Source organism: Rhamphochromis sp. 'chilingali' (assembly GCF_963969265.1).
Source record: "Rhamphochromis sp. 'chilingali' genome assembly, chromosome: 22".
Classification (NCBI taxonomy): Eukaryota; Metazoa; Chordata; class Actinopteri; order Cichliformes; family Cichlidae; genus Rhamphochromis; species Rhamphochromis sp. 'chilingali'.
Window position 1 is genome coordinate 24,492,586 of NC_137950.1, and position 255,582 is coordinate 24,748,167.

The following is a 255,582-nucleotide window of genomic DNA, read 5'->3' on the forward strand; positions in this document are numbered from 1 at the left end:
GCCGGCTTTCGACCCAAACAACAACAAAAAAAAAAAAGAGAAAGAAAGAAAAAAATACCTCAAAGACGAGGACATGGAAAAGCTCTCAAAAAGCCCTCCTCCTTCCCCCAGTGCTGCTTAAGCACTGGGGGAAGGAGATGACCTTGAGAGGAGGTCTAAATGTTTCCAGAATCATAATACTGCTAACAAATATAAGGAACACTGGGGAAACAACAAAGATTGCAAGGCAACACACAACAGAGTAGTTTAAAAAGTATGAAACGACGACGATGTTGAGTCCCACAGCAAACCCAGATTTCGATTATTTCACTTTGATTTCGTCAAATGTACCAGACTGGCTTTCTGTAGTCTGAAGCCGTATGTCTCAACAAGATTGAAAACTGAATGACGCCGTGGCAGGTGCCAATTTTGAGTTTAGCTCAAGTGCAGGGGGGGGGGGGGAAGAAAATAGACTGAAAAAGAAGTTGATCTAAACAACTGGAGGGAGCTGCCAGAATCAGACCATGCCCAACTTCAAATCACTTTAGATGGCTCCAGCTGGGTTTGTTTACTGTTTCAAATACCATAAGTGGTGACTGTCTAATCATTTTTCAGCACTCGGACTTTTTCTATATGTGCGATTATTATTTTTGTCCCTCGGACACCTTCTGAGCGAGTTTGGCTGGGTTTGCTCGCAGATGACTAAATAAATGAGTGTCTTTCTTGCTCATAAGTGGATACCAAGAGAAGTCCAGATATCAGCTGCAGTGACAGAGGAGCCTGATGTCTGATAAGATTGTGATCGTTACACCTAGCAGGGGGATAGATAAAAAGCTTTAGTCACATCAAAAGCAGCCGTGTTGGTTCAAGGTGACTGAGGAGAGATACGTAATATAAATAGCTACATTTTAGTTTACCTGAATGAATAATCCAGGTTTCTACTATCCACACCGATTTAAATCATCAACAACAAGTAGAACTTGCACATTATTTATCCTATGACACTTTGAAATCTGACTCATTTCCCAGGAAATGCAAATGAGAAGACATAGTTTAAATAAACAAACCAGCAACAAGGAGTGATTTTTATCATGCAGAACCATGCAAAGTCCCCCTATGGTCATTAGCATAAATCACATGCTCTCAAGAGATGTACAGAGAGCGGTATGGTATGGTGGCCACAAGTCAGATCTATAGGGATGCACGATCATTTCTAGCTTGTGCAGGGTCATCTAAGCAACTCTCTTCAGCAACAATTACTCAAGCGCAGCATAAAATATGAGCGGTGTTTAAACTGGCTCGATGTTTAGCTGTAAATAAGAGCCACATGTTAGAAGTCACAAGCGCCCTCTGACTGAAACAGACTGATCAAAACAAGATGCAAAGACATGGATTCATTTACCCTGTATGTTGCCAAAATGTTGCTGATTTCATATGAAAGTTAAAGCCTGCTTGAATGATGTCATTTGCAAATTAAATTATCCATGATATCATCGAGTCATATTTGCATTCTGCTAAATCTCACATCTGTTATCTCCTACTCTGCGCTCATATATACTGCAGTTGACTGCAATCAGAGAAAAATATACTTGGCCAAACGTGGCTCTCATCAGCAGAAACGTCTGCATCATTTCTAGCCTACTGCTCTTCACAGCTTAAATGCCGACTGTATGACCCCACCATTTGATATAAACAGCATACACAGGTTAGAGATAAGTGTTATATGACTTCAGTAATATTTACATGTATAATTATCACTCAGCGAGAAGGTTAGTTCACATGTACACCTCATTTACGTCAATATCAGCTGCCAACTGAATGAGCTGCCTAGTGTGGAAAAGCAAGACCTCACAGCCACTGGGCAAAACTTGGATCTCTCTTCCCCAAAAAGTACCAAAAGTTTGACCTAAAACTCTCCCCCCCAAATTAGGATAAAAATGGGTAAATAAAGTTGGCAATAGTGAGGAGAACTTTCAGGACTTTCTGCAGATCCTCAAATAAGCATCTTTCTTGCAAGTACCAACATACGTAGAGAAATCGAGATATCACCTGCAGTGACAGAGGATCTTGATGTCTGATAAGCTTATGCATCCAATAACACAGCTGACAGCAGTTACCACTCCAGTCGTCTCCCCAGTCAATCACAGTGTCAGTAAATATCTGTATCCTCTGCCCAGGGTGTGATCGAGGCCAACAAAATGTGATTCATGACATTTTTAATATTTTATCTTTTTTTGTATACTTGGATCTGCCACTGCTCATAAAAACAGCCTCTTACTGTTGATAAATGCAAATACATCCGACCTCATTTACCAAGCACTGAAGTTTCTCCCAGTCAGTGTGTGACAAGTTCCTCGGAATAAATAATAAGCCATAAAATGAATGATTCAAGGAAAGGCCTCCTTTTTATTTTTGCCCAGATGATGCATTTGCTCACTTCTCATGAGCTTGGTATTACCACCTGATGTGGTTATATGGATAACTGACTAACTGCAAGTTAGCAGATGCTACAGGCAAATGTATCCTCAAAGAATGTAACATGTCTAACACTATTTGTAATAATTATACAGCGCTGTGAAAAGTTTTTGCCCCCTTCCTGATTTCTTTCTCTCTTTTTTTGCATATTTGTTACATTTACATGTTTCAAATCAAAGAAATTAGAGTAAATACAAAATACTGTTTTTAATAATGATTTTAATTATTAAGGAAAAAAAGCCAAACCTACTTGATCTTATGTGAAAAATTAAAGTAAACATAATAACTAGTTGTGCCACCCTTTGGAACAAGATGGAAGAATTTTGGTCGACTATCTTTTGCAGAATTGTTTGAATGAGCCACATTAGAGGACTGTCAAGCCCGATTAGCCCATTTAAGGTCACGCTAAAGCATCTAAATCTGAGTAAAGTCCACACTTTGACTAGGTCAATCCAAAACCTTTGTTTTGTTTGTTGCTTTACTTTAGCCATTCAGAGGTGGGCTTGCTGGTGTGTTTCCAATCATAACTCAAGCGAGGTTGAGCTTCAAGGTAGGACATTTCCCTTTAAGATTTACAGAGCAGAATTCATGGTTTCAGTAATTACAGCGAGTCGTCCAGGACTTTTCAGTCTACAGAATATTTAATAATAGTATAATAGTCTTGTGAATCACCAAGTTATTTGTTTTGGTAAAAGTGAGATGAGCCTTTGTGATTTTTTAGGTGAGCAGTGGTTTTCACTTTGAAGCACTTTCATGGATACAATTATTTCCCAGTCTATTTCTTACTGAATTACAAACACTTACATTAACGGAGGTAAATGAAACTTGCGGTTCTTTAAATGATGTTCTGGGTTCTTTTGTGACCTCCTGGATGAGTCGTTCATTTTGGTAGGTTGGTCATTCTTGGGAACATTCACGACTGTTTCCGTTTTTCCTCATTTGTGGATAATGGCTCTCACCATGGTTTGCTGGAGTCCCAAAAGCTTTATAGCCCTTTGTAGTCTCAGTGACTTTGTTTCTTATCTACTCTTGAGTTTCCTTAGATTGTACCATGATGTGTTACTTTTGAGATCTTTTAGTCTGCTTCGATTCATCAGACATGTTCCATTTATGTGATTCCTGGATTCAACAGGTCTGGCAGTGCTCCTGCCAGAGTGTGGCTAATTAAATTGAACTGCCTGTTTATACACAGTTAATTCATCATTTATCATGTAACAACGGGTGCAATCATCTTTTCCACATACAAACAGCTCTGGAATTTCTATTAATTTCACATATTTTATCAGTTAATAATGGACTCTGTGGGTCTAACAGTCAATGCTGATACAAACCTCTTTGCCTTCTTTTAGCAGTTTGTCCCTTCTTCTAAGAATCTCATGATGCCATATTATTTTTCTCCCAACTTTATTCATCTCACCTCTGCAAGCTCCATGACTGTTAAACTACTGAATGACTACATAACTTACAGCTTTCCTCAGCTGTGGGAAAGAACTTGTTAAAAGTCACCTTAATCACAGCAATCACTGCAGCTGCTTTATAATGCAGTGACACAAGTGATCCTTACACCTACCAGAGGGATAGATGAAAAGCATTAGTCACGTCAAAAGCAGCACTGTTGGTTCAAGGTGACTGAGCAGTGACACATACCACCGATAGCTACATCTTAGTGTGGGCTGACTGGAATAATCCAGATTTTTACAGTCCAGTCTTGCTTAATAAAAGCTCTTTTCACACTATTAATTACCATCAACAAAGAGATGTATATATTTCTCCTAGATACTTTGAGATCTGACTCATTCACTAGGAGATGTCGTCGAGAAGACACCGTTTGCTAGTCTAAATAGACCATACAGCACTGAGGAGTGTGTGTTTTTCTTTGTCATGTAGAACCATGCAAGCCCTTCCCTCAGAACAGAAACCACTCATTGGTATGAATCACATGCTCCCGCATGACAAGATGTAGACAGTGATAAGAGAGTGTAAGGTGGCAGCAGGTCAGATCTAGTGGCATGCACCCATATCTCTACAGATATAAGAGGGCCTGCACAGGGGCCTCAATGCTAGTATTCATGCAACTCACCACTCCTTCACCTCAGCATAAAATATGAGCAGAGAACAGCTTATTATGTCTGGTTCAGCTAGCTTACAGGCCAGAAGGCATTCTGTGATTATAATGCTAAATCAGAATCTCAAAAAGCCATGACTCAGTAAGTATACTGGAGCTTTATGTCAGCTGCTCACAATGCAGCAGGGATGAAATACAGAGGGCTTTACAGTCTAGCCTTGAAATATGTTTCCATATGTATAACTGGGAGGTAACCAGGCAAAACTATAGCACTCTACAAACTGCCAAAGGAGAAAATAGGGAGAGATATTGCTGTCTAGAGGAGGCAATCAATGTTTGGAATCTTAGAAGACAGCATACTGAGTAGGCAACCGAGCATGCACACACACACGCACACACACACGCACACGCGGGTTGCCAAACAGAGACGAGCGCACACGGACAAAAATGTACCCATATACACAGCTGAAGCAACGTTTCATCTGAGGGTGTAAGCATACACATCTCTCATTCCCACTCTCTCTGACCCTGTGTACCGGCCTTTGTGAAGGGAAGCCAAGAAGCAGCATGCTTTCACAGATAATGTGCGTAAGCGGATGCAGCCCATCTCAGGATCCTCCACAGCTCAGGCGTAATGCTCCTCCTGTGCGTTAACAACCACTTAAAGGCACATTCACTGTGCCTGCACAATGAGCCACTTTCATCTGCTCCGGTCACCACGAGCAGCACACTTGTTTGTTCTGATTAAATATAAAATACAGGCACGGAGGAGTCCATTTGGAAGCATGAATATCAAAGGCTGGATTGGGCCTCTACAGAGCAGGTCTCTAATGTGCCTTTTGAGCCAGGCAGGTAAAGTGGGCCTAATTATTTAAATATGTAGGTTTATCTATAAGCCTAGCTTGAGGAATTACTTAGTCATGGCATAATCTTGAGAAACCAGAGTTATTATTATTAGAGGATTAACTTGGGCCCCTCATAAAGCAACTTTCCTGTGGAATGGATTACAATTTTAATCACCAATGCCATCTAAATTTTTTAAACATAAAAGAAATCCTACTAGCAGCAGGTGCAGACGTTCCTCTGAGCCTGAGAACCGCCGTGACTCTATTTACAATCAATAAAGTATCCTTTAATGGGGCCGGTGATGGCAAAGGCCAGCATTGCAGGGCGCCCAATAGGATTTATCTCTTGTTACCGTGGCCTTCAAATTAAAACTCATTGAAGAGGAAGCAACACAGACACAATCGTAGAATTAGTGAGGACACTTGTTTCCTGGGGGAGAGCTCTTACTGTGATTACCTGTAACACAGACGTTACATCAGACACAGAGCAGAGGGAGGATTTCAACTGAAATGGATCGAAATTGTGTCGTTTAAAAAAAAAAGCACAGGCTTTTGGTGCTACCCAATCGGACTAAATCTTTCAGATATGTGAACGAGCAGAAAATTTTAGGGTAAAATCCAATTTTCTTCTTAAACGTATAATAAGACTTGTCCTAAATATAGGTAATTAGGAGTCATCCGTGAAAGAAATACGACTTAATTTTGCTCTGCCAAGAGGAGAAAATATTTTAGTGGACAAAGCACAGTGAAGAAAACAGTATGAGAATGACAAAGGGCGACCTCTCCGAGGACCTCAGCTTCAAGCAATTATAGTACAATCCGGAGTTCTGACTGGGAAACACAAATGTCAGACCTTAATCAAACAAAGACAGGCTTCAGAGAAAGCATGCATTCAGAATATTTATCCTATGAAAGCTGTACAATCGAAGCCGAGTCACCCACAATCGACTGGGTTCTTCCGCTTTATCTTTTGCTCTCAAGGTCCACGGAGAAGAAGTAAGGTGAAGATGGTGGCACCCAGCAGATGGACTTGTTCATTAAAACAGGAGAGAAAACATTCACACACACAAAAAGGAATGAAGCTACTCAGGCTGAAAGCTCGTTTAGTCAGAGCCTCCTCCCTTATCTCGCCAACAGTAGACGCCCTGCAGCACCAGACAGGGATAAATCATCCTCCCATCTCCAGTTTGAGGATGGCCAGGGGAGCAGAGATTCATAAATCACACTGATATCAATAAGGGGAAGTGTCAGAGCCCGGCACACAAGGTGAGAGTTCCACAAGGCAATGCAGAAACCACTTAAGGTTGCTGGTAACAAAGATTCACTCCTGCCCAGCGATAGATTATTTATTAATCTAGATTAATGCCCTCGCACTCAATGCTTTAGGGGAAGGTGGTGATATCTGTATCAAAATGCACCACACAAGCTTTGATCAGTCACGGATGAGACGGTTATGAAGCCTGTTGTGGACAATGTGAAGTCTGAAAGCTTCTCATCTAACAGCGTCAGAAGTGTATTAAGTTGAAAGCCATTTACTCTTACAAGTGAACAATGATCTAAAAGTAAAACCATTTAAACTACCGGATACTTCACAAAATGACAAATTTAGTGTAATCGTCAAGTGGCAATCTTCAGCACCAATGAATAAGCTGAGGCTGCCTCCAATAGCGAGTCAATCCCCATAGATGCTTATGTTAAAACCCTCTCTGCTAAAAAAAAGCCTGGTCATTCCCCCCTTTGTGACAACTGTACAGGTGAACTTGGTGCCCACGATAAGTCATTAAGCTTCCCAGCTACTGTTGCAAAATAGTTACAAGGTTCCAGTTGAAACTGGATTAAAAAGAAAAAAAAAGTTGAAGAGCCTCCTTTGTGAATGAAATATAAAACTTTTAAAAGACCCTTAAAGCTTTTTATAAGAGAACTAAACTGAGTGCTTTTTGAAGGCTTTAAGACTTACAGATACTCAGTGATCTACTCTCCACTAGCAAATTACATGACTGTACTCTGGCTTGTGGCTTCAACCTGTTATACAAGTGGAGCAACAATATTTGGCTCCAATTTCAGCTCATTTGAATGGAGATATTTGCATATTAGAGACACTCTCTTCTCAAGCTGTGGGTCCCAGCAAGTCCACCCCTCTGCCCCCGATCCATCCATCAGCATGCAAGTATGCAACAGAAAAAGCCCTGAATGTTTAGAATATGGATCACTGTGTGAATGTGTGAATGTGGCTTGTAGCGTGAAGTGCTTTGAGTAGTCATGTGCAGTCCATTTTACCATTTACACAGCCCACATATAGCCATGTGAGTTATCATGTGCTTTGGTTGTGTCATGTCCCGCCGGGGAAACAGAAGTCCTCACGCAGGCCAACTGTCACACAGTTTCGTTACCAAACCTATGCTCATTTGAAACCAGCTAAAGCCTCTTTTGGTCTCTTGTTCAAATCCATTCAAAAGGAAGCGACTGAAATAGCTTGTCAACCTTTATCAGAGTCAAAGAGAGCCACATGAAGGAGAACATAATCCAATGCTTTTTATTTTCCCGTTTGTTTTAGAAGGTGTTTGGGCAAGATCAAATAATGGGATGAAATACTGTTAGCTCTGTAGGCAGGTGTGGAAAATTCCCCTAGCAATGCCGAGGACAGAAATAAATCACAGACCCTATTTATTCTCTCGGAGCTGCAGTTTTTTAAAGTTCACTTGCATGCCTTCTTTGTAATCTCCTTAACAGGTGGACAGTGCAGAAGTAGGTATTTGTCAGTGATAAATGAAAAAGCATTTTCTCGGCAGACATCAAAGTGACAGCAGCAGAGCTCTGATTTTAAAAGGTTGTGAAGGCGCTACTTAATGCTACCTCGCTTCTCTGTGGTCGCTCCTGTGAACAATAACAGAAAACTGAGTGGCTGAGCAGCAGTGTGACCAGACCTTTGCAGAGAGCAGGTAGAAAGGAAGCGATGATGGAGGAGGAATGAGCTTCGTGGGATTTTCCTAATTGTGATGCTAAGGGTAATGGGACTACTCTGATGTAAAGACTTAGGCAAGCTAATAAGGTTAAATACATAAGCGTGCATTCTTAAATCTTTACCATTTCCGCTGCAAATGACACTAGATGATGCTAAAAGGTCAAAGACGGAGTTAAATATGGTATTTGCCTGGAGAGACAGATTAATGGTGGTTAAATGAGACAGTTCAATTAATCCCACTGACTGCAGCTTCCAGTCCTCCCTCCTCTTCTCTTCTTCATCCTGTCTCTTCATTCAGAAACCTCACTGCTACACCTGCTGGCCATTTCGGAGTGCTGCTACTGCAACAAATGCATTGAAATGACTGAGCATGGGTGATAGGAGATGTATTAATGAAATGAAACATCTAAACCTAATCTAAATAATAGGCTTTCATCTTTGTTCCTGACATATGACACTGATGTGTCAATCATCTATCTTGTAGAATGCACAGGAAATTTTGGTTTTGCATAAATCCATTTGTATGCCCGTGGCTCCTTAATCATGCTCAAACAAACACACCGGAGCTTCGGGAAGAATGTTTCGATGTTTGACAGGCAGCTTAAAGGAGCAAATAGAGTCGTGACATGAGGACAGAAGGTCATTCTGCAGACAGCCGCTAAAGGCAGGTAATCAACATTGGCAGAAGTGCACATTTGCATTAAGATGGAAGCGTTTAAAACTCAGTCGGTGTCTCTGCTCTGTGCAGGCGCTCAAATTAAATTGTAAGAATTAAATCGGCTGAGTGCTGCACCGTCCCCGGTTCGCATTCATTCCTCATCTCCCTGTTAATCACGGCTTGGATTTACATCAGGCTAGGATCTTCTTGGTGCTCCAAGTGACATTTGAAAGATGGAGCCATTGATGTAATTACACTCCATGCAGCAACAGCACAACAGATTAAGTAAATGTTGATTTTTGTGAAGGCAGTTATATAAAACTGACTGTATTGTGTATAAAAAGCATTCATCCCTGACATTTCATGTTTTTCAAAACAAAAATCACAGTAAAGGCTTCATTTTACACCGATTAACAGCTGCAAGTTTCACTGTGCCAACTGGTTTGTACTAATAATTAAGTAGGCTGAGCTTGTTTGATATTATGACTAAAATACACACAAAAAAGTGCACTTACTAAAAAAGGCCCTTAAGGTAGTTTGTTTTATAACCTATGCCAAGGTCCTTCCATTAAATATATTCCCAGTGACTCAGTGTTGTAAAAGAAAACAAAACCTTACCAAAGAAGTGTGAATACTCTTTTAAAGGCCTTTTAAATGAAAGCACAAAATGGCTAGGATAACTTCTAATAACATTCCCACACATCGTGTCCTGGCTCAGCTGTCACATGGTTCCAGTGCCAGCCCGAAGCTGGTTTCACACAGAATTAAGTAACCCTGCTTCCCTCTGCGCTGTCAGCTCCTTCTGCCTGACATGAGCAGGCTTCAAATGATACCCAAATGTGTTGATTTGGCCACTTCAAGGGAAGCGCTAAACAACCGAGTACGACTCCTATTTCAAGTTGATGTGTGCATCCAAATTAAATTCATTTTCCTAAAAAGCTTGACAACATGTCACTTAGCCGGAGGCCTTGTAGTAACTTTGTATCACTGCGTACCAGAGCCAGATAGTGTTGGACTTCCTTGCCTTAGGCTGTTGTGTATGAAGTGCGGCTTACTGGTTGATAGGCTTAGCATGGTTCCTAAGTGGAGTAAAGGCACGAGGGGGCTTACTGGCTTCCTTCATGAATCCACAGAGTTACAAAGGTCTTCATCTGAAAAAAAACTTTGGTCTTATCCAATAAAGCTGCTGTGTTTCTTCTCTGTTCACTTCAAAGTGAACCCTTGGACACACACAGAGATGACTGGGGCTGAAATGCACTGCAGACAACACATTAAAGCTTCGACCGTATATTTTAAGCAGTCTCATATATCTCTCTATCTCTCTCTCTCTATATATATATATCTATCTCTATCTCTATATATATACACACACACATCTTTATTAGGGGTGCAATGATATTCATATCGGTATTGAACCGTTCGATACAGTGCTTTCGGTTCGGTACGCATATGTATGAACAATACAAAATTTTTAATTTATTTTATCAACTTTTCTTCTGACGATGCTGTCTGTGTTGAGAGCTCAGTGGATCTGCGTTCGACTACTCCGCCTAGGCTGCACTGTCGAGAGCAGATCCACTGAGCGCAGCACAAGCTAGCAAGACAGAAGTTAAGCTCGTTGCAACATGGCAAATTGAACCTCCCCCACCCTCATTCAGACCTCGCCTTTGGAACTATTTTGGTCTTCATGTGAAGTATGACCCTGAAGGTAAGTGCGTCATGGACAAAAGTAAAACAGTATGTTGAATGTGCCACGCAATGCTCAATTACATGGGTGGGAATTACTGCGTTAGCGCAGTTTGCTCGTTAACGTGTTGACGCTGTCCAGCCCCACGCACGGGGCGATCCGCGGTAACTCGTTAACGGAGATTTGCCGTGTTGTGGCGTTAACGTCGTTTCAGATTAACGCTGACAGCACTAGTGGGAACACAATGAATATGACTGCACATTTACGCCGACATCATCCTAGTGCAAAGACAAGTGGAAGCAGACAAAAACAACAAGCACGCATGCTACAAACTTTACCCGAGTCATTTAGACAGCCGTTAGCACATGATTCTCCTTATGGGGACCTGATATGTTTAATATGCTGCTGAGAGTATACCCCAGAAGAAGCGTATAGTATAGCTTTTATTTTGGAAAGAGCCATTTCTCTGTAATAAACTCTCTTTTCCAAAGATGAGTGATTCCTCGATCAGATAGATTTATTATTTTATCCCTTTGTTGTTTCAGCAACATTAAATTTAAAAACTGTACTTTTGAGTTAAAATATATATTTATAATTTTAATAAATGACAAATTAAAAAAGCATGAACATTTTTTGTATCGAAAAAATATCGAACCGTGACACCAAAGTATCGAACCGAACCGTGAATTTTGTGTATCGTTGCACCCCTAATCTTTATATATACATATCTCTATATCTATCTATCTATCTATCTATCTATCTGCCTGCTGTGGAAGACTTAGAGGACACAGAGAAATGTCATCAGTTCTAGTGTTAAGGCACGTTCATGTCAAGACCCCACACTCACATCCATCTTTTATATACAATCAATGACTGTGCTCCACTTGATGCAATTAGCCAATTACAGTCAACCATGAAATGAAAGTAAAACTAAGTAAAAATTCAGAACTTCAACAAAGGCAAACATTAAGACAAAAGTTCCAAATTAATTTCATCCCTACTTTAAAAAACACAAGAAAGAAGTACTGAATATTACCCCACTACATCTGCCATGCTACATGAGGCACCGGATATTAACTATGGGGTATGAAACACTCCAATATGTGCAGTAGGGCTGCCACGATTTGTCGACTAGTCACGATTACGTCGACTATCAAAATCGTCGACGACTGATTTAATAGTCGACGTGTCGTTTGAAGCTTTGTAAGATCGCAAAAGACGCAGGAATAATAGCAGGATTTAAGAGTGTAATAACGGACTGAAACAGAAGATGGCAGCACAGCATGTACAAGGATGCCAGCTGCCGTTAAACCCCGAAGAAGAAGAAGCAGCTGTGTCCCAGAATTCATAGCGCGGCCCAGCTTAGTTTCCAACAATGGCGGTAGCTAGTTAGTTTTAATATTACTCTTATTATTCTTTCTGGGTCACAAAATAAACGTTTAACATATTTTCAGGCGAGAATGTAGCTGTGTAAACCTCAAATATCTGCTCAGTTTATCAGGACACCACATATTTTCAAAAGCGCTCTGACGTTTTCGGAGACGTCTGTTACCCACTAGCTCGATAGCTAGCCGGGGGCTAGGTCACTAGCGCCGTGAGAACACCGGACTCCCGGCAAATTGTTTTCAAACCCACCGCCGTCTTTCGTGACTCAGGTTAAATATATATGAGTCACTTAGATAAATTAAAAATGTTATTGTTTGGCTTTTTTTTAGTATTTTATTTGTTCCTGAGTAAATCGGTTTGGCTGAGATTAAAGTTATAGTTTTTACACAGCTGAATAAATGTCAAGCAGACAGCTGATTATCAGAAGTGTGAGATGCTGGAGAATATACTCCGGTGTCCTGTTATATTTTAGATAGCAAGGAGTTTATTAAACTTTACCGAAACAATCTGCAAATTTCATTAAAATTGAATAAACTATCATCTTGTCTTTATTTTTAGTTAGCACCTTAAAAGCTTAAAGCTGTAAGCTAATGATAGTTATATAAGAGCAGATGCTGCTGGTGCAATAAGCTGTAGTTTTATGTCCAGTGGATGATGATCTGATTAGTCGACTAATCGCATAAATAATCGGTGACTAGTCGACTATCAAAATAATCGTTTGTGGCAGCCCTAATGTGCAGTGCTGATTCATTTACACCATGACACAAAAACCTCCACTGAGTGCTGTATAAGATGACAGAGACCAAAATTAGTCATCCCTGATTGTCAGTTAGCTGAAGGTGAAGAGAAACCTGACAACGAAGGTAAAATTAAGTGTCCATCTTTATTTTTGGCATCCACAGATAGTGCCTGTGACGTCAGGAAAACCCACAGACAGTCCATGTGTGGTATTCAACATGTCCCAGGGGTATAGGGAGAATGTTATCAGAGCTTCAGGACAAGGGTATGGTTTCAAAACCACAGGACAAGAACAGAACCGATCAATAAGGAAAGGCCATTTAACACAACAGAAGAAGAGAGTCAGAGAGAGTCGTTTAGGTGTGTCAAAGGGGTACTCACGTTGACATTTGGTGCTGGCAAAATTACTTTCTCCCATTTACTGAGCTTATCCACTCATAAATAAGGCAGAAAAACAGATCCAATTGTCAAAAGTGATTGTTGACAACAGCCTCTGTTTTGTTCACGTCTGGGGAAATAAGTCTGCAAATTACACTGGCGTGGATATAAACGGGGCTCCACTGAAGCAGAGACTGAGCTCGGAGAGGAATACTTTTCCTGATGAATTATGCATTGTTCCACTTTTGTATCATCATGTATGCCACCACCACGTTCATGTTCACTCTGTGAAGAACTTTTTGTCCACTGCGAATTAGCAGCACCTCTCTCTAATCACCTTTCATGTCATCCACAGACAGTTTCTACAGGAGATGCGTTTGCAGTCAACCTGCAAACGACTGTGATTAAACAGCCAGTGTCAGATTGCAGGGACATGGTCTCCTTTTTATGTAATCAGCAACAAAATATGTAGCTTTATCACCAACTTAAAATTTAAGTTAACTTAATCCTTTTTATCCTCCAGATTGTTAAGTCCTGAGCCATCTATATACCACCACAAAAAAAAGGCATTAGTGGGCTTCACAAGGGTAATGGTGTCTTCAAGGTTGCCATTTGTAACTATAAATCTAGCTTTGAGCAGAGAGTACAAAAGGACAGAAGGAAGTGTGGGAGGGAGAGAAAACATCTTAAATTACTTGCTCTTCCAGTTCATCCCACGACCAGATCTCTGTCACGGGTTGGACTGACGTTTGATTGAAAGTGCAGACACGGCAAACCAAGACCCAATTAGCACGTTGGCTAGCCCCTGACCCCTGATGGCAATCTGATGACTACCAATAAATGTCTGTTAGATCACAGTGTGTCAATCACGTCTGGTGGCTCGGGAAGACGGAGCTTTGGTTTACTCCCACACTCGCACAGAAAAACGATCCAGGCTTCAAAGAAAATTGGACATATTTTATTTATGAACACTTTCATACACGTTGGCAGTCACGCATGTCATTTTCACTTCAGCAGCAATGCATTAAGGAGCTTTAATTGAAAGACACTTATACAGCAAGTGATTTCATTAAATGACTGATTGTTTTCTTGTGGCGTCACAATTATTTGTCTTTAGTCATTAAGACTGTTGGGTTGATGAGGATGTGCTGTGGAAATTAATGAGCTTTCACGCACAAGTGTATACTTCTTCCCACTCCCTTTCAACATGTAAATTAATCAGAATGTTTTTTTGTATGTAATTTGTATAGTATATTTTTTTTTCTCTCATTTCTTTTCTAAATGTACTTGTATATTGTTCACATGTTGAAATAAATTACCAATCAATCAAGAAAAAGCATTTTTCACTCTGTTTAATTGAAAATGAGGCACTGTATTATTAATGCGAATACAGCATTGTCCCTGGATGAGGTCTGCTGAACAGCCATCAGCGGTCAATAACGTATGAATGTCTCTGAATGTGGACATGTGATTCCCTACAAGCTGAGGGTGCAGAAATCTCATGTAGATGGAACCATGTAGCATCGCCTCCAATCCGTCCTCTCTGCTCAAAGTCACGAATCTTTCACCACGCCTTAGCATTCCACATTAGCACACTGATGTAGGCCTTGCCAACCTCAGCAAAAGAAAAAGGTTCATCTGGAGACACACTGCACCAGCCTTACACAAACTGTCCATACTGGGTCCAGTTCTAGGTTTTTGGGGACCTTATGGACATTTTTCAGGGACTCCCTCATAATCCTTAAATCAATTAAACATACTTAATATAATTTGTTGTGCATCACAGTTTCTATTGACTAAGCATAAATGGTCTCCATCTGTAATCATGTACTGTTTTAAATATTAGAGCACAATTTTTATAACTATTTTTTTAAAGCATCCCTTGCCATTGGGTTGCAGACACCTTTAGGTTCCCTGGCCCCTCTTTGAGTACCATGTGTTTAAAAAGTGCAATCGTGGGGCACCACTATAGCTCACTTGGTTGAGCAGGTAATCCATATGCCAATAGGCTGCAGGGGCCTGAGTTTGATTCTGCTACAGACCATTTCCTGCGCGCTCTCCTCATTCTCCTGTCTGCTTCCAGCTGTCCAACAAAGGCTTTTAAAAAATGCCCCAAAAATTTATTAAAAAAAAAAAAAAGCCATCGCAACAGCCAGGTGGGATTCTGTGGTCGGGGGCGGAATAAAATAACACATTTAATACATCATTTCTGTTCCCTGTTGCTATTCCAGTGTGAGAATCTCTAATGCATTTGCAGTCATTTATTGTCCCGTGCGTTTTTTCTCGTGTGCTCTCCATCCCCTATGGCTGTCATCATATGTGAGGGGAGGAAGGCTGGAAGGTCCTCGAGGAGCATTGCTGACCCCCTAACCCTTCCAGTGTAGTCAACTAAAGGGAACTAGGGCCACTAATGACCCTGCTGGACCAAAGTCAAGTGCCTCAGAAGAAGACAAGCACCTTGCATTGCTGTGTGGGCTGTTGAAGCACCTTGTATAACCTAAGGTTAAAAGGTGATACAAAAGAGCACACTTAGCAGTCAAGCTTATGTAGTAGCCAGTGGAGCTGCTACCGAGGAAATAAAACTGCCTGCATGTTTACCTAAACCAATCCCAACCCTTAAATTAATTTCAGATCACAAACTGGTGAAGACGTAGAAAAATGTTCCTTTGCATAAATCACAATGATATCCATCACATTTATCTCCTCAAGATCAGAATAAAAACAGGGTTTGTTCCTGGCTGAAATAAGCATCACTACAAATATAATCTGAACATAATTAGTCCTTGTACAGTAAAGGAAATTATTGAGAATTGCCACTGTATAAATAAAACAAAATTAAATAGTCTATGACCTTTTTATGAACAAAAAAACTTTATTATGCTTGAGTAAATAATACTCCCCATTTGCATCATTTTACTACAGCGGTAGTGATTTTGCTTAGTGTTGCAGGAATCTTTACATCTTTGCATAAAAACCTGGAAAATGTGAAAGCGTAATCTTAGCTCCGTTCATCAAAATAAATCACAAGCTGTTTTACAGCCTCACAAGGAAGTTTAGTTTCTGAACTTTACAAAGGAAGACTGCCAGAAAGAGAATAGCCTCAACAACGGACACTTGTTCCACAAAGTAACTGCCACATATATGGAAGTTGTGTTGGTGGATAACATAAGAAGTCCCGTGTTTCACCGAGAAGATAAGCGTTGGCTATGTGAAGATCACAGAAGTTTGGAAATCTCTTACGACCGGATGTTTTTCTCTCCTACACCAGGGAATCTTTTTCTTTCCAAAAATGCTTTGCTTTACTTATCAAATCCTACCAAACTCCCCACTGAAAGACACTGAGAATGAAAGTGTAATACATTTAAAAAAGGTCAATCTACACCTTGCAACCCCGTCCAAGAGGGACCACACACACTCTGTGCATCTACAAGATAATTTGCTCTCCTACAAAGCACAGTTGCCGCCAACTCTTTTTGTTGTTTAACAGTTAGATTCTGGGGGAGGGGCAGCAGCTGTTAGCTGAGCCCAGCTGTCAAAGATGGCTGGCATAGATGAGAGGGGAGGAGCGGATTTGAGCAAACCTGTGCATGAATGGTCCCAAAGGAAACTCACTTTAAAAGAGTTCCCCCAACAGCCCAGATGATAACTGGATGTCTCTGTTTACCTCTGCGTGTCTAAGGCATATTGGCAATCCCATGCACTCATTACATCCGCTAAATACTGTGATGAAGATAAACCATGATTGACTTGGCAATGATGATGAGGTTTCGCATGAAATGTCTACATAGTCTGCATATTCTTAAAACTTTGGTCCGACTACACACCTCACCAGCATCATTTACAAGAAAAAGTCCAGATGCTCCCGTGGTCTCGTTGCACTACGTCCAAACACAATACAATAAACTACACAGGGCAAATTGAGGTGGACTTGGGCCACTGACTGAAAAGATTATGATTTACAGGGTAGGAGTTTATGACCCCCCCCCCTCCTCATAATTATTATGCATGAACTGAAATGAGGAAAAAAATGTTAAGGAAACTGTGGTACAGCTCAGTCTAGACTACAATGCACATTTGCTTTCATGCTGTTCACGCCATGTTATTTCTCAAACCGTACATTAGCACAAATTGAATTCTCCGTCCTTCATTTCCTGTGTTGGAGCCTGGCTAGTTCACTGTGGTCACTGTTGAGACCACTGGAAGCCGGGCAGCATTATGATGCTTAATGACACGGCTTTAAGCGGACTACGTCAGCTGTTAAAATGAAGGCTTTTAGCAACTCTAACCTGGATTTTCTCTTTGCCACTGCTACCATGGAAGATAATAATTTCAAAGTAAGACTCAGTACTGCACGTTCTTTCATAACAAAAAATATTTTTTCTAATGAGAAATATAACCAACGATAATTCATCTACCTGTTACCATGATAGCACCATCATCTGTCCATCATAGCTTCTGTTATTTGGACTGTGGATGACAAAAATGTCAATATATGTATGCTTGGTCTTGCAAAATATATGTATACTCTACTGAAAACCCCAAAACAGAAATCCTCACAGGACATGAGAATAAAAAGCCCTTTCATGTACAACTTCCAATATGCCCCCACCCCCCGAATGAATCATTGCTCAAAGCCAATGCAGCTCCCTCCCACCTCAAACCACCGAATCCAGAGTTAATCAATGTGTCCAGCTTCAAAGCCATTGGCCTAAAATGCTCAATGAGCTGCATGGCAATTACAGTACATTATAGCTAACAGCATCCAAATCAGCAGACACCCCCCCACCCCACCCCACCCACACCCCCCGCCAGACCAGCAGTGCAGACAATAGAGTCTAACAAAAAAAACTATACTGTTGTTTTTCTTAACCTGTCCACAGGGTAAATGAAAGAGAGGATGAGATTTCTTACAAGTGTGTTTTTCAGCCAGGATTGTTCCTCTGCTTTTCAGCTGAAATAACCTATGCAGAGACAATTATGTAATCCCTCACCAGCTTCCCGCTTAACTATCAACGGCATTAGCTGGCAAGCATGACTAAGCTAGAGCTGTCCCAAGCACAGAGGTAAGATAGAGGGCGAGTTATCCTTTATCTATTTTCATAGGGAAACCTAAACATTAAATCCATCCAAAGTATTAGGAGCAGTGTACAGCCACCGTGTAGCACCCCAGGGAACAGGAGCTCCCAGAGGATACACATGCAAAAACAGAGAGGACACACGAACTCCACACAGTGAACTGCCCCAGTTTGAACCCAGGGAGCAGTGCTGAGAACTAAGCCACCATCGTATGGGCTGTGCGGGCTGATAGATCCACCGTCACAGCACTTATTGGTTTTTAGACTTCTGTTTTAATGCTTCAAGATATGCAATTTGATCATGGCATGATGCAAGGAATCACATTCAAGAAGTCTTGATGCATGCTCAATCATCCAGGTAAGAAAATCCCAAAAAGTTGATTCTGTTCATCTGGACGTAGCGTTTTCAGTGCCAGAAACGTCACTCATCCAGGAAGTCACATGGAAGTGGTGGATCTGACTGAAAACCTAAGGAAAATATATGGCACTATGCAGAATGTTAGCTGCACTGATGGGTGTCTAAACAGGTTGATAATTTACAAATTAATGTATAAGACTTGAAAAAAATGATCAACATCATAAACTCATCAGGAAAGTCAAGAATTTAATGAGAAGTAAGGTAGGTTTTGTGTTAAGGAATTTCTGACTGTTTTTCATTAACAAAAAGACAGACATGCACCAGCCCATTCACAGCAGCCAGAAAGGCATTTTATTCTTTCATTCTTTGACTATTTGGCAACCGAGGTCTGTGGTTTCTGTGTTATACTCAAGTCAAAGCAATGTTCAAGCTGGAGGAAACATATCCCCTGAACATTCAAGCTACTTGGAAAATAATCCCTGGTATTATCTGCTCATAATCTTGAATGGATTTTTGACTACAAGTACAAACACGACCCAAAGCGAAACCGTTCTGGACTTACAAACTGGAGGGAAAAAAACAAAAAGCAAAAAAACAAAATCAAGCCAGCGAGGGCAGCTCTCCCTAAACGTACACAGAATTTATCTTGCAACTAAATTGGTTTGCTTCACAACTGGCTCCTAGCGTTGGCGTTTGTGGCTTTCAGTGTGTCAGATTTGACACAGCTCTCTTTCAGTAGCTGTGGGCTGTAGCTAACCACCCACACAACCCACTGGAGACCAAGCAGATTCCCTTCACCAGCTTGACAACACAGATCATTCTCATCATTGTCCCCTCGAGCACTGAGCAGACATTTATTGCCTAAAGCATGTGACTGGTCAAAATATGACTAATACTATAGTGAGCAAGTCTATAAATGCAGTTCCTTTACTGTAAAAATGAGCTGAGGCTTATAGAAAACTACTGAAGCTACTAGAATATAGTGCAAACCACCAACGCCTACAGTTTCCAGAGGGTTAACACCACATCACTTTGGATGACATGCACAATTGAAGCACTAGAAGCCAGCATTTTATGCGCCCGGAGATGTTGTCATATTTCTGCATCTTCGCACCAGTGACCAACGCGGGAGCCGCCACGCAACGTCAATCACAAACTGACAGGTCCACGCTGATGGCCAAAGGGGGACAAAGCAGCCTTCCTCTGGTCCAAGCCCCGAGATTTGTGCATTTTTGACTTGTTTACCAAGATGGGTGTCCAGAAGAGGGGAAATCTAAAAGATTTATGCATATAAATCAAATCAACCGCTCAAACAAAGAAATTCCTTCACACGCTAAAATGTGAGTAATTCAGACCTTTGCAGCAGTTTATGATTATAATTTACGCCAGCTCCTAAACAGCACTCGCAGACTGTGTCCCTTTTGTACAGTCCCAGCTTTACAGCCGAGGAATCTCTGAGGAAGAAGAAAAGAGCCAGTGTCATGCGGTCAGAAGGCATTTTAGTCAGACAAAAATTTGTGTCAGCACTTTCTGCAAGGGAGCGAGAGGCCAGCGTTCAGAGCTGTTAGCCTCTTTCTCAGAGGAGAGCCAGGGTTTAATGGGACTACTCTTCCACTCCATTTGCCTGCTCACATCTTGCAGGCCACAGCTGCATACATGTGAGCCAGTGACTGTCGCTCTGCATACCTCTCTGCAGCCTGGGAGCTCCTGAACCCACTTTAACAGCTGACAGAAGTCGTTCGTCTTCAGGCGCACACTTGAACATCGAAACGGACTATGGACAAAACGCACGTGGATGAGACAACACTTTGTCCTGGTAATAAGACTGCAGAGGTCGCTGACAAATTACGCATTTTCGTACCTCCTTACCGGCCCTCGAAATTATCGCACCACATCCTCATGCTGCTGTGTGGGTTATAGTTTTTCTGACTGTGACAACACCAGAAGGTCTTGCTCTGACTTTGGATCCATTTCAGACCCAAACAACAATTTCATGGCTGGCTGGTCTCAAAGTAATTACATATGGCCTCAAGCCGGAGCATCGATCAGTACCCGGGACACTTCTGAAAAATAAGACTATTTTTGATAGACAGCTTCTTTAAGAGAAGACAGCACCTCTACCGTATGGACTATGGAAATTCACAGTGAAAAAGAAGCAGGCTCTATGTTTCATGCATTTATTTCCTGTTGACAGAGTTTTCCGAGTTAACTCACATTCCCAACTCCCGTCTCCTGAAAAACAAGTGTTACATGTTCAACTACTAAATCTTTAAATAACACAAATTTGAAAGAAACAATTTGCTAGAATTAGCATTCCGTATATAGCAGCTTGAAATGTAGTGCCACTTAAACAAGCAAGCTGCTAACTCCCAGTTTAGCCTTCTAACCAAGGGTGTCAAACAAAGGTCTACAATCTGGCCCACAGGACAGTTTTGGAAAATGTGAAGGAGGGCATAAATTTTGCACTTTTAATTAATTAATTTATTTATTTAGTAGTTTTACAGCTTTTCCTCCTGATAAAGACCTCCTCCATGGCAATACCACAACAGAGTAATAAAGTAAACAAATGGGGAAAACAAGTTCCTGTTTTTTGAGGCCACAGTCATTTTTTTAAGAAACATGCTCTGTATACTAACAAAAGCTTTCGGCTTTATAATTACAGGACAGTTTTTGTTCTCATTTTGTGGCCTACTTACACATTGCAAGCTTAACAACATATCTACTGTTCTGTGAGTGTTCCTATACCCCAGGACTTTTCTGTGGTGCATCTGTAGGTGTAAAAAGGTCCCAGCTACACACCGGTTCCTGTGCCATGAAACTTAAGAAGACTCACCATGAGCAGACAACAAATCCGGCTTTGAGGGCAGCGAGGCGCTACATTTCGCTGGGCTGAACCACAGTCCCAAACCCTCTCCAGAGGGGACACCCAGCAGCTCTCTACAAAGGCAATAACAGTGAAATAAAACACTTTAAGGTGAGCAATGAACTGAAAGGGCCTTGTATTGACACACAAGAGAAACAGCAGACACTATTTGACATCCGACTCAGTGGAGTGGCAAGTCCACAGAGTGAACAGCCTGACCTGTCACTGTTCACTCTGCTGTGGATCTTTTTCCAACAGAGAACACAAGCAGCTTTCGGGGCTACAAGGCCTGATTGTTAGGGCGGACTGGGACAGCAGACAGTTGTCATATTCCACAGAGGGTGGAATCTGACATAAAGTACTGCTTTGAAAGTTGTGATGTAGAGGCTCTAAGTAGTCTCACCGAAAGTCTGATTATGTCATTAGATGTTGAGTTAAGGACGGGGGAGAGAGGGACCGAAATATCTGTGTGGGTGATGTTAGCAGCCATGTGATTAACACGAAAATGAGTGGGAACTGGAGAGATGTAAATGTGAACGGCTATTGTTTGGCTGCTCCCAGTGTCGAGCATTTAAATTAACATCTTTAATACACACAGGCCACCCAGTGGTAACATTACATTACATCACATACTGCGTCCCCCTTAATGCTCATAAGTACGGTAATCTTCGGCAGCATTTATTAGCTACAGGGGACCCACTGAGCTCATTCCAACTTCATATTTTTATTTTACACTCTACAAAAGTATCCCTGCATGATTCACAGTTTAAAATAATACTTATGCATCTCTAACGGGGACTTGGTGCAGCCTCTCACCTCATCCACTGTCTGAACCCCCCCCTCCCCCCCCTCCCCAACCCTTTAACCCGAGACAGCATGAAAAAGGTGGACCACGTTGGGGAGTGTCAAGCATGGGGTAGACATGAGAGAGAAACTGAGGACAAAACATTCATAATGCCCTGGATAATAATTTTAAACACTCAGTGTAACCAACTTTTGCAAATGTTAACTTTTTCTTCCCTTAATATGACCTAAAATGAGCATCCAGAGGTGTTTTTGCAACCTCAGGTATTTCCCCCTAGTGGCCATTAAAAAACAAACAAAACAACAAAAACAACAAAAAACTGACCGCCTGGCAACCGCCTAACAACCGTCTGTCGCTAGGGAAAAATGAGTACTCCCCAACCAGTTGCGATCAGTTGCTGAATGCTACTGTGATATCATCTACCAGCAACGCAGGCCTAAAGACTGGTTTAATGACCCCTCTGTGAGCACCAGTTGCTATGGGAAAAGCTGTATTCCCTGAGCAGCTGGTGAGTGGTTACAAGAGGTTGTTTGCCGTTCGTAAATGAAACTGGTTACAAAGAGATATATGTTGCCGTGCACGTAAACCTCACAATTACTTTGGTTGCTAAGGAGATTGACACAGTGACCTATAGTTTGCATGGAACTACACTTGTCTGTAAACACCAACTACACCCTATGAGGTAGTGAAACTGTTTAAGTTATGCCTTACTGCTACACCTTTACTTTGAAGGTGAACTTTCTCCATTTCCTGCTTTGTGTCGCACATTTTTTTAAAGTTTCTCTACTGTTTGGTGATTGGTTAATGAGTGTTTGCGAACACTAGTGTCATCCATGCACCATGGGTGACCAAAGAAAGGAGGTTTTTGGAACTCCCCTGTATTTTTTCACCAATTTCACTTACACCAACCTCTAGGAAACTCTTAAAGCTGGCTGGAAAATACACGTTTTCCCCTCGGCCTGTGTAACTGAGGCCTAAACCAACTTTCTTCTGTTTTACTGGTCTAGCAAGTGGCAAGGATTTCTGTGTCCTGGTAGAGCTGTGTGCCAGAGATGCCCAGAGTTGAAATCGATGCCATATGAAGCCAAGAGTATAAAAAACCTGACAGAAACCAAACATTTAGAGCAGCCTGAAGCCTATGCTATTGGCTTACAGGGCTTGGTTGTGCATATCCTGACCTCATTAGAAACACTGATTATGATTAATCTGAGCACCCACCATTACATCAGTGTGTGTGTGTGTATGTATATGTATATATATATATATATATATATATATATATATATATATATATATATATGACAGAAAATAAGGAAAGGCATAACAGAGCCAATTTAAAGTTGCACTGGCCCATAGAGATTTTTGGGTACTTTTTATATTAAGACAGCAGCAGTGAGAAGACAGAAAGTTGGGGATGGGGTTGTCACATGCAGCAAATGCAACATAGCAGGGATGTGCACTGTACCAAAAAAGCTACATGGAATCATGTTCAATAGCAACTTAACTAGCACACACTTTTGGAGAGAGGACATTACTTGCACCAGTTTTTGTGAAACAAATATTTCCCTAAAAGCTTCCAGTGTGTTTTAATATTTTCATTCAAGCTTTCTGAAGTCCCCATTTCAACTCTCACGTCTCCCGCTGCCATCCTCCAGACTCAATGTAGATAAATTTCCCACATCAACTAAGAAAAAGAAACAGAAGGTCATTTCTGCACAAAAGACAGAAAAGAATACGGCAACACAGTAATCAAGTTTTCTCAAGGGTGTCACGCAGAGTTTGAATACTTTTTTCCCCCCATTTTCTAATTATAGTTTGCACATTGCTCTCTGTAGGGGACACTTTATAAGACTTAATCTGTTTTACACCAACTTGCCAACACATTAATTAAGCTGAGCAAACCAAAAGTCTAAATAAATTACAGCAGGAATCATGGGAGGCAGTAAGAATAACTCCATCATTCTGAGTTAGACGCTTAGAAATATTTTTGTTCTGGGATTTGCAGGCTTAGAGGGGAAATCTAAATAACGTCTGTGATGCTATGCTTGGGGTAACATTTGACTTTTTTAATTGAAAGCAAACATGAAAGCCCACATCGTGATCTTTAAATAAAATGTCATCTCCTCTATCAAACACTATTTTTTAACTGCAATTTTTCTTACTGTGAATTTATCTGACATAACATTTCCAAGGAGATCTGGTTATGCGAGTTTAGTGCGTATGCAAGTGAAACAGTCTGCAGAAATACAGCTAATGGTTCGGGGTTAGAGAGAGCTAGCAGAAGCCATAGAAAGCCACTCCCCTTGTCACTCCAATCCAGAAGGGTCACATTGTTTGGGCAGCTGCCCCCCAGCAGATGATGATTAGAAGAGAAAGAAGGGCGAAACACGTCCCTGTGCTGCTTGTCTGGTTTAGAAAGATACGGCTTGTTGCGGCTAAGCCTGGTGCACAAAATGAAAAAACATCCACAGAAATCCTAATCATCTGGCAGAATAAAAAGTAAATTCTCTTTTGTCTGCTGGGCTTCTGTGTTATTAGCCGAACAGGCCAAGAAATAAGATCAAAACAAATTATGTGACCAACACACTAAGTCCCCATTTCACTGATAAATAAGGCATTTAAGCTTTCCCTCTCATCTCCTCCTCAAAGGCCATGAGTGTTTCAGCTTTCATGTAATACAAATGCCTCTGTGTAAAGGCTAGCACTTCATTTTTGCCTTTTCAAGCTAACATCATGAAGAAGCCACTGTTCTGTCCAATTTGAGAAACGGGTACTCAAACAAACTTGCCTGCAGCTACACGCTCAGAGAGTAGGGTCGTTTGGCCCCGATCGCATTTTCCATTTCTGAGATATCTAGGACAAAAAACACATGATAACCTAACATCACTTACAAATATTTAAATAAATCACCAATTAAAATGAGTAAAAACCAATTAAGACAGGTGATGGAGAGAATAAGCAATGCAAACTAATATGGTGGGCTCTTTAATTACACGCTGTAGACTAATTTAGAGTAAACTTGGTACAGTTATTAATTTTATGCCCCCGACTCAGGTCACATAAGAGGCAATGAAATTCAAATTAGTTTTAGAAATAGAAACAAACCAACTTTTTAAAAATAACAAAAGAATTTTTTCAATCCATTATAGGTGAGATGCACGGTATCAAAGCATAGGAAGCTATTTTTGGCTGCTCCCTTGCCACTAGGGGTCACCGCAGCAGGTAGCTCCACCTGTTTGATTTGGCAGAGTTTGATGCAAGACGCCCATCCTGACATAAACCCCACAGGGATTTGTGTCTCTGGCTGGAATTGACCGAGCGACCTTTCACTTGTCAAGCGAAAGGTCGCTGGCAGCTGGAAAACTGTAGTAGCATTCAGTAAAGGTCCCACTTTATCACTTGTTGTTCACAAAGAGCCAGTCAAGAGCTGAACCACGAAACATATGAGCAAATTTACTCATTATATGATGTAAGTAAGTGTAATTAAATCTAAGTGTAAGTAAAGCTGCAATGTTTCAAACCTTGCATAAGTATAGCAGAAGTTTACCTGCAATGGGCAAGAGGTGTTTTAAACCTCATTTTGGGCCAAAGTAACTAAAGTCTTTTCTTGGAATTAAACTTAGGGAATTCTCCCCATTCATTTAGATAGCCTTGGTCCTGTTTACATGAAATAACTGCCTGAAGAGGTTACCAAGATGGCTGCTGAGTGTCTTCTGCTTCTAGAATGGCATCTTTGCAAACCTTGGTCATGTCATTAGCAAACACTGTTACCGCGCAGCATGCAGCCTCCTCAGCTTACATGCTGCTGTGCATAATGAACGTAATGAACACAGGACACCTGTCCACATAGCAGTTACACCCGTCCACCATCTGCATAAATTTAACCAACACTTTTCAACTTTTGCTACCACTGGTCAGTGTTTAAAAGACGTTGGTGAATTCTAATGTGGTACAGTTGTAACAAATCGGTCTGTGAAATTTCTTCCCTCCTAGATATTTCACGATCAGGTGCAAGCGCACAGTGGAAACATTTAGGAACCACTGATTCAGCCACATAAAGCCACTGAGGTGCATAAAAGTCGGCAACGCTGTTGACTCAATTAGTGCAGGGGGTCATATGATTGTTGGGTTTTTCTCTGTATCTATGAAGCGCCTTGAGGCGACTTTTGTTGTGATTTGGCGCTATATAAATAAAATTGAATTGAATTGAATTGAAATTGCAGAGTTCCAAACCAGCTCTCGGTGTTGCCAAAGAGCTCTTGTAGGTGCAACGTGCAGGTGATTTATAGGTACAAAAATCCAACATGACCACATAGGCTTTGTATCCAAAAGTACTTCATCACCTGCTCTCACCCACCATACTGCAAAAATAAAAAGCATCAGAGACAATGCTGCTGCCTACTGCAAGTCAGGCCCATTAGTCTTTTATCTACAACTTCTAACATAAATCTACTCTCATCAGAAGACAACAAGGCATTTCCCCTGAAATGGATGTGTAAGTGCTGCACAGTTGCTTTTTCCCCCCCATTACTTTTCCAAGACCAAAATGCAATTTCTAAAGTGACAGTCTGGCCTTTAATCCTAAACTGGTGCAGCACTCTTTCCAACACTCACCTTCTTCAGCATCCTTTAAGCACAGATTACCTTTATTCCCAGGCCCAAAATGAGAAATGGTGCCTCTTGTGCCGAGATTTCAGCTCATTAAAACATGTTGCTAATGCTGCCTTGTGGGGAGCCATCAGAGAGAGGCTTAAAAGCACTTTATGCCATCCAAGCACAAAGGTTTTGGACTGCTTTGTCAGAAGAGCCAAAACTAGATATACAAGTATAAGCTGTAAAACAACACAAACACCTCCAGCACCTACTTAAGAAATAAGCTGCCTATGTGCTTAACGTTTTATCACAGGAAACAAAAATAGAACATCTGAACAGCAGCTCGGCAGGTGTGCTGCGCTTTGAGTTGGAGGTACATGCTCGAATGACAATGTTTCATGCCTTTATCGAATCACGCTGAATTATGAGACATCAAGTTTAAAATGCTACGAACCTCCTAAACAAACACATGCCATCTGCTGGTCTACACTCAGCAAAGCTTGAAAAGTCTGCAACAGCTATTTTGAGCTTCATCTTATAATCAAGATGTTAATCAAGATGAATGAAATGTTTAAGCAAACACAGTCTGTAAGCCGTCCTGGCAGAAGAGCTGAAGCCTCCACAGCATGGCGAATGGGATGTGGTTAGGCAGCTGGCTTAAAGCATTGCCCAGGATTAGCCCCTTTCTTAGAATTCATCTCATTACTGCAGTTACATCTCATAAAAGGGTGGGTGATGAAGAAATATTACTCAGTTGCTAATATTGCAGCTAAAGTAGAGCCCCCTGTGAAATATGTTTCCGCCTCTCTTTTTATATCTAGACACCAGACATACACATGGAGGAAGCATAAAGACTGACAGTCCAAAGCAAGAACATGAATGAGCAGAGTTACTGCTAATTTTCTCAGCTTTTAATGGCTCTCCAGCCTGAAAATAAACATGAAAAAGCACAGTGTATATATAATGTGACTCACAGGAAACACTGACCGTGTCACTAGCCAACTACCTCTGTGACTCCACGTTAAAAATGTATGCTTCAAGGCCTTCTGTGTCTTGTTTGCTTAATGAAGACAAGACATAATATAGTTTCCTTGGAACTGGCATTAACACTCTGTGGGGTTTTCAGCTGGATATCAATTAGAGGCTCATTAGACGTTTAGAGACAGCAGTCTCTCTGGCTTCCTGTCGCCCACTGTGAAAGTAGCTGACCCTAACCTTGAGGGAAGGCTGGTTCCCTGTGTCCTTTCAGCCCTGGATAAAGAGCCATCAAGGAACTGCGTAAGCCATGCTTCCTTTAAATCTTGCCAATCAGAAATCACATCGCTTAAAATTAGAAACATGTGCCTGTGAGACGTAAATGGGAAAAGCAACGATTTTGCTTGTCCAAACAACATGAATCAACTAGTTAGGCTATCGCATATTCTACAGACATCTAATAACTGATCATAGTGCCCAATATTGGTGTGATATCAGAATTAGCATATCTGCTCATCCACTTTGTTAGTACGGTTTCGGCTGCTCAGGAACAGAAAAAGCAATAGTCTTGTCGATCACATGACACAGACTCAGTGCAAATAGACATGGTCAAGATAATCTAAGGAAGTTCAAACCAAGCATCAGAATGGGGAAGAAAGGTAATTTGACTGACTTTGAAAGTGGAGTTAGTGCCAGATGGGATAACAGAGAAAATATCCAGTGAGTGGCAGACCTCTGGGTCTGCCTTGTTGATGCCAGAGGTCAGCATGCAGTGCTACATGTACAGATTGTTGAGAGTGTTGCGATGTAAAGTGTTCGACGCAAAGAGAAATGCATTTAGTGCAGTCTGCGCGCTGTGTATTTGCATGTTCACTCATCCAGGCACATGCAGCTTCTCTTTATCCATGTGTAGTTTGGGGCAGAGGTGATGTGGAGTATTTTTAGACACACTCGGGGGGGACTGTGTGTCCTAACTGCTAACACAATGAGCCCTCATGCCTGAACAAGGACATATTTTGGAGACTGGAGGCTAAAGCAGTAGACCACTCCCCTACCTTGAAAACAAGCCACTTTTTATTAAAATGAGCTCCAGCGTTCTGTAAAGAAGGTCATTTATTGGTTAACTCACAATATTTCGCTTTATCACACAAGCACAGATTCTTTAAATACAGAGTTAGATTAGCTTGCATTCTACTTACATTACTCTAAGTTTTAAAAAGAATACAGAGTGGTAGAAGCATGCCCCAGTAGAGCCAGAGCTGAGACTTTTCATTGCAAAGGACAAACCCATGCAGCTGCAGGGATTGTGGTCAGTAAACTAACATTTGCATGAACTGAGAAAAAATCTTTTTGATCTGCAGGTGCTTTCCTTTCTCAAATTTATGTTCACAAAGTGTGCGTGGCTTACCCATGTTGGTCTCAGTAAAATACAATAGTTTCGCTTAAAGGAGTCTTAAAAATAGCCTGCACGCTGTGCCACGTAGCATTACAGGGCTCCACACTGACAGTAAGCAGAGAAAGGGCCACTTCACTTAGCTACGAGTCCTTCAATCAACAGTTGCTGCTTGAAGGCAGTGCATTCAACATACTCAGTCAAGCATTATGTCTACAAAATTGCTTCTTTTGAAAACTTATACTGTACGTTAACATTTTTTATGCAGTTATTGCAACAGAAATCTGTACAAGTTCAAACTACTACCTTGAAATGCTTTTGTGGGGTAATAGTTTCCAGCGCCAGCCTTCCTGTGTACTCAATTAGAGCTCAAACAGATACATTTTTATTCTACTTGTACTTAGTAACATACCGTGACCACAAGTTCAACAATGTTTAGTTTAGCCTACTTTATTTACTGGAATTTAAACTTTCTTGCACAATTCACCTTTTTTACCATCAAGTGCCCCCTAGTTCAAGTGACGACGATGATCACAATGATTTATCCCACTATAACCTGTAGATCGATAAAGATACAAAAAATTACCATTGGATTACTGGAACAGCATCAATATCATGATGTCCCATCGTAGGCAGCGGGAGCCTGGAATGTCTGCAAGCGATCAGCAGTTAAGCTGGGAACACACTGGAAGCAATTTGATAGTTGCACATCACTCTGAAGCTCAAGGCTGGTCACTCGTGGACATTCCAGGTTCCGGTTGCCGGGTAATCCTCTAATGTATTTGCTTCCAGGATATTTATCAATCTCACCGCAACAGTTACTTTGCTTGTAGTCACAGAATGTCATTTACTTATATGCTTTCTGATTGCCACATTGCTGCGAAACATTTACAGTATGTACTTGACTTTAATTTTCTCTTCTTCCCTGTAATACTGAAAATGATATGAAGTATTTTCCTGGGTATCAGTAACAAGTTTGACATTCAAGTATCATTGAAACCACAATTACTGCACACAAGTTGATGGATCTCAGTTGAGCAGGTACAACTGCCTTGTTCTTTTTTCTTTTTAAAAGTTATGTACATTTTTTTCAAGCTGCATGTAATCTATTTTTAATCAACTTAAGCCAGGCAAGCCTCTGGGTTTGTGATACACTAGCAAAAATATATTTTCTTTTTTTGGCACTCTTTGGTGCTGCATACAGAAAAAAAATCATTAGGGATTTGTTTTGATCTCTCATTCTGCAATTGTTCTAATCACTGTTGATTATATATTGGTCGAAAATATATTCAATATTTATAACTGGAAAAAAGGGGGGGGGGGGGGGAAATGAAAGGTACACAGTCCTCCACAGAGACCAATGTGTAAAGAAATTCATAAGTATCTTTTTCCCCCCAGGCTCCATCGCTCTACTGGGTTTCATAAAAATTGTCGAGGCAATTTTTGCTTAATCTGACAGTAAAAATAGACGAATCCCACTGAATGTACACCTTGTGTCATTCAATTTTATATTGAATCAGACTGTAGGACAGTGAGAGAAACCCAGAAGCTGGACTGGAAACCTGAAGACTTGTTTACTGGAAAGAAATTATAGGGATTTGGTGACACAAACTGGGCAAACCAGAAAATACAATAGAATAGCCTGCTTACTGCTGATAAGAAACTAATGTCATCAACTCACAGGAATGTGTAAATACTCAAAATATCCATGGTACACCAACTGATTTAGCACGCCAGAGGTCAGGGTTCAGCAACTTAAGCTCATTCTTGAGAGATTTAAGGTCACATGAAATGCTTTGAGAATAAACGTCCACTATTGTCCTTTAAACAGGGGTTGACAAAATCGTTTAAATACTACTAAAGTTAGAGCAGTACAGGCTAGGGCTAAAGTGCAGTAGAATGTGGTCAGAAGCCAAATCAAAGTCCAAAACGTTCTGGGACTCAACCCATAAAAATGTGTCTGAGAGCACCCCTTTAAGGTTATTTTGTGCCTTCTGAAGCACCTCTAGTGCTTCTATTCATCCCCCAACAAGGCCTACCAATGACTCTTGGGTCCATGTTCTGATCTGCTAAGATAATCTTCAATATTAAACTTTGATGTTTACCACAGATGTTGATATTTACTTTCTGGACAAGTTTGAGGTCCACGCTGTGCAGATGTACATGTGGTAAGAAAGAGACTTCCATGGACAGCAACAGGACATGCAAAAGTAACGATGGAAGACATGCAGAGGTGCACAGGAAGTTGATCTTTAAGTGGAGACCAACTGCATTTAAATAAGAATGCTTTCCTTATTTGTCGTGCTTTCGGATGTATGATAAGCACTGACATGAAAGATCTTTATCAGAGCATAAAAAAAAAGATGCTTCTGTAGTTGTCAAGCACAGCGGTTCCACCATGTTAAACACTCGTCACACGTAGCAGAGTATGAACACAGCTGAGCAGACAGTGGTGCAGCGTCACCATGGCAAAAAAAACAAAGGCATTTTCACTTTCTCTACAACCTTAACCACCTGTACATATGTATTTATACAACATGTATAACAATTAGAGAATTGGTATCTGTATCAAGATTGAGATGGGTCTGCACCCTAATAGCAGGGTTCTGGTTGGTCTGTATTTTCTCCAGCCACTGGAATTCTTTTTCTTACTGTATTTTATTCATTGTAGTTCCTAAATACAAAGGGTATCATTGACAACAATTCTGTCTCTGGACTCTCAACAATGCTACTTTTCATAAAACTCCTATTCTCTACACTCCTACTCTTATCGTCACACCCTGCTTTAGCACACAAAGCAAGTGAAGGCAGCTGTATTAACAACAAGGAGCCCACTATATTCCACAGACACAAAAATGCCTGTAAAATTATAATGAACTTAACCCATTAATGGCTCTTCTCATCACAAAGCTGAGGCACATCTCCCCACACAGAACAATACTGGAGCTATTTAGATTCGACAGAGCACTAGTGTTTCTTTGACAACCTCACACCAGCCCACATATCACAACACAAAGCCTTGGCAGCCACATTGTCAATGTACAAACATTAAGTAGGTGACATGGCGCTCACCCCTATTTGTCTTGTTTTGAACCCCGCGATGGATGGCAAAGACCCCCGTGATCGTCTAACAGTTACGCAAGCTGCTGTCAGCGACGAACTCAAGGTAGAGGAGTTACAACGCCTGGATGATGATGTGTTTGCCGTGTGTGCACAGAAGGTGACAGAGTGAAGACGCTAAAACTAAACATCTTTGGAGTGAGGGGCTAGAGGTCACGGGTTGCTCCTGACAACATTTAAAAGTCGAAGCTGCTGGCATTATGCTGTAGCTGTTGTTCCAGCTATGAGACAAGGCTTTCAAGCCTGATAAATACTCTGTCATTCATCTGCCATCAGCAGCTGGGGCTGACTCAAGCAGCTGCTTAATAGGCTAACAGGGATCTTTGGTTCCCAGGTGGAAGTTTGAGTGGCAGACTGATTGGATACAGCCACACATCCAATCTTTGTTATCTAGAAGCCTGACCATCATGGCAGAACCAGGTAATGTAACGTAATCTAAGAGGTAGCAGACATAAAAGAATGCATGTGCTTCTTAAGCTTGACCAGTAAGAAATGATTAACTTGATTTCATTAAGGTTGCAATGCAGAAATAAGCTCAAAGACTCCAGTGACAGCAGCAACTGCCAGTATGATATATATCTGTGCAAACTACAAGGAGAGCAGCAGAAATGACTTCCCACACATCCCAGCACAGGCTTCTGGTCTTCTTGGCTTCTGGTATTCATTCTAATACATCACTCTGAACAGGTCAGCATCTTTCAGACTTTAAAGGCCATTTACAGACACTTCTCTACATTCACACTGAGCCGCCAAAACACCAGAACAACACTGAAATTCTCATTATGATGATGACTGTGATTATTAGAAGTAGCTAGCTCTGATGTTTGGCTCCCATCGGTAGATGCTTTGCCCACACAGACTGTGACCTCGACATAGGATTATTTGTGCATTTATTATTTACTATATTTTTTAAAGTAAGTCAACAACGAAAAAGGATGTAGGCTTTGGTGGGGAAACAAAGAAAACTGTAGAAGAGGGTATGAATATCTGACTCCACAAGCAGCCATTTATCCCCATTATCTGTACTTATTTGAAACAGCAAATGTTGTCATACACCTTCTCTTCTGAGACGTGCATAGTTACCACAGTGCTGTAAGTGTATGGTAAAAATCAACTAGTGCAAATAAGCAAATTCTTCTTTTAGATGCACAAAATACAACGTTGAAAGCTGAAAATGCATTGCATCAATATTTATTGATTTAATGTTACAAAACCATAACCGATTGCATCCACTGCAGAAAAAAAGCACTTTCGATCCAGCTGTATTTTTGGTTTCGACGGGCTGAAAGAGCAATGAGCGAAAAACATGTTTGAGAAATACAGACAGTCTTACAAGCACCGTTCTTTGAATCTATTCTGTTTTGACTGTTATGAAACTGTAGACCTGTTTTAATACAAAATACATTTCCCAAAATACTACCACGCTGCCGTTGTGGTTTCTTCTGCAGTAACAAAGCCACAGAAATCGACTGTATGCCGTTTGCGGCTGTTTGTGACAAATAAGAGCGCAGAAGTGCTTGATCTTCGACTGCAGCAACAGAGTCGACTCCTAAGACAAAATTTAGGAATTTTCTATTCAAAGCCAGAGTGTGAGTACACTTGTACTTTTCACTGTTAAATTACAATAAAGTAGCAGCATTCAACCCCTATGTACAACAACAACATCTTACTGCTGTATATAATAATTTACTTTTATTGTTCTTAAATGTGCTTTGTTGCCACTGTACTTTTATTTTTGTGTTGTAAAATATAACTGCGTGTCTTTGTGTATGTACTTTGGAGTCTGTTTCTTTTCTTTCTTTACACGTTATCAAATCTGTCAGAAGCCCCCTTCTCTTTGCGCCGCGTGTTTATGGGAACGCTGTTGTGATCAATCTTTTAACAACGACACTGACGATGAACACAAAGCTGTTTAATCGCTGCTGTGCTAAATCTTCACACTGTTCACAGACACAAGAACACAGAAAACATTACATATCCAACCGGTCCAGATTGTAAATAACTGAAATACCTGTCACAACATTTCTGCTGTTCTTCTCTTCTTGTATAAAGTCCTCAAAGACAAGCCATTATAGTATCATATTATCCCAACGAAGCACTTCACTCTCAGACTACGGGGCTTACTTAAGGTTCCTAGAGTGTCCAAATATAGCCTTCAGCTTCTGTGGAAACAGCTCCCAGTTTGGATTCAGGAAAATGGGGATGTCACCAGAGCACTTTCAGAAAATTCTGAATGTAACAGTACTTGTTTTGCTTTAGGACCACAGACACTTTGTGTTGAAAGAGAAGTTAGCACCATCCCTTGGTTCCCTTCTGATGTGGTTAGAGTCAGGCTGAGCACTTTTCACTCCTGATGCCATAGTATGCAACTATTTTAAGTCATTACATTTCATCCAGGTGTCTGTATTTACCGTATTCAACAGTATATTATACAATTTCCTGCATTGTTTAGAGCGAATTGTTACAGTGAACGTGAGAAAGAGTCAAATTATCCTCATTGGAACTCAATTAATGTCACTGACTCCCAGTAAAAGTACAGACAAAAGGATTCCAACAGCTAGGCGCAGCACTGTTTTTCCTGACAGGAAAGCAGAAAGCCCAAGATGAAACAGCCTGGCTTACCTCACAGACTGGTCACTAACAAGGAAGAACAAAGTGCTAAGGAGACGCCTTTTCTGCATCATTATTACATAATCAAAGGGCCACACTGAAATGAGGGACATGCCCGAGCAGACTCCGTCCCTTGTTCAGTGCACCGTCGTTTCTTCCAAATGAGCCAATTTCAGAGTGTTTTACTAACTATCTGGAATATCTTTATCCACAGAGACACCAAGGCTGTTTTTTGCAGGTATAAAGTCAAGTCAGTTTTACTTACATTACTCATAGTTGCAAATTACCCTTGAGGGGCCCAAATGCAATGCAACACCCTGAATTTGAATAAAGAAGAAACCTTGTTAGAGGGGAAAAGAAGAAGACTGAACAGACGGTTACAGATTAGCCCAAAGAATACACATTATGGAAAGTAATGTGTATAATGCTCTCACTGTGGTTTGCTTTGCCTTGCATTTCTAATATGATTTTCTTGTCCACTCTTGGGGCATAAACTGAGTTACTGGCTAAGAAGGAAATAAATTATAGCCAAAATATCAATTTTAATTCTCTTCACACTACATTTTCCCCAAACTGATGATCACTGCCATTTATCCTACAGTACATAAATAAATGGCAGTGTACCCAAAACTAAAAAGCCAAGCATTTTTTCCCCAAAAGGCTTTCCCGGTTTCCTTGACTGCTTTTCCTGATTACAGCAGCATAAAGAGTGCCGTTTTTCCTCACAGCTCAGGGAAATGAATCAAAACATCCCGGAGAACGATACCTTTACTCCCCATACAGGAAACAATCTCACATTTTCAGGGCTGATAAGACTCAGAGAGCAACACCCAGTAGTGTCTGGCTTGCTCGTGGATGCACATCAAAAGAGCCGTTTTACCTCATTAAACAACAGACCTTTTCATATCTGAAAGCACAGTCGAACAGTCGATTCTTTCTCAGGCGGTTAGAAGCCTCTTAATTAACTCCAGCTTCTTTTAAAGTCAGGAGTTAGTCAGATGTCTATACATTACTAAATCGTAAAATAAAGAAAAGCTGTACTTGTGGAGGGGGTGCTCTGCACTAATGTTTTCTACATTCAGTGTAATATTTCATGAAGAAGCACTGCTTGGCCTTGTACACGCTTAGCCTCTTCTCCTGATTTAAACAGTGATTTTCTACATTTCCAAGACTGACTTTCACTGACCCACAGAATACGAATGTGCTCAAGCATTTCAGCCGAGGGATTAGGTGGAAAGATCGATAATCGCACTTCTACTAGAAAGAGGCTTTCTGGTTATGAAGAAGTCAATTTCACCTCCTCTGTAAAAATGTCCCACAGCTGAATTACATTAAAATGCATTGAGACTAGAGTCAATATGGGGGGGAAAGGAATTTGTATGACTGAGCTGTCCATCAAATTAAACAAAAATAATGTATTATTTGTCCAAGCCTACAACAGTCTGATATGAAACCCCAATGACAAGGACAAGATCCTTAAAAAAGGACTTGTTATATGAGCCTGACTTATTATATATGCAAAGTAAAGTAAAAACCCGAGTTAGTCATATGTAGCCAAAGTCTGTATACAAAAGATGGCAGCAACCAAGGTAACATAACCTTTGTGCACTACTGTTTTAGAGCCTCAAGTGACCATATTTGGATAAGAGGGTGGAGTTCTTGGCAGATACTACTCTTGTTGTACTAATGGACTGAGCAATCAACGCAGCTTGTAAAGCTGTGCACATGTGTAGTAAAAGCAATAACTGCAGGAAAACAAACCATATAAACATCATCTTAGGGCAAAGTCTTCTGAGGCAGTTCTTATTGTGTTTGACAAGCAATACCATACATGCATTTTATGTGCCTGAGATTATTGAGATTCATTTAGAAAAGGGCTTCAAAACAGCCACATGCATGAATGTCAAGATGGCTGCTAAAGTTAGCATTCTTTAATTGATTAAAGTCACGAAATTGCATTAAAATTGGTCCAAAATGCATATTGCTACTGCCCATCACCCGGGATGTGGTTGCTACCCCATGCCCAACCCTTCTCCTTTTTCATCCGGGTTTGGAACCGGCAATGGCGGAGTCCAAAATGCATAAACTCCACAAATTCTGGATATTTAACAGGTTAATGTTAATGAATCCATGTTGTGGTAGGACATTCAGTATAAACACATCTCTCAGATTAAATGAACCAGTGTGGAGGATTTCATCCACATACTGAAAACACTTTGTCACCCCTCACTCCTCAAGTGTGTCGAACATATGGACACTATACAGAAACAGCAGTGCAGTATGGCAGGTTTTGTGGAAGAGGAAACTCACCATATGTAGATATAAAGCGCTCAATGCAAGCCAAAAAAAACTACCATTCATGTTTTACATACAATGAAATCACATGTTTTGACAATCCACCCTTTTGTTTTAGCCTCTATGGATAGTTAGCGCTTTATAAATACCAGGATGTAAGCCATTTACCCGACAGATGCGCAGTGGAAGAAGGTAAACATCTCTATCCGCACGTTAATGTGTTTAGTGTTTTCGTGAGCACATTTCTATTAAGAATTATTCACTAAGATGCAAATAAGAGGCAAACTGGGATTTTATCTTCCGTGTAAATTCAATTTCTAGCATGGCCGATTGATTAATGATACACTAAATGTGAAAATTATTAACTCTTTACAATAAATTACTTTCACTGTGCTAACAGTGTTTTAGAGGGGAGCCTCTTTGGGTTAGGTTTGATTAAACGACATAGCACAGGTTTTATTTATGATTCTTGAGTTCAGTGAAGGACTTGAGGGCTGTTTTGTGTCAACTTAAGGTGCAGAGAAATCGTTTTGCTACAGCAGAGCCTTTTTGTTTTGACCTTTGGCCGGTCGGTGAGGAAGAACGGAGGGACTGTGTTGGCTCGGACTGTGGAAAACAAGGCTTTGCCACAGTCCCCCCTTCAAGCAGGGAGAGATAAGCACGGAAAGACAAAAATGTTTAGGGCTGGTGGGCTAAAAAAAGAAAAAAAACATCATGATCTCATAAAGGAAAACCGCCACACTGTGTGTGAACTCACATATGTGAGTGAGGAGCGGGGTAGCAGGAGAGAAGCAAAACTAGCGCATGTCGCTGATGTGATGAGAGAACGCTTTGAGGATGACTGTCTTTTATCTATGGTGAGTCGAGCTGACAACCAAGAACTTGAATAGCAGAGCACAGCGAGACAGCAGTCATCTGCAGCCTCATACAAAAACCATGAGTGCTGGAACCAAATCTTACTACTCTGCAGTCTATTTTTCTGATAAATGCTTTATCACAGCACTTCTCTGCCGCTATAAAAGCGACGCCTTGCAATTGTAAAACTGTGTGTAAACTATATGGCCTAAAAATGACATTTTCCTCCGTGAAGGCTTTTTGTCGCTTTACAGATCTTCACCATGTTAAAATCAGAGCCGTAAAACTGTGAAACAACAAATCTGAAGTTTTCACGACCGAAAACAGACTTACTTTCTTCCACATAAGGTGCTGAATGGTGATCATAGGGAAATAAATGTTTTCCCCTTCCAAACAACAGACATTACACAGATTAGCTGCCTTTGCTGAAACATACTATTACCACATAAGTCCCTGTAGAGAAGGACCAGATGTCAGATAATAGGCTGTGCTGTGAAGTAGGTGTTGGCCTGGAGCCATAGAGCAAGTAAGAACAGCTTCTTCCATATATACCTCTTTGCTTTATGGACAGCCTGCTGGCTGGGTGGGCGACCGCCTTATACCTTGAGACTGTTAGAAGATGCCATGTGTGTAATCTACTCTCCATACAAGATAAATATATTTGTGTAATTGAGTAGATAATAGGCCTAACTTTTAAAATCAATACACCCCAAACGCAATTTCATTGTTCTTGACAATGACAATAAATAAATAAATACTAATACTAAATACTAAATACTAAAGAGAGTGAGAGCAAGGTCTGTGGTGCCTATCCCTGGTCTTTAACTGATAAGCCTATCAATATATTAAAGCAATAAATCATTTCATGTTAGAGGAAAACACAACAATGTGCTTCAAAGTTCTGATATTAAAGTAAATGAATCACATATGCTGCGGGGTAGGGGGCTGCTTGTTAGTGAGTACAAAGGAACAGCTAACTCTATCTCATTAAACACTACGCTGGGTTTTTATTGGCTTACTTGAATGGCTTGGCTTCCACTGTAAGCGGCTGAGAGGTATTGGCATTACAGGTTATAGATCGGCTGCTGCAGGAGCATGACACTTCTAAGACATTTCCATTCAAGACATAATAAAACTTTAAAATGGCAATAGGTGCAGCTCTGAAAGGGATGGGTTACCTTTTCTAGACTTGAACCTTTGTTTTTCTGACCAGCTTTGGCATCACAGTCGTTTCTTCTCTGCTGCTGCTGTTGCTCCGGTTCCCTGTCTGCTTGCTGATGCTGCTGCTGCAGCGCTCCGTGCGGCTCCTCACTCCAAATTACCAGTCTGCGCGTTTCCAGTCGCTCCGAAATAGCTTACAGAGAGTGACTCCGAAAATAACTGCACCGATCAAAGCGGCCACATTCAGTCCAAACGCAGGGTGCAGTCACAGTAGCGACACCCCGGGGTGCTCCCGGCGAAAGCTCGGTCTGCAGCAGGTAGCAGAGCCGGACTCACGGCTGCTTCTCGCCCACCCAGCGTGTCAAGCGTCTGGGCCATTCACAACTAAAGTCATGCGTATCTGCGTGTATGTGCGCGTGTGGAGCAGTGAGACAGTCAGTGCCCAGTGCCACGCAGCGCCGCAACATGGAGCGATGCCCTGCCTACCACTGCATCAAGTCAGCCCGATTCATCAAGTACACCACATCCGGCTGTGCCTTTCAAAGTAAAACCCTCAACGGTCTCAGGACCTCAGGAAGCGCTTAAACCAAAATTAAAATGTGCTTGGAAAATCTTCATTTGGTTTTTGTTATTAGTGCCATCTTATTATACATTTAAAAAAAAAACTTGAACCAGGCGAACAAACTGAGCACCGGAGCAACATACGGCGGGAGGGGGGTTGAACTCAGTTCTGAATTATTTATGCTGAAAGGAGCCAATAATACCTAAATCATTCATAATTATTCAAGAGAAACAAGGTCGATGCCAATCAAACCTCCATTCATTCCCCCAGAAGACCATGGCATCTGACATTTAACATGATAGATGGAGGGAGACGCAGGCAAGTGTCAGACATTATCCTGATCCTTTTCTTCCATCAGTCAATGAAAGAACAGGTTTATCAGCCAGAGTAACAAATGGGGTAAAATTAACTCTACACAGCGCTTGATTGTGGCATATAGCTACAAGTTAAATCGATCTAAATCTATTCAGAGCTTAAAAAAAAGTGAAGTCAAACGCAGTGTATGCTGAAGGCATATTTTAGACAGAAAGAGAAACATTTAGTGCAACGTTTAAATGTTTGGGAGATTGATTATCTTGTTTTTCTGCTTCTTATTTATTTATTTAGTCATGTAACTGTAAAGGGAAAATAGATGGGCAAAAAAAATGCATGCCTCCGGACACTGAAAATGAATTACTAGATGGAGCGTTTGAATCATTTATATCGAATGTTTAATTTATCAACTTGAATAATTGCATTGACATTTTGAATTTGAATCACTTCACGTGAAATTGAATCAGTTGACTTGAATAACTTTTTATTTAGGCCTATTCTAGTGGAGAAAACACATTTCCAACACTGGTCAGGCTTCATGGACATGAATACATGTCGCTATTTAAAATGTATCTTGTACAGTAATTAGTAAAAACAACCAAGAGAAGACTAGTAGAAGTACAATTAGTACAAGTGTTAGAGAAATAAACACAAGGCACACATAGGGTTAAAGCAAATACCTCCTGAAATTTCCCTCAACGAGTTGCACCTCAGCGGGACACTTTTGGTAGCCATCAACAAGATTCTGATATAAAATTCTAGCTGAATATTTTACCACTCTTCTTGGCAGAATTGCAAGAGTTCATTTAAACTGCCTGGGTTCATAGTATGGATCCAACCTTTAAGCATAGTCCACACACTTTTCAGTAGGGTTGAGGTAGGGGTTTTGGCAAGGTCATTCAAGAAATGTAATATTAGCTTCTATTACCCATTAAAACCAGGTTTGTATATGTATATCCCGTTGGAACACCTAACTGTGTTCAAATTGCAGCTGTGTAGCTGGTGATAAAAGAAAGATGTTCTCTTTCATCTAATTGTATGGGGAGAGGTTTTATTTGGGGATTCCTGATATTGAATTTGCTGAGTCATGGTAAATGTTTAGGCACCAGTTTGTACCTTTTCTGCATGAATTTATCGTGGAAATTCATGAACCGAGTAATTAATTAAAATACAAAATGATATATTCCAGAAAGGCATTCTTATCACTTTTGCACACATATTTACTCATATCAGGCCAGGTCTTTTTGTTGGGGAGAAATAACCTGCTGAAAATGTCACTTGCTCATTTGACTTTAGGTTCTTAGTGCAGTTTCTGTTTTTCATCACATTCAAAACATGTCACATGATCTTTGATGATTTTAATAAGCCAAAAAATCTCTGCTTTCTTATTAAGTTTGACTAAAAACAAGACGATAAGGCAACAGGTCTTATGCATTATTTAACAAACCAGCAATAATCATTGTGAATGCAAACTGAAAATGGCCTTTTATGTGGGGGGGGAACGAAGCCTTGATACTGACTTACTAGTCCTTGTTTTGAGAGGTTATATTGTTCCGCTGCAGACTGAGATCATAACACCGTGTTTGCATGTGCCACTGATAATGAAGTTTACCACAAAAGATTTTATGGCAGTATGAACTGAAAATGTTAGTAAGTGAGTAAAACAAGACCTGCTCATGTCTGAGGTACTGCTGTCGTGTTTAATAATATCACAAAGGGGTTTTTCTTTGTAAGAACTCGATTTATTTTGTGTCTCGATTGGATTAATATTGGGGGGCATATTCTCGGCATCATTCCAGAAATCTGCAGTCAGGGCTATTTAAGCAGTCTTTAAGAGAGAAAGCAACCATTTTCTACCACACTTGACACTTTACAGAAAAACATGACAACATAATTTATCTCAGCTTATAAGCCATGTAACTAAACACATCCATCAGTATGCACACTAACTAACAAACATGCCAAAACAGACATTTGTACACAAAAGGTATTCTCTCGCCAATTGGTAATGAGAAATACCTGACGGGTTCCTGGAAACTGGCTTTGGTGTGTGTGTGTGTGTGTGGGGGGGGGGGGGGGGGGGGGGGGGGGGGGGGGGTTCTACAGTGTACTCACACAGAGTGTGATAGATGAGGTGGTCACAGATAGAGCTCCCCTCACCTCTAGAAACACATATGCTCCCACTGGCACTGAATCAAATCCTGCCAGAGCTTTCTTAATCTCTGTCTTCCCCTGGACTTTCCCATCTGTCTGAATATAAAGAATGAAAACAGTAGAGGTGAGTGTGGAGCCCACTCTAGCCCACTGCAAGAGGAGGTAAGATTAACTGGGACTAACACAGGATTGCAGAGGGATCAGCAGAGTTGTGGGGAGCCAGAGAAGGAAGAGAGTGGCTCAGTGAACCTGCTGGCCCTGGATTTCTTATGCTAATCTACTGGGGTTGTAGCTCACCTCAAATTTGTCTGATGTTATGCCAGTGTGAGAGATCCTTTTATCAGCTGCACATGAGTTCTGTATCATAAAGGAGCCAAAACACTCTCAAATTTGAAGTTACAGATTGGCCTCCATTATCACTCACATAAAGGAAAGAAAGCTTTATTTCAACACTGTCAATAAAACAATATACTGGCTAAAACAATTAGTCTGAAGTGCACCTAAAATTATTTTAAACCCAACAACAAAACTTCATGTGCATTATAGTGATGAAAAAGTGTGTCCAATTGTTTATTTATATCTTCACAAGTAATCCATTAAAACTGTAAATGTTTTCATGGTAGACAAATAGACAATTTCCAGCTGTCGTCTCAGATGTTAAATTAAAAAGAATAAAACATAAACACCATCATTTGAAGCCATTAGCGTAAAGCAAGGAAAAGCTTAAGAGGATAGAAAAAGTAGCTGGAATGAAATTTAAATCATATCACCTATAATACAAACAATATAAGACACAGAGACAGCAAAAAATAAATAAATCCTGGACTGAATGAATCATCCTGTGTTGTGTCTAGACACAGATTTAAATTCTATATTTTGTCACTTAGTTACTGATAGCCTGGTCCAAAAACACACAATGTGTTGTGTTGCTTTCTTTAGTTGAAGAAAATGATTAAAAAAAATTTTTTTTAAAATGCCAACACAGTTGGACATAAAATAGTATTTTTTGCACCAACAAGGTGTTCCCCACAGGGGTATGAGCAGCAAGCTTGACATTGTTGTATATGATGTGCAGTGTGTCCTCAAAAAATCTGGGGAAACTTAATAAGTGGGGGACAAAAGAAGTGGCAGGTCTAAAATATTCTGAAAGTGGTTTCCTTAGACTGAAAATATCTAGCAATAGGTCTCATGGAGTGATGAATGTAAATGTAAAACATTTGTTTCTAAACATCAACAAAACAGAGGAAGTCAGAACAGGTGAAATATTCCGTGTCTGCAGCCATCCGGGAAAAAAACGGCGGAAGCTCTGTCACGTGTGAAAAAAAAAAATATATGAGCTGTTTATTCCAGTTAATCTAAAACTGTTGAATATTGGCTTTGCAACAACTCTTTGAACTTGTCTTGCTAAAGCTTTAATTTGATCATAATCAAAGACAAACTTGCCAATAAGTAGTCATCTTGGTCGTATTTTCAGGCAGTTATTTTAAAATTACTGACTATGCTCCAAAGCAGTTAGCCTATACGTGTACTGTCATCTTTGCTTGGACCAAGGAATTCTTGTTGTCTTAATTGACATTACATCCAGCCAGAGAGCAGCGCTTAATTCTAGTGATTTTGATCAGATGTGACCGTCGTGTCCACATATGCAGGTTTTATTTCCCGTAGAGCGCTAAAATTAAATATTTTCAAACTCCCCGCCCTGTCTAGAAACACGTGGTTAGAACTGGACACCAGCCACCGCGCAGCTGCGGATTCTGGTTTCGATGGAAACGTATCATTTGGAAAAAAAACCGCAGTGGTGGATGTATTGTACACAAAGTGGTCATTATCCGAGTACAAAGTAAGTCAAAAAAAGTGTCATATATGTAATGTTTTATATTACTGTAGTTATATTTAAGTTAAGGGAATGAAAAGTTTGAAATGTACCTTTTGAAAATGTATTTATAAAGTTTTAAAAGGTTCGCATTGCGCTTTGAAACCACGTCTTTTTTCTTTTTTTCTTTTTAATTTACCGTCTGTCTTTTGGTGATGGTGATACTTTGTGAATAAGCGCAGGCCTGAGGTAATTATTAACGTATTACTTATTAAATAAAATTATTAAACATCATTTGTAAATCCAAGTTCATTTGTAATGTTAAACTTTAGTGTGATTACAAAACAATGTTGAAAAATAACTTTGGAGTTTTGAAGTGCACACTGAGTGGAAAAATAGTCTCTTAGGGACACTTGTTCACATTTTTGGTTACACAAATGTCTAGTTAGCCAATCACAATCACGAACTGCTGAATTTCAAACTGAGCATCAGAAGGAGGACAGTGTACACAACGTTTGATGGCTTCCTCCAGCAGCACATTGGACCATGTAACAAAGCTTAAATATTTCAAACTGGTTTCTCAAACATGATAATGAGTTCACTGTACTCAGATGACCACCACAGTCGCAATATCTCAATCCAATAGATGATCTTTGGGATATGGTGGAATGGGAGATTGATGTTATGGACGTGTATCTGAAAAACCTGCACTAACTGTAATGCTATCATGCCACTGTGGATCAAAGTCTCTGAGGAAGGTTTCCAGCACCTTGTTGAATCTGTGATGGGAAGAATTAAGCAAATAAGGTGTAACAGATGAAGTGTGTAGCGTAGGTATGTTGCTCTCATAAAATAAACCTGCTTTTGATGTCCAGCTTATTTACTTGCTCTTAAAATCTAAAAATAAAAATGATTTCATTGTATAATTACTATTCAGACTCCTTCCAGACAGGCTATTTATTTACAATAAATAGCAGATAATTTGTGTCAGGTTTAACTTCTGGAAGTTTTGTGTGTAACTAGTTTCTGTAAAATTTTTAAGCAGAGAGAGTGAGTAAGGATTCATGGTATTGAACTGTTATCAGCACAGACATTATGTCATGCTATGGCCTTGTTTTCTATGATAGTAACTGAGACCTGATTGTATCTTTAAATGTTCAGACTGGCTTTTATGCTATTTCTCACTGTCTTTGTGTTGCAGGGGACAACACGTTGTGAGTAATGCTGCCCTCTTGGTGGAAACATTTACAGATTGAGAGCATGGTACAGTTTGATGTACACAACACAAAAACTCATACGGACATGCTGTATATCCTTCCTTCTCATCCACTGTATTGAATCTGTTTTATCAGAATTTTTATCAAAGGTGGAGTCAGGAGACAAAAGCAAATATTTCGGGCGTGCCGAATATTTTCACACAATTGCACTCAGTGTCAGCTGCAAGGGAAGCCCCGAAGGTAAGAACACTTTCAAAACAGGAACATCCGATATCCCTCTTGAGTAGCTCAGCTTTCCAAAAGTCTCACTCTCCAGCAACCTCTCTGTTTGCCACCTGTAGTTGGCCCCCCACAGCTTTGGGAAGTGTGCTTCATCTGAGCCAGAGAACCCTCTGAACAAAACCTCAGTGTCCCGCTGTCAAGCTTTTTCCAGCGTAACCCAGAGCATGAGTGCAGAGCTGGCAGTGACTTCAAAAATGCCCCACTGTGGAAAGCCCCCACTGCCATCCAGATGTAAGTTTTCTAGAATGCATTTTGTGCTGCAGGTTGTAGCAGGACCTGGACCGGTTTTCTAACTACCCTGTGTTTTATTTATTTATTTTATAATATTAGTTGTTATTTGATATCCAAAATGTTTTCATTCCAAACCAATAAGTTTAATTTCTTTTCCTTTCTCACCATAATATAGCACACAATGTCCCGTATCACATCAAGCACAGGTCTAAGCTTGTGAAAGATGCTGTATTAAATGGATCTACCCACAGGGAAGCGTGTAAACAAATACAAAGCCAAGACATCCTGAAGAGCAGGAACAATGTGAACCACCTTTTCAACAGAACAAGCTACGGGCAAATCGCAGAGTTTGAGCTCCCCTCCAGTGCTGAGACTCTGGACAACTTCCAGGGAGACACCATCGCTGTCCTACATCGCCACATATTGAATGTATTGTCTGGTGAATCTGAGGTGGAGGCAGATGGCGGCTTAACAGACTCCTGGCAGCACACACGTAGAGAGAGTGATTCGATCACCTTTTCGAAAACAGCACGTCAGTCAAGTTCAGTCTCTGCTGGCTGCTCTCACAGCCCGCTTAGACAGCAGTCTTTCAGGTCACAGTTAAGTATGTCAGCAGTCCTGAGTGGAGCTCCTCTTAGCAGTGTCACTCCTCTCCTAAAACAAAGAAGGTCACCTCATGTGATGCCGACACCACCTGGCAAAGTCAACACGGGCTTTTCAGCTTGTACTCAGGGGGCAAAGCAATGTCCTCCCTCCTTACTCAGCTCAGGCCTCTCTCAAAGGCAGACCTGTGTGGGCAACATGGAGGACGGCGCTTTTCAGAATGGAACCAGCAATGCCAACACACTGCGGTCTCGTAATAAAAGAAGAGGTCCATATACCTCTAAAACCTCCATTATGATGACAGCTGGTGAAGGTGAAGCGCTTCCACAGAATCAAGAGTGCCAAGGGGCTGCTGCTGCTGAAGTGCCCCCATCTTCAAAAGACTGCGATGGACAGATGTTATCCAGATTCAAACGGAGGTGAATTACTTTTACAGACACATTAGGTGATCTACAACCAAATTTTAGGTAATCTTGCAGGATGTTTCAATTGTTAATATGTCTGACTTTGGAATACACTGATTAGCCGTGACTTAACTGGAAATTTAGAGAACTTTTTCAGCTTCACCGCTAGAGAAGCTTTTAATGATTCAAAATATTTCTTGAAATCTTATATTGGACCTTGTTGGAGCCCCTTTAGTTCATCCCATGTGTAAAACAGGACATTTTAACCTCTTTGCCCCTGCTTTTGAACAGATTTTTTGGCTGCTGTTTATGGACTCAAGGTTTCAGAGCAGCATTCAGAGCAGTTTAAACTATACTGATTTAAATATTCAAAACGCTGGCCCTTGTTAAAATGCGATTCCACCATATATAACAGTATATGTATGAGAGTATGTGGAGTCAAACATAACAGGTTCCCATTTAGACATATTGTCTAATGTGATATATCATCTACCTGTAGGATGTTAGAGGAGCCATTACAGGACAATGAGGAGGAAAAAGAGAAAGACCGATGCCGGATCTGCTACAGCAGTGACGCGTCACCGAGCAACCCATTGTTGTCACCCTGCCTGTGTTCAGGAAGTCTGCTCTTCATACACTTGGACTGCCTGAAAACATGGCTCAAGGCCAAAATCCACTCAGGTTGGTAGGCAGCTAAAATTGAGAAGCTGAATTTTCTATATGAATGGTGAAATTTGCCATTTCAACATGCTATTTTTTCAGCAAAAAAAGTTCTTCCATATTATCCAATTACCTATAATATTGATTAGAACAAAATTAAATAATGTTCTCTACTGAAAGAGGAATAACAATATCAAAACTGCAGCCCTGGCAAGACCTCCTACACTGGAGCCCATTTATCATCCTACAAGAAACACATGCTTGTAATGTCTTCAGTGCAATAATCTGATTGATGTTCCTTTTTTTCCCCGCCTGACTGGACCTCTTAATTAATCTTTCTATGGTTCAGACCAGTTTTAACCAGGAAGATAATGTTGCTGTTTCCACTGTGTCTGCTGGTATAGCCCCCAAAAAAGTTGCCTGCAAAAGAAAAAGCTATACGGTAGTATTATGGTCAATATGCTTAGTCACGATGTGTGTGTATTTCCAGGGTTATCTTTCCGTGCTGTCCAAAGATGTGAAATTTGTAAGGGGAGGGTAGTCGTGGACCCAAACGTGTTTGACTTGAAGGACTGTTACATGAGAATTCGACAGGTAAACTGAGAAAAAGAATAAAAAAGAAAAAACAGGCTTTTGAAAAATTAAAACTATAATTACATGACTGCACTTTGTCCTTCCCCATCTGTTTCAGGGTGATGGCATCACTGGGCGCTCTGATGTGTCAGATATAGTGGATATCATGATCATCTCAGGAACTGTACTCTATCTATCCACATTTAACTCCCAGCCGCCCTGGGTAACTATACAATCTTAATATTTTATTTTTCACTTTCTTTAATTATTTATGTTTTTGCATAAAATGGATGTGTCATGGTCCTAATATTGTCTCTGTTTTGCTGTGCCACTTTGTGGTTCTAGCTTTTCCTAATTCCTGGTGCCTTGTCTTGTCCCACTAAGTGTTAGTTTTCACATTTTGGTGCAAGTTATTTCTCTCTGTTATGTCCTGGTTTCCTCTGATGGTTTGTGTTCTTGTGTGTTTTGGGGGGTTGTCTCCACTTGTGACCTTTTGCTACCTGGGTCATGTTTTGTAATTCACCCTTTATTTATATAATCTTCCCATCGTCTTTGGTCCTTTGTTTTCCTTCCTGTTTTTGTTTTTCATCTGCCTTTTTTAAATTTACTACACACAAGAAGATGTCAGTTTCATCCCAAAGCATAAATGTTAACACATTTGAAGATTTTGGGTTCTCTCTACAGCAACTCAGTTTTTTTTATTTCTTTCTGCAGATGCGATTGATGTTCATTCCCTGCATGTTTGCCTGCCTAATGACAAGAAGAAAGATGAGGAGGACCCGTCAAATGTTAATGGGCATTTGATCCCCAGCTCAAATCCACATTTGAGTGTTATAATAAATTGCAGTGCATCAAATTTAAGCGAGTGGATAAGTGTCAGCAGCTATAGTAAGGCTGTAACAGTATTTGAAACTAAATCAATTGTATTTCCACAGCTCTAATCTCTTTTTATTTATTTGGCTTCACAGAATGAACAGTTAACAGTTTTTCTAACACTTTGGCAACATCGCCAATCTTTAGTGATTTTTTTATTTGTTTAGGTGGCATTTTATTGCAGCACACAGATTTTTTTCTTCTCATGCCAGTCATGAGAGTGGAGTGACACTGGAGCTGATGCCAACAATGTGCACCAAAGTCGCGTGAGCAAAATCAGTGATGCTTCTCTTTGAGATTCTTGTGATGTGGCTCAGTTCTCCAACTACCTACAGTTAAACACAGTTCGATTAGATTCAGATTTAATTTAATTGAAATCAAGTAGGTTACTTAAAAAGGTTATCTGAACCTTTACAGTGACAACAATTTCTGTTGCAGGTGTAATATAAAAAAAGAAATTTTACTTTACCTGTTCCCACTTTCTGAGGATGAATGCAGCCACAGCGATGACACCAACACCCAGAAGCATGCAGTCTTCAGTCACTGGTACAAATTGTTCCCTGGTTTTCACAAATGATTGATGACATATTAAATCACACAAAATCAAAAATAGTGGATGGGTAATTTTCTATACTGACATCAGTCTGTTGTGGCATTAAAAGTCTTTCAGCTTTCAGCTTTAGTTGATTAATTACAAATATTTTTTTTCACTCCCAGCATTGTTTAAAAAAATAGATTACACAGTTTAGAAAACATAGTCTCAAAATTTCAGGTAAATAACTCAAACTTGAGAGAAAATCACTAAGTTGAACTCAATTGAAATTTTCAGAAAGTAACCTGAGATTTTGAGGTGGATGGCAAAAAATGTTGGGGTTTTGTTTATGTTTTTACTTGCAAGCAAGAGAACAAGAAGGGTTCAGATCCAGCCTGGGGCCTCTGTGTGGAGTCTGCATGTTCTCCCTGTGTCTGTGTGGGTTTTTCCAAGTACTCTGGCTTCCTCCACAGTCCAGACACATACATGGGGTTAGGTTAATGGGTATTTTTAAATTGACTGTAGGTGTGAAAGTGAGCGTGATGGTTGGCTGTTTCTCTGCGTTAGCCCTGCAACAGATTGCTGACCTGTCCAGTGTGTACTGTACCGCATCATCCTAAATTATTATGAACACTAGTTGGCCTGACAAGCTGTAGGTTTTTGAATTAAGTGAAGTGACACTGAAGTATCTGTGTGACAACCAAAAAAAGAGCTGGTCGAATTCTCTAAATACTAAAGAATGGCGCTTCAGGGCTTCCTGTATTACCTCCTTCAGCAGAGAATACACCAGACCAAGCTTTATGAAAGGAAAGAAGATAAAGCTGTCCCATAATTCACAGCAATACATCATCAGACCAAAGGATCAATATGAATGATGTAAGTAATGCAGATCATGTAAATGTTGTTTAATTGTACGTTCAACTTTGTGCCATAACCTGCTAAGTTTTGAAGAAGGTTAAAAAAAAGGAAACAGGTCTTTAAATCAAGATCATGAGCTATTTAAGGTTTATTGTAATTCAGTTTGCTAACTCAGTTATATCCTCAGTTTAATTGCTGCTGTATTGCCAACCTTTATGATTGGGATTAATTTTTTTTTAACTTCAGTCAGAGAAAGCCTTAATATAGGCAGGAATTACACTGGATCTGGAAATATGAGCTGATGGGCTGAGAAAGTAATCTCAGGGTAACAAACATTTCATTTCACTTTATAGGCCATTTATTCCTTTTTATTTAAATTTATAACTTCAGTAATGAAGTCATATTTTCACAGTTTCTCTATTATGAGCTGTATAAAACAGTATTATAAGGACAGTGAAAAGGGCAAATTATATAGGATGAATCTTTTGTAGTCAGATTTCAGCACATTGCTGTCTTAACATCAAAAACCACATTATTAAACAGCTAATGCAAGTGCAGTCAGATTCTCTGAGGTTCGTTGTGGTTCTCTTTCCCTGTGTCCTTATGAATTCTTCAGATCTTTAATGGATCTCATGACATTTCCCATCAAGGTCACAGAAAAGTGATTGGACCATCTGACCTTTGAATGTTCTCCAAAGCTGCATGTCCATTCTACCATCTATCAGAAATATTTTCTTAAAGCCAAATCTAATACCTCTGTTCCCTGGATGGGCTGACACGCTCAGTGGTTGTCATTAACAAGGTTTCATAGATGGCAGTCCTCTCCAGGCTGATAAACTGGAGAACATGGTGGCAGTAGTGATAAAGATGCTTCATAGGGACTGATGGCTCATTGTGTCCTACAAGAGTTTATGTAATCATCTCAAAGCACTGACATTAATATTTATAATATGTAATAAACTTTTCTTTGCATACATGGACCCTTACCGAGAACTTCCAGAAGTATTTCCACATAAGTCAGTGGGTTGAGGACATTTAGTCTGAATTTAAGCCCTTTCAAGACCATCAGCTCTGATTCCAGGAGAGCCTGTTTGGATACAGTGCAGTCGACTGAGCGTAGAAAGTGTACAGCAGTATTGTTGTCAATCATCTGCAAAAGGTGTGGAAGAATTATGCAAGATTATTCTATTTGCGATCTCAGGGTAACTGACATAAGTAATCATTGGCAAGGCAGAACTTGCATGACTGTGCAGAGACAGTTTGTTCGCAAGCTGAACACAGGAGAAGATGATCAGCGGGAATTTGTCCTTCAGTTTGTTATAAACAGCATCCTCATAACTTCTCGGACGATTAGAAGTTGCACCTTTAGGTGTGGGTGCGGTTATGAAATCTTCAATGTATTTGACCATGAACCTGGCAAAGATAATGATTATAATTATTATTATAAGTGACAGTATGCTAACTAAAACCAGTAATACACAGGGTGTAACCAACAGGGAAAGTTACATGTGCTGCTCAATCATACCTTTGAAGTAATTCAACAGCGTGGTAACCAACCAGTGGATCCAGTCTCAGTTCTTTAGTTATCAGTAAGATGTACTCTGAGTAACACAGGAGAGGAAGGCACAAGAGCAAAACATAAAACATTCAAAATAATTTAGAAGCAACGTCATGTGTTTATTAAAGGGACACTTAACCCCAAATTCAAATGTACCAATGTTTCCTCTGACCTGTAGTGGTGTTTAGAAATCTATACTAGTTTGATGTGAGTTCACCAGTTTAAGATATCTTAGCTGCAGAGACGTCTACCTAGTGGTTTAGCCCATAAAGTCCTCAGGAAGTTATTTACAGAGATCAGAGCTCTTTCCCCATAAACAACTATAGGACTGAAAGTCTTTTTGGAGCTGGAGAAATTGTTATGGATATTTAAATTTGCAGGTTTAGAGGAATTCTGGGTTGGCCACACTTTTTTTAATCCTACAAAGCTATGTCTATTATTATTTAAAAAAGAAAAAAAAAGAAAAGGAAAAAGGGGCAGGGATAGCTCAGTAGGTAAAGTGGTTGCCCCATGATTGGAAGGTTAGGGGTTTGAATCCACTGAACAGCTACGCTGAGGTACCCCTGAGCAAAGTACTGTCCCTACACACTGCTCCCCGGGCGCTGCACTGGTGGCTGCCCACTGCCTCACTGGGTGAATGGGTTAAATGCAGAGGAGTAATTTCCCTACGGGGACTAACACATTATTATTACTATCCTTTGTATGGTCTGTGGCTGTGTGGAGTTGCATAGAGGAACTATTTTCTTCTCAGATCTAAATCAGACGAGTAAAAGAAGCATCCAGCTGAGGGGGGAAGCATCAATGTTCACATCCTGTCACGCTGGCACCAGCATAAACCTGGCATCATGCACATTTGGGTGCCAGTTTTTGCAGATACAGTTTGAAGATGTGGAAAATAGTTCTAGCTTTAATCCACATTCCAGCCCTTGCATAAGTTCATTAGATCTGGATAGATAACAAAAGAATAAGGTTATGGATAGAAGTGTCCAAAATGAGTTTAGGATGGGTGGGGTCCTTATTCTTAGAAATAGAATAAGAAATAGAATAAGTAAGGGAATAGTTTGAAGGTCATTTTACTTCATAGGCCACATAGAGCCCAATTTGATTTCACGTGGGCTGGACCACTACAAGTTACATAACCCGTGAGATAAATAAACCTTAAAAAAATCTCCAAATGTTTCCATTTCCTTTAGTCTTAAAATTATGGACAGTTCATTCACACAACAAGCTAAGCTTTCTTAAGAAAAAAAAGTACAATTTCCACATTCATTACATGTACATGTAAAGGTATTTGAGGTATTATGACTCAAACATGACAAGTTTTAGAAATAAACTGCCCATTTTTTGTATCTCTGTTTCAAACCTTGCATTTCATCATTTTAAAAATATAATTTGGAAGTTATTATTAACTTCTCTGCATCCTCTGTGTATTATGTATTTGTGTTTTATGCTATTAAGCCATCCCACCTTCTGTTTTAATTTAACATTCCCTTTTCTTGTACTCTGTGATTTAATTCAGCTGTGTCTTTCTCCCCAGCTGTCTCTACCTTTCCAAATTGCCTGCCTGTGTATATACAGTCAGAGTGTCTGCTCACATTTCTCTACCTGCTTTCCAGCCTTAGTGTGTTTTTAGATTTAAGGTTTTAGCAGGTTAGTTTTCAGTTTTCCTTTTGAACTGCATCTTTTGAATTTAAAGCAACTCAATAAATGGCTTGCTTTAAGTTTCCCTTTGCCTCCTTGAGACTTTACATTTAGGCCCTCATCTCTGCAACATTTGACAATAACAGGTGAAACCAACACTGATAAGCACTCCTCACAAGGCTGTTCCCATAAATCTAGCCATATAAACGGTATTTTAGCTGATTTGTGGGCTACAAGGAAGCATATGGATTCATTAAAAGTTATTATCACTGTTTTCCATTGCTCCTCCTCATCCTCTCTCACAGGATTTGTCTGCGGAGATGCTCCTAGCTGGTAAACTCAGCTGCCTCAAGGAGTTTATATTGTGAATCGACCTCCATAATGACAGGGTTCACAGATCCAGATGTATGAAAGACTTCAGAGTGATTACAGGGTGCAATGAGGCTTAGTGGGCCATTCAGAGGTAGTCCTATACAGCTTAGTCACTACCTGCTGACAAAAGACAGACTTCACCCCAAAGGCTTGAAATACACAAAAGACACTCTGCTGTAAGTCTGGTGTGTACACAGTAGTGGTTTATAGTAGGTTATCTACCATGGATGATATGCTGCAGTTTTACTTTAAGTCTGCATTATTTTCATCTGGACTATTTTTTAACATTATTTTATCTGAACAAGGTCACTACAGTTAAGTAAAACTAAATGAACAGCTATAGGAGTAAAAACATGTTAAAAACCTGATTTAGTTTAATTAATAAATTAATTTATTTTTCATAACCAAAGATGTTTTACTTAGAATACTAAATAAAAGTAATCCAAACATACATAATGATTTTAGTTTAGTTTTTGACAGTTTGGACAAGTTTGTCATTGAAGCCAGCCTCAGTTTGCTTTAGCACTTGTTTATTGGGCATTTACAAGACTATAAAAAGACAGTTGGCCTCACAAAGTGTTGTGTTTGTATTGTGGCTCTTTACAACACATCTGTCTAGCAGAGAGCCAGCTGTTCTCTCTTATGCTAGCAGTATATTTCATGGTATAATACTTCTGCTGTGCCTTTTCTTTTAAATGACTTTAGTAAGCATTTTTTTTCTGTTTTATTTTGCTTCATTGCAGGGGTGTCCAACTCCAGGCCTTATGTGCCGGTGTCTTGGAGGTTTTAGATGTGTCCTTGATCCAACACAGCTGATTTAAACGACTAAATTACCTCCTCAACATGTCTTGAAGTTCTCCAGAGACCTGGTAATGAACTAATCATTTGATTCAGGTGTGTTGACCCAGGGTGAGATCTAAAACCTGCAGCACACTGGCACTTGAGGCCTGGAGTTTGAAACCCCTGCTTTATTGAATTTACTGAACTTTTTTTAAAACTTTTTTTTCCCAGCTTCAAAAATAGCATTTAATTAAAATGTTCTTTCTTGTCACATTATTTCAATGTATTAAGATTTTAACTTAATTTGATTTTTAACATTTGAGTTGTTTGAGTTATTTTCTTTATTTATTATAATTATCATATTTTATTATTTCTTATTGAACTCACTTGTTCTGGCTTATTATGTTTTATTTTGTTATATGATTTCACTTAAGTTATTTTATAGGGTATGTAATGACCTGGTGGTTTTTAATCACTGAAAATTCTCAAATTTGGGATATATGAAGTACATAGCATACTTCATATACCCCAAATTTGTGTACTATATCCTCTCAAAGCAGATCTGATAATGTCAGATTCTGAACTTCCCCCACCATTACAAAACAACAACAACAACAAGAAAAACGACTTACAAATAAAATAACAAAAACTAAAGTAATGAAAAAGGAAAGGAGAAAACGACATACAAAAAATATAAAAGAACAATATGTGAGGCATGTTAAGAAACAAAACAAACAAATAAAACTCTATAATAGTGAGCATTTAAAAAATCTACAAAAAACGGCAAACACAAAACAACCACATCTAAAAGTAAAAAAATAAAAATAAAAACTCAGACATCTGGAGGAAGGTTTAAAAAAATCCAAATAAAAACAAAGAAATACATAATAATAAAACAAGTTCTACTTGGCTCATTGATCAATTTCAGTTAGCAATAACGGAAAGAAAAACGGTTATTCACGTGATTCCAGCTGAAAATCTTGCGATATTTTTTTTTAAATTACCGTTACGAATAAAAGACAAACAAATGTTTTCTACAAAATAATAAAACGGAGCAATACTCACCAATGACTCTCTTATTTTTGAAATTCCCGCAATATTTCGTTGAACTCGGGAGGTTATCTTTGTTTCTTTTGTCCAGATTTACAAGAAAATCAGTCAGTAGGTCAAAAGAGGCCTTCCCGAATTTTACACCTGCTGCGTTACTTTTACTTGGAGAAAAAAATAATCTTTTCGCCATTTTACCTTCAGTAACTTACTCTGAGCACGACAGACAGCTACATTTATGTGACAGACTACTCTTAAGTTTATTTACTTTTTCAAAACTAGACACCCATAAATAAATAACCTGCGTCTTATATTTTCCAAAAGATGGCGCTATTCCCGCATGTTTCCCCCGTAGGACCGTCTTCTAACAGGAACCAAAAACTACCTCTGCGACTCATTTGTAAGTTGCACACGTTGTTTTCTTGGCGGTTCCTCTCAGCGCAGATCTGATAACACCCGGATAGGACACACGCAGCGCGCTTTGACAGAGCAGAGTGTTTAGAACGCAGCGGCGCGTGTAACAATCGTGAAAGCGCCGTGCTAACCTCACGAAGTGCAGATATGGCCGACAAAACGCCGCCTCAGAAATCCAACGCTCCATACGCAGCCAGGATAGACCCAACCAAAGAGGGTCTTTCTCAAGATCAAATGCATTTTATCAGACAGGTGGAACTGGAACAGTGGAAGAGGAGAACGTCGAAGCTGCGGACACGAAACGTGGTGACGGGACTCGCTATCGGTGCGCTCGTGTTGGGAATTTGTATCCTTGTCAAACGTCAACGCAAGGAACTATGTAACGTTAGCGTAGCATGCTAACGTTAAGCTGTGTCCTCTGTTCAGGAGTTAGGTTAAGCTCGTTTACCAAGTATTAAGACAGACGCAAATGTATCGGCTTACTTAAGTTAGAGTAATAGCTGTCAGTTTCATTGAATGCTAACGTGACAGCTAGCTCAGGTAGGTGTAAAACGATTTAAGTGTACTGCCAAAGGTAAACATCAGTGTTGTTGCGTTTAAAAGAGAACTCATTAAGAGTTTCAGGGTTGGTAATTTAACCAACACTGAAACTGGCAGCGAAAACTGGCCTCCGGAGCACCTCGTTTGAAGGAATTTATTATTCTGTTGATCAATGAAATCCATTAACTGAAAGCAATGATATTTCCTCTTGTGTTTTGGGATAAACGTGTTTCCTGAACGCATCACTGGCATTTTGAATGACAGATGTCGAAATCTGAAAATTTCATCCACTCTTATGGCAGTTAAGCGCGTCAGTAGCAGCCAGGTGCTGCTAATCAAATGCACTTGATAAGTTTGCAAAGTTGCTTCTGAACAAACCATATGACTTCTTGAACAATGTCCCTTGGACAGACGAGACCAACGTGGATTGACCGTAATGCACAGCATATGAGTACAAACACCTTGCTGTCAAGCACAGTGGAGGTGTGATGATTTGGACTTGTTTTGCAACCATAGGATCCGGGCACCTTGCAATCATTGAGTTTATCATGAACTCCCCTGTATAAGTATTCTAGTGTCAAATCTGAGGCCATCTGTCCCAACAGGTAATTCTTCTTCAGAATTGGGTCATCCAATAGGACAATGAAGTTATCTTACTTAATCATGGGATGTACTTAGTTTTTTCGGTAAATTTGTTTTGTTTTCATTCTTTCAAATATTTCTCTTAACCACTTGCTTCCAAATTAGATGGCTACACATTTTACTCAGTCTCCCAGGAGCGGATCATGGATGAGATCGATGAGGAGGCCAAGCGTGTGAGAATGCAGGGACCAAAAACCGGTGCCAACTGAGATTTAAGCGTCATCTGCTTGTTGTTGGACTTTGTTTCTGTCCTGCACTTAACGAGGAGGAGGACTCATGATGCCACTGATCATATTCCATGGCTGCTGTGTTCTTTTTTGTAATGTTGAGACAGCTGGACTTGGTCTTGATTTGAAGGCAATTGTATGGCTGACTTAACTAAGTGTGGTGTAGTTTTGAAGAAGTTACCTGTCAGTGGTAAGGACCAATCTGCTGACTTGATCATGACCTTAGAAGCTACACTGTAGCACAATCGGCACCCTTTACCTGATGTTTCCAGCAATGATTAAAATAAAGGGAATATGAAAAAATATCAGTCAGCTAATGACTTAAAAATCTACAGTGGCCTTCAACAATAGAGAATGCTAGTGAAACTGCAAAAATAACATTATTTATGCTAATAAAGTTTTGATTTATGAAATAAAAGCCTCATGTATTAGATTGCTTAACAGCTATGTCTCTGTATTACCATTTATTTAAGAACGAGACAGAAAGCAGTAAACATGACACAAGACACCGTAATACTTAGAATTGCATTTATTTTCATCAAAATTTAATATATGGAGTTGGATCTAGCCACCAAATCTCAAGAGCAAAATAAGACATTGTTAGGGAAAGGCACAGATTCAGCATGGCAGGACAGCAGCTTCAGGAAGCAATACAATTATATATTTACATTCAAATAAATCTGGACTAGAAACTTTATTTCCTTTAATATATTAAGATTTGGGAGTTTAGGTGCCAAGAAATTCAGTGTGTGATGGGAATATTTTAAGGCAACAGCTACAGATTCACAGCTTTGACTGATTCCTCTACACCCCACAAAAATAGACATTGTTTAAAACCATGGGTGGGTAGATCATCACGTCTGTGATCAAACATGAAACGGGAGATTATCATCTATGGGGGGAAAAATGACAGGAAAACTCGTTAGCTCTCGCTTGAGTGAATAGTTTTACACACAACTGTGTTAAATGACTGAGAACTACAAGTGGACTTAAAGTGCACAATGTGCTTGATCTCTGGAATAAGCAACAATCAGACTTTTGTTTGAGAAAGGATTAAGATAGATGAAGTATTTAATTTGCTCCTAAATTGTAAACATGATCTATAAATGAATTCCGTTATATACACATGTACAGTTAACAGGAATTCAGTAGTATAAAGTCTAGGTGGATTTTCTCACCATCCTTTCCCCCCTTTTTTAAAACCAGCTACCAGATTTTGAAAGTGATGCGTAACATTTTTACACTTGTGCACCATTTAACTGAACTTCTGCCCATGTGTTTAAAACTAAATTTGCCTTTTGCTGAAGAATCGTACAACATTTCTCACCTGTTGGGACACGATATCTTACTACACAGCTGTCCAATGGAGAAAAAAAAAAAAAAATCACCTTCACTACATCTGAAAATTGCGGTCAAACGTCTTCAAGCTGAGTCTAGAGAAAACATAGGTGTCCAAATCACTAAAGGAAGCCAGATAAAGACTACAACAAATAACTGAATGAAGCCCCTGGAAGGCATTGATCACAGTTCTAGCAGAAAAAAAAAAAAAAAAAAAAAGTATGTTCACTGTGCAGCTGCTGAGACATCTTTACCAAACTACAGCGAGTGAGGTGTGTAATAGCTGTCAGTGTGTGTGTGTGTGTGTGTGTGTGTGTCAGTCTCACTGTTCACATTTCTGTGCTCCAGACTAGGTTAACAGCAGCGAGTCAGACAAGCAGGAAAACAGCAACTGTTGTCGTTCTGCGTCAAAATCGTGGTAAAGTGCTGCAACTCGGCAGCTGCGGCACGGCATACCGCCGCTTGACTGCGTTCAGGCAAAAAGATAAAAATAATGTCGTGATGTGACACTGTGCAGAGCACTGCGGCAGCCTGGAATGAAGGTGGTTACGTCCGAACCGTTGGGATCTGACAGTTTATTTACAAAGAGCAGACACGAACGTGTCACTTGGCTGCTATTCTGTGCTTCAGCTGCAACAAGTTCACCAGGTCGAGATAATGGGCTGAAATCTGGAGGTTACACTTCCTGTGTAAATCCAGCTCCACTGGTGATGAGTTTCTATACATTTGAGGTAAGTGGCCATGGGCGGACAGGGAGCAGTTTGCAGATAGGTGTGCCAGGGTTAAAGCGATCCTCCTACAGGACAGGTTTGACCACTGCAGTCACACTTCAGATGAGGTAGTCCAGATAATGGCGTGCTTGGCTTGGAGTTTGTTACTAGAAAAGTGAAATATAAGAATACGATTTAGAACAATGCTTTTTTTGTTGTGTATGGAGGACAATGGTTAAAGGGTGTCTACAGAGTATAAACCTCTCCTGACATTTTGGCCTCCTCTACACATTCAGGTCAGAAAATGTAACTCAATCTGTTGGACCAAGTCTTTGAGTCTGTTTTTATAGGCGTTGAAACAGTTAGCAGTAACAGTTGGATGATAAAACACATTAGCTGACTTAATGGATGTAACAGTTTAAGCTAAACACTGCATATAAAAGATGCATGTGGCAATTGTGACATCACCCATTAGTAATTGAAGCCTCAAGCTAAGTGTTTTTGCAGTCATGACCTATTAGCAAGTGAAGGCTCCGTTTGGAAGCTGGCTTTCAAAACCATCTGAGAAACCGATGGACGCTGCACACTGGTAGGCTAACGACTAATGGATGTAACTCAGGTTTATCCTCTATTCTGACTCTGGGTGGTATTATAATTTACAAAATGAACATCATATTGTACTGAATAAGACACAAAACTTGTAATTGAGTGTTTCATGATGTCAGACATCAAGGGAAGGCAACTGGAGGAGTTGCCCCCTGCTGGCCATTAAAAATAATGCAAGTTTAAGGCTCTTCAGTATTGGCCTTACTTTCCAGACCCAGAAGCTTTGGCCATCTTTTGCATACAGACTATATTTTAGATCCAGGGATTTAATGGAAAGATGCTTTTTTAAGTTTAGTGACAAATATGAGGCCAATGAGTCAAGACAACGAGAATAACGATTACTCTTGGTGGTTCAGGCTTTATTGGTTTAGACTTGGGACAATCTAAATTGGATCAACAATAATATTTTTGCTGTCTTGTTTTCACATTAACAAACAACTGGAGGACCATGTTTACATTTCAGCTCACTCTCATGTTGAGGAGACATCAGAGGAAAAACATTTTTTATGTGAATCTCAATTGGAAGTTTTTTCTTAATTTGAATTTAATGGCGTTTTAAAAACGGCATTAAAATAAAGGCATGAATTCGTTTTTATGGCTACACCTGTGTGTTTATGTTAATTAATGTGCAAACAATCGCTAAATTTAACTTGTTTATACCTGCACCTTGTTTCATTTGTCATATAATCAAAAGCTTGTTAAGGAAGTGCTGACTCACCATTCTACTTAGGTCTGTGGCAAAAGTGACGCCTTTAAAAGGTTTGTCCTGCGAGCCACTGCTGCTGCCTCCAAGAGAGTTTCTCCTAATGATACCTTGGAAAGCAGTACATGACTTATAAAACTCATTCAGACTCGAAGCTGTTGCATATTTACATGATAATAAATAAAGAAGGGAATATTCTTTGTTACCTTGAAGCGGTAACATCTCCAGTCGCTGAAGGCTGTTCCTGCGAGACGAAGGAAAACCGTTTCCTTTGGAGAGGCGGCGCTGTCGGCTGGACAACATAGCAGCAGGAGAGACGATGCCCGGAGGGGGGACCTTTCCCATCTTCTTATATAGTTCTTCAATTTCTCTTTTCTGGGCAGCCTGCAGGGCCAGAACTTCTGCCAGATGTCTGATAAAGGACAAAAAGAAGCACATTTAAAGACTCACTCAATCAGAGTTTTAATTTAGGTCTTTGATTAAGTTATGTACTGAATTTGAACATGACTTTGGGAGAGTGGGGGGTTTATCTAAACACAATCTGTTTACAGTAAAGACAATAAGTCTGTTCTCTTGTCTGGCAAATCTCGACATTTCCTCGTTATTCTTTATATCAAAACGGATGCAATTTTTTTTTTCAGTGCTCTCAAACGAATGCCAGATATGAACGCTCATAATGTAGCTCGTCTAAGCAAACAGTTTAAAATGTTCCTGAAAAAGCTTTTTTGTTATACGTTACTTTAACTATCTTAAGTGGTATCACTTACTTCTCTCTGAGCTCCTGAAGCTCTTCCAGCATGTCCTCATCTTCACTGTCTGAGTCATCACTGCTTAGGTAGGGAGCACTGCGGTTATAAGTCATCATCCATAAATTGTGAAGGGCATTGGTGTACTGTGGACTGTCCGCTGCTCCGTCCCACAGCCTCCCCTCTGTATCAGCAGCCGTCACAGAGAGCCCGCTGTCTGCAGACGTTCCCAACAGGCTCAGGCTGTATGCCCTTCGACGGCTTCTCCTCCTCCCCCTTGGCTGTTCCCCGATAACCTCTTCCTCATCTTCATCTTCATCTTCCTCTTCCTGCTGCTGCTGCTCCTGGCTCACTGCCCATCCAGCCTGCCCGTCAGCCTCCTGTTGGACTCCCGAAGAACCTTTGCGGGGTTGTGGGTGAGGAGGGGTCATTGTGAAGGAGGTGGCCAGGCTCGCCTCAGACTCACCCTGCTCCTCTGTGCTGCTCTCCGACTGGCTGCTGCCGTTCTCTGCGGGCTTGGGGGCTGCAGGTGCAGGCGCATCAGGCAAAGGGATGTCCATGCTGGGCGTCACCTGGAATCGTCCAACAGTCACTGATGCAGACTGAACTTCTGCAGTGTAGAGGAAGAAAATGCGTACATGTAAAGGCTGTCAATCACAGCTAATCATAGACTAAACAGCAGCAACTGTTCTGTAATCATTCCTAATCACATGGGTTTGATTAAAAGCTTGTCACATATTTCTTGAGACAATAACAGGTCTAAAGGTGTATTAGGCTTTTTCAGCATGCGTTATTTCTAAGCATTAAAGTGAATTCCCTCTAAAGAGTCTGAAATTATAGCAGTGACAGCTGATATGATGATATATAGCTATGATGGATAGTCACAATCAAACACAACCCAGGACTCATTTAAAAGTCAGCTAATTTGTTTACCCGGCATTTCCCAAACATGTTTTATGACAGATAAGCTTTTTTACACTGTACAGTTTAACACTTTACATTTTTGTACTGCTCATGCCACTTGTTTTAATGTGTTTAACTTTAAGGAAAAGGGTCATTTTTGCATTGTTCTACTAAATTTATATTCCTTTATTTCCCATCTTCTTTTATTCTCTTTTTTTAATGTTTGTAATTTGTTAGAGTGTGTTCTCCAGTGTGCTTTGTGACTCCTGAATGCTAACAGCACTGTTTAAACCAGCATTGTTTGCTTACATGGTCTCCTTACACACTTTTACTCTGCTTGCATGTTTGAATAGAGGCCTCGCCACATTAAGGGATGTTTAAAACCAGCTAGCTTTAAATGTAGGCTCTCCAACATGGAAGTCTGCGCCAGTGGAGCATGAGGTAGAGTTGTGTATTAATCGGAAGGTCGGTAGATCGGTTCCCGGCTACTCCCGGGATATAAGGAGAAAATGCTACACACTTAAAGATATCAGTTTGAGTGTGATTGTTTCATTTTATACATGCTTTTGGAAAGGTAAAAATTATTTTAAAGGGTAATAAAAAACAAAAAACAAAAGAAAAAAAAAGAATGAACCGAACAGATGCGTAAAAACTCATGGACGTTATCTTAGCACATCCATCTGGCAGTGGGATAAATCACTGCAGATGCTAACTGGAAGTTCCCGTTTCTGTCAGAGAGAGGCAAGCTTGCTATTCTACTTCTACCCGACTACTTAATTAAGAGACCCTTCAACAACCACAAGTGACTCCGCAGGGATTTACAATCGTCATGGATTGGTGGGTGTAGAGGACGAGATGGAATGTAGCCCAAGTGTGACTGCATGTGCTCACATCTGGAGGCAATTTAGGGTTTTAAAAGGCCTGCAGTGCTTCGATTTGCCCACTGAGTGTCCTCCTTACAGTAAATGCAGAACGAGTCTGGGTCTGTGCCCACTAAAACAGAGGGACTCTGTTGAATATGGGCTTCTGAGGAGGGTATAAATACTGTCAGGTGTGGACATGGGAGGAGAGCCTTTAATGGGCACAGCTGCTCGCTGATTGGCCTTTGTCAGTGGGCCGGGCCGCAATAACACCTACGTTTGTGTTCATATTGAATGGAACATTAAATCCAGACTTGCGCTTACGCAATAGCTCTGAGGCACCAGTAATAAGTGATAATGTCAGCAGAGACAGAAGGAACTAGGATTGCAGAAGGAAAAAACTCAAAAAGCAAATGGTCCATCACGTATTTTGAGCCATTACAACAAAATGGATGGCTAAAGGTGCATGTGCGTGTTTGGGACGCACACATAAATATCATACAATAGGCTATTTTCTAGCACTCTGAGCCTCTGGCTAGTAACATTCATCATGTTAGAGCAGTGCCTGCTTGGGGAGTTTTGCTGCAATTCACACATGTACAATAAACATGTCACAAGCAGGAAATCATAAAGTCAGTGTTTGAAAAGAAGAAAAATTCCAAGGATACACTCTCTGGATAAGTGCTTATCTAAGCATAGCTCTGCAGAAAAAGCAGACTTTGTATTGCAGTTTTCTCCAAAACTGCTCATCCATAAATGTGAGTGATTAAACACTCAAACACTCAAAGACAAAAAATATAAAAATATTAATAAAAGCATGTTGAGATTTAGAGTACTACTTAGAGTATTAGAGTAGTACTTAGGAAATCTTGTGAGAACTTTCTGATAGGAAAGGTAGGAGTTGGTTTTATGGTTAAAGTTTATGTTACAGTTAGCATGAGGGTTTGCGATGTAGGACTATAACTGGTAACAGAGAGCAACTTCTAGCCAGAATATGAGAACCGCTTTTCAAAACCACTTCAAACCCAGAATCACACTTACTTTAGTCTTTTGTAATACTTTTAAATCAATCATGGGATAACAGCTTGCTATCTTCCCGTTCAATAAATAAAACTATGTACCCCGGAGAAGAACTCTTTAGTAGTTAACCAGTGCAACTATGACACAAAACTGCATCGGTTATATGAGGTTGGTGTCTATGCTTGTGCAGTTGCTAATCACATTATTGTTTGTTTATGAAGTACTTAATGATCTCCAGTTATTTCAAAGCTGAACATCACTGCTATGGCCTTTTAGTGATGCAGAGACCTGCTTGAAAAACATGAGAACACGCAAATAATTTCTTACCAGATTTGGGGGAAGAAGCTTTTGGTTTGGGGGTACTTGTATTCTTCGCTGGCACAGCAGGGTGCAACCGGCTGTTGAAAGATGATAACTAAACAGAGGGAACAAATATTATTAGCACAAGTGCTACAGCAGACCAGACACGACTGATACTCATTAAATGCCATTTTAAAATTCAACCAATAAATCAGGGCAGTGTGATGGAAGTCCCCGTCTACATGCTAATTTACATTCAATTATTCTAATTAGCTCCATGCAGTGAGGAAGAAATTGCAGTCATATAAAGTGTTCAGAACTATAATATAAAAATGACTAATGAGAATTATTGATAAAGATTAATGAGCTAATCACTCCTATATTAAAAATTGCTTTAGAAGAATCAGAACTAAAATAACTCACAGTGTTTTCTGGGCTCTCTGGGGGTGATGGTGAAAGATCTGATGAGCTTGAACTTGAATTCGAACTGGAGACCTCTGGTCTGGGTTTAGCTGGAGCTGGAGCTTGGGCTGAGGTTGGGGGCATGTGACTCCTTTCCTGGGTCCGGCTGGGGGAACCGGTGAGTCCAACCTGCTGTGCAGGAGGAGGTGGAGGAGGAGTGGAAGCCATGGATGGTGGGGGGGCAGGATGGGGCCACTGTGGAGGATTGCTGTGAGTTAAATTAGCTCCATCCATTTGAGGCATATGCTCGGGGCTGTAGTAGACATTGTTCTGCACTGGGATCCCCCCTGCAGGGTAAGAGGCCTCTACTGGTGAAGTCTGGTAAGGTTGAGGGTAGACAGAGGGGTAACCTGGCTGTGGAGCCATATGACTGTGTAGGTGGGGGAGAAAGCTTGGATATGAGGGCAGCCCTTGGGTGGGAAGGCCTGCAGGAGGGATAAAAGACTGAGCCATGCTCATTGCCATGGAAATTACATTGGCTAAGGAAAAAAGGGGCTGCGAGTGGGGGGGCCACATGGTGGGAGTTTGAAGGGCAGGAGGGGATATGTTAACAAATTCCGTGTTGACAGGACTTGGGGTCTCACTCACAGGACTCGGCGAGTTCGGGGTTGGGGAGGGAACAGAGGGGAAGGTGGGGTTACTGGCTACACGTGTGAGGGGAGGATGGATCCCGGCTGGCTTGGGTGAACCAGGAGACCCTGGATATGGGAATGGAAAGTGGGTGTGGTTCATAAAGGGCAAGTGGTATTGCTGGTGATTAGGCAGGAGAGATGTAGGGCGGTGATGGTGCTGATTATGAAGAGGAGAACCTAGAACACAAAGAGACAAGCGGAGCTTAATTCAACATATAAAGTAAATGACCTTAGACTAGATTAGAAAACCTTTTCTGTTGTTGTACCATGTAAAATATATTAAAATTAGGGGCATTGATCTTGTTTGTGCTCAACCCAGTGAGTTAGGTTTGATCATATCGTTTCTTTCCTCTCCTCGTTTTGTCAGTCTGAATCTTCCCTCTCCCCGCCTGCCAATATAATCACCATGAGGAGCATAGAGTAAATGTTTCCCGTCCTTTTAAATAATGAGCTTCCATGGTGAACAAAGATGTTTTGTTTAAAGCAGCATCGGACCATAATTGCATCTGATCGCTGGAGCAGTTGCACACCAGGCTTACATGGCCCTGAGGGATTTCGCGTCAATGGAGCAAGTGAGGCTTTCATGTCAACATTTTAGAGGAGTTTAAATGGGATGCACGTGTGTGTATGTATACAAGACTGTGGGTCTAATTGTCAGATTAAAGAAGTCAAGATTTTTACATCACTCCTTGGGGAATAGCTTAGGACGCCAATACCCAGCCCCATCCATTGATTGGCCATCTACCTCAACAATGGCTCCACAGTTATAAACCACACCTCCAGTTGCTGATGATGCAAACCAGCCTGTACTTTTTCCAAGCTGACGGAAACAGGTTAGGCAACACTCTGTAATGTGGCCAAGAAGCATTACAAAAGCAACCATACACCAGACGTCAAGCAGAGAAGGAACACGGGAGAGGAGGGAATGAGGATGTACAGATGGCAATGCGGTTGCACGTGAAGGATGTGCGCACTTTAAATGGCTCTCCTTTCGAGAGAGAGTCTCTGACAGGGAAATTCAGCAGGAGTTTGTTCTGGCAAGCAGATGTTGCTGACTATCACAGGAGTGGAGAACACTCATGCTTTACAGTGACAGCATTCACAGCTCCCTAAAAGCTAGAAAGCGCCCTTCAGGTGAGGTAATTACCCAGGAGGCCTTGCTGCAAAGCAGAGACAGACGAAGGCTTTGAGGTGTAGTGATGGCGGATGGCGCCATGCGAATGTCTGAACAATACCAAGAACAGGCCCTGAGGAGGGGAGGAGGTTTACGAGGTAGCCGAGCTTTGCTTTGACTTATTCTATGCCAAAGGACTGTAACAATTTTTCAGTGTGCTGAAACAGTAAACAATGCTCGGCCTCTTCGCTCAGGGACCAGAGGGAGGGGCGGAGAGCCATTTACCTGGGGCGTTGTGGAAAGACTGTGAGCGTATTAGAGGTCGCACAGGTGAAGTAATGTCTGCACTGGAGACCTCTCCATTGGGACATGGGGGCAAGCCACGTACCCCTACACTCGGTTTAGCCACACTGCAGTCTAAGACGAGACACAAACATGCATGAGTCGATGCTCTTTCACAAATGATCATGCACAGGCAAAAAAAATGCAAGTTAGTCTCACATGCATATCAGACACACACACACTTGATGGTACTTTTAGAATTAGAGGCTGATTCACTTTCAGATTCCTACCATTTTTTTCTTCTTAAAGAGCATCAAATCATCCAGTTTGCCATTTAATGGATGAATTCAGTTAATCAGAAAACATGTGAAACTCACCAGGCAGAGAAGAGGACGAGTGTGTTCGAGGCAGGGCGTGATTGTGCAGATTAGGCTGTAAAAGAGCACATTTGATAAATTCAGTCTCTCCTTCCAAAAATACTGAAACACTCTGTCCTGTATTGGATATTAAGGCCTGCTTTCTCACTTCAAAGCCCCTTCACAAGTTTGATGATTAGCTCTAATAGCTGGTTAGAGGCATGATTGGAGAACTGCTGCTAGTTTGAGGTCTACATTTATCATGGTGCCTAAGAGAACACCTTAATTTACTGCTTTTAAGATGGTGGACTTATAGGGAAAACATCAAGTCATCAAATCTGAGTGTCAGGCCACACAAACACTAGACCTTGGCCCTCCTCGTTTGATTATTTCAAAGTCTCATTTAGTAATTTTGGATTTCTGTTATAAATGTTTTCAAGCTCAAGCTATTTTTTGTTAGACGTCCTCATAAGATATCAGATCCAGGCAATGACACTTTTCTGTAGACTCTAACACAGAGGTGGGCAATTCCAGGCCTCGAGGGCCGGTGTCCTGTAGGTTTTACACAACAAAAATATAAACGCAACACCTTTGTTACTGCTCCCATTCCCCATGGGATGGACGTAGAGGCCTAAAATTCATTCCAGATACACAATATAACCATCCCTCCCAAACAGTGGTCACAATCATGGTCATGATCAGTGCGCATGCGCCAACCAGCGTGCAGCCTGTTACAGTCGCTCCTGCTTTTCTCTTAGTTTAGCTCTTTTTTCTTACGTATTCTTTTTTTTTCTGACTTGTATTTTCCTCCGTTTTCTATCTCTTACTCAATCATGTGGATTGAGAGAGTTTTTGTTCTTCTGGTGGCCGTGGAACTGTTACTTTTATCATGGAACGGGACCGCGGCACATCTCCTACACGCACGGACTGTTTACTCCAGAGATCAGCTGATCGCCCTGATGCCGGCCGGCTCGCTGGCCAGGCCCGCAGAAGTGCCCGCAGAAGTACCAGCTGAAATTTGGAGGAAAACACATCGGGGATGCAGAGGTCAAGGACAGAAGAGAAGAAAAAAGGTGACGGTGAGACAGCGGAGGCTCGAAGCGAGGAGGAGGTTTAAACCGTGTCTGCCGTCTATCGTGATGGGAAATGTGCGATCGTTGGCAATTAAAATCGACGAGCTCTCAGCACTGGTACGGAGTCAGAGGGAATACCGAGAGTGTAGCCTGATGTGTTTCACCGAATCATGGCTGCACCAGGTCATTCCCGATGAGAATGCTTCCGTGGAAGGCTTCCACACTGTTCGGGCGGACAGGGACAGCATCGCTAGCGGTAAGCGTAAAGGAGGTGGGCTTGCTGTTTTAGTTAACAACCGGTGGTGTAACCCTGCCAACATAACAATCAAAGAAAGGATTTGTTGCCCGGACACTGAACTGTGTGCTGTTGGACTCAGGCCGTATTATTTACCCAGGGAATTCTCTCACGTCATCTTGGTGGCTGTTTATGTTCCCCCCTCTGCTAACCCCACAGCTGCATGTGACACTATCCACTCTGCCATAGCTCGGCTACAGACTCAGCACCCGAGTGCCTTTATTGTGATCTCGGGTGACTTCAACCATGTATCACTGGACAATACACTACCAACATTCAAACAATATGTGGACTGTCCCACCAGGGGAGAGAAAACTTTAGACTTACTGTATGCTAACGTCAAGGATGCATACAGCTCCTCCTCCCTCCCCCCACTTGGTAGGTCAGATCATAACCTGATTCACCTCACCCCCCGCTATGTGCCAATTGTGAGGAGGGAACCTGTGACCACCAGGACTGTTAGGAGGTGGTCAGAGGAGGCAATAGCGGAACTACAGGGCTGTTTCGAGGTGACCGACTGGGAAACACTCTGTGAGCCTCACGCCGAGGACATCAATGGGCTTACTGAGTGTATCACAGGCTACATAACTTTCTGCACCGACTCCATTGTTCCAGCTCAGACTGTTCATTGTTACCCAAATAACAAGCCGTGGGTGACTAAGGACATCAAAGCCCTCCTCAACAACAAGAAGAGGGCTTTCAGAGGGGGCAACAAAGAGGAGGTGAGGAAGGTCCAGGTGTTACTAAAGGACAAGATCAGAGAGGCTAAGGACAATTACAGGAGGAAGCTGGAGTGGAAACTCCAGCAGAACAGCATGAGAGAGGTGTGGAGGGGCATGAAGACCATCACTGGATTCAGGCCAACCAACAGCAGGGGAGCTGAGGGAGGTGAGAATAGAGCCGACGAGTTGAATCTGTTTTTCAATAGATTCGACACCACAGTGTCTGCTCCCACCCCCACAACCTCACCTGCAGTCAGCCTGGAATCCAGAGCCACACCACTGTGCCAGCCTCTCTCTTCACATGTTGCCTCCTGTGAGATTCCTGACACCCCTCCCCCACCCATCACCTTCACTCAATACCAGGTTGAGATGCAAATGAGGAGACTTCACTCAGGCAAGTCTGCTGGACCAGACGGAGTGAGTCCCCTTGTCCTCAAGACCTGTGCCCCCCAGCTGTGTGGAGTCTTTCATAAACTGTTTATGCTGAGTCTGAGTCTGCAGAGGGTCCCGGTGATGTGGAAGACATCATGCCTCGTCCCTGTACTAAAGACGCCTCGTCCCAGTGGCCCCCAGGATTACAGGCCCGTGGCACTGACCTCCCACATCATGAAGACCCTGGAAAGGCTCATCCTGGACCAGCTGCGACCCATAGTAAGACCACATCTGGATCCCCTTCAGTTCGCTTATCAGCCTCGTCTCGGAACAGAGGACGCCATCATCTACCTGCTCAATCGTGTCTACACCCATCTGGACCAGCCGGCGAGCACTGTGAGGGTCATGTTTTTTGACTTTTCCAGTGCTTTCAACACCATCAGGCCGACCCTCCTGGGTGATAAGTTAGCAGCGATGCAGGTGGATGCTTCTCTGGTGTCCTGGATTGTTGATTACCTGACAGGAAGACCACAATATGTACGTCTCCCACAGTGTGTGTCTGACAAGGTGATTAGCAACACAGGGGCACCACAGGGGACTGTCCTCTCCCCCTTCCTCTTCACCCTCTACACCACAGACTTCAGCCACTGCACAGAGACCTGCCATCTTCAGAAGTTTTCTGATGACTCTGCGGTGGTTGGATGCATCAGCAGGGATGATGAGACAGAGTACCGGGCTGTGGTCGACTCCTTTGTCACGTGGTGTGAGCAGAATCATCTGCAGCTCAACGTGGCAAAGACCAAGGAACTGATCGTGGACTTCAGGAAGACCAGGAAACACTTGACCCCTGTTTCAATCCAGGGGGTCAGTGTTGACATTGTGGAGGACTATAAATACCTTGGAGTACACATTGACAATAAACTGGACTGGGCTAAAAACACCACAGCACTTTACAGGAAGGGCCAGAGTCGTCTCTATTTTTTGAGGCGACTGAGGTCCTTCAACATCTGCCAGAAAATGCTGAGGATTTTCTATGAGTCTGTTGTGGCCAGTGCGATCCTCTATGCTGTTGCATGCTGGGGGAGCAGGCTGAGGGTCGCAGATGCCAACAGACTTAATAAACTGATCCGTAAGGCCAGCAATGTTGTGGGGATGGAGCTGGACTCCCTCAAGGTGGTGTCGGAGAGGCGGATGCTGTCCAAGATAAAGACAATGTTGGATAACACCTCCCACCCACTCCATGACATGTTGGTCAGTCACAGGAGCTCGTTCAGCGAGAGACTGAGATTACCGAAAAGCACCACTGAACGACACAGGAAATCATTCCTGCCTGTGGCCATCTCCCTGTACAACGCATCCACTTAACACACTGTTTGCTGCTACAACTACACATGTTTCTTTTCCAAATATTTATTTATAAGTGACTTATGTATGTATGTATGTATATATTGTACTATTCTTAGTTAGCGTATTGTCTGTCTTGTCTTAATGTTGGTTTAAAATGGAGCACTGTAACAAAAAATAATTTCCCCCAGGGATCAATAAAGTATTCTGATTCTGATTCTGATTCAAATCAGTCCAAATGTGTGGTAGTGGGCACATCTGCTATATTGAGATAATCCATCCCACCTCACAGGTGTGCCACATCAGGATGCTGATCTGACATCATGAGTAGTGCACAGGTGTACCTCAGACTGCCCACAACAAAAGGCCACCCTGGAATGTGCAGTTTTGTCTCACAGCAAAATGCCACAGATGCCACAAGCAATGAGGGAGCGTGCAATTGGCATGCTGACAGCAGGAATGTCAACCAGATCTGTCGCCCGTGCATTGAATGTTCATTTCTCAACCATAAGCCGTCTCCACAGGCGTTTCAGAGAATATGGCAGCACATCCAACCGGCCTCACAACCGCAGACCTCGTGTAACCACACCAGCCCAGGACCTCCACATCCAGCAGGTTCACCTCCAAGATCGTCTGAGACCAGCCACCCAGACAGCTGCTGGAACAATTGGTTCGCACAACCAAACAATTTCTGCACAAACTGTCAGAAACCGTCTCAGGGACGCTCAACTGCATGCCCGTCATCCTCATCGGGGTCTTGACCTGACTCCAGCTCGTCGCCGTAACAGACTTGTGTGGGCAAATGCTCACATTCGATGGCGTCTGGCACGTTGGAGAGGTGTGCGCTTCACGGATGAATCATGGTTCACATTGTTCAGGGCAGATGGCAGCTGAGAATGTCCCAGTTCTTGCATGGCCAGCATACTCACCGGACATGTCACCCATTGAGCATGTTCGGGATGTGCTTGACCGGCGTATACGACAGCGTGTACCAGTTCCCACGAATATCCAACAACCTCGCACAGCCATTGAAGTGGAGTGGACCAACATTCCACAATTGACAATCTGATAGACTCCATGCGACGATGTGTTGCACTGCATGAGGCAAATGGTGGTCACACCAGATACTGACCGGTTCTGGGTCCCCAGACCCCCAATAGCGCAAAAAACTGCACATTCCAGGGAGGCCTTTTGTTGTGGGCAGTCTGAGGTACACCTGTGCACTACTCATGATGTCAGATCAGCATCCTGATGTGGCACACCTGTGAGGTGGGATGGATTATCTCAATATAGCAGATGTGCCCACTACCACACATTTGGACTGATTTGTGACCACTGTTTGGGAGGGATGGTTATATTGTGTATCTGGAATGAATTTTAGGTCTCTACGTCCATCCCATGGGGAATGGGAGCAGTAACAAAGGTGTTGCGTTTATATTTTTGTTGAGTGTAGCTATCACCCTGGGTCAACACACCTGAATCACTTGATGAGTTCATTACCAAGCCTCTGGAGAACTTCAAGACATGTTGAGGACGTAATTTAACCATTTAAATCAGCTGCGTTGGATTAAGGACACATCTAAAACCTGCAGGACACCGGCCCTCAAGGCCTGGAGTTGCCCACCCCTGCTCTAACAAGTCAACTAAAAACATGTGTGTCTTTGAGTACCTTCTTTCTATTTCCTTTTGATTTTGTATCACTTTACATTGTAAAACTGCAGTTACTTTGTGAATTTTGACTGTTAAAAGCACACAAGCAAACATCAGTTGCTTTCCTTAAAGTTTTGTAATCCCCTCACATTTGTTTTAGAGCAGGGCTGTAAAACATAAGTCCCATTAGCCAAAATCAAATTTGAAGCATGTGGAGGAGGGCATACTCCCATATGGAAAAGATGTATATAAATCTTGTAAAGTTTGTATCTGTCTTGTGTGAAACTTGTATGAAAAGCATATAAGAGTGAAAACAGATATAAGATCTCTTGAAAAATTATATAATGAAGCTTGTATGTTTTGGATACTTATTAAAACAATGTATGAAAGTAATGAGAAAGTGGCCACTTTCATGAGTAAATCATATAAGCCTTATATGATTTACTCATGAAAGTGGCCACTTTCATGAGTAAATCATATAAGCCTTATATGATTTACTCATGAAAGTGGCCACTTTCATGAGTAATCACATATAAGTTTTTACTATTTCTTTTCCATATGGGACAGTTTGGACTTTTTTTTTTTTTTAACTATTTTCATAAGTTTTACAACTTTTTCTACTAATACAGACGTTCCCCAAGGCCATTCATACTACACCAAAGTAAATAAGTATTAGATTTCTGTAATTTTACAAATTCACTACTTACAATTTAAGTCTAAAGAGTCATGTTGACCGGTTTTTCATTTACTTTTTCGTATACTGAAATATCTCAGGGAATAAGTAGTATTAGTTAGACTTCTGTGTCCTGACAGAACAGGGATATTTACTGGCCTGGCTCACGTAAGATCAAAATAGGCTGCATGTGGCTCGTGATGTAAAAATAGTTTGACAATCTTGCTTTAAAGCCATCAGCGGGCTGAAGTTTTCACATTTCAAAATCTACAGGATAGTGTGTTCTGGGTGAACAAACTCACTAGTATTTTTATTCTTGGATTTAATTTATATATTATTACATCCTTTAAAGGTGTTTTCAGCCTCCTCTGTAGTCATTTTTCAGTGCTGCCGTGTCCACCAAGCTAAACTAACCTGGTGAAATGGTAAATAGTGCACAGCGGAAATCGCACAAGTGCTGTTTTTGTTTTGTTTGTCCACTGGTATGTAGAGTAAGCTAAGAACAGCTAGACAAGCAGGACTTTCCAGGGATCTAATCTCCATTTATAGAATTTATTAATAGAGTCCCGGCACAATGCCCCACCTCAGCATTACAAGAGCCAGAGTAGAGGCGCTGTGGACAGATGAGTTTCTGGGCTTGTCAGTCTCTTCCTGACTTCCTGTTGGTCTGTTTTCTTTCTCTTTTTCTTTTTTTTTTCCCCTTGACAATTTAGGACTGCAGTCATATTATCTCTCAGCTGTAAGGGGAAGTGGCTACGCATGCAATACACATCAAAAGTGAAGCTATAAACGTAAACTCAACCAGGCTAAAGTGTTCTGTTGAACCTGAGATCTTTGTCCAGATATTAATGTGAAAAGAAAAGAAAAACATCATTGTTTTCCTAAACAATATTCCATAAGCAGCAACTGGAAATGCTTTCACATTAACACAGTTTGCTTTTGAAGCTTTTTCAAGTATCAGGCGTATTTGTCATTGAACGATTCCCATTTTCATGTGGAAACAAGATAAATAGATGATAAATAGTAGTTATGGCTCCAACTTCCCTCTTTTTCCCATTATTTCTCAATCTCTATGATCATATTTTTTTTTACCAAAAGGACAAGAATGGTTGTTTCTTTGTGTTCCACAAAGTGGAAAATATCCTGGCAGAACTGATGATTCTTTTCCATAAGTGGACAAGCTGTACCTGGTTACACATTAGGTCACATCTTGTACAGGGACTACACTGCTCCCAACAAGTCAGTTCATTTTACAGCTTAACAAAACCTGGATTCATAAAAGCTTAATTCATCCAAGCATAAATTATTTTACCCACTCCCTGTGGGCAGATATGCTGGAAAGTTCATTATGTTGTGGAAACAATTTGTGGTTACGGAAACAAATACAAAAAAGGAAACACATGATTTAATGCGTTTTATGATATTAGCACTTTAAGTGAAAGCTCTTCGTCAGGTGGTTTTAAGAGCACTTAGCCTTTAATCTTAAAGGACTAACCTCAGGAAGGACTGTGGACAGTGACGTTTTTTTATTACCAGTGGACAGGACATTACTCTGAAGTGTTGAATTTGTCCCAGATTTATGGGTCTGTCATTGATCAGCGCAGAGAGATGTTGTAATTTATGATAATAAGCACTGTAAAACACAATCACTTCCTTTTTCTCTCAGCTAACAATCCTGTGGCGCAGATTTATGGAAAGGGGCAGGTGCTGTTTCTGACCTGTGAGGACGACAGTGAGCTAATCCCTCCGTGCAATGCAGGCTGGGCAAGTCGGTGCCCAGTGGAGTGGACCGGCTGTTGTTTGGCAAACAGTGCCTCGGCTCGTTTGATGATGTCACCCAAGCGGTAGATAAAGCCCTCCTTCTCTGATGGCAAGATGAACTCGTTGTGCACCTAGATGGCAAAAGGACCACGGAGAATGTATTCAGATACTTCACTTAGTCAAATTCAAAAGTGCCACAAGGTTATGAAAAGCAGCTAGAGTTTCTCGATAGCAGCTCGCCAGATAGTGCAGAATGAATAAGGTTCTTAGGAGCTGTAGCCAAAAAACAACAGTCATAAATAAACTTTTTAGCTTTTAAAAGAAGTGTTATAAATAACAAATTTTTTATTTACTTTCACAGACAAAGACATAGACTGTATATCAAAGATGGTTGTGGGCACTGTGACATCACCCATTAGTTTGTGAAGTCCCATCTTCTTGAGTGGCCATCACCAGATATTTCAGTTCTGACATATAATCAATATAATTTGTGTAAACACTAAAATGAAATTTAGCCTTCTTCGTCTAGAAGATGGTGTAAAAAATATGTTTTGTCTTTATTCATTACTAAGATTGTATTTTTCAGTAGTTTTAAGTGGAGGGGATTTTATTTAATTAATATAAAATTACTTAAAATTTTATTCTGTACTGGTCTGTGTAATGTTATGACTTTTATATAACAATTAGATCTGCAACATTAACTAAACAGCTGTCATCAGTCAAAGTGGAGTAAAGTGCCAAAATGTATTAATTAAAAGAAATAAAGTATAAAATATTTTTAACGTGTAATACAATAAATCTGTAAATATAGTACACTAGTGCTTGTTTATTTTGTGGGTTTATGAAATCCACAACGTAGCAGATGCTTAGAGGAGTTTTGCATATTCATGCAGTTTTCAGTGTGTCTGAATTGTGGGCTGAGGCGTAGCATCGTTTCCTGACAACATGGCATAATTCAACTCATTTAAAACCCTCTACTGAGAACCACTGTGCTGTTGTGAAGCCAAGTGTCCCTGCTTTGCCAAGACGCAATAAACAAAAGCCTAGTGTGTTTTTAGAGTGAAGGAAAACTGCACATCCAGCGAACAAAAAGTGCTACTGCACATGCTGTCTCATCGCACCTTCATGTGAGGTTCCCTTCCCCAAGAAGAACTCTTACTTTCATCACGAACCCTCAGTTTTTCCCTACCCTTAACTAGGGATTGTTGGCTTTAGCCCATAGGTCTGTAATGACTCAGTCACTGGTATGCTAGCAAAGATCAAGTGGTTAAAATGCTAAAATATAAATGTTTCAAGTAAATGAATGCTGAGCTTTGTTTAATTTTTGTCACATTTTTTCTAATTTGAATGAAGTAGAATTAACATTTAAAATTTCAGATATCATAAGCAAAATTAAAAATCAATCAAAATTATTATTTCTCAGGGATTCTAGTGCTACACTCTTATTTGATGTAGCAAGCACTTATAATGTTTATAAAAGTCAAAAAAGTAGTGCCTCAAACATACATTCTTTCTAACGCCCAGTAGGTGCGACTCCTGTGGTTGCAAAAAGAACTCACATTGTACAGATGGCAAAACTGCCCACTTTCTACTAGATTTATTACTGCAGTAAAGAAATTCCTACTGAGTTTATGGTCTCATTTGCTAGGTTCAAATCTTGGTTAATAAAGCGTGATCTTGATTTTTGCAAGTTTATTCTCATTTAGCATAAATAGACGAGTGTGCAGTGTCCCGTGTTTCCTCAGTCAGATCCAATCCTAGCTTATAATTCTCATGTAAGAGAAATAACCAAGATGGCAAAGGCCAGCATGTCAAGCACAAGGCTTCAAAACAGCAGCCAACAAAATACAAATGGCTACTTTGGTCTTTTTAAACAGTCTTTAAGCATTAGCTGCCCAATAAAGGTAACACTAAAGAAAGTACTATCTGAAGGTTGTAGCAAAAATTGAGACTCACAAGACCAGGAAACATTTGTTCAATCTTGCATTGTCCAATTTTGGGGATGTAAATTGTAGTTTCTGTTTCCTGTTTTTAGCCGACAGGTTAGGAATGGCACCCGGTGTGGTCTTCTGCTACGTTCAGAGATGCTCTTCTGCAGACCTCAGATGTAACAAGGTATGCAGAAGAGCAATTGGTATGCTCCTGACCTGTGGCTTTGACAAGGCATTTTCACCCACACCAACTGCTACTGTCTGCATTTTTCATCTTTTTCAAACTACCCTCCATAAACTCTAGGGATGTTTGTGTGGGAAAATCCCAGTAGATCCATAGTTCTTGAAATACTCAGACCAACCAATATGGTATCAATCACCACACCACATTCAAAAACACTTCAATCACATTTCTCTGACATTCTGATGCTCAGTTTGAACTTCAGTAGATCATCTTGACAATGTCTATGTGCCTAAATGCAATGATTTTCTGCCATGTGACCAGTTGACTAAAGAAAAATATCGTTGTATAAACATAATAAAGTTATAAAAAACCTAATAAAAACAAGAGAAATGTAACAAAAGATGACCGTTTGATAATTTTATATATATAATGGCTAAGCACAGATAATGGCTCACCATGACAGCAGCAATGTCTTCTGGGTTATCTCCATCCAGGTCGAACTTGAAGGTCACCATCTTGTCATTGTGCGTCTGCAGCTGGCACTCCACCACCCGGTCCACTTTATCAGAGAGCTGATGGAGACAGAGAGGACCAATGGTGATGACATGTCTAAAAGCAGGAGTTACAACATGTTTGTGCACATGTATGAGACTCTACTGTAGCAGACTGTTTAGGCACATGTGGTTATCCATGATGCGTTTGTCTCTGCAGCCAATCCAAACAGGCTCATTAAACGACCACAGAATGTCCTGATCAAAAAAGCAATGCACTGCGGTCGCTGGGGGAAGAGCAGCATTGCTACTGATAACGTTACATAACTAGGGTGGTGCCTCACCACTCACTCATAAATAAATTTCCTCCGCTAATTCAGTTCAGGCCAGTTTGATTTATTTGTTTATTATGTGCAGAAGAAAAAAAAAAAAAAAAAAAAGGATTTTGCTGTGCTGTAATTAAACCAAACATTTGATTTATTGTACCCCGATGATGCGAAGCCTCGAGCGCGCCCTCCTCCTGAACAGCTTCGCAGCCATTCGTCTCGCCACTGATTTCTCGTTCTTCTCCGATAGGCCCTCGTAGCCGTCGCTCAGGCTTGAAGTCACATCAGACGCGTAGCTGTACAAAAAAAAAAAAAAATCATATGAGTTAGAAAACACACCCTAAGAAACCACTGATAAATTCCTTGTAAAGCAATTTTAAAGCCAATTCATCATTTAGAACAAAAGTAGAGATCTGAATATCCACAAGGACTGATTATGTTGGCACATAGAAATAAACACTCTGAATTGTCAACGAAAGGGTTGACGTGTTACAGTGGCATGTCTCTGGGGTACAAACAGAGTCTACAAGAAGCTGGTGTTCATCCAGGGAAAGCAACGTGTCGGTGCGATCTGTAACATTTATACAGGAGTTTTAGGTTTCAGAGAACTGCAGAACATTCAGGGTATTTTATAAAAAGGTTTGGTTCAGCTAATTACATCTCATGGGCCTTTTTTTGGACCACTGTGGTAACAGACCCCCCCTCCTCCATCCACCTCCCCAGCACAGGCTGCAAACATTTACAGGCCTACTGGCTGGCAGCACCCACCCGTCGTCCCTATTTAAAAACCTCCACCTCACAGGTAACTTTAGTTCACCTTCAGACACTGAGTACACAGAAATCAGACAGAAACAGGCGAACATCTGTGGCGATGCTGCAAACCTTTGTTTTCTTTGTTATTTGTGACACGCAGTTTGGGTCGTCAGTTATCGAGGGCTTTTCTCAGAAGAATTAAGCAACTGGGAGTGTGTTTTGGATGCTAAACAGTGCATGACCAGGCTGTTGCAAAACATGACAATCAATCCCCTCTTGATGTTTGCTTCAATTTATAGTAGACATGTTAGATACAGCCTGTTCCTTGCTAATCGAAAAAGGGAACTAAGATGATGGTGAAAGAGCCTGACAATCACTTTATTTACCCTAAAAAGAGCTTTGATAAATTGGAAGATGACATAATTTGTATTAAACATATTAGGTTCAAAATAAAATCACAACTTTAGATCAAATTTGTGTATTTTGAGGTGTGTTAAGCAACGAAAACAGCATTTTCTTATATTCTATAGACTAAAAAACAAAAACAAAAAATAGATATATCATCCTCTTAAAGTGTTAAATCCAAGGTGAACATCCTCCACAACACTCGCACACACAAACACATTGTGCTCAAACATTGTATCACTAATATCCCACCAGCACAGAAAACAAGGCCTTTACAACATCTGACACACAGTCAAAAAAAGAAATCTTCAAGGGTCCATTCTGCCTCTCTGCAAAGAAAAACCCAGCAGAGTCTGTCTATAGCCTCAAGCCTGAAAGCCCACAGGAGTGGAGGAGGAAGGGATCCAAAGAAAATACATTTCTACAAGATTCCCATTGATTTTCAGGTTTCTTACTTAAATTAGGCAGGAATTGTTAGACTCTATTGTTCATTTAACAGCAAATAAAACGGCGGAGTGAGGAGGACAGAAAGGCTCGACAGATTTACCTCTCCACGGGGGAGTTGAAGCCACTCGTAGGCCTTGAACTGCCGTGTTCTATGTTGTTGGAGACAGCAATACTCTATGAATAGAAAACAGGAATGTGGTAAGATAAACATGGAAAAAGACAGTGTTCATTTTCTTTGTAGTTATATGTGATGTTAGGTGAGGAAAGTACTCACGCTAAAACAGTTATTTCAGTGCTTATGACTAAATTTGAGTTATTTTTGGGTTTACATTTTAACTTGTAAAATATTGATTTTATGACTATATAAATGCAAAATTTAGAGGAAATTTGATTAGTTAGAAAAAGTGATATTTATGCATCAAATATGGGAAAAAGATGATCACAGATCTTTTCACTTTCTGATTTAAAATGAACATGATATTAGAAAAATTTCTTTCAACTGAGACTGAGGCACAAGCTGCTAGCATGTCTTTAAACTCTTAGTCTACCTAAATTTATTCAGCAACATGGCCCAAAAATTGCATCTTGCATGCGCTAACTATAAAACAAAATAAATCCTGATTTGAGGAAAAATATTTAATTCATCCTCTGGGCCCTCCAACCAGTAGCGGGAGATAGATGCCCCTCCCTGAGCCTGGTGCTGTTAGAGGTTTCTTCCTGTTAAAAGTGAGGTTTTTCGTCCCACTGTCACCAAGTGCTTGATCATAGATCTGATAGTTGGGATTTCTTTCTAATATTGTATGGTCTTTACCTTACAACAGGGGTGTCCAACTCCAGGCCTCAAGGGCCGGTGTCCTGCAGGTTTTAGATGTGTCCTTGATCCAGCACAGCTGATTTAAATGGCTAAATGACCTCCTCAACATGTCGTGAACTTCTCCAGAGGCCTGGTGATGAACTAATCATCTGATTCAGGTGATATCTAAAACCTGCAGGACACCGTCCCTTGAGGCCTGGAGTTGAACAGCCCGCCTTACAATATAAAGCACCTTGAGCTGATTGTTGTGAATTGGCACTATGTAAGTGAAACTGAATTGGATCGAACAAAATTGATAAAAATGTCTTGCTTGGTGATAAGTCGTCAATGACTGACGGATCTATTTATAAAGTAACAGGTTTAAGTTAAGTAATAAAAACTATCATTAAGAAACTGAAATTAAGAGAAAAAAAACTCAACTATAGTTCTGTATTTAAAGCTGTTCTTAAAAGGTTTGTGTTGCCCTTTAATTTTCTTTTTAAATTATGTGTCAGCCCTGGATTGGAGAGATTAATGAAAAGGCGGTCTTGTAAAGTCTTCAAAATCATCCTCCCCTCTACCACCCTGAGCTTTCTCCTTTTATAACAAGCTCTTTATTGAAACCACTTACCGAGGGGAAGCGGAGGGAGATACCGTTTACGGCGGGGGGGTTGGGATGCGTGGTGGGAGAGTTCGCAGGCATGCCGACGTTGCCGGCCTCCAGCGGATCCTGAAGACCAGAGGGGCTCAGATAGCCGTCCGTCTCGCAGTCAGCTGTTTCAACAAAGCACATCGACCATTAGCACATAACCCGCTGTGGCCTAAAAAACTGACACAATCTGTACTCTGTGCATTCTTGCACACACCTCTAATGACCCCAGCCTGAGATACACAAAACACATAAACAAGAAAAATCTGAAGGGCTTCACTGTGGAATAGATTTGCTCTGGATACATTTAAATGAGATCAGATGGCTGTCTCTAAAACAGGAATAAAAAGTTGAGAAACATTCAGCACAGCACATGTGCACACCATGGAATAAGACCTACAGGGCCTGAATAATTCAGTTAACCACAGTTTCACTTTTCTCTGCATCTCTCCCACGTGCGTTGACATCAGAAAAGCCTTGTGTGAAGCGCACTTGTGCAGCTAATGCAGTGAAAAACATGTCTCTGGAGTTTAAGAACAGCAAATAAAAGAATTTAAACAAAACTTTAACAAAAATTTAATGTACTTTACTTGTGTATTTTTCTATTTCATTCTTCTACTCCACAGTAATTCATAAGGGACAGCATTTACATTAATCCTGCATACTGCACAGTGAACTTTTGCATGCAAACATTTAACTTTTCACGGTATATGGATGTGATATCAGACAGCTTACAGTTAGCAGAAGACAGGCTGTTGTGGCGAACTTGAAAGTGCTGGTCAACTTCGGGCTCCTCTGGCTCTGCAGGGTAGTGGGTGCTGACGCCAGAGTCCACAGAGCTGGTGACGGGGGACAAAACTGGGGCCAGTGGTGTCAATGGCGTCAAAGGTGTTAGAGGTGTCAGGGGTGGGATGGGGGAATCTGCTGCAACAACATCGTTGACCTTGGGCGAAGCGGCCTGGTGCTCTGGTTCTTCTTCTATGGCTTCTTGCGCCTGCTTCTTCTTCCTCTCCTCGGCCTGCCGCCTCAGTTTCTCTCTCTGACGCTTGATGATCGTCACTCGGTCGCGTATAGCCTTCGCTACTAGTTTGAAGTCTGCTTCACACACAAAGCCAAGCACAACCTGCATAACAGCACAGGGAAATGGTCAGGGTACAACATGCATATGAGTGCTAATACAGCTCTATTGCATTTAATGACCTACTTATGCAAGCTGTGACATTATCTGAGAGTTTTATAAACATGCAAAGTCGGTGTTGTATTTTTTATTTTTTTTACAAAAAGAAAACACATAGGCCTCATTCTTTTGACAATCTGGCATTTTTTACAGCCTCCCATGACATCCAGTTCAGCAGAGTGGGACACCGAGTCCGTAACAACCTCTCAACACATAGTCAGATTACAGCAGATTAGCCTGGCACGATGTCCCCTGCTGATACCAAATTTGATCTTGATGAAAACTGCCGTAAAAAGGTAAACAGGTAAGAAATTGTATCTTGTATTCTCATTAAAAGTGACCTTTATGGAGGACATAAGGTTTTGTAATAAGTGTAGGAGCCATTATATTATTAAAGACACGATTACGGCTGCTTCCTGAGACGTCCTCTCCCATTTCAAACCACTGATAATTAAATGGTGAGCTGTGACCTTAACATAGTACACAAGGTGTTCTCCTTAGGAGCTGCAGTGGATATAACAACAGAAAGGTAAAGGAACCACAATGATGTTGAGGTGCATGTGCTTTCACTGTTAGGGTTAAGAGTCAAACCCCATACAACTCTAATTAAATTGAACCTATTAAGCTTTTCCTAATTTCTGTCACATTTATTCTGTTACAGTTCAGGATTATCATGTTAAACATAACCAAGCTTTGAATATTAAGGCCACAATAATAGGACCGGTATCCCTCTCATATCTTCTTTAAACCTATTGTTTGTGAGGGGCATCCAATTAGAAGAAAGATTGATTAAATCGCTCCTGGAAATATTACAACTGAATCCACTTTTAGTTGTCTTTCTAATCACGTTAGTGTCCAAATTAGGTTTTTGTTGCATTGAGGACCCTCATCTACCCTTCATTTGGAAAACCTAAAAAACCCCTAAAATCGTAAATGAAGATTGGGATGCAGAGAGCACGTGGAAGTTGGCTAAGTTGGCCTCTATCTGCTGATCAGGAATCAGTTACTCCATTTCCTCACCAACATCTGTTACAAACCTGGTCAGTAAAGCAGCAAATATTGACCTCACAAAATCCTTTCTTCACGTGCCAACCTACCATTTCCTGTGCCACCTCCTCAGGCACATCTTTGTAGAGCTCGAAGAGGAACTCGATGGCGTTGTTGTCCTTGTACTTCCCGTGGAGCTTCTTGGTGTCGTCCATGCGCAGCCACAGCTTCAGGCCTGACTTCACCATGTCATCCTCCTCTGCCAACTCCACATGTACGCCATTGTTTTCCTGGAAGAAGGGGTGATCCAGAAGGTCCTGAATGGTGTACCTATAGAGAGAAAGTAATTTGTTTTATCGCACTTAGGGTTGCTATTGCAAGGTTATTTCTCATAACATCCGAAACTAGTTTCACTTCAGTTTAAAAACAAACAAACAAACAAAAAAATTTAAGGAGATATAAAGGAGATGAACTGAAGACTTTTTACAAAGTTTTCTTTGTAATTGTTTAAAATAAATTAAGTAACTTGCAATTAATTTGCAATTGAAATCCAAATCAAATGCTAAAATATACTTTCTTCCGAGTAAATGCACTTTCTACCACTAATATATGCCCATGGGTACAGTAGTATCTGGTCAATGTTGTTTATATGCTAAAAATGGGTAATTTTAGTTACTAGGTGGGTTTTAGGCATGTATATTTCAACTTTTGTGACAATAAATGAGATTTTATTCCCATGAAATTAAATCAATAGTACACTTCCTTTAAGTGTTGCATGTGCATAAATGCTATAAAGGGGGCATTTTAGCTTGTTAGCTAAATTGTCATCACTACCATCATAATGGCCTCATAATAATCATGCATTATTAATTTTTTGTATAGAAATGGGATGTTACTGCTGTGAAATAACTGATACAACGCTTTTGTAAGGTCTTATAGATGCTTAAATGCTAAAAATGGGCAATTTTAGCCTTTTGCTAACTAACAACATGATGTCATGTAAGAGGCTTCAGGGGCCTAAGATGACCTGTGCCCCAAGCTTGGTTGGTCAACTGTTAAAGGTCTATGAGGAGTCTGTGAACAAGGCAACAAACAGACACACAGACAGAGATTTTGTGTAATTTAAAGATTTTTCTTCAGATGTTCAGCTCATATCAGTCCACTTAATTCACAGATTACAGCACACTAAATCAGTCATGGCTGTGTGTTTATGAGATTAACTGTGACTCGGTACTGAGCATGAATTGGAGTACAAACTGCCCACAATGCAGCCTCACTGCAAATGTGCTGAAAAATAGCAGCTTTTGTGCTTCAATCATTAGAGGAGTCATGACTAAAATACCCATCAAAATTAAATTTAACACAGTGGTTTTCAAACTGTGAGGGCAAATGCCACTTCAAGTGGCCATCTGGAGGCTAGGATATACAAATATGAATTCTTAAAAAAACAAACAAACAAGGTTTTATGATGTGATTGCATGAATCTTTATTTAAGGAAATTAAATTTGTATAAATTTGTATAATTTAGGCCATTTTAAGGCTTTTTAAAGTCCTCTAGACATCATGTATGTGCTTTCTGAAGCATAGTGCAACATAATAATTGAGAATAGTGAAGAGCAGAAAAGATGATATAAATAATAAAGTGTGTGCTTTCATTGTTACCTTTCATCTTTGTTCATACGGATGCAGCCCTCAATGATCTCCTTAAGTTCTGGGACTTTGACTTTATAGAAGCTGTCAGGTTTAATGCCCTGTGCAAACAGATAAGAACACAGAGTTTAATTTCATCTATTAGGCTTAATAAAAAGTGTAGGAGGGAACACAGACTGGAGCTTTATGCAGAAAAAGTTAGCAACAATGATCTCCTCCCACAGTTCTTCTTCTGAGACGATCAGATCAAAGCGGTGACAGCCGCTCCCGGCTGCACCGCATGTCTGATATATCGTCTGCTTTGTGACATCTGCCTCTAGCCAGCATGACATTTGGCTTTGCGACCATGTCAACACCAGAGGAGAACAAAACCAAGAGCTCAGGATAAATGGAAAGAAACCCAGCAATGCTCTCCCTTCTTTCCTTTCCCTTTAACTTACACCAATCCTTGCACCGATTTTTATTTTTATTTTTAACTCAGAACAGTTGCTGTTTCCATGCAGTTAATCGCAAAATTATTAGGGCAGGACTTCTCAGTAATAAGAAATAAGGGAGTTCTTCTAAATGCTATCATCAGTATGTGCATAAGTCTGTGTACAGATTACAGCAGAGCTCCAAGTCCTGTAACAACAAAGATAAGAAAGGAAGTAACCAAGGTCATTTGGCCAGCAGATACCAAAGCAATGCAATGATGCACCCAAACACCTAAATAATTTGATTTACCAGTAAAAGGCTGAGTGGTACACTTTGTTATCTCATTTAAAGACAGACATGTCACTGCATGTAACTGGTTCTCTTTAATCAGGGTCACAAAGAACTTCAATGCATACTCCTGCTGCCTGTTTAAGTGGGGCAAATGACAGAGCTTTGAGAGGAGAGACAGCGTAGTAACGCCATTCCTATTTTAATTTTTGGTGGGTTTTTTTTCCATTCTTTTGATAAAGCATCCCAACTACATGCCAGTGCAAACATAGCGCGCTTCATTGCAGTTATAGACATGCTGTTTGTTTGTTTAAGCACTCTGCTGCAGTGTCCGCATACTGTGTAGGCACCTTGAGAGTAGAGCTGGGCGATATGAGATTTTTTCATATCACGATATGTTTTTTTCATTTCAGGCGATAACGATATCTATCACGATATAAGCCAAATAACTATATTTGTAAGATTTAAATGTGCCGTTGCTCACAAGTAAAATGTGAAATAATCAGCAGCTTGTTTTTATTTAAATATTTATTTCCCATAATAAGTTCAACAGGGTAGATGTACTTAAGGAACATGAGACTTTTTCAGATAAATAAAGGCAAATATTGCAAACTACACAAAAGGCAGCCGCTAAAGCGTTTAAGTTTCAAAATAGAACAAACGAAACAGACTAAATTGTCAATTCCACTTAGAAACAAAATATTAATTCTAAAAATAAATCTTAGTTTGTTTTACAGAAGAACAGACAAAACTGACTAACTTTTGTCAATATCAAATAAACTGAGAACTAAAAGGAAATTCTCAATCTCTCCTTGTTGTATAGCTTAGCTTTTCAAACAGTTTTAACAGTTACTTTAGTCTGACAAAAGCCGAATGACGAATTAGCGCTTCCAGTCAGAGACTGAGGCTACGTCCACACGTACACGGGTATTTTTGAAAACGGAGATTTTCCGTTTTCGTTTTAAAAAATAATCCCGTCCACACATAAAGGCAGAAATGAAGGAAAACGCTGCTATGAACATGCCAAAGCAGCAGGTGGCGCTAGATTCCTAACCGTGCAGAAATGTTGGCCAATCAGAAGTCTAGAAGCCTCGGTGGGAAAAAGTAAACAAAGCTGGGGCATAGAAGCAGAACCGAGTCGTAAGTGTGGACGGACAGTAACTGTGTGTATATGTAAGCATTTAAACACTGCAGAGAGTAGAATTAACAGTAACAGTATTGTAGAAATTCATTTCACCGAAACAATAACGTGGCGCAGTGTGACGCATGCACCAGTTTATTGTATTTCCAGACTTGCTTTCGGCACAATTTACAGTGCACGCTACTCTGTTTTTTGTCAGACTTGAAATAGCCGAAATACCTTCACACTACGGAACTTCTATGGCTCTTCCGTTTGACAATCTCTCCGGCATTGGAACCATCATCTGTTTTCTCTTCGGTCACGCTCGGTTGATTTTTCTAGTCGGCACACTCATTTCCTCCATTACGCGCTGGCTCCATTACCCGCTGGCTGCTTCCCAAACAAACACACGTGCGGCTTGGCACTTGTGCTGTACGTAACAAGTCACGCGACGTGACGCTGCGGCTGTGATTGGTTCGGCTCTGCGCTACTTAATTTGGATTGGCTGACCTTTTTTTTTTTTTTTTTTTTTGAGGACAAGAGCGGCGAGGTCTATCGCGATAGCTTAATTTCTCTATCGAGTAAAAGTTATATCGCGATACATATCGTTATCGTTCTATCGCCCAGCTCTACTTGAGAGTAAATCCATTTTCCCTAGATCCAAATCTAATTTGTGACTCAGCTCCTTTCTGGTGGCGACGGCAGTCTACATGTAGATAAGAGCTTGAGAAACACACTGCGCTTGTATTAACTTTGGTTTGTGGGTCAGATTTTAATGTTGTTAGGAACATAACGATCAGTGAACCCAAATTATTTTACACAGATATGAGAACAAAGCGTGGTTATGTCTTACAAGTAAAGTGTGGTATTCTTTGACAAGAAATTCAAGTATACTAAGGAGAAAAAACACTATAAGACCAAAATACCTAAGACTTACTACTGTTTTCTAATTTTAATTCATTTTTCTTCTTCAGTTCACTTTCCAGACTGGTTGTTTGCTTCAAAAATGCTTTAAAAATGTTTAGTTTTATCTGAGATTTTATTAATTTTGTAATAATGAAGATGAAATGGTTATTTATTAGAGACAAATTTAAGGACATCAGAACATTACTGCAATACAAACACTTGCCATCTGAAGACATATTATCATTAGTTAATTAGTTTGTCTCTATAGGCTTTCAGTCATATGAGCCATGTTAATCTCAAATGCTTGATAAGAAGGCAACTGGACTTTTTGTATTGATGAAGATGTTTTACGTATTAGCCATTGCGTGAGCCAAGGTATGAAAGGCTAATTATAATGACCATGTCCCCCACACAGATTCTTTCCAATGATTTTGATGAGGTGCTTTCCTTAAATACTGAATGAATTCTGTTAACTGGTTTTATAAGAGCAAAATCAAATTCCACCTAAAAATATATCTTATTCTGTACATATTTTTATTCCTACTATGACTTCACTACAGTATTAACTTCAATTTACTATACACATTTGTTTCTATATAATTTACACTACATGGACAAAAGTGGTGCACCATTAGTACATTACACCTGCAGGAACTGTGCAGCCATGGAAAGCCATGCCATGAAGCTCCTTTTTTTTTTAGGTTTTGTGCTAATGTGGATATGAGATGAGGGACTCAGAACTTGGTTACCTTTACATTTACAGCTGATCACAGAATATGTAGGAGGGAAGAAATTCTATTAACTGATATGTTACAACAGTAACAGTATTACGTTACAACGTTTTGAATTCAGTGAAGTCTTTAGAACGAGCCAGTGTTTCACAGTTGTTTGGAAAGACGGACTGCTTGGCTGCTTTGTTTTATACACCCGAATTAAGGATTAAGATTAAGAGGTGTTATACTACTATACAATACTTTTGTCCATATTGTGTAACTGTATACACTGCTCCTGCTGTTTGCACTTTACTTAATTCTAATCTAATACAGTAATAATTTATCTTTATTTGTCTTTGGACCCTTCTTCCTCAAACATCACAAGGGCTCCCTGCACAAAGGCAGCTCTTTAATAAAATTCTTTCCTGCTTTGGAAGAACTTGACTGGCCTGCACAGAAGCCCCCCCAAGCTTTGAAGTAAACCTGAATGGCAACCGCAAACTAGTCGTTATCAGCCATCATCAGTGTCGGACCTCACTGGTGCTGTCGTGGAACAAATCCCTCCAGCTAGGTTAAACATCTGGCAGGAAAGAGTTTAATAGCATCATCATTAATGACCCCAGAAGAAGTTCTTTATCTCAAACACAAAACCCAGGAAATCTTGCTAGATATGTCGTCATTGTTTCCAGCAGTTTCTCAAATTGGGCATATACAGCAGATCACTTAAAACAGATGGAGTGGGGTTGTTCCATCCTAATGATTAATGTTCTTTTCTTGCTCACCAGTGTAGAAAATGTGGATTTAATCATGCTGAAGAACAGCCTGTTCAAAAAACCTTTAATGGACGAAAGAAGCAGCTTCTGACACTGGTAAGCCTCCAATTGTACAAAGAAGGGGGGGCGGGCTTTAATGGCTGAACCAACAGGTGTGTTTACTGTAAGTGTAAAAAGCAGGAAAAATAGGGCTGTTCGATGTAACGATATATATCAGATGACGATATAAAAACATCTATCGTTTCATTTTACGCTATCGTTTGTTTCGTGGTGTCGCAAAATAAACTGTTTACGGCAATATTTTTTCATCGTTCTGATGGTTACTGTAGTGGCTATATTCATTTCTTAAAGTTCTCTCTTTCTCTTATATTTAATATAACCACACTAGGGACAGACAAGCGCCTGTTTTTATGCGTTGTCGTTAGCAACAGCGACGGCAACTCCTTCGCGTGTCCGCTTGTTTATGTTCCACATAAACCTTTCACAATAAAGCTCAAGATCCTGTTGAGACTTTTCAAAATAAACTGAATCACGTGAAAGAGCAGATTATTTACGGATAAGAAGTAAAAAAGAGCCGCCAGGTGCTAAAAAAGAAACCTTAGACTCAAATGTTAGAACAGGCAACCCGCAGAACGCCGTGTAATAAATACAAAGAAATCGGCAGCCGTTACAACTTATGTCTAAAAATGTATAGTTTCACGCATCGGTTAAAACACTCGACTCCGGGTAAAGGACACGCAGCTGGAAACAATTCACGCATGTCGAGCTGCCCGAGATTCACAGAATTTACAGAAAATTTAAAATTTTTGTGATTTATATCGTTATCGGACGATAGAATTCTTATATCGGGATATGAGATTTTGGTCATATCGCACAGCCCTAGGAAGAAAATAACAAAAATGAAATAAGGAAGTCCTAGTGGATAAAAATAAGTGTAAAATGCACAAACACCCACATACTGTTGGTTATATAGCGTACATGAGAAAGCACGTTTCTATCCATTTACTTGGTGTATACTTAAATGTGAACAAGGAGAGTCTGTAAACAGTCACGACAGAAGCCCGTCTGTCCTGCCTTTCATATGTCACGCTATATTGGTTACTGCGGGCCTTTTTAATAGCAGGTGACTTCAGCTCCACATAAACACAAAGCATTAACAAATCATAAAAAACAGCAGCTAATGACTGTGTTTTTTCATCATGATGTATGCCTAAGCTTCTCCACATAATGCTCCTGTCTGTGGAGGAGCCAGGAGCACTACGACTTGTTGGCATTGTCACTTTCTCACTTTCCAGCCTCCGTCAGACACGCTGTTTGCTTTGCATACGCGACACACAAGAAAGAAACAGGCCTCTTTGTGGAGTAAGGAGTGAGACACATTTTCCAAAACATATAATTCTACAGTCGCCTGCTCTCGCCTGCTCTCGCCCACCGTGGCGTCACTGATGTGCTTGGCACCCCCCAAGAACAGCCTGAACTGCATCAGCCTGTGTTCCCAAAATCCACTTCTTTAAAGCCCATTTCATCGTCAGACAGATAAATTCCAATGCAAAAAAAAGAAAAACATCTGCAATCTGTTATGTTATGTAATGATGATTTCAATCCCAATTCATGTGCGTTTTACGTATTTCTATTTGTACGAATAAGATATCCTGGTTCCTCTCTAATTCCATCATCACGGAAGAACACATGTGGACAATCACACTAAATATCGGGGGAAATGAGGTAGTCCTCGTCTTTGCTTTACTCACACTGGTGACTTTGCGGTAGATCTGGGCGGCATTTTGGCACTCAGAATATGGGTACTCAGATGTGGCCATCTCCAGGATGCACATTCCTAAGGCGTAGACGTCCACCGCTTCATCATATTTCTCCTCGTACATCTCTGGGGCCATAAACTCAGGTGTTCCTGTCAGGGGAGAAGAAAAGGTTTAAAGGTTGTTCTATTATTTAAAATCCTTGATGAGCCATAATAAGAGTCAAGGACCCTTATTGGACAGTGTGATTGCCACTTTGATGGCATCAGAACACGCTTTAAACATGAGGTGAGCTTTTTAACTGCTAAACTCTCTGCCAAGATGACCAGGTAGTTTCTGCTCAAAGAGTTTCTGCTCAAAGTAGTTGCCTGATGCAGTTAAAACCTCAGCTGACAAGAAATTTGCAAATCAAACAGCTCAAAGATGGGGTATTTTGAGAAAATTAATACTTATTTATAGTTGATAGAGATTTTAAAATAACAGGAGCAACTTTCTGGAACAAGAGACCTAATACATATAGTAAACTAAGTGAAGAACGTGCAGTCTTTTCTCGTGACAGTTTTTCCTGTGCACAGGACAAGCTGTATGCAATGCAAGCCATGTTTATCCTTTTTCTACAAGCAGCCATTCAACTCTGTTCCTGGAATCTATTAAAGTAGTTTTGCATGATGCACAGTTCCCCATAATTCATCTTATGGGTGCAGCCCCTTCCTTTACTACCCTTTTAGCAGCATTTACCATCCCCAGACTTTGAGGTAAGAAGCACTGCTGGGACACTGCGCCACTGCAGGTGAGGCGTGAACGACCAGAGGAAAAACATGAAATGGAACAGAGCTGCAGGGATGATGTTTTTAAAGAAATATAAACAAACAAGAATTTCCTGACATTTTTATTTAGATAAAATTTAACCTGCATCCTTCTTTTTTAAGTCACTAATGATTAATATTCATGATTGTTAGCAATAACAGCTGCTAATTAAGGCACGCATGCTTATATTAATGTATATAATTTCCAATTCCCATTAGCATGCCATCATTTGCTAATTAGCACCAAGTAGACAGTACAGTTAATGGATGCTGATGGAAGTGTCATTTGTTTTGCAGATATTTAGATTTTGGCATTGCATGAAAAGCAGGTATTACTAGCATATAGCTCTTGAGGTCCTTTACTCTGGTCCAAAGTTATAGTCTGACTAATCATTACAGCCAACAGCAGAAAAAAAAAATCTTGTTAATGTTGTTTGCTGATAAAAAAGGTTAAAAAATGTTCCTCTTGTTAAAATACCCCAACATACTGTGTTTGATTTGGACCAAATGATTTAAAATCAGTGCCACTTTCAACAAAAATCAACAAGTTATTATCGTGCATGTGACGGCTGGCACTCCCTGGATGTAAGTGATGGGATGGGCAAGTTCCAGGTGAAATTAGAAGCCATTTGGTTAATGATGCTGCATTTAAAAATGCAGACAGGAATTTAAACAGAGGCATTCATGGTAGTATGAGTACGGAGGAAATAAGAGTAAGCAGAAACAGGAGGGTGTTTACACAAATGCAAGGCCTGTAAAATGCCATTGGATTTTCCCACCATTTCAAGACCATTTTAGGGCATTTTGCATATAAAATTATATTTTCAGATAATTATTAACTGATAAATTGTGCTCTAGATGCCGTTTCTTTCGTCTAGCAGGGTAAACACAGACTAAATTAACACTTACCAATGACACTTTTAGCAAAAGAGGCACTTTTGAGAGTGGCCAGCCCCAGATCTCCAATCTTGACAGAGCCTGTGGGGCCAGTGATGAAGATATTATCACATTTGAGATCCCGGTGGATGATGGGAGGAGTGCGTGTGTGCAGGAAGTGCAGCCCTTTCAGGATCTGACGACTCCAGCGCTGGAGCAGCTTCAGCTTCATCTCTTTGAACCTCTTCAAGTACCTAAAAAGAAAAAAAAAAAAAAAAAAAAAAAAGAGGATAAGAATCAGTCCAAACATATCAAAACACGGAAAGAAAAGGAAGCTTTTAAGTGCTACAAAATAATTAATCTCTTATTTTGACAGCCAAGAGGAAGTTTTAAAATGAGTGAGTTTCCTGAATTCGCTCCTAGAACATTGTTTCCAAAGTAGAGCTTTCATCATTACTTAAAGGAGAAGTTGTCAAACATGACACAAATATCCTTTTTGGTATGCGAGACTTGGCAAGTTTTATTTAGAAACAGAGCATCAGCTACTTGAGACAAAAATGAACCGTTTTTAGGTTTGTGGACTTTGATCTATACATAAACTGCAGTCTTTTATATGCATATACACATGCAAATCTGCAGTTTAATTCAAAAGTGGAACTGGACACAGGGACTCACGTCTTGAGCGTGCCTGAGGTCATGAGTTCAGTCACCAGGATGATGCACTTATGGCCCTTCATTGTCGACTTCCAGGAGTCGTGGAAGCGCACAATGTTCGGATGCTGCAGACCTTTTAGCATCTCCACCTCCTCGCTGAAACGCTGACGCTCTGCCTTGGTTAACTTGCGAGTCTGTGTAAAAAAAAAAAAAAAAAGTTACCGTAATAGGTATTTATTAATATTAAACACTTTTAAGACATCAATATGTTGACCACCTTCAGGATATGAACATTAAAAAAAAAAAAAAAAGACTTAAAATCTGCCGATCATGTAAAATGATTGAAAGCTTTACAACCATGACTAAGTGGGGTAAGATTGCTTTGCCATAAAAATCCAGTTGTGTTGATGGTTGAGTTGTAGCTGTAGTAAAATTTTAACGTGCACATGCTCTGGTCTCGTCAGGGTTTTGTTTGATTACATAAGTTGGCAGCAATAAACACAGCAAATACAAATGCATGGGAGCGATCTGATAAATCACTGTTACGTTAGCTAATGAGCTCACTGTGGGATTGGAAACCACAGGTTCATCCATCTGGGTGACCCTCCAGTTGCATAACAACATTTATTTTCCAATGAGAGGAGCTCTGACTTTAAAAATTTACGGAGGAAGTTTCTAAAATCTGTGTAAAACTGCACTGAACCAAACACAGCAATCACATCGGACAAACAAAGACATTTTTGTGCTTCCTTCTGGATGAATGGCCCAATTTAGCGACTGGTGGAGTAACTCTGCCTGCGGTGGGCGGTTGGTGGAAAACTCCCAAGAGACTTCAGGACCATGAATTCTGTATTGAGGTAGATTTCTGGGGAAAAAAAAAAAAAGCTCTACATGTGTTTATGCTTACAATCAGCTTGACCACTGCTGTCTCCCTCCTCTCGACGTTTTCCCAGCGAGGCTAATGCTGAGCTATCAACACAGGAGGCAGACTGTCTGAAGAACTGCACAGTCTGATGTCACACAACGAAACGCTACTCTTACCTGCGTCAGTCACCTGTCAAACTGTCATATTACACCAGCAGCCCGAGTATGTGGCACTGAGCTCAAAGGCGAAACACAAAGGAGACCTCTGACCAAGTGAATTACTTTTAGGTCAACAGTGATCAGTTTATGATGTGAGGACAGGCTGCAGCTTATTCCTCATATATAAAGAGCTCTGTCAGAAACACTAAAAGCTTTGCATAAAAGAAAAACATCTTGGCGTAAGGGTCAAAAGGAATAGTTAGAACTGCATTCAAAAAAGCTATTAAGCAAATAAGAGTAAGTCACTTCAATTTTAAGCTAATTTTTGATGGCTACACTTAAATTAGCTTTATGGACACTGAGGATTAGAGCCGTAATGGGATTATGTGCTCTGAAAATAAGGGAAAATATGCAACATGATACAAATTATGGCATGTTTGCAGCTTGCATGAGCCAGGGCGAGTCAATGAGTGTACGGTTTGATGTGCATCTGGATATTTATGCATCTAAGATGACAACATCAGATAACTCTCCTGCAGAGAGTCACCTGTGCAAAGAAATGAAAGCTGTTTGCAGGACAGAGGCGGGGCAACTTGTGGCACGCAGTCTAGCCACTTGGAGTCCCGGACGCCCCCAAAACCACAAGATTTACTACAGCTTGGCAAGCAAGATGGCACGGCTGCAAATGACAACAGCATAAAATGCAGGCCTTCTTGGAAAACCAAAATCTTGCAGTAGCAACTGTGAAATACAGCGTTCAGAAAAATGTGAGCTGCCAAACTAAGCGGCACCGATAATGGGTGATTACTTCATGTGACTCATCCAAACCCGTCCTCTATTTAAAGCAACCATTGTTCATTTAAAAAGCCAATAACTGAACAATGTAGGGGAAAATTAGCTGCAGATGGAGACAAGAAAAGCAAATTATGAGCTGCATTAACACTGCAGTGCAATCATCTAATTAGACTGTTGTTGATACTGGCCAATTTCAGGGTGACTTAACAACACCTCCTCCCAGTAAAGACATTCACTTAAGCTGTGACTAACAGAGGAATTGAAAACTGATCGTGTTCCATTATGTTTTGGTTTTACTCCAACAGTTTTCTCATTAGGGCAGCGGCTGTTTGATCAGAGTATAACTTCATAAGCAGGAATATTCATTTTATTATTACAGACAACTGTAGCCCGTTTTAGTTATAAGCCCTGCCCTCTGGCATTTCCTAAAGAAGATACCCCCATTCTGCAAGGCCTCTATCCAACTTTTCCATGGTATATTAGCAGGCCTGCATCTGTCCCAAACCTCTCACTCACTCTTTCTTCCACCTCCCCTCTCTGAGAATCGAGGCCAACATAGGTTGCATAACACCAGAGAAAGCGATGCAGGGGGGAGCAACAACAAAAACAAATAATCTCCATTTTGAAAGGACAAGTGGGTATATCAATAAAACAACCTCAGAGTCAGAGGTGTGTGAGCATGCCTCTGCAAAAGCTTTTCTTCTACTGCAGCCTCTTCCAGCTAGATGATTTATTCTTAGCCACTCAGAGGTGTGTGTGTGTTAAGTTGGGGGTCTGCAATGGTTGGGGTTGGAAATACTTCAGTTCAGAGCCACATAAGTGGAGTTATATAAGCAGTGTTGATGGTAGAGGAGGCAGGGGTATTAAGAAGTCCCTGTCAGCGCCCCTATTATGAGAACAGGGACATGGACACAGCATGTCAGACAACATTTGCACCAAACCAGGTGGTGTGCAGTGCATACTCTGACTTAGTACAGGAATGAACTGTGTGCATTAAAACAGACGCAGAAAGTATGTACGCGAGTTGGGGAACATCCAGTCAATGCAGATGGACTGCAGCATCCGCAGGAATCTTAACTAAATGCAGAGTGAAAAGTAGGGCAAGTAAAAAAAAGAAGAAGAAGAAAGAATTCAGTCTCACTACGTATAGCCTGCAGGAATGCGTCTTAAAGGTTTCAACTGACTTTTCAGTTCATTTCTCCTGCAAAAATATAATTCTATATCAGCCAGGAGTTTATTTTGTGATTATTCAATGACAGACCTTTAGGCACAGTGTAATAATAATGGTTACTTTTAATTAGGTAATGCAGTAAGTCATTACCAAACCCTGTAGTAAACAATGGATTCTAACATCACCCACTGGTTTTAAATGCTGCATGATTAATCTTCTTGAACTGCTGCTCTTCAGCTGCTCCCTTTAGGGGTCACCACAGCAGATGATGTGTCACACCAACCCTCTGTATGTCCTCCTTTACTCCATCCATGAATCTCCTCTGTGGACATCGTCTTTTCTCCCTGCTTGGCAGCTACATAGTCACCCTCTTTCTAGACATCTTCCTTTGTCCAATATATGCCACATTGTATTCATTAAGACTTAAAAATAGTGATTTAATGTCAAAGATCAAACGGTTCAGGGGTCTTTTGAGTCTTCAGACAAGCCAGCTGCTTGTACACATTTTAGCTGTAATTTACGTATGATTCTAACATGTAATTATTGTTTGGAAATGAGTGACATTGAGGGCGTGTCTCGTCCTTAAGCAACCAATCAGCACGCTTAAATAGAAGTCTAGCTTTCGACTTCCCAAAAAGAAAAACAAAATGATTCATTTTGTTTTTAAATTTTAACATATTTTAGATAAAATTTGGATAACATTTTTTGTATAAAAAGCCATGCTAACAGTATGTTAGTTCCATTCCCTTGTGGTTTATTCCTTCATTAAACACTGCAAGATAGCATCAACTGCTGCACCCTCAGCTAAACGGCTGCTAGTTTGTGCACAATTGCTTTCCTCCATTAGCTCCAGTACTAGCAGGCTTTAGCCATGCATGAAAAGTTCCATGTTGTTTCATAAGTTAAACATAATCTCTTGCCAAATAATTGCTAGCTCTATATTTTAACATGATTTTTTTGTTGTTTTCTGTCAAGAAATTAAAGTTTAACTGGAAGAATTTGGGTTTTAATATGTTGGCGCAAGAACAAATTGCAATCTGCGATTTTCTAGCGCTAACTATTTAAATTTGTAAACCAAACAAATAACTCATCAGTTAAAAGAAGGGAAAGATCAACTGATTATTAGTAGAAAAGTTCAGTTGTTGAATAATAAGAATAGTAGTAGCTATAACAGTAGTTCACCTTATTGATGTAATATTTTGATCATATTCTATTCAATTTTATTGAGCAACATACTCTTTATTTTATATTTGTTGTGGTTAAGTCAATTTAAACTGCGGTAACAAAGGAATTTCCCAACTCTGGGACAAATAATGTGTATCCTATCTTATCTTAAACTCTGTGTAAACCCGCTTTGGGACTAAGGCAAGTTTTCCCTCCTCTTCCTGTCATTAAGTTATTATTTAAAGTGACGCTAACAGGCAATAACTCCTGTGTCCTGTGACGCTGACAGTGAGGAGCCCAGCAGATAAAAACCAGAGTTTGTCTTGACCCTTTAACGACAGGAGGAGAACCTGCGCAGTTGCAGAATTAACAAACTAGTGTCCATTGGAGACCGTGATGACAGACTTGCCAAAAGTGAGGATTGAGGTCAAAGGCAACGTGGGAAAAAAGTCTGACCTCACAGCACTGAAACTGACATGCCCTCCCCTTGACTGACATACAGTTTGTATAAACACGCACATAGGCACCTGCACTGGCACAGGGTCACATTTAGATGTTTGCAGGTGAGAACTGAAGCAGCAGTGTGCTCTTTCCAAGAAAACCTGACATGGTCTGTAAATGGAGCAGGCAGAGGGAGGTTAGCCATTAATCTCATAAGGATTGGGGAGTCAAACCAGCCTCTGACTGCTGCTCTCCTTCTGAGAGGCTGAATTGACTTGTGGCGCCCGCTAATTAGATACAGGATTACACTATCTCTTATGTGTTTTAATCATGAAAAGCAGCCTGTCATAAAGTCTTTGCCAGTGCTGCTCAGACACTTTCAACATCATATTGCATTTTAGGGTTAATTTTGACACTGATACTGTTATCTTATAAAATTTTATGCATTTCACTTTATAGTTGGAAAAACGACTTTTACATGTGGTGACACTGTTTATAGCAGCGGTGGGCAATTAATTTCCCCAAGTGGTCACAATTAAGACCCAAGTGTAACATATACTATTACCAGTAGCAGTTTTTGGAGAGATTAAAACAAAAACAAAAAAATTACTGAGCCGAATTGAGTTCACCTTATTGGTTGGATTTGGTTTATAGGATACCGACTTGGTCGATTCGACCTCTACTACAAGGCTATGTTTGTTTGCAAGCTGGGAGATCTTTTATCGCCTGTTGACTTTGTTATTCTTGACATCTCTTAACCTATCTGGTGTTTGCTTTTAGTAACTCATTAAAACGTCAGTCTTCTAGAAACTGCTCTGCATATATAGTACCATCCTGCACCTTCTCTGAGACTTCTTTTAAAGGGTTAGTCCTCTTGCCCTTTAGGCTGAGCATTGCGTCACGCAGTTACAGAGATGTGGAACTTTTCCTTGCACGTTACATCTTTGATTGGCTCTGTCATTTTCTGTTGGCAGCTTGTAAGTAAGTAGTTCCTTAAACTTCAATTAGAAACTTTTGAAAATGCCAGCACAGTAAATGTGAATATGGACGATCAGTAGTTCTTAAACGACGTCATGTTCATGGCTTGTGAACTTGGCTGGTGTTTATGCAGTAACCTGAGGATCATTTTGAGCTGTAACACCTTTCAGTTGATATCGGAGCAATCTCAGGTCAAGAAAAACAGATGGAAGGACACTGACTCCTATCAGATGAAATAACTCTGCAAGGAAAGGATGTTTGGAAATGCCACAGTGCACAATATAATAGCTGTTCTGTCTAATAGTATGATGAGTGTAAAAGGAACAAACACTTTGTCCTCCACAGGAAACATTGAATCACTGAAAGATCACAAGATGCCTGAAGGTTGCAACCTGGAAGAGAGCTGCCTTAAAAATAAAGCCAAATAGTTCAACTCGATGACTCCAAACGAGACTAAAAAGAGTAGAAAAGGTTTACTTAAGGGTCACACAAATTCTATTTTTTTTTTTTAGCTTTTTGTACTGTTCATAATGACACGAGTCTTTATCAGGAAATAGACTTGAGTTCACACACAGTCATCCCCAGGGTTAAGAGAATGGCCAGAAAAAAAGAAAATATCAAGTTAGTGGCAAAAGAAAGGCCACACTGCTTTAAACTCATAGGACAGGAACAGCACAAATACAACACAACACAACACCAATAACCACTCTTTACAACCAAGGTATGGAGAAAAGGTGGCATGGTTGGAACTGAGTGATGCTAATGTGTCCATATGGCCCAATATGTTTCCACATAACATCAATATGTTTGTTGAATTTATGCCACAATAAATTAAAGCAATTTTGAAGGCTAAATAAAGGAGGTCCAACCTGGTACTAGCAAGGTGTACAGATTAAAGTACTTGAGGAGTTTAAGAAAGGTAACTAAAACTTGTGTACTTGCATTGTGGTTTACAGGCAGCTCCTCAGTCTGCACAGCTAAGGCTATTATTGTAAACTGCAGTAGACTCGACAGCCGTCAAAGATACATCTTCTACCTCCAAAGAGCCAAGGCGAATCTGTGGGCTTTGAAACCTGATTAAACCGAGCCAACTGGCCGCACAACTGTGGCAGTCAAAAACAATTATCTGTACGAGTACATCTCATGACAGGGAGGCTCTCAGTTACAGCTTCTATCATTCTTTTTAACTGTACTTTGCTTTAGTGCCTCTTGGGACGACAGAAATATGACAAACAAAGTTTACATCATTATTTTTGACTGCGTGCAAATTCCACTTTTGGCCTTTTTAATATGAGTGCTAAAACTAAAAAGCACAAAAATAATTTCTGGTGATTTCCATCCAAAAACTCCAAAAATGCTCCTATACACATCTTCATTTGGAAAATCAAATGCTGCAGATAATCTTCACACAATACCTAAAATGCAGTGAAGCTCCAACCACATTGGATGTTCCCACCAAACCCTTGGTTCTCATTACAGGAATTCTCTCAGCAGTAATTGCTCAAAAACATTTGCAATAATTATAACCAGGCTATAACTGACACACTACAGGCTTCAGCAAGTTCATGACAATACATATCTGACAGGCTTTAAAGGCTCGTTACTCCAGGGTGTATTCCTTACACCAGTTTTTACAGTAACGTTTTCACAGAAATCGACAACACTGTTATAACATTATGTGAACCTGCCCGATTCTATGCCTTGTTTAAACCTAATCAAGCCAACTCCTCCCAACTATTCAGCATGGATTATAAAAATGACATCTTAAGTTGCTTAATATTGGATGCAAGTACAAGAAAATTACCTTAAAGATTGTTTGATTTCACTTTGAAAGAGTTTATAAGCTGTGACTAATCGATTTCCTGTGATTAATGAGTAATTATCCATTCACCGTTTATTCATAGAAACGGTGTTCGAGTTGCCAGGTTGTAGAAGGTCCTACTAGAAATAATGAATGAACTCTGCAGGTATAAAGGTTAGTAAATCATTAATTAAGGGGTCAACAGGTTGGGACATGCAGCACCTCTTTCACAGAGTGTGAGCTGCCCAACAGTCTACTGATGTTTTCTTGGTGAAGACAATCAATTGTCATGCTGGAAGAGATAAAGGGATTATTCAGAACCTGGCAAGCTCCAAGTAATTCTTATGGATGTTGTGTAAAATCTTTGTAACTCATTAAGCATTAATACACATATTTTTACCCCTGCCTTGGTCATGATTTATTCACACTACCTGACATTTATTGCATCACGTGACTCCCCCAGGACAATCACAAGGAGTACCCATCAAGAATAATTTTCTCTGGATAAAAAAAAAAGCTCTAATGCAAAAACACTCCACGCACACCAACTCCAAGCGAGACAATATGCTAAGCTTTCTTGGAAAACCCATTTGACAGAGATCACCCGAGAGGGTGTTGGAGTAAAGCCCTTTAAAGTTATGACCCCGGGCTGTGCAGCAAAGCAGAGCAAAGGTGCTTTCATCCCAGGATGTTTCTTTTTTATTATTAGTTTTTGTGATGTTAAAGCTGATAAAACCCCTCAGATATCACCTGAAATTCCAAATGTCTTACTGACATCTTATACCTGACAAATGTTTGACAAAGTGAAGCAAAATATGAAGCACATGCTGTGTACAGATGGTATGTTTGGTCCACTTTAAGTCTGGCTGCAGGAGGTTCAGAAGCATAGTGTTACACTTAAAACACGGGTCTGCTATCAAGTGCCACTGGCAACTAGCACCAGATACAGTTTACAAAGTGACGGTATGCAAGTGGTGCCGTATAACGGGAAGCTAACAGTATGAAAGATTTGTGAATCCTTGACTAGCTGTTCAACTGTGTCCAACACACTCATACCTAAGCCTGAATGTGAGCACCAACTTTAGAAACCCACATAGCTTAGAGATAAATGGGATTTAAAATAGCACTACCAGTTCCATCTGGAGGAGGGGGATTGAGAAAACAAATTACAGTGTTTGCTGATCAGTATTGAAAGGTGCCAGGCTCTAAGACAGAGAGAGCCATTACTGTACACCACATTGGCCAATTCATGCCAAACCTCACGTAACAACTTAGGGCACATTTACACCCCTGACACCTCAGTCCTGCACACTCAAAGACACACGGTCAGTTCAGAAACGCCAAGGGGTGACCTCGTGAAGCAGCCTCTTTCCCTTACCAACTGTGGCCTCGGAGCCCCAACAGCTTTTAAAGCTTGAGGTCTTTAGTTTGTTTAGGAAGCAAGACCCAGGCCTCTTTGGGGCCCAAGCTGGAGGGTGACTAAATTCACCACCAAAGGAACGGCTGTAAACTGAAACACTGTCAATACTGAAAATATCGAGAAGGAAAGACATTTTCCAGAGTGGAGCTACTGCTGGGTTTATTTTTCTGAAAGCCCCTGTATACTGTTCTTATTATATCTTTGGCAAATGTTAATAATCGTGAGATAAAGTTTGTACTGAAACAGCCAAAAAGTTCAGAAAAAGATTACAGAAATTATTGTTGTGTTTATATTTAAGGTAAAGAAAGACCTTACAAATATTAATGAGAGATCCCCAGAGACCAGGTGTTCCTCCTATGAGCAAGCACTTGGTGGTGGATGACAGAAAATCCCTTTCAACAGGAATGGACACTAGTGGCATTTGAAGAGTATCTTAGAGCAAAACAGCATTCCTAGTAATGTGAGACAAGCCCGCTGCCATTTTTAAACCAGAACTTTGGCCAGAAGAGGAAAATATGGACCAGAAAATATATCACAGGACACCCAGGATGATCATCAATCTGATGAATAATTCCCAACCAGAGTTATGACAAAGTATATTTTGTCTTTATGGGACATTATCTAAAGAAACAGATCTCGTTCCACCTGACACAGATCGTGACCAAGATTTTTGCAAGCCCATGTTACACAGTATCTCATGCAGTTAACCTGCATAATTGCAGTTGCTGCACAGTGTCATGCGGAGACACTTTAAAAGTGATACAAATTAACTTGGGACCAGTTTCGATATGCAGCTACAAAAAAAAAAGAAAAAAAAAAAAAGAAAAAAGAGGCTAATCTGGGCGCACACTGGCTAGTTCTAATCTAGTTCAACAAAAGCACACGAGCATCACTGGAATACACTGACAAGACATATTAATACAATCTGCCTGACATTGCGTAGGAACTTCCCTTAAGAGCTCTGACCCATGTTGGGTAATGAACACAGAAACATAGAATGTCAACACTGGATTGTATAGAGGTGAGGCCAACACGTTAGGCAGGATTTATACTCCTGCGTTATACTTCCTCACCTTAGGTGTAGACTGCACTCTGCACCTACCTAGAAATATAACCAGAGGCCACCTCAAGGAGACTTGCAATGACTATGATCGACCTGTTCAGTACCAATATTTCCTTCTACGCATTCCTCTGACCTACCTGTAACTTTGAGTCATCATGAGCCAAGGTGTGAATTCTGTTAAATATTACCAACACCTTGCTATCATAATACGTTATTAAAGGTCAAAGTGTGAGTCAAACACCCGAGAACGGATCTCAAGACTGCGTTACAGGTGGATGATAGTTGGCTATCTGCAAAAACTAAAAGAGAAGTCCAGTTTCTTTCCACTTAAGCGCTTAAGACTGCAATGACCTGGATGACTGAGAAGCTATAGAGACAGTATGCAGATTCAGTGCAGAAGTATTCATTAAGCTTTAGGCTCTTTGACCTGAGCAGCTTTGGCAGGTCGGAGTATATTGTCCTGCTGGGTGAGGTTGAAGCCGTCAGGGAGAGCTGTCCCAGGGGTTGGGGGAGGTTGCTTGGGATATAATGTTTAGCTAGATGGTTTATGTTAAAGCATCATCCCCATGCATGGCAGAAGTCAAGGTTTCCCAAAAGAACATTGCATTGTAAGGAGATGATCAATATTATTGACTTCACCTGTCAGCAGCTTTAATGTTGCGGCCCATCAATCCGGTTGTTCAGTGATGACGCGACGAATCCTACTTCCGGGTCTAAAGTAGTCTGCGTTTAATATGGCTTTTGTGTTGTTAACATGTTTAATGTTATGTATTTTCTTCTATTTGATCTCAAAAAGCTCCTAAAACAGTCAGTGATCACTGTTGACCTCCCTCGGCTTTTATTACCACTAATCATTTATTTAAGCTCAGTTTTTAAAACCTTAGGATGAAACTACAGCCCAGCCCATGCAGCAGTATATGAATGACTAACCTCATATGTGGATGGATCTCAGTTGTTCTCCTGGCTGAAGTTTGGTCCTTTTACAGCATCCTGCCATGCGATTACATTTGTTCCTGACCACCGACAACACTCACATTAACTTTTATTGAGTGGGAAAAAAAGTTAGCTTGTTTATATTAAGCTAACATAGCTGTGTCGCTAGCGGTCACGTAGCACATCATTATATACCAGCTAGCCCAACTTCAGTAACCCTACAAACGTCACTGCTGTTTAGTTTTCTGTCTTCATTTATGCTGGAAGTGATAGCAGAGCTGTACGTTTTAATTTGTTTCCAAAACCCCGCAGTCAGGACATGCTATATTGTATTTAGATAGAAGCTAGCGAGCTAACTCCCTGCTAACTTCTAACTCCGTTAAATGTCATAAATTCCGTGTTCATGGATGCCTGGATGTTAAACTCAATTGTTACACCTGGTAGAGCAGAACGCTGATCATTTTATTAAAGATGAAAGACTTTAGACAGTTTTTCAACTCTCAGTAATGCCATAGTGATCGTTTGATATATGGACCTGCAGCGGAGTTTAGACCCAGACACGGCTAGTGACGTCAGACTGAACAATCGGATATGTATTCAAAGCACAGAAGATAAGAGGGAAAATATACTCATGCTCAAGACAATGTGATTACTGTAAACACAAAAGATTCCTTTAGAGGAGCAGATACCGGTGTCATTTTAAAGGGATCTCACGGGATAAACCCAATACCAAGAAACAAGCTTTCCATTGAGCCGCACATGAAAAACGTGAAGCGGAGCAAGTGATTGTATAAAATATGGGTTACCAGAGCACTATTACTGGAAGTTGGAAAACTTTAAACAAACCTGGACTACTTACTGAAATCTCTCACATGAAGAATTGATTCACTGAGGAAAAATAATAAAAGCAATGACTCAGCAGATACAGAGCCTTTGCCAGTGGCACATTTTAGCACGTAAATTTCACTAGCTCTATCGCTACATCTCGAGGACGGAAAACCAGTTTCTAATCTGTTCTTGCCGCTTGGTGTTTCCAGTCTGTGTCTGGCAGAGGTACATATAATAACTGAAAAGAGTATCATTTTTGTACATCTCAAGACATTAATATAATCTTATCTATTATCCTTTGTGTTAATCAAAACCTACGGAGTCTGTGGTTATTGTAAAAGCATTATTGTTGATTATTACTGTTTACATTGTTACCAAAACTGAGTAATTGGTAACAATAAGATTGTGTGACCTATCTCTGAATGCATTTCACATGTAATGTGTGCATTTGAGCTTGATTTCCCTTCTGTTACTACACCTTGAAATGATAAATGAAAAGTTTTATGTTTCATTTATCATGAATGTTGACATAAATACTGAAAAGATTCCTAAAAGATAAAAATTATTTTATCTAAAGTGGGAAACTGCCAAAAACCTGAGGATTTCAAAACCACTGAGTGTACTACTCCCTGCACGCTACTGGAAGACTAGCCAACATAAAAAGGACAAATATGAGACTGCAGTGCATAACTGAGCATGAAGAAACAGCTTTTTCTGGTTTAAAAAACAGCCAACTTACAGCTGAACACTAAACACTGCAAGTAACTGCTTCATTAACTGGTCAGAGATGAATTATGCTGGTTTGTAAAGGGAATAGTACAAACTGTTGTACAAAAACACAGAACAGGTCCCAGTCTAAAATACTCTGAGTTTTAGGAGCGCTGGCAGTGAATTAGCTAGATTTGTTGCTTCCTTAATTATCAGTTAAAATGATTAATTAAATTGTAACATATTAAATTTGTATTAGTTAATGTATGCCATTGGGAGAGAGGCAAGAGATGCTTCTGTGACCATCCATCCATCCATTTTTGGATCTGGGTTATTGGGCATCAATCTGAGCAGGAGACGCCCAGACCTCCCTCTCTTCGCCCACCACCTCTAATGTTTCCGGGGGGAAACACCGAGGTGTTCCCAAGCCTTCTGAGAGATGTAATCTCTCCAGTGTGTGGGTCTGACCTGGGTTCCTCTCCATTCCATTAAAAGAAAACATGAGTCTTTAAAAGAAAGATTTCTGATCAGTTTCTTCTGTATTAGACAATATTTAATATGATTTTCTTTGATGAATAAGAAGACTTTTAACACTCCCAAACTTTTGATTAGTATCTAAGATTAAACGTATAACTGTGGATTACAAAGTTAAACTATTATTTAATCAAGCGGGTCCTACTTCTGGAACTTATGTCTAAGAAAGCATCAATAAGCAGTCTCCTTGTGTATGGATTAGGTGAGTGACAGGTCCACGGTACAGTAACCAGTCCATCAAGCAAATAGAAAAAAAAAAAAAAAAAAAAAAAAAAAAAAACAACACACACGCTCACCTTTATACCTACACAAGAACTATGGTTTCCAGTGTAAACACACAAACACACCCAATGGCCCTGGGCTCAAAGCCCCTAAACAAAGAGCCTCATGCTGCCTCTGCTTGCAGCTACAGTATCCACCCTCACTAACCTGTTATCAACAGCAGCCAATGAGACACTGCTATCTAGGCACAGTGCTGTCAGTATGCTGAATGATACAGACAAGCTGTATCTTGCAGAGCAATCACCAAGACGTGCACATTCAGTACAGTACAAATTTCACAGGTGACCAACGTGCTCAGTAAAGGAAAAAAAACAAAACAACAAACAGCGGGCCCCACATCAAAATGACGTTATGCCATGTGTACATGTAGGCTATCACTGTGCGCCTTCTTAACTTTCTACTCACAGAACATTGGCTCGCCCTGATAAGCTGATTTTGGGTGCACTTTGGGCCTTACAAGGAAAGACCATGTTGATGTTGGCTACAGTAGAGCTGATAGGAAGCCCATGGCTTGTCAGTGAACACTAGCCACATTCAGATAAAAGTTACACAGCCAGGCTTATACTATGAAACCCAGGCTAGCATGAGTGAGAGAGGGGGGGGGGGCAACAGAAATCTTGGGGCGTGCCAAACTAGATTTATGCCTTTTTGTTTAGCCTCATAACTATACGGACACAGTAGCAAGACATTAATAAGGTTTTACAGCTTTAATTTAATCTGCTACTTCGATATGAGTATTAAAACTCTGAGCTAAAACGTAAACACTACATCAAGAGCCCAGTTTCACTGCTTCAGTAATGTTTCCAGGTCTTACTACAACTCGGCTGATGTACAATCTACCCTCCTTTTTTTTGCACCTAGACACAGGAACTATGTTTACTAGCGGCAAAAGGAATAAAGCACTGAAACAACAGGCAGTTATTTTCAATATCAATTCATTAGTTGTGCATGTTTTAATGAATTCATTGTTTATATCTGGAAAAATACTGGACAAGCTAGCCTGTGTGAGCATTCTGTAGTTTTCTGTATGAAAACTACCAGTTTATAATGGGTAAAAACCACTAAAGAAATGGTTAATAACAGCCCAATCTACATGCTTCAACAGCATTAAGTTTTATTTGTTTTAGAAGAAGCATTAGCTGAGGAAAAAAAATCCTCTTAAACAGTTTGTGACCATCAATAAAACCTCCAGGGTGCACCAACTTTAAAGATCTGGTTTCTCTTAATCAGCAGAAAACGGTCTTTCAGCCCGTATTTATGCATCTGAGGACCTGGTATTAATTGGTTGTGGGTGCTAAGGCCAGCCTTCCATTAATAACAGCCCTCATAAAAACACTGCACGATAACAGAAACTGTGTTGGTTTATGTTTAAAAATGAACCAAGCGTATAAAAGTGCCTGAGACGCTGAGGGGGCAAGGTTGGAGAGAACTGCTGGAAAGTGCTGCCCTTGAATAAGATCAGGTATTGTGCAACATATGCCCTTTACAAAGGATCACCAAAAAGGATATGTGCCTCAGTGAACTCATTCCTATCAGTTACTAAGTAGCTCGGTGTGCTGTTGCAGTCACTTGTGAGGTGCTGAACCTCCAAGCTCATTAATCCATGCAACGATCAGCATTTTAGACGCAGTAACAACAACTCTTCCTTTTGACTCAATGCAGTGCAGTGAGAACAGTATATGAATGGGAGGAACAGAGGGCCACACAACAGCTCATCAATTTTTCATTTCCTCTGTATTAACTTAAAAGCTCAGCGGTCAATACCTATATGGCACCTGAATTACCTGTGGGTGAGCAGTTGCTAGGTAGCTGCCACCTGTAAAGCAACATTATCAAGCAGCATTTAAACTCTTGTTTTATCCATAGGTAAGAGATGTATGCAGCCATTAAGAGGTCTGGAGGCTGAATGACCAGTGCAGTGACACCAACACTAACAAATACACAAAATGACCAAAAGTACAAGTGGAACTAGTTTTTTTTTAATCCTGCTTCATGGGCATCTGCGATGTGATGTAGACTAAGTCTTCTTTCTTTAAAAAAAAAAAAAAGAAAGAAAGAAAGAAAGAAAGAACTTTACAGAATCCTCCACAGAAATGTGGAGGATTCTGTAAAATTTGCAGTGCTTATGCAAGAACTACGAGGGCGACTTTAATGGCGATTTGGATGAAGAGAAAAAAATGTGAGAAGTGTGGCAGATGCAACTGAGCGTCTAAAGATAACCAAACAATCGGCACAAGTGTTTGGGTACAGTTTGTTTTAAAATGTTCTGCAGCACCCACTGGGTGTTACTTTATCAGCTTGCCAGCAGACTTATATAATCAGTTAGTGATATTTTTGCCATGTCCATCCGGTTTTAAATGCATTGATAAGGTGTGTGTACTCAGCACAACATGTGATTAGGAAGAACAAAAGGATATGGATGAGCAATATCTGACTGTTTGCACTTGATCTTAAACCCAAAATAGCAAAGATCACATAAGAGCAAGTAATCAAGTACTGATTCTGATCAGTTCCTTATTTTTGAAGCTCACCCAGCATTAATTATGAAATTTGAGAATTTAAAAAGAAATCTGATAACACATGATCCAGAAATGTTTTGCATTAACATATAAAAGAAACAAATTGTATAAGCGTGACTATTAAACAACAAAATACCAGGATGTTTTGCTTCCTGGACACAAAGTGTAAATAGACAACACTTTATGAACTGCATGAAAGTTTCTTATCTGTGCTTCAACTGGCTGGTAATGTTGTGAATGTCAATAAATCATTCATGTTTTAAATAATAAAGAGTGAAATTAAAAGCCCTCACTTACAATGTTGGCGCTGGATACAAAAAGAAGTCTATAAGAAAACAGCAGAAAAGCTCCAACACACTCAAACTAGTGATCTTCCTCAGACATGTGTATGATTTCACAGCGTTTATATCTTTCAGGGGTTTTGTAAGCTTAAGGAAGCTTTGATTCTAGTGAGGGACTACTTTTCTCTGTATTAGTACAAGCCTTCATTTGGTTTATGAAGAGAGACAGCACACAAAAGTTTTCAGTGGCTTTAATGTCTCATGTCACAGAGGGTTCGGCATGTTTTCTTTACCTTTTACGTGATCGCACAATGCCTCCCTGTAGACGCCGCCCAGACTGCAATGCATTCAGCATAACAATGCAGCCCAACCATTCACAAAAGAACACCTCTCTGTGTCACAGTGACAATTATGATGAATTGAAGTTCTGATCTCTATAACTAGATGTGCTTTAAAACCTGTTCTGTATTCTGAACAGCTTAGAACATCCGGCAGATTAGAGCTCAGGCTCTGTAATACATAGTTAAAAGAGCTTAAGGCATTTCTACCTGAGTTGCAGTGACGCACCTTCCACTGCTGCTCCATCAACATTACAGGAGCGATCTCTGTTTAGCCACCAACACTCAGCTTTTGAGTTTCACTTAAGCATCAAAAGGTGGACGGGGTGGTGATTTCACTTAAGAAATGGAACTGAATCTGAGTCCGTCTCTTTGAGGTTAAATTATCACAGCAGTAACCATATCAACAGTGGTCACCTTTAAGCTTATTAGGAGTGATTAAGGAGCTTAACTGGACTCATGTCTCAAGTAAAGAGATGAAATAGCATGCTTGTTTCCAACACAGAGCCACAAAAAAAGATTGCTGTACTTTTCACTCCACAGAAGGTAAAATCAGGGTTATGTCTGACCACAAAGTACCCCAATGGACCAATGCGTTTATTTGACTCAAACATGTGAAACATCAGTGCCTGTGTTGCATGATGCAGGTAATGGGTCATCTGTGCCCCAAGCAGGAGCCTGTGTGACTCTCCATCTGCTTCCTGTTAACAGATACCTGTTGTGTGACTTGACAGACAGGTGGGCTCTGAGGCAGAAGGTGCTAGAGCTTGAGCCTTAAGGGCAGATTCCCTTCATGCCCATACATTCTCTTATTATCTGCACTCCGATGGCTTCTGTAGAAAATAACTGCACAACAAAAAGTAGCTCTGTGCATTTTTTTTAATTCAGTAAAGAGTGCTTTTAAATGAAGATGTATCTTAAAAAAAAAACTTCCAGTGTGTTTGAATCAAAACAAAAGTAAACATTGCCAGCATGTATATAGTGCAATATCCTTGTCACATGGTTTAATTTGACATTTAAAGGCTATGAGGACACAGCTTCAAAGCTCATGTGGCTGCCAGTTACTGACACCCATCCACGTCTCACACACACACACACACACACACACACACACACACACACACACACACACACACACACACACACACACACACACACACAAAACTGCAAATGTTAAGAGTGGACTTACAGTTTTAATCTTTAAATCCACAACTGTGCTATCAAACCATGTAAGCAAGAGAAGTGTCAGCTGTTGCCCAGGCTGTTTCAAGGCTGTGCGCCAAATGCTATGGCATAAAAAGTACTGACACTTCTACAGTTTTACTGAAGCCTGCCTCTTCAGTCGTCTGCCTTACTTTATGTTTACATGATACACGTGGGCATTATGCCCTGCAAGGCCAGACCACCAAGCAGAACTTCATCTCACAAGCCCCACATCACATTTACTTTTTAACACAACCACTGATGGTATGTTCCTAAAAACTTGATCTATTACCTTTCAGATGTTCTTAGCTGTCACGTGAGGCCTTCAGAGAGCCCCAGTGTCACTGGTTGTTAATGAAAACAGATTAGAGGGGATTCATGACAAGCAGAGTACTGTAGCTCAGCTTGGAGCTGACTGCTAACAGGATGACCTGCCTTACCATGCAAGTGCCTGACACAACTAACTCAAGGTCAGTGGGGAATAATATACAGTAGATTAGCTGCCTGACATCAACCCTGATGCCCTGAGGGAGGAATTAGAGCAGCAAGTGGGCCAGGAAATCAAGAAAAGCATCAGCTTACACACTTGGCCTAGTGTTCATTTTAGGAAAGGTAGATTTAAAAGTCCTGGAAACCAATGCATCGTTTGTGTGAAGTTGTACATAGATGGGAATATGCTGTGAACAGACCCAGTGTGCATCCTACCTGTAGCTCACACCATGCCACCTCCACTGTAGTCTCTGTGTCCAGCCCTTTATAGACCGTCTTGAAAGACCCCCTTCCAATCTCTATGTTGAATTTGAGATATCTTCCATCAGGAGATGTTGCCACCGCTTTAGTCTCCACGTCCTCCTTTTCTTCCTGCTCCCACTGAGTGTCAAACGTGATGCGAGACAGAATCTTTTGCTGTTTATTATGAAGTTCGTTTTCAGAGTCCGAGCTGGGATCTTGAGGAGTGGATCTGGCAACAGGTTTCCAGTTGCCACCGACGGACCCGGCGTCGGGGTCCTGGCGGCACGTGCTGGAGCTGGAAACCGGAGACGCGGACGGCGGGGTGTCGTCTGTTTTTTCTTCTTCTGCTCTGGACTCGGGCAGAGAGAGAATATTTTCTGCCGACCACGATAAGGCTTTGGAAAGTACACCGCTGTATAGGGGAGAATCAATGTCCATACTAATTTTCTGCAGGCCGTAGGAGTTCCTCCGTGCGCCCAGCCCGTGCGTCCTCAGCACGGATGGGACTCGGGACAAACAGTCGTCGGTCATATCCACGGAGAGCCCCGGGAACCCGCGTCCTGGTATCTCTACTTGTGCATGAGACATTGTGGCAGGTTCAACCTGATTTGGAGCCTAAATATGGAAATAACAGTAGGACAGCAGAGCACCGTTACTTTATATTTGAGGTTACTTTTCCATGATGTCAGTTAAGTCAGTGGCTTTAAAACAAAAGACTGGAGACTGAATAACAGCCATATCTAAGGAAAACAAGATTAGAGACGATAGTCGGAAACGTGTAAACTACTGTAGTGCCTGTAGTGGTAACCAGCCTTAGAAGTATATGACAGATAAAGCGTGTAAAAAAACAGAAAAGTGAGGAAAATACACTTACTCAGCACATTCACTGCGTAAAAAACATGTCACTTGAACGCTCCACGCACATTAATGCATAGTTTCTTTCAAGTGATTCGTGTGGTCCTCTCGTCTTCTTCTTCTTGTCTTTCTGAAAGCTTTTGCCATAACCTACTGCGAAAGGTCTGAACTGCCAATATCAACAAAGCTCCGGAGGGCAGTTCGTCCTGTGCGCTCCCAGTGCGCGCTTCCAACTCCGCCCCCTCGCAGCTTTCACGCGCCAATAGGGCAATCCAGAGGGAGTAATTATAATAAGATGAGTGTTTGGTAATTTATCATTTTGAACCGCAAGTGTTATTAAGTTTTGATTTGTTTTATCCGATTAAAAGAATATCTTCAAAACTCAACTGTGGGAGTGACTCTAAATTTTTGAGAAACAATCCATAAGCTGCCTTTTATGACACTTTGTATTAATTTGGCGATCAGGTTCTTCAGCTGGTTGACTTTAAGCTTGCTGGCGAACAGAATGTCCACACTTTCAACTGGCCCCCCGCTGATCAAAAGAACTCCTCCTCAGTTTCCTCTGAAATTAGATAAAAACAATGAGTCATTTTATGAGCCAAGGCTGTCCTCATTTGTGGAAAGCGATATGCTGCCCAAAGGTGGAGGATGCGCACCCGCGCCTGGCCTACAGGGGGGGGGGGGGGGGGCTGCTGCTCGTGAAACAGTACACCATTATCAGCCAAGGCCACACTGGGCCCCACCTGCCCCACAAGAGAACATACAAGGTTTTATCTACAAAGACACGCACAATTCTCTGGAGCTGTATCATCCCTCCACAGGCGGGAATACACAGCACATGATGTCAGTATGCAGTACTTTAATACAGCTGCAGCAAGGAGATCAAAACATCATCATTGCTGCAGTTTCAGTCTGCACTCTGCAAAGCTTTTGAAGTCCTCACTCGTGTTTTTCACACAACAAAACGTCGATGCACGTGAAAGAAAGGAAATAGCCAGAAAATTTAACAAATGTCTAATTTATTTCCTACAGGATATGAAAAAGAAGTTGAATATAGACAGAGATAAAGATAACAGGAGCATCACAGTAGCTACTGCACAATAATAGGATACAGCAATCTGTACATGAAGTCCACTATTATTACACGCAGCTGAGTCAAGCCAAGACTGGCTCAAGCGTCTGTTGTGTTCCTCTTCTGGAAGCATTTACTCTCAAAATAAAAAGTCCCTCTGGTGTTGCTTTCTGGAATTTCTTGGTATGTCTGGTTGGAACAGAGGAATAACAGCCGAGCAAAGATCCACAGCTATTTTTACAGAGTAAATTTGTTAACAGAGAAAAATGAGAATAAAAGTAGATGCATTTACAATAATAAAGATGGAGTAAAGTTAAAGCGGGCAGGGAAAGATGTTCCCCTAAAGTACTCAGACATGACAGTATTTAGTGCCCTGATATTCATTGCATGGTTAAATGGCAACAAATGCTACCTATGACGACTTTACAAGTAGCATGATCTAAAATGCCCCCCCCCCCCCCCAAACACTTAGAAATGATATTGGTTCTCTTCCAGTAAGAGAAGGCTTTGAATCAAAAGGCAACAACAATTAGAGGACCAGCATCCACTAGACTCGGTATTGAGGTGCACCTTATGTAGCCTTAAATGGCTAAATCTTAATAAAAATTTGTCTGTAAAGTACAGTATGAGGGCTCCCAGACAGAGGGTGTGTGATTCCAGCACAGTTTTAGAAGAACTTGACGCCTTTTCCATCATCCATGGTGAAGAGCTCGGCTTTGCCTTCTGTCTGTAAAGCCTGCAGCGAGCGAAGCAGCATCCAGTCCTCCAGACCGTGGAACTCTGGAGAAAAAGGATTACAAGCTATAAGAAAATCAAATAAACTAATCAATGAGTCAAAACACCGATCACTCAAATATGAGGTGAATAACAACTATTATCTCATAACAAACCTGCATTTCAAGTCTGGAAATATCTGCCTAAGAGAGCAAGGGAACACTTGGTTAATGTGTTGGATCTGGGAAAAACATAGGCTAAATATCTGAGTGACTCTCAAAGAAGCCAAATTATTTAGGTCACTAAGAACGAGGAGGGCTTATGGGGTGTTCTCAATTATCAGCAGAGGACTGAGTACCACAGGGCAACTTCAGAGTCCACGCCTTAGGGGATCAGAGCCAATTTCAAGCATGCTGCTTGGAGGACCAGCAGCATAGTTTTATATGATAAGTGTTGACTCTTTGCAGTGATGCCAGATAGGAGGGATGGGATCACCGGTTTATAATAAGGCTCACACACAGTGACAATTAACCTAATGTGCATGTTTTGGACTGTAAGGGAAGAGCCCAGAATACCTGGAAAGAACACACAGAGGCACAGGGCAAACATTTAAACTCTGTACAGAAAGTGGAATTCGAATCCAGAATTCACCGCTTGTTGTGAGCGTTAATCTTTGTGCCAAAGTTCCAAATAAATCAAAATCTCAGGCTTCAGGGGCTGCACCAAACACATTTTTCACTCCTCTTGGCTATGTATGATACTTGATACTTCAGTCAGTCCATGAACTGAAGGCCCCATCAAGGTTCGGTATTTGGTAAATAAGGATTATTTTCAAGCTGTGAATCATGCAAATCTGGTCTAGTGGAGGCCAAGATTAAACATATGTAGCTGGAAGTAAGTATAATAGGTTCCCTGTAGGGTTAGGGTGTGCTATGCAAGAAAACAAGTAAAAAATGGGCAGGTATCCGAGCCACTCTGACAAGAGCCAAATTATTAAGGAACAGGAATCTCTGACACAGCAAGACCTTTTGGCTCCCAGTCACGGGCAAAAGGTTTAGATACCACAGGGTCTCTTTCAAGTCCATGCCTTGGCAGGTCAGAGATGTTTTTAAGCACTTAAAGGATAAGCAGTATATTAAGCTGATATCTTCATAATATTTTGGGTCAATGTGTGCAGCACATTTCATTAGCATGGCATTTATTAACATTAAACAGTGCTTTACGTGCAAAAATAGAGATGAAAGAAGCAATTTGGGACTACAGCTAGGTGAAATCATGCAGAAACAGGAAACAGAGTAAACAACACAAATCAAACAGTTAAAACAAACTAGGACTGGAAACCTACTGTACAGCCAGCATTAATAAAAGCCTTTCTCGCCACTGTGTTATGTTATGTTTACTTTAACGCGAGCTGGGTTTTATGGGTGCTTTCTCCATGTGGAAAACTTTAAAACGGTGCCATACCTTCACCTTCTGTGTCATCACCATTGGACAGCTCATAAAGTGTAAACACAGAGTTGACCATACCGTTTTTGGAAACCTAAAATGTCGGAAAAAGATATAATGGTTACATTTACAGATGCGTTAAGGTGACAGAGAATAATTTTCTTTATTACCAAAAAAAAAAAAAAAAGCAGCTTTTTAAAGAAAAAGACCCCCATTTTATTCTAGATGATGAAATTGTGGATAAAAATATAAACTATTCACAAAGTATTTTATTTATTTAATAAAATATTGATGTTTGGTGTCCCTGTATTGATACAATATTACCATGCAAAATATTGCGATACTATGCTGTATTGATTTTCCCCCCATCCCACTCAATTGTCCAGTTACTTTTAAGTCTGTGAAAATGAGGGACTGTGCATAAAAATGGCTTTAATAACCAAACACTTAGTGTCAAAATTCTGTTAAAACCTTTGAATTACAGCTTTAGGTCTGTATTTCTGTTGTTTCACTTAAAATCCACTGTGGTGGATTATTTATGAACCCAACTGTATTTTCAGATGTTTCTAGCTTGTCTGTAGCTTCAATCCTATTTAATATCGCTGAAGGCTATAATTTTGACCCTCCCCTCATGACCCAGCAGTAAAGAATGAATGTGCAAACAATACTTGTTAATAAAACAAATCACTGATTGTTTCCATTGGATTTGTTGGCAAAATATAGAATATTTACAGACATATGCTTTTGACACTGAAAATATAAACCAGTTTCACTCCTTTTCAATTACCACAACCCCAGTATACAATCTGGAACAATTTTCACACATTTTTACACAAAATCAGACAGATGCAAGTGCCATAAACCTGCCCAGCACCACAAACTTTCTGGTCCAAAGGTTGAAACCACTTGCTTAGGTTACTAATGCAGGAGCTAAAGCAAGAAATTCACAAACGACTAGCAGATGCAGGACACAGATTCTGTCCACCATGGTTTTGTCCCTAGAGAAATTATCCCAACATCTGCTGCTAATGATCAGTTCTAACCTGTCTAAAAGTGTGCTGCTCCTCAAGAAGTCAGCAGTGGCTCTGCACTCGTGCCAGCGCAGGCTGCTTTTTTTTTTTTTTTTTTTTTAAGCACAAGGAGCAAAGAGAGCCCAAGTGGTCGATGAATACAACACTGGCCTTCTCGTTATGTCGCAGGTAACACCTACAATATGTGTGCAGAAGTACAAGGTGTACAAAACAGCACAGCAGTCGTGTTTAAATTGTTTACACAACCACAGCGGTTGTGATGTACACCCACAGCCCTGAAGATGTGCTCCATTAACCTTCACCAACACCATCTGTGTGCCAATCTCTATCATGAACAGCACAAGAAAGAATACGGCACATCTGTAAATGGCATCAAAACGCACTAGATCCTTTTTATTACATGATAATTTTCCCCCCTTACAGACATGTAGCTGATAGGCTTCCCAGACTTACTGGAAAAATGGGGGGGGAAAAAAAAAAAACTATACCCATTTGGATCTTTGAAGGTACTAATTTGGAACCTTGACCACAAGTCTTATTCTATTTTATTATAATTTCTTAATTTGACACATGAAGTGGTAAACAGTCTTATAACCTGAACGTACAAAAAAAAAAAAAAAAAGCAGAAACTGAATTAAACTAACTGAAAGTTGGAGAAAGTGAAACAGATGTTTTTTAAAGTTGCCATTTCTTCTAAATGCATCGCATGCAGTTAATCATTAAGTTTCTGTTTTGAAGAGAGAACAGACAGAAAGGAATAATCGTTGTTCAAAATGTGGGTTCAGAACAGGCAGTGTGGGGTCCAGTTTTTACAAGAACTGCAACCAAACAAAATGATTTAAGTAATTTGTGAGGCTAAAGGCAATAAATAGGTAAAATGATATAAATTTATAAACGAAAATATAGTGTACCTGATCAGCTATATTTATGAGAGTTATAGACTACCTGAAGGATGAGAAGTTAAAACTTTCTGGACCCTTAGTTTGAAGACTTGTTTGGTTAAGGCTTGGTTTTAATTCAGTTTGATGTTTTTATTAGTCCTTTATTTATCCAGGTAAAACTCTCATTGAGATTAAAATTATCATTTCGAAGAGAGACCTGGCATCATGGCAACAAAATTACCACATCAGTACATAACATTTAAAACAAATACAATATCCCACACAAACATGAAAAATATACAATAACAGATCAATTAAGAGCGAAATTAAAAACAATCACACCGAGTAAAAAAAGTAATTCTTTCGTTCCTTTAAGATGGAATTAAACTCCCACATGGTAACCAGTTCTAATAATTTCAGTTCCTTCTGCTGATTATTCCAGGAAACAGGGGCAGCGTATTTAAAAGCCTTTTTTCCTAATTCTATTCTGATTTTTGGGACAATCAATTGTATGATATTGCGAGAATGAGAGTTGATATTCTAAAAATAAAGTTCAGAAAAGTCTTCAGATCTTCATTTTTCAGTTTAAAGTTTAATTATATACCATCAACTCACAAGAAGAATCTTCTTAAGGTGTTTTATTTTACAAATACTCGAGGGAAAACCCCAATAATCATACAGTCATAGTTTTGGAGTTAAAGAAAAAGGTTTATGGATTTTGTTGGTTGGGGATGCGGTAATATCAACGAATGACCTTGTAAAACAGCTGAAGATACATGTTTCTATATCCATGTGTGCCAGTCACTCTAAACAGAGTGAAGCAGGGATAAACAGTGAAGCCAGTGTGGCCTTAAACATGCATTTTTGCTAATGATCAACAGAGGGCAGTAAAAAGAGTTAAAGTTGTATAAAAGTCTATGGGAGAACAAGTGTTGGTTGTTTCTGCTCTGTGACTCAGTAAACACTTTCCTAATCAGATTTTGGGCTTAGTCACTCCTTTCAGACCATCTTAATAAAAACCTCAAGCTTATTTTGTAAATTACAGATGTTCTTGGAGTTGGAAAGGAGGAGTACCCAGGTTATCCCCATTTACTAACATCTTACCCATCACTGCTCATTCATCATATCTAGTTTTAAAACATCAGGGGAAAAAAAAGCACAAAACCTTAATAAACACACACACACACATATATATATATATAAATAAAAAGAACAGTTTGTGGCAGTATGTGTTGTAATTTGATGACTCACCCACTGATATATTAACTTGCCCCATTCCTCTGGTCGTCTCCACATGACTAAACACCGAGACTTGTTTTTGTCCAACCACTCGAGGTTGCCTGAAGACAACAAGAATGCTTTTCACTTATCAACGTTACACAATAAGATTTTTTTTTTTCTTATCATGACACTATGCTGGCAGGTAAAGTGAATAAAATTCACCTTTTTTCCTCAGTTCCTCAAAAACAACTTGAATTGCTTCCATTGACAGTTTTCCTGGGATTCAGTTAAGGCTAATGTGCAATGGCACAATAAGCATCTTCATGCCAGTTGTGTTTAAAATGCCTTATCTTGCCCTCGGCACAGATTAGCTGGGAAATAAAATTCAGTGATCATGTTATGACCTCAGTCTCTGAAGACAGCTTTGTATCAGGCCCGAATCAAGAGGGAAACCTCAAAATAAATCAGTCAAGCAGAGAGAGAAAGGGGGAGGTGGCTCTGTCCTAAAAACTACAGTGACTGCAATATGTGTCAACATTAATATCTCTGAACTATAAATTCTTCACAAGAGATTTAGCAATTGTAATATATAAAAAATAAAGGATTTAAACTAAAAACAAACAAATATTTTTCCAAAAAAAACATTAAAATAATTGAACACTCCCTTAAAAAGGAACCACAGGTTGACTTTCAGGATACGTTCTATCTTCTTGTTGTTGAACATGGGGCTTTCCTGAGCCTCCATGACATCCAGCGTGTAGAGCTTGTGATGCCGGCAGTAGGACAGAGCCAGTGAGCACCATGCCGCCAGCTGCTTCTGTCTCGTGTCAACATTGGGCTGTAGTCTGTCAGAAAAGAACACAAAGAGATTACTGCAAAGATTACCGCAAATGCTTGGGCAAAATAAACTTAATGCACGTTAAAGAAACAAACACATTTTTCCTTAACCATAAACAGCGTTAATCACATAATCAAGCTTTTTTATGAATGCTGCATTTCTAATTAAAGTCAGTTTGCTCGAAAAGCCTTCATCTAGTAAGCATTTAATGTTTTATAATGAATAATTCTTTACTTTTCTTCATTGGTTCCAGAATAAAAGATGTTTATTTAAAATCTTTCTCCTGAAGTCTTGACTCATCAGGCCCCAACATCAGTGTCCAACATACTGACCCCTTGTATAGTTTTACTGATCTCCAACAAAGCCATTTTAATTACTTTAGGACGACTGCTGTGTTCCTTCGGATTACCCCCCCACCCCCCTATCCACCCCTGTGGCTAGTCACGTGCTCTAATGTTGTGATGTGGACATTAATGTGCTCTCTGTGCAGAGGAGTTTTTTTTGTTTCCTGTTCTCATGCTGTCCTCCCATAGGTGCCCAGCGTGAGAAGAGGTCTCTTTATTTTCCTCTTGTACTTTTCCTACTGTTGTGTAATTTTTCAGTGTTTTCTCTGCAACGCTGCCGATCTCCAACTGTATTCCCATGTGATGTCTTTGTTGTGTGTGTAAGTCCGGGGGGGGGGGGGGTCCTATTCCTCTGCGGGGCAACCTGCATATGGCCAATAAAGCATTCATTCAATTCAATTTATATACAGCTGACTTAATCTATAAGAACGTGCCATAATTTCTTAGTAGATTTAGATAATAAATCAACATCAGAAAAAACAAATATATTTAAGCTTTAAAATAAGTGTAGTTAAGTAAATGCAATGCCCCTCTTTAGATTCCCCCCCTGCATGTTCTAGGTATTGCTGCTAAAAAGAGAGGTGGCTGCTTTCCAGGTAGAGCAAAGTCTACAAGAAATCTGCCATATTTAAAGATCTGTCAGTTTACCCACAGAGACAGCTTTTATTTTAGTTTCTTCTTAATTTAGCTGTGCTATTGATGTGCAAAACAAACAGGGGGTATATGAGACATTCTAAAAACAAAAGTCTTCTTCACATTTAAACTATGCAAACAGGTGGTTTCATGATTTATTGATATTTTAGAGCGAAAACACTGGCTATAAGGAAAACTACTCATCAGTTTGGGTCCACTTCAGCCAGTTTGATTCACAGTCTTTGTGCCCGCCCTTAGCCACCTGTCCATTGGTTACAACTCTGATCATCTGTTACAGGCCTCATTGCATCATATCCTGCCAACAGAGCACCTTGCTCTGAGACTATAGGGTTACTTGCAGTTCCTAGAGTTTGTAAAAGTATAATAGAAGACAGAGCCTTCAATTATCAGTATCGTCTCCTGTGCAAACAGCTCCTAGCTTGGGTTCAGAAGGGATAGGGAAGGAATGGATCACTGGGATGTTCTCTCCAAAATTACACCATCATTACCTTATAATATAAAGTGCCTTGAGGTGATGGTTGTTTGAAATTGGTGCTAGATCAATGTACCTGAAAAAACTCAATTGCCAGCCTATTTTGAGCCAGTAAAAGCCAGTAATATAGAATAAGCAGAAGACAGTAGATGGTCAGATTTTACTTAAAGACTTTTTATTGCAAGGACAGTGATTAAAATGAGAATCCAACGTTTTGCCTGATTTTGTGTTCTTGCAGGCAGGAGCAATGTTTGGCAACATAATACAAACTTAATACAAAAGACAAACTGCACCCATAGGCAGATATGTTAACACTGACCTGGGATTAAGATAAGAGCAAAGTGTTCCATTTTTAAGTATATACATATGTGCTGCTTTCCTAATATCTGTCATATTGTAACGGGTTAAAAGTCATTTTTACATATCATGTATAAAACCAGTCTTTTATTGCAAGCCTACCCTATCATATTCGACCGCCTAGACAATAGCAGCCCCTTTAAATGTCCCTTTCGGGAAGTTGCTCTCCCGGTGATTTATCGGGACAGCAGTGTTTTACAGGGATTTCAGCACTGAGGTCTTCCTGACTTTTATTACACCAAAACGTGCAAGTCTTTAGGTGATAACTAGGTGGAGTTCTCGCTATCTCGCAGCTCATCCCATTAAATAAGCTCACTCGAGATAACAGTGGAAATCCCAAATTTCAAACACACGACGATGAACTGTTTGCCTGTTAATGTTTTAATATAGCCCCCTGAAGTCTAGCCTTAACGAGCCACTGAGACAAACCGAGAAAGACTTTAAATAAACTTCAGAAAGCCAGTGAGTGCAAAATCACTTCCCTAGCAATCTGTTTCGTTTGGCTAGCTGGCGTGCTAACATGATGCTAGCACGAAAATAAGCGCTCACCGACTCATAAATGAATAAATACTGAAAACTGAGTTACGTGTTCACAAGCTCTGCTCTGAAAAATACTGAGAAACATCTGACTCACGTGAAAAACGGTGGAAAATTGTACTGCCACGGCCACTCAAAACTCATTGCAGTGGATATGTTGGGTGCTCACAGCTGACAGCTCCCGGAAACGCGTCCAACCTCCCAAATGGTCCGACTCATAAACTTCCGATTTGGGGGATCGCAAGAAGAAAGATTTCTTTCTCTAACTTTTTTTTGTTTTCGTTGTTGTTGTTGTTGTTTTTACTTAGACCTCAGCATTTACAAAAAAAATCAGCTTTATGATTTTTTAAATGTATTTTGTAGATTAAATTAAAGACCTGTACCCGTGTTAAATATTTAATATTTAAGTTACACCTTTTGGCATTTATGAAGCCTTTTATAAAATAAGCATTTTATTTCCTCAGCCTCTTCAGCACGTGTAACCAGAGTTTGTTTAATTGCAATTGTACAATAGTTGTGCAACCATTTGCTTTGACAATAAAATATATGAAGAACAGTTAAAAGTGAATAATGACGCAATCCTTTTTATTCAACAAATGTCGAATATTAATTTAACCGAAAGTGTTTTTCACTTTAGATTAATATTTAGTTAAAATTTTCATAAAATGATAAGATAACTCAAATCAAAGAGTAGAAAAATTGTTTCAAGCTGAGGGCTTAAAGCAGTCTGAGGCTTGAACTTTTGAATAACATGGTTTACTTGTATATATGTTGACCCCATTATTTGAAACCTTGGAAATTATTATTTATGAGAACATCCACAATTATAAAAATATACATGACAAGTGTAACAGGCCAGCTTTAATGAAAAAACAAATTCTTAAATGTATTTCTCCCATTTACAGCTTATAAACACATGATTGCAAGAAACAAACATACACACATAAACCTTTTTTAACAAAGTTATTTTATTATGGAATAACTTGTGCATTTTCACCAACTTGAAGCATAAATATGCCATCTATTTCTATTTACATGTCATAAAGCTACAATCCATGTTTCTGTTCTGAATTTCAAACTGTTGCTACTTTATATCTCTGTGCTGTTATTATACAATTTCTTCAAGTACAGCATGATTTAAAAATGATGTTTTCAGTTGAAAATAATCTACAAGTTGCACAAGTACTCTAAGTCACCATCATCTATTTCATAGCAAGAAGTATTAATATATTTTTTTACACATTTCTATATTACAATAAAATTCCTGCGTAAAAATGAGGCCGAAAAAGAAGAAACAATATTAGCATAGAATCTCAGATATTGCCATGAGTGATAAACTGTAAATTACTAAAAATAAAGATAAAAGCAATAAAAGAAAATTTGCTAAAGAGAGAATTAATGCATTTCTCCAAGTTTGACCTATTGGTTCTATTATCACTGAGATTTAGATAAACCAAAACAAAAAAAGCAATAAAATAAAATCTCCAGAAAGTGACTTGTGAGATTTAGACACCTAGAGTTCCAGGGAGGGAGAGCAATTTGTTACAGTCTACACTCCACACACACACACACACACACACACACACACACACACACACACACACACACACACACACACACAAAACAAGCTCAGTGGCTTTGAAACGGTAAACCAAACAACACCTGTCAACACCCATGTAGCTCGACTTCCTCTCCTGCAATACTGCCAACGTAGGGTCTAACGGTGTAAGCTGCACACGACAGAGAAAATCCAGATAAAACAGTGGTTAAACATGCTTCAAATATCCTCAGCGATGAGCACGTGAAGATCCCTTTCCTAGTCTGAATAAACTTGAAGACCCCTTTCACATATTTTACAGAAGGAGTTTAACTTTCCAGATCGCACACTGAAGCTGCTGATGTGCAAATGCAAAGGTAAATCTATCTCTTTAAACAATTTGACCACATTTACATGTTGGCCCAGGTCTGCACTGGAGGTTTGTTACTGTTTATTGGAAGAGATAGTTGTATTCGTTCAGGACGAACTCCACTATCTGGTTCTGGAAGACCATGTGCATCGCGATATTCCCCGACTCCATCTCTGGCCGAAGAAGCGTTGGGCCGAACACAATTGCCACATTCTGTACAGTCATACGATTATCCTGCCCATATTCAATAACCCTGTGAAAGAAATTCAATAATTATGACAAATCCTCTCAATTTCAATATGAATATAAGCACAGTAAGCAAAATAAATAAATAAATAAATAAAAGATAAAATGCAAAGGACAGAAAAGTAAAGTGTCACAAACCTGTGTAAATGCCCGAATAGAAGCTTCATGGTGTCGTGGTTTGGAGCAGGAAGTGACTGGATCAAGTCATACATGTGATCCCGTTTTGTGTTGAAATCACCAATTCCTAGAAATACATAACAATTGTTAATGATCAATGGCAACACTCACTGCAATTTCACCTGTAAAAATTGATGATATAGCGCTTAGAATTAGGCTTATTGTTAATTAAAGAATGCTCACTGATGGCTGAGATGAACTTATTAAAGTGGCTGTATGGGAAAAGCGGCTCAGAAAGCTCCCGGAAAAATAACTTCAGCGCTCCAGTGATGACGTGAACATCTTCCCACTGACCGTCCTCGAGGTCCAGTTCATCTGTTTATACACAACACATGCACTTGCTATTAAAACCCAGCAGGGGTCACTGCTGTCTAAAATGAGCCTATGAGATCAACACCACAGTATGTTCCTTGCCCATGAGGTGACTGACTGAATTAATTAGTTTAACACATTGATTGATTTTACCGTGATCGGCCTTGAAGCGCAGTTTCTGAATGACAGCGAGGTTCCCACTGACTCTGTAGAGTCCATCAATATCCAGACCTAGAAATCAGCAAGTAAGCACCAGCGAGTCAGCTGCTTGATCACGCACACAGGAAGATATACTTTGTAATTATTCCACTGTGATATAAATAAGGTGTTACCTCGCCTTTCCACTGCATTAATACATTTCTCTACAAAACTCGGTACTGTAGTCTTTTCATGTGCGCACAATGTCGCAAGGTCACAACCAAAGACATTTTCTGCAAAGAATTAGAAGAGTTTGATTACACACAATATCAGAAATGAATATTAAATATACTCATAACTCTTGAAGACATCTAGTTGGACGAAAGCATGGCTATTACACACTTCCTTAGAATTTCATTGTGTTTGTTTTGCCATTTTGCTGTCCATGCACTAGAAATAAGCTCTAAACAGAAGTGAACTGAACTGAAAAGCGGGTAGGAAAATTCAAAGCAGCTCGTATTTAAATGCTGATATAGGCACAACATCAGTGCTCAGTGTTTGGGAGGCACAAAGACTGATTTTTCCCTCCTATTCAAATCAGCCAAAGCCTGCAAATGACAACAAAGCTCTACATTTCCTCGTCTGAAATCACCTCTGATGTAGCCTTTTTCTTTGACCGTCTGCAACGTGGGACGCTTCATGAGGAACTTCATCAGTTTGGTTCGGACCTTCTTCTGCTCTGTTTCTGCTGCAGTGGTGGTTGCAGCTGTACTTGTAACACTTCCCCTTGCTAAAGATAGCAACAATAGACATTTAAAAAGGATGGGAGGGTAGCTCACAAATGTCTTATCTATCTAACTGAAGCACAATCATTATGCTGCTCATGCCACAGTTAAAATCAGAGATAATTTGCTTTTTTTTTTGCTGAAGTAGAAGAAGCTGTACTTACATTTTCTCTTGTCTACGGCACCTCCCACCTTCTCATCTGTGTTGGGGATCTTTTCATAAATGTCTGCATCCTCCTCCTCAGAATGATGTTCCTGGTACTCCTGGTAAACACAGACAATCAAAACAAATGAATCTTGATGTAGAGTTTTTCTAATTTTACCTTTTTTTAAAGAAATGTTCCATCTAGTGACCACGTAGCTAAAAACAGAAATCTACTAGCTTCTTAACTAGGAAAAAATGTGAGACAATTGTGTGTTTTCTAATGCTGTGGTTTTCTACACATTAAATGAACTTGATATTAGTTTTAATTGATTTTTGTTTTTAGCCAGAGTTACGCTAGTAGTCTAGAACCAAAGAGCCAAAGAACATCCAGCTCCCGGTCTCTGGACATCCAGCTTTGTAGGGGTCGCTTGCAAGATTGTCCAGAATGAATGGCACCCCTTTGGAGGTATAGCCCAAAATACAGTCCCATAAAGTTATGTATGCTTTCCCAGTGTACTCATCTGTGCTAATCCAAAAGCATGAAGCTCAGATGTTGAATATCCAAATATAGCACTTACACAAAACTTCATTGGCAAATAAGCTAATGTTTAAGGCTTCATCTGAGCTGAAACATGAGTACATTTGTTGACACGGCAAAAGCTTTTTCTTAAACTTTGAGCAAGTTCTACCTGTTTACCTTTGGGTATTTAACACTAATTATTAGGGACTTCAGGCGTGAAGCAGCAGCAGCAGAGATCTGCCTCCTGTCATCATCACCATCAACCACAACAACCAGAAGTTTCTGTTGTGATCTTCTAATGTCTAGTTACCGTTGGGTGCAATTAAGCTTTGGTGGTCAAAATCTGGCTCCCTGTAAGTGTTGATTTATGCCATTTATTGATACAAAATTTAAGAAACTTGATGAAATATGCGGGTTTGTTTTGTGTAGGAGCTGAATTGGAGTGAATATCTACACAATGTTATTAACAGGAAATGGAACAGATCAACTTCTATAAACAGACGCAAATTTAATATTTTCATATAAGAAAAAAATAGAAGACAAATAAGCTATTAAACCATTTTAATGCAGCCTAATTTTGATTATTCTGTAAAAGCAGTTTAAAGACTTACAAGTTGCCTTATGGTGTCCACTAAGACTTTATGCCAGTCAGTGATGATGCTTTCGGTGTCATATTGCAACAGAAACTCCACACCATTCTTTCCTTTTAACTGAAATGCAGAAAAATCACAGATTAAAAGAATTTATATATATATATATACATTTTTATTTTTGCAAGCACAAACCCAAACATATGATGTGACTCATAAATCGCTGCTAGATTATTTATAGAAGAGCTCCTGTTACTGACTGAACTCGCAACACTTTTTTCAAAGAGGAAGTGAGTGAGATCTTATTTTAGCTGTGCATTTATGGAACCAGCTCTACTAAAGCACGAACACACCCACATATACAAAAAAACATTAAATCGCACACATAGAGAGACGTCCCGCCCATATTGAAAATGAAAACAATTCACTGCTCTCTTGAACAATAAGAGTTGTAAGGCCTTGAAGAACTGAAAGACTAATGAATCTACAGCTCCTTTCTTCAGGAGGAAGAATGAAGCAACTTGTGTGGCAAATAAAAGCTACATGTAACATCATTATGTTCGCAAGTTAGAAAACTACACAACCCAGCTAATACATACAATATATGGACAAAAGTACTGGGCACCTACACATTACACCTACAGGAGTCGCTCGGCTGTGGAAACCCATGACATGACGTTCTTGGTGCAGTTTTCGTGCTGATTTTAGTGGCCGAGGAGGTGTGGAACTGTTTATTGACTGAGTCAGCAGAGTGCTGGCGATTTTGATGCATTGTATGCCTCAGCACCTCTGCCCTGTTACTTTACATGATCTGCCACTCCATGGCTGAGTTGCTGTGGTTCCCAAGTGCTTTACAGTTGATCGTGGAATTTCACAAACTGACTTGTTGCAGTGGTGGCCTCCTACTACAGTACCATGCAGGAAATCTGTGAGCTCTTTAGAGTGAAGCACTCCTAGGCTCGCTGTTTGATTATACAACATTATACAACTCTGGCAAAGCCGCTGAAAACACCTGAATTCAAGGATTAACCCTTTAAACCCTAACCTAATTTACCCTTTACAGCAGGGGTGTCCAACTCCAGGGCTCAAGGGGTGGTGTCCTGCAGGTTTTAGATGTATCCTTGATCCAACACAGCTGATTTAAATGGCTAAATGACCTCCTCAACATGTCTGGCAGTTCTCCAGAGGCCTGGTAATGAACTAATCATTTGATGCAGGTGTGTTGACCCTGGGTGATATCTAAAATCTGCAGGACACCGGCCCTTGAGGCCTGGCTTTGGACACCCCTGCTTTAAACCCTAACCCATCGCCGGTGACGGGTTAGGGTTTAAAGCAGGAGTTTTTATTGGAGTGTGGCCCAATACTTCCCCCCCCCCCCCCCATACATTGTAGCTAATATTACTTCTATAACTGCTAGCTGCTAAAATGATCTTTTAAGGAAGTGAATTTTCATATATTTAGCGAGCTTTTAATGCATTTTCATAGTGTTTCGGATCTCAGTTCTATAGTTCGAGGTCAATTGTCTTCCCCTCCAGTGGGCATGATTTTCAGTGTGAAATGTGGGGCACTGAGTGCCCTCCTCTTTTCTCTGTTTTTCTGTTCTCTGACATCCTGCCAGTGACATCAACCTCTGTATGCTATTGATGGTTATTTTGTTTCATAGACAAGAAAGAAGGCTTCCCGTGGGACCTATAATCGAGGATGCACAACTTTAGCAAGTGTTTGTTTTTGTGTTTGATGCTGAACACACTTGGAATAGAGGACGAGTCTATGCATAAGCAGATGTTTATATTCTTTTTTTTAGTATTTCAAATGAACAACAGGGATCAGAGTTTTTTCCCTTCACAGTTTGCAACTGTAATAAAAGATGCACATCTTGTGACCGCGTGTGTTCTGAATTAAATTAAAATTAGACCTAAATATAAAGCTTGTCTGTTATACTGTTATACTTCTACGGCATCTGAGACCAAAAACTAGCACAGCAGGCTATAACAAAAAAAGTAGAAGAAGAAATCATGCAGTTTTATGTCTTTGAAATGCGGCTCTGATGCTAGGATATCTCATTTTGTTAAATATCTGCATCTCTGGTGAGAGAGAAGAAAGGAATCAAGGATGTACAAGCTTAGAAATGAGCACTGTCAACGAACACACCTCTAAAACATTCTTTTTGCTCGATTTGTCCTTTGTGGCCCAGCCAATCGTTGCTCCGCGCAGATCCACCGCAACCTCCGGGACAATGTGATTGGTTTTGTTCTGCAAGGAGAAAAACAAAATCCAGGTGTTTACAAAACTGACGGCACGGCATTCCAAGAATCAAGATGCCTTTAATAAAAGATGTGGCTGTCCTTGGCAGCTCGTGACCCGAGGGCCTTAACGCATTCTCATAAAGGTGACACCTCAGCTGGCAACACGTTGCAGTTTAGGTTTTCCTTTCCCTCTCTCAGGTGAGAAATGTGATAGTATCGTGCAGATGATAAGAACAGATAGTTGATATTTAAAATCAAGAAGAAAGAACTGAAAACTTATTTCATGAAGAGTTGTGACTACATTTAGTCACAACCCTGCCAGAAATGAGCAAGAATGCTGTGTCAGAGCTCCTATTATTATGCTCATATCATTAATATGAGCGCTTCCGTTGTTAATACAAAGCGTATACTATACCGCGGCCCCTGATGATGCAGATTTTGGGTCCTTGTGGAACGTCAGCACCCCTCCATGGAGAACAGTCCACGTTGGGGCCCAGTTTTTCCTGGAATGGGAGAAGATTCATAAGTAACACAGAAACTCGAGAAATGTGAGTAAGATACTTGCAAAATACACCTCAAAGCAACCTCTTACCTTACTTTCCTTCCATTCTCAGACACTTTTGTTTTATTAAGAATTCCAGCTTTCTCCAAGTTCTGCACCTAAAAATACAAACAGTAAACATCTTTGAATTGTTAGCAGATCATGTTTAGTTATCAGGCTTATGAGTAAAATTTACTTGTGGGATGAAATGAAGGGCAGCAGGTTGAACGCAAACGTCTTCAGCAGCATTATGCATACAGAGTATATTAAACAGCACTGCCTTCTCTATTACAATACACTGCATAAAGAATTGTTATAATTATTAATTTATTTTATGTTTCACATCCAAGGGTGCTGATTTTACTTCGCAGCAGTTTGCTTCTTTTCTTTTTTCACCCATTCTGTTGTAGATTTGCTGTTGTGCATGGGATTTCTGTCCTGTAGCATGACCCAGCTTTACCTGTCAGACAGATCTGTCCTCAGATTGGGCTCTAGAATTTTTTACTATGCAGAAGTCAACTCAATGACTGCAAGGTGCTCAGATCCTGTGGCCGCTAAACAAAACCAGATCATCACCCCTCCACCACCAGGGTTGACAACTTGTAGGAGGTGTTTGTGTCGATACGCCATGTTTGCTTTTCACCGAATGTGGTGTTGTGGATTATGGACAGACACCTCCACTCTGGTCTTGTCTGTCAAAGGTACCGTACAGTACAAGAGTCTGGTGGTTTGTTCAGATGCAGCTTTTCAACACCTGAAGACTAGCTAACTGTCAAAGTTTCTGTTTTTATAGAGATGGTTACACTCACCGATGATCAGTTAATCCAGTTTACTTGATTAACAGCACCTGACTGTTATTTAGACTCTTATTTCTTCTTACGGCATCCTTGGCATACATTTTTGCAAAAATTTAGAAAGCTTCAAATACACTAACATGACATGCACAATGTGCTAAAACTATGCTGTTAGTCCTGTTATGTGTTGTTTAAGGCTTTAAGGCAACAGCACAGCAGCTTTTCTCTAGAACAGGGGTCTTGAACAGACAGTGCCAAATGCAGCTCTTCTGCCCATCACCAGTGACTCCCTGTGGCTTTGACAAAACCCCGCCCCCAAAAAACAGATGAATATGAAATTGATCAACGTCTCAGTAACAAAGCTGTTTTCAGCTGCTCCCTCAAAATTGGTCACCACAGCAGGTAGCTCTGCATTCCTAAAACAAACCCCAAGGGATCTGCGTCCCCTCCCCAGACTGAAACAGGAAATTTACACTTGTTAGGCAACTGTGTGAACCACAACACTAAAGAGACGCTAACACCACAAGACTTCTAAAACAGTGAGCCACTATATAGTATATAAGTAAATGTCAACCCAGTGTGTGCAAAGTTGATTTCCGGGGGACTACTTTTAGAGGATACGCATTGATCAAACAGTGGCAGGGTTGTGTAAATTTTCAACATTCTTATAAAATTAAGTACAGCTGCCAGAATGAGAGCTCAACAGATAAAAATTCTAGGAAGAATCAATTTTGGTTTAAAGTAAGAAAAAAGAAGAACTTCGCATAACTTGTCCTTTGATCTACAAGAGTGACTTTCAGGCCGGATCTATCACAGTTTCAAGACAACAGATCTGTCTTCAGCCAGATGCACATTTAGGCAAAAACATACAGCAAAGGGTTTGCAGGTTTCCAGCAAGGGTGAGCAATGGGGTGATTTCAATACAGTACAGTATTTAATGCATGGAATGAAACTGGTTGAGTGCAACAAATGCTCGGCTAATTATCTAAAAAATGACACCTTTTGCCCATCATAGATAGATGCACCTATCTATAGATCAAGGGCAGGCAAGCTCTCTAACTAACCACCCACATTATAGCGCAGCCACTTTGAGGTCAGATAATAAGGATTTCTCCAGGGCCAAAACCCAAAAGCCTTAAGAGAGAGACACAGAACTCCTTTCAGTTAAAGGTGAAGATCAGAGTAATTTTGTTGCTACTGAGAATTCATCAAAAGCAGTCAGTCAGTACAATCCTTGGCAGGACATAAGCTCCGCTCACATTTTGCTGCGTCTCAGGAGAGTTTCCTGTACTGGAGCTGTCACTGGAGCTGTAGTCTGACGTGTTCCTCCTGTGAGTCGGGGCGAATCTCTGAAAGACAGTGAGGAGATTTGTCATTCAAAAAACCCACAAAGCTTACCCAAGCATGTAAATTTAAATCGGTGTTATCTATTTATCTCCATGCTTCACATGCATAGGTGCACTGCAGCCCTGAAAGTTTTTAGACTTTATTTGCCACAAGGACTCAAATGCTCTGGATTAAAACAGTCTTTAACCTGTTAATCCCTGACTATGCAGGTCATGTACTGAAGAGTGAGCGTCTTGTGCACTGCCCCTTGCAAGCTCTACCCAGGCTATCTGGCATTGTGTGCTACGTGTGAAAACAACTTTGGGCAACGTCCTGACTTGATTCTCCAAACACCACCTTAATACTTAGTTTTTAGTTTGACTGTAACATCTGTCTAGGGATTGCAGATATGAAATGTAGTTTCTTGGCTTCTTAAATCTGTCACATTTTCTCAGTGTTCAATACTGAGCACTATCCTTGTTAATATGGCATTAAATGGTTAGAAGAACAACAATCACCTAACAATATGCACTTGGTTTTAATTTTTTTAAATACACAATTGTATTACCTAACTTATTATTATAATTCTGGTCTTTTTATGTTTCAGGTGTGCGACAAAAAAGAAAAAATAAACTGTTGCTTACAGTCTTTGTCATCATTCAGCCTTTTCACACTAATAAAAAAATGAAACTTTATATCAAAAAGATGACAGTTGATCCAAAGCCTGTTTTTCTTGGTTTGAGTAAACTCTTTGGTTCCAGTGAAGAGAAATCCAGTGTTGTGCCCTTGAGCAACACGGTTGCTTTGAACCCCTGACTGCTAGAGGTGACTTGTTTAGCACAAGCCCTTTATTGTATACCAGAAGTCGCAGGTGTTTGTGGAAATATCGCTTTTTGCTCTCCCTCATCCTCCCTCTCTCTGTTTCTGTAAATAAGCGTGGTGTGGAGCTAATTTGCCTTGCTAAATAAGGGTTAAAAAGCATAGTAGTGTTGATTGTTAAACAGGTACTTACCCTCACCACTTTTGCCTGACTAAAGCTTTCTGTTTAACCCAGGCGACACACCCTGAATACGTGATACAGCTTGTGCTTAAACAAGCATGTGCTATTAGTGGGTGTATATGCATGTGCATGTTCGTACCCCATCTTCCTGGGCAGAGCTGAACTGAGCAGGTCCCACGGTGTGTCTCCAGTTTTTGATGACAGACATGCCATCCGCCTCAATGCCATTCTCCACCCTCAACTGGCCATAAGCTACAGGGGCCTAGAGGGACAAAACACAGTTTAGTTTCATTGATTAAATGCAAGAAAATGAGTGAAAGGACGCAACTTTAAGGATCAGTGTTGCTTTAATTTAGACAAGTGAAAGTTTGATCCTACTTATCTGCCAAAGGATATGAAATATAGTGCTTTAGTTAAAATTCATATTCAAAATTTAATCCTTATTTCAGAGCCTGAGTATGAGACGGCTCAAACCCTCAGGTAATCTGGAACAACTACCTGTCTCGTTACACTCTGTGTCTCCCTAAAACTTTTATACTGCAAGCTAATTGAATGAGCTCCCAGTTTATAACACTAGCTGTACTCCAGCATTAGCAGTATTCAAAAATAAGCTAAAATCATCCCTGTTTAGTTAAACCTTTTAGCAGCATAAAATGATCACTTTATTAAATGTATGCTACATTTATAGATTTGATTTCTAGGACCGTATCATTTTTACTGCTCTCCTGATCATCTTAATATTATTTCAGTTTTAATTCTGCTTCTTAACATTGATTTGAGTAATTGATCTTCTCTTCTTGCCTACTGTCTTAGTGTTGCATGCAACTGCAACTTTTGCGGTAGCTTATGCATTGTGCAGAGAATTGTGCTTCTACTCTGTAAGAAGTTTTCTATGAATATACATATAAAGTTACGCTTGTTTCCTGTTTATTCAAATCTACTATGCAGTAAGTAGACGGGTACAGGAGTGGCAGTGGCTGTGGTTTAGGAAGTAGAGTAGGTCATCTACTAATCGGAATACTGAAACCCGAGTTGCTCATCGAAGTGCGACTGTTTGATAGAAACACCTGGAATAAGTAAAAGTTGCTGTGTGAATGTGTGTGTGAGGGATGAACGAGACATGTTGTATAAAGCACTTTGAGTGCAGTACAATAGAAAAGTGCTGTATTCAAACTAGTCCATTTAGCATTACGTAGAAATTGATTTTCATAATTTATATTCAAACTGTAAAAACATGTCTAAGAATCAGTGATAATCTTGCATGAAAAACGCTGTCGACTACTTTGTTAAGTGGTGTGAGATCTTTACCTCGGGCAGGTTCCACAGAGACCTGGAGCCATCTCTTAGATAGTAGTAGGTCTGCCCCTGCTCATCCAAAGATTTGATCCACTGTTACACACAATGCACTTGTTTTAGTTAAACATGTCTCGGTGTTACAGAAAAAGTTAATTACTGTAAATAGTTAAAAAAAATGTCTTGCTCAGGTAGTTTCACTTCCTTAGAGCTAAAACAACGCTCACACATGATCTGCTGCATGCTGCTGGAGAAAATGTTACTGAAAATGGTATCCACGCTAATCTCAGTGCAGATGAGGACTTTGTCGCATATTTGGATGTAATGTAATTACAAACTAAGACGCTTGCAAATGCACATCACATGACCAGTCATGCATGGGCTGGGCGCGCATGGTGCAGCATAAACAGGAAGCAGAGAACTGGTTTCTTCTTGAAAATACTACAGAGGAAGAATGGCAATAGACAAACAGTACAACCAGAGTTTTTTCCACTTTGGCTGCCAATGAGGTGAAACTGTTACTGAAAGAACTAAGTGGTAATTTGAGGACAGAATGTAGTTTTACAAAGCAAACCAGGACTGTAACTGTGATTTATTACTAGAGGAAATCTAGGTAACAGGAGAGGAGAACTCAAACAGCCCAGATATGATGTTTATCTTATTTGTTTTTTATGACTAACAAGACCCGAGCACCACCCGAGCACCACTTCAAAAACTTTCTGTTTGAGTCCACGAAGAATAAAACACTGCTCCATATTTGAACTAACACTAGGGTTTCCATAAGACTTTGTTTTAAAGGTCTTAAAAGTGGCGTGGATGCTTGGCATTAACGCACTAAAATGACACGTTTTTTGGCAAAAACATATTACAGTGAATGGAGCCTGAAATCCTGTCCAGGAGTCAAACTGGGTGGACTGCACGTGACGATTTTGTAACTTTCCAAAACAGATCCATGGTCTGTTCACACAGTAACCGGACAGAAGTGTGTGATGGGGAAAATATGCAGTGTTTGTCATTTTCTCTCAACTCTATTCTTAGCCACACTAGCTACACGCCTCCCTGGATAATTGCACAACTGGAATGACGTCAAAACAATCACAGATAACATTGATATACTGGGTTTCCAAACAATCATCATGGTAACTATGCTGGAACGTGTTTGAAGCCGTTTCATCACATTTTCAAACGTTTTGCAGGATAATTAACCTGAATTCTGATTGGGCAGACCTGATCTGGAGAGTTTTCACTGGTGAACACCCACGTCCCATCTTTCTCCACAGTGAGGTTCCAACCAGCCGGGGTGTTGCGGTCCAGGTTGGCCCTGGGGATTACGGGCCGGGTCACATGGGTGAAGCTGTAGTCTTTTGGGATTGGGGCTGGAGGTCCTGTGGCATGGGTGTCCTCATAGCCCTCTGGTGGATCTGCAGGCGGGTAATCCTCCGAGGGGTAGTCCTCCTCCGGTAAAGGAGGCTGGGGATGAAGACACAGTACGTTAAGTTACACATAAGTCCCACTCAGGGTTCAACACATGAGCTGTGACCCAAATGGGTTTTGTTTTATTTTACGAGGAAAATACTAAACCAAAACTAGGAACTGGTTTGATTTGGCAAAGCAATGCATAAGCACTTAAAATATGGAAAAGAGTCAATGTGGTTCTACGTGAAAGTCTCAAAATCCATCTTCTGACAGTTTTTAAGGCTTCAAATGAAGCAATTTCTTTTCTTTTGCAAAAGTAAGAAAGACAAATGAAAGGCCTGAATGGAAATAGTTCCCCCTTTGCAAACTTTATTGTAAGCATAACATTAAAAAACCAAAAGATAAGTGAGACTTTATGTCAAGGATAAAATAATTATTGTCACTTTATGTCGTTTTTAGGCATTAAAAAGCATCAATTAATCAGCAACGTAAAACCCTTATGAACTGTCGGGATTGTATATATATCCATGCCTTGATGTAAAAGCAATGAATTCATTAATTCACCAACTATGTTTTTATAATCATGCTTGTATATTTCTCGCAGTCAAGCCTGCTGTTATTGTGGTGGGCTAAAAAAAAAAAGAGCAGAAAATGAATGTGTATTCTGATGAATTCCTAATGTCGTAATCATGAGTCAACTCCTTTATCACTGCATAAAGTTCCTTCAGACAAATTGGTGACCCGGCCTTTGGTGACAGAGAGGCCCCCAGAACCTCTCTGTTTCCACGATGGAGGAAAGCTGGCTTAAAGGAAGCTAAAATGGCTTGTTCCACACAATGTAGGAACCCGAGACCGCATTAAGGCCCGGTATAAAATAATTAAGGCTTATTTTCAACTCTGAATTATGCAAAGTTACTCTAATAAGTCCAAAATTTCTAATGAGGAATATAACATCCGCCTTGCACAACCCCCAACAAACACAAACATATCCAGCACAGAGAAAGAAAAAAGCGCCTTTACTCCCTGGAAGAACTTGTGCTTATTTCATCACGATTACAACATATGAATTTCACCAGAATACACATTCACAGATATTACTGCTCAATTTTTAATCTTTTTTACTTAGAACTGCAGGCCTCCCTGTAAACACTGATAACTCAAGATTGAAGAACAGTAATACCAACATTCATGAAAAAGTATTCATTCATGCACGTTGGTTCATGAGATTTTGATGCTTAGCTCTGTGATATACCATCATGGTCAGTTGCCATCTAAGTCTAATGATTTAATCCCCCCTTGGTGAATCTTGACCTCCTGTTTTATTAGCGCTGCTGTTTCACAGCAAGAGAATCCCAAGTTTTAAACCACAATATGCAGTTTTGTTTTCCATAAGCTCTGATTTCTCTCACTATTAAAAAACATGCTATGTTAATACTGCCATTCTTGGCCTAGGATGCTCTTAATCCCAAGAGTTTCACTTCCTGTTTAATAAAGAATAATAATAGTAAAAGTATTAACGCCTCCTCGGCCCTTTCCTGTTTTGAAATGTTGCTACATCCCACGGAATCATCTTGATTGGATAATTTCTTACTGTGACCCCGAAATAGAGCTTGATGACTTCCCTATGACTTTCATAAATGAGTCAGAATAGTTTCATGACCTCGATGTATTATTCTTTCTTGGCCTATTAATGCTTTTTCTCCAGCTCAGAAAAGTCATTCAAGGGGAAAAATGGGGTCACTGCCTGCTTGCACTGTTAAAAAACTTTTCATGATATAAATGTGAGTGGTAATTTGAAGTGAACTGTTTCTCAAATTTGCCCAATTTCCCAGAAGAAACAAAACATCACCAATAATTTTTAGGTAATTTAAAATGAGCACAGATGCCTGTCTTCATTTAAAGTTAAGAGACAATACTACTTAGTGTCCACTGTTGTGGATATTAAGTGCCAGGGCTGTGAGATTCCCTGATGAAAATGAGTCCTACTAGCTATGTAGGTGCAGGAGATTTAATTCCATTAAAAGCAGACTGTATTTACAGCTTTCCCTTGGGTGAAGCTAAAACAGGAGACAGAGAGCGGCTAAGTAGAGCAGCCATGCTGTCCTTACCCGCTCATCCTCATGAAACCTGTGCACACTCATAGGCTCCATCAGAGGCGGGTAGGGGCTCTGAGGATGCTCAGGGGGCTCCCAAGATGTTTCCCCAGACATTGGGTTGTAGAAGTATGGGCGACCACTGGTCTCATCCACTAACTGCTCCCAGTCTGAGGTCCACGCCGGTGGGGAGGCGGTGGACAGAGAAAGGACAGGAGATTGAGGAGGTGAGGGGGAATAAGGCTCCTCTGCAGGGAGTGGTTCGGGGTCTGTGGAGGGGTCTACAAAAGGGCTGTCCCAGGTTGTGCGCCCTGTGTTGGGGTGGTAGTAATACTCCTGTCCACTTTCGTCGTCAACGTGCACCTCCCATCCCTCTGGGTTAAGGTAGGAAGGAGAGTAGGACGAAGGAGCCGATGGAGGAGACTCTGAGATGCTTTTCCGGAGCTCTGCTACATTGACGTACACTGCTGACCGGAGATTTTCATCCTGCACCTGTGGAAAAACAAAGAAGGGACTCATTCATATGTGCTTCTACATTACAAAACACAAGTTTAAAGCAAACAAAGTAGATTCTTCTGTGGAGTTCATTTTTGAAGGTGTCAAACTCAGATCTTGTCACTTTAGTGTTCCTGTAAACACACAAAAAAGTAGCGCAAGTATTGTCAGCAGTGTCAAGTACTTGTCTTCAGTCCACTGCTCTTACTATTGCTCTTTATAAGTCAGCCTTCCGCATCTTACAGAGCACAGGAAGTAGCTTAGAGCTGAAAAAACCCCCACAGACACGCTCTTCCCTCAGTAATAATCAAAACCTATATTTGTCCACAAAACCACCTCCACATGGGTTTAAGCACCGTCTGTATTTAGCACTTGCTGCCATAGTTGATCATGTGCTGATCAGTGGTGGGTTTTGCGAAGTTTTTGTTAAATACTGTATTAAAAATAAAAAAAATAAAAATAACAACCACACAAATAACACCAAACCACAGGCCAACCATAGATGTTTGAAAACTAGGGTATGCGTTACTATTGCGCATCAGCTTTGGTCCTCTTGTTCGACTGCAAACCAGTTAACTACCTATTTCATTTCATTTTCTCTCTCAATGGGTTGTTAGGTCCTCAGTGTCACATTGCTTTCATGAACAGAGTTCCACATGAGTCCACTTGCTGCATGGCAGGAACACAACATGCAAAACAATCCTGATCATCACAACTAATTTGTTTAAAGAACACCAGCGAGAGTGAGTGCGATGAAAGGCTGCCACTGTCCTCAACCTTTCCTTAGTTACAAGTAGGTACCTGAAACAACTCCTGCCCAAAAAAAACAAAAAAACCTTTGCTTTAAGTTACTGTGCTCTCACCTGTGCTCCACTATTCCTTTTTGTAAGACTTCTGAACATGGTGGCACAGATAAAAAGACAGGCTCCTTTCTGCTGCAGACTTTCCCATAAACTACCTCTTGTCACATAGGTAGTCTCATTTTTTATATTTATCAAGACTTGAGACCTGCGCATGTCAGTGCTGTATCTGGTCATAACTGCAATAAACAGAGTCCACAAAAGGAAAAAAAGTGCTAACAGGAAGCAGCAGAAAGTAACTCAGTACATGTCACAATCACAATAATAGCGCAATACCTGCAGAAAATCTGATGAACAAATAGCAGAAATGCTCTCCGTCAAATTCATCTAAAGCTTTGTTTGTTGGGCATTATCTTTTTTTGGCATATTAAATACAACATACAACTACTTGGAGGTGGGGAGACAGTCTATTTGTAACTTTACAATATAACTAAATGTAGTGTATGTATGCAATTGACATTATATCAATACGCTAATATTTAATAACCGTCATGGACATCGTCTGGTTATCCGAGCTGCCCTCATTTCGACTATGATCAGTTTTAAGGTACTATTCCTTAACTGCTTTACACCTGAAAGGCAAATATGACAGTTTTTACTGCACGATAAACATGCACATACACTGGGCGATAGTATTTAGTCCATTTTTATCTTCATAAAAAACGGTCAAAGGAAAAAATGCAACACGGTGATCAGGACACTGACAAAGTTCCAAGAATAATCAAACCTGCATGTTTCATGCAAACCTTATTTATAATTTGAGCATTGGAATGTGCACGGATTCTTGCTTCAAGCCTGCCCATATGGAAAAGAAATAGTAAAAACTTATATGATTTACTCATGAAAGTGGCCACTTTCTCATTACTTTCATATATTGTTTTAGTAAGTATCCAAAACATACAAGTTTCATTATATAATTTTTCAAGGGATCTTATGTGTTTTCACTCTTGTATGCTTTTCATACAAGTTTCACACAAGACAGATACAAACTTTATAAGATTTATATATATCTTTTCCATATGGGTGACTTGTACAGTTTTTCCTTCCCCACAAACGAGGAAGTCACTACACATATATGTACAGTCAGTCGGCATCAATTACATTGTTATGTTCTTTTCCAGACTTTATTTATTAGGTACAATGACAGCCACCAACGTAATCCGTTTCTGCATGAGTTCTTTTGCTTGGGAATGCAGGATTATTAGTTGTCAATGAGTATTTGAAATAGAGATGCGGCTGTTTTAGTACAAGTAAAGGCCATTTTTTGTAGCACCTTTGGCTTCAGTAGTCATTGTTAGAGTCCCGAAGCAGAACTTCTGGGGAAAAAGCACCTTGGAAGCCAAATCATTGCAGTACATGCCACATAACAGCAACATCCAGTGAAGTAGTGTTGCTTTCTCTCCCACCCAGTCAATGACATGATCCTATTTGACTCTTTACATGTAGTAAAGGCCAAAATAATAATAAAAAATCCTTAAATAATCTTAAAAGAGAAAACAAATGAAATGTAAGGAAAGAGAGCAGTGGATTGACATGCAGTGACAGTCGCGCAAGCTAGGAACTGATCAGAGACTCGCTGTGGTTGGTCTATGTGCTTTAACCACTTGGCTTTTGGGTCACCCACACAGTACCCCAACTTAGAGCAGGCAGATAAATGTAGGTGATAAAAATAAAAGAGCAACGAGAGCATTTCTCTATTGCACTGTGTGTGTTTTTATCTATACAGTGTTAGCACTTGGCTTATTATTGATCTTGATATAACTATGAGGCAAGCGATGAGGACAACCAGACAGCTGACCCCAAAACACATTGATCCTGAACAACACAACTGTACAGACAGACACAGAGGAAATGAAAGAGCTGCATCATTGATCTCTGAAATAGCTATGCTGGAAGGTCCCTATCCTTTGGAGAAAACACTAAAACTTAACTGCACGTGATCGAAGCAAAACTGTGCATACGCATATACAGTAATACAATAACAACATCTGAGCATAGTTATATCAGTCACTCGTGTAGGTGGAATTATGGTGTACTTACTACCAGTGTTAATACAGTTCACTAAAAAGGAAACACTAAAGCTAGGTGGGTGGGTGAAAACATTTTAGTAAAATGGCAGTAAAATAAAAACTAAACTTTACATAAAACAGCCTGACTTGTATTGTTGTATTATCACCATCTTACAAAGTCTTACAACATTACAAATACTACAAATCTCATAGTAACAGAACCCAAAACCGTGAATGAGCTTAAATGAGCCAAGCCATTCCTTAAACTGAGTAATGAAAATAAATAGTAAAAAAAAACAAAACTTATTTTCAGCCCATGTGGACTCTATTTACAATGACGTCTGAGTTGTTAATGTTAATTTTTGTTCACAAAAACACCAATCAGGTAAAAAAAAATGAAACACAATAATGCTTTTAAGCCTTTAAGTGCGTTCTGTAGTTAACATTTGAATGCAGATCTTTGATTTGTAAGGAAGTTTCTCTGAACTGATGCTTTTGCTTTGGGAAAATGTTTGGACTAACAAACAAAGTTTGGGTCCAAACTAACATTAAAAACCAACATGGCACAGTTAGTACGCCATGTACGTCACCTTACTTGGTACAGGAAACAAAATAAGTGCAGGGGCGATGTGATCACGTTAGAGAAAACAGGAAGCACATCATTTATCAAGTTTATAAGGATACAAAAACAAACCAATGAATAAAACTGAGCTTTTCATTATAAGCTTCTTAAATAATGATCACCTACCTTAGAAGGCACCGGCAGGGCCATGCCCCGCTTGGACCGGTGACCTGGCCAAAACCTGGACTGCATCTCCACCATCTTTATGTTGTACTATCTAGAGGAGCCATCCATCCAAAAGACACCAAAAACTAGCGACTTAACCGTGCGACTACATTTGGTCCGCTTGTGCTGGGATAGAGGTGAGTGCACACCAAGAAGCACACGCTTACATCCTCCTCACACTGCAGCTGTGACAGTTGCACCCAGACTGAAAGGAGAACTGTGAGCTGTGTGACAACAGCAGCAGGAAGGGACTGTGTAAGGACTGGGTGAGACGTGCGTGCACGTCAGACTGTGTGTGTGTTTGTGCACGCCTATGCATGAATTCCTGTGCACAGGATAGGGGGGTAGAGGGTAACCGTCTGCCAGCAGCCCAAAGCAGAAACACACAGTGAAAACAAGACAGAGGGAACTGTAAGATAGAGGGAGCAGCAGAAACTCTGCAGGTCACTGCAACCTACTTCCTGACTGAGTACCCATAAGATAAAAAAGGAAATTACAGCAATGGAAACAAACTTTTTGGAAGGAAACATGTTATATTCACAACAGAGGAAAAGTAAGATGTTTTGAAACGGTAGAGCTTTTAAAATCTCTTGGTTTTCTTATGTAGAACCAGCAGCTTCCATATAGTGTGTAAAGTGTACACTAATGCCTACACCTAAGTGCCACTAGTGCCTACACTTTATTAATGGCTGAGACCTGCTAGTAGGTCACAGCTAATAATGTGTGTGTGTGTGTGTGTGTGTGTGTGTGTGTGTGTGTGTGTGTGTGTGTGTGTGTGTGTGTGTGGGGTGGGGGTGGGGGTGGGGGGGGGGTGGGGGAGCAAACATTTCCCAGAAAAGGAAATGGAAAAGCTGCTTTTTCACAGGTTTGTCTGATGAGTGTTGCTAAATCTACAGACTACATGTGGGTGGATGCTTGAAACAGGAAGTCTAGTTTCTGTTCAATTGAATTGTTCAGTCAACACTTCCTCCTGCATGGGACAACATAGCCAGCTGGGCTTCAGAGAGTGTGGGTATGTTTTATGGAAGATTTGGAATTTGGCTTTATCCTGAATAAGGTTTGAGTGTAACTTCTCTTTTTATATTGTTGAAATTTAAATTCTTGCAGGTTACAGGGTATACGGCAGAAGACAGTGCTGCAAAGAACATCCAAAAAGCATTTTCATTAATGCAGGAGTGTCAGGTGTATTAGTTAGTGGGCTATATGTACACCAATAAAGTTAGGTGGCAGGTGTGGCTCTTCACATGAGGTTTTTCTGAAATGTAACTGAAATTTTAAGTTAGTGTGAAAGCTTTTATTTTTAATGAACTATCAACTATTTGCAACTATTTATATAAAAAAGTGAAGGACAGCCTGAGAGAACTGAAACTTAATATATCAATAACAAAATAACTAAAGAAAATAACACTTTATATTCACACAACTTGTCGAGACGCAGAAATGCATTTAACTTTCGACAGATGTCTACTTCTGTACTTAGGTTTATTGAACAAAAAAAAGCTGAATTATTAATGACTTCAATACAGTTTTCACATTTATCATGCAGCAGGCCAGAATGAACTCGTGGGCCACATGATTCCCCTGCATGAAATCTTCTATTTGTAATGTGCATAAAACCACCTGCATAATATTAGCTGACATTTTAGTGAACATATGGGTGATAAGGTATACAAAAGCTTGTCCTGCTTATTCTTTTGCACTATATGCTTCATAAGAGCTACTTTCAGTGGCTCCCTTATTCAAAAGGAGTTGTCATACCGGGTAGCTATCAATACTGCCACAGACACAACCCCAAAAGAATTTGTGTCTCCTCTCTGGATCAAACTGGGGATCTTTTACTAGTAAGATAAATGTACACAACTACACTACAGATGGACTATAAGCTTAAAATGTTGCATATATTTTGTACAGCAACTGGGAGCCCAGTGTATATAATGTACGAATGACTATTTGAAATAACACTGACTTGAGCATGACAAAGCTTTTACCAATTGCAAAAAAACAACATACAAGCCCGACTAACCCCAGGTATTTGGATTAATCAGCTGAACTTAACCAGTTAGGATGTTTTGCTACATTTACTATAGCCAACAAGCTAGCTAACAAGCTAGCACAAGCTATGATTAGCCCATGATCAGTTCTGAACAGTTTTCCCTCCATGAACAAAAAGTCTAGCTCATCTTAACATTAATTTTACTGAAGCGTGGCCCCATGGAAATTCATATCAGCGTTTGTTTGTATCATTCATGGAATTTCTATTGTGCTGGAAGCCAATCTTTTATTGCTATCAGTGTACTTAGGGCACATTTTCATTACAAACGCTAGCTATGAACCTGTTTGGTGCTGTATGGAAGGAGAGAAGCATTTGGGAAAAAAGTGTTATCCTTTGGATTTTCACTGCAAGCTCAACCCGAACTCCTCACATAAAATCGGCCTACACACTGGTAGAAATAAAGACAGTGGAGAAGGACTAAATTCTTTCATTTATGTTTACACAATGGCAATATAAAAAACTTTTACTGGATGAAGAAGGCACCTAAGTGCATCTTTAAGTGCCTCAGTAAGATAGTTTGCTAGTCAAATCCATCTAATCACAGAAATGATGATAGTGTTGTGTCAGATTTTGAGATATGTTTCCAGCTGTAATGGAGAATATCTGGAGGGCATCTGTTGTATTGTTTTGTCTAAGATGCCAAGTAAATGGCTCCTTTTTGATAATGTTTTTGAGCGTTATTCAAGGAGAAAACCCTTCAGTGCAGAGCAGACAACTCTATGCCCTCAGCTATGCATGAAGCAGCAATCTGCTTGATTACTTAACCACATTAGCGCTCATCCAATCAAACAATGGAGAACCAAATTGGGGCCCAAATCACGCCACAAGCACACAGTTGAGCTATTGAATCGGTCTGGCTCCACTCGCTCTTACATCACACTCATCATTGGTCCAGAATCCTGGAAGACTCCATAAATGCCCAATGTGGAATCCATCAGCTTATCACATTCTTATCTATGCTCTCCAGGCCAGCTTTGCATGCCGATGTGAAAAACCCACTGATGCTGTTTGTTGATTTCAGATTTCTCCCACTCACACTTTGTAGGTGAAGTGTTTTCTGTGTAGGAGCGAGGGAGGATTTAAGTACCAGTCGAAGTAATGCTCTCTGGGGAAACTATAAACCAGCCAAGTGAAATGGAAACCTTGGTGTTTTGCAAAAATACCACCTTGACATTTTTTACAGGTGAAAGTAAATATCAACAGTTTGCGTGCAAACACACTGGAAATAAAAATAAAATTCGGGACTTCACTTGCAGCTTTTGATTCTGGGAACTTTTTCTTAGTTCTTAACAAATAGAAAAAAAAGGCAGGATTACTGTAAGCAAGCACATCATAACAAAACTAAGAAAGCATTTTAAAAATAATAATTGCACAAAAGACATTCCTGAGCATATGACTAATACATCCCTTGATAAAGACCGACTGAAGCTTCCTTTAGAGTAGTTTTACATTATTTTGCATTTGTAAACTAAATGAGCAGCTGCACTAAGAAAATAGTAATAATAATTTAAAAAGGTTACAATAAAGTTACAGAGCTTAGCATCCAAGACCTGGGAGAGAAATGCTCAGAAATTTAATGTTTAACAACAAATGTCAAGAATATATTTATGAAATCCTCAAAAACGCTTCTGATTGTGGTTATGTCCAAAACGATTCACTCATTCACTAATCCCAGTGTCCTACTTTGGGAGTTTTATTTAAAAGAGTACATAGCACGCTCATTACTGGATGGACACTACTGGCAAATTTCCTATTTCCTGTTATAGATTTATTTTACATCTACTGTATGTCTCAAAATCTGAAAAGTGTTGCGAATAGGGAAGGGCCTTAAACTTGCATGTTTAATGACTAGTAGGGGCTCATTCATGTAGTTGTAACAACACTTCCAGTTCCACAGAACTCTATGGGGGCCCTCAGCTCCCATGCTCTGTGACCACAGAAAACACTGTAATAATGACCTTATAGTTTATGGTCTTACTGAATAACATCACAACAATGATTTTATTGTTGTAATGTTTATGATGTTTAAACCATCAAAACACTGAATGTTTCATTAGAGGACTTCACTAACCTGTTTGTAACAGTGTGCCTACTTGGGAGTCAGAACTTAAGGCATGGTGAGATACTGTAAATGCACTGAATAGGGTGTAGCTGTACATATGGACATCACTACAGAATGGTGAACCTACTGTATAGTCAACTGTACAGTGAAGAGGGGCTGATTTTGTACACATGCTTTGACATCTGTACAAAAATATCACTTGTTTCTCAAGGCTGTACCTGGCTGAACAGGCTGAGATTACATATCTCTTTATGTAATCTCATATTTCCACATAAAATTACAAAATATGTCCTTTTTTTTTTACAGATAACTATATGTTTAATACCTAAATTATGACTTAAGAACCAAGTCAAACCAAATTACCTTCGCAAGAGCAGTTTTATTTGCCAACAGTGTAAAATATTGAATGTGAGAAATGTATTGGTAAAACATGACAGGCATAAACTGGATCTAAGTCTGACTCTCTGAGGTCACGGTATATATTTAGTTCTTGTCTCACACTTACATGCTGAACAAGTTGTTAAACCTTAAACTATAAAAAAAACTAACTCTGTCAAAACACATCATAATATGCATACTTATTTTCACCAAAACTAAAATGTGGTGAAAATGAAAGGACTTGCCTGACCAGGAAGCTAAAAGCACCCGTTCTGCCTGATGTACACATGTGCTGTGCACAGAAATGCCTGACAGGACACTCACACTACCTGTTGGAGCAGTTTCTTGGCATCTGATGTTGTTTCACAGAGCACCAGGAATTATTAGTCTTAAAAGGTGCAGGGTGAGGCATTACTTTTAAAATGCCAATACACATGTATATATATCAAAGGCTCCAGTGCTATCTGTGATGTGGATTATGAGACACGTTTACTTTTGCTGCCAGACATCAATAATTGAACCTTGTACTTCTGGATGATAAAAGAGCCAATTGACACAAGTTAGGTATTTATGAGTCATACTGGCCATAAACATCAGACCTGAATTAAAGTTTGCATTCTACAACAATAGTTTCACAACCTGAGCTTCACTCGACAAACTTAACTTCCCATCTGAAAGCCCAGAACAGCCCAAACTCCCTACCACATTAAGTGACCTACATTTTGGGCTAATTGCAAGTTCTGCACATTACATATGCACACACACGCCAACTGCATGGCAGGGCTGGCATTAAAAGCTCCAAAGCCCTGCTTGTTGGGAGTCAGGCCAGACCCCCTCGCATCACCATGGAGATGGCCCTCCATTGTGGGGTAAGAATTAATGCACTTGAGGGGTCCTGGCACGTCTACAGTCCCGTTACAAGTGTGTGGGGGGTTCATTCATGTTTACACAGAGGAGACGAGAAGGACAAATTATGGTTTAAAATGCAGGAATTCAACTGCACCGCTTCGCAAAAATCATTTCTGGGAGGTGGTAAAAATCTCCCACTGAAGCAACAAACTGTGCTGGTAATTACAGCGTAATGCACACCAAATCACTGGGTATAGTGGGAGAGGCTGTAGACATTACATGACTCAAAGTGCCACACACATTTGGTAGAAACTGAGCAGAAACCCAATCAAACACACCTTCTCCTTCATAAACCCCAGTGCTGTCTGACGTCACGTATTCCTTGCAACAGGTGCAAAAGACGACGGGAAGTGTCGTGAAACTTACCTGAAGCAAAAGTTTCAAGTCACCAAACTACATCCGACAGGAACATAAGGTTAAATGTTGCCGTGTGTTTCATCGTTTCCCTGCCGTGCGCATATGATCACAATTCCCCGGATCGTAACCGGTGCTGGGAAACCAGGTAGCAGCTGGAGGTTTTGGGAGTGGCTGGCAGATTTTCGCTTTAACTCCTTCCTCTCCCCAGGAAAGGTCAACCAGCTGACACAACCTGTTTGTAACCTGTTCTGGAGTGTCATCACAGCCACAGACTGTATTTTTCAAGTCCCAGAGCTAAAAACAGCCCCTCCTTCAGCTGCACTGCAAAGCCGTTTCATCCACTGCAAACCTCCAGCTCCTCCCGAAGTTTAACCACATCTGTTTAATACAAAGGTGAACCATACGCACCTGATAAAAGTGATCCCGCACCCTCAGAAACTTTCGCTGAGTAAAACTGAGGTCTTGAATCAGCTTTTACCGAAGTATTCAAGGAACACCTCTTTTTTTTTCAGCCATTGAAATGGCATGAAGGGAAAGACCGGGCATTCATATGCTGATGAGCTGGCTCTGACACACCGCAATCAACCGAAACGGTATTCTAAGTCCTTCCTTCACTAGTGTCAACACCAATAAATGGTGGGATCTTATATCTAAGCAAATCCAACCATTCAGTGCTCAGGTTAACCAGGAACACGTTCAATAATATTACACGTGAATCTCTGTTGATCTTGGTTGGGACTAGGCGTGAATTTGATATGAGAGTGTTTTGTAGCTTCAGAAAGAGCCGCACGCAAACTGCCGCAAGGGATGTCCCTTGAGTCAGCAGGTGGGGCACGGGACAGCACAATTAAAAAGCGCATATAAAACCTGGGATGTAGACTTAGAAAGAAGTGATCGTTGAAGCTCGCTCCTCAGAGCATTATGGGTAATGTAGGCAGCAGCTTTCAAACATAGACTGTATATAAAAGCTGGATACAACCCATGTTGAAGCACTTTGAACCCACATTCTTTTTGATGACCATTAGGGAGCTGTACTACGAAACTAGTTCAGCATAGCTTAGCTTTCTCTGCATTAGCTGGCTCGACAAAACCTAAAAACAAAACAATCCTGTGTTGTTGTAACAGGTTACATATGTAAAATAATTGTATTCCTTCGGCACAAAATCTCTATAGCACTTAAAACATGCTCTGAGCCTTACCTGTTACAGGTAGGTTACCATAGTGATTTAGCTAGATTAAAAAAGAGAGCTAACCCTTTAGTACTTCTTACAACAGATGTTTTTTATTTCTCAAATAGCCCTCAGCTCTCGGGATCTATGGCCTCAAAAACGTTCTGATCAGTTTATGATGTCATTTGCTAGTTTAAAGTTTTACTGAATACAACATGATGAGCGTTTTATGCATTGTGAAACCTGTTAGCTAAAAGATCATGGTTACCCTGTGACTGACATTTCACCACCATATGAATATGGAGATGTAGAAGGCAGTGGTGGCAGGAGTCCACGTCCATCTTTTAAATACAGTTTAGGCTTTAATGAAGGTTGGCTCCTAAAAATAAGTTCTCCCATTTCTGGTTAGAATGGATACATATGCATTAATAGTACTACTAAGGTATTACTAGTATAATGGGGCCCTTTTTTGTACAACACATTCTTCTCTTTGATTTTTTTTGTGTTCCCAACAGTACTTAGGTGCCTTCACTGTTTTTAGTTGAATCCTTAACGCCAGTAAGTTCAGTGGTTTTACAGTTACTAGTTCCAGTTCAGGTATTTTCACAGCTTTTGAAAGATATAATAACAGTAATATAATAATATGTTAAGTCATGTTGCCTGTCGTTGCCTGTAGGCTTTTTTGGGGTGCAGCATGTAAGCCTCACCTTTCTTAACTCAATTCAAGCCTCCACACGATCCTATTTCTGCCCGTGTCCCGTGGGATTTCCCAGACAATGGGTCTGCTCGGCTCATAGGTTTTCTATTTAAGGAGCAGGCCATTTAAATCTGGATTTTGCCATGTATTTTATAAAAATCAGTTAAGATTACAGTTTTAGATGCTCTAGAATAAAAAGACAAGACAATATGTTAAGGATAATAAATACTGAGATATGTACATGTTTGCAGGTTTAATAACAGTCTGCAAATACTGTATGATCAATAACATCAACAGAACTGTGCTTCTTTATTTTTGTTTTGGGTCTTTTACTTATATATATATATATATATTTTTTATATATATATATATATATATATATATATATATATATATATATATATATATATATATATATATATATATATATATATATATATATATATATAAAATATATATATATATATTTTATATATATAAAATATATATATATATATATATAAAATATATATATATATATATATATATATATATATATATATATATATATATATATATATATATATCTGAATAATACGTAATGTCACACAGTGTGTTTCTCAGCACACTTGCTTTTCTACTGTTTATAGTGGACAGAGAAGAGATAACTGGATAAATCTTTCTATGGGAATTCAAGTTTACTAGTCTGAGAGTTTGAGATGTTGAAACTGATGTTTAAATGCTATTCAGTTCTCTTCTCAGTTCTCCTAAGAGCAGGAAGTGAAATAGTTAGAGCCACAGATGGGCCGAGGCTTCACCTGGGATCCCCAACATGCAGCAGAAGTTCCCAGTGTTTTTGTTATGTTCTCTCTGAAAATAAAGCAGCGCTTCATTGCACATGTTTCATAAGTGATAACCTCCTCTTATGCTGCATAAAGTGAAACTTCTAAACTAAGTCTAGTTCATCGTGTTTGTTGCATAAAAACATGAATACAAGCATTTTCAAGGTGCATTTTTTGTGGCTTTAAACGTGCATTGATGCAGTGCTAAACAATAACACAGTCAAACCTGCAGTGGGGGTTAAAGCTTTTTAAAGCACTGTAATGTGTAAGCATAGCTGCCATACCTTACATGACAAAATTGCACCCTCTTGTGGCAGAAAACCCCCGTGTTCATCAATTGAGGTGATACAGAATGAATGAAGCGTTGAAAAAAGTATGTGGGTCTTACCTGCTCCGTAGGAGGTACTTGCATGGAATTTTTTTCTGCAGTTTGTTTGACACTTTGCCTCTCTGGGGGATGCGTGTCGAGTGAAACTAGAGGAGGCGGAGGCTCGGGAAAAGTGTCAAATTCTGTGACGATTAGCTCTGGTATGGTGTCATATGTGGGTGGTGGGGGCAAAGGGAAATCCATATCCTCATCATGTGCAGAGGTCTGCTCTGCAGTATCATCCTGCAGTGAGATTTTTGACTCTTTTTTTTCTTTTATGACCTTTGGCACCAGATGAGGTTTTGCATACACTTGGGTGCTTTCAGCCTTTGGAGGTGCCGAGTTGTGCGTTTTTACATTATTCAGAGTGTGTACAAAGGTGCTGTTAGTCTGTACATCTGTCTTCACCTCTGGTAAGTCGTCACCGAAACCAAAAGTGGAGAAGCGGTAGGTCTCTTTTGGAACATCCTGAGATGATGGACGACTCTTTGTTGTCCCTTTACGTGGCTTTACGTTGGTCATATCCACTGGCTTACTAACAGTCAGACCCTGAGCTGAATTCAGCTTGTTAGGACGAAGATGGTCTCCACCGGTGGCCGAGAGCTCCTCCACATACTGTGCAGGAATATAAAAGGGCTTGGTGTGCTGGTCTTTGCGAACGTGCCACCAGTGATCATTAGTCTTGGAGACCAGGATGTAACTTTCGTTTGGCTTTATGGACACTCGGCGACCATCTTTCGCTGTGTACTCGTACTCAAACTTCACTGACACGTGCTCCATGCTCTTGTGCAGGGCATCAACTCCCAGTTAATGTGGACGCACAGGGAACATTTTGAAACTGGAAATAGAGGAAATGTGATGTTAGGGTGGGTGTCAAAAAGTGTTCAGAGTTCATTGCTTGTTTTTGTTTCGTGATCCCATTTCACAAGATTGTGTGAAAAATCTCTCAAATTGCCCCCCCCACACACTATATATATATATATATATATATATATATATATATATATATATATATATATATATATATATATATATATATATACACATACATATATATAGAGAGAGACACAGATAGATAGATATGTGTATATACATAGAGAGAGAGAGAGGAGACTATTTTTTGCATGTCTTCATAACACTTAAGTGCTTAGTGTGTGTTGGTTGTGGGCTTTTTTGCTCTGACAACCCAACACAATTGGTAAAAAGGAAATGAACTACTGCTTAGAATCATGGTGATGATGTTGTATTTCTTGGGGAAATACAACATCAGATGCACAACAACACATGACACCTACGCTGTGTCATTGTTTATCTGACAAACAGTCACAAAATGCAGCTGCAGTGCGTAAAAAAATTAGACACACTCTTAGGACTTCCTGCCAAGTCTGTGAAGGGTTATACAGCCATTTCCAAACAACACCATTCTACAGTAAGAGAGATTACTCACAAGTGGAAAAGATTCAATCCCCTTAACACCTAGTGTAACATATTTGATACAAACCAATCTTTGTGCGCTTTTGAGACTTCTACATCATTAGAGTCCTTTATTCTCTTAAAATACTTCCTCAATCAAATTCTAAGACATTTAAAAAAGGAAAAGAAAAGAAAATAACAAACAAATTGAAAGCCATATATGGAAATTAAATTTCAAGAAATTTTTTAATCAAATTTGTCAGATAGTTCAATAAACTCTCCAATTCGAATTTTCTGGGAATGAATTCAAATGTCCGGCTTTAAGGGCTTAAATATTAAAGTTCATGACAGTACAATTAGAAAAAGACTGAACAAGTATGCCTTGTTTGGAAGGGTTGCCTGAAGAAAGCCTCTTGTCTCTAAAAAAGAACACAGCAACGTGGCTTAGATTTGAAAAGTTACATCTGACCAAACAATATGACATTAGGTAAAATGTCCTTTGGACAGATGAGACCAAAGCGGAGATGTTTAGCTATTGTGCATAGCATCATGTTTGGGAAAACCAAATAAATGGGCACAAACATCTCATAACTGTCAAGCACGGAGGTAGATGGATGAGGATTTGGGCTTGGGCACCTCACAGTCACTGAGTCACCCAAGAACTCCTCTGTACACCAAAGTATTCTAGAGTCAGATGTGAGGCCATCTGTCCGATAGATAAAGCTTGTCTGAAACTGGGTCATGCAACAGATCAACGCTCCCAAGCACAGCAGCAAATTTACTCAACAGAATGGCTGAAAACGCGAAAACATTCCAATGGTCTAGTCAAAGAGCAGACCTCAAACTGATTAAGATGCAATAACGGGAGGGCTGTGTATAAACAGAAAGTGGGCCAAATTTTCACCACAATGATGTGAAAGACAGAGTGATACAGAAAAGCATTCAAAAGCTATTAAGTCTATGTAGTTTTCCATATTTTTCCTCATTTTGGATTTGTTTTTAATAAATAATGTGATATGGGTGCATTGTTGTTCATCTGAGGTTGTATTTCTCTAATTTTAAGACCTGATAAAAATAATGCTACATAGCTGTAACATCTATATTCTTTTTCTTCTTTCATCGAGCACTCAAAGCACTTGGACCCATGTCTGCCTGTCCAATAATCCATTCATGGTTAGTGTTTGACATTATTATGTTAATACTGATTTACCAGAAAGGCTAATGCAGTTCCAGTTTAGAGTAATGAGCAAAAGGCTGGCAGAGATAAAAGCCTCTATGTGTGTGCGCAGAATTAGACAGGAAATGGAAGTTGCTTTCCATTTGCTGCAGAGCAACTTCAACCTAAACTTGAGCTTGAGCAGCAGACTGAGTAATTGCTTAGCCACAAAACAGGAAGCCTGCACCGTCCTCGTCTCAGCGTCAGGCAGACGTCACTCAGCAATCTCAGTTTGCCTGTTAAAGGCTATGTTTTTGCTACGGAGGACTCTGAATGTTTACTGCTTTTTATTATCTTCTGAAGCACATTTTAAACAACAAATTTAGTCATACTAAAAACAAAATAAAACCACAAAAGACAGTCGTATTGCTAATAGTGCTAGCCGTATTGTTAAAATCCTTATACACTGCTTTTTAAAAGAAACTCCATAATGCCAAATCATACATACACTCAAGGCACATAAAAATGCAAAATTATAAATAATGGGGGGAAAAAGTTAACCAACATGGGTAAAATTCTCATATTTTGTCTTCTGGCATATTTTAAAGTTCAACATTCAACAATAAAATCAAACCTAACCCTTGAATTTCACACTTTATAAGTTAAAATTGGTTTACTTGCCTCATCTCTGCCTCCCAGCATTCCCCGACAGTAGTTTTTCAGTCTCGCAGCCTTGAAGCGGCACCTAAGTATCTAAACAGCCGGAGCTCAACCTGCTGCTTACATGTATCATTTCTGCTCGTTTGCCTCCCTCTTATTTCCTGTTCTGTGTGCCTCTGCGAATGCACCGAAAGAAGCAAATGGTGAGGCATTACAGCACAAAAGCCACGAGAAATGGGAAGTCTGACTTTAACCACACTTCCCAGTGTTTTCTTTAAATGTGCTTTGTTTTCACAGAAAATTGCTCACAAAAAGCCAATGGGATTGTCCGACCAAGTGCTGACTCAGTCTGCCATAATATTTTGCAAACACTGTGAATAAATAAACGTGGTAAACATAGAGTTTTAAGGACAGTTTAACTCTTTTCTTATTGAAAATAACAAAGATAGTTTAATGTTTTATGTATGTGATGGGAATGCAAAAATGAAATCTTTTAAACTTAATAGAGTATGTTACCAATAGGACCATAAGACAATACTTTAGAAAAGCAGGGTAGTTATGTGTGTAGTTGTAGCTTCATGTGTATATCTTTAAAACCAAGTACGCCCTCTGCTGGAATTTTAGGTTAAATAAAATACACATCTAAGTCCAAATGATGATTTCCTTACTTATTTATTTTGTCTTATTCGCAGATTTGGACTGGACTAAACTGTGAATCACTGAAATACTGCGGTCTCTCTTATAAACCGATTTAAACCGTGTTTATACAGAACCGAGGAAAGAAAAAAGACACGAGATCTGAAGTAGATCCAAGGCAATCACATTTCTGTGGATTACATTAGACACTGAAAACACTCATATCTTCATTTACGTCAAAAATACCGTCGGTGTCGTTTTTATGTTGCATATTTCCTTACACACGTGCTCAATGTGGTAACAATAAAAATTAAGACATCAAAAACTATCTAGGTCTTCAGTGTGTGAAGCAATACAAACAAACCTTTAGTAAGGTAACACAGTTGTTAAATAAACGCCTGTGAATTTTTTTTAAAGGTTTTGTGTCTGTTGTTGAATGCATTTTAAAGTAATTTGTTGTTTTTGTTTAAAATCAGCATTATCAATTGCGTTAAATCCATCAGTTTTAATCTACTTTATATGTTGATTGCTTAGTTTGCTTCTGGTAAAGACATCTTGAAGAGGTGAGGCTTGCAATTATGAGCCATAATTTATATTTTTATTCACATTTTTGTTAGCATTTGTACTAGAGAGAAAATTCAAATGTGCTCCTGAAAGATAAGAATCATTTTGTAAGTTAAAAGCAAGTCAAATTCGGGTGATCCGGAACTACAACATTGTCGGTTAATACTACTTACTGATATAGATAGTTCCGCGTTAAGTTCACTCAAACGCCGGGGAACGTTATTATGCTGAGCAACGTATAGTATTTTTTTCACAAGTACAGAAGCCCCGCGATAAGCAGGGCATCAAAAAATTAGTTATAACTCATATTGTTCCTCTCCACGGAAATCTTTAGTAAAAGGCGAAAGATTTATACGATCTGAAGAGAAACATGAGTGTACTACTGAATGTAGTGACCCGGGGAGGTGTGATTTTCCGACATACCCATTACACTCACGGTGTCGTTGAGCTGAACTCAAACGTGCATAGTTTGAATACTGTACTTTGGGATCTACTTTATATAAATATACAAAACACTTTATATATATTTAAAAAATCTATATGAATTGCTTTAGAGCGAAAACGTAGGTTTAAAAGGAGTTGGCGTACTAGGCCCGATGCATGATGGGTAATATTCTATTTCAGGCTAAAATACTGCACTCGGGAAGCTTTGCTAGGTCTGTAACTGAGCAGAAACGATACTGTGACTAAATTAATTATTAAGTGATTAGAAATAAGGAAAATAAGTGCAAAAAATAGGAAAAAGGTTTACGCAGGCGCAACACACTGTTAGGATGGGCTTTGGAACGAGAGAAGTCCTTCCTACTACTTCCGTCTTCGCACAGCTAACCGCCCCCCTCCTTTTAAGTTAAACGGTTAAAAAACAAAACAAATAGCGTAAGAAACACTTTTAGCGATCAAAATCATTTTTGTTTGATCCTCCAATGGAGACTCTGGGGTGTTTCCGGCCCTTCCTATCACAAAAATATGAATATACTTTTCTATTCTATTTCTATTTTGAACCCTAAAGAAAATCAATGTTTCAACTGCACTAATTTCAGCTTATGTCCTATGTACATTTCATTTTACGATCATAAATCCTGATTAAGCTTTGAGGTTATCTGCCTGGGTTACTGTTCGAGTATCACACAAGCACAAGAAAATCAGGGGCCCAGTACTTCAGTATTGAAAAAATCCAAGTTTGTCATGGATGGAAAGTAAGTGAATGTGCAGTAAGTGAATGGATAGATATAGATGAATAGATTTTTTTCCTGAAAGAGAAATAGCTTAGTAGATTAGTTCACCAGAATATACAAAAAATTCTCCCAAATTCAGGGCGATGTCTTCTTAACAAAGTACAACAAATGAAATCAAATGCAAAATTTTCAGTAGCTCAGAAATCAAGAAAGGCATTAAGGGATGTCTTTAAACCTGAAATACTTGACCCAGTTATCTTCAAATTAACAGCAGTGACCTTTGCCTGACAGGGCTATAAATGATTTTCATATGCAAACTTTTTGGTGTATATTTAAACTGCGAATGGTTCATCACACTGTTAAGGTTTTTATTTCAAGTTTGTTGTGTAGTAAAGAGCATAGAATAACTCCCAATTTAAAATAAAGAGTTTGATTAACTCTCAACACAGAGGTTTATTTGTGGCACTGTCTCACATTCTTTGTAATCGTCTGGAAAAAAACAATTGAAAAGAGAATTGAGTGAGTGGCTACTGGCATAATTTCCTTGTTTCAGTTTCCATCACCACAGGACTAAAAGTAAAATGTTAGAAGTACAACGGACGAACGGCAGTGTTGTGCAAATGCATCATCAATACTGACGTATTACAAAATACAGTTCTCAACATCAAAGTGGCATTCTGTGTGAAACATGTACAGCAAAATGATCAACTTGTGTTTTCATGCAGTATCAACAGCACTTTCAACACAACGTACTTACATTGGAAATTCTTCATCAACTTGTTAAGAAAAGTTAGAAATCAGAACCGGAGCTCTGTTGTAAACCTACCCTCCTTTTGCTTTTCCAAACAGGCTGACGGTGCTGACAATTTAAAGATCAGCAAAGACGTTCAGACTGCGCTCAACACCAGAATTACACGTAAAGAGGGCACCCGATCTCTTCTCCCCTTGGTCCAAAAGATTGATTGGTTTTACTGATGTTTTGGTCATCGGTTCAAATATAAATATACTTTATTATTTTAATATAAAAAGAATAAGGCAGATTTCAACATGTTCATTTCCACATGGATTAGTGAGCCCGCTGTGCATTTTCCACTGTACACAAAGCCACATGATCTGTAAGAGTTTATTGCACAGAAGGCCAAGCTGCAGAAAAAGGGCGGAGCAGCTCATCTTCTTCCAAGACATTATCAAAAAGGACTGTAAAAGCTAATGACATAAAAGTGTCCATGTGCAACTTCGCCCAACAGTTCATATGGCCTTGACATCGATAAGGTGGCCTTGCTGGGCCCCCTGCCGCAGGGCTTTGATCCCTTGCAGCTTGCGGCCATGAAGCGTGAAGCGAGACCAGGCCACCAGCTGGAGCAGGGCACAGGTGATAGGCACAAACACCAACATGTAGAAGCAGCCCAGGCGTAGAGGCGGATTCCCTGAGCTGGAGGCGACGTGAGACCCAGAAACTGAGTCCTTGACAGAATCTCTCTCAAAGATATCATAACCTGGAGACGACAAAATTAATCACATTAAATTTGACTCTTTTTTCCTGAAGCCATACTTAAATATGAAAACAGTAAGAGTTAATGAGGATCCTATTGATGAAAGAAACTAAAGTAAAACTAGTGAGGCAAAACAAAAACGTGTCACTAGGATATATTTTAAGAGCACGACTGGCATAAAGCGATGCTTGTCTAACAGGTTATATTTGGGGAAACTGGTTTGTTAGCCTTAAAAAACACATCCAAAGAGGAAGTGAGCAGAGACCATAGAAAAGTCAGTAACATCCAGCTATGATGAGTGAATTCATGCAAAGCTGGTGTCGCAATTTTCCAAACTTTGAGGCAAGTGACTGATAAGTACGTGGCTTGGCTCTGGATACACCCCCTTTGGCTTAGATCGTTTTTCCTATCAGCAGAAACAACTACACTGACTCTGTCCAGTTAAACAACCTCATCCAAGTCTTAGTAAGAAGGTAAATATACATGTTTACAATGTTTTTTTCTTCTTAAAATTACATTAATTCTTTGTTGGCTGCCAGGTCACTTGTGCTGACCGTCCACAAATGGGCAAACAATTAATGCAAAGTTAAACAAGTCTGCAAAACAAGTGTAAAACAGATAGATTTTTTTTCCTATCCTGTTCAGGTTCTAGAAAACTAAATAAAAAAAAAATGAGATTACAAAAGAAGCCTGTTTAATCAGGTAAATGCCAAAGATTTGATGAGTGGCTTTTTTGTTTTGTTTGTCATTTGCAAGATAAACTAACCACAAAACAGCAATTTATGTCATCTGTCTAGTTCAACTTGTTGTGCAAGTCACACACATGTATTTTAACTCTAGTTGAACGCTCAAAACTTTATCAACACACATATCAACAGAGTGTGTGAGCCTGTAGTAATTTGTGTCAGCTTGGGAATCGCACATGAAAGCAGCGCCTTGGAGCAAGCTTGGAAAAACCTGTGTCCTCATGAGGTCCAAGGCTGAGAGTTTCTGTTTGTACCTGTGTAAACACAGAGCAGCCATGTGCCAATGAGTGGGGCGAATGTCTGCCCGGGTTTGGTCATCAAGGCAACCATGCCGAAGACGAGAGCAGAGGCGGCTTGCTGACGTCGGTTTACCACAAAGTCCTCATCCACCAGATCAGAAATCACCAGTTTCAGGAGTTTGCATGTCCCCTCGGTGAACACGCGGTTACTAGAAAATGGAGACGTAATGTTACAGCGTGGAAACATCAGCTGTAATACAGGTTATCATGCAAAAAGCCTTTGTTCAGAGCAGTCAGAGCATGCTAAGGTGTGTCCGAGTATGAAATACAGTAACAACTTCATCACTTTTAGCTGGAAAGTTTTAGTGAGCTTCACCCACAAGTTTAACCACTTTACCACAGCTGTGACTAAAATTATCAATGAGCTATGAAAGCACTCAAATGCTGTTGATAGCTATAAGAACAGCAAGACCACTAATAGTCTAAAAACTGCATGAAAATCAATCGCTTGTGGCATTAAAATGTTATATGTGTATATGGGACTATACAGATAACACAAATATTACAATTACAGTTAAGAGTAGACCAATTTCAGAATTGTGGCTAATTTCTAGAGACAGCATTTATAACCCCCCTCAAAAAAAGGGTCTCTGCAAATGGCATGCCCAAAGGAATTCTGGGTTTGTGTATGCAGCTTTGAAAATGATAAACCGTTAAAAACAAGCACAAAAAGAACCAGCCAAACTGCCACACATCCATGAAGCGTGTGCAGATGTGTGTGCACGGCCATACCTAGCAATGAAGACACACAGCAGATAAATGTGGTCAGCCCCTGCTAGCAGCATAGCCACACTAAGTCCCAGTTTGAGCATAAATAGCCAGCGGATAACCTGGTAAACCCCGTAACGCTGGCACAGTGTCAGGAAATACAAGTTGTTCAGGTGTGGAGCAATATAAGAGATTCCTGTGTGGAGCAGAAGCAGAGCTGCGTTAAAAATTAAAACTATAAAACAGCAGAAAAATAATTTGAGAGAAAGCGAGTGGAAAGCCAAAAAACCCCAAACAATACAAATAAGTAAAAATTTTGCAATTCATTCAAAAGGTTCTGGTGCTACACATAAGTAAAAAAAAAATGTGTGGTAGCTTTTATTGTCATGTCTCAGATTTGGAATCACTTGCCTGAAGAGATCAGGCTTGCAGAATTAGTAACCACCTTTGAATCACTTCTTATAGACTAGTTTCAATGTTTTTAAGGGCCTCACTAACAAAAATATATTGCTCAAAAAAAATGAAATGCAAAGTCTGTTAAATTTCTGGGACATCAGCTTGTCTAGTTAGAAGCATAAACTGCCGTGAAACAATTTCAACTGCTTGTTTGCAAATTAAATTGGCAACAGGTCCACCAAAGATATGGCTCTCCAGACCATCACTGACCCACTGCTAAACTGGTCATGCTGGTTGATGCTGCAAACAGCATAACGTTCGCCAAGCCTCTTTCATACCATCTGGCCCTCATGCCACCTTCATGGAGTCAGTTCCTGAGAGTCTGATCAGAAACATGCAAATGAGTGAAGTGAAATCACTGAAGGTCATTCTACGCTGCTCCTCATGTTCTTTCTTGATCAAAAGAGCAGATGCTGGCTTGTCTACTGGGTTGATGTCTGCCCAGTTCTCCTCATATAACAACCCTCTCCTGCTACCTCCTGTAAACTATTGTACAGTTAGTATTGTATAGTTATAATTATAGTATTGTTAGTTAGTAATTAGTACCCTTTTATCCCTTAATTTTACAAAAAATCTAGCATGTTATTTATTTTTAAATTCTAGTTTTATATATCTTGGAGATATATCTTTTATATACTTATAAATGCACCATAGGGAGGCTTGGGGTGAAACAGCATTTCGGACAATAAAGCTCTTGAATCTTGAACTTGACACAGCAAACCTGATGTGCATCTGCCATCCTAGAGGAGCCAGACTCTGTGTGCAAGCTACGTGTGCTGCAGGTACCATCACATGCTAACTGAAGTGACAAAGACACCAGGAAAAGCAAAACTGGAGAAAAATCAGTCAGCATATAAGGAAACAGCACTCCTCTGTGGCCACAAGGTGCAAAATCATTCCATTTGTGGGGTTGTTGTCTTGTTTTTGACTCTCCAGGACACATATTCTCACTTGAGTTTGAATCCAAGCAGGTGAAATAGATTCACAGTGGTTCATGCTTTCTACCTAGACAGATGAATTTCCCAGAGGTTTAACTAACTTTGCGTGACACTATGAAGATCAAGTGCTCACTTCATTCTTTTCAAATGAGTTTCTTCTTTCATATAATTGTTTAATTTTTTTTTAATAGATCAACCACTTATTTTCTGTGACTTTTATTTAGTTCTCTTTCTGCATTTGCTTTTCTGTCAAAGCAATCTGCAAACTATTTTCTTAAAGGTGCTATATAAATAAAGGTTAATTATATATTTTAATATGCCACTACTCATGGTTTAAATGTATGCATTGCAGTGTGTTTTCCAAGCATTTTTCCTCACATAACAGTGTTAAACATTAAAATAACTTCTTTATTTTAATATTCCTATTGGTAACTTCCTATTCACTAAAATTTAAGTCACTATATCAAATATACAATTTCTTATCTCTTGCTGTGCAAAGCATCCATTACAAACACTTGTGTAAATCATTTACTGCATCTCAACTGGATCTTACCAAGTAAAATTGAACCCGTAGAGGCAGAGATGTTGTCAGATAAGAGATGTTCTAAGAAAAGAGGGAAGAAGTTGCTGTTGAAGTGGCAGTGAAACACCTGCAAACAGAAGCAGAAGTGACAGATAAACTAAGATGATTATTTTATTCTAAATTAAAAGTAGTTTGTTGCTTGGACCTGTAGCAGTTTTCTTTAATTAAACACCAAGAAAACAAATGAAATGTTTTCTGATTTTAGTGCGAGCAGGAAAACCACAAATATTTAGCTAATAATATTAATTATGAAAGTTCAACAAGTGTCATTTACAAGAAGGGCTGCACTTCATGTGGAAAGACAAACACTGGAGGGCAGTCTAACTTTTATCTTGCATTGTCTATCATTAATAACAAGAACAAACTCACTAAGACTGTAAAGGTTTGTACTAAGATTGCACGTCAAAAACAAACATGGGCTCACACGGCTTTAAGACTTTTAAAGGCTGACCTGAATCAGGTTCATTGACACGAACCACATGAAGTTCCTGTGTCTGGACAGCTGCTTGAGATACTGTCCAATAGTGACAGGTTTTTCCGGGTGGTTAAGTGGAGCATGGCCAACGTTTAGTCTGTGATAACAGACACACACGAAAAGATGTGAGAAAGGAGAAAACACAGTATGAAAATTTCTCATATTATTCACACTTTTAAATTCTTACTCTTTGAGTGCTGATGCATCATCTTGTTTTGGATGGATTTCCTTTATAAAACGGCACTGGAGCATTCGAGACACTAAGAAAAACCCCAAGACGGAAAAAGCTGCCAGAGTTACACAGAAGATACGGAAGGAGTAAAAGTCCTCTTTATCCCAGAAAGAGTAGGACAGAAAGACGGAGAAAGACCCCAGAGCGCTGAACACCGAGCAGTGAAAGTTGAGGCGTGTGCGATCGGTGGCAGATACAGCGAGGTCCGCCAATAGGGCGCTGTGGTGGAGATCCACCATAGTGAGAAAGCCATCGTAGAGACACAGGCACAGCAGGAACTGCAGGCCTGGACTGGCCCAAGCCACCCAGAAGGCCAGGAAGGACACAGCGAAGAGAGGACCATTTGTGGCGAGGGCCTTCAGACGCTTCAGCACCACCTCTGGATTTGTGATCTGAGAGCCGGCTCTGGGTGGAAAAACGAAACACATAACAAATCTTTAGACGCGTTTTGTGATAATTAACCAACTTCCCTGGTACAGACAGACAGGTTATTGCAGACAGCCCCGTATATCATGATGTCAAGCAGCGGAGAGATTCTTAAAATAAAAAAGGGAAAAAGTGCGTATCTCTGGCATAAAAAACGTGTAGTTGTATTAAATGTAACAAACTTCAACAGAATGATGTGACCAGCTTTATAACATCACTGCCTTAGAACAACACAGAGAAGGTTTGCTTAGTGATATAACAATGTAAACACAGAAAGCAGACAAATGTTTGACAAAGTGCTCTGATGGCGTCAAACACTTGGGTGTGTATGAGTGTCTAAGAGATACTTGGCTAGTATGGGTGAGAAATGAGAAGCGATCAGAGTCCGAATGAAGATTATATCTGGAATTTTAAGATCATTCTACAAAGATGACTTTATGTTGTTGAATCAGGAGTATCTCTCCAAGTTCGAGGCAAGTAGATGAACTGTGCTGACACATAACAAGAACTATGAGGTGTCTCTTCAGAGAAAAAAAACTTCTCTTTTTCGAAAGAAGATGTGCAACCGACAAAAATATCCCAGAAAGAACTAAATTCTATTGCACAACATTAGTGTCTCTTCCAAATGACTCCAACTACGTAAATGACCTTTTTCTTTTGAATATCTATTGTGTGTGGTCACGTCAACATTTCTAAAGCCTGTGCAAACAGTTAACTTGTTTTTCTGCAGTCTTTTGCACATTCATAAACAACTATTTACAACTGTGTTTGTTCCACAAAAAGTAGAAGAAAGTAAAGATGCAGATACTCACTGAGGAGAGCTGAGAAAGGCGCGGTCACTCAGCCAGCCGAAGAGAGGGTCATTCAGACTGTTCCAGATAAGGAAGACAGTCTTTGGAGCAGCAGAAAAATAATGTTAAATAAAAATCAGTGGATGATGGTGCATACAGGATTACCATTAATCTTAAATTGGTTCCAATATAGAATCTGTTCTTCTGTGTAGTTTCAACCTTATTGTTTTGCCATAATGTATTTTGTTTCATTTAATTTAACTATTTGCTTTTATTTATGCTTTTGTCTTATTGGTTTTATTCGGTGTTACAGCAGCACAAGACAATGTGTTGTGTCCAATGACAGTAAAAAAAGACAGATGTAGCCACCATGATGTCATCCATTGGTTTGTGGAGTCCTGTTATGAAACCTGAAGCTTTTCACTATCTAAGAGGTGGATCTGGCTGTGATACTGCTGGATGTTCACTGGTTAACGACTTTTCAATCACATGTTGTTAGCCAAGTCCTCAACTTACTCTGGATAATCCTCTTTTCTGACAACAAAAATGGCCAAAACATACAATTTTGGATTTAATTTTGTATTCAGTCTGACCTGAAATGAGTGACTGAGCCCATAAACTCATCATGAAAGTGTTTATAGAGTTACGGGGCAATGGTGCTTTTCCCATAAACTTCTATAGGACTGAAAGTTATTTTGCAACCACAGGTTATCACCCCTGGTAGCATTAATAATAAATACAGGTTTAAGGCCATGTTGTTTTCCCTTTTAGACCCAGAAGCTGCTATCAGTAAAAGAAAGATCCATTTTTCACTGTCCAATTTTAGTCTCATGAAGAGCTGACAGACTTTACGATAAATAAGTTATATTTCATAATGAAGATTTCTGTTTTTCTGGTACAAAAAAAGGTAATTAAATAACAAAAGCAAAACGATGAGCACACTCTCAGCGACACTGGACTGGTAAATTAGAGTTGGATTTCTAATCTGAATTAAACATCCAAATTTAAATCACGTGTTTAATCTCAGAATCACAGTTTCAGGCATTCTTTAGACTCACCTCTCCCACCCAGAAGGAGATTTTATCGATCTTGTAGATGGAGACAAACATCTCCACGTAGTAGAGCAGGAACACATTGTGCAGGATGGATGTAAACAGAGCCAAAGAGCCATAGAGCAGCGCAGTAGAGAGGACACCTTGCCAGCAACCCCAGACCCTTGTGCCCATTCTTCTTTCTCAGTCTCTCTGCTCCGTCTTTCTTTTGTGCCGAACAGCAGTCATTTCACAGCCTGGCCGCCCCAGGGTTACCACCTCATCATAACCTGCAAAAAATAAAACAAACAAACCACACAGCACAAGTAAATGCATTTAGATTTGATAAAAACATACAACAGATAAACTGTATTAGCTCATAACGTCACATTTATGAGCATTACCAGAAATTGCACTGCACCTTTTTAACAGTTAAATCCCAGCTGAGCACACCAAAATAATATTAACATTCCCGTCAGTCTCCCCACAGAGTCTGAGCAGACCAGAAAAAAGTGCTGTTTTCAAAGCAATGGTGCACTAGGTACTCATTAAAGTTAGTTAGGTTGTGGTACACTGTTCCTTTCCTCTGTGAGCACACGCCCAGCCGACTGAGAGTAATACTACTTCTCCCAGCCAAATATGACCACTCCTTTGAAAACTCCATCTCACTTACCTCATAAAAAGCTGACCAAAAGAACAAAGTAAACATTTCAGGATGAGTATTTTCACTGCTGTGTTGCCCTTGGGTGTCATATTCAAAACTGAAGTGTTGCACTGTTTATGCTATTATAATTACAAAAAACTTTCAGAAAAAAAGAAAAATTAGCTTGAAAAGGAAGCATAATGAGCTTCTTTCATCAATGCAGATATATATAGACCTTAATACAGACTTTGCATGTACATGCAAATTTACTGTAGGTCTTGGGAAATGTTCTTTTTGGCCACCTTGCGGGTATCAGTGCATCCAAATCGCTGTATACAATCTTCATACAGTCACACCCATATTTCTCTATAAATTAACATGAGGTATAGAGGAAAACTCAGTGGTGTTTTTCTAAGAAAGAAGCCTGTACAGTTCAAATAGACCGTATGTTGAAGGTTCATGGACAGAGTGAAAGGGGAGAGCCTTCTTACACCAATATGTAAGAAGGATGCCACAGGTAGGGACAGGAGCAAAACGTGTGAAATGCTGTGGAGGTTATGTCTTGGGGATGAATTTCAGCTTGAGGTTTTGGAGATCTTGTTAAAATTAAAGGATTTATGCACACAGGAAAGTACATATATTGATCTACCGTGCAATATCATCTGGAATGCACTTTTTTGACAACAGCTTCATTTTTCCAAATTACAATGATCCCAAGTACACTACCAGTGTAGTAAAAACATACCTGGATAAAAAAAGAAAACAATGGGACACCATCAGTCACGGACTGGGATCAACATTTCCCATTGTTATGGAAATATATGAAGAAATGAGGGACTGCTTGTAGACTACAAACACATTCAGTACCTTCACGCACACCTTGTGAATGAGGTCCAGAGTTTCCATGTTACACCCCCTTGTGAATTACTGTCTCCTTTGTTGGCTGTTCTATTCTCATGTCCCGAGTGCATTCTCATAAGCAGCACCCCAGGGAAAAGAATTTGCTTAAAAATACCAGTAAGCACCTCTCACTTCATGCCTGACTGCCACAAGCTCAAACTTGCACTGATTACATCCTGTCACGTCTTCAGTGGGGGAGAAAAAAGTAATAGTTAAAAAAACCCAAAAACAAGGCGATATGATATTTTCCATCAGTGTACTGTCTAGGTACAACCAAGATAAGTGGGGCAACCTCAGTGGAGTGTAACAAAGAGCTCCCTATCAGATCCAAGCAGGTAAAAGCGGGATATCTTTCAGCTGGCTGTGCCATATCACATCTTTAACACTTGTGCATCTTACCAAAACAAAAGTGGTGTACTTTGCAGCAGATGATAGTGCCTGACAACATCTACAAATATCCCATTCATGTCCTCTCAGGCACGGCATATTTACCAACTGTTTTCTCCCCACCTGCAGGGGAGCCCACCTGTTGTGTTTACAGGACATCACAGATGTTTTTTTACCTCACCTCACACTGCAGACAATCATTATAAACAGACTTTACAACGGTGTTATAATGGTTAGGTCAAACTGCACACAATATCTTCCTCATGTGACAAACACGTATTCAAACAGTTTTATAGCCTCCCGAGCTAGTAAAGAAACTACAAAATGAAGAGGAAATAAGCCTGACACTGACTAGTAGTGACTAAACTTCTTCTGCTAAATATACGACAGACACAGAAAAGGCGGCGTTGCTGCTCTAAAAAAGACATTTAACTTACTATCAGTAGCTTATTAGCTCATTCACAAGCTCGGCTCTCGATTGAACTCGCTCATATTACAAGTAGTAACGCACATGTGTAGCAGCTGATCGATTAAGAGCAATACTGGAATAAGCTCTTATCTGGGCGTTAAACGTCCAGCTAATCGATAGCGCTAGCATTAGCTAGCTGGTTAATAATAACCTTATCGTGCTGCCAAGCAGGAAATTAACATATTAAGAACTGGCTTCAAGTGTATTCACGACAGAGTACCGACCGGGTTACGTACCGTTAAAAAATGTGTTAACCGAAGAGAATAAAGCGTGTTTGGCTTCGTGGGAAATTAACGTGTTGGCGCAGCAGCTGTGTCTCAGTCCCAGACAGAGAGCACGTCATGACAACAGTCCGTACTCACACCGGTGACGACTGCGCCGGGTTTGTGAAAGGGTTTCCCAGCACTGGAGGCACACTGATAAGAGCTGCAGCGCCACCCAGCGGCACAACGACCAGATGCACTTCTGAAACATGTTCAGGGACATGGAGCAAGCATTGAAGCCAACTTTGGATTCCAGTATAACTTGCAACGAGTTACATAAACCTGGCCCAAAAGCAGTTGTTTTGATGGCAGCTGTTTTGATGGCATGATTTTTTAAAAATGTAGTATTTATACATATCATACATCAATACACGGGCACAGAATAGAATAGAAGTAATTACAAAAAATATATATAATTTCACAGAAACCTTTAAAGTATCTGATATTAAATTGGAAATGAAGCAGTCAAAGCTTCTTCACTTAAAAAACAAACAAACACATTATTGTTATTATTATGTTTAAATAAGGATTACATCTTAAATGTCCAGCACACCTGTTGTTGTCGCCTTCCTATCTGTCTGTTTCCCTCAGAGAGATCCTCCTTTCCCTCCTTTCAGTGCCACTTGCCAGCAGGCCTACCACTTCTACAGTATGTGTTGCACGTAGATTTCAGATTGCTCAGGAAAAATATGCTTTGTGATTCATCACCCCTCATGGGTGAGGGGGTTGAAACATGACATAGGAACAGACCAACCGACAGACATGACTGACTGGGGGAAAACACAAGGGGAAGAAAGCGAAGCCAGAAGTGAACAAGGGGCCAAGGTAACTTAAGAGGAGAACAAAAGGACTAGACAGGGGACAGAAGGAGACAAACAACAAGCACACATGAGACGGAGACACCAGGGAACACAGAAGAGAACAAATCAGGGAAGATGAGACAAAGGGGAATACAAACAGGCACAGAAGCAAAGAAGGACAAAAGATTACCAAAATGAAACAGGAAATCATCGATACTGAGACAAGGACATGGACAAACATGGGTATCAGGGACCAGGCAACCAAGAACATACAGGCACAGGTATAACCTTCACAAAATGGGTTTTATTATGCCCCCCAAAAGGCAAAATTATTACAAAAATTCTAAATGACAGAAACAAACTATTTTAAGAAGTAAGTGGGCCCATAAAAGAGGCCAACTAAAGCAAAATTCTACTAAAAACACTTAACAAAACACCATAACTCAGCAAACTGACCTCCCCAAATGAGAGACTACTCCTGTTATATATTAAGTGAATGAACCATGGTATACATCAAAGGTGGAAACCACAGAGACAATAGCTAAACATAATACAAGAAGAAAGCCCATTCCCCCCCTTGTGTGGTCACAACAGCTGGTGAAATCTATTTTATTGACCTCTGCATTTAAACCAGCTCCACCCTTAGCCTTCTCCTTTACTCAAACCAGGAAGGACTGGAGCAGCAGCCAGGTAACTCAAAAAGAAGAGAAAATAATTAATACAACATATAGTACAATAACAAACAATACAAAACAGATTCTATGCTATTCCTTGCACTATGGCCTGCTGCTGTCATGTATTACAAACTACCCAGTTTAAACCTTTCAGTTAATTTATGGACACTGAAGCTTTACAGTACAATGCAAAAAGAAAGGTAAACAAAAATATTACCTGAGTATTTCAGTTGTGTGTTGGCATGCAGCCATCACAATGAGGATGACACTGAATGAACCTGGGAGACACAAGAATAAACCCTTAAGACTAAGGAAAGGAAAGGGATGCTATAAGGAACTAATAACCACTTCTAAAAGCAAATTCCCAAAAGACACCAATGCTCACCATGATATTTGTATGTTCTTCCTGTGTCTGTTAGGGGTTTTTTCTTTGGTACTATGGCTTCCTCCCACAGTCCAAATACATTGTTGGGGTTATAATTGGTGATTGTAAACTGACAGTGGGTGTGAATGGTTGTCTGTGTGTTAGCCTTCCACAGACTGGCAACCTGTCCAGGCTGGACGCTGACTCTCACCCTGACAGCTGGGATAGGCTCCACCCTCTCCATTTGGATACTTGGATCATCAGATTCAACCACTGTGCACCATATAAAATCAATAAAAAATATAATTTTATCTCCAAACTGGGTAGCAGGCGTTTGGAATTACACAGCAAGTATGTCAAGTATCATGTCAATGATAATGTTAAACACTGTGGTTGGATAACAGGATCACTGCATTTTTGCTATAGACCACTTTATTCTTTAATAGAGTAGATGCAGTCATTTATAAAGATTGCAAGTGAAGCTCCAGGGTTCCTGGCTGCTTCAGTCTGCATACAGAACATCCGTGGTGTATGAGACACGCTGTATAAAGTGCTTTGAGTACTCATGCAGAGTAGAAAAGAACTATATAAGAAGCAGTCCAGTAATCAAATCACATATCTATTGAAATGCAATGTTGCCTGGTTATCTTAGATTTGATGAACCAGCTATAGTTATCCCGTCTAACCTAAACAAGGTAAAGAAATACTGTACCAAAGCCCAAAGTTTTGTCGTTCTAGCTTTTGTCCAGCAGGAGTCGCTCACACATCACATGGGCTCCACTCGACTTTACATTTACAGCCTGCGTGGGGTGTCACACTGGAAGGCTTACTAATGTTTGGAAACATTTCCAGGAGAATTTACGAAACAGTTAAGTAATATTCTTAAAGAAAATTAAAATCAATCACACTTCTATGTGGAACTGACACATTTCCATTCTTCTATTGAGAAAGAACATTATTATACGTTTGTTTTAAATAGAAACGCCAAACACTGAGCTTAAACCCTTCGTTTTCAAGAATCCAAAAAGGCGAATCTATTGAGTAAAAATCACAAAAAAGCGTACACCTGCTTATTATCTGGATATGGGTGAAAAAACATCCTTCCTAAACAATTTCTTTACTCTTAAAATAAAATTAATAGAAACTCAAACAAAACAACAAAAAGAACATGTGAGGTGGTGAAATTGTGGAAAGCCTGTGATCTCAGTGTGTGTGTGTGTGTGTTTGTGTGTCGGGGGGTGGAGGGAGAGTCGGTTGTGTTTGAGCATTGGGTAACTGCAGCAGCAGCAGCAGCAGCAGAGAAGCTCTGTGTTTCACCGCGGAGAGGTCGGTTCAAAGGATTTAGGAGCAGAGCTACAGGAAAACAAGCAGGTGAGTCCTCACTGCTGTTATGTTTCATTCCGGACTGCTTCTCCGTGTTTCTTCCACTTTTCCTTGCTCTCTATTTGCTGATGTAAAGAGGCTGCTCAGGTGAAGGTGACCAAACCGCGTGCGGTGCTGTTTTCGGCTCTCAGTGCTGCAGTCCAGGTCGGACAGGTGCACATGGGTAGACGTCCTCACGTTCATTGACTGTTTACATTAACACTCATTAAGTTATTACAGCCACATTTGTGGACGTTAACTATGGCATAAATGCATATTAGGTGCGTTTTAGTGTCACCGCTGCTTCTGAGGACATTGAGGACAGTCACTTATTGTTTCAAGTTGAAATTAGAACATCTGCTGTGATTTAATATCTTGTAAAGCCTCGTTGCGGTGTTTTACTGTTGGAGGAAGCATCAATTTAAATGGGTAGACATAAAGCTGAGCAGTGGTTTCTAAAGCACATTAAACTTGAGAGATTCATTGAATACATTCCTTAAATAAGCTTTTTGGCACTTGTCGCCGAGTCTCGCTGTAAAAGCTGTAACTAGTGGCTTTTATTAATGATTACTTTGTAATCTTTGTCATTTATTCATGCTTTATAGATACGTTATTAAGTCATAAAAATTTTCACAGATGGCAGGTTGCTTTGGCGTAAGAAGCAGCCAGATTTCTTGAGTGATTAAAAATACTCAATATCTAAAATACTCCATATTCTATTACAAATTGAAATCCTACATACGTGGGTAAAAGTACACGCTCTAAATATTAGTAGCCAAATCTGAGTAATAAAACTTCTTAGACACAAGGGACTGTTTCAGAGTGCTAACATATAATATGGCTGTGTTATACAGTAAGTAGGCTAGAGTACTAGAGGTGTAGCACTGTACTAGTATTGACACAACCCTGATATGCAAACCATGAAATTGTTATGTCAATAATGCAAGTATGTTAAATAATATTTGTATAATTCTATCTTTGTTGTATGCTTTTGTACAGTTACTAAATGGATTTTTTTGTTGAGGGATGGGCTACTGACCCATCCTCCAACCCTGTATGTATTTTGAGAAAACTTCTGAATAAAATTAGACAAAAACAGACAAAAAAGAAGATACAGTTAACTGATAGCATTTAATTTTTTGTATTTCCTGTAGTTCAGTCTGTATCAATCTGCATACTTTATGAGTTGGTCATGTTTCTTATATGCAGTACAACAATTTCACAATAAATGTATCAATATGGACTCAGCTGACACTTTATTAGTCACACCTTGGTAGTAATGGGTTGGACCCCCTTAATTCTTTGTGGCACACATTCCACAGTGAGCTGGCAACACTCCTCAGAGACTTTGGTTCATATTAATATGACGGCATCACAGAGTTGCTGCAGATTTCTTGGCTGCGCATCCGTGAAGCGAGTCCTTCATTTCACCACACTCCAAAGGTGAGATCTGGTGACTGTGGAGGCCATTTCAGTAAATTAGACTCATTGTCTTGCTCAAGAAACCAGCTTGAACTTTGTGACATAGCACTTTATCCTGCTGTGAGGATCCATTAGAAGATGGGTGCACTGTTGTCATAATGGGATGGACATGGTCAGCAACAATACTCAGGTAGGCTGTGGTGTTTGCTGATATTAAGGGCCCAAATTTTGTAAATGAAATATCGCATAGGCACCTAGAATTACACCACCAACAGCCTGAACTGCTTATACAAGGCAGGATTGATCAGTCTTTTCATGGTGTGTACGTCAAACTCTGACCCCACCATCAATTTAATGCCGAAGATATTGAGACTCATTTGACCAGGCAACATTTTTCCAGTCTTCTATTGTCTAATTTTGTTGAATCCATTTAATTTGTAGCCTCAGTTTCCTGTTCTTAGCTGACAGGAATGGCATCTGGTGTTCTGCTGTTGTAGCCTGTTTGTGTCAAGATTCAACAGGTTATGCATTCAGAGATGTTCTTCTGTGTAATTTTATTGTAACAAGTGGTTATTTTTGAGTTACCGTTGTCATCCTATCAACTTGAAACAGTCTGGCCATTCTCCTCTTAACTCTGGTATCTTAGTTCTGGTATCAACAAGGCCAGTTTCACCCAGAGAATGGCCCCTCACTCTTTCTTTCTTTTATTTCTATTTTTGGACCATTCTCTGTAAATCCTAGTTATGGTTGTGTGGGAAAATCCCAGTAGATCAGCTGTAGATTACTCAGGTCGACTTTCTTTCCTGCTGTGATGCAAGGTAAGATAAGATAAGATAAGACAGATTTTCCAGAGTTGGAAAATTCAGAATGGGTAAAGTGATTCATTACTTATTCTACAATAGTAGTAAGAGCTATCATTTTCAGAGGCATCCTGTTCTCCCAGTATTTCCAGTGGGTACAGATGACAAGTATAGAGAGAAGATAAGTCTTTATAATGGATATTAAAGGAATCTTTTCATATTTAGTAGACTGAAATTTTCCAAGCAGTTCAATTTACACCTTAAACTTGATATAAATAAACAGAAAATACTGTACGCTGTAAGCTTCATAACAAGGTGTTTTTTCTGTGATAGTGGTTGGAAATAAGTTAGAATAAATCAAACAGTTTTATTAGTTGAAAGGTAATTTCCCTGTATGACAAAATGTGATTTCCCCCCCTGATAATTGATCTGCCGTTCACATTAAAACTGGTGTTATTTCATTAAAATCTTGAAAGCCCTGAACTAATGCTTCATCTTGTGAAATATCTGTTATCAAACTCCATGTAGTGGTAGATCAAGTAGTACAAGCCAGAAAAAAGTAATTTTTAGATGTTTAAAATCACTTTCTATTTAGAGCTTCAAGAAGTAATTTCATATTCTTATTTGTGAGTGTGATGGCATGACCTGAACATAAAAAGTTCTTACTTCTATATATTTGCAGTGTAAACAGAGGCAAATTATTTATATTTGTATCCACATCACAGTGAACACCACAGGGTGAACTTCAGTAATCTCATTTATGGCTCCTCTGTATGCCAGGCACTCAATGCTTTGAGATAAAAAAAAAAAAGTATAAATATAATATTTAAATATAGCATATAGCACATAATATATAAGCCCATTAAAATCACTGCAGCTATCAAAGGAATGAGAGTGTGTTTGGCATTTCAAGTGGCATCAGTTGAAAGGAAAACCAAAAATAGCTCACCTGTTTTATTGATCTTTCTGCAGAAATGTCAGGCTAGGTGTTTTGCATATTAGTCTCAATGGAAAACAGCTGCATCATTCTTTATATATTTCATACTCTGGAGTGACGACTTAATCTTTTTGATGGGCACCAGCTGCAAGAGACCTGTGGTTATAGAAACTGGGTTAAAATTTCCCATCAGACCTGTCCCGCTCTTTGGATCAATAAACTGAGTACAAGGTGTTTTTGTCGCCGCCTGCTCTTTTGTGCAGTTCCTCTTGTCTTCATGTCACATTGCTCGTGTCACTGCCAAGGCAGATGTGTTTACCTTTCCCTCTTGGAGTTATCAGGCTTTCATAAGTGGGAACACATTGGTGTCAACACCATTGTGGGCAGGACACACAAACACGCCAATGCAGATGTGTTGAGACAATGGTGCGTTTGCTGTGTGTTACACGAGGACAGCAGTTGACAAAAACAGGACAAAGAGCTTCTCACTATGCCTTCATCTGCAGTTTTGTCAGAGCATGATTCTGGAGGTTCTTAGCATTTGGAGCAGCTATCAAACAAGACACATGTTGCGCTGTTGCTCTCCCCTCGCTTGCAATATCGAAGGGGAACCGCGCCGATTTTGTACATCAAAGTGTGCTTACAGGCTTTTGTGAGCACGAAGGTGTGCGTGAAAAAGTTTTCTAGTGGGAGCTGTGAAGACTGATAAAAACAAATGTCACAAATGATGTCAGCATTAGCTGAGTGTAAAAGTTTAAAAATGCAAAAATTTTGACTATAATCTCTCAATGGAGTGTTATTCATTTTGGGTAATGACAATTTTAAAAGAAGTAGTGTGGACTGGGAAAAAAGCTTTTTGTTTTGGTTCTACTTCTTTTTTTTCAAACAAGGATGTGAATTTGACAAATTCTAAGAGCACAGTGCTAAAATCTCTTACGGCTGTCATCATATAAAGCCAACTTCTGATTTAGACTGCCTTTTACAGAATGTATGAAGCACAGCAACAGTTGACAGAAACCATAGATAAATACAAAGACTAGTATCAGAAGCAAATAGACTTTGGAGAATAAAGTAGGCCACTTATGCATTACACCTACAGGAGCTGCTCATGCCATGAAGCTTCTGGCATTCAGTTTTTGTGCTGCATTAATGCCAGAGGAGGTTTTGGAAGGCTGAAGTTGTGATGTCAGCAAAGCGTTGGCTCCACTCTGCTCAGATCAGCTGATCTGATCAGCAGGTTCATGTGCTTGTGGAGTTCCAAACACATGTTGCCAAGCAGGAAGTTGCAAAGAACCCTCTGGTTGAAAAACTATGCAACATCAACACTTACAACATGGTTGAAGGGTGTTTCTTTGCATCTCTTCTTTAGTTTTTACATTTTAAATTATTGGCTGTTTTAAGTGCTGATACCGAAACTTTAGCGGTATCAGCACTGGACAGTAAATAGTGACAGATGAAAATTATGCCTTTAAATTTTTTGTTTTTGTTTGACTAAGAGTTTACTGCATCATGTGTGGCAATTTGATGCAACAATTACTACAACATGGTTTTAATGCTTTTTTAAAGTCATTTCAGCATTGTTCAGTCTTCACTTTTTTAAACTGAGATATTACAAAGGTGTTAAAAGAATTCATTTTCATACCTGAAGTCTATTTCATGCAGATGAACATATTCCTGGTCTCACCATTTGAGCATGTGTTCTCTTAACCTTGAAAACAAAGTAATTTTAATTTAAGATTTACGTACCAAGTTTTCCTGGAGGCCAGTCAACATCGGTTTGCTCAGTTGCTATCATTAGATATGGTATGAAACTACAGTTTAATGATTTATCTCCTACTTAAAAACATAATCTTGATAAAAAAAAACATAGGCCTACAGCTTTGAAAATATGTAGAGCTCCTCACTTGAGCCTAACATCTTGTAGGTGTGTTTGGGATGTTTGTTTGACATTAAGTTTTATTTCTTAAATCCAAACCATCAATACTGAGTACACATATCTGGATAAACAAATGCATCATAATTTTTCACCATCTCATCTCCTGCTTTATCATTTTACAGTTTGGTTCCAGGGATTAGCACCCTAACTTATAACTGAAAGGTCATCAACCTCATTGTGCTTCATGCTGGGAGTGATTTGCAGCAGCGGCAGCCGTGGAGATTAAAGCTGGGAATTCTCCAGTGTCACTGCGCAGCAGAGTGTGATTCACAGCGTAGACCCTTTGATCGGTGACAGTGCCAGGGAACGGGCAGCCAGGCGAAGATTGCGCTGATGGCACAAGGCCTAATCTCTAGATTATCCATCATGCTGCACCCAGCTAATTAAGAGATGTGTGTTGCAAGATCACATCACGCAGGCGCATTATTTAACTCTCCAAACTTTTCTTTAAATGGTCTGCTACGTAACAGCACCTTAGTCCTTCTCTTTGGCTAATTGGTTGTAATCAGAGAGCAGTGATGCATGTCAGCAAGTAATTTCGTGCTCATGCTGTCAAGTGAGAAAGTTTATGCACGCCGCCTCTTCATTAAAGTTCATTGATGACGTTTTGAAATATCACACATCATTCATGTGGTTCCTGGTAGGCATCAGGTTCAGCATCATGTTTCATGACCTCCTAGTAGTTTCCTATTACCATCTATCTACACCTTAACTATAAAGTAATTAAATATATTTACTCTCTCTCTCACACACACAAACACACATGTATTTGCTACAGAATTAGATTTTATCTATCGTAGGTAGTGTGTGCAAAAAATGTAGCAATATTCAGCTAGTGGATTGGATTCCAAGCAGAGTGTCTCTCTGTGGAGTTGGACACACTGCAGCTCTACAATCTTGGAGTAATGATGGTGATCATAGTCCTTGTTCTACCCTGCAGCCTCAGTGAGCACAGCATAGCAGCACACGAATCCCATTCTCCACAGCAGATCTTGAGAACAGTAAAAATGGAGGATTAGAAGTCCGACTGATCACGGGACAAGATCGTTTCTGGAGAACCAGCTGAATTATGTGGGATTGAAGTGATTTATCTTGTACAGATACATTTAAATACCTGAAATTAGTGGCAAATATAGTTGGGCAGCTCTTACTGTACCTGGATTGTCCACCCAAATAATCTTTGTGTTGTAAAATCCTGCAAAATATTTTGTGATTATAATTTTTCTACTTTCCATACTACACTCGTAAATGCACCACACTGATTTAAATGTAGTTTTCAGACATCGCAGGAATGAGATTTATTTTAATTAGAGATGGCACGATACCACTTTTTTATGTCCGATACCGATACCGATATCATAAATTTGGATATCTGCCGATACCGATATGAATCCGATATAGTGTTTTTTAATCAACAAAACTGTTTTTTAAAATATCTTGCTGCATTTTGCAAGTCTGCAAGTTCATACTCAAGTTTAAAACAACAACTACACTAAAGCTATTCTGTTATACCTGTATACAAAAAAAATATTTCATAGTTCAGCAATACTGATCAATCTAATAAACTTAGACCTACACCATCCTCCCTATTCTGGTATTTTAAAGAGTACTTAGCGTAAATATTAAGCAACCTAACTAATAGGGTTCCAACTCCCAGCAACAACAAAAAGAAATAAATAAAAAATAAGGAACCACCCCTCACGCGCCACCTCATGATGCTTAATCGACGTAATCAACCTTAATTTGATGCAGTGTGAAAAAAAATGCACAGAAATCAATTATTTTTCAAGAAATATTAAATAGATTCAACATCTTTCTTCAACAAAATTGCAGACTGCACAGATGGTACCTTCCCAAAGTAAAAAGTACTATAGCTTACTAGGGTATATATTAGACTTAATAGTCACTATATACAGTAATTGACTTCTATTCATTTTACATCAAATTAAAACTTTGGGTGTCAGATAATTATTTATTAAAAGCTAGACATTTTAAATGAGAATAAGAAAGAAAAGTATGTCTTTGTGCCCCCTTTTCCCTGTTCATGCCCTATCGGCCCCCCTGGCTAAACTTTGCTAGATCCGCCCCTGCACAGTTACCAGCGTCAGCTACGTAGAAAAAGATCCTGGTGTAGAAAGAAATATTAAATAAATTCTAACAACAGCTTATCAAGCTTAAACGTTCTGCTGTTGTTCAGCCGCTGGTTTCCTCTTTCTGGTGCAAAGTGGGCCAAAAACAAACAAGAGACACGGACTCGCGACAGAAAAGCCGATCAGCTGATCATTTAAGCAGTTTCACGATTGAAGTAGCAGCCGGAGAGCGAGAGGCAGTCGCTTGTTAAGCTTAACGTGGGAATGCTTTACAAACATTCAGAGATGGACTTACACACTTGCTTTACTTCTCTCGGGGATAACTTTGTCGGAGATGAAATGCCAGGTTGCTAGCGAAGCTCCACATGCTATCCAGACCACCAACAGGTCCGGCATGCCACAGCCGCTCTATCACGTGATGCATACTGCTCCGACTGCTAACGTTCTGAGGTGAGTTACGGCGTGTTGCAAGTTTTGCGAGGTGCTTTCGTGATATTTAATGGATCGGATTACATTTTTTATTTTTCTCCGATATCCGATCCAGTAATTTAGGTCAGTATCGGACCGATACGTAATATCGGATCGGTCCATCTCTAATTTTAATACTATTTTATTGCCCACTAAAGAAGGGCCAGTCAATAGCTGGGTTGATTTGCCGCATAACAAGTACATTTCTGGCACTTTGACATCCTTTTAATCTTTCAATTAGTCCAGCGCAACATATCCACTTGGGTGGTGGAGTCCTTGTCCTGCAAACGTTTGTTTTGTTCATAAATGAGTGAAATCCATCACCACCTTTTGACAGCCGCATCTAGTTTGGTATTCAGGATCACATCTCTTTTAGTAATACACATTGTTTTTCTCTTTCTCTGCACAGACTCAGTGTGTTCTCAGCTGGAGGATAATCAAAGAGTCTGCGCCTGGTTGCTGCTGGGCCTGAAGATACACGCTTTGCACATTTATTTCATTATTTATTTATTTATTTTTTGCATACAATAAACAGTGAGCACAAGCAAGTCTCTGCTTGGACCCAGGTCTGTAGGTTAATCATGGGATCAGTCAAGCCCTTCCTACTCCTCCTGCTGCCCCTGATGTTTTTCAACCGACTATCACAGCTGTGGGCCTTTCCGTTCAGCCCATCCTTGGACCTGGATGTCACTGCGAGAACTACCGTCTTCTCAAAAGGTGAGGATCAAGCAGATTTTTTTAAATTAAAAGTCTTAAACTGTGATTAAAGCTCTGTACAGGGGGGTTAGTGGTAAAAAGGAGATAATTTTAATCTTCCAAAACAATTTTTTTTAATATTAGTTAAAGATTTAATCAGATTATCAGGAAATGGATGATCCTTTTTATCCTAATCTGATCATACATACAAATGTTAAAAAAATCGTTATTTACATTTGTATATGCTGGCCCGCAAATTTCCTTAAAGATCATAAAAAAAGCTCCAGAACATGGCGTGATTTTTATGTTTTTATCAAAATAATCCAATTAAGGTTGTTGTACAACAAGGGGTACATTGCAGACAAGGATTACAAACTAAAAGATGATTTAGCATCCTTAAATGGTTGGCCATAAATGGTTGGCCAAAATATAAACAAATACTGGCCAAAAAATATGGAGCTCAAGTTTTGCCCCCCAGCATAACTCCCTGAATAAACAGCAGCAGAAGACATCCTGTTCTCATCCCCGAAAGCATTATGGCAGTGTTGCGCTAGGGGAGCTATTCCACCACCTATTAATCCCATTGTACAGCAGTTGGCTTCGGTCAGTCATGACCCAGCTCTAAGGCCAAACCAGAAATGGAAAGGCATGAGAGTTGGTGGCTAATATGAGCATTTACTGTAACCAGTAAAAAAGAAAATAAACAAGAAAGCAAATGAAATGTGAAGTATGTTCATCAGTGGTATGGTGAGGCTGCCAACTGTGGAGTAACATAATCTAGACCAGAGTGTACGATCACATAGATGAAGCTGAGATTTCAGCTGAAGGATTTTTATCCTAGACCAGGTGTGCCAAATCAGATTACTATGGTGTTGGCATGAGTAGTTCATGGACATCTGGGGAGACAGAGTTGTCATTCACATCTCTCCACAGATTACCTAAGACGGAGGCCATCACACATTTTGAGATGGTTCTCAATTTGTAGGACTGACCAAGATTTAATGCCTAAAAGAACAATTTACACTTGCTTTTAGGCGGAAAAAGCCACATACTATTTTTATTTTCGCAGTTACAATATTGATATTATCTTTAAACTGGCATAAAATAACACTTTGCAGCATGATTATCATCCAAAAAGAGACCAGATACACAAAAAGAAACACAAAAAAGTATGAACAGGGACAAACTCCATTAATACAGTGTATTTCCAGATGGATCCACAAACACATGTGCACAACCCAGCTAACAGATCGCTGTCCTTATTTGCTACTGCTCCGACTGCTTCCTCCCCTCCCTGTTACGGAAGTGGCACAGTTTTTGCAGTTGGCCCCAAAGACAGCTCCTTCATGCTCAGAGTTATTAATCGCCTCTCTCATGCCCTGTCCTAGATCACACAGCTCAGCAAACACTTCTAATGAAACAATAGACAAGAAGCCTCCATAAAAGAGGACCTGAGCACGTTAGACCTGATTACTGTCTGTGCAGAAAATACTGCTGAATAGGTGTGTTTTGGCACACAGTGGGTATTTACACACACCATCAGCACGTCTTCCTTACACCTCCACCTCTTACTTCCCACCAGCTCACCTTTACCCTCCCTCTCTCCTCACTTACTGCAGCAGAAGCCAGCTGCAGTGAGAAGGGAACTCCAGCACAGACAAACAGTAAGGGCTGGTGCTCTTACCTCCACTCCACCCCACTCCACTTTTCTCCTCTTCGGTCCTCCGAGGATGAGTATTATTAGCGGGCGGGTGGAGTTAACAGGGCCGGCTGTATTGCTAGCCGAGCTCTCTGGTGTCATAAGTGCTATTGAGAGTATTGCAGGGTGAGATGATATTTTGGAGATGGGAGGATGTGCTGCTTGATGTTCTGAATCACAATAACTTTGAGAGCGACTGTAACACAGCAGAAGCTGGTTGTGTATTTGTTCCCGGTTCTGTGGTGCATTTTCTTGATCCGAACTGAGTGGATGATTACTTTGTTTGCTGGAGAGAGAGGTCTAAGGTCTGAGCTTTGCTTCAAAGTGCACTGATTGGTTGAGAAAAGTACACTGAAGAACAATGAATAAAGAAACCGTTGTGGAGCTATTTACTGCAACTACTGGGAGGTGAAGCATTGACCAGACTACGAATATCTTTTGGTTATTTATCAAACAAATGAAAAGGGCTTGCTCTGTTGAGTGCTCATCAGACGGGAATGCATGCAAAATTAATTTAGCCACCATCTCTAAATAAAGGAGTCTCTGCAGCTGTATGTGTTTGTCCTTTCCTACTTCAGACTTAGCTGCTGTATTGCTGTGGAATTAAAGTTGCTTGGATGAACGATTTTTATGTTTGGCTAAAAGCTGTTAATAAGATGTGGATGAAGGCGTGCCTGGGTTGGTTTGGAGAGGACCACCACCTCTCACCATCATAATCTCCTTGCTGCTCCAATCTGTACATTTTATTTTAATCAATTTAGTCTTTTAAATTAGAGACTCGTGCTTTTTAAATTTCTAGTTTTGGTCTCCATTTTATGTTAAGAGCTGGGTTGTGAAACTATTTATCTAAACTATATACAAACCCAGTTCCCAAAAATTTGGGATGGTATGCCTGGTGCAGGTAAGACCCAAACACAGTGCTCGGAACGTAGGGAATAAAATAATAGGTGGTTTTATTAAACTGAAGTACAAAATAATACAAAAAACAATACTAGGAGACTCAAACCATTGACACAAGGATACCATATTGCAAGGGAGGACAGAAGGAAATGCAGACAATATATACACAAGCAGGATAACGAGGGAAGAGGCCACAGGTGGGAACACAGCTGACACTAATCCAGACAAATGAGACAAGGGAAGCAAAACTGAACAGAATACACACGAGACAGGAGATTCTCAAAGTAAAGCAGGAAGTAACACACACTGAGAAACAAACTAAGACACATGGGCTTGATACTGGGACAGAAACAGATATGGAGACGTGACCATACTGAAGAAATAACAAAATGCAGAGATGAGACTAGGACAGACATGAACCAGAAATCCAGAACTATAAATACAAACTCAGCGGCACCTGAAAATAATATGTTCAGACACTAGAACATAATTAACTTATGCTTTCAAAGAAGTAAATGACAAATCCAAAGGAACACTCAAACACTGGGTCAAAGACCCAGGATAATGACAACTTTTGAGAATTACTGCCTCTCTGTCCCTCTTTTGTCGTCCCTGGCCCAACTTTTTTGAGAACTAGTAAAATGCTTCAGTTTAAACTTTTGATATTTTATTGTGAATAAAATTAGATTTTTAAATCATTGCATCGTGCTTCTATTAACACATCTCCCCTGATGATTAGAAAATGGCATTTTTGGAATTAGGGCAGCATGGTGGTGCAGTGGTTAGCACTGTTGAATCATAGCAAGAAGGTCCTGAGTTTGCTTCCAACATCTGTCTGGGCTTTTTCTGTATGGAGTTTGCATGTTCTCCCTGTGTTTGTGTGGGTTCTCTCTGGGTACTCCGGCTTCCTCCCACATTTCAGAGACATGCAGTTAGTGGGGTTAGGTTAATTGATGATTCTAAATTGCCCATAGGTGTGAATTTGAGTGCAAGTGGTTGTCTCTCTACATGTGATAGACTGGGATAGGCTCCAGCACCACCAGCACCTGCTTATCTAATTCCATGACCCTGAATTGGATAAGCAGAAGAGAATGGGTGGATGAATTTTTGGAATTGGGTGTATAATTAAGCTATTATTGCAACTCATGGAGTACAGGTCTGTTGGTGAATATTTGCTGGTTTTGAAAAGCAGCAAATCAAACCTGGAGGCACCGTAGAAGCTGAAAATAATGTCAGTCTCTGACTTTCCACTGCAGAATGCAGTGTTATATTTGTTCTTCAGGCTCACTATTATCTCCTCATGCTGGGCAGGTACTGCCTGTATCTTCCTGCTATGTGCAAGGTGTCCTGTGGCTTTGGTGACTTTTTTATGTTTTGACACTACAAACTATCTTGTTAGGTTTGGAAAAAGAGTGGTTTGGTGTAGCATAATTGAAAAGTGACAAGTTGGAAGTGATCCCTCACTAATGCTGTAACCTGCCTAAGGACACCTTGTGCTTAAGTCATGAAAACAACATTAACTGAGGCCAAGAGAACAAGCTCACCCCAGGCTCACCTACAGAGTCTTCTGTTTAGTGAAGCACAAACACAGCTGCAAACAGCAGTTGTTCCCATCAGGCACATTTTGACCAGGTTCTGTAAATGCACAGTGGAAGAACTTATCTGTGTTCTGTCCTCACAGTGGTCAAGTTTGTGACAATTCATTTACACATCTCTGACTGTGCCTAGGATTATAAATCATACATACTCTTCTTACTGCGGGCACTTTTCTATGCTGTAGCCTGAGCCCGTCTGTCATTACAGATTTTCTTTTTCTCCTTGCCCTCACAGAAAGTTGTCCTTGACCCAGTTTCTAATCATCAGGGAAGGCGTGTGAGTACATGTGAGAGTGCAGAACGTGCACGTGTGTCAGCATGCGTTTCATCACTCTTAGGGCATGCCCTGCGAATGTGTGCTGCATATGTGTGTGTGTCATGTAGGGGGAAGCTTATTAAGTGCCATGTAAAAATCCTGCATACATGCATCTCCTGTCACTTTCCTCACTGAGACATGTCAGCGGGGAGGACGGGGGAAGGGAAGTTTCTTCTCCTTTTGATGATATGTGGGTGTCACTATCTGTGGGAGGATTGATATTATTTTTCTTTGCTGGCGCTCATTAATTTACAGTATGCTTTACTGGTTTGCTGCATGAGTGGGAGGAGAAGGACATGATGTATCACAGAGAGAGCGCTTGGATATGTATATAAGAGAGAAAATGACAGAAGAGGTCTTTATGCTCTCTTGGTGAGAACAGGTACATCGAAAAGGCCACCAAAGGCAAACAAGCAAAGAAATAATTCTGATACATGATTTTTTTTTATCCAATACTGAGATGAATCTATAAATACTATTTAATACTTAGTTCCTTTCTTGATGTTAAAATGGCCCCACTATTTTCATCCACTATTTAAATAGTGGATGCTCGTATTAAACATGGCCAGGGTTTCAAATAAGGAGGTTCCTTGATTTCTGACAGTTTTTTTTACTCTTGGCTCCCATCATAATGAGAGGGGATATCCCTAACATGGTCATCTAAATCTCTGGCTGCGAGCATAGAAGCCCCATCTGTTGTTCAGACCTTGTGGTTTTGAGGAGCAGTAAATCAGAAGAAAGTTGTCTGATAGGCAGACAAGATAAAACTTGTTTCAGAGGATGCCTTGGCAACAAGACTCTGTATAAAATAGATAAAGATTATTTAGAATTCTACTGCTCTAGTAGAGTCCAGAAATAAATAAAAAAAAAAGACAAATATTGGTCTTATTTTAAAACAAAAGAGTTAATGTTATGTTGAAGGAGGTTTTTTTTAAAGTGAGTTTTTTAAACCCTGAGAGTATAACCCAGCTTTCTTTTCAACTTTGGATCTTTTTAGATCTTTCATTTCTTTGTTTTTGTGCATTTATCTTACTTTTATCAACCTTTATCATGCAGACTATTTAAAATATGCCTGTGCTGAACACACCATCTGCGGCTTGCAGCTTGTCTCTTGGAGTAACAAAGAAAACTGATCTGCCTGAGGAACAGAGAGGACTACTGCTAGCCAAACCAGGCATTCTTAACTCTTAATTTCTCTGTAGTTGGTTGCTTTATTAAAATACTAAGATCCATCGACTGTTTTTCTGCAGTGCTGTTCTACTCCATTTCAGCAATTAAAGCACTTTTTTACTCCAAGCCTCATTAACCTAAGCACTTTTTATATGCCCTCATTTGCTTGGATAAATGCATCATGTATCAGGGTTCAGTATATTGCCCAAGGGTAGTTTGACCCAGACTCAGGGAGCCAGGGATTAAACCATTATCTTCCAATTAGTACACAACCTTATCTGTCACCTGAACCACAGCCATACAACTAAAAGACAAGTTAGTTTATAGTTATTAAAGATGCCATCCCAAAAAGAAATGTTACGTTTGGTGGCAATATGTTTGCACACAGTTTATGATAACCAAGAGCTAGTCACTGATGTGCTGTTAGAAAGGTGTCAGAAACTTGATGACATCTCCCTGTGTGGACAGCAACTGAAAACCACCAAATATGTGAAAGCTCACGCACAGTAACATACAGATCAAGTGTGAGGATGAGGTTGATAGTGAAGAGTGAAGAACTGGCACAGGGACAGAGGCTCCTTCAATTATAGTTCGATTTTGAGCTATGTTAGGCAGTGGTCTTTAGTGGGAGTTGCTGATAAATCCATTGTCCCTGCTCAGCACCACACAGCAGACAGATGAGGTTGCTGCTGATTTGATGAGTTCCTTTATCAGTTTGTCGAGACGAAACATAGCTAAAAGCTCTTCTAAAAGAGACTAAAAGTAAACAGAGACTAGACTAGCTTTTCTAACCAGACAGCTTTCTTCTGGCTAATCAAACTAGCTGCCATATGAATATTTCTAAATAGTTATTTTGACCATGATGCATGTGATTGACTTAATAAAACATCACTGTAGCGGAAAATAGAAATGGTATTGGAGCTTTTCCATTTAAAAGAAAGCAAAAATACTGAATGCATTAAGCATTAGAAATCCACCGTTGTAACCTTTATGGGCAGGTTTGACAACTAAACATAGATTGTTTTTGTGGGCCACAGTGCATTTTTCCACTCCTAGAAGTGAGATTAATGCTTGACTGTGTCCTGAACTCAATTGTTTGCCCATGGGGCTTGTGCTTTGGCATTTCCTACCTCTGCCACCAGACCTGAAGTAATGCCGTTCTGAAATATTGATGCACTGTAAGTTACTATGTTGAGAGCTGGGATGTAACAAGAGGTCTTGGTAGTAAGGTTCCTTATAGATTGCACCATTATTGTGATATTGGCAGTAAGAAAGCCTGCCAGCTTGACGCTTCTGTGTAGATGAATTGTTTTGCATCCAGTATGGTAATTACACCACTAATGATCATCAATTTACTGCTCAACAAAGTCTGTTAATATCTTAGTCTAACCAGCTGCATCTTGTGCATAACAGTGATGATTTACAAACTGTATCAGCGAGACCAAGACTGCTCAAACTAAAGAGGTTTAATCTCTGCTGTTATTTTCTGTTACCTTTTTTTGGGGGGGTGGGGGGGGGGTGTTCTCAGTTGAGACATTTTATGCCTTAGACCCTTTAAATCCCTGAAGCTTACATGGTGCTTTGATCCTCTTCTCCTCTGATAGTGTTGGTGTCTGATTCAGACACGGCCTTATTAGTAATTCAGTGATGGCCGATGTGCCAGTCCTGCAATGACACTGCCACCATTTGAGTGGGGTTATGTTTTTCCATCTTATCTAAGATGAAAGTCTTGGCTTTCCTTCATCTTATTCTGCAGTCTCCCTGGTTGGACAAAGTCTTATGAAAGTTTTGGCTCTGACACAAGCTTTAAAGACAAGGCATTGTATTTGTGTCATTATTAATAGTGGGGTAAACATAACACTGCCACTTTGATGTGCAAAATAAGCATGCACATCAGATCGGGACAGGCCTATTTTTCTTCATATTATAAAACTTCTTAAAACTTGGTCGATTTTTGTAAATTTCTAGCCAGCATGAAATCACCTATTTTGAAGCCTCACTGGTAGCATTTTGGCCACAACCATGTTGTTTTTTGAAGAAAAAGAAGTGACCACATTTGGAAAAAATGTTGGAGTGCTACAATTTACTTGGTAAGCAAGCTGCATAAATAAACTATATGCATACTGTGCACAGACAGATACCTGCTAACTGGTGCAGATAAAAAGTACTTTATTTCACTCAACAAAAGTGAACCACAAATGGATTGTCTTGGATAGTCTGCACAACACAGAAAGCCATATTAGCCAGATAGTTTACTAAAAAATGCTTACTAAAGAACAGTTTTTGGCTATGACAGCTACAGTATTCATGTGTAAGCACACTTGTCAATCAAAATGGCCATGTTCCTAATTTTAAGCCTCACTAGTATTCAAACAAATGATTTATAAGGAAAGACCCAGTCAGACGTCTTAATGCATTCTCAATCATCCAGGTAAGTAAATCTTCAAAAGTTGATTCTGTTCATCTGGACTGAAAACCAGTCAGAGTTTTTATGAAGGGAGAAACCTATAGAGACCATACAAGGTTTCAAATATGCCTCTTAGTGTTCTAAAATTGGGCATTTTTAAAGGGGGGGGTCTATGGCGATTGACTTGCTTTTTGAACCAACCTCAAGTGGCCACTAGAGGAAATCTAAGGAGCTTGGGAAGAAAAGCATCTGGACTTCTTTAAGTTGCTTGAAGACATTGCACCTTTAACTACTTTTGGACAGAGAAAACAGATGGTTTGAAAGAGGAGTGAAAGAAGCCATCTATGTCCGCTGCGAACAGCCATCCTTGAACAGAGACGGTGGCTTACGACACCAACTGTCTGCCATCTATAATCCAGTTTTGAGATCCTTTCCCAGACGCCTTAACGCCCACTCACATCCTGGGCCATTTGACCTCAGTAAATCACATGATAGGGTGTGGCTAGGTTTCACCCGAAACCTTGGCTGATTGTGACCTACACCCGTTTTCATACCTTGGCTCGTGTGATTAGGTAGAGGATCATCAGGGAGTTCATGACCCTCTTGGGGGACACTCCCCTAGGACTTAAATCTTGGCCTCTCCACCATTTGACCTTAGAACTGAAGAAGCTTCTTGGATGAGAGGTGAAACGTCTTCAAGCAACTTAAAGAAGTTCAGAAGCTTTTCTTTCCAAGCTGACTACAATGACCTGGATGACTGAGAACCTTCACAGACACTAGAGGAAATGCAGTTTTTGTTTCTTATGCCTAATCTTCACTTTACAGTCTTGGATTGCACATAAATAATAGTTATTACAGCATGAATTACACTTTGTCCTATGGATTTTCTTATTCACATAATAGTTTGCTCTGACAAGTAATTACCATCATAAACAATATTGTTATTACTAAAACATAAACAAATTTGATTTGACATGCGTAAGTGGAAACCTGTCAACATACTGACAGAATCCATTGGCTGGAGTGTGATGTGCCACAATTTAATGAGCAGCTGTGTTTAAAAAAAATACTAATTTTCCTGCACTTCACAATTCACACTACCCATATGGTGTAGAAAAAACACCAGATGGAGAGAGTACTGTGAACTGGATCTTCCTCCTGTAAGGAATTGGTCCCAATAAAAGCTGCTGACAGTGAACAGTGTGGATTATTCAGCATATCAAGGACAGCTCGTCACAGTGACAGACACTTGTAAAGATAAATTGCTGCTGCATATTTTGCTTCTTTTTGTATGAAGCTCCACTGACCTTTTATTCAGCTGAAGGCAAAGGCAATTGTGAAGAATCTGAGAGATTTGTACTTCAAATCTTAGTCAATTAAAAATAAAATGGCTAAATACCACTAGAAAACCATGAGAGAAAATAAACCTGGGCATACTGACCCTTTGAAAGTGTGCACATCTGTTATCTTTTATTTTTCTGTTAATTCTCTGTCAGTGTTTAGAAGTCAGAATTATGACCAGGGACATCATGAACCATGTCCAACTTGTTTTTGCGGTAAGAAACTGCAGGTGCAGTACTAAATTTTACAGATGCATGTGCACATCTTGTAGCTGTGCACTTGAACCTGAGGGCAGTGTCGGGTGCTCTTTTTTATTTTGTTTATAGTTTGCTCTGTTTCTGTTTTTCTTTAGCTGCCACATAGTAAAAAAGAGTGTTAAAAACAATGAAAACTGCCCACTGCAGCCATTGTTTGTGCTTCCCATTCATGCTTTTTTTTTAAAGCAAGCTCCGCTGTTGTTTTCTTAATCTTTTAACCAACTTTTTAGCCATTCTGAAACTGCACAAGTGGACAAAAACACAAGATAATAAATCATGTGACATGACCTCACCCACTGATTTGGGACTTCTTATTTTTAAGCTTTAGTGTTCAGAAGTTACGGATGAAAGAAGAGTGCTCACTTATATTAGCATCAATACATTCATACAGGTGTGATCCACAGACACACATACCAGCTAATTAGTATTAAGTAACAGACTTTAGAAATATAATAATTTCTCTTCTTCTTGGATTTTTTGAGCCACACAGTACAGACCGTTATCCTGGTAGCTGAGTTATTACTATCAGAAGAGGAAAATAACATGCTTTTAAGTGGTTTTGAACATTTTGACCTTGTATGGAGATAGAGCCCCTTTTGAAACATGTATCATATGGCATCTAGAGGCCCTGTAGGTACTGTCACATCTGTGCTGACTTCATTTTTAAGCTTTAGGGGTTGCCCTTTGGTAGCAACAAGTGTTCAACTTTGCAAAATGGTCTGTGTCCATCCGTGAATGTCTGATCTTTTGCTAATCCTTGTCTGACCTTTTCTAAACATAACCAAGTGGCCTTGTTACAAGTGACAGCTAAGAATGAAAAAGAAAATAAAAACTGAAAATAAGTGGTCAGCTAAGTCTCGAAAAATTTTCTTAAGCACAAGATCTCCTGGATGTCCAGTCTCCTGGATAAAAGTCATGTGTCCAACCCATGCATCTACCACAAACTACTTCCTGCATCAACTTTGTCGGTCAAATCCCTGAAGGCAAACTTCTTCCATGAGAGAAGTAGAAACAAAAAGGTGTCAACAAGCATGTTATAAACAAGTCGATCGTTTCTGAGTAAACTGAAAATTATGTCGGTAAAGCAACAGTGTCAACTACTAGCAGATGGTTGGAACAAAAAAATAAAAAATACCACCCCCATCTCACCAAGAAATAACAGGCTGAATGGGTAAAATATTATCTTGATTCGATGGTATTGTATATTCTGCAGTTTACAGACCTGCTAATTGTCTTTTAAACTAAATAAACACTTTAAAATTGCATATTTCAGTTTGTGCACAGCTTCTGTATTTGCCTGTAATAATTTCCTATGGTAAACATCATAATATAGAAAATAATGGAGTCAGCAGATGACACGCCGACATACTTCACTTTTTGTTTTTTTAACCTTTGCCTTTATTCTTGCACAAGGTCTTCTGTGCATAATTGCTTACATAACACACAGTCATGTAGCTGACTCTTGACCGTGGTAAAGAAGTAAAGAGTTGCTTATATAATGTGGATAGAGTTGAAAGAAACTGACACTGCTGACAGTGTCCAAAGAAATCAAGTCAGGCTTTCCTTCAAGCCTTTGTTCCCAAATTTTCTGTGAGCACGTGTGCGTTTTTGTTTGTCACATGCTCGCCACAGTGGGTGCAGCGATCGGTGAGTCACAGAGGAAGTCACACACTCAGACTGTGACAGACACGCATACAAACATACAGTGGATTTACTATCATCCAGGACCCCACATGGTGGATTACAAGTGTGTCTGCGCACAATCTGGCTACGCCACCTGTGACGGCTCAACTGCCGAAAACGCGCTCATTCTGGCAAACACACAACGCACACTCCTCAGATCTTCTGAGTCACTGATAGAGTTGTCTTTACTCTTTTTCAGGAGGCAGATGATGTGTGAAATAAGCGTGAAGAGTATGTGTGTGTTTGTGTAACCACTGACAGATGTTTCTGAGGAGCATTTTGACCTCTTCCCCTCATCAAACCTGTGTACTCTGAAGAGTCAGAAGAACTGATGTGCAAACACACACACACTCAAACACAGTAAATGAACAGTAAATAGAAACCAGCCAGCAGGCTAAGAGGTTTCTGGCACACCTCAGTGCTCTGTTGAATTTCCCCATTGATTTTGCAGCAAAGCACGAGGTACATTGTGTGTCTCTCTGTATGTGTGTGTGTGTTTCTCTGTGTGTGTCTACGGATATAAAATAATGGCCAGCTTCATGGAACAGCAGGTTGACATCTGTGTGTGTTGCTAAATAGATATTCATAGCAATCCTCTTAGTGATAATGATTTTTTGATTTTGATTTTTCAATATCGAAAACTACATTAATCTATATTTCTACATTGAGAACAAATCAAATGTAATATAGAATATGTTGCTTCTTCTAAGGAGTGCTTTTGGGAGGCAGAAAATTTAACTAAAATTAAAAATATACACATTTTGATACCAGATGGTGTTCCTGAAGGAACAAACAAGGAATTTGTGACTCCTCATGCAATCAAGCTGGGGATATTTTTTCTTGTTAGTTGAATGTGTAAACTAATATACACTAGAACCACTAAGAAAATATTTTCATGAAACCAGTATGAGATGATTTGAGTTTTGTGGTATGACAGATTATCCTGTTGGAAGCAGTGATCAGAAGATGAGTAAACTAGGCATAAAGAAGTGGACTTGCTTCACATGTTGTGCGTTCACAGATGCTCTTCTGCTTACCTGGTTCTAATGAGTGGTTACAGCATTTGAGTTACTGTTGCCTTCCTATCAGCTCAATGACATCCATTCTCCTCTGACAACTGGCATCAGTAAGACATTTTTCTGCAGAGAGCTGACACTTACTTGTCTTTATTTCCTATTCTGATGCTCAGCTTGAACTTAAGCAGGTTATCTTAACCATGTCTTATTAATTCCACAAGCCACTGTGGCCCACCCATTCATCCATCCATCCATCCATCCATCCATTCGCTTCCGCTTATCCTTTTCAGGGTCGCGGGGGGCGCTGGAGCCTATCCCAGCTGTCATAGGGCGAGAGGCGGGGTACACCCTGGACAGGTCGCCAGTCTGTCGCAGGGCCAACACACAGGGACAAACAACCATTCGCTCTCACACTCATTCGGACATTCACACCTAGTGACAATTTGTATTATCCAATTAACCTACCCCCACAAGCTGCATGTCTTTGGACGGTGGGAGGAAGCCGGAGTACCCGGAGGGAACCCACGCAAACACGGGGAGAACATGCAAACTCCACACAGAAAGACCTGATGGTGGAATTGAACTCAGGACCTTCTTGCTGTGCGGCAACAGTGCTAACCACCGTGCCACCGTGCTGCCCCCCCACCAATTCAATTCAATTCAATTCAATTCAATTCAATTCAATTCAATTTTATTGATATAGCGCCAAATCACAACAACAGTCGCCTCAAGGCACTTTATATTCTACAGTAGATCATATAATAATAGATTCAGAGAAAACCCAACAGTCATATAACCCCCTATGAGCAAGCACTTTGGCGACAGTGGGAAGGAAAAACTTCCTTTTAACAGGAAGAAACCTCTGGCAGAACCAGGCTCAGGGAGGGGCGGCCATCTGCTGCGACCAGTTGGGGTGAGAGAAGGAAGACAGGATAAAGACATGCTGTGGAAGAGAGACAGAGATTAATAACAGGTATGATTCAGTGCAGAGAGGTCTATTAACACATAGTGAGTGAGGAAGGTAACTGGAAAGGAAAAACTCAATGCATCATGGGAGTCCCCCGGCAGCCTACGTCTGTTGCAGAATAACTAAGGGAGGATTCAGAGTCACCTGGTCCAGCCCTAACTATATGCTTTAGCAAAAAGGAAAGTTTTAAGCCTAATCTTGAAAGTAGAGATAGTGTCTGTCTCCCGAATCCAAACTGGAAGCTGGTTCAACAGAAGAGGGGCCTGAAAACTGTGGACCCATGGCTGGGTCCCAAGCCCAGATTAATGGGGAGGGTTGTGTCATGGAGGGTGTCCTGCTCAAAAGAACTTGGCCAAATCAAACATGACAGGGTGAGAAAGAAGCAGATGATTTGCTGTGCCAACCCCCAAAGGCAGTAGCTGAAAGAAGAACAAGAAGTCTGCATGCCTAATTGCAAAGAGTTCCTGCCATGAGAAATTTTTGTTAGAAGTCAGTTGAACAAACCTAATGAAATGGCCAGTTAGTGTGTGTACTGTTACAATGGTGGATGCGCATAGTAAACACTTTAACTTTCAATAATTGCAATAAGTGTACGTACAAGTTACCACTGTGAGCAAAGAGGTCCCAACTCTTGTCTTGGGAAAGTATTTTGCTACTCTTGGGTCTGAATGATGTCAGTGGACGTAAGTGGTTAGATATCCCTAATATGGTCAATTGAGAGACATGCTTAGGCTTTGACTAAAGCCCAGCTCACCTGGTGCTCAAATTTTGTTTGCTAGAATAAATCTAGCTTAAGAAGCTCAAACAGTAGATAAACTGAGGAGCTACATCAAGGGTCAGTATAGGGTTTAGAGCACTCCTGTAATTGCTGCCAATTGATTTTTCATTTCTGTGATTCAGACTAAAGAAAAAGTTTCTCTTTCATACCTCGGACTCAAGATCAAGTGGTATGAAATAGCAACCGCTCGCGTCATACCAGATCTGAGACCAAGGTCACTCTACCTCTGCTGCCTTGAGCCCAGGGACATTTTGTGTCACCACAGTCCTTCTCATCAGCCCTGTGCTTGTTATATCATACAGTCACTATTTTTATAAGATAGAAACCAAGGCTTTTGCTTACTTGGATGAGTCACGAGTAGCGGGCTGGGGAGAGTGCCCGCCCTATGGAAGACATCCTGCATCGTCCCGGTCCCCAAAAAGAACCGGCCCAATGAGCTGAATGACTTCCGACCGGTGGCACTGACGTCACATCTTATGAAGACTCTAGAGCAGCTCTTCCTCAACCTCCTCCGACCACAGGTACAACATGCCCAGGACCCACTACAGTTTGCATACAAGGCGGGTGTCGGAGTGGAGGATGCCATCCTGTACCTCCTACACAGAGCCCACTCACACCTGGATGGGGGAAAAGGCACGGTCAGGATCCTGTTTCTTGACTTTTCCAGTGCCTTTAATACCATCCGGCCCTGTATGCTTCAAGAAAAACTGAACAGGATGGAGGTGGACCCCTGCCTGGTGGCTTGGATCTCCGACTACCTCACCGACAGACCACAGTACGTCAGGCTGAAGGACATCACGTCTGACACAGTGGTCAGCAGCACAGGAGCACCACAGGGAACTGTGCTGTCCCCTCTTCTCTTCACCCTGTACACCTCTGACTTCTGCTACAACTCTGAATTATGCCACATTCAGAAGTTTGCAGACGACACAGCCATCATGGGGTGTATCTGGGATGATCAGGAAGAGGAGTACAGAAGTCTGGTGAGGAACTTTGTCGCATGGAGTCACACAAACCACCTGCAACTCAACACCTCAAAGACTAAGGAACTGGTTGTGGACTTCGGGAGGTCTAGAGCAGGTCCACTGCCGGTTCAGATAGAGGGGGAGGAGGTGGAGGTGGTCAACAAGTACAAGTACCTCGGGCTGTGGGTGGACAATAAACTGGACTGGTCATGCAACACAGAGTACCTGTATAAAAAAGCCCAAAGCCGACTGTACTTCCTCAGGAGGCTGAGGTCTTTTAACATCTGCAGGAAGCTCCTGAGGATGTTTTACCAGTCGGTGGTTGCTGGAGTACTTTTCTATGCTGTGGTGTGCTGGGGGAGCAGCACAGCAAAGAAGGACTCATGCAGGCTGGAGAAACTGATCAGGAGGGCTAGCTCTGTGGTCGGCATGAAGCTGGACACTCTGGTGACAGTGGCAGAGAAAAGGACATTAAAGAAACTGATGGACATTATGGACAATGCCAGGCATCCTCTGCACACGGCCATTAACAACCAGAAGAGTCTGTTCAGTGACAGGTTGCTTCTCCCAAAGACAAGAACTAACAGACTTAAAAACTCCTTTGTCCCACACGCCATCAGACTGTTTAACTCCTCTCTGGAGGGGAGAGGGAGGGGAAACAGGAGGACAAAGGAGGGAACAACTAAGCTGTAGTGCCTCTTCACCTCACTGTGCAATACCTTTTGTGCAATACTTTTGTAAATAGTCAACGGTGCAATAGACTCAATACTTGAAATGTGCAATTCACTTGTATTTTTATTTTTATTCCTATTTATTCTATTTATCCCCTTCGTATATTTTATTTATATTGTCTCTGTATTTATATATATGTGTGTGTGTATAACTCTGTAACTTCTGTCGGTGCTGTGCTTTTTTGGAAATCGAATTTCCCAGAGGAACCCACCCGAGGGATTAATAAAGTTCTATCTTATCTTATCTTATCTTATCTTATCTTATCTTATCTTATCTTATCTTATCTTATCTTATCTTATCTTATCTTATCTTATCTTATCTTATCTTATCTTATCTTATCTTATCTTATCTTATCTTATCTTATCTTATTGCCTTGGGTTGAGATTTTGTGTTTGCATAACTCTTACTTTAAAAATGATCTCGGAGAGTACGCAGTGTTCTCGTGAGGAGGAAATTGTTAATGTCATGCATTTTTTAATGCGCGTGACTGTGTTTCTTTCTTTATCACACTTTCTTCTTGAATGTATCTCATGTATGAGTTTGTTTTCTGATGTTCCCAATTTCTTTTAGATTATATTTAGATTATTTGCATGTGCAGTGGAGTGTACACCCTACTGGGTGAATCCTGGCCCTTCCTACCAAAGTGCCCTCATCTACCCTTCAGATGAATCCCCTCCTGGCGTGTCCTGACCTTTGCCTGTGTTGGATGACATGCTCATTGCTCACTCAAATCTAAAGTTGACAGGCTGAAAAAAGATTTAAAAAAAAAAAAGAGGTACACAGTCACGTGGCTTTCATTGATAGCTACAGTAGCTTTGCAATAGTTGCTGATAAAGTTCGTGGAAAGTTGAGTTCATGGAAATGAACTCTGGAAACAAAAAACGGATCATTCTCAATTTATTAAAACTTTTAGTTACTGCTCTTGCCCTCATAGCAGTCACTAAAAACAGGTTTGAGGGTGCAGGAAATGAAAGCAGGAATGCGATCACTTAAATCTTACATAAACTATGAGGCAGTCCAATTACTGGAACGAAATGATCAAATTTCAGCTGTTTTCAGCACCTATCATAATTAACATACTTGTTTAGCTCTCCCGTTTAGTGAGAGATAAAAAAAGAGGTTGGAAGATCTGACTACGATTTTGAGTTATTTACACAGAGAAAAACAAAGAATATGTTTTTTTAAGTTAGTATGTAAGCAGGTAATAAAGCATCAAAAAGCCTTTAACGGTAAAAGCTCATACAAGAATTATCAAAATGAAAAAAGTAAAAAAGCATTGAATTTCAAAGAATCTTCCCTGTTTGTAACACTTAAAAACTGAACTGTAAAGTCTCATTAAAACTGCATGTGTGGGAGGACTTTTGAAAAGTAAAATCCTCTCATTCTGAAAATGTGCACGGCACAAAAACAGAGCTGTGCCTGGAGTCCAGTTAATGTTAAAAGATTGAGTGCATCTTATTAGTTCTCTGTCCCACCTAGGAAATTACACTTTATATATTCCACAAAATACTAAATTGCTCACACTGCACAGACATCTTTTATACACTACATAAAACAATGCAAACCGACAAAGTGCAATCTTGATTTCAAAACTGCTGACAAAAAAATGCTGAATAATCCCCTGCAGGGGTGCTCCTGAGGTTGATGTGCTAAGTGTGATGAGTAATTTAGGTAATGTGATTTAGGTAAAGTTTGAATATTTAAATATTTAAGGTAGCTGTCATACAAACTATGTATTATGGCTACTCATTTATGTAAGTCTTAAGGCGCTAGTGCAGCAACAAATGTCAGCTGCTCTCGTTAAACTGAGAAGGGTACATTTATAGTACAAAATCAGCTTGTCTTCTCCACCATGGAATCAAAGATTTTATTGCCCTTGATTAGTTTTATTGCAGCTTGCTCAGAAGTCACCTGGATAATTGATGCCTTTCAGATTACCTTTTAAGGTCATTGCACATTTCTTTGCAGCTGCATTCCAGGCTCTGGTTGCCTAGTTACCCATCCAATGTATTTACTCCCAGTCCATATGTCAAGTGCTAGCTGTTTCAGCCGTTCACCTGGAAGCTGAGAAATGCTCGGGCCCACTTTTGCTGCTTGTAGTTATTTGACTGTAGTCGCTTTAAGTTGCACTTTCTATGGTCTCACCATGTTGCTTCCAGTGTGGATGCACTTTTAAGAGAGATGCTCAAAGTCTAAACAAGACCATGAACTCTATAAAACTTTCTTACACTCCAACATACTCCAACACTCCTTGTCAGTGTCTTAACATAGACATTAAAAACAGTCTTCTACTACCTCACAGAAAATTAGAAATATTCACTATTACTGGAAGAGCAGTGGCTACAGAGGATTACAGTTTTTTAATTTATAAATTTATGCTTAAAATAAATATTTTAAAAGTAAATTTGGTCTTTTTTTAAACATAACTTTAAAAAAAAGGAAGAATGAATGCTTTAAAACTTTTTTTAAAGGATTTCCTCTACCAGGAGCTGTGTGTGCATCATCAATCTTCTCAGCCTCCATGCGTATAATCAGCCTGACAGCCATAACGGAGCTGGTATGATAATAACCTAATTATTGACCAGTAAGAGCATCCCTGTGGTTGTCTGACTGTCAGTTAAAAAAGAAAAAGAAAAAGGCTGATAAGAAGGAAGGTTGTGAAAGAGAAGATGCTGTCTGACTCAGTCTCTGGTTTTCCAGGAAGTCGATAGGTTCCTGCAGAGCTGCTGTCATCGCCCAGTGTGTCCATGTGATGGTTAGGCAAGCAGACAGTTGTGTGGGGAAGAAATTGCCTTCCATGTGATGGTTGGGAAACTCAAACCAGTTTTCATCATGTTGTATTATGCAAGATCAAACACGCTGGAAAACTCGCTGTCATCCTCATTATCATCATGGTTATTGTAAATTAGGGAAGTAAAAGCATTACTAATACTGTAGTGTGATACAGTGGAGATGAGTCACAGCCTGGGAGAGTATATGTACTGGAGTCCATGTTTATGCATGACATAAACATGGACTTCAGTTTCAGCTGGGACAGTTTTTTTTAACTGCTCTGACAGTTCTTGAGTTCTTGACAAAGTTGAACCTACCCGTCAACAAAAACTTGCCATTTTTGTCTCAGAGTGTTTGTACCTGTAGGATCTCACTGATATGTTTATTAACATCTTAAAAACTGCTTACATAGGTAGATTTTCCATTGACAAATACAGGAACATTTCTGTGGATTGTCTTATGTTGGCTAACCTGCTTGGCTAGCAAAATGCATGTGTAATTCACTTTTAGAGTCGTGCATTTTCTTTAGTGATTTTTTCCCCATGTGTAAATGGACTGATTCATATAAATCGTTTCTCTACTCTACTTTATACAACAGATTGTTACTCTGTGATTTCCTGTTTTATTTTGATAGCTGGTTGTCTTCTTTCTTGTCCTATGGCCTTCCTCAGCAGCAGTGAACCGTTTCCATCTTCTGTCTTGTGTTTGGTTTGACTTAATTGTTTTCACGTTGTCTTCTGGGCAAATATGTTTTGCAAGTTTTAAGCTGTACCTTACTAAAACCACTGAATGAAGAACAAACTGTGGATTGCACTGTCATGGAAATGGGACTGTATTAATCTAGTGATGCAGAAATGTTAATAAACCTCATCTGCTGCTAAGTCACTTTTACACTGCTGGAACTGCAGCTGCTTAAACACAGAGCACACACCAAGACAAACACCTGTTTAATCAATAAAATTAATTTCACTTTGATCTGCTGACAAAATAAATCGATTTCCAAGTCTCTTTTACTGGACAGTAACATTTAATGTTTAAGTGTATCCAATTTAAAGTCTAATCTTTAAGTTGGATACAGTCAGATATTAAACATTACTCTTTAATAAAGGAGACTTGCAGAACTAAATTTCAGAGCCTTAATCTGCAGCCGCCCTCATCTAAGAAATAAACAGTAGCATTGAGAGCTCACTGAGTCTTTAGCAGAAGGCCCTGCTTGATGGATTATAGCTCCATTTGGTCACAGGGGAGCTGGAGCCTATCCCAGTTGTCTTAGGGTGAGAGGCAGGGTACACCCTGGACCGGTCGCCAGTCTGTCGCAGGGCTAAGACATAGAGACAGGCAACCATTCACACTCACATTCACACCTATGGGCAATTTAGAGTTACCAGTTAACCTAACCTCACTAACTGCACATCTTTGGACTGTGGGAGGAAGCCGGAGTACCCAGAGAGAAGCCATGCAAACATGGGGAGAACATTCAAACTCCACAGAGAAAGACCCTGGGCTGATGGTGAAATTGAACTCAGCACTTCTTGTTGTGAGGCAACAGTGATACCAGTCATCTCAAATGGGGTTTTAGGGCTTTGTCAAGCCAGCTAATGCAAAAAAGCTGGCTATGTTGAACTTAGTTTGTAGTATACCTCTTTGAAAACTGGTTTTTCTTTACTCTGATGATAGTTACTCTGAGTTTACATTTGGGTTCTTGAGCTGCAAATCCTGCAGAGTTGTCATGAATAGAGAGATTACTACTACAGTACTACTAAAAAAAATACTTTATTTGTAACAGGCTGTAAACAGGTTTGTTTTTCCTACATTTTAAGTTGGACATTTTATCATGGAAATCTGTAAAATGTTAAATGCCGGCACTGTGTTTTGTGTTCAAAGCTATAACGTTAAAGGGATTATCATTCAGCCTCTGAAAATAATGATGCAATTTATATCCTTTTTAGTTATACGCTCATATTGAATCAATTCTTGTTGATTTAAATGACATGATTTGACAATTTATCACAGTCAGGCATTTTATGACGTATAATTGCATCATATTAACCTAATTTGATGTTGAAGTGACTGTGAACTGATACTGACCCTGAACTACTTGAATATATAACATTTATGAACCGTGGTATATAAGATAATATAATACTTAAGCTTCCATTGCCTGCTAATCATCTATATACTTTTCGCAGTTACTCTGTGATCCCATGGCCTCCCTCAGCAGCAATGAACCATTTCCATTTCTTTAAAGGAACTATGAACATCAGAATGAATTAACCGCAACAAGCGTGCAGGTCCTCACATTGTGCTTAATTGATTGGTTGAGGACTAATATAGCTTATCTTTTTACCGGGAGCTGAGACATGTTGCTGTTATTTCACAACAGAGCGAGATGAAGGAGAGGGAGGCAGAGAGGATGTGTGGAGATTAATGTGCCCATCTGCACTGTGCAGACTCATATTCCTCAGTGCAACACTCTTGATACCTTCATCTCTTCTGTTGTTCTCTGAAGACAGCTGTTCTTTCCGCATGCAGGGTTTTTATTCTTCTTAATGTCAGATTTTCTTAATCAGACATTTATCACTCACTTTTAGAGCAAACCAAAGCTCTGTAAACCTACTTCTGCACTGAAGGAGATCTTTCATGCCCACAGGAAGAAAAAAAAAACAATGTCCTCCTTTTCGCTGTCTCATAGCAGCGACGCAACCTGCCCTAATTTCTGAGGTGCTACATTGGGGTGTGTTCAAATATTTAGTTTAGTGCACCAGGCCAATTATTTTTCAACCTCTCTGTCTGCTCCAGTGGCAGAAGATCAAAAGCCAAAAAGCCATCCGCCATGTTTACCTTGTTAACATGTACTTTTCATGGACTTCAGTGACAGTAATTTAGCCCACTTACTATAAAAATCTCTCACACATCACACTTGTTCACACACACACAGCAGGGATGATGTTGATGCTATGGCATTACCGCTGATGCGATTTGGCAGTACTGGGGCACGATTCCTGCTGAATGCCCTAAAATTTTGCCTCCACTGTGCCCCCATCCCTACGTTCTGTCTCTATAGTCCTCTTAGCAATCACTCCAGCGACTCCCTCCCCATCTCCCAGATCTGTAGTTGGGTCTCACCCTCACACGCTCAGTCACACACACTGAGCATGTTCATTTGGGGTGTGTAGACTCCATTCATTTCCCAGTGAGTGTAAAGTCAAGCTATTCTTGTGCTTTGTAAGCAGAGATATGAAGCTGTGATCTTGTGGTTTTTTTAAAGCCAATTTTTCTTCTTACAGCTGGTCATTTTAGGGGTTGCCACAATGGATCATGTGCCTCCATCCCACCCTAGCAATCCACCTCTATCCCACCAACCTTTTGCATGCCATCCTTCACTACATTCATGATTTTTTTTGTGATCTTCCTCTTCTGCTGCTGCCTGGCAGCTCCATATTAATCATTCTTTGTCTAGTAAATCCAACATCATCCAACTTATGGAGCACACGCACTGATAACACTCAATATTACCCCTTTGATTTCTGTCTGTTTGATTTAAACTCACAATTCTGATACTCTCTTCAATTTCACAACACTGTTTGCATACTCTTCCTTGAAGATTATTCCTACTCCATTTCTCCTCCTATCTACACCATGGTAGAACATTTTAAATCCACCTCCAATACTCCTGGCATCACTTCCCTGCCATCTGGTCTCAAAATATATCTACCTTCCTTCTCTCTATCACATCAGCTAGCTCTCTCCTTTTACCAATCATATTCTGTACATTTAAAGTCCGTACTCTCACCTTCACACTCCTGCATTAACCTTTTGTTTCCATTGGAACCCTGTTGGACAAAAGCACCAGAGGTGGTCTTTGTTAACCCAGAACCTGACTGATTGGGTGTGGAAATCTTATTCTTGATAATCCGCATGTTTCATTTGGAAATGATTTTATGCCAGTTCCTGATACAACCGTACCATGTAACCGTCACAGTTTGGCTAGGTTTAGGCAACAAACCACATACTAATCTTTATTAAAAGGTTAGGTTTGGGTTAAAAATAAAACTTCAACTATGTTAACAATGTTTTACAAAGTCTTTCTGGCAGAAAACCTTTAAAACAAAAGTCTGGGTGAAGCTAACTATATGTAGGCAGAGTGTTGAAACGCCAAATCAAATGGCTCAGAAGAGCTAAAGGAGCACATATTAGCTATCAGCTAATAACACAATGCTTGCATAGGAATATAATAACAATTTTAATCACTACAGCTGGTTCACAGACGTCTTGTACAGGCTGTACCACACAGAGAGCCATTCATTTAGTCAGAGAATTCCTTTAAAATCCACCACTGTGTATACATGTTTGAGAGGTCCAGTTTGGCAAGTGGAATTAGTGGAGGCGATGCCTCGCAGGCAGCCGGCTACAGCTTTCTATGTGAGCACACTTGTCAATCAAAATAGTCTCACCACTAAATGTCAGCCTTAAAAAAGTTGAAACAGGTGAGATATAGAAAAATAAATAAAAAATCAACACCCTATACAGTTGGAACCAGCCTCATGTGGCCATTAGAGGAACTGCAAGTGTTGGCACTTGCTCTTTTTTTTTAGCCTTGGAGTTTGCCAATTGGTCAACGTATAAAACTGCTCTAGCTTACAAGATAGTGATGTAATTTGGAAATTCAAAGGAGACTCTATTTATAGTTTAAATAACCAGAACAAATCTGTCGTTTTTTGCTAATCAAAAAATTCTGACGATATGCATCATTGTCAGTTACACCCAGATATATTGCTTCCCTGACACAATAAGACATGTTAGTCTCGGTCTTTACACAAAGAAACCTTCACATGTCTCGTGTCATATATTTGCAGGTCTGCTGGGCAGCACCCGTTTCATCGGCTCTTCCCGAAACTACAGCACCCTGCTGTTGGAGGAGGAGGCCAGGCTGCTGTATGTGGGAGGCAGAGGAGCACTCTACGCTCTCAACACATCCAGCATCTCCACACCTGAAAACCTCACAGTGAGTGCCAAGTTGCTGAGAAACACATAATTGCTGATGTTAAGACAGAAAAGCCCATTTCACGAGTTTTTCTCCCATTCGAAGGAGGAGAAACTAACAATAGCCTTTTTGAGATTGAGCAAATCCCATTGTGTTCCACCAATTTTATGGCTATCGGATTAAATGCACCAGGCATTTATTCAAGGGTTACTGAAGTGAGTCAGAACTTAGTGACGCAGCCAGAAAATTAAGTCTGCTGTCCTTCTCTTTTCCTCCCCCTGTTTATCACACACATACACACACACATACTTTCTTCTCTCTATCTGTTACTTTCTTTTCTATCTATAGGGCTTTTTATTTATCTGTTTGCCTCTCTTTATTTATTTAGCTTACGGAGTCATCCTTATTACCCTCCCATTGTTTGCAGATTGATTGGGATGCTTCCCCTGAACAGAAGAAGCAGTGCCTAAACAAAGGCAGAGACAATCAGGTAAAAGGCTGCAGCTTTGTTTTCTTCTCGGAAAAATCTCCCATCTTTATTTATTAGGTTAATATTGGAGAGCACAAGTGCAACTGCTCCATTTTGTGATGCTTGTGACAGCAACGAAACATTCAATACTTCCAGTTGTTTTGTAATTTCGTTTCCCTGAAACCCTGAGACACTAAACTGGAGGTTGAGGATTTAAAATAAATGGCACTCATTCATTCATTATTTTTATAAATTAGACCATATACATTAAGTAGAGGTTTTCTCCATCTTTTATTTGTTGTAGAGCAAACAAAAAACAAGATGTCACTAGAAAGGTCTGAAACTTCTGATTGACTGGGATTTTCTTTTTTTGGCAAAACCATCTCAAAGAATAACAGCTTGTTACAAACAAGGTATGCAGGAGAGGATCAGAAGACCACAGCGGGTCCCATTCCTGTCAACTAAGAACAGGAAACTGAGGCTAGAATTCAGAATAGAAGATTGGAAGAATGTTACCTGGTCTGAAGAGCTACGTTTGAATGTCGCAGCAGAAATCGTGACTCATCAGCCATTGTTTAAATGCCAGAGCGTATCTGACTATTGTTGCTGACCATGTCCATCCCTGTATGACCACATGATATCCACCTTCTGATGGTTGCATCCAGCCATGAAATGGCATGTGACAAAGCTCTAATTATCTCATACTGGTTCCTTGAACAGGACGATGAGTTCAGTGTGCTCAAACTGGCCGTAACAGTCTCAATCCAATAGAGCACATTTGGGATGTGGTGGAACTGGAGATTCACATCATGGATGTGCAGCAAAAAATCTGCAGTGGCTGTGTGATGCTATCTCGTCAGTATGGACCAAAATCTCACAGAAATGTGTCCAGAACTTTGTTGAATCTGTGCCACAAAGGATTAAGATAGTTCTGGGGGGGGAAATGGGATCCAAACTGGTACTAGCAAGGTGAACCTGTGTGCTTTCCAGTTTGGGCTGCCTTAGCTGGTGAATTTTATTGAATATAGACAGATTAGCACCTACTCCATTTAAAACAGTCACATTTCAAAAAAAAAGTTGGCAATAGATTCTCATGATGACCAGTGACAGAGATCATCTGTATCTAATGAAAGAAAACATATCCCCATAAACCTTCAAAATAAGAGCTTCCTGTTTATGGAACCTATTACCATTAAATATATTACTGAGTGACTCTTACCACTTCCTTGCAAGCACTGTTTAAAATTTGTTAAAAAACCAACCAGACTTGTCATCATGCTTAGCTAGTGCATATTTGCCTTTCTTTTTTTCCAGTTTTGTCAGTTTGCCTCCTTTATGGCTTTTTCTTTGTTATCAATAATGTAATGAGAGTTTATGTAACTTCCTTTTGAACTGCCTGTGCTGTGTAATAGCATTAATGTCATCTGTATTGTATTTGATTTATTTTGCATGCTTCCTTCTCTGCTCTCTAAAGCTTTTCCTCCCTATCTTTGAAAGGTTATTCTTTTATGTTTTATTGTTTTTAACACCCGGGAAACAAATTTATTGACTGATTATTATGTATTGCCGCTGAGAAAAACAAGCAGATACACAACAAAAAACAAATCACTTCATTTTACTGTGTTCTCTGCAGACAGAGTGTTACAACCACATCCGCTTTCTGCAGCGATACAATGAGACTCACCTGTACGTCTGTGGAACGAACGCCTTCAGACCGCTCTGTGCTTATATCGTAAGAGATCCTGGGTTTTTTATGTCAAGTAAAATTGTGACAAGAATTGAAATGAAACAACTTATTATGTGTTCTCAATCTTTTTTTTTTTTTACAAGGATGCAGAGCGTTTCAGCTTCTCCTCAGGTTTTGAGGAAGGCAGAGACAGGTGTCCGTATGACCCAGCAAAGGGATTCACTGGCCTCATCATAGGTAAGTCCAAATGCAATTTCTTTTATTCCACAAACCATCCTGCATTATGTTTGTCCTTGGGGATCTTATTTGTAAAGGCCTCTGGGCAGTAAAGGTTTACTGTTCTCACACATTATGGTGGCATAGTGGTGCGGAGGTTAGCACATGTTTGGAAGGATGTTCTGAGTTTTAATCTGCTGCTCATCTGTGGAATTTACAATTAAATCAATGAAATATTGATTTCCCATCCTCACCCATCCATTGGTGTCCTGGCTCCACACTAAATTGGGTTATACATTGGTTTATCTGTCCCCATCTGCACTTGTGGACACCTGAGAATCACCTCAACTTAACTTGGAAGTGTTTGGACACAGAAAAAAAAATCACCAGCTGGAGGGAGAACGGATGTTCAAGCCCAGAACCATTTTGCTGTGAGGGGACAATGCAAACCTCTGTAACAGCATGTTGCTGATATGCATATACACAGCATATTACATAATTTTTTATATAACTTGAATACTTAGTAGAACTCTAAAATCTAAGAATGAATGCAGTTTCCTTCCAGCAGTTCTCTGTGCCTCCAGTCTTTTTCGTGATTTTTTGCCTCATAATCCTGTTGCTGTCCTCGTATTCATTTCCATTTATGACTTTTTGAAGTAGTTTCGGATTTGACATTTTGCTTGCCCTTTGCCAGAATGATTTGCTTTGCTGTCTCATCAACACATCAGCAAATGACCTTGACTTTTTGGATTAAAGCTTTGGAATCTGGACTTTCACAGTAATTTCCTGTATCCTGCATTTAGGTCCTCTTTCACAGTCTGTCACCTGATTCTGCACTTTAAAATCCATAAGAGAAGTTATGGAAAATATTTTATATTGTTTATCATGCTGATGTCATAGTTTTGAATGAAACTCAAATCCATTTTCAAATACTTTGTTAGAACTGTGCTACTGTGAGGTTATAATTAGGCCCAGCAGTGTTTTTAAAACTTCTAACGTCATCATACTAAGGGTCTGTGAAGACTCATCAAATCACAGTGGACCCAGAAGGGCAAGGGGAACTTGTGGGATTTGTTTCAAATGCAAGCAAGGTCACAATTACATGATTTTTACCAACTCAAACGGCTTAAGTCTTTAATTAGTTTTGCTGGAAATGTGAATGCTCCCTCATGTATAATTGCTTGACAACCATCATGAACATTTTTAAGGATTACAGCAAGCGTTAACTGTGCAAAAGTGCACCCTGATTTTTGGATTAGATCACACTTTTAGATGTAGCATAGATAATCAAACACTGTCTTTATTAGACAGTTTAAGCATACTAAATTTTGTCTAATTATCGTTACAAATACACAAGTCATAGGTCATACTGTTTCCATTTCCTCTGCAGTCCACTGAATGCTTTCATTTACATGTGATTAAACTTTGATATCTCAATATCTTTCTTTTTTAATCCATTTGCCACCAATTCATGCTTTTAATCTTTTAATTAGATGGTGAGATGTTCACAGCCTCTCAGTACGAGTTTCGCAGCTCTCCAGATATTCGCAGAAACTTTCCATTCCCCACACTCAGGACAGAGGAGGCGCCCACCCGGTGGCTTCTGGGTAAATATAATCATTCATATGTATGTACATAATAGCTGCTGTAAGACGCTAGTTCAAAAAGGATGGTGTCCTTTTTCCAAATATTTCAATTGGGTTTTAAATTGGATTTAACTAAAAGTAGTAGAAAGGCAATATACCAATTGTAATTGTATTGCTTCTTGTGTAGAATTTTTTTTCTCTGGATGGACAGAATAGACGAATAGATGTGATGATAATGTGACATAACTAGCATACAGCAGTATTGTATCTCATCTTCTTGTAACAGCACTTCAATCCATTTTAAACTACCTCACACCCAAACAAGATCTGATATTTTTTTGTAGATATATTTTTTTCTTTGCATAGTAGAGTTTGAACTTGCATTTGTGCATGCAGTGGCAGTTTATGTTCATGTTGTTGTCCCAGAGTCCAACAGACTTTTCTGACTGATATGGTTTTCCGCATATTCAGCTATATTCAGACATTTCACTTTATTTTTTGAGTCTTTTATTGATATTTTATAGTTTACTGATTCCAATATTCATTGCAGTTTCATATTGAGAAACATCATTTTTAAGCTATCAAACTATTTGCCGCATACATTACAGTCGAAACTTCTTCCTCATTTCTATTCTGAATGAGTCAGCCTCTTTTCCTGCTTTAAAAAAACTCCCATCAAGTTAGCAATGAATGTAATTAGTTGTATAATCGCAGTTGTGGCTTTAATTTTGTTTTTTTAGTATTGCATAACTTTTCTTCCTTTTAGTGTTCAAAAATAAAATAAACAATAACAACAATAAAACATTTTATTTATAGTTGCTTTCAAGACACTCAAGGACACCTTACAAGCAATTAAATTGCGAATTGTTTATTTATTATCTGCATTTCATACAGCATTCCTGTGTTTTGGGTAGTGGGGTTGCAGTTCCTCTTTCAGTAGAATATTAATAGACCAAACCTCATTGCTATGTTGCACATTTTTATTACATCAGATGTTTTTTTGTCATAAAAAAACAACAGATTCACTTGTAGAATAAAAATCACAAGGAAAAAAATTGCACCGCATTGCAGCTCTAACTGACTTGGTTGTGGTGGTTCAATCATACTTAAAGGCTCCATCTTTAGTTTCCAAGGAGACACTTTCTAGGCTGCTAATAGGTTTCTTTTTGGACATGTGGATGTGTGCGTGTGATGTGTTTGTGTTTGTGTGCACAGAGGCAAATTTCGTGGGCTCTGTGCTGCTGAAGGAGAGCATCAACAGCTCTATCGGTGATGATGACAAGATTTACTTCTTCTTCACTGAGAGAAGCCAGGAGCAGATTGCCTACCCGAGCCAGACCAAGGTGTCCAGGGTTGCCAGAGTATGCAAGGTCAGAAAGACCAGTTAACCCAAACACTGCTATCTATAATCGCATTAATGCTTTCACTGGGTTTGAAACGGCTTTACAAGTGCCTGCAAGGTCACAGAAAGAAAGGGTTGAAACAAGAGAGGGTAAAAGTTACCAATCATTCAAAGTGAAAAATGGTGGGATTATTGAATGGTTTTTGTCAGTTGCACAGAATGAATGTAAATGGATTTCAGAGGACGTTCTTGTTTCTCAATGAGCTGCCACGCTCCTCTCGCTGTAATATCAATGCTAAATCAGCCAGCAGTTGGTCGTCTCTAATCACAGTTTCTTCACTGACAGAGGTTCTCTCTCTGTGCCACTGTTGCCAGGCAAAGTACAAGTCCACAAACCTCCACCTCCAATGGCAAACCCTCCCCCTTACTTTATTGCCATATCCCCATCTTCAACTCCGCCTTCTCCTGCTCTTCTTCCTCTACTTCCCATCTCACCTCATTTCACTTGCTGTCAGCATTCCCAGTCTAGACAGCATGCCCAGCAACCATTCCTAGAGGTTACTCTTGCTCCTTTTCCTCCCGCTTGTCATTTATTTTAGCCATTCATGGGGGTATAATTACCATCACGGTGTGCTTTTGTAGGCATCAAAAGAGTAAGTCAATGACTCAGCTGTTGAAATGAAGCAGTTGTGTTTCACTCTTTGTGATCCTGTGAAAAGGATTTAAGTGAATGAATGAGAGAACACTAACAGGAAAACCTACTGAGCAGGAAATTTTTCAAAGATTTTGACATGGTGTGAATTCTCTGTTATGTACTTGTAGAGTTTTGTTTCCTTTTTTTAATATATCATTTACTAATGTTCATACTTTCATTATTATTTCTCTTTAGCTTTTTCTCTAAGTTGTGCTTCCTTGTCTCCTCTGTCCTACATCATCTTAGTTTCAATTCCTAAAATGCAACAGGAGGAGAGAGGACAGAAGGAAAGAAGTGGTTTGCCAGAAGAGCTGTACTTGAGGATGCACAGGTTTATAGAGGAATATGCTGGAAAATATACAGTATATAATCGCTGGAAGATGATATTATAAAATACAGCAGTAGTTTATTGTTTTGTTTGTGCATAACAAAAGAATTTATGGTGCAGCTGTGCCACACGTCTTTTTGACCTTGTGCTGCTGTTAGTTTTATAATAATGTTTCGAAGCTTATCTTGGGAAGATGTTATTGTGGACACTGACATGAATGCAATGTGGCTTCAAAGAGAAGACAAAAGCCAAAGTAATGTCTCTAAGGGGAATCCAAATTTTTAATCAAAAGAGGAAATAAGCAGCCAGTGAAACACACAATAGAGCACAGTACAACTATAAGGAACTCTGGAAAGCTTGATAAACAAGATTATTTGAGTGTACTACAGAGCAAGCTATGTTGAGCATAAAGTCAGAATTTTTTATGTCACAAAATTGGCTGTCTTTTTATGTGGTTAAATCACCATGGTAACATGTGCTGAACGCATAACCTGGTTGGGAGGAGGCTATGGTCAGTTTCAGCTTAAAATAGGTTTTCCGTGAATTTTTAAATTACATTTGTTAAACCTACTATAGATTCTCAGCTGGGTGAATAGAATAGAATAGAATAGAATAGAATAGAATAGAATAGAATAATCCTTTAATTGTCCCACAAGGGGAAATTTGGTTGTATCAGCAGCAAAAAACACACATATACAAAAAGAACAGGACACAGAAAACAAACAAAAACATGAATGTGTCATGTATGTCCAAGTTTTTAAGCAATATATTACTGACATCATGAGTTAAGTAAAAACTGTCGTACTTGACTCTACTCTGCTGTTAAGTCTGTTTTGCACTGCTGGAATAGCAGCGTTATTCTTTTGTCTTATTTCCATCAGTATTGCATTTTACTGTTACATCTTTTATGCTCCTTTGTGTTCTTTATAAACATTTATCACCATTTTATTATCAACGCTTTCATCTGATAACGTGTCTGATTGGTGTAGGTGTCACTCATGGGGATCATGTTGTGCTGAAGAGTCAATATGATGTGTGAAACGCTCCTTTTTATGTGAGCGTGCACAGAGCCAGGCAGAAAGCCCAGCTTAACACAGAATGTTGATAACTGCCATTGTCACACCCCTTATCCCTGACTGGGGTTTTAGGATTTGTCAAGCCTGCTAATACAAAGTAAGCATGGCTATGTTGAACTTCCTTCATGGTTCCCAGGCAAGTTGCAAAGGGGGGTGAGTGCTTAGCAGACTGGACTCAGAAGAGTGATTAGGGAATAAGTAACAGGGATGGAACATACATGCATTTAGGGTAAATGGCATTTATTTGACATTGATGTGTCAAGTTTTAATTGTGTGACAGCAATGGCACAGTTAATGGTGTAGAGAAAATGACTAATAGTGCTTAAAAGTGCCAATTTTTTAATTCATTTTTCATATAGGCTCATAGTCCACATTAAATTCCCTTAATAGAGAGTAATAAATGATCTGGCTCTCTGTGTGTTGGCCCTGTGATGGACTGGCATCACAGCGTCCGGGATGTATGCTGTTTCTCACACCATGAAAGCTGGGAAAAGTTCCAGCCCCCTTTGACTACTAAGTTAGATGAATGGTTGAAAAAATAGAGATAAATGGGTGGATGGGGGGGTGAGTGAATGATTACCGGTGTCCATGTAATTTTATTCATACAATACAAACAGCAGCAGCATGAGTTTGTTGCTTTTCAATTATGTATACAGTACACAGATAGTCTGGACACTATTTTCACTGTAAGAGTTCATTGAAAAAAAGCCTCATGTTTTGGATCTTTTAGTATGAAAAACAGGTTGCTAAAGGTTTATACACCCAGTATTGATTTTCACATCGCTGTCTGCTGTTGGTCTTTTCCCTAAGTGTCTCTGCTGCTTTGCTGAAAAAACACATCATTTTATTTCCATTAAAATGATTCTCAAGGACCTCTGTTGAGGATATTTCTCTCTCTTTTTGTCCTGTTTCCACTGGCATTGAATAATAAAGTTGTAAAATACCCCAATACCCCTGTGTTGCTGCAAGCTTTTGTCCCAAAAGCTCATTAAACAAATGCAGGGAGCTCATTTTTGAGCATTTCTTGCTCTCTTACTTTTCAAACCCATATACACACTCACTGTGTCTTGTCTTCATTCTCACAGCATTCGAAAGTAGTCATTTCTGGAAATAAGGTCTGGGCTCTTCCTCTCCCTTCACCAGCACTGTGGAGTTGTCAGAGCAGTCGAGTGTAATAACTCAGTCTGAACTAGGCCACGGCAGCACATGCAGATGTCGAGTGGTCCCCAGCTCAGCCCCCATGGCGGCCAGGCACCACGCTGGTTGATGGCAGATCCACAGATAGTGACGGCTCTGGCAGTAGCCCCTGGCCTGAAACCACTGACGACTTGCCATTTTTGAGTTGCCTAGCCGGTTGTCCTCTTCTGCTTCTCACTTCCCAGCCAGACAGCTTCTACTTCCTCGCCAGTCATGCCTACTTTAACAAAGAAGAGACATGATGACATGAAAACAAGACCATTGCAAAAAGCAGAAATAGGTGCCAGTTTGACATTATTTAACATTTTTCTTGCTATACATCTCCAGTAAAGAGAATGGTGCTGTAGTTTTAAGTTGTTGTTGTTGTTTTTCTCAGTTGTATTTTGAGAATACACTGCAGCACAGGCTCATCTAGGGTTAATTCCCCCTCTGGTATGCTTGGATTCTTCACTATTACTGCCTTAAATTTACCTCATGACAGCCCAGTGACCCTGACTGTGCGTTGATTGACAGAGACTGTAATCTGCCATTGCATCCCTTTAGCTCTTCCCACAGTAATAACCTGCTATCATCTCTGTAAGAAATGCTTATTTGTTGCTTTCAAGTCTCTACAGATTTCCTTCTGTCAAATGAATGAAATTTAAAGATTGGATTCATCTGTCTGCACTCCTTTTCGTCTCTTCTTTCATTCGTCTTGTGCCATAAATTGAATTGGTATTATTGACAGAACTGCTCCTAAGGTTTTAAGTGTATATCTTATGTTGATTTACTTTGGCTTTCTTGTGTGGGAGGCCAATGCAGGCAGAGGCTTTTGATGAACAACAGATGTCCCCTAAAGCCACAAATAAAGAAAGATGAGAACCTCTAATACAGACAAACAAAGAAAAAATTGAATCCATCTCTTTTTTCATCTTATCTAAATGAGGTGTGCCAAATTACTCTTTTAGGGAGAAAAATGTCTTACAGCCTTACCTCCCACTGCTTCTGAAATGCAATCAGAGAAATGTGCTACACTAGGGACACTGAGTTTGAATACCAACATTCAGCTCCTCCCTATATATTCATTATATCTGCATAATCTCAATTGGATCTAATCTTTTCTTATATAAATGCACTGTTTGTGCATCACCCGCATCATTAAAATCATTGTGTTGTTTATCTTTACATCAATTAATTCCACCTCTGTCTCCTCTCTCTGCAGACTGACTGGGGAGGCCAGAGGACTTTGCAGAGGAAGTGGACCTCGTTCCTCAAGGCTAGAATGGTGTGCTCAGTCCCAGAGTATGAGCTGCACCTCAATATCCTGCGTGACGTGTTCGTCCTGCAGGAGCGAGACGCTCGCAGCAGCATTTTTTATGGTATCTTTGGTCTGGAATGGTAAGAGCTGATTTTGACTCATTTATGCTCTACAAACATGTAGTTTGGGTTTTTTTTGCATGAAAGAATATTGTGATGTATTAGATCAAACTAGAAACTAGTGATTAAGATCATTAATTCATGTATGTATGCTTGTTTCTATAAAAAACAAAACATTTTTGTAATCTATAAATTAAAACTTCAAGTTATTATCAAATATCAACTTACAAACCCAAACATCTGAGAACATTTGTAGAATTCATGCAAAGATCCAAACTTTGAGAACAATTTTCAGAATATTTCTTGGTATAGCAAGAAGCATCAACTTCCTGAAAATAACTACTGAGAGCCAAACTCAAAGCCCTCAGCACCCATTGCATATGGGCAGCAAACAATTTTATGGCTTTGAACCATAGATGGATGTCTGAGAAGTGAAGTGACGAAGAGTGAAAAATGAATCTGCAAACTTTTTAATGGTTACCAAGGGCGCAGCTTCTCTAAGAAGTCTATGAGAAAATGTCCAGTCTTTGCTGTTAGTGTGGCCTCAGTAGACTGTTTTGTGAGAAGTCTACAGTCTCAGCTGCCCAATTCCAATCCATATTTTATGCAACATGGTATTTAATTGGTGCATTATGGTCCCAACATTACTGTAAACTAAAAAAAAGATCATCTGTCACTGTCTTTAGTTTTCTGTCAGATCTTGTATACACCTGGCAATAGCCAGAATATTTAACTTTTCTAATATTTGGTGTGACTGTGTCATTATATCTAATCAATGGTTGAGAAAAGGAACTTACTTAATTTTCCAGTATTTTTAAACCAAGCAAAAGTCTTGAACAAGAAATAGTTTCCCCAGCCTGTTTTTTTTTTGTGTGCGGGGCTGTCACTGACATGTATTAGCTTAATGAGGTACTGTAATTGAGCTGGTCAATAATGCACATAGTTACAACTTTTAATAATCACTCAGTGGGATAAGATGGTCAGATTTAAACATCCTTTGTTTAGGACCATTTCAGGAGCTTGAGTCCAGTGAGCTGAAGCTTTAAAAATAAGGTTAAATGTAATGGAATATAGTGCAGTGTGTGTAGGAGGGGATCCCATAAATCTGAATGCTTATCTGCATTTCTCCTCTTTGAACTCAGTCAAGTAGTTTTAAAGTGGAATGTGCAGCATGTGAAAACAGAATATATCTGCAGTCAAACACTGTTTGCTCAGTGGTTTTCCTTTTTTCAGATGGCTTAATTATACAAACTTTTTTGTTTTCTGTTTATTTTGTTGTTTCTGAGCTACTTAGGTTTTACATTTAAAAAAGGTTTTAATGAATAACCTGCCAGCCTCTGAGTATCACACTAATTTACAATTTAAACACTCATTTAAACATTCAGCTCTGAAAAAAAAAAAATCTATTTGGAAGCAGAAAGTGAACAGATGTGAGTGTATAAAACTTGGGACTGTGCCAGTGTGTCCGCCTGTGCTTGGATGGCCAAAACTGTGTGGACACTACACTCAATAATGACCGTTATCCTGTTACTATAAGAGGTAATGCAGCCTAGCCGAGGGCACAATCTCCTAATCAGACACAAGAGATTTAGTGAGGACCAGGACTCATGTCGTGGGATAAAGTCAAACTCGCACCTTTGGGATGTTTAAGTTCATTCTAAAGATTTTGCATGAGGTTGTCAGAGCTCTGAGCAAACCATCCAAGTTCTTTTATTCCAAAAGGGGAAAATTATTTCTTTATTGCATTGTGTTGCATCAAGACGTAAAAAACAGAGAAACAAGAATGTGATATTCAGCTGGAAGTAAATGTGATGTTAATTCCTCTTTTGAGAGACCACGAGATCTATTTTATTCAGATGATGAACAAAACGATGTTTCTTCCCCAAACATGTAATTCAGAGATTAACTAATCAACCAATAATCCTTTAACACGACTCAATTAAGTCATTAAATTAAGTAAAACTGCTTGTGGTTTGTGCTTCTCTGTTTGGGGTATTTGCTGCTTTTCCCTGTGTTATGTCGTCGCATACTAAATATTGTTGGATTTTACACTGGCTGTCAGACAAATCCAGCCATTTCAAGATATCTTTTGGTGCTCTGGATCTTTTCTCTACATTCTGACACCGTCAAGATTAGATGATTGATCGTAGAAGTAATCGGCAGATTAACTGATAATGAGAAAAAAGTCATTCTTTCAAATCCTAGGTGAGTTCTTATCAACAGAAAGCCAAGCTGCGGTGAGAGCTGATGTGTGTGTGCGTGGGTGTGTGTGTGAAGATGACGACTGCCAATGGAAAATGTGATGTGATCTGAGTGTGTGTTTATGCTGATATGCAGAGTCATGCTGCATAAAACTGTCCCAGGGGTGTTTAGATTCTGATGGTGAGGATAGCATTGCAATGAGACATCTATTATCTATTTCTCCTTTGCTTCTTTCCATTTTCCCACTGCTGTAGTTTAGTGGATATCAGTGTGTGTCCTCTCATTCACTGCAGGACTGCAGTTCATTCTTTCCGTCTTTCTTGCCCTTCATTTCTTTTGTCTTTTTTTTTTCACTTTTGATCACTTTCTTTCGTTCTTTCTTTATTGCTAACTTCCTTTCTTTTTTGTCTTTTGGTGGCTTTTGGGCCGGCGCAGTGGTCGCCCTATGATAGCTGGAATAGGTTCCATCTGCCTGACAACCCTGAATAGGATAAACAGAAGATTGATGTCTAGTTTCTTTCTTCATTGGTTGCCAGCTTTCTTTCTTTGTTTCTTGTTTCTTGGTTGTTGCTTTCATGTTTTTATCTCTCTGTCTTGATTACTCTAGCTTTCCATCTTTTGTGGTTTGCAGTTTTCTAGGTGTCCTATTTAGTTGTTGGCTTTCTTACTTTTTTCTTTTTTGGTTGCGTTCATTCTGTTCTCTTACGTTCTGTTTTGTCTTTTGTTGCTTTTAATTTCTTTCTTTTGGCCATGTCCACTCTAATACGTTGAAAACGCATCTTTTTCTCTCCGTTTTGGCCTTCCTGAGACACACTGAGACATTTTTGGTCAAAGAAAACTGAGCTTTTTGAAAACGCTTTCCAAAGTGGATAGATTTGAAAACGCCATTTCCGCGTCGCAGTGTAAACAGCGAAACCGGAGCCTTTTCGAAAACGGTGACACATTTAAGTCATGTGACCAATTAAACTAAGATAGCGGAGGGCATTACACAGCAGTTGTTTTGTTTGCTCTCAATTTTGACTGCCCTATTAAAGATTAATATCAGTTTGTACCTGCTCCAGATAGCTTTTCTTCAAATTCTTTAAGTCTCACTCGCTTTTGCAACATTGTACTTTTGTGTTACTCGCAGCAACAGCTCCACCTCATTGTCAGTCCATTTAAAAAACTCGCGATGCTTTTCCTCAAAATTTTGACACGACGTGTCGAAGAGCTGGAAAGCAAATAAACGACAGACAGAAATGAGGCTGGTTGATACGCATGCGCAGTACTGGAACGTAAGGGTTTTGTGTGTGGACGCACAACTCTGTGAAAACGCATGAAAACAATAGTGTGGACGCAGAGCATTTTCAGACGTATACGCCATTTTCAAATTTATCCGGGCTAGTGTAGACATTGTCTTTCTTTCTTTCTTTCTTTCTTTCTTTCTTTCTTTCTTTCTTTCTTTCTTTCTTTCTTTCTTTCTTTCTTTCTTTCTTTCTTTCTTTCTTTCTTTCTTGCTTGCTTGCTTGCTTGCTTGCTTGCTTGCTTGCTTGCTTGCTTGCTTTCTTGCTTGCTTGCTTTCTTTCTTTTTTGCTTTCTTTCTTTCTTTCTTTCTTTTTTGCTTTCTTTCTTTCTTTGTTATTACACATGTATGAGTAGTAGTCATCACTATGCATCAGACACACATGTGTAAGAATGACTAATCCCCTGAGGTGTACTTCCTGGTAGTTTCAAGACACATTCTGGTCTCAGTTCGCTCTTATTTTCCTCACTTTGATGCTTTTGAAGACTCTGATGACTACACAATGGCCTAAAGAGTGTGACAAAGACATTTTCCATCCATTACTAATCTCACCTTTAGGGCTCAAGGTTAAGGTTTACCATGCAACTAATCAACTAATCACTCATACTGTTGGACAAAGTCTTTTTCTTCTTCTTTTTCCTCACAGCTGCAGGACCAAAACCACAAATAGGTTGTTTTATTTATGACTCACAAGGAGTGGGTATTTTTGCACTGTATGCTAGTGTTGAAAACGCATCCCTCTGGAAGAGATAAAGGGGTAAAATTACACACCTGTCAGTGACGTCACTCCCACATGCCAATGTGAAAAGGAAAAAACCCACCATAATACCCACAGTTTTCATAGAATAAAGAGTCAGCTAGTTAACCTTTTGCCTGTCAGTGAGGCCTGATGATCTGTGATGCTTCTGAAATTCAATCCAGCCGTTTTTCAACTTTGAGTCATTAATCCTGAGTGTGTCCCCTGGACATGTCTTTGGGGTGTTGGGGATTGTGTTACAGGAAGAATATCAAAGCGTCTGCTATCTGCCAGTACGCCTTCTCAGATGTGCAGAAGGTTTTCGAAGGGCCGTACATGGAGGTGCAAGACTCAAAATGGAGGGAGTACACAGGAAAAGTCCCAGATCCAAGACCCGGCTCTGTAAGTTTTAAAGCATTAACCTTCTCTCCACCATCATCAGCGATTGTTATGTTCTGTATTTTTAGTCATTTTTTCTGTCTGTATCTTCAGTGTATAACAGATCTGCACAGGTCCCAGAACATCAACTCGTCTCGAGATCTCCCAGACAATGTCCTCACCTTCGCCAGAAGGCACCCGCTGATGGCCAAACAGGTGCACCCAATAGGTGTGCGCCCCCTCATGTTCAAAAGAAGTGTCAACTATGTCAAGATAGCAGTGCACAAAGAGCCGGCACTGGATGGAAATATTTACACTGTTCTGTTTTTGGGAACTGGTGAGTTTCATACAAGAAATCCAATGAAATGACCAAATAAACACCATATCTGCATTTAGCAGTGCCATGAAATAACAATACACCGCATTCCAAATTATTATGCAAATTGTGTTTAAGTGTCATAAAGATGAAATAAGTTGTTTTTCAATTAAACCCATGGATGGAATAAAGATAAAGATAAAGGCCCCAGGGCAGCTGTGGCTACAACTGTAGCTTGCCTTCACCAGTGTATGAATGTGAAAGTGAATGAATAGTGGTATTGTAAAGCGCTTTGAGGGGTCCGGAAAAGCGCTATATAAATGCAATCCATTATTATTATTATTATTATTATTATGAAGGTTTCCGCCAGACAAATACATCAGATTAAGAGAGCAGCTGCTAAAAGGCCATTACAAAGCAGCAAACACATATTTGAAGCTGCTGGTGCCTGTGGAGCCCGGCGAACATCAAGGTGTAGGATCCTCCATAGATTTGCAGTTGTGCATAAACCTTCTATTCGGCCACCCCTAACCAATGCTCACAAGCAGAAACGGCTGTGGTGGGCCCAGAACTCATGAAGACTAATTTTCAAACAGTCTTGTTCACTGATGGATGCAGTGGTGGATGGTTGGTGGACGGCCACCATATCCCAACAAGGCTGCATCGTCAGCAAGGAGGTGGTGGAGTCATGTTTTGAGCCAGTATGTGGAGTTTCTGACTGACCGCTTTCTTCCATGGTAGAAAGAGAAGAACTGTGCCTTCTGCAACACAACCATCTTCATGCAAGACAATGCACCATCTCATGCTACAAGGAATACCTCTGCATCATTGGCTGCTATCTGTGTAAAAGGAGAGGAACTCATGGTGAAATAGTGGTGGAACTAGAAATGGAGACTATAAAGCAATCAGCATAGCGTTTACCGAGGTATTAAATCAAGTGAAAACTAGGGTCAATCTTTTTATTATCAGTGGATTTTGCCCCTGCTAGTCTTTAGAAAGAATTGTCACTAGCATGAGTTTCAGACTGAGTGGCTACATCAGTCTTGTTCATACAGCCAGCATTTTGTTATATTCACATCTCAGTTTAACTCAACAAGGTTTTCTCTGTTGTTGCAGATGACGGCTGGCTGCATAGAGCTGTGGACATCGATGGAGAAATGCATATCATAGAAGAGCTGCAGCTGTTTGATGAACCACAGCCCATAGAGAGCCTGGTCATCTCCTCAGCTCTGGTAGGTTTAAATATATCTACAGTAAAACTTTACGTTAACAGAATAAGGATTTATATCTAAATGAAAATGGGCAACCTTTGCGCCTAAATCCCTGTCATACCCCAAAAAGGTTGTGGAACTCTTCCCTTCTCCACCGATTAATAACTGATGATTAAAGAACAAATACACTGTCTATACTGAAGGGCATTACAATATTTAACATGAGGAAAAAATCTTCCAAATATGCTCCTGTTTTACAGAGGAGTGTCTATGTTGGGTCGCACTCTGGAGTCGTGCAGGTACCGATGTCAGCCTGCAAGAGGTACACTTCCTGTTATGACTGTGTGTTCGCCAGAGACCCCTTCTGCGGCTGGGATGGGAAAGTGTGTGTGGAAATATCTTCACGTGCACAAAAGTAAGGGCACATGCACTCAAAAAAAAGAATATTTCCAGTAAGGACACAGACTCAATGTATTTTAATGTCACACACATGCATAATTACACAATGCATGCAAAAAAAAAATGGGGTTACAGAGATCTGGCAGAAAACAAACAAGATACATTTGCTTTGCTCTTCCATAGATCCTGAATCTATACTTCCCTAAACCTTCTCCACAGTTCCACCTGCTCTGTAGTCTCCGATTTTTCCTAATTTTGTCATATTCTGTTAACTCTATATCTATTTTTTTACATGAGCTGAAAAATTGAGCATAAAATGTACTTTTTATTTAGATTTTATTTATTTTTTTCTAATGTAACTGTTAAATAATGTGGTGAACTGCTCATAACTGATGGCATGTTGATTTAACATAACATTACCATCAAGCCCTCTGGAAAAATTACAGGAGATTAGGGAGAGGTGAATAAGATGATTAACTTTTTGTGCTGTACATTTTTGCATTACATGACCTTTTTTAGCTTATGTTTATTTCTTCCTTCTGGGCCAAACAATACCAGAGCACAGTTAATTATTTATACAGCTTCTGTATCCCTCCAACAAATCTTCTATGAAAGCAGGTCTAAGACAATGTAGTTGACCTGGATTTTTCTCATCAGCTCTGTTCAGCTCAGCAGGAGCTTCGCACATAATGGGAAGTTTTGAATTTCAAGTACGCACACACACAAAAAAAGCCCCCACCCATTTGGATATGATTTCAATCTTTATGTCTCATGTAGCTCTGCATGTAGAACGGAAAAACAAACAGGGTGGAAGTGAGTGAAATCGTGTCTTTCCTCTTTCAGTAACATTTTACTTTACATATCGCCATCTGAAATATTTACATGAGAGAAACTGGTACAACTGGTACAACACAATAATTAAAACTTTGAGAGTATTTTGTCAATATTAAATAAATGCTAATGTACACTCACCAAACCTTTATGAGGAACACCTTGTTAGTACCATTTGGACCCCGTTTGCATTCAGAGCTGCCTTAACTCTCCGTGGGATATATGCCAATAAAATATCCCCCACATTACACCACCAGCAGCCTGAGCTGTTGATATAAGGCAGAATGGATGTGTGCCTTCATGTTCTTTACTCCAAACTCTGATCCTATGAGCTCTAGTCGTTTTCTATTCTTAGCTATCAGGAGTAGCACCTGGCGTGGTCTTCTGTTGCTGTAGCCCGACTACTTTAAGGTTTAACGAGTTGTGCATTAGATACTCTTCCACATTCCTTAATCGTAATGAGTGATTATTTGAGTTACTCTTGTTATCCTGTCAGCTCGAAGAAGTCTGGTTATTCTCTTTTGACCTTTGACTTGAACAAGGAATTTTCTCCCAGAAAATATTTTCTCTTTTTTGGCTCATTCTCTGTTAACTCTAGGGATGTTTGTGTGGGAAAATCCCTGTAGATCACCAGTTTTTGAAGTACTCAGACCATCCAACCTGGCACCAACAACCATGCAACATTCAATGTGCCTTAAATGAGCTTTCTTCCCCATTCCGATGCCCAGTTTGAACTTTAGCAGGTCAACTTGACCGTGTCCACAGGCTTAAATGTGCTGCATTGCTGCCACTTTACTGGAGATGGAGCTAATACTGTATGATATCACTAATCAGTTTTACAGGACTGTCAAACCATCCAGGTGTATCCTATCTGTTGCCCAGCATCAGGTGTAATAGGCTTCAGGACATGCAGGTCTATGCAAAAATTGCTAAGTTAGATTCCTCCTTTGTTTACTAGGAGCTTACCTGGATTTTGTAAATTAATTCCAGTGGAAAAAAAAGTGCACGTGGTACATGACAGTAAACAGGCATGCTTGTGTTCACTCTTTGCACTGGGGACTGTTTGTGCCTCTCTTCATTAACTCTGCATGACTGAGTAGCAGACATCTTAATCTCCATTACTGCAGCAGACACTTCGGCCCTCCCCGTGGATTTGTTTTATACTTTGGCTGCTGCATCACATCCAAAGAAAGTAGCAAAAAGATTTGGATGGTAATGCTTCCTTCTTAAAGCTTATTAAGTTACAATATCCATATTATTTCTTTGAAAAACATTTTGTTATAGTAATCCTTCTATAAAGGAGGAGATGGGGAATTTATCCCTAGTACTAATCCACAGTGGGCTGCATAAAAAAAGCATTTAGGTATCCTCCTCTTATTGCTGGGAACCCAAGCTATCTCAAGTTTATTTCTTTTTATGATATTAAGGCTTTGCTGCAGAAATGGCTCAATATTTGCAGCTTTCAGGTAGTTTTGTGTCGAAATCTTGATTGGAGAAATCTTCTTTATGATATGACAATCACGTTTCTGTTTATCACAGTTTTGCTGCATTTTTATACCTCGCTGTTATTTATGCTCTCAGAAGACACTCGCTTTTTACTCTAACGCTTATCTCTTAGTTTAATGAAGGTTAAATGCAAATTTTTCCTAATTACTATTGCAGGTCGAACCTAACCCAGGATATCTTGAGAGGGGTCAGGGGCTGCAAGGAGAATTCAGGAAATGGTACGTGTTGCTTCACACATTCACGTGCACTTCATTTCTACACTGTAAATCCATTATACCACAGCGTCTTTGTTCATTTTTAAAAAAGGTTAGTTCTTCATTTTACCTTACCATCCTTCCCACTTGATAAGTTTTTCTGACTCTCTCACAGATGATGGGGTTAAAAAATCTTCCTTCCATCTTCCTTCTCTGCCAGAAAACTAAAGCTTTTAGTATCTATTAAGGGATTTTATTAGGTGTATGTTCCCTACCCATCCCCCAGGTCCCAGCTTACACATTTTAATCAGTTCCTCTCTTGCTGGAGGTCAGACGGGCCTGCTGGCTGCACTGCAGAGCTCGCTACATTTAAAGCAGCTTATGAAATGTGATGGAAAGCGATGCTGGTGCTGTACACGTTGCTCACCTTCACTTTTAAATTGTAACCTTGGTGACCCGACATCTTGTATATTCATTGCTCTGTCTTCCTGCATTTGTGTCACACTGTTTCTCACGTTCTCACGTTCTCACGTTCCACTAGTCTTCTTCTGTCTTTTTCACTTCACTTTTCTTTTTAACTCCATCTCATGTCTCTTGTCCTCTTGTTTTTATCCTCAGTGGTCCATCGGAGGCGTTCTGTGATGTCGGGTGACGACGTGCTACTCCAGTGTGAACTACGCTCCAACCTGGCAACTCCACGCTGGACGCTAAACGGCAGGGAGCTCCAGGGATACGACCTCAATTCGGGCTATCGGATCGGCACAGATGGCCTCCTGATAATCGGAGCTCGCACCCAGCAGAGCGGCATTTACCGCTGCTTTGCTCTCGAGAACTCAGTCTCAGTTCTGGTCTATCTCTACACAGTAAGGGTTCACACAGAGCCGTACTTCCCTGTGGAACCCACAGCCACAACTAACCCCACTACAATTTCCAGCCCGACTGTTTTCTCTACCGGCAGCCCCACTGAGCAGCCCTTGCCCTCGCCTCCTGCCCCACTTCCTTCAAGACCTGAGTTTCAGACCTACAGACACATGGAGGCCGTGTACATCTCTCTGGTGGCGGTTCTCGGTGGGCTTTGCTTGGTTTTGACTGTGGTCCTTCTTTATGTAAGCTTCTGCACTAGACGAGCCTCTCAGGATCGGAAGTTCTCCCAGCAAGGTCTCCAAGTCCTAGGTGCCTCTGAGAGAAAAAGGAGCTCCCACCTTGAACTTAAAACCATCTCAAGCCACTGCAATGGCCGTCAGGGTCGTCGGTCCATCTCAGTGCCGAGCTTTGGGGACCTGGGTGATGGCTTCCTCCAGATAGTGCCAGGTGAAGGCCAGATGTCTCCAGCTAAAACACCTCCTCCGGCTCCTCCTCTTCCCATGCCACCCCCGCTTCCCAACATGGACTATGCCAACGGGCTCTCGGCCACTCTGCCCAGCGTGCTGAGGAAGATGAACGGAAACAGCTACGTGCTGCTGAGGCAGGCCGACCCCGACGGTATGTCCCCGCTCTACCATTCCTTCACAGAGGAGCTCAACAGGATCCTGGAGAAAAGGAAACACACACAACTGGACTTGCAACCCGATGAGAGTTCCATCTAGGACACCCCTCTTATGCTTCATCCCACTGTTATTTATTTTTACCCTAGAGGTGATCCGTACTTGTGGGGAAAAATGACTATTTTATGAAGTGCTGCTCTTAATTGCACAGAGTACCTGCAGGTCATGTCATAACTTGGTCAGAAATATTCAGCCTGTTGTGTCTTCGGTGACAAATGGCCCAGGATTTCACTAATCAGAGACTGCTAAAATGTGGAGCTGTGAAAAATTGCTACAACCAAGGAGCTTAAAGATGATACCTAAAGTGCAGACTCTCTGGAAGTTTCTGAAAGATGGCAGTCAGACGACAAAAAAGCCAATGTTACAAAATAGGACATGGATACAAAAACTAAATTAGGCCAGGAGGTGATCAAGCATTTCCGAGACTGTGGAGAGATTTAAGAAGTTTTATAACCATGTAATATTAGGTATCTGTGGAGCTTAAAGTGATAGTTCATCCAAACATGCTAAGCATTAGGCTATTTTGTATAAATTAAAAACATGGCCTAAGAACAGTAGCACCTAATGTGCTTACAGCTTTACCACCCAGTCCTGTGTATGAAGATGCACCTTTTTGTTGCTTGTGACTGTGTTTGTGGACTGGTATTATCACAAACTGCACAGTGAGCCTTTCTATGAGGTAAAAGAAGCTTTTTCAAGTGGCTTTTTTGAGAAGTCCTAAAAACATATTGATGAGGAAGATTACAAAACGGCAAATGAAACAATCCATGCTCTTAGGATGAACAAGGTCATCACGGCTTAAGTAAGGAGGCATCCATGCCCCCTCTCGTCTTTTTTAAATTTTTATAAATGCACTAACCTACCAAACTAAAGACTAATAAAAGACCTATGTGGTGTGAAGGTAAAGTTCTGTGTATGCCCAGCAAAATAAAAAGCTACAAGAGATTTAAATTTGACCAATCTCTCCTTCAAGAATATCGCTTTAGGAAGCATTACAGCACTTTGAATGTGGCTGTTACTTTTAGGTTGCTGCTTGGAAGTCCCATTATACCCTCTTGCAGCTCTGGTTCTGTGATGTGTGGTGTCGAAACTGGAACCGATCATCTTGGATTTTTTTTAGGAGAAGAGGATAATGTCAGAGGCAATCAAATCTGGCATGTGTGGCAGGTGTTTAGCACGGATTTTGTTGCTGTGGCTAAAAAAAAAGATTTTCTATAGACTGTTTAGATGGTTCATACCAGATGTCATCTCTCACATGCTTCAGGAGGTTAAAGTAAATATCAGTGTTGGAAAACTCTCCCTGAGAAATGACTAAACATTGAAAAACCCCACAAATGTCTCCTGGCAGCACCACCTTTGTGCTTGGACACTGTGGACTCTTCCAGCGAAAGCTACTCTTTGGATTCTGGATGTAACCAAAGACCAAGTTTGCATCAACAGTAATCAGCTGGATCACACAGCAGCTGATGTTTGCTGCTCTGTGAAATTCTAGATACAAAAGTGCAAGCGTTCATAACGGGACTTTTGGAGGAGCGTGCTAAAAATAGCTACCCTGGAATTGATCCAGATGTGCACAACAAGATGACCTTGAAGGGGAGATTAGCCTAATTAAATCAAGTTTAAATTTAGATTTATATTGATTGAGATGAGCAGCAAGCCTTGTATATTTTTAAACTGGCTTGAAAGGAGGTAGAGTATTAATCCATATTTTCACAAAATTAATTGTTTGTGTAAAATATTGAGCATATGGAAAAATGAGTGAAAGCTGAGCACACAAAGCTCCAGGAATGGGTTTTGAGTGGCTTGTCATGTTTCAAACCACTTTTTCTATGATGCATGTCCTTTGCAGAGATGTAACGAATGATTATTTTCCTATGATTTCTCACTTTAGGATCTGAAAGCTGTGAATGTTTGGCATTTTTGCTCGATAAACAACATTTATCTTCTCTGTTAAGCCGTCGGCCACAATCATTATAATAACTAAAATGTTGACTTTAGTAAAAGTATCACTTTAAGAATCCAGTTTTGATACAGCACACTAGAGCACAGATTTTAAGACAAGTCTTACATTTTAGTGTATTTATTTAAGCCACTTTCCCCCCTTGATTTTTCCTCATGTAAATAGCAATAAATATACGCCACTGTTGCAACCGTTAGTAGCATAGTGTGCTGTGCCAGTGCCAATGGAAAAACCTGTAGCAAACTTGGAACTATTTTTTTCCCTGTAGTATTTCTATTTTTAGCCTCTCTGTGGGAAAAGAGATAAAACTTTATGAAAGTAAACATGCAGTCTATTAAAGGAGCAGTCAGCGTGGTGGTCAGATTGATTGGCTTTTGCTGTAGATCACAGACTGGCTTCAGGGTTGTGGAGGCGAACCGGGAACCACAAACTGATGAAATCCTATAAAGAAAGTTTTTAGATGCTGTTTTATATTTATATTTAAGGCCTGTTTTCTGAATAACATTGACTGTTTTACTTTCTCTCAAAACATCAAGAACATGGTTTCATACAAAAACAGGTGAAAAAACAAACAGAAATCACATGGATTTCTACAGCAAAAATTAAAAAAAGTTCTAGTCATCTATCTCTTAAAACAACGCTGAGAGCCAGGCTCACATTTGTCCTCTGCTTTGCTAAAGCTGCACGTGGCAAGTTGCCAAACCCAAGTGGAGAAGACCTTCACACATGCAGCCCACAAAAGCATCCTCAGTGTTTACCTGACATTAGTGCAATGCCAAAACAACAAGAACTGCAGCCTTCACTGTATTTCCTCAACAAGGTGAACAACGCTATGATTAAATGCTACGTGTATATCTTACGGGGAAGTGACTGAAATGAATCTCTGAGCTTTTTGTAAACGTGTCACGGCCAGTGGTAAATAAAGATCCGTCTTTGCTGCAAAGTGTTGAATCAGCTCTCGTAGCTTCAGCACAAGCAGCGGCCCTCTCTGGTGGCTCTCATTGTTTATCTGTCAGACAGCGAGAGCCGTGTTTGGCTCACCTCCACGAGGGGAGGACAGCAGCTTCTTGTCTGTTTGCATGCCTCGCTGTCATCTCTGCAGGTACATCCAGCCACAAAACATTTGACCTGCGTGTCCTGGTTAGTCATGCAGGAAACAGATGGCGATACTAGTAGACAGGAGATGTTTTGCACTTGCAGGTCTTCTCGTGTGTCTTGTACTTTGGCATCATGGATTTTTCATTCTTTTTTTTTGCTGAGGATAATATAGTCCAGGCAGTCCACTCTATGCAAATAGAGGTAGAAGAAATTCTCTGTGACTAAAGAACCACATTAATTCAATCAAATCAAAGCACTTAACTGATTGCATGCTTGCATATTATTAAGCTGGTCTTTTAAAACTATGCACTACAGATTTTTTGGCAATCCATGTGCACCCAGCCACATCATGATTATTGCTTAAGAGAAACTCTGCAAAAGTGCGCATGTTATATTCCCCAGGAAGTCTGTGGCATCTGGGGAAGCGACAGAAGAAGTCTCTGGGTGATTCAGGAACAAAACAACATTTTTTTTTAAATTAAGTAAAGTCAGAACCATGGCCAAGCTGCTATCGCCACATAAAAGTAAAAAGAATGCGACAAAATTTAGTAGCCTGTAACTAAAAGGGAAATTAATCAAATAGCTGGCAAACTGCACGCACAAATCTCCATGAGCTCATACACTGCAAACAGAAATACACTAAAAGACTGAGGTTCTCCTCTCCCCCTGCCTCCGCTTAAATACTCCCAGGCTTAATTGCTGAGTGGATTCAGCTGCAAAGGGCGGTGCATACGTTTGGAGAGAGCGTAAAACACACAGACAGACACACAGACAGGCAAAAGCTTCAGTGTGCTTTTATTACAGTACATAGCATCATTATGTGACAGCACAAATAAGCTGTTCTAAATGGGCATATTTGTATTTAGTATCAGATCAGTACCACTATGATCCAAACTTTGATCTGACTGTTTTTTTGTACTTTAGTGTCAGCGTTAAAGGCTTTTCAGTTTACTAAACACTGAGTATAGTGTGTTTGTCAAGGTTTTTGCCAGAAGCCACAAGTCCATTTTTACTGTATCCTAGTAAAATAATAATCTTGTTACACCCTGTATCCATAAGCAATGCAGTGGACAAATTTAAAGCTTACAATGACCTGCTTTTATATATTTTAAATGCCATATATATGGTTTTAAACTACAGTATGTGGTAAAAACCTGAACTTAAAGTTCTTGCTTCATACTTTCTCCCAAACTTTGCCACTTCATCTTCTTCATCTCCCGTTTCTGATCAGCCCTTTATAAAAAAGCAAAAAAACAAACCACTCCACATGTTTTGATCATAATCTTCTGTCCTCAACTCTTTCCATCTCTGCTGCCTCTTTTATTACCACTGCTCATTACTTCTACATGGCAGCATCATCTGTAACCCTCGCCGCTCACATTCACACTCGCTTCTCAAGGACCCGGCTGAATTTCCAAATGGTCACAGTGGCCTCTAATCAATTAAAGCCGGCTTTTAAAAGAGCACTTGAGTTTGTGTTTTTGAATATGTGGGAATTCAAGTAACAATTGGATTTTCTGTAGCAGTTTAAGACGCTGTTATGTTATGAAGCTCTCAATCCGACAGCTTAAGCATTCAAAGGGTTGTTTTATGTTTCCCTTGTTAGCTTGTATAGTTTCAAATAATGACAAGCTCAAGCTTCAGACTGCTATTTACATTTACTTTCTGACAGTTTCCGACTCTTAGATCTATATGATGTCAGACAGGGCTGATAACCCTAATATGGCATCTCATGTACAGAAGCTCCACCCACCTGCTGCTAGTCAATCAATCAGAGGGCAGCTGGCTTAAAGAGAGAGGCTAAAACAACTTGTTTCCAGACAAGACAAGACAGGCCCAGCATAAGACAAGTAGGATAATTTTAGACTCTGGTTTATGCAAAGGTACTGGAAGTTGCATAATAGGCCCACGGTATATATTTAAATCAAAATTGTACAGTGTAAAATGTTTTTGTTTTATTTTTTTGCTGGTTAACATTTAATTTCAATAAAATGTGTAAAATAATTGCAGCTTCTACTGTGTTCAACATGTTTGTGTTATATAGAATTTTTTTCTTGTAAATGTCTGGGTATTACTGAACATAGTGGAAGTTTCACCTGAATCTAAGGTCATTACTGCTGCTATTTCACTGTCATTCAAGGGCAATTCGTTTACAATAAACACTCTATTCTGTACTATGGACTTAAACTTAATTAGTTAACACGTTGGCTGCTTTGCGTTCACATGAAATTGTTTTGGTTTTTTGGTTTTGTTTTGTTTTTTGCTAATTCCATAGCAAAAATTATCCTGCTGTTTATGTAGATGTACTTTCTTCTTTGTGTCGGGCCTAAACAGTTCACAGCTTGCACTATACTTTCTTATGTGCTTTGTTAAAAATCATGCATACTAAAACCCCTGTAAACTGTGACACTTTGATTCAAGCTGGTTCTGTATTATTTTTGATGTAGATAATGAACTTCTCTTTGTTGTCTTATCAGATTATACCTGGCCAAAGTGATATCTCATGTCTTATTTATTTCATGTCATTCAATTTCCTCTGGCGTTCATGTAGCTTAAAAAAGTGTTTGGATGACCTTTAGCTTGGGGGAAAAAAGGTTCATTGTCAACAGCCCTGAGAGGAAGTCATGAAACAACATGCAAAATATGTTCTCACTCGGTTCTTCTCTCAAGATACCTGGTTGTTTTTAGCTTGTGGCGAGTAGCAAGGCCACTGTCCTCCACAGGGAATGAACCCCACTCCACCCCATAGTCATTTATATGAGCCAGAGGTATAACATAGACTCAGGGTACAGAGGAGGCGGGTAAAAATTACCATTTTTAGAGCAGCATTCACAGCTGTAACTAAGCAACAACAACTTTATTTAGTGTCCTTGCGCAGGTCAAGCTGTGCCATTTCCCATCAGGGATGGCGGGCGTGATGAGAGAACAGCAGCTGCGATATCTGTAATTGGTGTCGGAGATAAATTAAAAATACAGGAAATGAGAATAGTATGGAGGACTGTAAGTGCCAAAATTACTTACACACACACACAAATATAGCAGTGGCTTTCAGATGCTGGAAATGAGGTTGGAGACTCAACCTCATCAAGCTAACTGACCAGAGATCAGTGGAAACACAAAGAAAGAAATGCTTCATCTTATACTCATGTGATGATTAAAAGCTTGGATGGGTTGATAAAGGGGTTTGGAATCTTAAAACTGGCTGTTGCAGACTTTAACATGGGAATGGCGGAATACATTTATCTGTTTTGGATAAAAATGAAGACTTTATTCTACGAAACAGGCAATGCCCCTTTTTAAATCTGAAATTTACTGATGAAAAGTTTGGAGATTTAAAGTTAGAGACTTTTATTCCAAGTGCAGCCTCCGTGTCTGAGTCTAATTTAACACTGGAATGCTAATTAGAAAAGATACGTGGGAGAAAGTGAGCGAAATGAACAGCAACATCTTCCTGCATCTCATCAGCATCCTTTGCAGTCATGTCACTCTCCCGCTCCACATAAACAGTCACATTGCCTAACCATTTCCCGTGGCCGGGGTTATAAAGTATACCATTCGCCTGCTGCACTCTTCACGTTGGCTTCATGCGAAGACTTATTTGTATTCGTCCGATGGTTTCCACTTGGTTGTATTTGTTTTTTGGAGAGCAACACTGGGGGTGAACCCTGAATGCCTTTTGCAGTCAAAAATGATGAATTCAGTAGAAGAACTGCAAAGAAAGCAACCAGTAGTTGTGCCAAAATTCAACGCCTTGTTGAATTTGAACAAATCACCCGCTGGACGAGTGTTAAATTTTCTGTTCCTGTTACAGAGGACAGCTCACACTGAAGGTTAAAGGCTGTCCCTCAGGCAATCACACAACCATCTGTCATGTTCATTTAAGCTGTGGGATATTTAAGGACACCTTCAAATCTTGTCAGTATTAAGCCGTGAAAACATTTACATTCACCCTGGAGTACAACTTAAAAAACATGTAATTCTTCTTAAGTTTTTACACTGAGCGATGCAGACAGCACAACGGCTGTGCTACTTCTTCTTCTTGGCGTACACCTGGCTGAGGATCTTACGTGGTCAGTACACACAAACAAAACAGTGAAGAAGGCCCAGCAGCGCCTCTTCTTTCTCAGGAGACTGAAAAGATTCGGCATGAGCCCCCGCATCCTCAGGACCTTCTATCACTGTGCCATTGAGAGCATCCTCACTGGATGCATCACCACCTGGTATGGCAACAGCACCGCCTACAACTGCAAAGCTCTCCAGCGAGTAGTGCGGTGCTCTGAACGGATAATTGGAGGTGAGCTTCCCTCCCTCCAAGACATCTACAGGAAGCGGTGCCTGAGGAAAGCGGGGAGGATCATCAAGGACTCCAGTCACCCCAGCCATAAACTGTTCAGACTGCTTCCATCAGGAAGGAGGTTCTGCAGCATCCGGTCCCGTACCAGCAGACTGAGAGACAGCTTTTTCCATCAGGCCATCAGACTGCTGAACACGTCATAGACACCTCAGCTTCACTACTGGAACTTCAACATTATGCACTCCACACTGTATATAAATGCCACTTGTTTTGCACATATTCAACTCTGTATATTTTATATATTTTATTATTATTATTATTATTATTATTTTATTTTTTTACTATTTAATTTGTAAAAATGTGTATACACACACACACACACACACACGTAGGAAAATATTTAGTATACACATCCAGAAATGCATACACTATTATATATTGTACATATATTTATTAGTTTCAGGTTGGCCATTCTTGTATTTTGCTCGTTTGTGTTGTTGTGTTTGCACATCTCTGTTGCTTGTGGGGCTTGCACACAAGAATTTCACTCGCATGTGCTGTGCCAGTGTGCCTGCACATGTGATGTGACAATAAAAAAAAAAATTAAAAAAAAAGTGATTTGATTTCTCTCGATGTGCTGAAACCCACCTCTAAAGAAAATCTGTATTTAAACATCAACATCTGAAAGTTGTTGGGTTTTTTTATTTCAAAGTTCCATCTGCGGCACTTATTACACAAATCTTTAAATAACCTTGAGATTTAAAAACAGTTATCTGCTCTTTAGTATGCCCGCCGACAAAGCTCTGGTGGATCCATTTAAAGTCTATTCAAATGTGGCATTTAGAGCTGGAACTGTGAGCATTTTTCCTTCAAGTGGGCTCTGCTGCAAACAGAAGGAGATGGTTAAAAAAAATGTTTTTTTTTAAATCAGACAACAGTGTGGTATTATCCAGGAAAACAAATCAAAAGGAAGCCGATGCAGAAACTGTTATTCACCAGTGATTTAATTTAAATTGCAAAAAATACAAATGGAAGTTCAACATTTTCTTTCGTTAGTCCTTATTGAAAATCTGGTTTCTGTGGCCTTATGGGGCCAATAGACGGGGGCCGGTTGGTGAAAGGGTGCCACAGGCCCTGGATGCTGGGACTGTCTGTGTGGAAGGGTTTGCGGATGCGGATGATTTCCAGACCGGACTGATTGGTCAGCTTAGTCAAAAGCTCGGATATCTGCTGAGACGTTTTGCTCGTGATGGTTTCTTCCCTCACGTTGCCATTTACTGCAAAAAAGGAAAATATATGCGACTTTTAAGAGGACACCTACAACATTAACATTAACAACAATACCTTCTACCTATGTTATACTGCCCCCTACAGTATCTAAGACTGCTTTATGGCAGTTTACTTTTCGTGCTTCTTATTACGTAAGTAAAAATGAGACAGAACAACAGATTTTGGATATAACATTAACACAAACTGTCTGTTTCTAAAAATGTTCATTTGGATTTGGCACATGGTTTCATAGCTGAGTATTATAACAGTGAAGTTGGATGAAAAATCTACCTTATCCATACTCAAGCTTTTTGAAAATGGAGTGTTCATTAAAACTTCTGACAAAATGTTTAAAAATTAAATGAAATATTAATTTGCATATGTGACTTTTAATTTGTTTCATATTTGCTGATGAAGAATTCTAAAATATTAATTCATCAAATATGATACAATTGGCGTGACAGGGTTAAAGACTATTACATGCCTTCTATATGAGAAGCTGGAAATAAAATATCAGTTCCCTATCTGCAAAATTCTCATTTCTACAATACTTCCAAATTTGCTGTCAGAGATCCAGGATCCAAATATTTTAGAGATTTCAAGCATCCATCATTCTATAAATGTCCTTACTGATAAAGCCACAGTACCAGATATTTACCCTAAAAATATGAAGAATCTGGTTCAAGGAGTTTTCAGATAATATGAAAGAAATGTTAGAAAATATGCCTTGATGCATGCTCAATCATACAGGTAAGGAAATCCTGAAAAGATGATTCTTTTTTTTCTGGAAGTAGCATTTTCAGTGGGGAAAACGTTTCATCCCCATCCACGTGACTTCTTCAGTCTCAGCTGACTGCAGGTTTCCCCAATCTTATGAACAGTACATCTGCATAGCCAAATATGGAGTTTCCTCAACAGCCTGAAGACAGAAGGATGCCATACCGAGGATGTGGAAAGCGGGGGAAAAATTTGCCTGACAGAAAACTCACCCAAACAGTAAAAAACATCCTTCCAGGGTTAAATTTAAAGCCGAGGCAAATTCCGATAGTCGAATTGATCACAGCTACAGAAACAGCAATTCAAAACATCAACTTTGCAGATGTGGAAGCAGAGCAACTGGGGACGAAAATGTCCTCAGCATCCAACATCAACATGGGGGAGAGGAAGGCACTCACATCGCTTAGTAATAACAACATTATCATCCTTCCGGCAGACAAGGGTAGGTGCATGCTTTTGCTAAACCAGAAAGACTAACATGAGAAAATTGTGTTGCTGCACAGTGACAAAAATACTTATGAGCCCCTGAAATGAGAACCAGGTAGTTGTTACAGGAAGAGGGTGATAGACTGTCTCAAACAGTTAGAGCAAGACATCGTTATTGAGCAAACCTCATACCACAGGCTATACCCAGGAGAATCTAAACCAAGTCTGTATGGTTTACAGACGATACATAAACAGGGTGCACCTGTAAGACCAACTGTCTGTATGATCAACTCGGTCACCTATAACATCAACAAGTTGCTGGTTTCAATTGTCAACCTATTGGTGGACAGCTCTAAACACCACATCCAGAACACTTTGGATGGAATCAGTTAAGTCTTATCTCATCTTATTTTAGTCAGGCACATCTGTGATGGTTAGTTTGGAAGCATTTGAAAGCTTACCATCTCTAGAGAGTCATGACTATATTCCTACGTGATTACCATTCATTTTGGTACTCATCTTTTTATTCAGTATACATTATCGATTACTCAGTTCAGAGTCTAGTGAGTGGAATATAATAAATGTTCTAATAAACATTCAGTTGCTCTCTATTATAATTTCATTACCTTTAAACTCCTTAACAGAAGCTTGTAATCTTAACTCCTTCTCTCTTTGCTTTATATCTACATCAACAAATGATATATATTCAGAAATCTCACTGTCACTCTGCTTCACCATTGTTTCAGTAAATTTATTCAGGTTTGATTCGAACAGAGCTGTGGGCACTTACAGTATTCTGCAACTATTTTTGGTACTCTGCAGGACTGCGGAGACACATAGACGACAGTTCCAGGGTTCTTGTTGGCATAATCCACAACTCCCTCCTCGATGAAATCCCTGAAAAAGCAGGTTAACCGGTATTACAGTTTGGTAAGGGTGACAGAGTTTTTTGTTTGTTTTTTGAGCCATACCTGCCAATTATTTTCATTACTGGTTAATAAATTATTATACTTTTGTTTAAACCACACAGTCTGAGCGTAGCTGTATAAAATGGAAAATTAAATGACAATCATATAATTTAATTTTATGCTTTGTGCTACTTTTCATTTCAAAAAGAAAAAGAAATGCATGAACAGTTAAATAACTGATAATAAAACAAACTTGGGGGAAAAAAATCTTTCCAGATGACAGACATCACCCTGCAATTTTCAGATATGAATTTTTAAAAAAACATTTTCACAGGATGTTTTAATTGGTTAATGTGAAGCTGGACCCTTTCACTATTATAATGCAAATGTAAAGTATTTGGCCAATTTTGTGTGTTAGCAAGCAGATAAACAGCTTAAAATGAATCAACAGAAACATTATTTTTATCTTTAGGCTACTGAAGTCACAGAACATTCAGTCATGAAGTCAGAAACTATTCTGAGCAGTGAAAAATTCTGCTGAGAGTCTGCAAATGTAACTGCTGCTAGCATCATGATGTGGCGTTTGAACAATAAAGGGCTGTTGGTGATGTCTGTCAACATCTACTGCCAGTGCTAAAAGATTCTTCTACTATGATCCCTGAATCCATATCACAGTAATGTGATGATCATCTGGCTTTCTGATTGTGTGTTACAGAAGCAGGTAGTGCATTTGAGCCTACATGCTATAATAGGAACTGCAAAAATCCTGCTTAACTGCACATTTTTGGGCCATTTCTAAAATACTCTATCAGTTACACCTTGTCAGTACTGGGTTTGACCGCTTTTTGCCCTCAGAACTGGTATTATTCTTTGTGGCATAGATTCAACAAGGTGCTGGAAACATTCCTCAGAGATTTTGGTGCATATTTACATGACAGCATCACATAGTTGCTGCAGATCTGTTTGTTGTACATCCTTGTTGCAAACCTACTGCTCCTGCTACTAAAGATGCTCTATTAGATTGAGATGCAGTGACTGCGGAGACCATGTGAGTACAATAAATTCACTGTCATGTTAATGAAATCATATTGAGAGGATTTCAGCTCTGTGACATGACATCAGAAGGCGACTTGGGGTTCATTATCTTGCCCAAGGATACTTCGCTATGTAGACCGGAGGAGCCGGACATCAAAACACCAACTTTCTGATCAGTTGGTGACCTGCTCTGCCTCCTGAGCTACAATTCATGATTTCATGTAGTTTACACCAAATTCTGACCCTTCCATTCGAATGTTGCATCATTTCCAATTTTCTATTGTCCAGCTTTGGTGTAGGTTCAGTTTCCTGTTCTCAGCTGAAAGGAGTGACATCAGGTGTCTTCTGCTGCTGTAGCCCATCTGCTCAAAGGTTTAACGTGCTGTGCGTTCACAGATGCTCGTCTACATCTTTAACTTTCTTCAAAATTCTGATGCTCGTTTGGACTTCATCTGGTCTTTGGCCATGTCTACATGTGTTCGGTTGCTGCCATTGTGATTTGTTCACGAGATATTTGCATTAACGAGTAGTTGAAAGGGTGTTCCTAATGAAGCGGCAGATGAGCATATTGTATGCTATGACGTTATGACAAATAGATTTTTAACCTGCTGTTGGCTTACAGCATCTTTTGGATTCCTCCACCGGGAAAGACGGCTGATTAATGAAAAATAATGAGGTACAAGACTAACGTCAACATAATAGACTGGGATCTAATTTAAGAATAATTACAAGATCTAAATCAATAAACCGTGTGCTAATCAGGAAACCAAGTAATCTCTTAGATTTTTTCAAGGCCGTGACTTAGAGGAACTGTCTACATAAACTATCAAAGACTTCTTTTACCTGGCTCCCAACGAACTCTGAGCCTTTTTGGAGAAGACGATGGAGATGCGTTTTAGCTGGCAAACGTACCGACCGACGCCATTTTGAAGGACACTTCTCAAAAAACGACTCGGTGTCCCTCTGGAAGTCATCGTTAATCTGCTCTTTTTCTACTGCTGCACAAAAATAACACAGTCAAACACACTAAACGGTAACAAGGCTCTCAGAGGACAACCTGACGGGCATGTACACAGCGCTGTCCGTCAGTAGCAAGTTCCGGAGTGAAACGCATAGCTGACATAACGGTTAACAAAAAAAGATACCTTCTAGAAGAAGACTTTTTTCGTTGACAAATTAAACGTCCAACCATTACATTTATTTTCTACTATAAAAATGATCACGTTAAGTATAATTTAAAAGGTAAATATGTGTTAGTCTAGCTTTCCGAATATCTAGTCTTCCGTATTGTTCACACGGACTTGTTTTGGAAACGCACCGAAAAGCCCGGGTTAGAGTGGAGCATGGGAGGAGAGGAGGACAGATATCAGAGACTGTAAGTTGTTCTTTTTCAGCCTCATGTTTTATTAAACGCCACTAACTTTTGAGTGATGCTTTCATACGCCTCCATGATAATTTTCATGTTCGGTACGTCTCCGTTTGACAAGAAAATAACGGTTTTCTGCCTCTCCTTAATTTGACTGTCTAGGTCACCCCAAAACTTTGCTGTGCTTTTCCTATATTAGGCTGCTGGTTTCCTCATGTCTTGGTGTCTTTTTGCAGGTTCAACGTGCTGACCACATAACCAATGTGGAAAGGCTTGCTGCTGAGGAGCTCCACCTGTCTCTTGCAGGTGGGAGCTCCAAGGTTTCTCCTCCAAGGATGTCTTACATCTCCATTTTTGAGACCTCTAGCAAAGAGGCTGCTTCACAGGCCATTTCCAATACCTTGGGGTACAGGCTACTTCCTGACACACACTGGGACCAGAGGTTATAAAAAAGACACCAAATCTACTTTAGAGTTCCCTGTGACCCCAGTCACAGTCACAGACATCAAACAGTATCTACGCTCCAAAGATATTCCCTTCCACGATGGTTACAGCTGCCTCCACATTCCCAGCATCTTTGTGGATTTGTCAACCAGGAAGGAGGTCTTCTCCCTGTTCATTGACAAAACCACGGGACAGTTTCTGTGCAAGGACACGCTGGTGGAGGGGAGCTGGGAGGACCTCCAGGACTGTTTGGAGGTGATGCAGAAGGACGGGGAAGAGTCCCTTAACCCTAATGTGCTTCTGGGGTATCCGGAGAGTGTGGAGGAGCAGGAGGAGAGAGAGAGGGAGCTGAGAGAGGTGCAGAGGATCTGGTCCACCTCTGTGCCACTCACTGACCTCCCAGAGGATGAAGCTCAGCTGATTAAAACCATTTTCCAGGTATTATTCTGTGTAATTTGTGATTCTTAATTCAAAAGATGACACGAGCAGCTCATGAACAGCTTCCCCAGAGCTGTTGCCCTCACCACACATCTCCCTGCACTGATTACAAAGATCGGCAACAACTAACACACACACACATCCTCAGCTCTGTGACAAACATATGTGCACATACACAACCATTCTCATCCTCTGAGACTGCTAGTACCTGAATGTAAAGTCACTTTAAACGTATATATTTATTTTGTTAAATATGGTGGTGTATGTACAAGACCTTACCTTTTCCTCTACAGTGTCATCTGGCGCAGTAATGTCAATGCTTTGTTTCAGATCACAAAGATCTCCAATGCAACCCTCAAGAAGTTTGGAGTGAGATTATTCAAGCCAACCAAAAGCCTGGTTTTCCCCTGGTTTGGTGGACCTGATTCCTCTTTAAAAGGGGTCAAGCTCCTGTCAGCTCAAAGAACAGAAACTGACAAAGTCACATATAATGAAGCTACAGTCCCAAAGTCTAACTCCTATTACAACTTGTTTGGCCTCCCTCTTGTGGGACGTCTGGACTCGGAGGTGGTGGTGACGGGTCACGAGTTTGACACGATGGCTGTGAGTCAGGCAACAGGACTCCCGAGTGTTGCTCTTCCTCGCGGGGTCAGCTGCCTTCCTCCAATCCTGCTGCCCTACCTGGAGCAGTTCAAGCGGGTGACTCTGTGGCTGGGGGGAGACATTCGCTCTTGGGAGGCGTCAAAGAGCTTTTCTCGCAAGCTGGGCATCAGGCGTTGCTCCCTTGTGCGGCCCGGTGAGTACCGGCCGTGTGCGGTGGAGGCTCTGGCCCGAGGTAAAAACTTAAGCAACATCATTAAAGCCTCGATCCCAGCGGCCCATAAGTCCATAGTGTCCTTCAAGCAGCTCAGAGAGGACGTTTACGGGGAGCTTGTCAACACAGATCAGGTGGCTGGAGTGAAGTGGACGAGGTTTCCTGAGCTCAACAGGATTTTGAAGGGACACCGCAAGGGAGAGCTGACTGTTTTTACAGGTACTGTGTTACTAATAATGATGTTTTAAGACTCAGGAACTAATTAGTTGGTTTTTTTTAAATCCCAAGAAATCATAACCAAAATTAAGTCATTTCTTCCCTTTTTAAAAGTGATACAAACAAAACTCATAGCATCATATAATCAATATCTCTGTGGATAATGGATCTTTCTTCCACCACGTCTAGGTAGCCAAATATCAAAGCCAATTTGTAAGCAAGCAGATTTAAATTCAGTCTTTTATTGTTCTGCCCTGAGTTGTGATCGAGTTTCACAACTCAACAACAAAACAAAAACCATACCTGATTGAAGTTTGGATGATATCTTCTTCAAGATGGTCTCATTTGTCAGTGCTGCAGCACTTTCAAAACTGCTCCTGTTTTTCCCTTTTCTGACTTCTGCAGCATTGTGGCTATTTTTGGATCAGTCAGTGAAAGTCCCAACATGCTTCTTTATATCTGCAATTTCATCATGGAACTTCAAACATGTGAATAAAAAATCCACTTCCTGGTGTCCCACTGTGTGCCATTTAAATTGAATCATCACTGTTATAACACTGACCCACTGCATTACCTAGCTGAATTAATGCTAAAAAGCTGTGGAAGTCATGCAGCACTGCTCAAGGACCTTGAACCGGAGATAGGCTGACTTAAATTCAGCCACAATATTTGATAAAAAAAAAAAAATCAAACCGCATACTTTCTTTAAAGGAAGAGGATGTAAAACACTCACAGCTGGCCAAGTTTTTACTTTTCATTAAAGTGTCTGGAAGTATGATGGCTTTTTAGTTTACCAGTTTAAATATAAAGTACAAGTACTAGCTTTATTAACCCAGTACGCAATCATGATGTTTCTTTACCAGGTCCTACTGGAAGTGGGAAAACCACCTTTATCAGTGAGTTGGCCCTGGACCTTTGCATGCAGGGTGTCAACACTTTGTGGGGCAGCTTTGAGATCAACAATGTTCGTCTAGCCAAGATCATGTTGACACAGTTCGCCATGCAGAGGCTGGAGGAGAACCTGGAACAGTATGATTTCTGGGCAGACAAGTTTGAAGAGCTGTCGCTTTACTTCATGACTTTCCATGGGCAGCAGAACATCAAGTAAGTCTTATTAGTACTTCAGGGATCCATTAAGTTCTTTTATTGAAGAGGTTTGCTTTGTTTTTTAACATAATCTTGATAGTTTGATCACTTCTTGTTGGAGTGTGGTTGCTCAGTCAGTAAATGTTAAATGAGTAAATGAGTTTTTTAAATGGACTAACAATGAAGTGGAGTTGTTGCTGCAAGTAACACAAAAGTACAAAGTTGCAAAAGCGAGTGAGAATTAAAGAATTTGAAGAAAAGCTATCTGGAGCAGGTACAAACTGATATTAATCTTTAATAGGGCTGTCAAAATTGAGAGCAAACAGAATAACTGCTGTATAATGCCCTCTGCTATCTTAGTTTAATTGGTTACATGACTGCATCATATGACTAAAATGCGTCATCGTTTCCGAAAGTCTCTGTTTATGCAGTCTACACTGCCTTTCCGCTTTGGCGAGCATTTTCAAAAAGCTCTGTTTTCCTTGACCAAAAACGCAGTCTCAGTGTGGACAGAAGGCCAAAACGGAGAGAAAAAGATACGTTTTCAAACGAAAACATATTAGTGTGGACATGGTCTAAGACCCTCTGACTCCTGTCCAATTTTGCCTGCAGGACAGTGCTGGACACAATGCAACATGCTGTCTACCTCTATGATATCAACCATGTCGTCATTGATAATCTACAGTTCATGATGGGACAAGAAAACCTTTCAGTAGACAAGTAAGATAAAAAAAATGTTGTTTATCTGGTGTGTGATGATGTCATGTTAGTGCTGTTCAGAATCAGAATCAGAAAGGGTTTTATTGCCAAATGTTGAGCAGGTTTACAACATTAGGAAATTGCTGCGGTGCTTCAGTGCAAACATACTGTCATAAAAATATATGTTATTGGTGTGTTAATGCTGTATGGAAATACAATGTTCTCATGTACCTCAGGTTTGCAGTCCAGGACCACATTATCGGGGTTTTCAGGAAGTTTGCCACTAACAGCTCCTGTCATGTCACCCTGATCATTCATCCGAGGAAAGAGGAGGATGACCGAGAACTGCAAACGGCATCAATCTTTGGTTCTGCTAAGGTAAGGCAGTGAGAGTTTCAGTTCAGTCTGGTAGAAAATACTGAAGGAACAGTTGAAAATGACAAATTGTTGGCAGACAGATACTGTACATTTAATGTACAATGTTTAATTATCCTCTTAACATTGTCACAGTCACCAGTGACCTGGTCAGCAAAAATGTACCCTATTTGTGGGTATTTCCCCTATCTGGCATTCGCAAATTAAAATATTTTAATAGGAGAACTAAAAGGGCCAAAATAGAATCACAGCATCGATAGGTTGTTATTGTGAGAGTAATAATAATTTTGTTCATACTCATCAAAATAGCATGGGTATCATTCTATTTTGATTGTTAAAAAACATTAAAAACATTTTAATAAATAAGCACATCTCTTGACTTGCTGTTTCAATAAAATGCATATACGCTTGCTCTCTTCTCAAATCTGCAGTTTTCCAATTTAAGTAAGACACGTCTTGACTTTTAACTCCTTCCAGGCCAGCCAAGAGGCCGACAACGTCCTCATACTGCAGGAAAAGAAGCTGGTGACGTGTCCTGGCCGCAGATCCCTGCAAGTGACCAAGAACCGCTTTGATGGAGACGTGGGCATCTTCCCTCTGGACTTCATCAAGTCTTCGCTGACTTTTTCCACTCCCATCAAAGGAAAACACAAGCTGAGGAAGGTCAACACTAAGCCGGAAAACGAGGAGGAGGACGAGGCCACTGCAGCAGCGTCAAAGAAGGAGGAGGTTAAAAAAGACAAGGTAGAGAAAGTGAAAGGAAACACAAAGACTCCACGAACTGTTAAAAGTCCTGCAAATGGAAACGGAGCCATTCAGAAGTGAACTTTCATTCAGAGTATTCTCTCTGTTGATCAGGGATTTGAATGTTAAACCTCAACCAGACTCTTTGTATGAAAGATAATGTTCGGCAGTTGTATGTCAATAACAGGAGGTTCAGCTAAGCTAAATACAAGTACATAAATATGAACATGCATAAGAAATGTATGAATTAACATCCCTGAATCCAGAATATGCCAGGTAGTGAAAACGTGTTTCATCGTGGAATGAAGCATGTTACAGACAGAATGTGAAATAATGACAGCAAAGTGTTAAACTAGTCTTCAAAGCTTTTCTGTTCAATGTAGTAAGACTGAATTTGTTAAGTGTTGTTTAACCTATTGAAATAATAATGTGACGCCAGGAACTACTGATTAAATAGGGATGGTAACACTATCACTGTCTGCTTAGAGGCATAATACAAACCCCTGCACATTACCACAGTGTGTTCTCTACTGACTTTTTGTACAACAATGATTTGTTGCTTTTTATAATAAACCCCCTCCAACAACTTCTAATGCAGATTGTGATTGCGTTTTCTATCTGTGGTCACCAGGGGGCGTTGTGTGCTAAGAGACTGGAGTTTAGTTAACTTCAGATAATTGTTGAGCAGCAAATATCAGCCGTCCTATTTCCAAATGGCAGTGATCACTGACTACAGACATATGTGTTCGTTTAGTTTCGTCTCTCGGCTACAGCAGCGACTGCCTTAACAACTTGCTAACGATTTGTTCCATATGTCTGATTTATAAATGACTACAAGCGTGACAAAGCTCAGTTATGCACATTAGGAAAAATGTAGTTTAATTCTGCACTCTTTGGTTAAGCAGCAAGCTGTGTACCCCTCTTTCCTTGCTGTTTGACTGAGTTTCAGAGTTTGTTTGTTCCCTTTTATCCTCCTGTGAGCCTGCCTTTTGAATAATGATAATTAAGTTCAAATACCACGTATGGAAGAGAAGAGTACTAAAGGTTTTAGCACACTTGCCTGTTAATTACCCTTCATTGTCCAACCATGGCCTTCTCCAATGTCACACCACACAATGCATTATTTAGAGTGGGTGACTTTAAATAAATGCAAAGTGTTTTTAAAACATCTTCCTATGAATATTTCATGGGTAAAGTCAACTACCCTGCCTCGGTTGCACTGGTGTGGGGTTACGAGTAGAATCAGCAGCTCTCAGAAGTGAAGAAAGTCTGCATTGCGCTGTGTCGTGGGCTGCTGCAGGACGTATTGATGGCTGAAGTGTCGCACTTTATCACAGTCACTGCAAACCCATATAAATTTCAGGTTTATGATTTAAAGGGTTAGTGGTTCAATGTGGGAATATGAAAGTGCCTATGTGTTTTATACCAGGGCCTTTGGTGATTTGCAACCTTGAAATATACACTGAATAAATCAAGTGTCACTGTGGGAATGACACAAGTGTAAAATCAAGGACCAAAGGTGCCAAAATGGAAAAAAAACTAACTACTGAATAATTAAAAAATCCAATTTAATGCACTAGATACATAGATACAAGTTATAGAATATTTTCTTTTCTGTTATTTCGTATTTCTGTATTTTCTTTTACAGTTCCTTTATGTTTCAATATAAAACAAGCTGGCCAATACCAAAGGCAAACACGGTCCTGTGAAAACATTTTTTCACTGGACTATTATTGCAACACCTTGATTAATCTATTCAGCTGTAGATTTCCTTACATCCTTTGAGTTTGTTCCATGGCCCAATTTGGGCCAAGCTTTGGTCTCACAGATGGCCTCACATTTGATTCTAGAATACTTATAGAGGAATTCATAGTCCACTCAGTGACTACAAAGTGCCCTGTAGCTGCAAAACAAGCCTGAATCATCAACCCTCCTTTGCTGTGCTTTGACAGTTGAGCTGTTTGTGCTGATAATGCTGTGCATTGTGGCCAACATCTCCACTTTGGTCTCATCTGTCCACGGGACATTGTTCCAGAGGTCCTGTGGATTATACAGATGCAGGTTTGCACACAAAAACCAGCCATGAGAGAAGCGGCTTCTTCTCGGTGACACTTCCAAACATGTCGTGCTGTTCAGTCTTTTTCTAATTGTGCAGTCATGAACTTTAACGTTTAGCATGCTAACTGAGATCTATAGAGTCGGTGGTGTAACTCTTGTACTTTGTCTTTGTGTTAGACTGTTTGAAGCTGGAGTGAATTTGCTGGAAAGTCCACTCCTCAGGTGATTGTGGCATAAACTTGACTGATTGACTGACTGCTTTGGTCCTCCATATGTAACACCTTAGGATTATGGGAATGTTGAGGCAGCCTTTGCACTCCAGATGCATAGCTTTGCTATGACTTATGAAATATCAATCTAACCTGAATGTCATACATATGTATAACAACATGCCTACTTTGTCTTCAAAATCTTTCAAACCAAGTGCCTGAATTACTCAAAATGCAACTCAGCTGTTGAGAGTTTCCTTTTTTCTTACTAAAGTTATTTATTCCTTTAAAACCTGTACAAACTCTGGAGCAGGAAAAGGGTTTTGTACAGCTTTTTACTTTTAGTAAAAATGAGTGAAGTTGCTCTTTAGTACTTTTGTCCTGTTGTTTGCCTCGGTGTGGACTTCGCAGACACTGGGGCCTCTCTGTCTGCCTCTGATTTCTTTGCTGGCTCCATCTTTGACAGACCAGTCCAAGGGAAGCTCCTGGCACCAGACTCATCTTACACGAGGTATGTGCAGCCTCGAGCTTCTCGGATAGTTGAAACTGTAAAATATTGTTGTAAGCTGTAGGAATAATTCTTGTGTGTGTTTGATGAACCTAAATCACTGCGTATGAGACAGCAGGAGGGAGACAGGTCTTTGTATAGAAGCTCCATCATTTTGTTCTCATTTCTGCTTTTCTGACCCTTCTGTTAATGCTGAATATTTTCTGTGAATGTTTTACTGCTGTGTAAGTACACACTGCTCGCCATAATAACTCCAGGCTGTGTGCTGGATGGGTCCGTGTGTCCTTTTGACTGTGTGGGTGTGGGATATGGCCCGAGAGATCTCTGAATGGGGCTCTTTGTGTTTTAAGACATTACTGCAGCCAGATGATGGTGGCTGTGTCGCCCGCCAGCTCCTTAAAAATCACAAAAATGCACAAAAAAATACAACTGAGCTAAATGAATGCAGACACATGAATGTACAGTCATAAGCTATAGGATTACTGATCCTCTTCCAAGTAAGCTTTTAAAAATATCTAGAGTTTCATTGTTCTTTTTTCCTCTTGTAAACAGGTGGTGAAAATCCAAATTAAATACAAGAATCCCTTTGTGCAGCAGCACAGCACTCTATGTCTGATTGTTCTCTTTTGTTGTGAATGGCCTGTGCTGATCAGAGCTTTGCATGCCTATTCAAATAGTTGCCATCTGGAGAGGGGAGGAGATGAAACAACTCCAGTTATGAGGCTTTTAATCATGAAGGCAACAAACAGTGCAGGGACCAAAAGGATGTGAATTAAATGAGGCCGAGAAAAGATGTTTCAGCTGCTGATAAACCCTCTTCCTATCTTTCTAATAAAAACATCATCAGGTGTCAGAATTAAAAATGCCAGCCCACACCACAAAAACGGAACAAGAAGCTTTACATCAGTCAGGGAGAAATAAACTTGCATGCTGCTCCCTGCATGATCCGATCAATGCATGACATGCAGGCATAGCTCTCCGCCCCATTAGCTGCCCTTCATTAAACCTCAACTATTTCGACCGAGTCTGGAGGTAATTTCAGGACCTTCAATCAGAGTTAATCAGCTGGGGGCTTTGGTCCTGCGGTGAACTTGGGATCATATTCTTGAGGCTTTTCTGCTGATGTTGGCCTCCATGACAGGACTTTCACTGCAGGAAAGTCAGCCTAGAACACAATAGAGTTTGGAGGTATTTTTAGATAAATTAGGCAACAGTGCAACCACAAAAACATGTTCCTGGTTAGGTTTAAAGTATTAGTTTCATAGAGTCATGTTCCTTGTATTATCTTTGGTTCCTATTATTGTCCTCAATTTTCCTTTTTCGTGTCTCCTGTGTTCCCCTCTGTCTGTCCCCCACAGTTTGGTCTTGCTCCTTTTTTCAGTTTACTTTCTGTTTTATTTTGAAGGTCCGCATGTGGTTTTTTGTGCTTTTTCTTCTCTCTGATCTTTTTTGAGCCATCAGTGACTGATTGAGTTCACCTATCCTTGTTCTGTAATTAGTCTGTGTCTGTTACATAGGTCTTTGTCAGTTTATCATCTCTACACATTATTTTTACAGAATCTTCCCTGGTAATGGATTTTGTTGTTTTTATATCACTTAACCTGAATCATGCAGCTCGTTTTGTTTACTTTTTGTTTTACAAAAATCCGATGAATGCATTGGCGAGAACACTTGAGTCCGTATCTTGCCCAGGGATACTTTGCCACACAGACTGGAGCAGCCAGAGATCAACCCACCAACCTTCCATTTAGTCACCCCCAATCCATCTGATGGTCTCCTACTCCACTTTTCTCTCACTCATGAGGAAGATTCAACGATACATAACAATATCGCAAATAATTTACATTTAAGAGATAGACATCATCATACAGACTCTGTATCTAGAACCTAGTTATTCTTTCACTACTGTGTCCAGGGTAAAACAAACAAAAACACAACAGCTAAGCTCTTAGTTCTTAAGCCAATGTGAACGAGAAGTCCTTTTTGTAATCATAAAGACTTGAACATTTAGATTTTTATTACATCTGAGGAAACAATACAATACAATGCAATCAAAAGTTCCCAAACAAAAGCTCGGTGCAGGATTAATTTTGCATCCTTACCAGCTACCATTCACTTATACTTTACTCTATGCACTTTTAAAACATATCAAAACATTTCCTTATGCCATTTTAGTCCATAAACCCCATTAGAACCAATCGCAGGAAATATTATTTGAGCCAGACTCACAGTAGAATAGAAAGTGTAACAGAACATGCTGAGAGAACACCAAGTGCTAGAAGGGGCACACTGAGTATGTAGAGCAAGTTCAACAGTACACTGAGTCTGTGACATTGTTTTTAAAACAGTAACTTTCTCCATCCATTCAAGTGCAAAAGTGGAGGCCAGACCAGAATCACCACATTCCTGTCCTTGCATTAGAGGCACTGGCTATAAATCTTAAATGTTCATAAACAGAAACCATTCCCATTATAGCGCCATAAAGTGCATGCCTCATTTCTCTGTGGTTTTGCAGTTAGAGCGTGTTCAGGACTCATGTAGCATGCGGATGGACCAGAGGCCATTTCAGACTCACAGCTGATTCAAGATGCCCCACCACCCCCGGGTGGTGTCAGGACATGAGGGAGGTGGGGTTTACTCTGCCTCACTCACGTGCACTCAGCACGTTTGACCCACATTAGCCAACACTATGCCTGCTGTTGCTGCTGTGTATATTAATAACCAAGCTCACATTCTCCTCTCTGTACTCTCACATCATGAAGGAGCACAGTTTTCAGCCCATTATTTGAAACTTAAAATATATTTTGTATCTTTTTTATTACCAATAAAGAAGTTAATTGAATGATGAATTCATCCAGTTACAAAGGATATTCTTAGGAAGTATTTCTCTGTGAAATAAAGCTACTGAATGACAATTTTCTACATGACTATTTTGGTGTTAGTATTGTTTAATACTTAATGCACCTTTGCACATGCGTGACGTAAAGGAAATGTGGAGATTTTGAAGGTTGCAGACCTTTGTGAGGTGGAGGAAAATGCTGTCGAAGGTGAACTGGACCCTTTGGAGAATGCCTGCAGTCCTTTGCTTCTCTGTGTGTGGCAGTCAGAGCAGTTCACCTACAAAAATCTAAAGGTCAATGAGCATGTATGGCTTTTGGGTAAGTATGTCTCACATCAGGTCCTGCATTCATGCAGTTGCTATTATTAAATATTTATATTTCTTATTGATCTTGGTTCTGTATCAATTTCTCTATTCCTATTTACATTGCCTTGTGATTTTAAGTATTATTTATCAGTTTTATCCTCATTAATAGCTTAGCTATTTGTCTTCATTCTATAGCAACGTCCAAGTCATTTTTATTTATTTATTTTCCAGACCTACTTTGAATGAAAGTGTTTTGCACAATGGGGCAAAAATGAATACAGAGAAATTAACAGGGTGACAAACACAGAGAGAAAACGATACAGAAATCAATACGTCTTAAAATGAATGAATCAATACAATTTTAATTCATTCATTGATTATATTGATTCATAACATTAGTCATGCTTACTGTTATAAAGGTAAATAAACACAAAAGAAAATTATTGCATTGAGTGAATTAGTTAGGAAGCAATTTTAACACACCCTGCAGCTATGTGAAACATTACCCTCAAAAATACTACTTACTTACTGCATACTCTCATTTGCATCTCTTTTATAATACTCCATGGATAACTGCTTTATTATTTTTTTGTGTGAAATCTAGTTTAAAATGTAACCATTTAGAATATGCTCTGTTAAAAAAAGGCAGGTGTTATAAGATAAAGCTTCAGCCGACAATTTTCAGTCAAAAATTCGCTTTATTTCCTGTTATTTATTTTCTTTTATAGGCATTGTTTTGTTGTTATTTTGTTTTTGTTTTTAAAAAATAAAAAATTTTAAATATTCTTTTTAATATTTTTCAATAATGGTTTTATTAAACAATTTCTTAATTTATTTAATATTGTTTTTCTTTCTTTCTTTCTTTTTTCTTTTTCTTTCTTTCTTTTTCTTTCTTTTTTTTAAATTTTGATGTCTGATATGCTTAACTGTCATGTAGAATTAGTCACAGACATTTAGCTGACCACCCACTTCCAGTGACAGAGCTGTACTGTAAACACCTGCCGTCTCACTGTGCTCGACTGGCTTTTAAACATGAGAGGAAAACCTTTTGAGAGTCACCAGCATGCCCTGTTCTTATGTAACACCCAGATCTGGCCAAAGAGAGTGCTGAGGGGCTTAATCTGCCCTGGCACCAAGGGTGTGGAGGCTATTCAAGAGCCCCGAGGGGATTGGGGAGGGTGCACAATCTTAGGTGGCAGTTTGGGCTCTTGTATTTGCTATAAAACTCAAAAAGGTTAAATGAGAGGGTAGGTGGGGTGACAGTAAGAGCATAATAGCAGTAATAAGAGAGGAGGTGCTGTGGTTGTGGTCAGGAATGTGGCGTCTGTGGCTAAGCGAATGGATGACGAAACTGTTAAATGGCGCTTTGAAAGGCAAGCATCTCTGATTTTAATGAGAGAAGGGCCTCATTCCTCTTCAGCAAGTGGTCAGAATTAGTGTCCTACTTCGGAGACAAGTGAGGCTCCTGGCAGAGCCCCTGCACCTCACACCAAACTTTCTTTTAATTTAGCCTGAGAGAGAGAAAGACAGAGAGAGAGAGAGAGAGAGAGAGAGAGAGCAAGATGGGGACAGCTCTGCTGAACAGCCAACTGGGCATACTCCACAGCCAGGCCAAAGAAAATGTCCATTCACTCTCAAATTAGCCATCTGCATGGCCACCTTGAAAGGAGGCCCCTCTCTACCTAATCTTCTCAGACTGTGTGCACACACTGGCTGTCTGCTTCATGAGCGCCTGAGCACTGAAACCACAGCAGTTAATTGAAGCATTATCAGCATAAGCATGGTCAGTTAAGCTGATTATCTAACTGTGGACTATCCTCCTTAAAGACACATAAAAAAAACAGGGGACACATATGAATCCTGCATGTTGTCTTTAAAGGCCATCAGTTTGGCACTGTGCAGGAAAATACAGAGCAGCAACTGTGGATTGATGGATGGATAGAGAAGATTGTTTTTCATCTCTACTGAATATTCCCCCCATGCTCTCCATCAAATTATTGTACATTTTAATTAAGCTCCTCAATTACAAAAGGACAACGTTTGATAATGAAGATCAAAGTGAGTGCACTATTCAGTAAAGCAGCTCCCTTGGCACACAGATGCTGAGATTAGTTGGCTGAGGGAGTCTGGCACCTCACAGCTCCAGCCAACAATGACAAAGGAAGCTGAATTCCTGGAGAAAATAATAATGCAAAGCTTCTATGGAACAATGCCAGAAACATTAATAATGCTATCAGGCGATGTCCTCTGACTATGCATTCGATGCTTCAGAAATACTTCACACATTGCTCGTGCATAGCATCTGTTTCTTGAAGATTAGTAAAGACAAGGAGGGACACATGCAGACTGGTTGCTTTGCTATTACAGCACATGTGGAAATATTCATAATCGACTTGTCCTTGGTTAGGACAAGCATAAGAAACATGCGCTCAACATCAACCATATGCGGGTGACTGATAAGAACAACGACAGCTTCTGTTGACATATGGTCCACTGCTTGACCTCATCTTCTATCCATCACAATTTTCATTACATCACCTTTCTCACTCTCGGCAGTATTTTGAGAGTATAGTACTGTATTTTGGATATATTTTCTTTTTTTCCTTTTACTTAAAGACATTTGCAGTGCAGGCTTTTGTTTTTTTAGCTGTTGAAACCCATTTTAATACACTTGACATCATTTTAAGTGTAATATTTTTTTATTAATGTAGTTATTAAACAGTTATAACCTGTTACTGTAATGTAACAAAATCAATTTAGTTTTACTCTATGTCCATTTGATGCAATATTATCAAGACAACAAACATATTGAGGCCTTAATTGTGTTAAAATCACAAGTTCAAAACCCTTTGTGGCTTCACTACACCAGCTTACATTATATCCTGTTACCTGTCTGGTTGCAGTGTACATAGCTCTACCCCTTTGGCCTGGTAGGCCTTTTACTTCCTTACCACCAGACTGAGAACAAAGAACCTGTAAGTTAAGAAGACTCTGCTTAGCCTTTTGACAGATTATCATGCAATGGAACGAGATCTTTCCTCCCTTGATGTTTGGTTATGTTACACTAGATCCCTGTATTGTTAACTTTAAAGAAATGGAAATGCTAAGATGGTGGATGCATTAGTGACATAAGCCTATGTTATCCTAATTTATAGGATCATTTCAACAGCATGACAGCAGTGTGATTTGGGTTGATCCTTGATTGTATTTTTTTCTCATTTAAATGCAAAGGAAAAAAAATCATTAATTCAGTCAAGTCGTCCATTAATTTATCCATATACCCCCCATCTGTTAAATCTACCTTCCACACAGCTGTCAGGAGAAACTTAGATCTGCTGAAGTTAAACTGTCTGGTGAAACCACCACCCAGACCTTAACAGACTGATAATCTCTCTACACCTGCAATTCTCATACTGTGGTCCGACTCGCGGAGCATGGACTCAAAGGGAAAAAAATTAAGTGTTCAGGAAACTCTTAACTATGGCTCTAATATTGTGTAACTTGAGTAATTATCACTCTTATTAGCTCTGTACACTTTTTGTGATGTCTAGTGGGTAAATAAGCCAAATAAATTCAATGTCCATAGTGTGACTCATAGTTTAGATGTCATACATCACCCTGTGCCCCTACTTTTAGTCTTTTCTTAGGTCAGTTCCTTAGTTTCTAGCCTAATTTAGCATACCAAATTTGCCTTCATTACTATTATGGTTCATGACTTCTGGTTAATCACACCAAAAGTTATTAAGGTTTTTGAAAGCTCATATAGAGGTTAAAAGTAAAATTATTTATTATCTCAAAGGTATATAGTACTCTGGGTAGCATGGTGACAGAGTGGTTAGCAGGAGGGTCCCGGATTCAAGGGGCCCCCGTTGTGAAGTTGTCCTCATGGGAAAATATGCTCAAATTTTAGAAGCCTACACATCAGTTTACATGTCAGTTTACACAGTTTACGTGCCAACCTCCAAAATTTGGCCTACCAGTGTCTATGTATCACGTGAAGTTTGAAGTTACGATTTGGTTTAAATTAAGTAATAATTTGGCCAAGCTGCTGTTTGTTACCACCAACCCCCAAAGTGTAATGAACAAGAATACCAAGAAGCATAATTTTCCCTTAATCTGGTCAACTAAATAGCATAAATTGCTGTCAGTTGTATTACTCAGTGACATAAAAATGTCTGTTTCACATTATTCAATTTTGATTTAGCTCATTTTGCTTACAGCTTGGGGCCTTCATCTGTTGGTGTTTATATTAACAATCTTTCAGTTTACTGTTGAATCATAGGGCTGGTAAGCAGGACAAAGAGTACAAACACATGACATGTGGTTTACTTCCCCCCTCTCTACATGATATGATCGTAGCAGATGAAGATAAAACACGCACTGTGTTTAGGTTTATGCGTCAGCAGGTCATTCCCATTGCTTGTCCTACTTGTCATTCATGCATTTTGCTTTGACTAACCTATTTTCCTTATGATGAGTGCTTACAGTATTTTGGTTAGTTCATTATTTTCCTTCCTGCTGGAGATTTAGAAATGAGAGTGTTTATTTGTTTTACTGGCAGTTTACATTCTTCTATCTTTCAGTTAATCAGACTTGTTTATGTGTGCAAACACGAGCTAAAACTGACGTCAACGTAGAATAATTGCAGAGATCTTGCTGTGTATTTTGCTGCAAATACCGTACACCATGTAAGTCAAATGCAAAGTGCACAAACAGGGATATCACGCAAGTACACGAATGCTTTTATACTGCACCTGGGAAAACCTTAAAATGTTTTTCCTGGCTTTTTTGCTCATGCTTAATGTATCATAATGGAAAGCACTGCAGTTTCACATTCAGGAAATGGACTCTCAAATAGCGGAGATATAGGGGCCATTTTTGAGTGAAATGAGTTGCAGCGTCACTGACCACTTACTCTTCACCAATTACCTCCATCCGGCATGTTCATGAATAAAATGAGCTCACAGTGGGATGTGGAGGGTTCATTATCAGCCAACACAGCATAATTTGCTGATCTGAGCAATGATAGGCATCTTGGACATGCGTGCAGGAGCTGAGAGCAATGTGAACACAATGTCCTCATGCTCGAGTGGCGAAGAGCGCACTGATTTCGGGGAGTGATTATCAACAAGCACGCAGCATTCAACCCACACACAATTATCAATTACTGTAACAACTCTTCTCAGATTCTCTAGAGACCAGATAAGTGCAGGGCAGTTTTTTTTCCTCCAGTCCTATTATGTCTGATTGCTGTAGCCCCACCAGTCGAAGTCAAAAAGTTGAGTAAATGTACAATCCTGCAAAATGGAGTACAGTGGTTTAAATTTAAAGATTTGTTCTTCATATAAAAAAAGTAAATAAACCTTTCTGTGCAAACCCACAAGACATCCACATCCACAAGTGTGCATGTTTTGCAGCTGCATTTTAAAACAGTGGGACAACTCTGGAGGCTGTACTAGTGATTAGTTGGTCATAGTTAGCCCATACCATAAACTGTATTCAGGAGCTGGACATAGCTAGTTACCATCTTAAGGTTTATGCTACCATCATTACCATCTTAGTTTTATGAGGTAAGGAACTATCACAGACCTGACTCTAAAACTGAGGGACACTACACCTCCATAGAGTAGAAACTTGTCAGTCACAAACTAGACTTGCCCTAAAGTATACCCTGCTTCATTGTTCTTTTAGACAATAATGAGGACCAAACTTTGCAACATGACCATCGTGCTATATTTGATAAGTGTGAAACTAGTGATTCAGCCCATTAATCTATAAGGAAAGGTTCTACTGAAGCCACAAATCAAGGAAACTAAGTGCTCTGTTCCCATACTATTGAATTTTCTCATATGACGTCATGCACACTTTACCCAAAGTTGTCCAGCAAACTGGATGCAATACTGTTATGGGGAAAAAATCCCCCACCTGGTTGGCAGTGCTTCCTGGAGGTTGCTCCCACTCTCTGGATGAAGTGAAGGTGCTGCACTAAAAACCTTGCTGGCAGATTGCCACAGTTGCCTGTAGTTTTTCATGTTTGTCTGCAAACCCTTGTTTGTGACAGTAAAACCTGAAAAAGTGTGATCAAAACCAGAAAAAATAAGTAAAAGTTGTACTATAGCACTGCAGTCAAGATGTTTCCAAAGATGTTTCCTTCCCACTATTTCACACTCGGCTGCGAACCGCTCCAGTGCGAGCTGGAGGCCACCACCTGATGAAGCCAACATAACCACATCATCTACAAAAAGCTGAGACAGTTTTCTGAGACCATCCAGTTGGAAGCCTTCCACCACTGGACTGTACCTAGAAATTCTGTCCATAAAAATTATGAACAGAATCGGTGATAAAGGGCAGCCCTGGCGGAGTTCAACTCCCACTGGGAATGAATCGGACTTATTGCCAGCTATGCGGACCAAGCTCCTGCAACGGTTGTATAAGGATCAAATTGTATAGCAACGTGCCAGACACCCCATAGTCCTGAGGCACCTCCCACAGTCGAATGCCTTCGAGTCCACAGAACACATGTAGACTGGTTGGTCAAACTCCTTTGCCCCCTCATGTATCCTTGAAAAGGTAAAGAGCTGGTCCAGAGTTCCACGACCTGGGACAAAACCGCATTGTTCCTCCTTTATCTGAGGTTCAACTAACGGATGGACTCTCCTTTCCAGCACACTGACATAGACTTTTCCAGCGAGGCTGAGGAGTGTGATCCCCCTATAGTTGGAACATACCCTCCGGTCCCCCTTCCTGAAGATGTGAACCACCATACCGGTCTGCCAATCCAGAGGTACCCCACCTGATCTCCACGCAAAATTGTAGAGGTGTATCAACTAAGACAACCCTACAGGATCCAGAGCCTTCAGGAACTCAGGGTGAACCTTGTCTGCCCCAGGGCTTAGAAGTTGTTTAAATGTGATTTCAAGGCATCCTTGTCTGTTACTTTCATTCAAACTACGACCACAGCACAACACACCACACAGACCAGTGACCGACAATCATTTTCACAATGACTGCCATCAAACTCCAGGAAGTACTCCCAACTGGTTGGGAAACTGATTTTTTTCTTCTTCTTTCTTTTTCAGACAGAGACCATGCCAGATGGTCTCTGGCTGGTCGCTAAACCTGTGACTGGAGTTTTATCCCTTGATCCTACATTGTCACCATGATTGTCACACATGGTTAATGGTCACATCAGAGGAGTTGGTCCCTTGTGGTCAGTGGAAAGAACACAGGTTTAATGTACATTTGCCTTGGCTTCTATTTTTAGAACTGGAAGCTATGTGCGTCTTGGTTTGAATTGCCATAAAATTGTGTACAGACAGAACTAAGATGGCTCAAAAATGTATTATTTCAAGTTATATTATAACAGTAAAACACAACAGGTTATTCCAACCATGCATTCAGACAGGACGATTTGATTATTTACAGTTTTTCTGTTCATATTTTGTGTTATTATGAGACTATCTATATGTCTATATATCACTCTCTCTGTGTGGACTTATATTTAACTTTGGACTGACATATCAGTCAACGTTCAGCTCTAAAAATAACCAAAAGAACGAGAGTTTTGATGCTGTTTTTGATCTGAACCCTCTGTGCGACTGTGCATATATAGCCTTCTTTCACTCCTCTGGAGCATAAAAGCTTGTCTGAGAGGGTTGAGGTTCGTTAGGTGTGACCTCGTTCTACATATTTAGAATACAGAGCAAAGAACTGGTTGTGCTGGAGCAGGCTTTGAATCTAGGGTACGTTATCTTCATCACAAAACTGTACTGTGGGACTATGATCCCTTTACAACCCAATCAGAGCGGTACCATCTGCCGATTGATAGGCTGTAATTAAACAGTGTGGTGTTTTAATGTGGTAAACATGCACTGTTAAATATTTCAGACTGCTGCAAATAGCTTTTAGAGACATATTTTTCTGTATTTAGGGGCATCTGAAAGTCACACTGGGCTTGCTGGATAAAAGTGTGTGTCCGTGTACAGGTGTTGTGCAAACATACTTGTGTTTATATTACATTGTGTGGAATTACCTGGCTTATGGGGTCAATTGGGGGTCAATCTCCCATGACATAAATCGTTACTTTTTGTTGTAAAGACTTTGTTTAAGGTTTTATCAAGCTAAGCTTTGAGTAATTGTTAAGGGCTTAGTTTATCGCAGTTAATGTACCGAAAGCACCTCACAGCGGGAAGCTATCAAGTGGGCTTCAAAGTAAAAGCATGTTGTTTCTGTTATTTTGCCCCCTCTGATCATATAACATGCCTTAGTGTTTGTTTGATGTACGAAAGAAACTGTAAGCTAAGAGTGTGCGCGTTTTGGTCCTGCTATGACTTCTAAAATTAACATCCTGCTGCCACTTTATGTTTGCTTTTACAATTTCTGTGTAATATGCAGAATACTGGAGAAACCTCTTGCCCTAATGACAAACTTTTACAGATTAATGGCAAAATGATGTAGGTTATTATGATCATTATTACTATTGTTTAACCACTGTCCTCTATAAATTCTTTCCAAGAAACTTATAAAATAAGTATTTTTTAACTTACTGCTATTTTATTAAAACCACAACGGTAGGTGAATCTCGGATAACCAACTTCACTCATGCTTTTTTTTGTAATATATAAAGATAGAATTTAAATATAAACATATAATTTAAATTAGCATTAAATTAAGAAGAAAATGTAAAAAAAAAAAAGAAATCTACTAGACCCCAAGCAATTTCTACTTAGGTTCAATGCACAAAATGATAATTTGAAATGAAAAAAAGAATAATCAGTCTCTATATTTTAAAACCTCAAGAGCTAATAGTATTGTTGCGGATCAAATATAAATAATTAAATAAATAAATAACCCCTCAAATCAAATA

At 40.0% G+C, this 255,582-nt stretch overlaps 11 protein-coding genes across 19 annotated transcripts in view; 4 read left to right on the top strand and 7 right to left on the bottom strand.

Moving 5' to 3' along the window:
* The window catches only part of tanc2b (tetratricopeptide repeat, ankyrin repeat and coiled-coil containing 2b), a gene marked incomplete at its 5' end in the record, with an annotated part of 176,719 nt that extends 136,952 nt beyond the window's left edge, over nt 1-39,767 (bottom strand). For 4 of the 7 annotated variants that reach the window (XM_080872113.1, XM_080872118.1, XM_080872117.1 and 1 more), the window contains 2 exons: nt 21,440-21,543; nt 39,294-39,767. Of the gene's footprint in view, nt 1-21,439; nt 21,544-25,062; nt 25,128-26,888; nt 26,938-39,293 lie in introns of those variants that run through there. The other 3 variants (XM_080872114.1, XM_080872116.1, XM_080872115.1) reach the window with 3 other exon arrangements.
* Nucleotides 39,768-43,995: 4,228 nt separating this feature from the next.
* On the top strand, nt 43,996-48,939 carry LOC308390305 (uncharacterized protein). Its single transcript, XM_080872122.1, has 9 exons — nt 43,996-44,144; nt 45,319-45,380; nt 45,470-45,574; nt 45,676-45,847; nt 46,023-46,869; nt 47,354-47,535; nt 48,005-48,108; nt 48,206-48,310; nt 48,802-48,939. The coding sequence occupies exons 2-9, from the start codon at nt 45,339-45,341 to the stop codon at nt 48,889-48,891; spliced, it is 1,647 nt and encodes a 548-aa protein (XP_080728248.1). The 5' UTR covers nt 43,996-44,144; nt 45,319-45,338; the 3' UTR covers nt 48,892-48,939.
* Nucleotides 48,940-49,135: 196 nt separating this feature from the next.
* On the bottom strand, nt 49,136-56,027 carry cntd1 (cyclin N-terminal domain containing 1). The gene is made up of 7 exons (XM_080872126.1): nt 55,767-56,027; nt 51,876-51,951; nt 51,592-51,763; nt 51,338-51,500; nt 51,105-51,249; nt 49,430-49,520; nt 49,136-49,289 (listed from the first exon to the last, which is right to left on the bottom strand). The coding sequence occupies exons 1-7, from the start codon at nt 55,939-55,941 to the stop codon at nt 49,173-49,175; spliced, it is 939 nt and encodes a 312-aa protein (XP_080728252.1). The 5' UTR covers nt 55,942-56,027; the 3' UTR covers nt 49,136-49,172.
* Nucleotides 56,028-56,176: 149 nt separating this feature from the next.
* Nucleotides 56,177-58,002, top strand: coa3a (cytochrome C oxidase assembly factor 3a). Its single transcript, XM_080872125.1, has 2 exons — nt 56,177-56,508; nt 57,450-58,002. The coding sequence occupies exons 1-2, from the start codon at nt 56,310-56,312 to the stop codon at nt 57,551-57,553; spliced, it is 303 nt and encodes a 100-aa protein (XP_080728251.1). The 5' UTR covers nt 56,177-56,309; the 3' UTR covers nt 57,554-58,002.
* Nucleotides 58,003-58,094: 92 nt separating this feature from the next.
* wnk4a (WNK lysine deficient protein kinase 4a) lies at nt 58,095-112,872 on the bottom strand. Of its 3 annotated transcripts, XM_080872675.1 has the most exons (21): nt 112,682-112,872; nt 111,781-112,422; nt 93,615-93,787; nt 92,973-93,193; nt 91,252-91,409; nt 85,299-85,387; nt 83,747-83,966; nt 82,208-82,595; nt 81,455-81,597; nt 80,131-80,204; nt 78,586-78,721; nt 78,064-78,180; nt 75,451-75,624; nt 67,625-67,679; nt 67,251-67,382; nt 65,181-66,028; nt 64,785-64,872; nt 61,696-62,284; nt 61,135-61,340; nt 60,944-61,038; nt 58,095-59,786 (listed from the first exon to the last, which is right to left on the bottom strand). In XM_080872675.1, exons 2-21 carry the CDS (start codon nt 112,393-112,395, stop codon nt 59,784-59,786), a joined length of 4,524 nt encoding a protein of 1,507 aa, XP_080728801.1. In that variant the 5' UTR covers nt 112,396-112,422; nt 112,682-112,872; the 3' UTR covers nt 58,095-59,783. The 3 variants fall into 3 exon arrangements, with proteins under 3 accessions (XP_080728801.1, XP_080728802.1, XP_080728803.1); XM_080872676.1 differs by lacking the exon at nt 67,251-67,382; XM_080872677.1 differs by lacking the exons at nt 111,781-112,422; nt 112,682-112,872 and adding an exon at nt 105,242-105,363.
* Nucleotides 112,873-114,268: 1,396 nt separating this feature from the next.
* Nucleotides 114,269-122,455, bottom strand: vps25 (vacuolar protein sorting 25 homolog). The gene is made up of 6 exons (XM_080872885.1): nt 122,327-122,455; nt 119,727-119,872; nt 119,250-119,303; nt 119,058-119,146; nt 115,913-115,988; nt 114,269-114,514 (listed from the first exon to the last, which is right to left on the bottom strand). Exons 1-6 carry the CDS (start codon nt 122,371-122,373, stop codon nt 114,402-114,404), a joined length of 525 nt encoding a protein of 174 aa, XP_080729011.1. The 5' UTR covers nt 122,374-122,455; the 3' UTR covers nt 114,269-114,401.
* A 669-nt stretch (nt 122,456-123,124) lies between these two features.
* On the bottom strand, nt 123,125-151,517 carry arhgap27 (Rho GTPase activating protein 27). The gene is made up of 17 exons (XM_080873233.1): nt 150,744-151,517; nt 137,774-138,250; nt 135,477-135,719; nt 134,265-134,345; nt 133,096-133,218; nt 131,890-131,979; nt 129,888-129,955; nt 129,711-129,798; nt 129,201-129,302; nt 127,071-127,169; nt 125,959-126,058; nt 125,662-125,799; nt 125,204-125,302; nt 125,025-125,102; nt 124,743-124,874; nt 124,521-124,626; nt 123,125-124,389 (listed from the first exon to the last, which is right to left on the bottom strand). Exons 1-17 carry the CDS (start codon nt 151,500-151,502, stop codon nt 124,218-124,220), a joined length of 2,955 nt encoding a protein of 984 aa, XP_080729359.1. The 5' UTR covers nt 151,503-151,517; the 3' UTR covers nt 123,125-124,217.
* A 5,163-nt stretch (nt 151,518-156,680) lies between these two features.
* Nucleotides 156,681-167,278, bottom strand: mfsd13a (major facilitator superfamily domain containing 13A). The gene is made up of 9 exons (XM_080873232.1): nt 167,140-167,278; nt 164,532-164,794; nt 163,495-163,574; nt 162,212-162,661; nt 162,001-162,121; nt 161,520-161,616; nt 159,597-159,768; nt 158,820-159,013; nt 156,681-157,822 (listed from the first exon to the last, which is right to left on the bottom strand). The coding sequence occupies exons 2-9, from the start codon at nt 164,697-164,699 to the stop codon at nt 157,575-157,577; spliced, it is 1,530 nt and encodes a 509-aa protein (XP_080729358.1). The 5' UTR covers nt 164,700-164,794; nt 167,140-167,278; the 3' UTR covers nt 156,681-157,574.
* Nucleotides 167,279-176,776: 9,498 nt separating this feature from the next.
* On the top strand, nt 176,777-228,388 carry sema4gb (sema domain, immunoglobulin domain (Ig), transmembrane domain (TM) and short cytoplasmic domain, (semaphorin) 4Gb). The gene is made up of 15 exons (XM_080873231.1): nt 176,777-178,001; nt 178,429-178,736; nt 202,170-202,318; nt 202,725-202,787; nt 204,400-204,498; nt 204,597-204,690; nt 206,163-206,276; nt 207,471-207,625; nt 212,094-212,269; nt 216,732-216,870; nt 216,961-217,183; nt 218,279-218,394; nt 218,634-218,788; nt 221,266-221,327; nt 221,922-228,388. Exons 2-15 carry the CDS (start codon nt 178,601-178,603, stop codon nt 222,887-222,889), a joined length of 2,649 nt encoding a protein of 882 aa, XP_080729357.1. The 5' UTR covers nt 176,777-178,001; nt 178,429-178,600; the 3' UTR covers nt 222,890-228,388.
* A 2,797-nt stretch (nt 228,389-231,185) lies between these two features.
* Nucleotides 231,186-235,718, bottom strand: mrpl43 (mitochondrial ribosomal protein L43). Its single transcript, XM_080872579.1, has 3 exons — nt 235,458-235,718; nt 233,462-233,568; nt 231,186-231,476 (listed from the first exon to the last, which is right to left on the bottom strand). Exons 1-3 carry the CDS (start codon nt 235,586-235,588, stop codon nt 231,259-231,261), a joined length of 456 nt encoding a protein of 151 aa, XP_080728705.1. The 5' UTR covers nt 235,589-235,718; the 3' UTR covers nt 231,186-231,258.
* Nucleotides 235,719-235,927: 209 nt separating this feature from the next.
* Nucleotides 235,928-241,393, top strand: twnk (twinkle mtDNA helicase). Its single transcript, XM_080872578.1, has 7 exons — nt 235,928-235,989; nt 236,217-236,862; nt 237,193-237,895; nt 238,756-238,996; nt 239,591-239,698; nt 239,914-240,055; nt 240,530-241,393. Exons 2-7 carry the CDS (start codon nt 236,242-236,244, stop codon nt 240,875-240,877), a joined length of 2,163 nt encoding a protein of 720 aa, XP_080728704.1. The 5' UTR covers nt 235,928-235,989; nt 236,217-236,241; the 3' UTR covers nt 240,878-241,393.
* Nucleotides 241,394-255,582: the final 14,189 nt, after the last annotated feature.

Coding starts and splice junctions, on each gene's coding strand:
- LOC308390305 (XM_080872122.1), top strand. CDS start 45,339: ATGCTGCCCTCTTGGTGGAAACATTTACAGATTGAGAGCATG. Junction 45,381..45,469: donor ATTTACAGATTGAGAGCATG/GTACAGTTTGAT, acceptor CTGTTTTATCAG/AATTTTTATCAAAGGTGGAG. Junction 48,311..48,801: donor TTAACTCCCAGCCGCCCTGG/GTAACTATACAA, acceptor TTCTTTCTGCAG/ATGCGATTGATGTTCATTCC.
- cntd1 (XM_080872126.1), bottom strand. CDS start 55,941: ATGGCGAAAAGATTATTTTTTTCTCCAAGTAAAAGTAACGCAGCAGGT. Junction 51,250..51,337: donor AATACTTCTGGAAGTTCTCG/GTAAGGGTCCAT, acceptor AAACTCTTGTAG/GACACAATGAGCCATCAGTC. Junction 49,521..51,104: donor AGCCCATCCAGGGAACAGAG/GTATTAGATTTG, acceptor TGTGAAAACCAG/GGAACAATTTGTACCAGTGA.
- coa3a (XM_080872125.1), top strand. CDS start 56,310: ATGGCCGACAAAACGCCGCCTCAGAAATCCAACGCTCCATACGCAGCC. Junction 56,509..57,449: donor TGCGCTCGTGTTGGGAATTT/GTATCCTTGTCA, acceptor CTTCCAAATTAG/ATGGCTACACATTTTACTCA.
- wnk4a (XM_080872675.1), bottom strand. CDS start 112,395: ATGTCTCATGCACAAGTAGAGATACCAGGACGCGGGTTCCCGGGGCTC. Junction 93,194..93,614: donor ACCTCAGGCACGCTCAAGAC/GTGAGTCCCTGT, acceptor TTTTCTTTTTAG/GTACTTGAAGAGGTTCAAAG. Junction 75,625..78,063: donor AAGACATTGCTGCTGTCATG/GTGAGCCATTAT, acceptor TTTGCCATCTAG/GTGCACAACGAGTTCATCTT.
- vps25 (XM_080872885.1), bottom strand. CDS start 122,373: ATGAGTTTTGAGTGGCCGTGGCAGTACAATTTTCCACCGTTTTTCAC. Junction 119,304..119,726: donor CAACAACAAGAAGATAGAAC/GTATCCTGAAAG, acceptor ACTGAATCCCAG/GAAAACTGTCAATGGAAGCA. Junction 119,147..119,249: donor TGAGGAACTGAGGAAAAAAG/GTGAATTTTATT, acceptor TGTTGTCTTCAG/GCAACCTCGAGTGGTTGGAC.
- arhgap27 (XM_080873233.1), bottom strand. CDS start 151,502: ATGGAGCACGTGTCAGTGAAGTTTGAGTACGAGTACACAGCGAAAGAT. Junction 127,170..129,200: donor GCAAAAAGAATGTTTTAGAG/GTGTGTTCGTTG, acceptor TCTGCATTTCAG/TTAAAAGGAAAGAATGGTGT. Junction 125,303..125,661: donor AGAAAAAGGCTACATCAGAG/GTGATTTCAGAC, acceptor AATTCTTTGCAG/AAAATGTCTTTGGTTGTGAC.
- mfsd13a (XM_080873232.1), bottom strand. CDS start 164,699: ATGGGCACAAGGGTCTGGGGTTGCTGGCAAGGTGTCCTCTCTACTGCG. Junction 162,662..163,494: donor GCCTTTCTCAGCTCTCCTCA/GTGAGTATCTGC, acceptor TTTTCCACCCAG/AGCCGGCTCTCAGATCACAA. Junction 159,769..161,519: donor TACGGGTTCAATTTTACTTG/GTAAGATCCAGT, acceptor TGCTCCACACAG/GAATCTCTTATATTGCTCCA.
- sema4gb (XM_080873231.1), top strand. CDS start 178,601: ATGGGATCAGTCAAGCCCTTCCTACTCCTCCTGCTGCCCCTGATGTTT. Junction 178,737..202,169: donor AACTACCGTCTTCTCAAAAG/GTGAGGATCAAG, acceptor ATATATTTGCAG/GTCTGCTGGGCAGCACCCGT. Junction 204,691..206,162: donor ATTCACTGGCCTCATCATAG/GTAAGTCCAAAT, acceptor TCTTTTAATTAG/ATGGTGAGATGTTCACAGCC.
- mrpl43 (XM_080872579.1), bottom strand. CDS start 235,588: ATGACTTCCAGAGGGACACCGAGTCGTTTTTTGAGAAGTGTCCTTCAA. Junction 233,569..235,457: donor CAGAGTTCGTTGGGAGCCAG/GTAAAAGAAGTC, acceptor CTGCTTTTTCAG/GGATTTCATCGAGGAGGGAG. Junction 231,477..233,461: donor AAAAATAGTTGCAGAATACT/GTAAGTGCCCAC, acceptor CCTTTTTTGCAG/TAAATGGCAACGTGAGGGAA.
- twnk (XM_080872578.1), top strand. CDS start 236,242: ATGTGGAAAGGCTTGCTGCTGAGGAGCTCCACCTGTCTCTTGCAGGTG. Junction 236,863..237,192: donor TGATTAAAACCATTTTCCAG/GTATTATTCTGT, acceptor GCTTTGTTTCAG/ATCACAAAGATCTCCAATGC. Junction 237,896..238,755: donor AGAGCTGACTGTTTTTACAG/GTACTGTGTTAC, acceptor TTTCTTTACCAG/GTCCTACTGGAAGTGGGAAA.